This window comes from Neolamprologus multifasciatus, chromosome 9 (genome assembly GCF_963576455.1).
Source record: "Neolamprologus multifasciatus chromosome 9, fNeoMul1.2, whole genome shotgun sequence".
Taxonomy (NCBI): Eukaryota; Metazoa; Chordata; class Actinopteri; order Cichliformes; family Cichlidae; genus Neolamprologus; species Neolamprologus multifasciatus.
The window spans coordinates 19,148,414-19,436,771 of record NC_140447.1 but is presented as its reverse complement, the minus strand read 5'-3'; the positions used below and the strand labels follow the sequence as shown (position 1 = coordinate 19,436,771).

At 40.5% G+C, this 288,358-nt stretch overlaps 11 protein-coding genes and 2 long non-coding RNA genes across 22 annotated transcripts; 8 read left to right on the top strand and 5 right to left on the bottom strand.

The window, feature by feature from the left end:
• Positions 1 to 13,049: 13,049 nt before the first annotated feature.
• zic4 (zic family member 4) lies at positions 13,050 to 22,125 on the bottom strand. Of its 2 annotated transcripts, XM_085172446.1 has the most exons (3): positions 19,265 to 22,125; positions 18,536 to 19,156; positions 13,050 to 16,454 (listed from the first exon to the last, which is right to left on the bottom strand). In XM_085172446.1, exons 1-3 carry the CDS (start codon positions 19,689 to 19,691, stop codon positions 16,015 to 16,017), a joined length of 1,488 nt encoding a protein of 495 aa, XP_085028572.1. In that variant the 5' UTR covers positions 19,692 to 22,125; the 3' UTR covers positions 13,050 to 16,014. The 2 variants fall into 2 exon arrangements, with proteins under 2 accessions (XP_085028572.1, XP_085028571.1); XM_085172445.1 differs by having other exon boundaries at positions 18,536 to 22,123.
• Positions 22,126 to 22,480: 355 nt separating this feature from the next.
• Positions 22,481 to 50,427, top strand: zic1 (zic family member 1 (odd-paired homolog, Drosophila)). Its single transcript, XM_085172447.1, has 4 exons — positions 22,481 to 24,717; positions 25,176 to 25,339; positions 25,835 to 26,022; positions 49,895 to 50,427. Exons 1-4 carry the CDS (start codon positions 23,757 to 23,759, stop codon positions 49,974 to 49,976), a joined length of 1,395 nt encoding a protein of 464 aa, XP_085028573.1. The 5' UTR covers positions 22,481 to 23,756; the 3' UTR covers positions 49,977 to 50,427.
• Positions 50,428 to 128,764: 78,337 nt separating this feature from the next.
• Positions 128,765 to 137,185, top strand: agtr1b (angiotensin II receptor, type 1b). Of its 2 annotated transcripts, none has more exons than XM_085172303.1 (2): positions 128,765 to 130,468; positions 135,118 to 137,185. In XM_085172303.1, the coding sequence occupies exon 2, from the start codon at positions 135,218 to 135,220 to the stop codon at positions 136,307 to 136,309; it is 1,092 nt and encodes a 363-aa protein (XP_085028429.1). In that variant the 5' UTR covers positions 128,765 to 130,468; positions 135,118 to 135,217; the 3' UTR covers positions 136,310 to 137,185. The 2 variants fall into 2 exon arrangements, with proteins under 2 accessions (XP_085028429.1, XP_085028428.1); XM_085172302.1 differs by lacking the exon at positions 128,765 to 130,468 and adding an exon at positions 130,506 to 131,074.
• A 266-nt stretch (positions 137,186 to 137,451) lies between these two features.
• On the top strand, positions 137,452 to 142,091 carry cpb1 (carboxypeptidase B1 (tissue)). Its single transcript, XM_085172297.1, has 11 exons — positions 137,452 to 137,593; positions 138,120 to 138,195; positions 138,274 to 138,398; positions 138,511 to 138,610; positions 138,706 to 138,807; positions 139,456 to 139,560; positions 139,645 to 139,755; positions 139,873 to 139,963; positions 140,296 to 140,498; positions 141,332 to 141,416; positions 141,722 to 142,091. Exons 1-11 carry the CDS (start codon positions 137,529 to 137,531, stop codon positions 141,907 to 141,909), a joined length of 1,251 nt encoding a protein of 416 aa, XP_085028423.1. The 5' UTR covers positions 137,452 to 137,528; the 3' UTR covers positions 141,910 to 142,091.
• A 1,208-nt stretch (positions 142,092 to 143,299) lies between these two features.
• Positions 143,300 to 157,857, top strand: LOC146511460 (glycogenin-1-like). Of its 2 annotated transcripts, XM_085172305.1 has the most exons (8): positions 143,300 to 143,543; positions 145,652 to 145,787; positions 145,907 to 146,081; positions 146,178 to 146,340; positions 154,510 to 154,636; positions 155,719 to 155,935; positions 156,580 to 156,618; positions 156,879 to 157,857. In XM_085172305.1, exons 1-8 carry the CDS (start codon positions 143,537 to 143,539, stop codon positions 157,035 to 157,037), a joined length of 1,023 nt encoding a protein of 340 aa, XP_085028431.1. In that variant the 5' UTR covers positions 143,300 to 143,536; the 3' UTR covers positions 157,038 to 157,857. The 2 variants fall into 2 exon arrangements, with proteins under 2 accessions (XP_085028431.1, XP_085028432.1); XM_085172306.1 differs by lacking the exon at positions 156,580 to 156,618 and having other exon boundaries at positions 143,308 to 143,543.
• A 753-nt stretch (positions 157,858 to 158,610) lies between these two features.
• Positions 158,611 to 164,632, top strand: bdh1 (3-hydroxybutyrate dehydrogenase, type 1). The gene is made up of 5 exons (XM_085172304.1): positions 158,611 to 159,456; positions 159,766 to 159,876; positions 160,884 to 161,025; positions 161,110 to 161,262; positions 161,855 to 164,632. The coding sequence occupies exons 1-5, from the start codon at positions 159,244 to 159,246 to the stop codon at positions 162,319 to 162,321; spliced, it is 1,086 nt and encodes a 361-aa protein (XP_085028430.1). The 5' UTR covers positions 158,611 to 159,243; the 3' UTR covers positions 162,322 to 164,632.
• LOC146511458 (SH2/SH3 adapter protein NCK1-like) lies at positions 162,702 to 191,578 on the bottom strand. 3 transcript variants are annotated; one of them, XM_085172299.1, is made up of 5 exons: positions 189,342 to 191,578; positions 178,285 to 178,335; positions 177,721 to 177,961; positions 167,635 to 168,386; positions 162,702 to 167,542 (listed from the first exon to the last, which is right to left on the bottom strand). In XM_085172299.1, exons 3-5 carry the CDS (start codon positions 177,944 to 177,946, stop codon positions 167,342 to 167,344), a joined length of 1,179 nt encoding a protein of 392 aa, XP_085028425.1. In that variant the 5' UTR covers positions 177,947 to 177,961; positions 178,285 to 178,335; positions 189,342 to 191,578; the 3' UTR covers positions 162,702 to 167,341. The 3 variants fall into 3 exon arrangements, with proteins under 3 accessions (XP_085028425.1, XP_085028426.1, XP_085028427.1); XM_085172300.1 differs by lacking the exon at positions 178,285 to 178,335; XM_085172301.1 differs by lacking the exons at positions 177,721 to 177,961; positions 178,285 to 178,335; positions 189,342 to 191,578 and adding an exon at positions 175,340 to 177,714.
• A 123-nt stretch (positions 191,579 to 191,701) lies between these two features.
• On the bottom strand, positions 191,702 to 194,635 carry slc35g2b (solute carrier family 35 member G2b). Its single transcript, XM_085172298.1, has 2 exons — positions 194,342 to 194,635; positions 191,702 to 193,217 (listed from the first exon to the last, which is right to left on the bottom strand). The coding sequence occupies exon 2, from the start codon at positions 193,189 to 193,191 to the stop codon at positions 191,941 to 191,943; it is 1,251 nt and encodes a 416-aa protein (XP_085028424.1). The 5' UTR covers positions 193,192 to 193,217; positions 194,342 to 194,635; the 3' UTR covers positions 191,702 to 191,940.
• A 215-nt stretch (positions 194,636 to 194,850) lies between these two features.
• On the top strand, positions 194,851 to 196,032 carry LOC146511456 (uncharacterized). The gene is made up of 2 exons (XR_014876014.1): positions 194,851 to 195,769; positions 195,856 to 196,032. It is a non-coding gene; the product is annotated as an uncharacterized LOC146511456 (long non-coding RNA).
• A 23,060-nt stretch (positions 196,033 to 219,092) lies between these two features.
• Positions 219,093 to 223,677, top strand: LOC146511455 (uncharacterized). Its single transcript, XR_014876107.1, has 2 exons — positions 219,093 to 220,081; positions 221,087 to 223,677. It is a non-coding gene; the product is annotated as an uncharacterized LOC146511455 (long non-coding RNA).
• A 4,011-nt stretch (positions 223,678 to 227,688) lies between these two features.
• Positions 227,689 to 235,264, bottom strand: LOC146511454 (Golgi reassembly-stacking protein 1-like). 5 transcript variants are annotated; one of them, XM_085172795.1, is made up of 9 exons: positions 235,013 to 235,264; positions 234,396 to 234,476; positions 233,619 to 233,822; positions 232,795 to 232,881; positions 232,552 to 232,682; positions 232,316 to 232,460; positions 231,834 to 231,945; positions 231,620 to 231,742; positions 227,689 to 228,634 (listed from the first exon to the last, which is right to left on the bottom strand). In XM_085172795.1, exons 1-9 carry the CDS (start codon positions 235,076 to 235,078, stop codon positions 228,402 to 228,404), a joined length of 1,182 nt encoding a protein of 393 aa, XP_085028921.1. In that variant the 5' UTR covers positions 235,079 to 235,264; the 3' UTR covers positions 227,689 to 228,401. The 5 variants fall into 5 exon arrangements, with proteins under 5 accessions (XP_085028921.1, XP_085028918.1, XP_085028919.1 ...); XM_085172792.1 differs by having other exon boundaries at positions 227,689 to 228,670; positions 235,013 to 235,257; XM_085172793.1 differs by having other exon boundaries at positions 227,689 to 228,670; positions 232,322 to 232,460; positions 235,013 to 235,256.
• A 1,494-nt stretch (positions 235,265 to 236,758) lies between these two features.
• LOC146511453 (elastase-1-like) lies at positions 236,759 to 238,558 on the top strand. Its single transcript, XM_085172798.1, has 8 exons — positions 236,759 to 236,878; positions 236,969 to 237,063; positions 237,207 to 237,313; positions 237,459 to 237,587; positions 237,710 to 237,846; positions 237,939 to 238,081; positions 238,241 to 238,390; positions 238,478 to 238,558. Exons 1-8 carry the CDS (start codon positions 236,845 to 236,847, stop codon positions 238,493 to 238,495), a joined length of 813 nt encoding a protein of 270 aa, XP_085028924.1. The 5' UTR covers positions 236,759 to 236,844; the 3' UTR covers positions 238,496 to 238,558.
• Positions 238,559 to 240,408: 1,850 nt separating this feature from the next.
• Positions 240,409 to 252,716, bottom strand: csrnp1b (cysteine-serine-rich nuclear protein 1b). Its single transcript, XM_085172791.1, has 5 exons — positions 252,510 to 252,716; positions 246,213 to 246,411; positions 244,205 to 244,464; positions 243,813 to 244,109; positions 240,409 to 243,708 (listed from the first exon to the last, which is right to left on the bottom strand). Exons 2-5 carry the CDS (start codon positions 246,391 to 246,393, stop codon positions 242,716 to 242,718), a joined length of 1,731 nt encoding a protein of 576 aa, XP_085028917.1. The 5' UTR covers positions 246,394 to 246,411; positions 252,510 to 252,716; the 3' UTR covers positions 240,409 to 242,715.
• Between the last annotated feature and the right edge of the window lie 35,642 nt (positions 252,717 to 288,358).

The window sequence follows — 288,358 nt, the reverse complement described above, 5'->3', positions numbered from 1 at the left end:
ACTCTTTCATGGCATGCATTTTTAAATTATCTTTGCTATTTGGGACCTGATCAATGTAAAAACAAAGAATTTCCAGATTTTTTTTTTTTACCTGATTTTTGTCTCTGAGAAAAATGAGATCCACATAAGAGGACATTAGTTTTAAATTTTGATAGAAAAGCGGCAATATAATGTCCTCGTAGGTGGATATCAGGCCCGTGTAGAGCAAAATTTTGTATTTTGGTCTAGACATCCCAAAATGTGATGTCCACATATGTGAATGCCAGGTCCTAGAAGGTTGAAATGTTTAAAATCCTTCACTGAAAGTAGAAACTGTTTCTAACGTGTGCTGAGAGTGCTGAAAGCAAAAGTATGCTATACATAAAACTCAATCATGTACAAGCAGAATTTTACAGTTTTTCTAAGTGGGCATTTTTCAACAATTTACATGCGAATTAATACTTTGTCTTACATCCCTTTTTTGTGTAGGCATCATTCGAGTTTGTGCAGTAGTTACTGAAGCTGTCGCAGAAATTTAATGGAGCAGAAATTACATTATTCCCACTCAACTCTACTCCTCAAATTACAACACCTTAGTAAATGTTCATAGTCACAATTCAAGCACTGAATTAGTGTATTAGTTAATTTAAGATAAGTTTTATATTAGCATTGCATCAAAAGAAGAAGAAAAAAGTGATAACCACTGTTAATATACTGGACTTTTTGTAATTAAAGTGCTTGGACTTTATTTTATTAAAATATTTTCAAAGTGTGCAGAATGATATTTCTAAGACACCTCATTTAAGGTGGAATGATCCTTTAACTTTACATTTGCACAGCAAAATATGAGCAGACATTAACAGAGATTAAAAACATGATAAGCTGATAAAATATAACGTAAAACAGTAGTGCCGCAAGACTCAGACACAATACATATGTGAAATTATGAAGCTGTAACAGAACTGTATTGCACAGTGTGTTCTTATAGTTTTGGTTTATTGTAAAGTGTTTTGCAACATCTAAAGCGCTTTACCTCCTAACAGAGTATTTGGAAAAAACCTGCATTCCTCCCACCATTGTGTAACCTGTATGATTTTCAGATTCAATCACAGCAGCACCAGGCTACAAACCCGTGTAAATGATGCAAAATGGTGCTCTTTATTCCTATAAAATGCAGTGTGCTTTGCTCTGCCGACTGCTATAATGTATGGCTGTTGTTCTTTAAGTCCAAACTTAAGCGTGATGAGTTATTGGCATCTGCTGGCATCTCAAACACGTACATAGAAACGATGAGATTCATGTTTACTGTGCATTTGTCAGGGATTATATTTTACCCTCTGCCTCTCCCTCTTCTGCAGATAGCGCTGCACCATTCACTGTACATTATAAATAGCTGGCTGTTTTACAAGGCATTAAATATTTGACAGAACAGTAAGCTCATAATTGCACAAGACCATTTCTGCGTATAAATGTCAAACAAAGCAGGCTGATATATAGCCAGCTATGGGGTTTACATGCTTTACATGCTAGTGTCTGAATGACAAGGCTCAGGATGATGTAATTATAACACAAGAGGCTATGTAGAGTTAAAATAGCATGCACTTGAGTCTGAAATAACCTAGTAGCAGAAAACAGAGTCCCCTTTATTTATACAGTGCGCATGAGACCCGCTATATGCAGTTAAAGTGTGCCAACAATGGATCTCAGTTACACTTCAGCTGGAGCACACAGAATAAGCTGAAACATAATCAGGCAGTGATTTCTGAAACAAGTTCCCTTCAGGGATTATTAAAGGTTTTCTGATTCTGATTCACTGGCTGAACTAATCAGAGAGCTGACTGTGCTGATGTCAGTTGTGTCCCTGCTCAGTGGAGCCAGAGGAGCTGGCCTTTTGCTAACTATAGACTGAGAAATCCCGAGTGCGTTTCTTTTGGCCTCAGGGCGGCTGTGCGGCCCACACAAATGTTGATGAGGATGAAACGGCTCGACTGCGTGGTGTCTGCTCCGTGACCTATGGAATGTGCCTTCAAAGAGGATTCTCAGGCTGCGTGGATTTCTCAGATGGTTTTCAGTCCCACGGCACTATGTAAAACCAGCATCTTTTTCATGTGTTTTTACCCAGGAATTTGCGCTGGTCTGCCACGGTTGATCAGTGCTGCTTGAAGTTTGTTTCACATATCTAGTGCCACTGTCTCTTCCCCACTGTCCCCATTGGTGGAACCACAGTCTCCGAACTGACAGTATTTGTTTTGAAAATAGAAACTTTTACACGAACAGGAAGTCAAACATGTCCAACTCGGAGTCTCGTATTGCTCTTCAGGCCAAAAATGTCTGGACACGGTGCGTACACAGTACAGTTGGTGCCATGACACCAACATTAAAACAGTATGAGCCAGAAGCTGTCAAGTGCGGCTGTCAACACCTCTATTTCAGCAGACATGACAGGCCCCTTAAACCTTGATGGGTATAAATCAGGAGGCCATTTTGAAACAACAGGGTCATATTCAATCCTTGTTGAAAGTGTGTGTCCACATAAACCCTGCCAGCATGGGATTTCCCCCGAGGACACACTTGCCTCCCATTCCCTTCCCTGCCAGGCCACACATCCACACATTTTGTCTAATAGTTATAATAATTATATCCAAGAATACCTGATCGGTGACATTTACAAGGCTGCCATTTAGACTACTGGATGTCTTCTCTGAGGAATCTGTTTCTGATTGTACTTATTTACAGAAAAAGTAGTTGTAAGGGAGAAATGGGGAAAGGAGGGGCCTTTTTTATATACTTCCATTATACAAGTGATCCAATGGAAAACTGGCATTTTGATAAAAACACATGATCCGCATAAAATTTGATCCTCTGTATCTGTGCCAGGCTGAACAGGTGACCCAGCTGTTTTCTGCTTATTAAAAAGTGAGTTGACTGACTTTAAGTGGGTTTATCTATCCACTCCATCCCTAGTTAGGAGGGGAAATCAAGCACAACAACATAACTTCCGTTCTTTCTCTAAACCTCCCGACCCTCTTTCAGAAATTTCCAGCCCCTTCATTCCTTTCACTCCAATGGGACTCTACGCAGAGCCTTTGTACTCCGCAAATCAGGCTGTGTCCACTACTCCCACTCTTTTCAATAGAGTGTAAGAGGACTGCTAAGGGCTGGAACGACAGTGTTACCCATGCAAGCAGAACATCCCTCTCTTTTTGTGCAGTGGGATGGTGAGGGGGCAGTGGGAAGGATGCGGTCAGTCTGCTCCGCGATAATAGAGGGCTGGGCAGCTGCCTTTGGTACAACAAAGGGACTAGTCTCCTGTTAGTCCTGTTTATTTTAGTATTTTTTTCGATACCGCCTGCGTGTCAGGCTACCTGAAAGGGCGTATCGATCAAATGTGTGTAGGCCTTACAATTGAGACATTTCAGCCATCAGCTTCCAGGGCCCTGTCGGTTTTTTTATAGGCAGGAAAAAAATACAAGTGTAGGAAGTTTAACATGACTTTATTTGTATTCCAGGTGTGCTGCGGGTGTTTTCGTACCGCGGAGTCTGAGTATATAAAAAGAAAGCAGTATTTTTTCCCCCTCGGATAAAAAGAACTACCAGTGCGTCATTGATGCTTGTCTCGGGTTTCTTTATTTTGTGCTTATGGGGAGCAGAACATTGTGCCTGCTTTGCTTATTTTTCCAAATAGCGAATGAAGAGAAATTAGTATTTTTTTTCGGTTTTAAACCATTAACATTTAAATAAAAATAAAAAATAAAAAATAAATATATTTTTAAAAAAATCGATGAAGATATGTATTTCTATACTATACTGTGATTTAAACGGCTTCTGGTTTTTAAGAGGCAAGCTGCAGAAAAGCGCTAAAAAAAGACAGAGAGAAAATCTAGCACTAAAAAGTCAACATCGTCTCTCTTTTCTTCACGCTAAAAGCCTTCTCAGCCGAGCCTTTGATCCCTTTGATTTCCCCCCCTTTTTACGCCAGATCTGTTATGCGCAAAAATTCTTTGGTTTTCCATAGAAACGCGTCCTTTCCGCGGGGATATTGATGTTTTTTTCCTCGCAGGGGTTATGATATGGTGAATCAGAATTTCAAAGCCGGGGACAATACTTGCATTCATGCTTGTTTTTTTCTTGTGTGCCTTTTGTCGGGTTTTGTCTCCTTGTTCAAATCCTCATTTCTCAAATGAATACAAATATTTATTCTGCGAGTGTCTGAACTCCAGTCACTTCGGATGCTTTTCAACTATTAAAGTCTTTGTTGGAGCAGCAGGTTGTAACGCCGAGACGCTCCAGAGTGGAGACGCAAAGACAGGTCTCTCTCTGAGTCCCTTACATTCACTGGCAGATTTGACTTGTCCCTCCTTTTAGCCCCACTTTTAATACAGTTTAACGCTCATGGCAAAGTTCCTGAATTTATTAGGACGGCTTAGTGAGCCAAAAATCTCCAACAAACGCGCACTAGATTTTGAGGTCTTTTCTTTTTAAGGAATACATTTCAAATACTAATCGGCCCGCTCAACAAAAATAATAAATTCGCCGTCACAATATCATATTTTGATTTATTTCTTTACATAGTGCTATGTTATCGCCATGTTTAGCAATCATCTCCCCTAGATCGGCATCATAGATCCTTGCTAAAGAATACAGAAGAGAAAACGACTTGGCCCAAGCTAAAAGCTTCAAATTCATCCAGTTGGGGTATTAAATAGACACCCAGGCCTTTCTCAGCCTCTCCCCCTTCTCCTTTCTGCGTGCTGACATGTCTGATAGACCACGCTTTCTCTCTGCATTGTCCCCCTGTCATCTCAACAATGTACATCTTCGGGACACCAATTTTGGAGGCCTTTGATCTGCAGACCGAAAGGAACAACGTTATGGAGAGAAGAAGATGATAGAGAGGGGCTTTCCCCCTCCCCCATCTGCACCTTTGAAAAAGCATAAATATATAAAGAATAAATAACGCATTTTCAAAGACTCCTCCCACTGTCATCCCACAACAAGAAGTGTATTTCTTTTTAAAAACACGATGTGTATTCCATGTGCAAAAATTATACCACCACACAACCGTAATAGTTTATGTTTACAGTAAGCTTACTACTGAGTGCAACAACATGACCCCTTTCTTTCCACGTCTTGTTTTTTTAAGGGGTTATGCCACACTAATGCAATCTTGTAGTCATTGTGCAACGTGCGAAAATAGAGTTAGATATTACCGAGAACCTGTGGGACACGTGCAGTAACTCAATTTGCAGGTCTTTCTGCAGACTAAATTGTAAGCATATGAAATTCCACACATTCCCTTTGTGCCCCGAAGGCCGCCGGAGTCTACATTTCAAATCTGCCATAAACATTAATTATGATATTCTGCAAGTCTCGTGAGAGCCTTAACATTTGACACAGTCAAGTGGGTTATCCTTGTTTTCACCTTCTGATCGTCACCTCTGAGCAACACTAAGAAGCCGTAGAAGTGTATGCCGTAAAGGGTGCAAAAGGTGGTACCCAGAAATGTGTTATTGGCTGCTCTTGTAGAGCCGAAGCAATGTATGTATTAGTAACAGTTTACTGGTGCCAAAATATTCGAACTTCACCTTTTGAGGGTTTTGCATTAGTGGCAGAAAGGTAGCACATCAGATAATTTGATACATCCAGTTTCAAAACCCCATCAGCTCATTAGCTAAAAGTTCAAATGTAACTGTACCCTCATTAGACTCCAGGTTGATTACAGTGGGGACGTAGTTGAGCAACAGAGCATACCCAGGAAATAAAAAAAATAGGAGTAAGATGTTCTGCGTTTGCCGTTGGCCAACTGTACATGTTTATTCATTTAAAGTCAGCGACTGTATTTCATTATAACTAAATCTTAGTTTTACATTCAAGAAGAAGACGATATCTAAGCGCGTATTGTTTTTACTTGTCATCCATTGTCTGCTCCATAATTCTAACTAAAACTTGAACCCAATTCATGTGCAGTGTACACCTTCAAATCATAAAGGTGAGAAAAATTACTTGCCCATATACTTAAAATAGATTATTTTTTTATCATATCACAAACCTACGCCCTTTCACTCTCCCCCCAAAAGAGGCAGTATCTCCAGCACAGCAGTGCAATCATCACCCCCGAGTCATTGAATGCAGCTTTATGTAGGTTTATGATAAAGAAGAAAAAAGTAAGGGGGGGGGGGGGGGGGGGGCTGCTGTCTCGGTTGTCCATGTCATCTCACACCCTGCCACTCGTGATAAATGAACACATTCTTGCTCCCCTATAGGCTGAGAGCGACGCATTCATGTCCCCTCTGCCATAAACAGCGGTCGTTTACAGACTCCGTTAGTATTTCTATCACTCCCAAGCAACTGTCCCGCAGTTTACTGAGTGGCGAGAGTAACTGCAACAGAGCTGCACATAGAAATAAAGATACTGTGAAAAGTGACAACTAGAGTGTTACAACGTGTCAAAAGCCCGTTAGAAGGGGGGTCAGAACCACTGTGCTGTTAGTGGGTGGGTGTTGTTGTGGATCTGAAAGCGTCGAAATAATTTCTTTTAGCGATGATATATGTCTGTGAGCCCGTTTTTTCTCTTGTTTTGGGTTTTTTGTTTGTTTGTTTGCTTTTGTCGGAAACACCTTGACCCACATTTGTTTTTGGATCGATCCCGCGATCTCCAAAAGTCCCCCCCCCCTCCCCACAAAACAACCCCTCCAAAAATATTGCTCTAAACATATGCGCGCGTTTGGTGTTGCGTTTGCGGACTAAAGAAAGTTGAAAACAATTCCGTTACATTGTATTGGATTTTTTTTGCATTTCCAAATTATAAAAACTAATCAGCGGTTAAAACTGAATGATGGTAACAATAATAATAATAAAACAGCTCATTTTATACGGATTAAGGAAAATGCAGTTTTTAAATTATATTTCTAACTAGTGCCACTTGTAAATCGTTGCCTGGGCGTAATCGACCCATGTAAAGTTGCATGTAAACCAGTGTTTGTTTACAGCTAAGTCACGGGAAGAGAAATGACAGGGACCTAGAGGAATCCCACCTCTGAGAGCTCCACTGACCCGTATGTCCATCCAGCAGAGATGTAGGTAGACCTATGCGGTGACATGAATGGTAACAAGTTTATCCCTCCTGCAATATGAAGCACGTGCGCGTAGACGCTTCACAGGGGTCCCTAAATGCGTTTTAAACGTGTTTACAGCAGACACGAGCGAGAAATTAATCACCTATGGTCTATTCGTGCATCCTCGGTGCATTGTAACAGTTTTCACCGGTGTCACTTCTTCTTCTTCTTCTTCTTCTTTTTTTGAAGAAACCCAAGATTTTCCTTCCTTTTCCCCCCACCATTTTTTTCCAGTACAAAAAGTTTACAAACACCTACGAGCCACTGAAGTCCTCTCCGCTTTTGTGCGACTGCGAGCACCCATCCGCTCAATAGGACGTGTCACGGCTGCGCATGTCCGCTCACAAAAGACAATTGTGATTTAGACAAACATTGGGGAAAACATAAAGGCAAAGGTCAAGTCCTCTTTCAGTTCAAGTGTGCTCCGATTCACCTACAACACAACGGGGACAAAGAAGTTGCAGCTACCTCCGTTTCTAAAGGGGGGCATGTGATTATCCGCCTTATGGAGGAGGAGGAAGATGCTGATTCTACACCTGATTTAGATGATAATAAGATGAGAAGAGAGGAAACCACAAATCAGAAAGAAATGAGATAGCAAGATAAGATAAATCTATACGATAATAATAATAATAATAATAATAATAATAATAATAATAATAATAATAATAATAATATTGGGCGACATAAAAAACAACTTGGATTTTTGGTCGTGGCTGTTTTTCCTGCAAGTTCAATTATTTCTAGAACAGAGGGATTAGAAGAATAAGTAGTGTTAATTGCGCGGCAGGTATAACGAGCAGGTCTAATCCTTCTTCCCCCCTCTTTGTATTGAGTTTTTGTGGGCTTAATGAGTGGCAGGTAGGGCTGCTTCCTGCTTTCTCACATGCTCAAATAGGCCTCTCACTGCTTGCAGTCCTGGACCCTGGCTGTGTACAGGAAACAATTGATTTTGAGCATAAAGTTAATTATGGCTAGAAATTAGACAGCCTTAACGTCGGGTAAGGACTCAAGGGTTGATTTCCTGACAGCTCTTAACACACTCTTACATATGATTCACGCATGTGCGTTTCTTTACTATAGACGGTGCCAGAACGTGAGGGAAAACGCCACTTACCTCATCTGCTCCTGGCCTGTTTATGCTTACGTAGTCCATTTTTGAAACAACAGGGTCATATTCAAACCTTGTTGAAAGTGTGTGTATATGCAATATATATTGCATATACACACATATATATATATATATATATATATATATATATATATATATATATATATATATATATATATATATATATATATATATATATATATATATATATATATATATATATAAGGATTTTTTTCCGGCCATATATATATATATATATATATATATATATATATATATATATATATATATATATATATATATATATATATATATATATATATATATATATATATATATGTGGCCGGAAAAAATCCTTTTGGGCTTGGTTCTGGTCTGGTCTGCATAGTTTCCTAGGCTACACAAACCAGTATATGGAGATAGCTAAGGCTCGAAGAATGTCGCAGTGGTGGGTTTATTATTGAAACCAAGAAGAAAAAAATCTTATTGAAACTTTTTTTTTCTTTTGATGAATTAACTCACGAACATGGAGGATAAGCCTGACACAGCGTCCTTTGAGCTTAAGTACGAATAATAATATAAGAAAAGAAGTCGTGCTTTGTGTTTCTGCGGGCAGAATCAAGTGCCTTTAAATCACAAGGTTGCACAAAAATAGTTCATGCAAACAAAATTATTATTGTTGTTGTTATTATTATTATTATTAGCATTATTGCTGTCATGGATGACGCAGTAAGTTTCTGCGGATTGATAAAGCTCCGCTGACCTCTGTGAGAAGGACTTTGGTCCGGTTTTACGCGTCAAACTGTCGCTGAAAGTTTTTTTTTTTTTCTTTAATTCTATTACCGGACGTGGGCTCGCTTTGTTTCACTATACTGTCGTATCAAAATGATTGACAAAGTAATAAACGCGTCATGCTGCTGCATCTGATTATGCCGCGGCATTTGCATTGGACATTGAGGGGAATATGACAACCTTGACACGCTGGGGATTTGCTCTGTCAAATAAACACGTCTCCAAGGATCTATATTGTTGTGCTGACAATACCTCCCCATTCAGTGCATTTCAACGTATTTTAAGCTCGTACATCGCGTAGATCAGCGTAGTTTTATCATTTATTTATTTATTTATTACCGTGTGCAAATGGGGGGCGTTAGCAAAGGTTGGGTCATAGGAAAAAAGATGGGGAACAATAATAGTACGAACGAATGAATAAATGAAGGCTTGGCCAGAGCGGAAATGAACTCTACATGGAGCAACACTCTTCCTTAATTAATATCTCCCCCGCCTTTCCACCTCCTCTTTCAGTGTTTCTCTTTCTTCGTTTCACAGGTTCAGTCCTCCAAGTGCCTCTTGACGTCGTAGTGGTCATACAAGCTGCGCACACTGCAAAAAAAACAACCATTTCTTCTTTTTTTTTGTAACAAACCATGCATTGCAAAGCGCATTGATTTCTTAAAGCAAGAAGGAAACAAACACTTGTTATTTCTATTTTTGAAATATTATAAATATAACACTGTTATAGTGTTTTTGTAAATTTTTACGCAATGTGATGCTCGCAGCATTTTTAAACTTTTAGAAAGCAGTTAAAAAAGATCTCTCGTGAATTTAATACTTTTAAACAGCCAACTGGCATTCTAGATGGAGGTCATTTGTATCCCACGGCGTGCCCACCTACAGCAGGTGATCCTGGTGTCGTAACGTGTCAGCGGTGGCCTGACATAAGTATAATAATAGTTAATAGAGCGTGATAGCGAGAATGGTATTAAACGTAACAAAGATGTGTCAAAAGCACAAAAAGTCTATGTCTTCATTAGCTCGATCTCCAAGGACCGTCGAACATTTCATTAGTGTGTAATTTATGAATGTTTGACAAATATTAAAGAGTATGTAAATATGAGAGGCATAATGTCTTTCCTGCGGGAGATGGCGAAATGACCCAAAGTCTTCGATACTGCTAGAGTGATCACATGCATTATGTTTCTTCTCAAACTGTGCATTTGCTTGTCTGTTTGGAACATATTTCCCATCTGACGTGTGAAATAGTGCAGATAAACCAATGATTCATAATACTGGCAGCATTTGCATCTCCTAATACTCTGTGTTATTTTGATATATGATGATATACTATCTTTTTTTATCGAGTGTATAAACGCACTTTTGCCATTATGGCTTTGGCTAAATCAGTAGGAGGGTTTTTTTTTTTGTCCTAAAACGGCCCATTTCCTTGTTTGTGAACCAATTCCAGCGCAGTGGCAGGAAAAAAAATCGTTATTTTATTGTTATTTCTGCAGCACTGGCTATCTTAACTTCTGGAGTTGGGAATCGCTTTTGTTCAGAGCAGGAGCTTCCCAAAAGTTGAGGAATAACCCTTTTTTGTTTATAGCGTTATTTGTTTGTTGGTGTGTGGGGGGAGTGGGTGGGTGTGCGTTTTCATTTTATATTTAATTTACACTAAATCTAACACACTTGTTCGCCATGACACTAATATGTGACAAATAAATAAATAAAATCAAACATTTGGCTCACACACAAAGATCAACAGAGGAAAATGCATTCGAAATATGATAAATTGCCGCATGTATGTCAGGTCGATTTATTCGCCAAAGGGTAAGTCTTCAAATTCCTAATCACTTATGCAGCATGATGCATGGCCCTCTTTTATGACAGTGAAGCTTGCAAATGTGCTGCACAGTTTAGATACGTCACTGTGCAGTTGCTGAACACCTAATATTTACTTACTGGAAAAGAAGTGAAATTACTTCATAACATGATCCGTGTACGCGTGTAATCCTCTTAAAGAGTTGTTTTGTTATGTATTTGAAAAAAAAGAAAAAAGAAAAAAGGAGGAAAAACAAGGTTTCACTTAATTCTCACTATTTTCCCCCCTACCTCTTCCACGCACTCAAAGTAAGTGCGCAAAGTCCTACAATAACGCCATATCTCAAATTGCTGCTCGCGATATAGCAACAAGTTTGCACGCATATATCGAAAGCGCATTAACAATACGAGTCATCATAGCTCTCGCGTGCTAATAGTCTCTGGTTCAGATTGCAAGATCAAATGAGAGAAGATCTCACATCAAAAGAGACCAAACAAGCGGGTCGCTGATTCATTCGTGCAGCTGCATTGAGTCCAAGGCCAACAGGCGTATCATACATTGAATGGGAGCTGCTATTCAGAGTGCAGGTGTGAAGTATGTGGCACATTCTGCCATATAATGTGGAGGTTGTTAGAAATCCGTGTTCGGGCCTATAGGCTACTAGGGGGCTGATTCTCATTGGAGGGAGCCCCACTCATCTAGGGAAGTAAAATAACTTAGTTTCCTGAAATCTGTGGATGACGGTAATCCCAAAACCTGGGGAGAGAGTTGAGATGTGGAGCGGGTGGGGGGAAGAGGAGGGTCTATAAGGTCTTATTGGCACAGATTTTTTTTTCCTTCTTCAGGTTCTTGTGACTTATGTTCAGTTTGCCTGCTATATACAAAAGCTGCCGCAGGGGTGTAGCCTTAAACCTGCCTCGGCTCTGCTTGCTCACCTCTTTATATGCGGAATACAGTTAATTTAGCTTTAAAGGCCGTCATAAATCTTTATGACGGAAGCTCATGGTAGCCTATATATCACGGTCACGTGATCTTGTAAATCCCCTCGGAAAACTAACCTTGGACGGTATCGGAATAAAATATTCAATATTCATGACAGGCTTTATGGTTGTAGTTAACTTGTGGGTGTGCATAGTTTGCCTTTTGACCTCCCTTCTCCACACTTGATCTAAGTCCAAGAAATAAAGTGTAATACTCCTTTGCGAGGAAAAAGCGGTGGAATATTCCTATAATAATATTATAAAACAATAATAAAAGAGTAAAATTTGGCGGGATTTTCTTTCTGTCATTTAAGTTGCCATTTTGACAGCTCAAATATAAATATATTTACTGTAGTAAATAATGAAATCAAAACACCTTTTTTTTTCTTAAATCAGTGTGTCCACACTGGCAGCCTTATTATAACAACTCTGTCCAGCTTTTCCGGTCTGTTTCTGGTCGGTCTATTGCACCTGTCTCTCTGTCTGTCTTTCTTTCTTTCTTTTTTCCATACCAATTTCAGCCTCTTCATTCCTGATAATTATGACCTGGTTGGTGTTGGAGGTGCTGATGGTGGAGCTCAGGCGTGAGGTGGGCGTGGAGGAAAGGGGGAGTGATGAGGGTGGTGTGGATGAGGAGGAGGAGAGGAGGGGGGTTAGTGAGCCTTTTACTCCAAGACTGCTAATCCCCCTATTAAAGGGGCTTTGTTCAATAATGCCGGACAGTTTCCGGAAGTAGGATTACCGCCTCCATTATTTTACAAAGAAATAATATTTCACACTCAAATGAGCCTTAGGATGCAGCCGTGATAGTGAGAGGGACTTGGAAGAAATGAAATAGATTAATTTTCTCTGTTTTTTTGTAGCGATTTGGAAGCTCGACCTCCACTCCCCCCTTCTTTTCTTTTTAATTGTTCCTTCTGCAATCAACGCGAAAATGTATTTCCTGTTGAACTCCAGCGTCGCCAACAGTTTCCTGTTTTGCTTCTTCAGCAGTCGTGTAGTGTTGCTTCTCCCTCCTTCTCTCTCTCTCTCTGTCCCCTTTATACCCCCCTCCCCCAACCTACCCACCCCATCCACGCATGCACACACACACACCTGTTCTCGATTCTTGACCCTAGAGATGGTGTCAGATCAGAGGTTGTCACTCAGCTGAAGGCTGGATGAGTGAGTCCAACGTGATCGGTTGTTAAAGAGCTCTTACTGTATTGACTGCCTCTGGTATCAAGTATCTATAAGCACACCGGGAATTTAACTTTTTAAAAAAAAAAACAATCTATATATAGTAAAAGCAAACAGTCTTCATATTTTATCTCTGCTATGGTAGCTACATACACGCCGGTTAACACTCTTTGGATCCAAGCTGCTTTGCAACCAAACCCCGCACACGCCCGCTCAGTTTCCGACAAAGCACAGGATGTTTCTATTTGGTCAACGTCATAAATTAGTCCGCGTAAAGGTTACCAAAACTGCGGTACTGCAGACCTGCACAGTCCCTCAACACTTGGCCACGGTCTTATTTTTAAATGAAATTAATCCACGTACACCCCCCCCCCCCAACTTTCATCTGTGTCCGCAGTGAAGATCGAAATCAGAAAAGAGAAAAATGGCTTAAAAACGCAAAACTGGCCACATGTAGCCGAGACACGGACCTCGTGTTTATAACCCGCCCTCTCCTTACTTATTTTCTAATCAAACAACTTTAAAAAAAAAAATGTTGCTCGTCGTTCGCTTTCTGCCTTGAATGGAACACGTTTTTTTTTTTACGCGACTCAGCTTCTTGTCCATTTTGATGGCTGGAACTAAAAAGCTTTAGAAGGCCCAATAGAGAGGAGCCCAACAAATCGGTGACAAAAGGCTTTCCGTGTCATCAACGTCGTTCAGACGACCTAAAAAGAATCCCTCTGATATTAACTTCCACTTCAAAGACTCTCTTTTTCAATTGAGATCCAACTATCTTGTTTTTTCTTTTTCTTCCTTCCTTTCACCCCCCTGCACTTATTAGACCTGGTGCTAAAAAACAAAGGCATCATCATCATCTTATTCTATTAGTATTAGTTTTCTTTGCTTTCAGTTGAGCCTCTATCACAGAGCAAACTGTCATGAACTTAACCAAACCCTGGAAACGCTGAGGGAGAGAGAGAGAGAGAGAGAGTAGCTGTGTGCGCTTTCCACCCACTTCTGCCTCAGTGAGGGCCAGAGTAAAAAATTTACTCCTCAGCCTGAAGTTTTCCCACTACAGCAAAGGTCTTCAAGCTTTTAGTTAACTGCAAATTTTCACTTTTTAATTATAACGTTGGAAAAGATTTCTGGCTGGGAAAAAATGGGGCTTTCTGCAAAGTCTGAAATAATTAATTTACTTGTCTACTATTGAAACGGTTATCATTAAAAGAAAGACTCTCTCCTATAGTTTTATGTATTTTGTGTGTAGAGTCTAAAATATGATTATGGTTACATTTTATCCATTGAGCGGTTAGGCCCTAAAGTGCAAGTCTATTATGGTGTGGGACAACTGTTTTTAGCGGCTTCTCCTTTGATTGTCGTAAAGTAGGCCCGGAGCAAAAGAATATATTTCTCTTCTTTATACTGCCCCAGTCTGCAGTATAAAGGACATAGATTACCGTTTCCTACCCCATGGGAAGCAAATATTACATTATTTAGAGCAGGCTTTTGAGTCCACGGACTTGGCCCCATATCATTTGAGTTTGACTTGGCTATTGCTATAGAAATCTTAATTCACCATGAGGATTCACCGTCGTGAAAAAATGGCTCTTTGTGCGAAATGCTCTTTGAAGTCTGGATCCGAATATTGTAGCCTTTCATCAAACTCTGCATCATACCACAGCTCAGCGGAGTAAGTGAGATTTAACACAAGTGTAGCACATTTTAGACCGCCCCTTTCACCGAGGGAAAAAACTTTAAAATTAAAAGAAATTATAAATGCATTTTTTTCCGAGAGGATTTTTCGTTTGATTATTACTTCGGAATTTAAAAGACATTTTGAATACGAACAGCAGGCATGAACGTGGGATATGTTAGCGGAGCTGACCTTCAAGCTATGCAGCAACAGATTGTTGAAGAAAATATATTAATAATATATAATCTCTTTTATAATATAAAGGCGTGTTAAGTGACCAAAAACAAACAAACAAACAAAACAAAAGTGATCTTTATCAAGAGACCTGATAAATTCTATAAACCCGAATAGCTCATGGATTTAACTTTTGTCATACAAGATTTATTCAAAATACTCACAAATTACAAGGCAATTCGGTACGCATTTTGAGTGCCGCTGGATTTCAGATATTCCAAAAAAAAAAAAAAAAAAGACAACAATGATACAAAAAAAAAAAAAATCACAAAATGCCCACTTTGATAAAAACATTTATAATTTCACGGTCGTATATCAAATACTGCAGGCATATGAAACAGCTTAATTACTGACCCTCTGCACAAATGTTTGGGAGGGGACGTAAGATGTAAACATAAAATGTTTTTGTACAAATAGCCGCAGTATCCGGTAAGAAACTGCTCCGAAGACAGATCCTTACAAAACTATCAACATCAACACATCGAAATTTACAAATGTACATTTTTTTTTCCTTTTTGTCTCTGTTGCCGTTGTTGTCCTAATTCAAACATGCACTTTGGTTCGGTAATACAAAATCCTTCAATGTTAGATTGAAAAATAAATAAAAACATATCGAAGTCCAAACTCATTTACAAAAAAAAAATATAATAATAATAATAATTTTACACCAACATGCCTAAGCCTACAATAATGTACCACATTGTCTAACAGATTTACAAGACTCTCTCCGTAAGTGGACCTGTGGGCCGTCAGGGCGTGTAGGCACCGAGCCAAACGCTCTGAACAAGTGATGTTTGAAATCATCACTTGTTCAGATGAAAATATATTCTTTTTATATGCCTGGAAATTAGCACGTCTTCAAGGATAGCACATTTTCCTTCCGATGTGGTTAAAATGCGTCTCTTGATTCTGGATTTCTGTTTTGTGGCTCATCCCCTTCACCCCCACCCCCCCACCCCCCCGCCCACCCACCAAAACAAGGGTACCAGTGGTCATAAACAGGCACATGGGCACCAAAGCCAAACCGCGTATTTAATTGTTGAATTGTGGAAATGTGTTTCTGTCTCTGCTGGTGTGTGTGTGTGTGTGTGTGTGTGTGTGTGTGTGTGTGTGTGTGTGTGTGTGTGTGAGCTTGAGCCGGGTTAAAAAACGTCCCTCGGTTCTGGGTTTCTGTAAGGTGGTTCGTCTGCGGGGTCGGGTGTAGAGTGCCCGCTGGGTGGTGTTTGGGCGCCGCTGGCACCTGAGCTGTGGCAGACGTACCACTCGCTTAAATTCGCGGGCTGGGAGGCTCCCACCGGCTCTGACAACACCGAGGAGCCGCCTGGTTCCCGGCCCAAGTCTGAGGAAGGGGAGACCAGGGAGGGAGTGGACGACTCATAGCCCGAACTAGGCGGAGGGGACTTGCAGTGCACCTTCATGTGTTTCCTCAGGGAGCTGGGGTGTGTGTAGGACTTATCGCAGCCTCTCACTTTGCAGTTGTAGGGCTTATCGCTGGTGTGGACGTGCGAGTGCTTTTTCCGGTCACTGCTGTTGGCGAAGCGTCTGTCGCAGCCGTCAAATTCACATTTGAAGGGTTTCTCACCTGTTTTTGTGAGACAATATAAAACACAAATAAGCGAATGAAAGAGTTCAAATGTGAACACGTGATACTCACCCCGAGGCACTAAGCTGCCTTTTCATTAACATACATTTTTCCCCCTACATGTCTTCACTTTTATATGAAATGCACAAACAACCTGGTTAAGTGTAACATATGAGAGCACGAGCTGAAAATGAACTATAAACTGTATGAATAGAGCCAAAAAGATGTAAAAGTGTGCCAGCTTTTATTATTTCATGTTTATCTTTATAATGCCATTTGATTTTATTTTGGTTCATTTACACCCCCCTCCTCCCACTTGCACTATGAAAACAAAAGTTTGCCTGCCTGGACAGCTCCCAGTCTGGTGTAAACATGAGGGCTGAACCCCTACTGTCCTGGGTCTATACCTGGTGTATGCATCCATCAAGGCATCAGTCAAAACAGACAAGCTACGAGCACAGACGTAGCAGGCCTGTAATACCGGCTCAAAATAATGATGAATCAAAGCACTGCCACCGCCAGGCTTCACCTACTGTGCGATAACGCAGTCTGTGTGTAATTTGAATCCTGCAAACGGTTGTGGACTGGCTGTAATTTTGCGTTTTAATAACAAGTATTTCTACCTGATTATGACAAGGCAAAAAAAAAAAAAAAAAAAAAGACAATCTGAATAAATTACACGGAAATCATCCACTGCTGATTTTTCTCCCCCGATTAAAGCTTTTGAGAATATGTAATTGCCTCTGTCTAATTACACTTGCGGGCTGAATATCAATTTGACCTTCAGCTGTTGGGTTGAGAGAGCCAATCAAGGATATTAGTGTAGTACAAGAAACCGTCGAGGAGCAGACCCCAGGGGCAGCCCCAGTCATAACTACACTTTCGGATAGGTTTTAAACATGATACCAAGGACCAGGCCCCTTGGGAGTCAACACACAGAAATAATTTAGCAGATTTGTACTTAGGTAATGTGAGCAAATTATATGAATAATACATAGGGTGCAGAAATGAAACAGAGGGATATTGCCATGTAGCCACCGATAAAAAAAAAAGAAGGGCAAAAGTAATTGTATTAATTTACAAGTCTGACTCGACATTGTCAGGCCTCTTTTCCCTCCAGTTCCACAGCACGTCACTGGGTGGCAAGCAGCCATGTTGCACCAGTATTTGTTTTTGCAGTTAAATCAGAGATGCTTTAAGCTGCATTGCATGCACACCCATCATTATGCAGGTAGTCAGTCAGCTGTGCAAACCTGCCTGTTAGTAAACTGTTTCAGCCGTCTCCACTTGTAAACTTGTTGCTTGAGCTAAAGGGTACAAAGGCTTAATCGACCAAAAAGCACGTTTTCTGTATGAACCGGTTACTTTCAGATTGATGAAACACACAGCTACACGTAGCTTACATGATTTTGAAATAACAGCGACAAAAAATGAAACACAATAATAATAATAATAATAATATTACTACTAAAAATAATACTAATAACAGATGAAGTGGGTGGCCAAGGCAAAAATAACGACACCATCTCCACATCATCATCACCATCATCATAACCATTATATCAGTTGCTAAAAGTGAAGATGCACCTTTCCAGCTTTGCTGCCAGTCATGTCTGGCAGGACATGCACTGAACTATTTGGACAGGACCTGACGTGGGCCTCAGTCTTTGTGCTGTGGTGTAAACAAGAGGTTGAACCGTCAAACGCCTGAGCGAGCTGTACCATAATCCCCAAACCTAACCTTTGTGAAACTTGCGAGCACTGATGCAACTCATAACAAACAGGTGGCCAGTAGCTGTTGCGTCCTGCTGTATAGGCTATCGAGCAGCAGCGCGGACTGATTAATTGCCACAGGTCATGAAAGTGCATTCTAATGCGTAGAGTTGCGTAAAATAAAATTACAATAAATAAATAAATAAATAATGGAAAATTATCCACAAAAAAATCACTTCACTTGCAAGTAGAAAGCGTGCAAACCCCGCAGCTGAATTTCAAAATGCGACTTGATAGCTCTATTTTACGATTTACAGTGCATTTCCAACAATCACAGCATTTCCTTCTATGAATATTAAGCCACTGACCTGTGTGCGTCCTTTTGTGAATCTTTAGATTTTCGGATCTTGCGAACACTTTCCCACAACCAGGGAACGGACACGGAAACGGTTTCTCCCCGGTGTGCACTCGAATGTGATTTACAAGTTTGTATTTTGCTTTAAACGGTTTGCCTTCCCTGGGACACTCTTCCCAAAAACATATATGGTTCGCTTGCTCTGGTCCTCCAACGTGCTCTACGGTCACATGCGTTACGAGTTCGTGCATGGTGCTGTAAGTTTTGGAGCAAAGTTTCTTCGGCGAGTGCTCCGGCTCCAGCCACTTGCAAATCAGCTCTTGCTTTATCGGCTGCCTCATGTAGCGGAAAAAGGCACCGGCTCCGTGGTGGTGGTGAGCGCTAAGATTCATATTCAGATTCAGACCACCGTAGCCATGCAAAGGCGAGGCAGAGAACGGATCAGCCCTGGAGCCTGCCACTTGACTCAAGTGATCAGACCTAACATACATTTCTCCAGGTAGTCCTAACCTTATTTGTCCATTCAGTGTTTGGCCACCCGGTGATCCGCTAGAAGGCTGCTCGTGGTGGAGTCCGGAGAAGAGGGTATGGTTCCCAGCGTCAGGGTGATGACCATAGTGTCCGGGATAGCTACCTGTTGTTGAGACAAACATTCCGTGGTGAGAGGCTGAACCAGCAGTCTGGTCAGTCAGTACTGGCATGGCTTGAGCTGTCAGATCTCTCCGGATGAGGAAATCCCTACCTGCAGATAAAGCCTGGGCCGTGTGAGACATAGAATAGGGGACCGATGTCGCCTGAACCGGGCCAAAAGCTCCCGTTTGACTGGAGACCACTTCACTGTGGCCTGCCATATGATGATTGTGGTGGTGGTGATGGTGGTGGGGATAATGATGGGCTGGGCTGATTTTGAGGGCCGCGGAGTGCCCCATGTGTTCTGGCCCGAATGGACTCGGCCCCAGGCGGGGTTCCGCAGTAATCTCCCCAGGGTGCGAGTGAGCCATTGAGTGTGGATGGCTGCTGAACCCCGGGAAGCCTGTCACGCTCTGAGGGGTATGGTGGTGATGATGGTGATGGTGGTGAGCCCCTGCCAAGTCAACTAATCTCAGCGCCGTGTTCCGTTTGGAAAACGTAGGGTCCATCACGGGGCTTCCCAAAGCATCCACGCTCATTACTTCCTAATTTTAGAATAACTTGACAGCAGGCAAAATAATAATGATGATGACAAATATATTTTAATCGCAATGAAAAAATAAAGAAAAAAAACTTTATAAAGTTAAGTCTATCTGCAGACTACATGGAATCCCATTCGGTTGAGAGGCAGCAGCAGGACGCTTTGATACTGAATAGAGATTCATGGTAGGCGCTGCAGCCCGTGGAGCTAAACAATCACCCTGCGCTCTAATTGGTCAGAGCTCTGTGATTGACGTCACCAGTGACAGTTTCCAACGTGAAGAAAAATGTCTTAGTGACAGCGAGCAGCTACCGCGCATGCGCAGTGCCTCGGGCAACGCTCAGGAAAAAAAGGAATAGTTGTTATGCAAAGGTTATTGTACAATAAAAGTCCTAAAAAGTTGATCCCGATATACAGTCGCCTCTCTTTTGTTGCGGCTCACAAAGGCTGTGAGGCTATGAAATAGCAATTTCCCCACTTTGATTATGTCCTTACAAAACAGACTGCTCCGCGAAGAGTGTACATATTGTCGCTGTAAAAGTTGCAAGGATCATAAATAATGCAGTGATATCTTTATTTTGCACTGCAGCGTATTAAGGGCAACTTTACGCACAAATTACGCGTAAGTTTACGCACGTAAACGATCGATGTCAGCGGAGAAAAACTTGTGCAAAGGACAACTCCACGTGGTAGTTTTAAATACTCCGGAGTACATACCATTAATATGCGCTTTGATAAATGCACATATTTACATATCCAGCCGTTTGCCCTTCAGCGCATACTACAGAGCTGACTCCGTGCTCTGCCTGGTGGGATCCGTGTGAGTAGGATGTGTGAATAGGGCGAGCTGCGGCCATTGTCCCGAGGAAAAAAATGTAATGGACGGGACCTGTTGTTATGATCCGGGGTAATTTTGCTTTAGACCCAGGACGGCAGCAGATGAGGGTCACAGAAGGTGGTGCCGTCGCAGACTTAAGTTCAAAATAAATCGTTTCTGTAGCCCACTGTAAGTACCGATACAAGCTTATCCTGCAAAGGATAAAACTAACCGTGATTATTTTTCTATCTTTGTTCGAATGCTTAACTGAAAGACAGTAATCGCTACAAATCGTAGCAAAACGCCGTGCGGTTATATAAATTATCCTCCACTAAGATGGGTATTTTTTTCTACACGGACTTTGTCTTTTTTAAACCGTCAGCAGACTAAAAGAAATCAAATGGTTAGTTATTACAATGCTGACTAATTTGTTTATATAGCTTCACACGGACTATAATTTTCAGCATGGTTGACTTTTTCGGTGAAACAATCTTGCATGCCGACACTGCAATAATTGTCTTGCAATATCATAACTGTGGAAGTTGTATTAGTTTTTTTTCTCTTGTGACGCTGTCATTACTTTGACTTTTCCTTATTTGTTTTTTACATTTTGGGAGTATGCGTTATATACACCAATTCGACATGTGCGGCTCATTTTTGAATGAAGTTTTATCATCTCTGTTTGCAGGGAAAAAAAGATGACTGTGACTTTGACCACTACTTTATGGATTTCACAATCTGATGTCAGATACGAGGTGTTTTAATAGGTGCTGTTTGTCTTCTACGTGGTTCGTAATTTGTAGAGTCAAGTCTAAAACCCCAAATTATTTTCAGAGTCGCTCGTCAGCATTTCCGTTAATGAGAAAAACAAGTGCACACAATCTGAACTTGTGTTTAGGGGTGACTGAATTCATCATTCTTAGATGTAGTAATTAAAATAAAGCAATTAACCGAATATTAAGTGACTTTTAATCAGCTACCATTTTTTGATAAGAGAAAATCAGTTGCAAACCTGTATTACTCTAGGTTATTTCTATGGATTGACTTGTCAAAACCTTTGCTGACAGCGTCATATCCAGCACATTAGAAACTGAGTCAATATTTTGAGACGTGACGGATCCAAAAGATGTTTATTAAATGGCCTTTACGCATGTGGCTCATGAGGCTCACAGCTGCAGCCTTCAGAGGCATCACAGCACCAGCGTAATGCAAAACTTTGAAGTGCTATTTCTGGTCCAAGTTGTGCATGCACTCACTCACTCTTGGAGACAAGTAAGCTAGGGAGCTGTATGAGATCCCAAATCAAAAAGCTGAATAATGCAGCGAGGTCTCATAAAACGTCGCATTTGCTCCTTTGGCTTTCACTTTAAACCCTCAAATAGCTTCTGCTAACAATTTCAATTCTGCACATGTAGTATCATAGCCGATTATTGGCCGTTTCATTAGGATAGCCTATAGCTTTTGCGCATTAAAACTAAATATGTTCAATTCATTTTGAGGCACACGGGGAACTTTGAGTGCGTTGCAGTGTCATGTACTACTGCAACAACTCTAATTTATCTTTTCATGTTTCAATTTTGTATACAATACTCTCAGCTTATCAATGATATGTCATTCTTACCGTTTCCCACCTGTTGAAATATCCCTCCAAAATTTTGTATAGCAGAATATGGGGACACCTAAAAGAAAAAAAAAAGTCGGATCAAGTCGTAGTTCTACTTGTTAAGTTGAGAACAACAAACCTTCCTCTCTTTCCTTGGTCTCCTAAGGCTGACTAGGAGAATGGCTTGTAGAAGCCAGTCTAGTAGCCAAGAAGATATTTTAATGGTTTGTATGGCACGTCTGTGCGTGTGGCTTTGAACTCTAGCAGCCGGAGGTTCCTGCAGAGAGCGCCGCAAATCCCACTTGATAACTTCGACAACCCACAACGTTTTACACACAGGTTATGCATTGCTAGTCTGCTAAAAAAAAAAAAAAAAAAAAAAATTAGAGTGAGTCGCGCAAGCTCAGCCAAACCGTGATGGATACATTAGGTATAGTTGTAGATCCAAGTTAAATACTGGCCTATATATTCAAGGTAACCTTTGTGAACGCGAGGTGCTGGTGAGCATGATGTGGAAATCTAAAGCACAGATGTTCCACTGGTGTGCGCTTCAGTGGACGCCGAAAGACAGTGTTGAAGTGAAACAGAGCTACAAAACTCGGAGTGCGCACAAGAGGAAGAAAACAAAACGTTGTATGGACTCCTTTGAAGTGAAACAGATAAAGTGATAATGCCCTGCCTTTCGAGAGAGTGATGACCCCAAATGAACTTCAAATAGCGGTTCCCCTAAGTTTCCCGAATGAAACACATCTAAACCGTGTCTCTCTATACCTGTACCTGGCACACGTGATGACGGGTCCAGGTTAGAACTCTGTCAGGTTTCATGATCTCCTGAATGCTGTCCCACGTGCAATAAATAAGAGAGGTGTCAGATAATAATCATTGAAAGCAGACAAACAGATTGACGCATCTGTCAGCCTGAGCGCTTAACTGTACAAAACGTTACCAATTACACAAACAAAAAAAGGGCGTGCTTGGTAATCTGATGGCCATGGCAACAAAGGCAACGTTTAGTTTGTAACCCTTCTGCACTCTGTGGCTGCAAAACGGGCTTCGACTTACTTTCTACGAGGCCAATTGTTGTCTTGTGTTTCCCAACTTTTGTTTTGCTGTTATTCAGCCCTTTAACCAAATTCACAGTCAGCATTCTCACAATATCTGGGATTGATGATGCAAAGAGGCCAATAGAAGTGAGGGCCCTGCACCGTGGATTGTTATTTGGTGAGTGGATGTTATTGGGGGGAAAGGGGCTCCGCCAATGAACGAGAAGCTCCGGAGCCACGTGACTACCCCCCTCCTCTCCCATTCATCAGGGCTGGACTGTGTTGTCTTTTCAATTCATTTATCTGCAGGAATGATTGCGACTATCAGTCTAGAGCTCACCGCCTGACTGAGGAGGTGAAAGTTGCGCCACAGGAAGATAAACCGCAAAAGACAATATTGCATGTATACACGATTTTGCGTGTGCATCGGATGAGCGGTATAGGGGGATTCCTCGCGTCTTAAAAAGTAAACAGAAATTCGGTGGATTTGAGAGTTTGCTCAGTGTAGAGGTCCAAGAGATACAGAGAGGGGGAGGAAGAATATCTGCGCGTGGTTTTTTGATTTCTGCTCTCAGTCGTCTCAGCGAGTCTAGACTGAAGATGCTCCTGGACGCAGGACCGCAGTATCCCACCATAGGAGTCACTACTTTCGGCTCCTCACGGCATCACTCAACAGGCGAAGTCACAGAGAGAGAAGTAGCGTTGGGGATAAATCCGTTCGCAGATGGGATGGGCGCCTTCAAAATAAACCACAGCTCCCACGATATTGGCTCCGGACAGACGGCGTTTTCTTCCCAGGCGCCCGGCTACGCAGCAGCTGCCTTGGGACACCATCACCACCCGACCCACGTTGGCTCTTACTCCACGGCGGCTTTCAACTCCACCAGGGACTTTCTCTTCAGAAATCGGGGTTTTGGGGATGCCACCGGGGCGCAGCACAGTCTGTTTGCCTCCGGAAGTTTCGCAGGGCCACATGGACACTCAGATGCAGCCGGGCACCTGCTCTTCCCAGGGCTCCACGAGCAAGCAGCAAGCCATGCCTCTTCCAACGTGGTCAACAGCCAGATGCGGCTGGGCTTCTCGGGGGACATGTACGGACGGGCCGACCAGTATGGCCACGTTACGAGCCCCAGGTCTGACCACTATGCGTCAACCCAGCTGCACGGCTATGGCCCCATGAACATGAATATGGCTGCACATCACGGAGCAGGGGCCTTCTTTCGATACATGAGGCAGCCGATCAAACAAGAGCTTATCTGCAAGTGGATCGAACCGGAGCAGCTGACGAATCCCAAAAAGTCGTGCAACAAAACTTTTAGCACGATGCACGAGCTTGTGACCCATCTAACGGTGGAGCATGTGGGAGGACCAGAGCAGACGAACCACATTTGCTTCTGGGAGGACTGCTCCAGAGAAGGAAAACCATTCAAAGCCAAATACAAACTTGTAAATCATATCAGAGTACACACCGGTGAAAAGCCCTTTCCGTGTCCGTTCCCCGGCTGTGGCAAAGTATTTGCTCGATCGGAAAATCTAAAAATACACAAAAGGACTCACACCGGTAAGATCCGCACAGATTGACCGTTTTTTTTTCTTAGTGCCAAAATCAGTGCTGAGAATGCCTCATTCAAAATATGCATGCAATCAGGATTATTATTTATATGGCAGCTGCAGTATCTTCACTGACATTTGACTCAGTGCAGCTGTCGACAGAAAATATTTTATAGGCTTTTCTTTTTGCTTCCCCATTTGCTATTTTATATTACATTTAAAATAATATTTAAATTCAAATTGATATTATTTATGCACATCTAAATAAGCTAATTCAAATGTATTTACAGTGGATAATTATTGCAAGGCAATCCAATCCAAATGACTTAAAAAAATAAAAATCTTTACTCTGGTTACTGTTTTACATTTTCAAATATGCAAAGTCAAAATAAAAAAAAATGTGTAATAATAATGTTAAAGCCCCATCGGTGTCAAACACTATATTGTTATTTTTCTTGCTTCGTTTAGGTGAGAAGCCTTTTAAATGTGAGTTTGAAGGCTGCGACAGGCGGTTTGCAAACAGCAGTGACCGCAAGAAACACATGCACGTCCACACATCGGACAAGCCCTATCTCTGCAAAATGTGCGACAAGTCATACACACATCCCAGCTCCCTCCGAAAACACATGAAGGTAAAACCAGTTTTATTATTATTATTATTGTATTTTTTTTGTATTCCTGCAATGTTTATCTGTGTGCAAGTGCAATTCACAGACTGTTTTTTTTTTTTTTTGCTGCTTTCAATGCGTGACTGGAAACCAGGATACAAAATATTTCTTTATTTGTATGATTTTATTCTAACAGGATGTCCCAGTTTCTCCCCCCCCCCTCCTTTTTTCCCTTCAGTGTAGTAACAGAAACACAAGTTAATTTGTCTTGACACTTTCTTTCTTTAACCGACAAATCAGATTAAGATCTTAATGGGAATAATTATGTTTTGGGTATGCTTTTTTTGTTTCTTTTTTGTGTTTTTTAGAATTCTGCACATGTCCCCCAACAGTCAGATTAGGACTTTTAATTTGTTTTGATGAGGTTCTTATGTTCTGTGTTTGATCAAAAACAAAAACGAAAACAAAAACCCCCACGGTGCACCACGATTCTCAAAACACGTTTCTCATTACTCGCAGGTCCACGAATCCAACAATGCAGGATCGCAGCCATCTCCAGCGGCCAGTTCAGGGTACGAGTCGTCGACACCTCCCACCATAGTATCACCGTCCACAGAGAACCAGAGCAGCAGCTCCATATCACCAGCAGCCTCAGCAGTACACCACACAACCAGCCACAGCACGCTGTCGTCAAATTTCAATGAATGGTACGTGTAAATATTTTTGAAAAAGAAAAAGAAAGCACGGGGAAAAAAAGACTGCAGAAATAAAGAAATAAATAAAACTGCTTGGAATCAAAGACTTTATCAAGTCAGCCAGTGAAACGAGGACTGAAAAAACACACGGGAGGCCCAAACGATCAATAAAAGGCTGCCTTAATGTCAGTGAAAGAGAATGCATGGACATAAAGGAGGCAAGGACAGCCACCTACTTAAACTTTTTCCCCCCTAAATATTTCTTTGAGTCTTTATTTTTACTGAGAGACTGCTCAAAAAAAAAAGGAAGAAGAGAGAGATCTCAAAAAGCATGCTATCTGCAGGTAGAGGCCTGAATTTTTGTACATAAGGATTTCACCAAGTTGAAAAAAAAAATGTAATATTTTATTTTGTAAATAGTTCTATCACAGTTTAAGGGAATTTGTGAAAAATGTGGTCCCTAGATATATGGAAAAATGAGATGGTTTTAAGAATACTGCGATGAATAGACTTCATTGAAAAGAATGTTATAGTTGTGTACCAAATGTGAATTATTCAGTATTACTACAGTCTACACGTCGACTTAACCGACTCTTAGTATTAATGTGCTTTTGTAGCCTATTCAGTGCAACATTTTCGTCCAAGGTCCAGTTTGAGTAGCACAGTATCATTGTTGTTATTTAATGTCATGTCGATAAATCGTGTAGTGAAAGCCTGAAATTCCGTGTCAATCTGTTTATGTAGTGATAATTATAAAATCTCTGTCAATTGCTTTGTCTGAAAGGAAGTATTATGTAAGTAGCTCAATTTTCCATATTTATCCGCATGTAAAGGACCGGTAACATGTTAGAAATGATCGGTATTTATGGAGAAATGCGCTCGTATGTAAAATTTAGTTTACAAAAACAACAAAAAAAAATGTTTGGATACATTTCGTACTATATTAAAGGATTAAAAAAATACAAGAATGCAATGCGTTGGAGGTTATTGGTTTCATTAGTGTTTGAGGTTGATCTCAACATGAGTGCTGTGTTAAACTAATGGGTTCTTTTTATAGGATGCATCACCAAAACAGACCCCCTTTTTTTCCACCACGATAATCCATTTAGTACAGTTCCGATGGAAGAATAATTGCATGGTTAGTTGCACAAATAATTTTAACTCTTTATGTGTGTGCGTATATATATGTGTGTGTGTGTGTGTGGGGGGGGGGTGCTTTTGCAGTAAGAGCGTGTGTGTGCTTGTGTGTGTATATAGATATATATACGTGTGTGAGGCACCAGCTCATTCTGAACGTAAAGGTTTGCCGTGTTTTAAACACGCTGTCACAACTTTTCCTGCCAGTCGATAATAAGTAAATTCACTCCCCAGTCTGCATCTTCTGTTTATCCAAAATTAACATCCAACACTTTGCCCTCCAGTAATGTGCAAATTAAATCGATTAATCACGGCGGTTGTTCCTCGGTGTAAAACCGGATTTTTTCCCCCCTCTTGCCTTACTTAATTGTTCGGGAATCTAATTTTCCAATCTAATTTTTCTTTCCTGCGTTTTGTCGGATTTCATAGATTTAGGGAGAGTTGGTGTATTAGTCTGGCCCCTCATTGTTCCTGGCTGCAGCTTGCTTGACCGCCCCATTAGGCAGAGATCACATCAGCAGCCGCCACTGATCATGGTTAACACTGGCAGTGTGTGCACGGAGCCACGATCTGTCAGTCTGCACCCTCGTAAAGGCTTGTCGCACATGCCCGAAAAGAGCCACACAGCAAATTTAACGTCCCAAAAGAAAATAAATAAATAAATGTACACATAGCAGCAGAGGAAACGCGTGCGTGTGCTCGTGCATGCTCGTCTATAGCGGCAAAAAATAAATAAATAAAACTAAAATAAAAAAAAAACTAAAAACGACTCCCACCATCTTAAATGATTTGTTGAAATGTATTGAAATGTATTCATATTTTCTTTTCACGGACTATTAGATTTGGAGATAAATGAAGGATGGTAATAAAATGACTTTTTCGACTCTATTTAACACTATCTATCTGGTCCCAGTGCAGATGCTGCTCTCGTGCACCGCTATGGGGGTGAAAAAAAAATAAAATAAAGACGCACTCCACGCCCGTGCAGTGAATTCGTTTGCAGCTTTATAGAAAAATGTTCACATGCAACTTGAAATATAAATAGTTTAAAGTGGATGTGTTAAAACTGGCTCCTGTGGTTTTCTGGGCTGGCAGATAGTCCACACGTGCATTTTATTTAAATATAAAGTTGATGCCAAATTGACAAATGTTTGAGATAAAAGCTCAATTCGGCAAAAAAAAAAACAAAACAAAACAAAAAAAAACAGTTTATTTATCATTTGAGGGAAAGTCTTTAAATGTGAAATTATGTTTCGAGTCCAGACTAATAATGATGGAAAATGCTCTTCGTGGAATGGATTTAAACTCAGACTGGATCCATAGTTTTTGCCTCCTAATGGCCACAGACTTGAGTTTATACTTTAGCCACGTTGTTTTTTAATTTCCCTGCAGATGCTTTTAGCAAATAGTGAAACTAAAACCTTTAAGTCTTACAAAAAAAAAAAAAAAAAAAAAGGAAACGAGAAAACAAACGTTAGCTCTTTGCCCTGCCAACACAACTCAATCCAAAAAGCAGGGGACTTTACTACTTAATTCTGACTTCGTGGTTCTGTCGTATTACTTTACACTGAACCTGCACACGGTGTCGAAAATGAGATGCTCGTAAAAGAAGAGTCGACGAGAGGCTGGAGGCGACTTCCATCAGGCTATAGGGCTGATGGTGACTCCAGATCAAATAGGAGCGCGGGGGGAAAAACATCCACTTTAAATGTATCTACGCTCAAGTCTGGAAATGACAAACAGATATCGGGAAAGCGCAGGCGCCAGCATCATGAATATTTATTACCAGCACTTGTGGCCAGTAAACCGAGCCTGACGTTTGTGTTACCAAGGTAGACACGCTGCAGCTTATGTGCGCATCAAAAATCAGACAGATTCAACCTTTCTTACTTTTGTTTTCTGCTTTTTTAAAATGCACGTGCAGTATATGGAAATAGGCTTTCATAAAAAAAAAACCCGAACAAAAAAAAAAAAACACTTTCCCTCCCATTTTGTAAGTTGTGGCTGCTCTTAATGATTTGTTTGGACCTTACTTTTTCCCTTTTTTGTGAGATCCCCCCCCTTTAAAAAAAATAAATAAATCAGACGCTCTGATAAATGCTGCTTATGCAGAAACTTTGCACTGACACGTGGAGTATAGCCCAAGATTAGAAAAAAGCTATAATCCACGCTCCTTGATGGATGAGGTGCCCATGCTTTTGCCAGCCCTCTGATGTGCATGCCCAGCTGCCGTCACTCAATGAGAACTAAATCAATAAGTTAAACATTTGCAGTGGGGTTTAACTATTAGGTGTCCGGCGGAGGCTTACACGTGATATCCCTTTTTAAGTGATAAGGGAGTTGAAAAACTTGGGAGCCTACGCCCCGAGTTTGAAAGTCGTGAAATAACTTGCAAACCCGTTATCCTAGAGTCCTCATCTGGCGGGCTTAAGGGTTCTAATACAAAAAGGTCAAATTCAAGTCAAGGCCACTTTGGTTTATTGGCATGCAGACATTTCAAAACGCCTCCAAGAAACCCTGTCTTATTTGCAGCCATAAAACGACTCCAGTGCCAGAGCCTGGGTAATGGAGCAATCCATCCCACACTGAACATCTAAGTTTGCATAGAAAGACAATCCAGACGCTGATTTACAGAAAAATTACAGCAAGTTATTTTTAATCTTCATGCATATTTAGTGACTGGATGTCATTTATATCGTTTTATTTTCGTGCCCCTTTGAAATTTGACTGTATAATTTATTATTATTTTTTGTTATTGATATTCTCATAGTTATTCCTATTCTTATTCGCTTTAGACACCACTTAACTCTAAGAGAAAGGTGTAAATATTTCATTTCACATAGATTTGTGGCATTATCGTCCCAAAACAAAATTTTAAACGCATTTAAAATTTAAAAAGAAAAAAAAAGTCAACTATCAGAATTTCGCTAAAAGCTGAAATTTGATTGGTTTGGTGGATTTGATTGGGATACTGATTCCCTGTTGGAAACTCTCGCTAAATCCTCGTTTCTTATAAACAGCAGCTCTTACAAGTACTTAAAGTCGAGCTTCCACATGTGTAATCTGCTGGGACCAACGCTGCACTGGAGCAGCTCGCCGTTTTGTCCGTGACAGGCAGAGGAAATCTGTCTTTACAAATGGAATGTCCAGCTGTTGTGAAATAATGCCATTTTCTAGACAAAAAAACCCAAAACAATACAAAAAAAACCCAACACAAATTTGTACCCCCCCCCCCCCCCCCCCCCTTTCCTTTTGTCTAGTTGGTGTTTGTCTGCCTTGTGATAATCCAGACTGTAGCTCGTATAGTTCACAGCTTTTTTATTTAACCACATCGCTGATTGGAACATTAATCTCCGCTTTGCCACCCCGGTCTTCATGCCGGGGTTGGGGAAGGGTTCGTTATAGTGAAACATAGGCTCACCGTGACCCCTATTGCATCAGTTGTGATGTCTGACATGCTATTAAGTTTAGACCATGCAGGAGATTTGTGGAGGCGCTGACACGGTGTTGTCGCGTCCCCTTTGACGTGCTGCTAAATGAGGCCACCCCAATTAGCGCTTTGCGGCAGGGTGAGACTGCAGCACACCTCAGCCTTCAGGAGAAAAAAAAAAACAAATAGTCACCGTCTGATGCCTGTTTTTTCCTATAAAAAGTCAATGCGCTTCATTCGCACATGCGCAGCTCTAACAGTGGGCTGTTTAGTTGGCCATTGTGGATTTTTGGTGGTGCTCAAGGGCACTCTGGTGGTTAGCGGTTAAACAGATCTGCAAATGTACAAACTTCCGGTTCCAAAACGTCTGTTTTTAACCCTTTAACCCCGAGTCCCGGAATCAGTTAAAGGGCAGTTTCACCTTTAATTTGTTCGTCTTATATTTATAGCATCTTTTGCGACTTTTCTCTTAATTCAAAACACAGCCATTTATAAATCCTCTCAAACAAGTTTCCGTTGCTACCATCACTGCATGCTCTTGTTTACATTTGGACCACGTGAGTGCAGCCTATGACATTCATCAACCATAATAAAATAAGCTCGCGTTTTGATTTTATGCGGCTGAAGTCAAACCATGCATATGGTACATCACTGCACTATTCAGTGGAGAGGCATTCTCACTTACAGAGCAGCTTGTCAACATCTGCTTATCTGATGAGTCTGATAATGACTCCTTATTTCACAGTGTGGATTGGCCAGCCAGAGATAATCAGTGACAGGTTTCTCCCGACCCACTGCACATCACAGTGTTTGTGCGAGAATGCATCATAAGCTGGCCTGGAAAGAAAACATGGCTGAAATCATACCACTCCGAGGACTTAATAGTGTCTTGAAACATAAAACTTGATACAAACAGATGTTTGGGTTTCATCCTGCTGCATGCTCTTTTGTATTCCCAAGGCTTTAACAATGAGTCCAAATTAACCTATTAGCTATCATCCCGAGTACATGGCATGTGGTATCCTACTGTTAACTGGTAACAGAATGAATCTCTTTGTTGCCATTTGCACATTTGGAGATTAGGATGGAGTCCCATCGTTTAGGTTCTGAACATAATGTACACAAATTATCTGTCGTATCACAGGTTTGTTGTAGAAATAGGATTTTCTAGCCGTTCAAACAATTTCTTAACATGTTTTTTTTTACCTTTTCCAAAACTCATGTGTGCTTATTGCAAGTGAAAGGTCACAATGTGTGTTTTCAGAGTCTTTACATGGCAAGCAAAGTAACAGAAGCCCGTGCTACAAATGGCAGTCATAATTTATCAAGAACACAAAGATCAAATTCTAAAAATTAAATATCAAGCAGCATTTGTGCTCATTAACACCATCTCGGCGAATCTAGCAATCACCCTACCCTCTGCACAACCACTTAATCTTTGGGTTGCCTGAAATTCATTGTCGTTTTCCTGTTGGGCTTCTGCCTAAACCCTTCAAATATTTTTCAGAGACAAGGGGCAATAAATATAAGTTGTTTTGCTTGCCTGGTGTTTTGAGTGCAGATATTTTAAATAAAAATGGATTTCTTTTTTTTTCCCTCGTGAGTAAATCATTCCAAAGGGGGAAAAAATGTGTGTGCAATGAAACAAACTGGAATCATAATTTCTCTGGTTAGTTGGCTTGTGCATGTAGAAATGCTGGTATTTCCAATGCTATGTTAATATCGACTGTGGGTTTTTTTTCTGCTTCTTCTTCTTCAAACATTTGGTGCTTTGTAATTGTTCTGGCTCACTGTTGTTCAGTTTGATTCTGATAATGGAAGGACATCCATCATTAGAGTCCAGTGCACACTGTGGCTGTATATGTGTTTGCCATGAGAGCGTGTGCATCTGTAGACATTTTGCATTCATTATTATTCAAGCGTTTCTGACATCAAGCCTATTCAGAATGGCATAAAAATGCAGCAGTGTCGTCAAGCCAAAACCCTTATCCCTGCATTAAAATGTTGCCACTCTCAGGAAACGCAGAAAGATAAAAACATATTCTCGCTGACCTTAACAAAGACACGTAAGCCATTCTGGTATTGTCTTGTTGCCACTGTGCAGAAGGTATCAACAGAACAATGCGGTGTAACAGCAGATTAACAGCATCCTGCTGAAAGGTACTGATTGATGCAACACATCAGTCCTATTCCACCCCTCGGCACTGCATTCATTTATAATTATAGTAGCAACACAGAAAGAGAGTGATTAAAAGTAAAATTTGGCAAACAAAAATGTGGTATGTAAGGTATCATCATAACAGTGCGCTTGGCAGGGAATATTTTTCACCAGCTGCCTCAGCAGGACACAGGTGGAAATGAAACTTGACTGGTGATGGGAGCCAAGAAAGACCTGGAAGCTGAATGTGTCTGTCTGTGTGGGAGTGCTTGTATGACTGTGCACACACATACACACACACACACACACACACCAAGTGGTGAACTGAAGAACGCAGGATATTAGCTGTCTAACGCTGTCAGAAGACAGAAAGAGGGCTGCACTGTCTGTGAGAAGGAATCCAGAGAACAGGCAACATGCTACACATTTCTGAGACACATGATCGGACTTGGAAACAAAAAGAGCTCGATTTAATAAAACTATGTGAGCAGTAGCAAGCCTGTTTAAAATTAAATGCAATGTTTTAGTGAAAGAAAAAGATGTTCAGTGAGATGTGCCAAATTCTTTCCCACAATTCTTCCAATAAAGGCCCAAACTGTGTGCAGCATCTGGTGCCCGCAGGTTCTCGCAGTTCAATTTTATGTCTATGACTCTGATGTTCCATCATGTCACAGTTAACCGACTGATGCAACGTGATTTAGGTGTGAATAGTCTAAAATCTGCGATGTACGGTGTCACGCTGCTTGCTGAAGCTGTGGTGACCTCTGCACTATTTTGACAGGGATGTGAAGAAATGGCGAGAATGCACAGTGTTGAATGCATCCAGGGCTTCTGTAATCATTTTAAGTTGGCATGCAGAGCTTAGCATACAAAAAGCCAGCCACTGAAAGGTAATACAATCAACATGTAACTAAAAACACAATGTAATGCGTGAAGAGAAGGTTGACTAAAGGGTTTTTCTGTGAAACATCAAAACAAAGGGCATGAGCTAAAAGCTTGCTTTTATTTTTATGACTCCAGGCATAAAAGGATCCGAAAAACAAACACAGTTCTCTCTTTGTTTGGAGCAGCACAGCTCAGCCACACTTTCCAGCTCGAGTTACGTTATTGTCTTACATAAACATGGTGGCAGGCAAAAAATCCATCTATATCTAATTGAGTGACAGACCGCTTGACAGGTGCAACTGTGATAATTCAATTTATCGGCTAATAATAATTCCTAAATAAAATGTTACACATCATAAGGCACATGTATCCCATTTATTCCAATTCGGTGTTGCTCACTCATGGTTTGATTGATAATGATTGGCCCAAATTTGCGTGGTCCAGGTGTTTGCCGTTTATTATTTTTCCACCCCCTCCAATTAATCACTAATTGGTCTTTCCACCTGCAACGGAAAATATACCACAACTGTGGCCAAAAACCTCACACTGCCACTTTCTGGAGGAAAATGTACTGAAATATTTATTGGTAAACACAAAAGGTTTTAATTTAAGGAGAAAATATAAAAACGGCAATACTTCTCATGACTTTATTTGTGCAGAATTTGCATTTGTTTTTATTTTTGCTCATCATGACATCACGTTTAAAGATTCTGATAATTTGAAAGCAACTAGCGACTGCTTCTGATTTTAATGTTTACAGTGTCAGGATAATTCTGTCTTGGCTGAGGTAAGGTCATTGTGTTACAAATAGAATCATATTTGTATTTTATGTCTGCATATAGAAACTGTTCATTGTCAGAATCGAATTGGTTTTATATATGTTGCATTAATAAAGTTTTCTTTTTTTAAAATCACAAAATGTGTCACAGTGAGAATGCAATGTAGCGTGTTTGCAGTAACCCTGACTTACCTAGATGCTTTCTATCCCACATCAAGGCTACCTGTATTGCTTGAAGACCATGTAGACTTCTGCCTTACACAGGTACGGCAAAAACCACTCCAGCGAAAGGGCAAATAAAATGTTAGCACTCACGAAAGGTCAAGTCCCCTCCGCGAGATCAAGTTCTGAAAAACAGTTAAGCTTTAAACGACTGACAACATCTAAATTTCTACATGAAAGTTCTGGAGCTGAGAGGAAAGCGGCATCACAGCTACATGCAAGCCCACATCAGAGCAAAAATGCTTGTATTGCACAAGTAATGGTGCATTGTGGCTTTGTGGCTTACTGGGAACTTTTCAGCAGTCTTTACAACTCAAAAATGAATGTTCAGCCATTGCATGTACCACAAATGCTCAAGATGGATCCTCCACAGGAATGTGACAGTCCAGATGGCAATATCTTAATGCTTTTTATTACAGCTATTTAATGTTGTATATTGATATAAAAAAGATGGCTTGGGTCCATTGTGAGTGTCTGTTTACTCTCACCAAAGCAAACACCACGGACAGCGTTTACGTGTCATATTCATCACATGACTTGTCTGTAACCACTTCTTCTTCTTCTTTTTTTAATGTATGACAGCCCCCTGCTCTGCATCCACACACAGCTATTAGTTATAAAGCCATGCACAGCAGTGGCTTGTGTCTAATGGAGAAGTGTTGATAAGTCCTTTAAAAAAAGCATCCGGCTGAACTTCTCGCTAAAGGTTGTTTCCAAACTTATGTGATGTAAGTATCCATCTGTCATCACTTCACAGAAAAACTGGAGCCCCGTCATCAAACAGATAAATGGCTGCATGTTGCTACCTAATGGTGAGTGCAGTGATTGTTTGAAAGCAGCCATTTCTGCAAATCATTTTAATATGTATATATATATATATATATATATATATTATTTTAAATCACTCCTTATTTTGTTTGGATCTTCTTCTCTGAAAATAATTGGCTTACACTTAAAACCACAATCTGTAATTGAGTGTCACTGTGGAGACTATTGATGCACCACTGGTGTTGTTTATGTTGTTTTTTAATTTACTTTATTTTTATGTGATTTAACTTTCTTTCAATATAACAAAATTAGGGGCTGGATGAGGTGTTAAGCCGCAGTGAAACTTTCACAATTTTTTGTTGCTACAGGTTTTGTAGCAAGATAAATCATTTGTTGGCTCATGACTAAATATTTAATCCAAACCCTTAAAGATCAGGTTCTATTTCCATGAAAGCATCCAGGTCATAATACCTTGTAATATTGAACTGATTATTAAAAAAAGTATGAAGTACAAGGAGAGTGAATACAAAAAGCACTCAGCCGCCTTCCTTTTTTCCCTCCTCTTTGTGCTTTGCACAGGAAGAGAGATTGAATTGGGATTAGAGTCCATAAAAATACATCTTTAAAATACTGTTAGCTTCAAGTACTGCAAGTTAATTATAACCGAAGAGAATGTGGGGAGGATTAGTGTTTTGATCCCTAGCCCTGTTAAACAAAATGGTGACATACTGTAAGGTTTGAACAGTTTATCCCACTGGGTTACAGGTCGATTCTCTGTGCAAGTACACTGCAGCTTTTGTTCAAGAGCTGAGAACATATCACATATCTGTTTTCTTGAATGGCAAGTGTTAAATTAATATTGCAGAGGATAAAGAAAAAAGGCTAGACTTTTATAATTAAAATTCACCTTTCGTGTAAAACTAAAAGGATGAATTGAGTTTAATGTTTTGACATGCGATAAGTCACACAAAAGGGATATTTAGGATTATTTGCATGTCTGTTTTCCGCGACCTATGACTGATGATCCATCGCTGACTGTAAATAAATTTCAAGTTACATCACTTGGTGGCTTTGCACTGCCTCTGCCACAACCCAACTTAACCATGGCTGCGTGCAGCGTTTGAGTAAATCACTCATTCCTGACACGTTTGCTGATGGTGTTTGACTCTCAAACATCCATTAGAAAACTTTTTTTTTTCTTAAAGCATATGTCTGAGAACATCCAAAATTAAATAATTTGTCGTATTTTCCACTTCTTAAAAGTGTTTTCCCCTTTGTCTGCAATTAAGTTTATTCAAGTTGAGTATTGTTGCATGTGCAGATGGTTTGGGGAAGCATCAATCTCTGTCAGCAGTGTAATAATGCAGACATTCCATACTGGGACACTTCATGAGCAGAGGAGGCTCGTGAGAGGGGGAGTTCCCTAAATCAAATAAAGGCTTGTGTTCTGGCTGAAGTCTGAGAACCAGCACCCCAGTGAGGATGCAGTGGGAATGAAATTATACGCAGCCCCATGGTTACACTTGTCTGCATTTTTATATATTACAGATCTACAAATGTTGTTACGGTTTATCAAATAAATGTGCCTGTAACATGTAATAAAATGTTACTCTGTGAGCCATGAGCAAGTTCTGATCTTGTTTAAGAATCGTAATCATAACGTATATAGATAACAGATGATTTCACTTTTAACACATAGAGCTTGTTGAACTTATACAGACCTCTTATCCTGGTCAAATGTTCCCTGAATATGTCATAAAAATTTTATGCAATACGAACACTGAGGAAAAAAAAGGTGTTTTAAGTTTCACAAATCTTGCAAATCTTAGCCAAGCTGGTCTCACAAGCATTAAGATACATCTCGATTTATTCCATTTAAAGAGCTTTCTGGCATCTATCTCTTACAGCGATCTTTCATCCATCTGAACATCTGAACTCCAAAGCCATAAAATGTTGGCAGCACTTCTGATTTAACTCCCAGTACCTCCCTTGACTTTCTGTCCTGGCTTGATGTTGACATCACATGTAGAAAATTCTTGGGCACACACTGGAATAACACGTGGAAAGTACTGGGGCTGTAGGGATACATGGGATGGAGAATGATAAGACTGGATGCCCTTCATCTTTCTCTCTGAATACAGGGCTAAGTCAATTTTACTCTCAGCGTGAGATTTTCTCCAGCCCAAGTTTTGAGTAAATCCAATCAGCTGTCCACAGGATTGAGATGTAGCATGTCACTGATGACAGAGTTTGCTGTATTGCTAAGATGCAGTCTAGCATTTCCAATAAGACAGTGCCCTATAAGCTCATCCTCAAGTAATAATTATCATTTAATAGGAATTATGCTTTAAGACTTTATGTAAATCAGCTACAGTTTGCTTTCAGTCTACACGGTTTGCTTTCCTAGAATAAAAAACTGGCTCACAGCTGGTTATAAATTTCCATTTTGTATACCATTAATATTCCAGCACAAAAAAATAAATCAAATTATACCAAACCGTTCAGCGAAATATCAGAACACCAGGCCAACAACGCAAACTTAAAGTTGTCTGAGACACATTTAAATTGAATACAGTTACACTTAAAAAAAAAAAAAAAAAGATATTTATGGGTCTTCTTTCATGTTGTGTGGCGACCAGAGAAATAAGCTCCGAGTTCAGCATGGCATTGCTTGAGTGCTTTGGCATAGGAGCATAGCATGAAATCCCTCAGTCTGCCAGGTGCGAGCTCCCAAATTATACTTTCCCCAAATGCGCATCAACAGTTTTGACAGGCGGACTGTACACTGCAATTCTACACTCAACAGTACTACTGTTCCAGGAAGACAGAGCACACATACATCGCATATGCACACAGCCCACCCCACACGCTTTACTCGACTTTATTTTCTTTTTTTTTTGAGCACCTTCCCATCTCCACTCTCCTCTCTCATTTCCTTCTTTTTCTTTCTTTTTTTTTTTGGATTGGCTTGATTCCATGCTCATTAGCATGTCCCATTATCTTTTGGAATATTCAGGGGAATGTTTCCAGTTGCTGCCATTCCAATTATTCTAATATACAACATGGTTCATGACTTTCAAGTTTCTGGAAGTGCTTCAGCTTTTTGTCAAGGTCCTCAGTCACACGTGAGGGCTGTAGATTTTTCAAGGGCATCTGTTCCAAGCTGGCCCAGAAGAGAGACAACACGGCAAAGGGGGAGAGGGGGGGAGACTCGGAGAAAGCTGGAATGATCCACCTAGAATTTGTTGAATCAAATCCTTGCACCTGGATATAATTGTCTTGCTGCTGTGCTGGGAGTTGCTACTGCCACAGTGAGACCAAATTAGTGGCCTGAAAATGGCGACCTGTCAAGGCACGGGGCCTCACCTGGTATCATATTTTACCAAGACAAAACACTTTCCTTGCATTGCTAGTTAATGATTATTTTGTTTATGAGTTTGGATAAACACAACTCTGATTTTTCTTCTTCTTTTTTTTAAGATCCACCCTTAGATGAAGTGCATAAAATCAAGCTGCACAGCATCGAGCAACACAACACAGCGTCACAGCTTCTCAAAGTGCTAAATGAATCATTTACATGTGCACAAAATCAAATGCAAATGGTGCTTTGTAGTATTTAAATCCCCTTTTCTTTGTCTCGATTGAAGTTCTTTTGTTTGTTTTTTTTTTAGGTTTATGTGCCTTTTAGAGAAAAGATATATTGTTCAGCTCAGATTAGCCAACATCTGGTTCGATGGTGAACCAACGCACATGTATCATTTCTCTAGTTCACCATATGGATGCATGATAAACAAAGGATTTACATAAATACGCTATCATTTAAGAAATTAAGATAGTAATAGCATATCAGACTGTTGCAGCCACACTCTAATCACTTCTTGCTCAAGGTCAGGGGATTCATTTCATTTGTATTCGTTCAAATCAATAACTTAGGCACACTATTACATGTGCAAACTCACTTAAGTGCGACTGCCTTGGGTCAGCCTGAAGCCTCGCTGACTGTGTGAAGGGAATAGAATTACATCTTCCTAACTAAATTATGCAGTTTACTGAGATGGCAAGGATAAAGAATTACAACCATGGGGGGTCTGGACAATAACTACTAACACTGATGAATCTCATGGATAACACCAGGCTCAAGCATTCCTCTAAGAATATTAATAGTACATCCTCTATTTATATCCCTGCATAAATTCTAACTGTATATGAAGTTTATGGTATTCATTTTCCACTGTGACAAATTAATATTGTTCGATTACAAAAAAAAGCTTCATGTGCATTTTTTAATTTCATTTTTAATCTTGGCAAGTTTTCGACTAAAGAAAAAAGACATCATTTATTACAGTTTACATTATAATCTGGGGATCTCATCGTTTAAGTCTTGTGCAAATAAAAGATTGCAAAAGGCTTTAAGCTAATTTCGATTCTAGCATACTGTAATTAAAATCAGACTTGAAATTAAAAATGGTTCTGGTATTTAGTTTTATGGATTGGAGCAGAGAAAGCATTTTACATTGTGCTTCTTTGATTCGTCAGTCAAATTGTATTTTGGCTTGGACCTGGCACGGTTTTAAAGCAATGTGGTCGGAGCTTAGTTATGTGCCTAATGGTTGCAGGGTGAAACGATACAAGCAGTGTAGCAGCATCGCGGCTATGCTCTATGAAGGATGTGCTGTTGAGGCTCAAAGACGAACGTTAAAGATAAAAATACAAATCTTAAAATGATGTTTCAACCAGTTTAAAGACATTTTAGTCAGCTCATTGAACTTCAGTGTGTGCCCTCTAGTTAAAAACATTCCCAGAACCATTTACTGTACCATGAAAACAAGACTTTTCTGTAGTGCATGGAAAATACGCATCCAGTTGGCTCATTTACACGCGACAAAAGAGGTTTTTTGAGGAAGTGATTGCTAAATCTGGAGTAATCCATCACAGTTTGTCTGTCCCTGCACCTGCACGGTGAGGCAAATCCTCAGGGCATTGGGGCTATAGACAGTGTGGTTCATAGTCTAATGGTTGGATCAGCTGGCAGGTGTGCCCCAGAAGTTTTTCTGCCACCTGCACGCTGGACAGTCCATAAATGGTATAACTGTTGTATTGCTTAGCTGGACAGAGAGCTGCACCTGAGCCAGAATGGATTAAATACTTAATGGTTTGATGTTCTTCTGCTAGAGAGAGAAAATAGCCTTTCCAAGCCTCACATGGTACTTGATAAAGATGCAATAACATGAGGAAAATAGCTATAGTAAATCAATTTGTCACCCTGCATTTCATTTTTTTTTTTAAGAGTTGACTTCAGTATGGCTGGCAACAAGGAGCTTGATAACATCTGGAACAAATGGATGGCCAAAACAGGAACAGCAGAATGCATAAACGTGTGTTGAGACACAAAGGATTTCACAATAGTCAAAATAGCTTTCAACCAACAGCTTTAAAAAGTAGCATCACTGCTACATCTATAATATTTATATAGCATCGCACACATTAAAATCTTTGTAATAAATGTGTTTGTCACAGAGCAATACAACACGTAAAATGCTGCCATTCTTTCAGATGCTAATTGCATTTACCAATTACTCAAAGATAACTTGAGAAAAGTTAAGGTTAGGAAATGACCCTGATTTCGGTTAAAACAAGACCCTACACAGCTGGTGTATCAAGGCAGTAGTTTGGAGACACCTGTTGTTGTATTTGAACCATTTTTTAAAGAATTACATTTTAAAACAAGTAGTACCCAGAGAGCGCAAACCTCTCCTAAGGCAGTTCACTTTCTTGGCAGACTTTTAAGGAGATAGTTTCCATTATGTATATATTCCCTTAGTTTTGTTACTTTTAAACATACGTTAAGAAGTTTGAGTGCAGTAGAAATAAGTGCAAATTTGGTTATTTCCTCTGTATTTGACATAGTTGTAAAGGAAATTGTTTATTATTTTGTATCCATGTGGATACAATATATGTGTGGAACTCATTTCAATTAATGTAAAGATTCAGTAATAAATATCAAGTGAAAAACACAAGTTAATTTTGTTTTCCAAAAAGAAGAATACATATTCAGAAATATTGTACATGTGTATTTAAACTTTTTTTTAACCTGTTACTGTAATCTACATGATAAAGCCATAACTTGATATTTAGAATCCCCATACATATCCTATATGTCCCTATGTGTTGTCAATAAAAACAAAGCCAGTAAGAAACAGATTTAAGTAGCTCTATGCAACATTACAATCACTTTAACCATCAGATCAATTTATTGACCTTGTAGGAGAGTTCAAAGGTCAAATGTGACCTAATATTTTAAATCCTTATACGATACTTTCTATATGTTAAAAATACACACTATACTCGTAGGAGTTATAGTTTCTAGGTTATAAGACGTTTTTTCTGTTTTCCACCAGTGCATCACTTCGTTGATGTTGAAGACCTTGGTGGATGTATTGGATTGTTAACACCACCCCACTTTACAAACCTAACCTAATTAGTGGAAGTAATTAAGTTACCTGTGTTGGTTATGGGCATAAATAAAATATACACTTGTGCCAACTTTTCATAATAAAATAGAAAGTGAATTTTTGGTTAACAATGTAAAAAGGTCTATTTTTTTTTCTTATGTATTGGTAACCAACCAGGATAAAATTAACTGAGTGAAAAAAGACAAACTTAAAAATGATCCCACACACACTTAAACTCTACTCTCCTGCTTCAAAGTCACTACTAACTCCACATACCTCCAAAGCCAGACACTGACTTACATTTTATTCTGTTCCACACAAAATGTTTAGTATAAACATTGTTTTTTGGTTATTTTTTTATATTGTCCATCACTGAAATTACAGATCATATTCAAACCTTCATTAGAATTAAAGTGGACAGAGTTACTCAAATAACCTTATTGATGCACAATGAATTAATGAAATGAATGCATTACTTCAAAACATAGTTCACTACCGAGCCTCCACACATGTGAATACTAAACATTCAGTATTTACAATAATTACAGTATAATAATTGCAGTAATCACAGTTCATTATAAATGGCATTGTTGTAATTTGTTCTTCATTTTCAACTTAATAGCATCATGGTAAATGTCAGATTCAACAGTCACTGAGGTTTTTATTTTTCTGTATGCAAACATTGTTAATAGTATTAGTCTGATATTAACATGGTTCAGCTCATTAATAAAGGTGGTGTTTCTACACCATCTCACAACTGATTGTTTCTGATGCATATAACTAGAGACCATTCTGGGCCTAGTCTTGTCCCTAAATGATGCATGTGTGCTACTAATTCTGTATGAACTATTTGTCATGTCACAGAAGAGCTGATTTAAGTTAAAAGAGAAACTGGAAAAGACGAAAGACTACCATGTTATTGCCAGCTAGTGTACACAAAAAGATTTGATGTTTATCTCCCTGGCGATATCAGACACAGCTACCCCCAGTTCAGTTTTTTTTTGTAATCTTAAAGACAGTTTTTGCTTTCCACACAGAGCTTCCAAGCCAGCCGAATCTCCCAAGTGTACTCTTTGCGTGGGCCCGTCTGCAGCGGTTTAATTTCTACTTCTTGAGATTTAAACTGTGGCAGCAACACATACTATAACAGCTCCCCGGAGAGAACCAGTGATAGCACTCCAGTGCATGAGGTGATATTATGTTTAATGTGTCGGTTTATCCCTTGAGGGGTTCCCAACATCTGGTGTGCTTTTAATTCCTTGAATGCTCCCACTTCCATGTTTTTCACTTCTCCCGAGTATCACTGGATATAGATATTGCATATCTAAGACTGAATGGGTCAGGTTTTTTTCCATTCATATTTTGTAGTTGTCAGTGTGGCGGTCATTAAAAATTAGTCAGCATCCCTCTCCTGCATCATTTCCCAGTTCCTGCCCTCATATTATTCATTTTCAGCCCATTTCTTTTCTTTTTTGGCAGGTTATTCTTTCTAAGTTTCAGCAGTACCTGAAATTGCAGGTACCTAAAGCAGCTCTCTAAAGACCTCCGCAGCTATCCTTCAGTTAGCCGTCCCATATTAGAGGGCAGCTCTTTGCACTAACAGACCCTGCCGGAAACTGGGTTTGATTTGTTGATGTGAGTGCGCTGAGGGCAGAGTGGGGGCCAAGCATTAATGGGATCGAGACAATAGGCCATCACTAATCAGAGACCTCAAGGTTGCCATGAGGTTAATTGTAATGCAGGTGGCACTAGGGGAGGGGGCGAATAAGAAATGTTGACTCCTTTACTGCCTTGGCGGCCATTGTGTTGTAACATTAAGCCCTGGGGCTAAGATTTGGCTTTCTCCCTCACTCTTTCCCCTGTGCCCTCTTTACCTTTTAATTTCTTATTATCCACTGATTCCCATTCAACCTCCGTGGTTTAAAGAAAACCTTTCGCCACGTGTCAAAGGAAATGTTAATATTGAGTCTGTCCTTGCTGTTGTGATGCGTGGCAAACTATTGTGAGGCTCCACTGGTGATTCAACAGTGCATTTCGCATTCACTGGAAGCACCCCTGTTGCATCATTATTTGTTTAAACTGACAGAAACAGTAGACTTCGCTTGCTTTTGTGTCGGTGAAAGACCATATCAAAACAAGAGCTTAGCCATGAATACACAATGGGAGTAGTATGTGTTTTAGGTTTTGCTGTTTCTTTTGACCATTTCTTCAGAGGATGAACTGAGGAGCTGCATTTACCATGCTCATGTTTTCAGAGTGTTTGAAAGAAATAGCACTGAAACAGCGACTTTATACATTGCTCTCATAACGCTGTATATGTAGGGGAGCGGGGTTTTTTGAATTATGAATTGAGCCATAACAAATTAATCTCACTTTTTTTATAATAAATAAATAAATAATGAGAATATTTCTTAATATGTAAGACAACTCTTTAATATATATAAATATGTGTAAAAGTAATGCTGTTTTAGCAAATGTATGTATTTGCTTCTGGCAAGATGGCAAGTCATATTTGCGCGGAAGGCATCATGTGAGCAGCACATTTGAAGATGCTCTTTTGTTAAGGCACAGATGACCTGTGGAAAGTCACCTGTGGTTTGGAAGTTTTCAGGGTAAAACACACAATTTCCTTCATAAAAAAACACAGGAAATTTAGTTAAAGTATAGAAAGAGAAATTGTATAGATAGTGTAAGACTGAACAAACAAAAAGGGTCCGGAAATCTTCCCTGTTGATGAGAATTATGATGCTACTTTCAAGTATGTCTAGTAAATATGAAGCTAGCACAAATGCTAATGAGCAGAGAAATGCAGCTAGCAAGAACAGATACTTCATATAATCTGTTTCTTAGTAAAAAAAAAAAAAAAAAGAAAGAAAGAAAAAAAAGAAAAGAAAATTGGTGGATTTTGTTACAGTGGACAGATTTAAAGCAGAAACAAGACTTGTTTCCAGTCTCTGTGCTAATAGAAGGTAATCAAGATTTGAGTGTACTAGCTACTTTAAGGCTAGGTAAAGAGTCTTCAGTAAACCTGAGTTATAACACATACCAGCTCACTTAATTATCTTTTAAACAAGAACTTTAACCAAAATGAATTTAATTGCCAAACTAACCACATGGGATTCAGGATGCTAACCTTGAGCTTTGGTGTTATAGGTCCAGTATCTGTAACATCCAGCCTAATCACTTCTATGCATCATTCCTGGGGAACAAAATCATTAAGACTGACCATAATCCAGGCAGCAATTACTGGCTTAAGAAATTATAAGTAAAAGCACATAAAATTCAAAGGATGTGCTGGGGCATCTACGGGAAATTTCTTTTCTTCTTCTTTGAGGATATGATTATGATAAAACACTGAGAATCTTTATTAATATGTAATTGGTTAATTAACTTAAAGATCAATATTTACTCATTTTAATCTGAGACTCAGCGTATAGATCAGATTTGTTTCAGCTTTAATTAATCATACTAATTCATCAGTTTCATCCAAGCTGATTTTCCCCTTTGATATAATGCCCTTTTTCTGTTTCTACATTGGTGATCTCGCAACTTTAAATCTGGCCCTGATAGGTCACACATTATACTTCCTATATACGGCCATTCAGTTGTAGTGATGAGCCGAGAAACAGCGACATGTTGATTTGTGTGGTAATAAGCTCTTGTCGACTCTTCACCTTTGTGTCTGAGAGAGAAGGGGTGAACTGGAATAAAGGGAGGGAGATAGATTGCCCCGAAAGGCAAACATCTCAGTGTCTGCCAACCTGCAAATGGCTCTTGTGTTTATTCAGCTGAGGTTTGGACAGTTGCCAGAGCATCACTGTAAGAGACTCCTTCTTCCACAGTATATTTGAGGGGAATACATTGAAGTGTGCATTTGATACATGACAAATGAGAGTGCATTGAATAGTGGCATAGCGGGATAAGGTACAGCTGCTATGGTGCAGAATAAGCAGAGGGATGTGGGTGTAATGATTCTGCCAAGGTCTCTTTCTTTGTTGTATTTACTGATATTTCACAAGAATGTGCCACAAAAATACAATGCAGGAGACTTGAAAAACTACTATATATTTAATGTATAATATATCAGCCCATAGCTGGAACAACTGAACTTTAACTGTATAACCGTTCAACAGAAATTTGATTGACCAAATGCTAGATCACTACACAGTCAAAAATGCTAATTAGCCTCAAAGCAGCAGCCTCTAGTTTAAAAAGCTTTTACATCTCGCATGCAAAAATATGCATTCCGCATTTCAGCTTTATTTTAATCCAAGAGTTTCAAACTTGCTCCATCCAAATAGCATTAACCTGGTGATTATACAGTACACTGGCTTTAAATATTGCAAATATTTTACACCTTTCATCTTTCACCCACTTCATGTGACCAAGACCTTGGTCTGACAAAAGCAGATAAAGTGGCATTATTTCAACTATGGGCTGATATTTACCACATTCATCCGGATATGTGACATTGAGAGGGACAAGCAGAACCAGCAGGGCGATTAAGGCCCTATTATCACCTGTGCCTCCAAGACATCCGTGACTTCGCCGCATATCCGCATGGGCAGGAAATCTGTCGAGGTGCCGACTAGCAGTGACTTTGAAATCAACCTCTTATGATGAGTTGCAATGTAAAGCACTTTGAAAAGCAAGATGGTGCTTACCTGAGCAGATCATCTGTTGTCACTACACGTCTTTGGGGGTTGGTTGATCACCTCAGTCAAAGTGTTTAGCAAGTGTATGCATCAAGCGGAACATTCTTTCATCTTACTTAAGGAGTGAAGCATTTACACCTCCAGCTAAGCTCTGAACTGACACCTCTGTCCTGATCGGTTGGCCTTAACTAAGACATGATCAGCAGCTCTCACATTCAATCAGACTGGAACCTCATGTCAGTGTCAGAGCAGGTTTTTAATCCAAACCTTTATACCACAACTTCACATCTGATGTTCTTTTCAGACTAGAATCAAGAAACTGGTGAAGGAAATTAATCTGGGTAATGAAACCGTGTGCTGGATTTCTTAATGGCAAGTTACCTTCTAGAAATATATCATTTAAAACAACCATTACTATGTCTGTTTATTTTATCGGGGAATAACTATGTCTTAGTTACACGGAATAAAATTGTAAAAAGAAAAATAAGACATAGCAATCATGAACTTGCTTGTACTACGTTTCAAAAATGTAATGGCTTTTTAGTAATTGTATCTTTGTGTTGTGTTTGATGGAATTTATGGAATTTACAGGGATATGTAAGTAATATCTTCAGGGATCACTTGCAATGTCAGTGGATATGAAGACAGATAAGGTATGTGACTGCCTGATATTTCTATAATTTTTCACTGTCTGGAGAATCTGGTAAGGAAACCCAAATTATTCATAATAATTGTCTATTATAGCCCAGGCATTGGCATTATGGCCCGTGGGCCACATTTGGCCCTTTGGTGGTCCCTGACTGACTTGTGTGAGGTCAGTGGGAAATTAAGATTCAGTAAGTATAGATGATGTACTTTGTCTAATTTCAGCCACCAAACGCTCTCTGATAAGGTCTCCATCAGAGAATCACTTGCTGTTTTTTATAATTTTGTGCAAATCACTGTACAGCTTTGTTGCTTTTATTTAAATGTGACTGCTATTCCTTTTTTAATTTGTGTATTTACATGTGTGCAAATTAATTCAGCTTCACTGTAAAAACATCTTTTGCTAGATGTCAGTTCACATTAGAAAAAAAAGATACAGAATGATGTAGAGTTCGTAAGAAGACAAATTTTCAAGTATTTATTTACTGAAGTCAGAGGTAAAGCTGTGCACTTAGTTTGTGGTTTAAGGATTACAATTTGAATCGCTATTACGAGACTAAATACACCGAAAAATACAAGAACTTGACTCATATTTCTTAGATTTATATTGTACATATTATTTCTTAAGACTAGTTACATGATTTTTTGGCACAGTCTCAGTCTTATTTTCCTTTAACTTCATTTTTTAAAGTTTCTTTATCTTAAATACATTACGTACTAGCTCCCATTATAAGGGCCTCTCTATGATCCTTTGTTACTTTCACTATTAAAAATGTTAATTTTATTGTTGATTATACTATTGTTGATTATCTATCTATCTACGAACCATTGCTAGCTAAGCAGTCAAGACCAGCTTTGTGGACTCTACATGCTAATATGCCCTGAAACCCCCCAAAAGTGTTTGAATGTGCCCGTCTACAGCAGAACCGTAACAAGACGAATCGAGGATGTTGAAATGTGGAGTTTCACTTTTCACTTTTTCTCTTGTGGTGTCCGTGAAACAGCCCAGTTACTCGGTGCTGTACAGGGGATAATGACTTTGAGTTTGGTGGCTCATACGACAGCGAGTGAAGTGTTGTCCCTTTTCTTGAGTGCATGCTTGGATAGGCTGGAGTGAAACAGGACAAAGTGGGAATATTGATTAAATAGTGAGAAATGTTGACGTTTTTACAATGTCCATTTCATTTTCATTGTTACAATTAATATATTACAACAATTACAGTTGTAATAGATGTTACAATTAAAATATTTTCATATTTTAACTCTTCATAAAGAGATCAAATTAATGCTGAGCAGATTTGAGTTGGCTCTCCTCAGCAGTCTCAGTTACTCATGGGGCCCTTGGGAAAATGAATTGCCTGCCCTGATCTCGCCTGTGTAACACCATCATGGTCTTATCTCTCATCTTAGATATGGCACCTGTTGGGAGGTGTGGACTCTCTTAAGTGGGAGTGTGGAATCTTTTACGCTCAGCGATAGAAAATGTGTCTAAATTCCCAGGCTGACGATCAGCTTCTGGCGCCTCTGCTACGCTGGGATTCAGCATCTTTGACTAAACGGGACATTACAGGCTATGAACTGGCTGTCTTGTATCTACTGGAGCATAAGTACAAGGATGCCTCCGTTAGGAGATGCTTCCATTTTAGGTATACAGTCTCACTACAATATGTGATCAACTGTCCCCTAACAGCATTGATTATAGAGTGTTAAATACAAGCAAGGAAATGTAGGTGGATAATTATGTGCTTAGTGGATAAATGAAGTTGTAAAAGCCACCTGGCACGTTTCACATTGAAATTGAGTAACATGGATGTTTTTGCTACTATTTGCCTGAAAATAAGGGAAGTATTTTTCTATTGTTTATACTGAGGCACCAGGGAAAAAACATCCACACACATATATACTGAATGTGTGTGTGTGTGTATTAAGCTTTATTCTTTTTTCATTATATGCACTTACATTGGCCTGAATTAAACTACATAAATGGCACTGTGAGGGGTAGAAAAAACAGAAACTTCACACTCACTGCTCACTCTCCACAACGGACCTACTGGGACGGTTTAATGCCACAACTTGATTTGTATTTTTACATTTGCTTTACATATGATTATGTTGTTACATGTTTTCAGTTCACAATCACAATCAGGCTGCATTACAGGGTTAGATGTAATCCCAAAGTAATACAAATAGAGCTCACGGTTAATGATATTCATGAGGTGCAGCGTGCCCCAGCGCTCTGACTATAGCTTCTACCTATTGTTAAGCCCTCATATCTTCCCTTGAGGTATAGGCTAGTGGCAACATTTAAGGAACTGGAGTAATCTAGACTCATGCGTAGCATGCCAACTCCATCATCCATAAAAGTATTCTAGGTTTTAAGTGTCTAAGGAACAAAATTTAACTCTTTAATTCACGATTATTGGGCATGTTTGACGTTTTTCACACGGCTACAAACTTAGACTTATGAGATGTGAAAAGTGCCCTAGTTTTCTTTTGAAACATCAAAGCATCTTAGGCTGTTGTTATCCTTCGTGTCATTGTAAGGAGCTTTTCCAAAGGACATGAAACCTTGTAGCCTCCACCTATTTCGCCGACTGCCATTTGACATTAGACAATAACCTCCTTAAATACGAGGCTTAGCTCCGACTGCATTATGCAAAAAAGGCTTGTGTAATTAGTCGTGCACTATAAATCAAGTAGTGTGAATTTATTTCGCCATGCCCTAATTGAAAGTGCTCTCTATTTTTTTCTCAGTGCTGTAGTTGGACACAGAGCTCCATCGGATGGTGATAGATGTGGAATCCAGCACAAACAGTTTGAACCAGTCAGACCATGATTGATCAGTACCCTCTGGGATGTCAGGTGGATCTTTCTCCTTCAACCAGAAGATAAAAGCCTTAACGACTCTCTAGTCTTGTTGTACCTCCCAATTGTGTGTTTGTGTGTGTGTCTCCCTGTGTGTCAGTGTTTTATTATTTCGCTGTGTTTGACCTTGAAGGGTCTGTGTGCATTTGGGCTGTGATGTCTCAATGATTTCTCTTTTAAGTCCCAAAATGCGCCTTTTATGCGCTTTTGATGCTGCTATACACACTACATAAATGCCCCATGAAGGAGGCCATTTGTATGAAAATTTAGTTGATTTATGACTGGATTCTATAGCATTTTCTATAATCACCCTGCACATTTTTGCAGGGGCTTAGTAGTGGCCGTAGTGATGCCACAGTACAGTGCTGTAGCCCAACTTCAAAGACCGTTTTGTTCACACGCACCCTCACAAAAACACAGGGTGACTTCACTGGCTTGCAGTGGCAAAGGTGGACCAGCTGGGTTGTTTTGTTCTCCACTTGTGTTTTTTTCCCCCTCCTTCTTTCTGTTTCCCCTCCTCTTCATCTTCCCCAGTTCTTCTCCGATCCTTTTTTTCTCTCAACATTTGCTCCAAAGATTTACACTTGGTGTTGTTGATAGAATTAAAAAAAAGAAGAAGAAGAAGAAGAAGAAAAAGTGCAAGCGGGATAGCGGGCGATGCTGGTAATTCAGGTCTGGTGTGTGGTATTTCAAAGAGTTCGAGGCTGATTGTCCCATCATGGCAATGGATCTGGCTTTTGGGAGCGGAGATGCATCAGAGGGGATCACTCGGCATCTGGCCCAACACTCTTGTGTCACTGTGACCCTCCTGTCGTGGAGGCAGTGAGGGCCGCAGTAGGGGGTCTCACTGAAAAGCAACATAAATTTCAGAGGGTGAATCAATAGACTGTGAGAATTGTAAGAGATGCATTGGTTTGGACTCTCTGACTGTGACCCTGGTACTCTGCTATGTGAAAGTGAGTGAGGACACGCCTACAATCTGCCACAATAACAAGGAAAAATAACACAAAAGACAACAACAACAACAACGTTTATGACTGGCTAAGGCTTCATATATTTTTTATGTGCTTTAATTATCACAGCAACAACCAATTCTGTAGCAAGGGATAGCCTCAGCACAAAAAAGGGAGTCTGTTACGTGGGGGAAACCTATTCTCCCACAAGATGTATAAATAGCCGCAGCCATGGCTGTCTGTGTCAAAGTTAGGACACTCAGTGGGGTGCAGACTTCAAAGCAACCAGGGAATTCTCCAAAACAACTGCTGGCAATTTCAAATCAGCATTCCCCCTGAAAGCAGTGTAACCTTTCACCTGTATTTTGGCATGAGAACAAAATGTCAAATTCAGAATATACAGTGCAGCGTGTGCTACGAAAAAAGAAGAAGAGGGAAATCGTATATTCAAGAGCTTCGATTTAAGGCAGCTTTTTTATGCTATAATTTTAAATAGCTTTGATAATTAGATTTATTATATGTCAGGTATAAAAAGAAGAAACTGGACAGTGAATTTTAGAATTTTTCATCTCGAGAAACCACAAAAGCAGCTGATGAGGCTTCAAAAGACTCCTCATTTGGTACTTGGTGGGAAATGAAAATGACCCGGAAGGGTCAGAGGCCAAAAAACATGTCTAAAATTTCCCCTGAATATTTTTAAAGAGGAAACAGAGCAGCAAATCATGTGTGTGGTGTATTTGTTTTGGTCTTCAAACCAAATATCTGAATTGTACGCATTGTAAGCAAAAAAGAGAGAGAGAGAGGGAGAGAGGTAGCAAGAAAGATACCCTTAAGCCTTTTCAATGAAGACATGGGGAGAACATGGTATTGTGTCTTTGATGGAGTCGGCCTGTGGTGCATTGTGGGTATTGGGGTGCTCTCTGGCCACAGCAGGATACTGACGGCTCTGTCCAGTTTTCAGGTGCTGTCGCTTTCTCCTCAGTCATATTAATTATGGGATAAAAAGCTCTAATCCCCGAGCCTTTGAAGCGCCAGGGCATTTTTCAAGGCTACACTTCGGAGCAGACCTACAGTATCTCTCCTACACACACCAGCACATAGGACACAATGTATACTACTTCAAAATTTAAAAAAGATAGCAAATGCTTCTTTCATTCTGCTTTAGAAGCTCGTAGGGCTATGATTTAGTCATTTTTCCCCCTTCCCTCTTTTTTTGCTGATGACGATCTTCATGTGACATTTTATAGCTGCTAAAACTCCAAGGATTATAGCTCATTCTTTATCAACGTGATTAAACCTATGCACCATCTAATTTTCTGCCGGGATTACTTTGCTTTGCTGTTAGTCATAAAGCATTTGGCTTCTGTAACATTTTCGAGCTACGACAACAGATAATATTCACGTTTAAGTAGGTTTTTTTTAACAGTATCAACTATTTATGCCTCATCTCCCTCATCGCAGGTGGGTGCGTGACACAGTGCAAAACTCACGCTCAAAAAAGCTATGCTATGAACATTTCTCGAAATTTACATTTTTCCACTCATTACCCGTAATCTTCTTCTTACTAATCTTCTCAAAGAATAATCTCTGCATAGCGGAGGAGATATGAGGATATCTTATTCCTTTTTCCTCTTCTATTAATTTGCTAATACTGTTTGTTATTATGTCTGAAAACACATTCATGCAGATGGAAAGTCCTCTCTTCAGAGATCAAAGTGGAGTCCCTGCTGAACGGTTATACAAGATTGTCACCCCTTTTTTCTTGCAGCAGACCGTGGTCCGGCTCTTTCTCTGTAATCAGATCTCAGGCCTGTGCTTTATAGGAGAAAACAGCCATTGGAGATTGGCAGCCTACAACAGGTTTTATGGCTGTTGTTTCAGGTGGGAGGCAAGTTAGTTGGATGGATGACTGTCAGAGAGATTTTACACTGCCCTCTTGTGCTCTGACACATACTGTACTCCCTCTCCCCTGTTCACGCTGACTAATTTTTATTGCTGTATGTCCCCGCTGCTGAGACGGCACAGCAGCAAACAACAAAAGAGGCAATGCTGCAGTTAAATATTATGTAAATATCCTTCAAAAATCCCGAGGGAACATGACTTGTTATGAGTGCCTATTTGTTTTTTTGATGTGTGCAGTCATATGGTTTGTCTTTTTTTTTTTTTTTTTTGGAAGCTGTAGGTTATAAAACATGAGGCATAACCTCTGTGTAAGTGGCATGCATTCCTGGTTTTAATACTCTGCCTGTGTGTGCCGTGAATTCACCTACTTAGCCCTCATACAAAGGGATTAGGGCATATTGCGTTTGCACAACAGTTTTAAAGCTCTGCTTACATTTAACAATGCCGCTTGTGTAAGAAATTGATTTTTTCCCCCTCTGTTGTTATTTGGTCACATGTAAAAAACAAAAAAACAACCCCAAAAGGCTGACCTTTTACTTCAAAAGGTGTGGATAATTACAAAAAAATATGTAAAAAGAAAAATGGGTTTTCATTGTATCCAAAGAAAATAATATTTGGTATAAAACTAGAAGCTAGAGAAAGACACTTCTATTAGAACTGATTAAACATGCTAGATATTCCGAGCTGCACTCTTCCAGCTCTGCCACATGTCAAAAGGATAGAGAAGAGGGTGAGGAGGAATAATTGTTTGATCTGTCCTTTTGCCTGTCGCTGCCCTAATCACTCAAGACTGATTCAGAAAATGCAGGCTTGAATGTCAGAGGGCCTCCTGTGGAGAGGTGGAGCATTTCACTGGCTTTGGACAGCCGTTCCCCAGTAATCACCACTCTCAACCTGGCCGGGCACTCCAGCACTCCCCTGATTGAGCACCTCAATCTAACAAGGTGCTATTGCTGCAGCCAGAGATTCAGCCAGGTTTTGACAAACCAGTGGATTGTCCCCCGATCATCATGGGACATTGCTTTTTCGCAGCTCAGCCGTGCATGCTGCAGGCAGCTTCAGTCAGGCGCACCTGCCTGTGAACAGAACACGAATGCTGCGCAGGAAATTAAAAGGGAGCTTGGAGGTTACTGTGCTTAAAAAAATCTGATAATTCCACACCATTTGAAGGACACATCAGCAGACATCAGCTTGTTTCATGTCATGTTGTGTTCTGGTGTCATTTTGGGGACTATAGCTTACATTTCCCCTGAGATTTGTCACTGCTATCATGCTTCCTTTGACCTTGTTTGAGTCTATGACATTAGGGCTTGCCCTGAGGGAATAAGCATCCCAATCCTAACTAGATAGCAACATGTTTACAATTACCTTTAACCTTTTTTTTTTTTTTTTTTTTTATCTCTAGAGACATAACTGATTAGGGTAACAAGCTGTAGTCCTTTTGTCTGCGACCTGTGATATTTTCCTGATTAAAGCTAACTAATGTTAATTAGTTAATTTTCCATGTTCTTAATCTACTATATGTGAATTTGAGAAATGTCTATATTTTTCATTACAATTAACCAGAGCTGAAGATGATCCTTATATGATATCTTGATGAATTCATTATGTCTGGCCACGAGTCCAAAAGTATTCGCTTATCAAAATGAAAAAGGAGCAGGAGCTTTACTCAGCAAACAGCTGGGAAACGCACTGTCTCCCTTTTTTGTTTAAAGAGAGAGAGTGAGAGAAACTCTCAATTGGATATCAAAATGAATCACAAGGTGATTAATCAGTTACTTGTTTCAGCCCTAATGACAACACCAAGTCTTGGACAGTGTTTTCAGTGAGATACTCCTGCTTCTCTCAAAATGAATGCAAATAATATTCTATAGACCAGAATAACTACGGGCAGAGTGATATAAAAACAAGCCCTGCCATATAGCAACAGCCAGCAGACTGCTACTAAGCACGTATACATAACAAAATGTTCCCTACAAAGTGCAAAAATCAGTCAGTTGCTCTCCACACTGAGTGTGTAGCACACCTCATCACTACAACGTGACTAATATTAGCTTCTTGGTTCATAGTAGAAATGGTAATTCATAAAGAATTCATGTATTTTACTTCCACAGTCTTGGACAGTCCAATGAATATTTATGCAAGTGAGCAACTCTCAAAGCAACATTAGATGTAAAACTTTAAATGACAGGTAACTGATTTCACACTCCCATGACTTTTGAGTTTGAGCAGTCAAATGAGGTTTTGCCGTAAAAGAAAGTTGATCTTCCTGGAAAAAAAATCTGTCTCCTTAAACGTTTATTATAGTCCTGCACATAGTATTTTAATACATCATAACACTTCTGTAAAAAAAAAAAAAAAAGAGTTCATGCTTTTGAACGTTTCAAATGCATTTGGAGTAAGTACTAGCTTTAGGACTTTAGATAGTGCATTCAGAAATTATGATCAATTGTAGTTTTTATAAAGCTGAATTTAAAGTGTCATAAAAGTCCCCATTCACTAGGAAATAATAGCCCTGTACAGCCTTGTGAGAGGTGAAATTCATTGTTGCCTTGCCTCCAGTTCTTTAACCTCTCATCTGTTTTCAGCTTAATATAATATTGTTGATTTATCTGTGATGTATTCGGAGCTGCGGGCATTTTTTCGGCTCCTATTCTGAAACGAATAGATGGTCTTCAAGGATGTGGACGGGTGTTTCATTATTCTGGTTGCACTTGACTGTGAATTGTGGCAAGAACATGACGGTCACTCTATCAACAGGAATTATGTTCAGTTTCTCTCAGAGACATTTGTCATACAGGACAGGCGGCATTACAGCAATGAAAGACTCTTAACTCCTGTTAAATCAGCACCTTGGACTTCTTGCTACAGGAGCCGAGGGAACACAGTCACTTGGTCTCCTGCGTTCCTAGTGGCATTTTCAACACAGATCCTCATAACTTGATGTTGAAAAGTTGATTAATAGTACATTTAGCACAACTTACAGCCTTCTTCTCGGTAATAAATTAGGGTCATTAATCAATAAAGAGCACGGCAATTCTAGGAGACAGGGGACATGCTGCTTTCTAATAGAAAGGGAGAAGAGTGACGCTCAGGCCTTTCCCACCATTGACCACCCTGGCTGAGGTGTTCATTGTGCACCTGCCTAAATCCAATTAAATGACATAATTAATGAACATCTTTTTCCAGCAATAAAGGCCTTGTCACTACAAAAATCAATCGGCTTGCAGACTGCGAAACTCAGCTGGTCACTATCACTTTCTAGATTACATAGATTAAAAGTAAAGTAATATTTTGGATATTTCTCTTCAAGTAGCAGAAGAATTTCTCGCCATAAAAGAATCAGATCTTCCTTATCTTTAGATGTTAAGCTGGAAAGTAAATGTTTTAAAAGGCGTGCTGCTTAGTTGATAGCAGCAGGGATTTGATGGCCGATGCAGATGGTATTGATTAGTAAAGATTGGTCCAACAGTGGACCTGAAAAGAACTTTATTAGAAGACAGGTGAAGTGCTTGAATAGCAGATGAATCGCTCTCAGGTTTGCCTCGCTACCTACCTGCCTTGAGAAAGCACCTTCCCCTTCTAATGCTGTCCAGAGCTGTCACTTTGCCTCGGCTTCATTCAGCTTGATTAATGATAAGCTGTGGGGCACAGCTAGAAGGTCTAGTCTCAATTATGAAAAAGGCAGTAACTAGTCCATTGTGCTGATGTCTTTATTCCACTGACAGTGCTGAAAAATAGCAATATTTCTAATCAGAGTTTAATCATTTATCACTCATTTATTGGCTTTCTTTGATTTCCAGCCTCATCCATCCAAACTTGATCTATCCTTTAAGCCATGGAGCTATGTGATATACGCCCTTCTCATCCTTTATCAGTCACCCCTGTGCAAGAAGCATTTGTGTAAGTGTAAATTTTTGCTCGCTAATAAGAAATAAAATACTAGAGAGATGGTTTTTGCATTTTGGAAGCATTTGCCAGTTACGATTTTGTATTTAAAATATATTTACCAGAAAAGGAAAGAATCAACTTTCCCTATTTTATCATCAAATTCACAATGCCTAGAGTTTATAGGGGAAGATAAGTGAGTTTAATATGCACTGGAGGGTAAAGAAAATATTCTATTACTGCATGTAGCGCTGAAATTACCCCATAAAGAAACTAATATGGCAATTTGGGGAGCAATTTTTAATATGATTTTTATGATGCGCGGTTCTACTTATGGTAATGAAGTTGTCATTGTACTTGTTCACTGCTGCTAATGCAGAGACCATCTTTCAATTTGTACGAATTAGACTAAACTGTTACGAATGAACTTCATTAATGCCGGAATGAGAAAAAACATGTTATTGCATTTCTGGACCAGTGGCTCTGGGATTGTGTGTTTTATATTGTTTTGATCTAATTTTGGAGTTTGAGAGAAAACACTCTCTTAGGTATATAGGACTGCTCTAAAATACAAACAAACAGCAGGGGATCGTTATCCCATTTTCAAATGGATACTAGACCAAAGTCTCATTGAGAAGAGGAATGATGTGGTTTACGATTGCTACAGAACTAACAGTTTATCTGTTCTAATCGTCGTACATTTTGTGTCACAGCGACATCAATATGATATAACAAGGTGTCGTTCTCATTATTTCTTAGAAAACTAATATAATGCGGTAGATTCGTGTCATTTAAAAAAAAAAGAAAAAAGACCAACATCAAACAAATCCACACCCATTCAGGATCAGCATTCACTTTAGTTATCCATGTGTTATTCTTTTATTGACCAAATAATATCTGGTATGCCAAGAAATTGGTCGATCCGTTTTCAGAAATGTAGTCAGTCAATATGAATCTTAAATGTTTCCTATAAAATATTGCTAGCTGCAGGAAGCAACCAGTGCTTTTGAATTGTTCTCCTCAACACATAAAACATGTAGTCGGTTGATGCTTATCGGACCCTGGCTTAAAAGCTTGAACTAAATAACGGCACACGTAAAGTTATTGCAAGTTTACAAAACCACATTACACTTCTTCTACTCAGCTAGTGGTAGTATTTTGTAAGTCACTGCAAACTAAAGTCACTGGAGGTAAAAGCATAAGTAGAATAATTACACCACATTTTGATTAGCATGTCAAAGTCATTATGCAATCACTCTACCCCCCTGTTGCTACCTCTGGACCTGCTGTAGAAATCAAATCCATACATGAAGTAAAAACGCATGACTTTTCAGGAGTCTGTTTTCATATTCATTTTCATTATAAATTATAAAACAGGACTGTCACCTTGTTTTGGACACAGAAATGTTAAACGTTCCCAAACTACAAAACTAAACTAAGTAATTTTACTTTTGTCTGGTGAGTGGAAAAATCAATGTCCAGTGTCAATACCAGGTGGAGTAATTACCTGTTTGTCTTCATTCATTTCAAAGTGAACACTGAGCTTGGCTCAATGAGTACAATCCCTTAATCTTATTCTGTTCGCTGATTGAGAAACCCGGAAACATTCTAATGTGAGTGGACAGATGTTGGGAATCAGGTTTGATTCTTTTAATTACTTTGTTCTTTACAGACACGGTTCTCCGCTGCTTTCATTCACTTTAGCAAATAGATAACAGCAAATATTCTGGCAGACAGCGGTGCAGTTCATTATTTTGTTAGAAAATCAACAATGGATGAAAACTGTTGATGACCAAGCAGTCATATTTAGCTCTCTGAGTGTTCATCTTTTTACATCAGTGTAGTCAGCTGGTAAGTTTTTACAGTTTGGCTACAGAAAAAATGAGTTTTGCTTATACTTTCTTTGCTCAAATGTTCAGTCTTAAAATGGTGTTGTTTTCTAATTCATCTTTGTTTATCTTTGAGCACTCTGTATCTGATTTGGAGGTGTACTAGGCAATGAAAGTGTCCATTTTTGCATTTTTTGTAGTAACACATAGAGTTTTATTGTTGATTTTGTTGTTTTTAAAGTTAAAAAAAAAATACATAATTCAAGTTTTCTTTTTTGTAGGTTTTCTGTTTGGGCATGTGTTTATCGTGTTTGTATTTGGATGTGTTTCTGTGATATCACAGCATCTGCCAGTGCTCTCCAACTAAATCCCTGAGTCTCACAGTTCTACACATCTAAGAGAATGTTCTGGATAGATGAGACAAAAGCCAAGCTTTAAGGAAAAACAGGCTTCCCAAAACCAAAACCTTAAAATGAACCATGGCGGCAGGAGCATCATGGTTTGGGTCTACATTGGTGCCACCGTGCCTCAGGCTGTGTACCTGTGCCATCTGGAAATCAGAATTTTCTTCTTTATCAATGTTGTAGAAATGCTTAAATTGGGACAAATTACAAATAAAAAAAATTTAGAGACAAAGTCAAAAACTAGTGATGCTCACTGTTTGAAGACTGACTACAGCAGTCATTTTATATTGAAAACTGCCCCTTTGTACAGTGTAATTGTTTTTATTTTTTACCAGCTCTTCTAGATAATGTCCAAAGACTAAAAGAAAGATTTTGTTTATGTCATTTTTATTAGGATGGAGAATTTGTTGTGATATTTGGGTACAACAGTCATACAAATAATGTGTTATTAATATAGTAAGGAGCCATAGTAAAGTAAAGTCTAAAATTCCACCAAAATTCTCTATAACAAACTTTAAAAACCCTTCTTGATCTAAATCATATCATTCAAAAATACTGACAAATAAAACTAGACGGGAAGTGATTATCGACATCAACGAACAATGTTGAATGTTAAATATTATGAAACATGTTGGCAGGGTTGCTGTGCAAGTGGTTCCATCTCTGGAAGGCACTGGGTTACAGTCAGTTTTCTTCTTACGCTCTTTCCTGACTTCTCTCAGTCTTTATCTGACACTTGTGAAATAAGGGTATTCCAAATTGTCTGTGAATCCTGTGACATCTGCTATTACACATTTCAGAGGGTTGTCTTCGGCGATTTATTTGCAGGTTTGGAAAATGAATTTAACATCACAGGATTAGAAAGCATAGGATTTATTATATCCATCACCCTAGCAGTGACTGACACTAAGCTGTCTTTCAAGCATCCAAATGATACCCTCAAATTTAATGAAATCTTAAGCCCTGCCAACATATAATTAAAAACGTTGACAGAGAGAAATAAGAATGCAAAGATGTCTCCCAGGACTGTGCAGTGATCTTCAAGCCAATACGCTCACCAAGTACTATTTAACAAACACATAAAATGTTGAATTACAATATGAACATCTTCATTATTTACTGCCACTTCAATATGTTTGGGGAAGTCTTTATTTCTGCTCTGCTATCATGAGTTTATATGCATTTTATCTCTTTTTCCATCCCTGGGCTGTTTTATATATTAATTGACTATCCATGTATGAACTCAGCAACTCAAGTGATTTTTGGTCTTTAGCCTAGATTAGAATGTAGATGATACACATGAACTTTGTGAACCCTTTAAGATAAAGAAAGTTAACACAATGTGCATCTTTTTGTTTAAAATCTCCTTTTCGTGCTTCTGTCAAAAAATCTAAAGCAGTGGCATTTTCCTGAAAGCCTTCTGCTCCCAGCAGGTGAGGGTGATGACAGGGTCTGGTGGCAGGCCAAGGCCTGGCTGGCATGTGTTATGCCTTCACCCAGTCGCTTCCTGCGCCATCACGAGCATATGGGCGGAGACATTGCTTTTCCACTGGCTTTTTACCAACAATCAACCTTTGCCCAAAGACCATACTGGACTGGAAAGTAAATCCATCTTTAAGTGTTGTGGGTTTTTTTTTTTTTTTGTCATTTAGATATAGTTTAGACCTTACAACCCCTCTTGCATAACCAAACTGTCAATATGACTTGTGTGTTTTATATATATATCCATAGTTCATATTTTTTAAAGGTTTCTGCCTTTTTTGGCCCTCACTTACGTTAAGCTGTGTGTTTGTGTTGTTCTGAAACTTCAGCAGGTTGTCCAACTTGTGAAATTGCTTTCAGGAAATGATTAATTAGAGTCCTTGAACTTGGACGATGATCATGCAAACAGATCTTTCCGGTCTCTCAATGCCATGTTTTCTCACTTACACTTGCAGTGAGGAAGCAACGATACACCAAAGTTGGCTTGGAGTCTTTGCATGTGTCGCCCTGGCTATTTGTTAGGGTTCAAACTGCAAAAACAGCATATGGTGTAGGCATTTATACAGTCTTTACCATACAAGGTGAGAGGAATGCTGCTGCAGCTATGGCTTTGCTGCAGCTCTGCTTGTGCAAAGCCTTTCACCTCTGTGCTATAGCTGATTAAACCCAGATAATAATAGAAGCAAGAAGTGGAAAAACCAACCCCCCAACCCAGAAGCCCTTGCTGGACATGCAGTCTCTCTTACACTTTCAGAAGCTGTCGCTTTGAATCGGCAGAAGGCAGCCAGGCTGAAGATTTCCCACTGACTGGAGAGGAGTCGTTGGCCAGGCTTTCCTTGTCACTGGGAGTTAAGGCAGTCACTGATCCTAATGCTTACACTGTTGTTGCAGCATTCCAATTTTTAATCACTGCATGACTTGTCAGACTTAATGAGGGCAGTCGGGTAAGAATGATCAACATACCAATAATGAGAACATCATAGGTTGACAACGATGCCCCCTTTTAAATATATATCCTGGGTGATGAGAAGCCAAAAACAGAAAAGTGAGCTGTAAGCGAAGGTGCAGCACGTTTCCTTCAGGACGATTTGTTGCTAAGGTTACTGCGAACACTGTGGCCATCTTATGCAATCATAGCTCTTTATATCAATGTTGCCAATAAAAACTCTTGGCTCAAATTTTTTCCGCAACTTATACAGACGAGAAGAAGAAAACAGCACTGGCATGTCAAATCGGAGCCAAATTCTGACAAGATTTAAAATCTGAGGGTTTAGAAGAAGTGTAGGTTTTGTCTGTCTTGTGGACATCTGTAGAAGTCTTGATACAAACTTTATATCCTGTGTGTGCGCGTGTTCATACACGTCAGCGCATGTATATGTAAAAAAAAATAAAATAAATCCGTGCTAAGGCTGAGTGTGGCTGGCGTGTGTTCTGTCAGAAGTCTCTCCCCTCTTTAATCCTTTGTGTGCAGGAGGGTCAAGAGGCGAGAAGACTCCTACTGTAGTAGCCGGACGAAACACTGAAGACGAGAGACAGCTCAGCACCTTTATTTGCCTTTAGTCTGTCTTCTCTAACACAGCACTTGGCTTTGAGAAACCTCAAGCTGGCGTTAGAGAGGAAGGTCGAGCTTGGGCGATATTTTAAGGTATCCACGTCAGAGTTAAGGGTACCTTATTAAAGCAGCTATGGACAGTTTGTGAGATAATATGCAAATTTTCTTTGTCGTTTATTTTAATTTGCAGTTGTAATAATCCAACGTGAGTCCAGTTTAGAACCTTTAACTTAATGTTCATCAGATCAAACTTTGTGTGGATATCAAAAATATGTTAGATTTACACTAATAAGAGAAGGAAAAACTGCACTTCTGAAATGATTCATCATTTATGAGAAGAACTGATTTATTTGATATCAATCAAAGTAACTGCAGCATTGTTTTTTTTAAATTAAAGCAGATTACCTACATAGAGTATAATCTGTACAGTATATATATTTATTTACAATGTGTATTTGCTTTTCAAGCATTGGCTGCATGAGGCAAAGGTTAAGCTCTCAGAGAAAGGAATGGCAAACACTAGCAATAACAATAGCAATTTTAGGGGACCCAGTAGGGGTTAAAGGTCAGCCAGGGGCGGCAGTGTGTTGCTGTCTCTTTTATTAATAAACAACATTCATTAAAGCAGGACTGGGGAGCACCCTAACTGAATATTACCACATCTTTCCTTTCCTTTGTGTGATAAGAAGAACCCTGGTGATTCCTCACACAGCTCCAAAGGCTACAGGGGAAATTCTCTCAGAAGCTGCCCCTTCAGCTCGATTCCTCCCCACATTTCCGAAAGCTTTTCATTCGTATCCCCTGGAAACCGCTCCACATTCTTTAAACTCTCCTTCAAGAAAAAAAGAAAAAAAGGAGGAAAAAAATGGGCCCTTACACGTTTTGCTATGCCCTTTGATCACACGTTTATCTTTAAAACAGATGGCTGACCACCGTCCTGTTTATATCAACACACACTCATTTGAAAGAGGGGTCCAGAAATTGGGCTTAGCATCTCTTGAAATCCATGAATCCCAAATTATAGAAATAAAGGCTCATCTATTCTCACCAAAGCTGTTATGCTTTAAAGAAAGCTTAACTAGCTCCCATCCCCCATAATATCCATGTGTGCTGCGAAGGGCTTTACTTGCTATTTCCAAGTCAGTTTTCAGTCCTTACAAAAGCAAATCTACTAATGTGATTGCTTTGCAATTACAGTTTCTATAAATCAGAGAATTATATGTACACACACAGTGGCAGGACTCCTCTACAGTGAACTGCACTAGGTTGCAGTTACTGGAAGGTGCAGAGAGTTTTATTAAGCAGTGAACATAAGATGTGAGATGTAATTGTGTCTTAATAATGCAGCAAAGCAAAGTGAAGTGTGAACGTTTCAGATGAGGACCGTATTTAATCTTTCATTCCATATCTATCTGAAGAGTCAAGAATGCTTTGCTAGGAGGATACTGTACATCAAAAGGCTGTCAGATGTCCTCCAAGGCTTTCAAGTGAACTGACATGCTCTTTTATGTTCTGTGGTCGTTTATGTTTTCAAAATTGCCTTAGCTCTTGTCAGCACTTGTGTAATTTTTAAATGCTGTTAAAGTTCACGAAGGCTTAACCACATTCAATTAGCAATTCAAGTGCGTGTTGTTTTGTTGCATTTTAACAACTTTCTGTTTACTTCCATTTTTAGACATCAGCGTCATCAATTAGAAATCTTTTCATTTGAATAATCACAGGTCACTTTGTGAGCTGTTTTTTTTCTTTTCCCTCTCTTTTAACTCCTGGAGACTGACACTGCAGTCACTAACAACAGGTTAGCAACCCCTCATTAGTCGATGAGCCTGATGCATTTATCAGGTCATTTCTGTGGGACAGGAGGTTATGATGATGAATGGTAGCAAACCTCTGCCTAGACACTCTTTTCCCATGTCGCCGTGTGGTTGCTATGGTGGACGTGAGGGCAATTTAAGCGTCAGCGTATCCACCAGGGGGGCGCCCTCTTGGGTAAGTGGCTTTGCGATAGAAAGCTGACGCCTGCCACTGCCATCAAGGTTGTTGTCACCGGCAGCTCTTTAAGCACCGAGTCGCCATGTTAAGAGATGAACGTTGCCGTGAAAGAGTGACGGCAAGGACAAGAATTACAGGGGGATAGGCGACGGGAAATGAGTTCTCAGAATGTTGCTTACATGAGAACATGTAGGAATATTACCTAATCAGTCAAATCCTCCCAAGCTGACACCTCTTGTGAGACACTCGATGATACCCCACTGAACTCCTGTGCCCCCCACCCGTGGCTCAGCCCTAAGGGAGCCCCCAAGAGAGAATCTGTGGTTTGGAGGTTCGGCTTGACAGACATTTTCAAAATTACTCTAATGGTTTTGCATACAGTGCAGTATCTATCTACCGGGGGCACTTTACCCTCAATTAAAAGTGTACCGATGAAGCTGCATATTTTGCATTTTGTAACAATGTACGTGTTAAACTGAAGGTGATCTTAATAGGATTTTCTGCGGTTGGGAACCAGAGATTAGGAGCTTTATATTGCAGAGCTTGGGTATCTGAACAGGAGAGTGTTTTAATCTGAAATGGATTAAAAACGCCAGACTGAAAAGTTAAAGGACAACACATCAAAAAGAAATGCCCATTACCTCTCCGTTTTTAAAAGGTGTGAGTTAGCACATTACATGTTAATATCTGCTCCAGCTCGCAGTGTACATGTGCTGGATTGGCCACTAAGCTTTTCCTTTTTTTCACCTCATTTCTCTCTACTGAAGCTCGGGATTCAGAACCACAATCACTACTCATTCAGTATTCTTATTTTTTATCATTTTATTGGCGATAGAAGCTCTCCTTGAAAGTTTATCTTGTTATGTTTTAATCATTTTGAACGATTTTCTTACTATTATGATAAAGCAACTTTAACTTTCCCATAGAGATACATGCACACAGCATACATGCTCGGGTTTTGTGCTAACGACTGACCGGAAAACACAATTGGAAGGCGCAGGGATGTGGTCTACCTACAGCTGTTAAATATATAATCCATCTGTAATCAAATTTGACAGTTAATCAAGTGAGGCATTTGTAATGCAGACGTTTGGACAGACATAACTAACTCCATCAGCGTTTGCATAATAAATGTATGATTTTAATGATGTTTCTATTAAGCATCCCCGCTCACTTTACAAATGATTTGAGGTGTCTGCTGTTTATTTGTTTTTCAGGGAGCTATAGATTGTTGCTAGGAGCAATAATTATGATGGGGTGAGAAGTGGAGGGGGTCAGCGGAGAAGGAATTTAAAGGGGGAAAAAAATGTAATTACTTATAGCTTGGATGATTTTATTTCTAATGATATTCACTGGTTTTGCATGACAACTGCCAAAACCCATTGGAGAGTAACGTAGAGCAAAAGAGTCTTTTTTGATAGCAGACAAAGGGGACTATCATTTACAGAAAGAGGGTTTCACCAAACCAAGAGGGGAGAGGGTGCAAGTGACACATCAACAAAACGTAGTGGGCTTCCTGTATGGGGTCCTGACACGAACAAAGCCTGGGACATGTGTTCCATCTCTTCAAGCTGAAAGAGAGAAGATCCAGCCTGTAAAGTGCCAATTGTTCCTCCTACGTCTGCATCTGAGTGTGTATGACTGAAAATAAATTCGGCCCCTGTGTGTGTTTTAATGTGAATATGCATTTTGTGTAAATGTGCACACGCTTATGGGCGAGTGTCTGTTTTTGTGTATATTATACGTATATTACAGCATGTGCAGTTTTTATCCATTTGTCCTTGTATGTGTTTGTAATTGTACTTACATATATTACAAAAGGCTGTCGTGATTATTCAACAAATTTTTATTTACCAACATACAACAACAGAGCGCAATCGCCTAATAAGAAGTTTGGTCAAGACAACTTTGAGGTCACATTAACCTAGTGGGTGTGTACAGCATGTATGTTTACTTTAAGCAAAACTGTGATCTTTTTCTAGGTCTAACCATGTCATGTTGGTGCCTAAACATAATAATGCATCGAGCGCAAACAAAATGAAGTAGAGTGCAATTTGAAACAACAACCAAAAGAAAAACTATAAAAAAACAAAGAAAGAAGAAATTTTTGTCTCTTTTTTGTTCTTTTGTCGTGGCTGGGGTTTCATTGGCAGTGATGCCAAAGGACAACTTGTACATACGTCTAATATATCAGCAGCTTCAACAAAGTAGCAGTAAATCACTGACGTTACAATATTATACAGAGAGACTTATACGCAGAGTAAGAAAAATTATAAATGTTACATAAGAGACAAGATTTCGACGTGATGCCACTTAAATGCACATAACAAATTCTGTAATTTAACATAGTTCTAGGAGGAAAAGCACAAGTTACAGTAATGGAATGGCTATTTGTTACTGAAAGTCACTGCAACATTAAACAAACGCCTCCTTTTACATGTCTATGATGTAGGAGAAGAAGTAGTTAACAAGAGTGTAAGTTTAAGAGAATGACAGTGATTGATATGTTGATCTTGGTAATAAAAAACATTTATTCTCTAAGGGCTTAAAAGACATTAAAAGATACGATAAGTTATCTTTCAAACAGTCCTCGGAAACCATAAACTTTCACATCAAAAAATTATTATTATTATATTTTAACGGGAAACTTCACAGAGTAATAAGACAGAAAGGCAAGCGCACACCTTTTTTTTCCAGTTTAGTCTCTCTACTGTGGCATTCTCAAACGATTAGATTCCAAGTATCTCTCTAGAGTTGACGTTACATCTTCTTGTGTTTATCTAAAGGATTAAATTCTTAGTGTATCTACACAGCCCTTCCAGACATGGATCACAGACTATTACACACTCATTCTTCCAGATGGATGTTCCTGTATGTGCCTGAATAGGAGCAGTGCCACAAAAGGTTGGCCAATTTAATTACGTGTGCGCACAATTGTCCCCTCCTTTCAAGGCCCAACACCTAATCATGATACTGGATGTGCGTCTTCATTTCCACTGTGTCTCCCTTGCTTTCCAGGAGGGTCAAGGGCTTCACCGGTTAACCGCTTTGACGAGGTACCCTATATTGTCTCTTGCCTGGGAGAAAGAACCCTTCGTCTCGTTTCAGTGTCAAACTTTAACCTTTCTCAACTTTAATTACACTAAGTAAGTTTGGAGTGTGCCACGGTGCTGTCTGGCCAACTCAGCTCCATCCCAGCGTTGATGGGAAGCCTGCATGTGTGCCGCGGCCCCCGCTGCCACTGACACACTGATGCTACACAGCACTGACGCTGATGCTGATGCTTGCTTTGGCCTGCTTCCTGACCATGCAAACACAGCCACCCCTGAAAATCTGCTAGTGTCCATCGGAGCTGTGTTCAAATAGCATTTAGTAGATTTTCTCAATGTTTATTTTCAGCTCAACAAAACCGTATAATATGTTTGTCCACATCGTGGGACACCACTTTGTTTAATGTGCGGATGCTTAATATTCATAGATGTATATTTAATGCTAAAGACCTTGCGAAAGCGCTTAGATACAACACAAGTGCTTAATTAAAGTCATACTTTAGCCATTCTGAAATATGGGAAGACTTAATTCCTTCACCTTTTATAATGCGTATCTGCACTGTGCCAAAAACACCATTTGGTATTTCTGTTTGTGTGTGTGTTTGTGTGTGTGTTAGAGGGGGAGAGAAGGGGAGCTGGTGAGATGAAGAGAGGCAGAGCTTGGGCATGTTTGCTCATTACTCATTCCTCTGCAGGGGTGAAATGGCTGTTTTTTTTTCCTGTTATATTGTCAAAACTTCCACTTTGGTAATAAAGAAGATTTTCTCAGGGAAGTTCGATTGCACATTAAGAAAAATACATGTATGTATTTAGCTGTGTTCCTTTTAGTTCGAGTAACATGATCTGCATCTGCGTGTGAAACTGCCCATTCATCACTGGACTACCATTGAGAAACTATTCTAAGCAAGTAATCTATAACCTTATGAAATGACTGAATTGACCCAGAAGAAAGAGCAAGTGTTCAAGAAGCAGTTTAATAAGAAGCTCAGTGAAATACAGGGCAACGTATGAAAAACCCGTATAATCGCCTTGCTTGCACTTTGCCCTTATTTTTAACACACATGTTGAGTGCTTGACTCAGACAGTTTGATCGATTCGCAGGTTGTCGATTGTGCCACTCACATGTGCACCCTTATGATAATAGGCCCTTTTAGAGTCACCTGATTCTGATGATGAATTGGACTTCCATAGTAAGCCAAAAAGGAGTAACTGTGGTAACCGCATGGCTTGTCAATCACTTGCAATCAGCCTTTTCTCTCTGTTCATTGCTTGATGCGTCAAGATTAGGACCTTCTCCGTGGGGGGTTTCAAAACACTCAGAGGAAATGAAGAACCATGTGGAAGTTCCGCAGCTGATGTTTGGAAACTTTTGCACAATGTGACCCTTCGGCTTTGGCTTGCCTGCAGCCGAGAAGAACTGAAAACTTGACTTTGTGGTGACGTGGCAGTACCTTGCGCCAATTAGTACCGCAAGCACAGACAGAGAAATCTTTTTTTCCTTGTAGCTAAAACAAAATCTATTTTCAAAAATACAACTGTGCTCTAATGTTTTGTTTTAAACCTCTACAGTGTGTTCATCAGCCAAAGAGACAGCATGTGTTTCTGACCATGGGCTTATAATGAAATGCCCATCTTAAGAATAGAAGGCCATTTAAATGCTAATGCTTTGCGTGTATAAAGGTGAGGTAAGGGTTTGAAAATGTCCCACTGTAAGCTCGTCTTTGAAGATAATCACACAATATTTAACGCAAACTATTAGAAGCTGTTTTCAATAAGACAAAAACAACACTACGTGTTAGGTACGTTTGTTTTCCTGTCTTGTGGTTTTTCTAGAATAACTGCAGGCTTAAGCAACTGCATGCTTTTTTAATTAGGTAACATTTTACCATAGCACACTGGCAGCAGTTAAACATTTAGGGGAAGTGCAACTAATTCACTGGGCAGGACTATGAACTGTGGCATTACATTGTGGAAGAAAAGGGGAAAAGCCATATAACAGAAGCACAGAGGCTCTAAAGATCTTAATTCCCCATTAGTTCCTTATTCTCTTCAGTGACAAAGACAGGGTCCTTTCAGTCTTGTGTTCCCTTGCATACCAAAGTCATTCAACAGAGGAGACCTTTAGCAAGAGCAATGCTCTATTCAAGCCATGTTAATTACAATTTTAAACCATTATTTGTTTCAACACCTGGTTAACCTATTCAGACCTGTTTAAATCCTCTTTATTATCCCAGGTGTGATGGGAAGGCACTAAGGAGTGAAAGGTTCCTGTGTGTATGAGGAACATAATCAAGCCAGCACTACATAGTCTTGAATAGCTTTTAGGATAAGATCAGATGTTACACACTCCAGTCCTCAAGTAAAATGGTGCTAGGTGGATTATGTCTGAAAAGAGGATTTTGTCAAGCATGTGTCCTCAACTTTTCTTTTTTGGCAGTAAAGCATCATGAATAGCGTACTGCTTCTTCAGCAGCTGTATTAGAGCTAGAAAACTCAATGGAAGGCTTAAAAGCAATTGGCTTTGTTGTACATTTCTGTGCATATATTTGTGTTGCAGTTAGAGGCTTTCGGACTGAGAGGCCATGCTGCGTCATGAGGATGGATGGCGTTTCTATTAGAGGACGTGGTCACAGAAAGGTCTCATCTTCTAAGCTCCTTTTCTTTCTCCAGCTCTCACCTACTTTGAAGTTGTAGTTAGTAGTTACACCATAGTCCTCTGTCCATTATGATGTCATTAACAAGGCTTTACACAGGAACTTGACCCCTGTGGTGTCTTTGTTGCCATGGCCACTCGTGGCTTACCTGTCTTAGGTACTTGTTTGAGCATGATCCTATTTCAATAGGAAATATCAACAGAGTGGCATAATAGGACAACATGATGAAAATGGGTAAAAGGAGAATATTACACCATCATGAGAGCTTTTTATTCTGACTTCACTCAATGCCTTTTTCTAATTTCCTGGTCCACCACCTACATCCACAATGGCTAGAGGCTGTTTGTATACACCACCTACTGTGTGGTTCAAATATAGTGCAGACTTCAATATAGTAAAGGATAGCCACACCAAGTTCTGATTAACGAATTAACACCCTCTAATAACCCTTCACCATCCTCCCTTAAACGGATTAAGTCTCCTCTCTAACACTTTCTTTTGCTCAAAATTTAATTAAGATTTAGATTTGGTTAGAACATGCCAGGACAGATTCACACTGCATTCATGATGTACTTAAATTAAGGAGCAAAGCATCTTAAGCTGCTTCACCAATAATTAGACTATCTCCTTTTGTAAATGGTATCTAATTATGCATTATCCCTTTGTAATTCAATTTCTTTGTAATTTACAGCACGGATACTGAGACCATCTATTTATGTTTTAAAGGTCATCTTCCCTCAGTTTTTTTGGACTCATATTGAGTGCAAACCTTTTAAATGCACACTTTATTTTATAGATCTCTAATAGAGCTGCAGTTCATCTACAGCACAGGTCCAATTAGGTGCCATTTTAACTCTCAGCCATCGTTGAGAAAACACTCTCAGTTAGAAAAGAGTCAACGGCTACTTCAGATCAGATAGAGCAAATAAAGCTTCGTGGCAAGTGTTTACCTACATGACGGGTTACCAAACAGTATATTTCTTTCTTTTATGTCTATGTTGACATTTGGCCTCCTGAGGTTTTTGCCAATGTATTTGTATAGTGATGTAAAACAACAGAATGTCCTGCCCAGTGTTAATTTACTCAAAGCAGGAGGGGATTCTGGCCTGGCCACTGACCATTACACAGTAGGACAGGGGTGTCCAGCTGACTGTCCTTTTAATCGACAACAGCAGGCCTAAGGAATTTAACAGCATGGGATTCTCCTTTTTTTTTTTTCCTCCAGCAAATAACGTTTATGGAAGATTTACGAGTTACCGGAATTGTCTGGGCATTCCTTCCTTTCAGAAGATTCAATTAGCAGCTGTGAACATCTTGCTTAAAGTGGGTGATAAGACAATTGAAACAGTCACCTAATTATTTTATCCCTGTGCAGTGGAAAGCCTCCCCCGTGCTGGAATCCCTGGCCTTGGCTTGATGACATGAAGTAAATGGGTTAAAGCAGCAGGGGTGGCAAAATAGGTGGCTCTCCCGTAGATGTGTTCCCAACATCTAGCACCTTTAAAGTGAATCAAGGATCTGCAGGATTGCCAATCTATTTGATAAGAAAATATAGGGAGCAAGGTGAATCAAATTACCTGCTTTATATGCACATTTATGAGTAGGTTGCACCTTGTAAGGTCAGACACTATACAGGATTTACTTGCGTATTCCCCATAGTAATGGCTGTTGAGAGCAGGCCAAAGGATGCAAGGCTGCGATAAAGAATTGACTGATTCCTATTTCAACTATCAGCCCATATGGAAGTTTCAAAAGCTTTACTTTACCCCAAGCTGGCTAAGAAATACTTGGACTGAGAAGTCATGTGAACAGTGCAGAATAGTAGCAGGAGGCCACAAGCATGAAGTCTGTCCTGCAGCCAGGTTTTCCCCCCTTGTTTGTAAATTAGCTGTGAGTAATGGATTCTGGGAAACTGCCCTGCTGCACGGTTGCTCCCTCACTGCCCGTCCCACCCTTGCTTCCCTGTCGGGATTGCCTTCCCAAATCTGTCCTGATGTTCCTAGTCTGTCAGGAGCCGCCCCAGGGGGCTGTGCGATAGCCCGCATGGCCTACCCCCTTCCCGTCTCTGGGTCCAAGCCAACTGAACCGTGTAAGTCCCTGCCATTGCAAACACGGTGACCCCAAATGGGATTGACATATCGCAGACCGTGGACGCTAGGCCACCAGTCCGGTGACATCAGTTTCTACTGGTGGTAAGAAAACGAGCAGCATGATGTGATCACGTATCCAGTTTGAGGGTGTTTACTTTGATAATTACATAGAGAATGTCACTTCTGCAAGTATACAAGAAAAATCTAGGCTAGGGTCTTTGGATGATGTGTAAACAACAGTTTAGCTAAAAGAAATGCCTTTAAATTCACTGTGAGAAAAATCTGCACTGTATGGAAATCAAAGAACATGCTCAATTTCCTCATTTCCTCTGTACTGCTTTACACTTATCCTTAAAGCCTTGGCTATGACTATCACATGGGTCCCCAAGCGCACATTAGAGAGCCTAGGGGGTCCCTAAGTGTCACCCATGAAATCAGGATGTTAGGGTATGAAAAACAGGGGAGGGACCGCTAGTAATTCTCATTATTGTTAAATGTTCATCGTCCCTGGTGTTGACTTTGCCTTAGTCTGGCTCCACTGCCAAGAAACAACATGAGTACTACACCCGCAGTCTGTTGTAACTGATACAGATATGGGGAAAATCTTCTTAAGTCTAAGTGTGACCCTAAATTAATTACAGCTATATCTGGCAATTAGTTGTGCAAATTTTCCTCACCACATCCTGCTGTAAAATTGTCAAAAAAGAGAGAGAGAAATAAAATCAACTCTTGTGAAAGATTAATAATGTTATGGTGATAAATCCTATGTTTTCTAATTCTAATTCCAAAGGTCAGTATCAACTTGTCAGCAATTAATGTAAAGAAGGAACTGCAGCGCAGCCACATCATTAACACTGTGACCCTGTAAAATCCATTCTGCAGCTTTGATTGGCAGAGAGAAAAGAACTTCTCAATGGCAGATTTTTGACTTCCATAATGGCTTAATGTCTGCGTTTGACAGAGATATTGGGGAAAGAAGAGTGACTCTTTGCGCTTTGGCGTGGCCCAGAGGCTTTTTCTGTCACAGCTGATGACAGTAACTTTCTCCATGCAGATTAAATTGGTGTTTACAGATTTGCCCTGGGTGTACATTTTTCCCCCTGCTGGGCTCCACTGGCTGATGATGAGTCGCAGATGAGACCAACCGTTTTCGACACTGATGCTTATGCTTCCATCACACAGAGCTTGTAGTGGCTTACCAAGCGTACAGCACTGTACTGCCACACAGTGCTTTCCGCTCTGGCACAAATAGTACAGTATTACCAGCTATTTACATTTGCAGAAAATGTGAGTGCTGCTGCTGTTGCGTCTGTCATGCTGTACGTGCTGCATGCCAGAACTGCCTGGCCAAGGAAGATGAAACGCTGCTGAGAAAATTAAACATCATCAGTCATGATGTTGACTGTAGACTCGAACCAAAGGTCCCATAGAGTTACAATAGATATCAGTGACTTCCCAGTGCTGTTTTACTTCTGGAGTTTTCACAGCTGGTCAGTAAGAATGTGCTCAAAGTTTAAAGACACAGTGGGTTGTTTTCACAGATGCCTTCTTGGGACCCCACTTCAAAAAGGAAAGCAACTCGCTTTATGGGGAGTAAAGTTTGGGCTTCATACTCATGGAAAACTAAACAGATATACATACAGATTTCCACTATAATGTTGATTACTGGTGCATGGATGTATACATATGTTGTTTGCAGGAGCAGCGTGAGATGCGTAGAGCAGCATGGCACGTGATCATATGGAATAATAAGTATTTGATTACTGAGGCATATTCAAAAGCATGGAATAAACAGCTGTGTAGTCACATGGCCTTCCACTGTATGAAACACTAAAAGTTATAAGCTATTGTTCCAATAGCGCCATGCAAAATATTAAGTAGTTTGCTACATGCAATTTGCATTGATTAAACTTTAAAGGTACAATTGTGGGGCAGGGTATGGTGATTGCCTCAAGTGTTTGATACAGAGTATTTACTCTGAGGGGCACTTTGTTAGTACTAATTAACTGCAGTAAAGGAAAAAAGAATCAATGAAGAGAATAGTTTTGACTACCCTGGTCATAACAGAAAGGCTTAATCACCATAAAATACCCACTCCTGTTACAAATCGCCATATTTCATTTTATATTTTGGTTGTCATGCGCCACTTGTGTGTTTTCTTTAAAAAACAAAACAAAAGCATATGAGTGACACTGGTGAATATTGGCATTTGTGTGCACATATTAAACCGGTTATTTTTTTATAGATATGATTAACACTTCTTAAAACTTTTAAACCATCGCCATAAAGTGTCAACGGCCGAGAAGAGAATATACAGAGCAGCACCTATGTGTGTATTCATTTCAGGTTGTAAACAGTAGCCTCTGAGCACTGGGTTGTTATCGAGTTGTGGCCCCCGGCGTAGGATTGATCCACTTCAGTCCAGCAGCAGGGGGGCGGGAGCTCTGGAGGGGCTCAGCAGGGCTCCAAATCAATAAGGTTAATAGATGTGGGGGCCACGCAGTCAGAGGTGTGCAGCCTGGCATTTTCGGTGCCAATGAGGAAAATTCCTGATGACGAGGTGTCTCTTTTGGAGCCTGCATTAATGTCAGTCTGATTACCTGGAGCCAGGATGTCAGATACAGTGGAGGCTTGTTCCTCGGCCATTAACCGGAATTAGCTTTACAAGGAGACCCTTCAGATTGGAGACTTTAACTTGCCACCTCTTCATCCGCTGTCCATTGAGAACAAATTGCCAACCCCTCCCTCTTTTCCTGCTGACTCTATTCTTTCACGCTGATTTCTATAATGCCAACAGTTTCATAATCACTTGATGAGTAATTTCCTCTCATTTGGAATTGGGAGAGAGAGAGAGAGGTTTCATTTAGAAGTTTCTTTTTTTCCCCCCTCCCGGTCTCATTTTTACGGTATTTCTCACATCACGTTTTTCTTAAGAGCATAATTGAACAAGAGGAGAGGGTTGAAGGGGGAAGAAGAAAAAAATGATTGCGCAGTGCAGAAATTAAACGTTAAAAAGAGTCACGACAAAAATTGAAGGTGGTTAAAATCTTGTTTAACTGACAAAATGGAAATTAAAGCTTTCTGTTAAAAGATTCACTCTTCCACATTTGCTGCCGGACCTGGCTATCGCTCTCAGAGTCTAAATTGAATTTCCTCATATTATTTATTTTCGGGGACAATAAGCTAACAGTTCACAGTAAGTCTTTTGTACATTTTCCTCACACAGAAAGTTTGTGCTTAGCTTTCCCACACTGTGATATCCACTAGACTATTAAGATTTCTGAATAGGGCCCTTCAGTTTCTCTCAGACTTACAGCAGAGTTTGAATGGCGAAATGCAAATGAAGTACTTGCTGATCCATTCTCTCAGTACCTGGTTGATGTCTATATAGAAAGCCAAGCATCTGAGTGCATGTCTCTCTGTGTGTGGATGAGGATATACAGACAGAGGTGAGGCTGGCCAGCAGCACACCTGCAATTAGCCATGCACCTGCATCATCTGAATTAAAGTGCATGAGCAGAAGTCATGCTGGCTTCACTACCCTCAGCCCCCCTAAACAAAACACTGAAGTCATTTGCAATAAAAGAATCAGTTGTCTCTCTCTCGCCCCCTCCCTCTTTCAAAAGGACCCTTTGCATAGGAAATCAGTTGTCTGTCCCTTCATGGACATCATGCCGTGTGGGCTCCCATGGAAATGAGTTTTGGCATTGTTGTGCCGAGGCACCCCCCCTCTAATAAATTGAGGAGGATTAAGGGAGAAGAATGTAATAAAGGATAGTCATTTCATCGTGACAGCCATTTTTAGAGGGGGTTGGGGCAGGCAGAGATTTAAAGGATAATCAGCCCCGGGTTTATTTCCATAACATGCATTACAATCTGCTTCTTTGAACTTTGCTGCCACTTAGGTTACTAGATTTGTACGAGGAAAAAGAGGAAAAAAAAGCACTATTATCAAATGTTTAGTGTTGGAGGGTTGAGTGACATATTAGAGACATCTGAGTGAGTTATTAAACCGTTATGGCTCTTGGAGATTATTATGCATTAATCTAAGTACTTTGAAGTGTGTGCGTGTGTGTGCGCGTGCTTCAAGAGTGGAATTATAAGCATACATCTCCTAAACTAAGGCTGTAAATGATATTTAAGAGTCTTGCATCTTCTCACTTTCAAATTTATTTCCCCGACTTCTTATTTATATGCAAAGAAATGTCTTGTTCAAATAAAATAAACCTCAAGTGGTTAAAATATTTACTTTAGTCTGATCACACAGCCAAGTTCTACTTCTACACGAGTATTAGTTTTCATTGATCATGAAGTCAGTGTCCACCCAGCCCCTGCTAACTGTTTGTTTAGTCTCTGTATTTGATTGGAAACACTTCAGAAATGGTGACCAGCAGCAGGTGAAGGGTGCCTGAGCTTTGATGTCTGTGCTCCTTATTGATCCCATGCATATTCTAAAAATCAAAGAAGGCATCAAAGGCATAGCTAAACTCTTTAAGACTCTGCACACACCAAAAGGGGCACCAATGACAGCGTGAACAAGCAAAGCAGGTGGTGGCTGCTGGTTGGAGCACTCACACCTCCAACTCCCATCACAGCCCAGACAGACCGCTCAGGGCTTCTATTTTAATGTTGGACAGCAGTGTGGCTCCCACTTTGACTGGCACGTATCTGTCATTAGAGGATAGAGAGGCAGCTTGAATAAATCTAAAGCTCAAAAGAATAACCAAAACCACAGCAGAGGACAAATTACTCGAATATAACATTTTCTGCTATAAGTGAATAGAGATACTTGACAGTTAAGTATTACAAAAACGTAAAACAAATCTGAATTTATAAAATATGGTGTGTTTTTATCAGCAGCAAATTCTCTAGATTTTTCTCTAAACAGTATCAGTGAAACTCTGGAAATCTTAGTAGTCCATCATTCTTAAGAAAAAATGATGCAACATGTGCTGCCAAATTTCATAAATGTAAAAAGGCTAATGGGCTGTAATTACCAGGAATGTCACTAAAACAAGCAATAGCTACGACCGGTAGCGTGTGTACAGTGAAGAAAAAAGATACTTGGATAGTAATTTGTGTTAAAGATTATTATCAGAATAGAGACTCATTTGCAACAGTATTGATGGCAACAGTGCTGTCTTCACCTTATCTAGTTTACCCAAAACTTCCTACAGCCATCCCCTCGATAGCAGCTAAACACATGAACAGCAGCACAACAAACTTGACAAAGCATCTTAAAAAGTTACACTCTGTTCTGTACAAAGATTTTCCTGTATCGCTTCTGTTTCAGCAATATCTAAGTATTAAACAGTTGTCGTAAATATTAAGCTGGCCGGTACACATGTTAACGTTAGCCCCGTGTATCTATTTTGCAATTACCCACATTAGCTGTCTTTTAAGTTATCATTGAGATAGTGGCTAGCAGCTATGGCTAATAAGTAAACAATAACATAAATGTTTGAGCCAGAAAAGATTAGTCTTGCCTGTCAGTAACGTTAATAGATAGTTCTATTTCAACAGGATATCGAAACTGTTTTTGTTGAAAAAGTATTAGGTTCATTATAAAGTGGTAGATTGAAGTCTACCAGCAACTAGACAGCATCAATGGCAACCTTACCAGGACCTTTTAATCAGGAAAGCATCACAGTGCTAAGTCAAGGGGAGGAGCTAATCTGCATGTTTCAGTATTATTGTAATCTTTATTAAGGATTTGTTGCTGTTTTTATGTTTTATACAATGAATTTCTATAAGGAATGCATTGGGGTTGGTATCTTCCTTCTGACTGGAGAATTTGAACCACAAACCTTCTGATAAGCAGAGGACAAAGTAGCTCCAACTTTGTTTCTAACCCCAATTATTTTTTATCTGTCATTAACTTTCCTTAAAAAAGTAACAAAATGATTAAAATAATTTAAGTATTACTTAAATATATAGACCTAATTATAACAACAAAAGAACTTTTTTTAGTACTTTTAGTGTTAGTGATATATATATAAGAAGAGTTGGTCAGATCTAATTTTGTGGCTACCAATCTCTCTGACAGCAGACTATACACAGAGCAATCACCTCAACAGTCAATGGCTCCACTATTGGCAGAATTGATGACAGTAACGCAACAAGGTGGAGGCTGCAATCGGAGCATCTCTGTGACACTCCAAGATAAATCCACACTCCTTCAACCTCCAGCTCCCCCTCTGATGTATGCCTGTCCTCTGCTCTCCTTGGGTGCACATGGGAGTTATTTGAGCCTTTCTGGGACCAGCGGGAAACAACGCTGCCACACCAGCTCACTGTTGGATTACCCTCATTGCGTGAGTCTTTGGCCTCTTTCCTCTTATGACGACACAGGGTCGAGTTTACGAGAGACTGATTTAACTCATTCACCGCAGTCCACTGCCACTAGCCACATGCCTGCCAGCCCAGTGATTCTAGTACAACACTAAGTGGTCCTGAAATGAGGAGACAAAATGCCTCTTTGACTCAGTTCACAAAGATTTTATTTTTTAGGGGTGATGATGGTTTGATTTTATGCCCACCACTCTATGGGGAGTTAATCCTAAAGAAATATAGCTCAGAGCACTATATGTAGCTCCTGTAGTTCCATGTTTTAGAATTTGTGCTAATTTGCTTACCTCCATAGTAGACCTGACTGTGCTCTGGTGCCTCGTGGTGCCTTTTAAAGCTAAATCTCTAGTGACAAATATTAAAGGTCAGAAAATGGGTTAATGGTTATTTTCAAAGCAAACCCCCCCCCCCCCCCCCCCCAAAATATTTCCATGTCTAGCCTTGTTACAGGTAGTGATTTATTTAATGATTTTCTACAATTTATGTGAAATAAAAAATGTTCGTTATACTTGGTCAAATAAGTAAGACATGACCAGTGTTGAACAGCTTTTTTCCCCATTTACATGAGATTACTTATACATGAAACCCAACAGCAGGATCGGTACTGCAATGGGCAAGCAAACAAGCAACAAAGAGCACCTTAAGCACCCCAAGAAAACCACTAAAATATTAGGTTTTTTAATAGTTAAATCAAAAAACAAACATGTTTTCTTTCTCCCACAGCTATCCAAAGGGGGTGTTTTATATCCGTCTCTCAGTTTGGGTTGTTTATTTACTACCCGAGACTTGATGGAGAGCACTCTACATGATTATCAGTTCAAACTTTACTTTGTAAACGTCGTGTAGTGCCACTTTTTTTCCAACTGAGAAAAACATGCAAGTGCATGACACACCATCGACTTTGTCATCCTAATGAATGAATATTAAGGCTGCTTCATTTGACCTTAAGAGTTTCAAGTTTCTACTGGAAGTCAGTCGAGTTAGAAAATATATTCTGATTATAATTTGATTGTCTAGAAATAAGTTCCAAATACAGAAACGTGCATCTGAAAATCATAACACTAAACTTTTTTTAAACAAAACCTCTTCTTGCTGATTGTACATAGGTTGAGATGACTGATCTTTCTCGTTTTACGGGGTGGAAGCTCAAGAAAGAAAAAAAAAGGAAAAAGCTTATCCTGCCTTTTCTCAAGAGACTTAACACTAATACATACAATGAACCTACTGACCCTTGAAAGCCCTCTTTTTAGTCATTGTAAGGATGTCATGTTTTTATTGGCTTTGTTTTTTAAGTGCTGTAAGTAGTCCGTACAGCAAAACGTCTAACAGAGGCATCCCACTGACGTCCCAAGGGACACAACATGAGTAATGCTCTCACATTTACAGGGCAAACAAGGGATACACTTTGCAATGGGGGTTCTAATTGTGCTATTTTCAACAGAAAGTTGCAGACGTCTTCATTCCAATGCTTTTTCTTTCCCTTTTGTCAGTATGAATTTCTGGTGGAGATTTGGTGGAGATTTACAGCAAAAATGATCACTGACTCATTGGGAACAAGTGAACATCATCTGTAGCTGCAGTCGGATGTTTCCTCTGCTTTGGTGTTTCTGATCCGTGTCATGTAATTAAAACCCAAATAATGCCAAGTGAACTCCTTTACAAGGAGGATGAGCATTAACTGGAAGTTTTGGGGCAAAAAACCTATATAAACCATAGAAAAAAACTTTCTAATGAGCTATGAATTGCAATTGTGTTTGACATAAAACGTGCAGTTTTCAACATATTTGTATTTCTTGACATTCTTCCTCCACAGTGTTCCAGCTCAGGGCAATGAGAATGTTTAGAAATGGTGTGAAAAAGTCCGCTGCTTGTGGCCAAAAGAATGAACTATGGCAGACTGGAGATTGTGAATAGCCCTTTTACAGGTCACAGAATCCTTTCAGCCCACTGACATTGTTATTATCTGACCGTCATAGATGGGCCTAATTAATATTCTAATCATATGCCTCCGGAACATTGTAAGCAAAATTATCCGCTGAGTACCATTTGCTTATTCAGTTAGTTGTTGACTCTGTTGGTGAGAAACCACCACTTTGGGAATAGTGAATATTGTGTAAAGGCTGACTTAAACTCAAAATCTATATTATTTCACTGGTGTGTTTATGGAATGACACAAAGTCAATCAAAAGTAAGAATATCTAAATTTAGGAGGAAACTTTGGGCTTGTTAGTTTCGCAAGCATAAAGATTCTTTGAGTCTTGATTTGGGGATCTTGTTAACAACCACTGGCTTTTTATTGGGGCGTCGTGCAGCAGCAATATGTCTTACTTCTTCAAATTTAATTGACAGAAATCCTTCCAACTCTTATTATCATAATTCACTCATGATAACTGTCTTGCAAGTCTTCAAACTCTTGCAAGTACCCAGATAATACAACAGCCCCTTTTGAGCATTTCACCTTTGTATTGATGCCCAATATTGGAACTGTATTTTAATAGTTTCTGAAGTGCCTACAAAGCGCCATGCTGCAAATCTCCATCATTATTGCTCTCCGTCTTCTCTGTGGGGAGTTAGCAGAGTTATGGAGTGTTGTGACGAAAGAGACCTGAAGTCGACAGACATCTTTCCAGGACGCACAGTCTCTCTATGGAGCGCCATCAGATGGGAAAGTGAACAGACTGAAATGCTAATTTCCACACAATGATAAATCTGCAGTATGAAATTGTCGGTACAGAGCTCTCGCCCTGAGGCTGTGCGTTATTGCTTTATTCTATTAGTCAGTTATTACCAGCAATCACAGTCAACCCCCACTGCCCCCACACACAAAGGCCCTTTTACATTACATTTATCAGGCGTTGTACAAACGTTGAAAACATATGACGGCAGCCCTGAGAGCTGTGTTTCCTCTGGGGCTGGGGGCCTCTGTAGAGGGAATGGAGCTCCAGCTGGCCCATAGTGCATCTGTTCACTGGGCTGGCCGGCAGTGACACCATGAGGGCCACTTGCAATCTTCTCCATCAAGCTCTCGCACATCCTCCTAAAAACGGCGCTTGTTAGTTTTTATTTGCGTACATTTAAGGATCTCTTGAAAGCCACGACGTTTAAGGCTCAGAGTCAAGTTTTCAAAGTGAAGTGTGAATGCTTCTGACAAATATAAGTTTCTGCTAATGCATCTGTGACAGCCACCTGACTCTGCACTTCTAATTCTGGTACTTCTTCACCCAGATGTTCAGCCACATGCCCTCTCTTCAAGTCCTCATATGGGAGCAGCAGCCTGAGGCTGTTTGCATCACTATCTGTAGAGTAATTACCATACTGTTTTATATAATGCCAAGGCAATAATAGGGTGATAACATGCAATTAAGTAGTGTTCTCTGATTTGGACATAGACGATCTTTCCTCTCTGCAGCCCTGAAGATAAAGTGCCCATCTCAAAATGTCAGATTGCAGCGGCTTAATCTGATTATTTTCAATTAATATTCATGTCTCTATCCTGGGATTGTTGCCGCTATCGACAGTGATAAATTGAGATAAATTCGAAGCCAAGAAACTCAATTTGGCTGACCGGCTATACTTTTTTGCCACTCACTCCCTTCCTGGTTTTGCTCCATCTGTCATGCAAGATGAAGGAAATATTCCAGGCCTGATTTTTTTTTTTAGCATTAGGAAAGTCTTGAAAGGAGCAAGATATCCATTAAAGAGTGATATGATTGTGTCATGTCATCTCCCCACTTTGCAAATTTCCTCTGAGTTCTGTTGGAAGGCAGCAGGCATCTGTGGATGGCAGCTACCAGGGGGATTGGTGTTTATAGCATTGCCCAGGAGAGTATTGCCTGGGACCTGAGAGATGGTGGCTTACAATTTTAGCCACTATATGCAGATGATTTTGTAAGTGTCACTGAGTAAAACAAATACAACAGCACTGTCAAAAATGTTAGGTTTCTATGTTTTCAGTAAAAATTTACATTTGTTACAAAGACAGCTAATTTTTATAGAAAGGGAGACCTGAGCTGCTGTGGTGAGCAGGCTGCTCAAATGGGCAGGCAGATCCGTCACATTTGAGCAGATTCTTCCATCTAGCCTGAGGGAGCGTGGTGCTCACCGTTTGAAGATTAAAACATCCACTGTCATTTCCTGCTCCAGTGGTTGCTTTACCAAGAAGACTAGAGATATGAATTGTATTTTCCACCCCCTTCAGAGCTGATTATCGAGAGCCAGGCCTTTCAGTGGCCTCCATGTTTCATGGTGGTCTCAGGAACAAGCCACCAAAGAGGCAGAATTGGAGGGGTGCAGATCAGCTGTGTGTTGTATTTGTGTAAGCCATTGTTCCAACCAAATACAAAAAGGTGAAGCATGGCTAAATCCTTTCTACTTACTTGTGCGGTTCTTGTGTGTTTGTGCGCACAGCCGCGTCCATGTGCCTCCCTTCACATGCATATGTCTGTGTCTGTTTTTATGTGTGTTGGTCTATTGGTGAGTCTCTGAATGTGGTTGTTGGTGTGTTTAGACCCTCCATTTAGTCTTCCCCTTAGCCCATCAGTGCGTTGTCAGCAGCACATCCAGTAGAGAGAAAGGCCGGGGATAGGACTAGGTACCATAGTGGGGGGCTCTAATAGAGCCATCAGTCAAGTGCCTGTCCAGCCGACCATACTACAGGGCGTTAGCGTTAATGCTGAGGCGCATGGCGTAAGCGCTGAGGAGCAGGGCTGTTTGTCAAAGGGCATCCAATGTGAAGGAAGTTGTTAGTTAAGTGTGTTTGCCCTGTCACATAGCTGTACGACTATCCCACTGGAACACCTTTCTGTGGCAGCTTTGGTTTGTTGTCAGAAAGGCCAGAGGGTGGAGGGTATGCTAGCTACACTTTAATGTGTACATTTTCTGGTTTATTATTTATTTTTGGCCAGAGTTCACATCTAGCGTGTTTATGGAAGTATGTATGAGTGGATGGATGACTGTTCAACCGTGTATTTGTATCTAACATATGCACACTTCTCTAATGTACATTTTATCCAGACTGTGAGTGCGTTTTAAAAAGTTATTATTGCTGTTTCTGTTTAAAACGAAGTTAATTACTCCCTTACTTAAGTAGCCATTTAACTAATAGGAAGCATTTTAATAATAATAGCTTTTTGTCAAAGAAAAAAAAGATTTGAGGCTGTGTCTTTAGCTCTGTGAACTATGATGGGCTTTTTGAAAATTGTTTTATGGTAATTTATAGACCAACCATTTAATCTTATTCAATAAGGACTGACCAGCAGTAAGTCTGTAAGTTAGCACAATTTCATGCTCTTCCATTTATTTTTTCCAGGTTTTTCAAAGACTCCAAACACTGCAGTCTCATTTATGCTGATGTTTGATACTTTGGGAAAATGTGCATTGAGAATATTAACATTTGAAGGAACTATGAAAACACAAGACTTAATTAATGATCTCAAATGGTCATTACCAGAAGCTCTAATCATAATCAAGGCTGTAGCAGATATTCTTCTGCTGTTGTCTGTCTATAGTAGCATGAGAGCTATTTTAAGGTTGGCTGGAAATGCGTGTGTGTTTTTGTGTACGTGTGCAAGCCACTCCCTGTGTGACCTTCTGGAGTGTGAGAGGAGCCACAGTAAGTCACACCCTGACTCTGCATGGAGCAACAGCCAGCACTGCCCACTCTCCATCACAAGATCAGCATATCGCTCCACTTCTGCTGCATCACAGATCATCTTTCAACACATTTTTTCTTTTTTCTTTTTTTATTCCTGTGTGCCATTTTAACCCTGAACTGTCCTACAAATACTTCTTTTCCTGTTTATATGATTGGCACACAGTCTGGGACTTGTCAAATAAGGTGATGAGAGAACAGAAGTGAGATTGTTTTGGAGCTACTGCTTCTCTGCAATATAGGTTTTCGGTATGTGAAACCATACTGAAGTGTTATGTTTCACATTGAATTGTGTTTAATGTATTTCTATAACACATACATATATGCCAGCTAATTAGCATTATTGCTGAAAAAAACAGTCTCACCTGAGCAAGCCATATGTTTTTTCTGACAGACTTTACAGAAAATACTTGTAAAATATGGTTCATCTTGACGCTTCTTTGAGAGGAGAATGTTGCCTCGGGTCGAGATTGAAATAGCTCAGCTGTTTCCAATACAACAGCTCTGTTTTAGCAAAAACAGAAGTCGAGATTTAAAGATAGCACATGTTGGACCATATAGATCTTATGTTCACATGGGACTTGCTGCTTGTTTAGAGACTCTCTGATCAAAGCCACCCCTCCTGAGAATGGCTTTATTAGATTTCACACCTTCCCCCTAGGAGTCGGGGAAAAACACAAAGCATACTTTTCTACATCAATAAATATTCATTTTCCTCTGAGATTGATCCCTTTTCAAGTTTTTTTCTATTTTTTTTTATTAAATTGCAGCACATTAGGGTTTATCAAGGCAGCGTAATGGCTATTTTGACACAAATAATCAAATCCTGCAATCTTTTCAAGCCTTGTAAAAATCATCCCGCATGTTCTGACCCATCAAAACGAAAAGAAAGAAAAACAAACCGCTACCTTCGTCTTGATGAACTGCATTCTCATCAGCATAATGACAGAGGAGGAAAAGCAATGCCATCTTTTAATTGGCTGGGATTAAGTTTGGATTGAGAAGACTTTTTGGTTGAATGAGATCTGGGCATGCTGCCAAATGAATAGAAAATGGTGTTCTCTTCCTCTCGACTGGTCATGGCACTCCCTCGTCATTAGGAGGAAGTGCATGTGAGCCTTTCCAGATTTGATTTTAATAATGCCAACGTCTTCATTTTGCCTCCCAGCCTCCTTAAATGGTAAGTTTGGGGGTAAATGCAATTCTGGCTCGCCTTTCTCCGTTTAGGATCAGCCATAAAAACACGTCGCGGTTCGTTTGATTGCCTGCTCGAGAAGTATCAAGCATATAGCAGGACTGTTTGAAAGCAATACTCTGAAATTGAGGAATTGTATTGACTTTCGTGAAAGAGTTTAGCTTCACTGAAGGGTGTTAGAATGGGGTGAACCTATTGCTTTTGGGTTTTATGCTTAGTTTTTAACAAGTGATAATGTCCAGATCTGAAAAATTAAGCTCACGCTGAAGTGGCAAAAACTGCAGTTCCTCAATTTGCCACTTGAGGCTTGTTCCAAAACCAAATAAATGCCTGCACACGCCTACTGTATAAAATAGTCATTTTATAGTCATAAATAAAGATGTTTAAAGACTGGTTTGGCTAACTTAATTCTTGTGTAAAAACTGTACTAGTTGGTGACTTTGTTTTAGGTTATCTGTTTAATAAAATTAAAACATTTAAATTGCATTATTAGAGGCATGTTTGCTCTGAGTAAAAAAGCAGCTGCCTGCTTCGTGTCAATGCAGCTAATAAGAGACACAAAACAAGGCCTCCCATTGTGTTTGTGTTGTTGGTGCTGTTTGGAGAATTTTTTTAATGCAATTACCTCACAAAATGACTTAGACTGAATTCACTCGGCCTTTAATGTGTTCATTTCTCAGTCATTTTGAATGTACTAATGTCACACATTGTAGAACTGAATTATGAATCTGCTGCTTTGCGTAGAAAAAAAAAGAGAGAAACTTCTTTAGTGCCACTGCAGGTTTTGGTCAAACAGATCACATCTATTCAGCACGGCTGAAATGAAATCACTTTATGCAAATATCCTGAGAAAGCAACATGGTCTGCTGTGCTTTCCAGCAACACAATAAAAAGTTGATCATTGCTGTGAATAATCAGCTTTTGTATATGAACAGCTACTAACAATTGGCTTGCTTGGCTCATGCTAACTGCTAATCGAAGCTCAACAAACTTACCTCGTAACGATTGGTTACTGTTGCTATAACGATTCCACGAGCAAAAATACTGCTCCAAAAGCCAAGAACAAGTACTTAACCAATACATTCATGTGAATACAAAGCTGCTCATCTAGAATTCTTTGATGAGTTGTTTTAGTGAGTAAAATTCCATTTTATTCTTTTATTAGCACATGTGTTTCTGATGCACATATAAAGTCCCTCCATGAAACTTATTTGGATAGAACCCCAGTCTCATACATGGTTGTGGTACAATATTGATGTCCTTTCCACATAGAATAAAGGTCGTTCAAACAATCTCTCACAAAATGAGAAGTATATCAAATTATTGCAAAGAAGAAAATAAATGCATTTGTCTGCAACTAACATGGTTGGTGCATGATTGTGAACAGACATCGAAACAATGTCTTCTCCGTGTACACCAATTAGTTTAAGAAAAAGAAGATCAACAATTTCAAGCTAATTATAGTTTTTGACATCTACATATGGTTTTATTTGTGGGATGATGCACCTAAATCTTTGGACACTTCAGACTGCAATAATTCCACCTGTCGCGAGATTCATGTCATAAACTGCAGAATACTACAGTGCACAAAGGAAGACGATTACCTCAGTAGGCTATGTGATACTTTCTAAAGGTGTGAGGCTCCGACTTTGAATATTTTGTTTTATTTTAATCTACTGTATAAAGAGATAGTAGAAAACACTCACTGAACACAAACTTTCTCTTGCTAGAAAGTCTGACGAGGACGTCTAATCTGTGTTTCAACCTTGACTAGACATTGGGAAAAGGCCGCCGGCTGATGGTTACTCAATATCTAAACATTCACTTTAGAATGTAAAAAATGTTCAGGGGTCAAAATGTTGAAATCAAGGCTGTTTACATAGTCTACTGTTTACCTGTACATATATTCTGTTACATTACATCAGCTGTAATTATGCAATGGTCCCTGTGGCCAATTAGGCTACAGTATTATATATATCTTATTTATGGCCACATGATTACCAGAGTGTCTGACAGATAGTGCCACTATGTCCCCGTTTCACCATTTCAAGTGCTGGCATTGTCAGCATACAAACAAACAGGCAGAGTGCTGTTTCCTGCTCTTCCCAAATGAACCATCTGGCCTGGGAGCCAGCTAAAGCCAGAGGTTAGAGCTCCATTTCCCTCCCTTCTTGCCACATCACCATGACAACGGATATAGAAATCACACTGTCTCCTGGGAAGAAAGCCTGGGTGACACCACACAGTGGCACTTTTGTGGTACATGAAGAGAGCAGGGTTCATTTAGGTGAGCCGGTCAAGGATGAGTATTCAGTCCTCTGAAGAGGAAAGATCAGGGTGGACAGAGGGGGGGGGGGGGGGGGGGGAGAGGCCTTGGTCAAAAAGCTGTGATGCGGCTCCAACCACTGAATACTCCAGCCAGAAAGAGAAAGGTGACCAATCCATTTATTCTGAAAATAGCCAGCAAGTTTATCAAGAGCCAGGGCCTGTCCGCAGGTCTTTAAAAAACACAAAATCTTGTCTTTTTTCAAAAATATTTAGCGGCAATTTGAAAAGTAACTCACATTAGACCATGCCAAAATATCTATTTGGCTTTTGGTCACAGAATTCTCTAACTTGTATAAAAGGGTTATACAAGACATGAGAGGCCTCTGCTGGCTGCTGAGGTCCTAACATCTGTCGCATTAGTGGGAAACAAACCACATCCTACACAAGGGACTGTGACATAAGAGGCATTTGGAGGAAGCAGCTACTGTAAAATAAGCAGAACAGCAGCATCTGAAATCCGAGCAGCTGTGTATAGTGTGACTTCAGAAGGCTTATTAAAATTCAATGCACACTCCGTTTGATGGATTAAATCTAAGAACTGAAAAGTCTTCTTCCTTTCTGTGTTTAAGAGCATGTGTCTAAATCCGTTCAATAAAACAGTCAAAGGCTTCACATTGTTCGCTGAACAATAAAAATCGATACCATTAAACACTTCTTTAAGAAACCCTTAAGTGTTTCCCGAGAGGCCTTGTCAGTTTCAATGTATCATATCTTTTTACAGTCTTGTCAATAAAACATTTGGAGGATCTTAAATTCTTCATTACATCTCAGAGGCAGAGGTCTCCACACGTCTTTTTTTCCCTCTGTAGTTTTGAAGATTCGGGTAACTGATAGATCAATAGACAATACTCTTAAGAGGAGTGAGCATACCTTTCATGCAGCAGTAACTTGTTTCTTCCTGCGCCCCAGCTGTCTGGGGCATCTGTCCAATCAGAAGATCCCATAAGAAAAGCCCGACGGAATACAAGCCTCATCATTCGCTTCCTGAATGCATTCCAATTCCTTCACAGGCATATAAGCAATTTTTACAGTAGTTAAGCAGAGGTGGAACTGCTTCACATAATCTTGCTTAGACGGTCTCCACTGTCGGCCCAGTGACAAATCATGTTAAATCCCAGGCTGAGCTCAAGCACACAGTGGAATAAGCTTTTCTGTAGCAATAAACACCCGGGTACGGACAGCGCAAACACTTCTGTGATCAGTGTTATCCATCCTCTGAGTACAGCAAAGCATCCTCTACCCTGCAAGTCACAGCTTGTGGTAATGGATGTTTAATTTGTGTCTGTTTTCCATGGGCTCCTTTTTTTTTCTTCCTTTTAATGTGAACAAACTATAATTCAGAGGTAAAACAGCATGCTGTGAGAGATCTGTGTTGACCGTGAATTGGTGACGTATTCGTTTATGATTATCGGGGTCTTGTTTGGTGCCCGAGGGTGTCAAAAAGTCAGTTAACTAGGTCAGTTAACTATTAACCAAGTTGGGTTATTTAACCTTTTTTTCTCCCCCTCTTTCTTTTACCATCTGAACCATTGGTGTCCATGCCTAACTTGACACTAACTTGACTCTATGGAGCAGCTTTAATTGCTTAACCTTAAGCTGACCATGACAAAGTAGCCTTTTCAAAGTAGCCAACAGGCTTACTTCCACTACAAATAGCAATGCTGTGGTGAAAATAGCATTTAAATCCAGAAAACACGCACAAATACGCGAAACACAAAAACAGTATGAGGGTGACCGGACACACAAAAGAGCACATGAATTTTACAACCAATGGAGAGTCAAATTTTTTTAAACTAAATGCCTGACTAGTCATCTTTTTTTAAATTTGCATTGTTTAGCTCTAAGTCATGGCACTTTAAGCTGTATTTAAATGCAGTCCCTTTTTCTTTAAGCAATTGCCCATCTACTGATAAAGAATATCTATAAAATGTCAGGAAACAAAATCTCCAAATTCCAAAGATAATCAATTTATAATGATATAACAAAGTAAAAGGCATGAAATTTTGCCCTTTGAGACACTAGAAGGAGAAAATGAACTTTTTACCCTCACTGTTTGTGGTATTAATGCTGTGTGTACCCACAAACCTGTTTTCCCCCACTTCTGATACTGACTCTTGACTCTCTTGGACTTGAGGCCCTCTGAAGACTGTGGCATGTGGCATGCCTCCCAGCCCCTGCCTCATCACCCTTACTCCTCTCCCACCCGCCCCCTTTACCCCATCCTGTTTTGAGCTTCATCAAAGCAGAAGTAGCTCAAGGATTGCTAATGCTTTAGATGGTAGCACTAGTCCTAACAACCCTGAGGTTGAGGAATTCTTTGCAGCAGACTAAGGTAATTTTTTTTCTCCATTCTCTCCCCCCTTCTCTCCCTCACTTTCTCTATCCATCTAACCCCCTCTCTCCCCCAAAATGCTTTTCTCTATTAATCAGAGCTCACAGCTCAAACTGGTCTTCAACTTCCTCCCCAATCCTTGCTAAGCCTGTCATTTCTGGCTATTATTTACTTTAATGGGCTTTGGCTGATCCCTGGCGAAGCCTTGGATCTGAGAATAATGCGGCTGAGGGTAGCAGACCCAGACGCAAGTGCGGGGCTGCCTGTAGATTAGCTATGGCAGATGGGCTTTACAGGGGCTTCCTGTGAGCAGGAGTGTTGATTGAGAGGGCATAATGAGAGAGGTGGTGTCCTCACAATGGACCCAGCCACCTCGCTGCACCTCTTGGGTCCAAACAACCCCACCACCCACCCCCCATTCTCCAAGCCCCTCAGCACTCTCCCTCTCCTCACCCTCCCATCTCTCTCTCTCTCTCTCTCTCTCTCTCTCTCTCTTCTGTGCGGAAGTCGGAGTGCAGAAACAAGCACAAAAGCAACTGTAAATAACCATGAATGTTAATCCAGCATTAATTGGTTCCCTCTTAAACTGGGTGTGCACTTTCACAGGCTGGGGCTCCTCCGCAGGTCATTAAAGGCATAGACCCCTTCTCATTGTTTACTTAACAAGCTTTTTTTTAATATATTTCAACAGACAGACTAATAAAATTGACCATGGCTACAGTATCAAGATGAACTCACTTGATCGTGTTTTGTCTGAAAGAGAAACAGTAAAATCCAAACTATGAAGCGGGTAAAAATGATCCTGTACCCCTCACACCCACACACAGGCAAACAATTGTCTACTTTTAACACTTTCTCCTCACTCTAAAGTAAATTTCCTTTTTAAAAAAAAAAAAAAACTGCAATGTTGTTACTGTTGTCCCTTACTTGGTCTGTCACATGTTTCTCTACACACTCTGCAGTGTTGACACTGGGCCCTGGGCCACACTAGGGCAAACACTCTGCAAATGAAGTGTGGAAAACCCCACAGTAGTCTCAGGGTCAAGTTTGTGTACAAGAGTTAAAATTTTGTTCCGCGCAACTCTCTCTGTCTACAAGCTCTGGAAGTTTCCACACAAGAGCCACTACACAATCCACAGACTCCAATTATCCCCTTCCTCTGAGCGCTTTAAGCAAGTTTTTCTAAACTCCTTTCACTTTGCTCTTGTCAAGCAATGAAAGAAAAACTAACCACCATGTCAAGAGAACTCAGCTGCTTAGCAACAGGGCCACAGTTTAATTCTGATTTGCTTCAGGTTTTGAGTAATGGGAATTGACAATGTTAAGCCAGTCACAAGTGTTGTTTGTCACCTCTGAAATGCAAACAAAAATGCATTGTTTTTCCAAAGTATTGAGCATGATTGATGTTTAGAGACCACAATGGTATCGTTCATTTCTCCCTTGTGTTTTTGCCAGGATTGATGTCATATCTTTTCATGGCAAGTTAAAGGTTTTGAAGGGCCATGAAAACGCACAGCTTTTCATCTCGCAGCAGACGGCAGCGCGGCGCATGCATTCCTATAACTGGTGAACTTTAATGATTCTATTCAGCCTCTGTTCATCTCACCCAGAAATAATTTAATAAGAAACTTTGGCCTTTAGAAGTCTCTGTGTCCTGTCACAATAGTCAGTGGACAGACAAAAGACAGCCTGAATACAACAAAGAAAAAGTCCTGAATATGAAAGCCTTTGATACTCTTCATCTGTTTGTTCTTTGACTTTTTATGGGTTTTTTAAAAAAAAAAAATTGTTATTATGCTAGACCTTGATACTGAAATATTTTGATGCTTGGCTTTACACTTTTTAGAGATCACTTTTAGACTTCAATGCTGAGCATATGCTAATATAGAAATTCATGAATACAGTAACTAAAATCCACATTCAAGTAAAAAAAAAACTGCCATTTAAATGATAAAATATACTCACCTACTGTACAGCCATTCTAAAGTTTGATTTTTATTGATTTATTTTTATCGGTCAGTTTATAAAAATAAAGGCATTTTAAACTCTGCATTTCTCGTGTAATTTACTCTATTTATGATAATCTTCTTTGTCCTACACACAAGCTTTTTTTTTCCCTCTCTTCAGATCACTGTGCGTGTTTGTATGATTTGGAAGATGGTAATTTCTTCTGCTCCAAGGAGCATTTTTCAAAGGCACAAATGACACAATAAGAAAGCCATCCATCACAAAGGAAAATTAGTGTAGAAATAAATGGCAGCCCTTGCCTCTCCCTCTTCTGTGTCCCGTGTGAAGCTCGGATGAATATTGAGGCAGACAGCAGAGAATAGTCAACAATAACCTCAGTGACATCAAAGGCCCAGACAGTGGTACTGAGGAAGCCCACAGAGGGCCAAAGACAAAATAAACAGTGGCTATGTCAAAGCCCACATTTCTCCAGCTAGAACTCCCCCTTCAGACGCGTTACTGTTGCAGGTCTTCAGAGTGAATCCAGCATCCATGCTGTTGTGTTTATAGTGCCATCTGCAATAGATTCTAAAGCTTTATCTTCGCTGCAAATAAATTTCTCCCACCCAGGGTTAACACTGGCCTCAGTGATAACAACGCATCTTATCCTCACCAGCCAAAAGAGACTTCATTTTCTTAATTGTGGAAAACCCCACTGTTCACTTTGTGTGTCTTGCATTCATTGCCATTTCAAAGCACCATTCAATATATGGAAAGCAATCTCTCACGAGCATTTAGAGTCTCCATTATATGGAGTTTAATTCATATCGTATGAAGTGACAGTGAAATCTATGTCAGCGCAGAAGTCATGCATATGGCGCATGTAATATAAGAAGCCCGCAACATGACTGCTTTTTACATTCCTATTCCTCCTGGCATCATCACGAGGCAAGGTTGCATACTTAACATATAGCTGATTTGATCAACATTTGCAATTTTGTTAAAGATTTTGGAGGGTATAATTTAACAAGGCAATTAAAAATAATCTGTCAAAATGATGAAATATTACAAGTTTTTTATCACTTAAACAAAAAAGGGAATGTATAAGCCAGCGCCAGTCATAACACATGGAGAGGAGTCTCGGGCTCATCTCGTTTTGAAAGTCGCTCATTTATAATCATCAACATGCTGAAATAATCAAGAACTACACCACCACAACAAATAGTGCTTGGTGTGAAAAACATATCTGATGTCTCTCAGGTTCTGACATTGTCTGAAATGTCTTCCTGCATCCATAACGAATGGCTTTTAGCACTCATGCCATCTGTCCTTAATGAGTCCATTTTCTCTCCGAGCCATTTCCATACTGTATTGTGCATTGCCTTACATGCATTTGCATAATTGTTCAAAGATTTTGCGCCAAAATAGATATCCATGCTGGGAGTGAATGTGAGAGGATGAAGCCGGAGAAGAAAAGACGGGGAGAGAAAGAAGGCAGAGTGAAGATGTTTGTGAAATAATGTGCAAGGAAAATCCATTTTTCCTTCTAAGCCCCACAGTAACCTAATCAGGAGTTGCTTTATCTGCTAATCCACATTTAAACTTTAACCTGTAGGGGGGCTCTTTGTGTTAGTTAATGTAAGCATAAAAGCAGAGGCCGGCCTGAATGACTAATCAGATCTATCATACATTGTAAGACTAAATAGCTTTTCCAAAAGGAAATCAGAATTAGCGTGACTTCCATCTAAAGAGAATCAGGGTAAACTTTAAATGAAACAATGGCCATATAACAAAATGGTGGAGTGGAATAAATTACTGTTCAAAAGGCAACTTCTTAATCAGCTCAGCTGTCTAAACCAGACAGAAACGGCAAAGTTGGGTCATTTGGTAAATAAAGGCGTGGAAGGGCAAAACCTCAAGACGCAGATAGGCAGCTACTAATGAAGCCGAAGTTCGAATGGAGTGGAAGGACAGGCATATAAACAGGAACAAATGCTGGCAATTTAATAAAAAGTAATTTGAGGGAAATCTTTAAAGGCCCACAGGACACGCTGCAGCTAAGATGATAAATGACAGTCGTGACAGATGACATATTAGGCTTTTAATATTTCAGTATATAAAGAGAATTAAGAGTTTGAGCTCAAAGCAGGACGCAAATGAGATCATCCAACAACAATGGTTAATTCATTGCAGTATTTTACAAGTATCAGCTGCTGACGTGAACTTGCCATTACTGAGACACGCCAGCTAAGCAGAAGAGGTGTTTTGGTGCTTTAAACACAAATTCTACATAAAATCATTGCTGAAAAAGAAATGAAAGTACATAAAGTTGTTGAAATTCTCCCAATCTACATAAACTATGAATATTGATAAAGGCACTGAAACAATGCATTATTTACCATGACATAAAGATTCCTCACTGGATTCTGAAGTCAATTACCTGTCACAACTGCTACACGTTAAATGGTGCAACTCACATGAGAGATCGAGAGAAATGGTGATATTTTTTTCCCTTCTTTTCACAGCATTAAACATCTGTTGACAGAGTTCATGTTTACTCCTGTGGGACTAGCACTTAAATTTGTTTTCACGCACTCTTACGCTACCCTGTGTCAAGACACCGAATCCATGTATGTGGCATCGCAGTCACATACGGAGTCCCACGAATAATGTGCGTAACATTCAAATGAATATAGTGATGCAGAGTATCTGACTCAGTACAGATTATAAAAGGCTATTTTTCTACTTTATTATTCTTTCAGAACAGGCTGTGCTGTGCTGTTTATATATGTGTAAGAGCCGGACTAGCAATGCTCCCCAATTACAATAATTTTTCTGCTTTTATCGACCATTAACATTAAAATGCTGTTCTTGGACTCAAAGCAGAGAGGGAGGATTGAAAAAAAAAAAAAGCGTGTCATTCCCACTTATCAATGTATCTAACTATATAATTTTCCCTCCATTAGAGACCAGGACGTGCTTCTGTATCAGCATTATCATATCCAACTGTAAAGCAGTTCCTGATGTATTTGAATCCTCTCTTGAAAAAATAAAAAAATCACAGTAATTATGAGCAGTCAGATTCATCTTACAGAAAACCCTTTAAACTTGTGTGGATTTTATTTATTTATTTTATAAATCATAAGCCTTTAAGTCTTGTAGTAAAGAATGAGGTTCTTTTTGAGGGATTTACACATAAAAGCACTGTTTTCGTTTTATAAAGCACATAAGCACAAAATGCTCTTATACAAAGCTTGTTAACATATAGGTGCATGGACAATCCAAACAGTAGCATAGGTAATTAGCTCACTGTATGAGAGACGCTGAAAGCTGGGGGATGCACTCAAGGTGATTATCATTTTCATTTTAATAAAGGTAGCTGCTCCCATGGTAGGTGTGTGTACAGTCTATTTATGAACCCTAAATGCTCCTAGGATACTACATAAGAGCGGGCCACTGGAAGATTGTGCTGTGGTCTCTGTGCAGGAAACTATGCATTTTAGCTTCCAAGGGTCTAAGCACACAGAGGGGCTACGTGTCCTCTTTTCCACTTGTGCCGTTATTGTCTTGTTTCAGCCAACATCCCAAAGCTCTTTTGTAGGATCTAACTCCATCTAGTGGTCCTGTGTGCCATCTTCAGCACATGCACAACTTTAAACCGGATTCAACTCACAGCTACAGCATAGGCACATTACTCCAACTCCTAATTTAGATCCTTAATCAGAAGGAATTTCAAATATATTCATTCGACCTCGGGGGACATTCAGGGACTTTTCCAGTTTCCTGTTCTTAGTATCTTCATTTTGTTTGTGTTATAATACAAACCCAATTCCAAAAAAGTTAGAATACTGTAATAATACTGTTTGATGTGAATATGTTTCAAACCATATATTTAAGTGAAAAAACTTACCAAGGCAAGATATCAACCAAGTGTATGGCTGATTTAAATGTGATGGCAGCAACAAGTTTTAAAATAAAAAGCTCCATGTTTTTCTCTGTCTTGAATCATGTCTTCATTCAACACTTAGGCGACTAATTGTCATACTTTGGAGTAAACCTTTTGTAGCAGGCGCTTTTAAGGCATTGTTATTTCATTATGTACTAAATGATTCCAGTGGGTGACGGGTCTGGTCTGCAGGCAGGCCAGTTTAGTACACCAGCTGTCCTCCTTCAGGAGTATGTTGCTTGGAATACGATTTGGTATCGTGTTAAAATAAGCAAAGCATTCTCTGGAAATAATATTATCTGGTTGCCAGGATGTTGACCTAAAATGCATGTAGATAGTTTAGCATTAATGGTGCCCTCACATTAATGGCGAACTGGTAAAACATACCATGTGCACCATATGATCACAAACGCTGGCTTTTGAACTGTGCACTGATGACAAGGTAGATTGCACTTTCCTGTAGGTGTCTCTAGGCAGGATACCAATATCAAACTTGATTCAAAAGACCACAAAACATCTTTGAACTTTGCCTCAGTTCATCTTGAATAAGCTAGGGCCCCTAAAAACACTGGAGTATTTGAATCTTATTTATGCATGTTTTCTTTCTATGGTAAAGCTTTCATTTGAATTCATATGTGCGTGCACAGACAAACCATGTTTCCTGACCCAGTGCACCGATGTCCAACATTTTGTAGTCTGTTTTTCACATATTATGCCCATTCAGTATTGGTCTTGTCTCCTAAGCACAGAGACTGATAATATCCACATTGGATGATGAATGCTCCAAATTCTTTGCACTTTTGTACTAAAAAAAACATGTTATTCATAAATTGTCTGGCTGTGTGCTGTAGACTTTCAAGCTTTACTTTTGAAGGTCTCAGCTCAACTGAGATGCTCTTTTTGTTCCAAATTACATAACTAATTATATAACCTAATTAGTTGTGTTGTGTCCTCCAGATGTGTTTGTTAGTGTTACATAACTTTTCTAGTGTTTTGATGCCCCTGCTGCAACTTTTGGAAACATGTTGCTTGCGAATTTAAACTATACAGTATAATTATATGTCCTTGTAAAATAAAGAATAAAACGTCTTTGTACTTAAATATGGGGTTTAAATCATTTGTACGTCATCACATTCAATTTTTTTCCCCCTTCTTTTAATTTTGTACAGCATCCAAACTTTTCTTGGAAACCAGGTTGTAAGATGGGGTACTGTGGCAATGTCTTTAAAGGACCGGTCTGCTAGAGGCTGGGGGTAATAAAACACTCAGAGCCTAATAATAAAAGAAGCCATCTCAAGGGACATGTAATCTTTGCACATCCTCTAAAGCTCATTATAACCATAATACCACAATAAAGTTGTCTCTGTCATATTAATGTTACCACTTTTTTTTTTTTTTTTTTAGAATTCTAATGAAGTTGTCCGGTCCATTTTCATTTAGCAGATTACGATATATAAAGAAACAATAAGGGAGGCCGAGGCTTTGCGACTGTAATCACGCAATTTACAACCACTCTCAGGACTTATATGACAGGCCAATTTCCACACTTATTAAGCCTCTGACACACTCGAAATAATCGTATTAGCGTTTTTTTTTTCTGAAATTAGCCCAATTTCTGGCAGACATTCTTGAATTGACGTAATAGACTCTTATACATAACTTGTGATGTCTCTATTGCTGCTCAGCACCAGGCAGGGGGTGGAAAGGATGGTCCTTACTCAGAGCTATCAGTCAAATCCTGCTCTCTGCCTGGCCCTCTATAAACCAAACTTTCGATTCCTTTATAAAAATTTCTAATCAAGGATGTGGGGCTAAATGATTTCATTTGCTTTGCAAAGAAAGATATGGCATGCTTTACCGTCCCTAGCAGTTCCCTGTAGTTAGGGTCAGAAGCGAGTTACGATCTCTACTGCAGCCAACTTCCCCATTTGTTTTTCGCCTACTATGTTTAACATGGCTGACATTTTGCCTCTGTGCCATTGGTAAACACTGCCAAAGTAGCAAGCACGAAACTTGCGGTGTCATAATTCACGACCACAAAATGAGGCCTCTCACCGCGAGTGGTGGAAAGAAGAAACACAAGGCACTGTGCTCATCGCCCCCCTCCAGTGAGGAATGCACACACTGCAAACCAGTTTCTTGTTGGGGTATGCCACATCCTGGTACTTTTATCTTTAACCCCTGACCCACAGCACATCTGGAAACATAGTTGGAGTCGAACATAAGGAAGTTTTCTTTTCTCTTCGCTTGGAGTACTCAGAGCTTTTTTTAAAAAAAGTATTTCTGCAAAACAGTAGACACAGCTTTCTCCGAGCAGAGATGTTTAATGGCTGCACTAGCTATGAACTCTGGGATATTGACTATTTGGGCAGTCAAGTAAGTGAGTATGGGACACTGAAATGGTGGGAAAACACTATTCTTCTTCTTGGCTGGGTGGTTTCAAGACTTGGAAGTAGATAAACATCTCAGCTGGAGGTAGACTGCTTTGATCTTCGAGGATGATGATCTGGACATCGAAGTCGAGCCAATGCAAACATGTTCGTGCAGGATATTTTGAAGTAACACACAGAGGCACATTTTTTTCTCCTTGGATCAACTGTTTCCAATCAGCTCGTTATTGGTTCTTCTAATCCTTTTTAGGCAATATAGGGTGGAGCATTTTCATCTTTATTGCCGAGTGTTTAGTGGTTTGTTGGAGGTGGATTTAGTGCATGTGCACTAAGTCCACCTCCAACAAAAATGAGTAACAGGGATATCGTCAGTCTTGTGATAAATCGTCACATCGTGGTACTGATTGGGCCACTTTTGACAGCATGAGTCAGTCAGAGGGCGTCTCGGCGACACAAGTGACCTTCTTTGAATGAAGATGGCAATCAATGGAAAACAATTAGTCGTGCAAGTGCAGGTATTTAGGTGCTGTTTGTTACCTGAACCGAGAAGTTATGTTAGTCAGTGCAGGGGGGGGGATTATTTGTACATCACTTTCACTATTGAGACCCATCATGAGGTTTTGGATATGAAAATCACAGTGATTTAGTGGTCATTAAAATGTGTTCAGAATTTGCAAACTAATCATGATTCATCTCATAAACAATGGCACACTCCTCTGGAAAACTCTGCTTTTATAAGGTAATAGTATCAATATTGGTTCAGTCGGATCAATACCAAAATTTGCAGTATCACACAGAATTAGTCGTGACCATTTAGTATCGCTGACATTTACTGGAGTACCTCCACCACCTTCCTCTCTTGTTCCAGCTGTTTTTCACCCACAGCTGTTTCATGATTCTTTATAGGGGCAATTTTAGAGATAACACTAGATCTCTCAGTAACACTAGGAAAGAAACTAAGAGTGTTGACCGAAGCAATAAATAGGGATTCTTAGCTAGTCTATGTCTAACTCAGAGGACGTGAACCAAAGCTGAAATCTCAAAAAGACTGACTTTACACTGATCTTTCTTTTGGTCATGGTTAGAGGATTATCTCTGAGGTAAATCTTCATCTTCATCCCTCACAAGCTTAAACAATTATTTCATTTCTTCTCTATTTTTCTACCAGTTAATGTTGCACAACTTTGAATGGCACTGGACTGAAAAAAAGGAAAGAAAGAAAGAAAAAAGAAGAAAAAAACAAGCTTTTGTTGTAAAATAAATAAATGTATTTAATGAGATATGAAATGCTTATAAATGTCTTCTGACTCCACGCTTAATTGCAGCTTGTCACCCTAAAGCACTCACTGATATATTGCGCACGCACACAGAGAGCAAAGCATTTTGTTTTCAGTCTATGACTTTTATATTACATCTGTGTTTTGTGCCAGAGTTTTCAAATGCCACTAAAGCCTTCTCAGTCATTTTAATGTATAATGATGTCTATCACTGGAAGTTTATAGGTAGGCTTACATCACTTAGTGTGACACCAAATCACGCCCAAATCATGCCCAGGGATGTATTTTTGCACAAAAAAGAAAGAAGAAAAAAATCGAGTAAAGCACCAACATAACAGCTTCTCTTCTTTGACAAAAGTTATATGAGCAAGGCAAACGCTGCCAACATGTACATCAAAATTCACCAATAAAGTCAGTGTGCTGTAAAAACAGGCTATATTTTTACATCTGTGGCCCTTGCTGAGCGAGGCTGCACAGGGAAGACCATTTCACACATCTTACTACCCTGTGGTTTTCCTGGCTTACAGTCTCAAGAGTCCATGTTCTCCACATTTTCCTGTATGCTCTGCCTCGTTAACTCTTACTCAGACCTGCTAGTGTGAAAAGACATTTTTGCTCTGTTGTTCTTGATTGTTATCGGCCCAACTTTGTTTCCCAATTTTCTTTTTTCAGAAAGAAAAAAGAAGTTAAAGAAGCCTGCACCATCTTCGTCAGCTTATATACATGAACTTGTATGATTTATGAGAAGGAAGAAAAGACAGTGGTATCTCGGGGTTAAGCTGGAAAGCTTCTGGAAGGCGTTTGAATGCAACACTGCATGTTTTAGCTGTCGAGTATTTCAAATAAATACAAAAAAGGCAGCTGCTGTATTCTGACCTCAATCTTTGTGCAGATAAGACAAAGTGCAAAAAACAAACAGAAGCGAGTAATTGAGAGAAAATGAGATTGAATGTGGCAGAAATAAAACGACGACAGAAGTTCTGACTTCATAGCAACACTTTCTTTCACACTTCTATCAGCGCCAACACATCAGCAGCAATCAGAGGCTGGTTCAGCAGGCCAGACGTGAAATCCAGTAAAGAGTCTGGGAGGCAACAGATTAGAGGAGGTCACATCATGCTAATGAGAGTCATTACTATCACATGATAGCCAAATAAACTAATTGCCAGCTTATTTACGAAAGAGAATGTCCTAAATCAAAAGGTTAATTACATCTGAGACAGAGTCCTTCACTGGAAATTGACCTTTAGATGTTGTTTTTTTGTTTTTTTTACCCTTTTTCCATTCCTATTTTCTCTTTTCTGAGCAAGAGACAAAAGGCCACATCCAGATTGAGTTGCCTGCTTGTTTTTTGATAAGCTTCAGGCACAGACCCTTGCCTGCTACTTTTTGTGTTTTCCCAGGAAGTGCCTGGCTGCATAATTAGCAAACATCATCAGACAAGACGTGGTGCCACCAAGGACTTTATTTTTCCTGAAGTTTCTGCGCCCCGAAGCTTTCCCCCAGCCACCAAAGAATGTTTGTTCTTCTTGAAATTAGATGGGTTTAATTGCTGTGGAACAACAGCAAAAACACCCAGCCCCCTCCAAACACAAAGACACGCGCACACGCACACACTCACACATAAAAAGTCTAAGATCAGGCGGGCTAATTATGCTAATAGCCAATTGTTCAGCCATGGTGATATGTTTACTGAGGGAGTTGATGTGTTTCCTTTTGCTTCGTCATAAGCAGCCTGTCTACGAGTCCTCTGTGAGATCGCTGCACCTGAAGGCAAGAGGACTGTGCCCTCATCCATCCTGCCTAACCCATTACCCTTGGACAGGGAAGAAGATAAATATTGTTGCAGATGCGTAACTTTCTGCAAATGAGATTTTTCAAGCCAGATTTATCAAGCCTTGGCGGGGTGTTTAAGGCTCCAAAACTTGGCCCTCGGCATGATAAAATGGCAGCACATGTTTCTGAATCACCCACCACAGTGTTATTGCCAAAGGGTTATGATGATATAGTCAACTGTTTTTTTTCCCTGTTGTGCATCATAGCCTTTGAGGTTCTCATATTGTGTTTTCTCAAAGCCAAAGACCTTAAAAATTCTGGATGGAGAATATTATTTATCTTTATTTTTTTGCAAAAGTGTTGCTTCTTCCTGCTTTTATGACGCCATATTTCTAGTTTATAGCGTGCAATGACTGAAGGTCTTAACCTACTGAATTTTCTACCTTCTTATCTCCTGTAAGATATTCATTCCTGGTTGATGTTGCATTAAAAAAAAAACATGAGCAGGATTTGAAATTTAATTTAGCTTCTGCAGGTTGTCAAAAGAAAGCATGCTGCTCCTCCATTTTTTAAAGAAAGAAGGGGTACATATTCTTGCATGAGCAGGTATTTTCCTCTGCTCTAAATCATCTCCCATCGTTAACAGATATCCACATTTTAAAAAGGATTCATAGTATGTGGGCTCACATGCATACATACATGCCAAAAAAATACAAAAAAATAAAATAGAAATCATAGATTCTGCAGTAAAAGTTGTGTATCTGAACCTGTTGCTGCTGAGTCTTGTTTTTAACGACCCTCTGCGGAGCATCCCACAGCGAGGTGCCATATTTATGTTGGCAATATAAGCGAAAGAATTAGGAACATAAAACTCAGCGGCCACACAAAAACTCTCAAGGACTGCCGTTTTGTGTGGCTGGCTTTATTTATGCAACTTTTTCTTACGTTCAAAACAATATTTCCTTTCTCGCAACGCTTTGTAGCTGCGACGTCTCAGTGATATTTACGACCTGAAAGTATTTATTTACGATCGCCTTCGCTGAATAATGCTCGCGTTTTGTTTTACCGATTTTTCTTCCGACAGTCTCTCGTTTGTTTTTTCGGTCCACTGGTAGGAACTCAGTCCCACAAACCTACACGGACAGTGTGCTCAACGTGGCATGGCTCCTGCAGGCCAGCATTGCCCAGAAGACACAATAAGTTGAAAAATATACAGTACTTACAGAGTTCTACTATGAGACTCATGCAAGACTCTCTTTTTTATATATTTGAGTAGAAATGAGGGCAGTTTTATTTTTTTAATTTTTATTTTTTTTTATAAAAGGCTTCTTGGTCTGTGTAGAAGTAAAGGTCAACAAGCTACAGACTTACAATGTTATGGGTGAGTGGTTGTTACAGCAGGTGTTGAAACCTCCCAACAAAAACCATATGTCATATTTATTTTTTAATGGGAAGAGGTGCTTGTAAATTCCACCATCCTGCAGCACATGTCTATATTGCCTGTGCAAGAAAGAAGAAACACAATATAAGGAAGGTTAAAATGTATTGAACTTCATAGGTGGGCTCGGTGGGAGGGGGGGGGGGGTCTAAAAGCTTAGCCCAAAATCTAGGAATACTGTAATTCTACACTTTGCCTACCTCATGTCCTCTCCCTCATCTACACCCCCTCCTCCAGGGGGAGCTCTAACCAGCAGCACCAGCAGCAGGAGGTTGCTTGTAAAATAAACACAAGCTGAAACCTCAGACTGAAGACTTTACCTGCCCTTTGAGCCAGGAAACGAAAAACCGACAGTGAGGCTGGTTTTGTCTCTTTTCCCATCTTCACTGTTGGTGGGTCTGGACAAATAACATAAAACATCATCAATATCTGAAATGAAATAACTTTTTTTATGCTTACTGCAGACAGCAAGGACAGATGCTCAATTAAAGGGCGATGCGGTGTCCCCATAAAGGTGACCTTTGACACTGCATTTCCACTCCAAATCAACACTCTCCTCACACATTCCTCTCAAGCCAACAGGGAGCCTGGAGTTTCTGCAAATGAACGATCTGTCAGGAGGCTGTTTATATCCCATCTCCCACTCCTTTATTTAACACTCTCGCATTAAAAGGGAAGAGCTTTTTAATTAGCTATGGACTCTCCTATTTTAATCAACTCACAAGCGGAGTCCAGCTGCGACAGCCTTGACAGGCGAAGACTGGTGACGTTCCAACTGCTGACTGCCCCCCACACCTACACCCACAAAAAAAAAAAAAAGCGAGACAGACGAGACCGGTAAATTTGTAATCTCGAGTGGAAAACTGTTTAGAGAGATAGATGAGTAGTAACAGCCTGTCCCTTCAAGGCTAGATGAGTTACTGCAGTAACTTCTGAGCTTTGTAAAGTATTTGAATATATACATGTTGTCCTTCTGCTGTCTGCATAGGAATGTGAAGGTCACCTGAACTAGAAACAAGGAAAGACTGTGATAACTTCTATGTAATGAATTCAACTCTCGCCTACTCTCAGTCTCGTCACATATTGCACATTACAGTGCATTAAAGCCATTACAAAGATTTGATTATACCGGACTTCGTGCCAGAATGTGCATAATGAAGTGCACTTGGCACATTAATCGTCTTGCTTCATCAACATCATTTGCGTTATCATCCTTCAGTTCAGCCACTGACTTCTACCGAGCTGTCTTTTATCCCTGGAGTGGCTTTAAGCTCTTAACTGAAATCACAACAACACTGAAAGTGTAACTGAGGGTCTTGTTTCCACCATTTGATGTGGCTGCCAGGCAGCCAGTGGGATACTTTGAATTTAATTTCCTCCATTCAAGATGCAGCTTTTATTTACATGACAAGACTGAACAGCTTGCACCGACCTTGGAAGAGATAAATGAAAGAAGGCAAAAATAAATAAATAAATAAATAAAAATTAGAGCTGATATCTGCCAAACAATGTAATGCAATTAAAACGGAGAGAGCTGTTGCGTACATAATGTTAGTCCACTCACTTTAACCATCAGTGACTTTCTGATCTTTTATTACACATAGGAGAGTAGCCCACTGTTAGACTATGATGTGCAATCTGCTCGCCTCTCATATTGTCATGGAAATGCATTAGCTTAGGAGATGGGTCCCTCCGCAGTGCTCTCAGTGGACGGCACTCATTAAACTAATTACACATTGAACCTAAACTGGGTGGAGTGTAATGAGGTATGTGATATTCACAAGGAACTTATGCCACTGGGAACATGCCAATAGAAATTTATGATGCCACCATTCCACACCTGCCTGATACTCACAATCAGTGAAAACATAATAGCTTCTGGAATCTATTGGAGTAATTGGAAATTTGGACTATCTGGAGTGCTAGAGGGGAGAATGGACTGAGTCATTTAGAATCCATAAGCTTATAGATTCTCTCTGTAAAAGCTGCAAACACAATGAGGATCATACTTTCAAAATATTATAACCAGCTGCCTAATTTTGTGCATGTTCCCCTGGTGCTGCACAAACAGCTCTAATCTATCAAAGTGCACAAAGTGCATGAACATAGGACCTCAAGGGGTGTTCTGTGATGTCTGGATGTTGGTAGTGGATACTTTGGATCCTGTAGGTTGCTAGGTGGGACTTCTGTTTCTGCATGTTTGGTTGCACTGTGCTGTTGATCAGATTGTGATCTGGGGAGGTTGGAGGGCAGTTCAGTGGGTTCCCTATGTGTGGGGAAACTTTTTTACACTGTCCAAAAAGTCGTTGTCAAATTCATGTCACATTTGTGTCCACCTGCCAATATTTGTATGTTAGTGAATCAGATTCATTCCAAATCCACGGCTTGTGTTTGCTGCCTACATATCATCTGCCATGTATTATCGTCCAGCATCACTAACATGTGAATTATACTTCTGCATCAGATCTGTCTTTGAATTTACGCCATAACCATAACCCCAATTTAACCCCACGCTGCAAGCTTCTACTTAACCTGACGTGCACCTCCCAATAAATGTAACTACACTACCACAACAACTTTAATGGTGTGCAAGGTTGTGGTGTAAGGATAAAAGGAGTGTCTATGTAAGTTAAGACAGAGATTTCCCACAGAGGTTTAAATCGAGTTTTAGACAAAAAAGCAGGAGAAAGTTTGACAGAAGAAAATTTATCAATAATGTCTAAATACGAAGTCATTTCACTTATGGTGTTTGAGAAAACTGTAAATAATTATAAAAAGGCAATAACATAATAATATATATCATTATTAGTAGTAGTATTAGTAGTACCAGCGGTATTAGAAGTATTAGTAGTAATTACAGTACAGCATGTATTCTAACACAGCCAGACATTCATAATTCGCTCGTACGAATGGTCTGACGCCCGTCTAAGTTTGTTCTGAAAGAATGAAATACAAAAATATTGGTGAAACAATCATTCGTTTCTGAAACATTTGTACGCATGGTTTATGTGCTGATTTGTAGATATGTGTTGTTTTTAAACAAATCCAATGGCTTGGCCTTGTTGTTGGCTTCTTCACATCATTGCTGAGCTCTGATCAGAGACTATGCTGATGACGTGTGCTTGGTGTGTAACATTGTTTGGATGGGTGGTACATGTCAAAGTAATGTACACATGGCAGATGTAATGCTAGGGCCTAGATTTTCCAGAAGAACTTTGCATTGTAAGCAGATAAATGTTCTTCACCTCAACAGTCAGTATATGAATATTGTCATATGACACTATTTGTATTGCAAGTTTTTACACTTAACTACGATTTTTAATTAACAGACCAGAGCATTGATTAGTTGTGTTCAACAGAACAAACCGTACCATCTACACCCAAATATCGTTAGTAACCTAATCAGAAGTCAAATGAAAACATCAGTAGGATATAAAATTTGACCCTACTTTCTATCATGTGGATGTTTTTTCTTTACACTTAAGAGAAATGTATTTCCTTCAGTGGGACGTGATGCTTCAAAAGGATTTCAAACTGTTCTGCAGCAGTACAACTTATATGTATTCTCTTTGGTTGATCTGAACTAAAAACACTGGGCCTGGAAACTAACCGCCCGCACATTTCCCTGTAGGATGTTAGTATAAAGTCATTTCCCTGATGTTCTCACAGAGACTAAGGGCAGGAGCTCCTTGTTTCTGGTATCCAACAGAGTATTAAGGTTATGTATAAATTGTGCAGTAGCTTCTATCACTATGCCAGTATCAAGTTACTTCAAAAACTATTAAATGTATGTATTATATTATGTATTATATAACCCTTGTAACCATTAAACATTATCATCACTGCTCTAGGCATTTTTCCATGAGTTGGACTTGCACATGTGTTTCCCACACTCACCGAAATGGCAGCTAAGCTTCCTTTATAATCTTATGACCCCTCAACCCCTCCTATGAGCTCTATTTTAATCTCACTTTGTTTAATATCAGTTAGCTCAAAGTAAATAAATTCTAACTTGTTTATTTTTTCACACCGTAAGGCCACAGCTGGGATTTAAACCAGCTAAATGCAGTCAAATTGATTGGGCGGCGATTCATAACACAGATGCACAATGGCCAAGTCAGTCACCTGATATTAACCCAATTGAGCATGCATTTCACTTGACTAAACTTCGGACAGAAAGGCCCACAAAGAAACAGCAATTTTCAGTTTTTAAATCTGTCCAATTACTTTTGAGGACGTGAGATGAAGGGATCGTGTTAAAAATGCTCTCGTTTCTCACATTTCTATACAATTTTTATGTTCAACCCACTGAATTAATGCTGAAAGTCTGCACTTTAACTACTTTTGAGACGTTTCATTTAAAACTCATTGTGGTAATGTACACAACCAAAATTAGAAAAAAAGTTGTCTCCTTCCAAATATTTATGGACCTAACTGTAAATCTTTAAACTAATGCCATGTAATACTCTGTCATGTAATACTTTGTCCTGTCAACAAAATATAAAGTTAACATTATAAATAAAATATATGTCAGTGATATGACATTTTATAAGATTGTATAAGATAGTTTAAGTAAATGGGATAATCATTTTATTTTTATTTTTTACAGCGGTCTCAAATTGGGCATTAAGAATAATGTAATTTTACCATTAGTGGAACTGACTACTACATTTCCAGTACCATAGCATCCCTATTATCTGTCAACTCACAAAGTGAACGACTACTCTGTTATGTAGTTGGACACACTGATGCCAAAAGACCAAATTGTCCAGCTGCACTAAATTCTTTATCCAAGGACCACAGTGTGGTGTCTCAATGTCTTTCGTGGCTCAGTAAATTTAAACCTTCATGAAAGGTTTAAAAACTAAACATTATTCTCTTTGCTAGAGTCTTTACCATTCCTCTCTGTGTGTTAGTTCACGTGTGTGAGCATGGCTGAAAAACTGAGGAAAGCATTTAATTCTCTGCTCACTCCATGCAACCTTCTAAGAAGCACAAAGAATTAATTCATTGATACGTTTATACGCTGCTAATATATCTGCACTGTTATTTTTATTACATCTCACACTGAGGAAACGGTATCGCATTTCGTTTGGCAGGACTGTTTGTTAAAATGTTTTATTTCATTACAAACTATCTAATTCTCTGGCTTAAGTTCTAAGCCACCCCGCTTGCTTTTGTTCCTCTTATTTTCCCCCCCTCCTTTTCTTTCCTCCTCACTTCACTAAACGTACCCAGACTGGCTGTGATGGTGTGTGCTGGAAGTTTTCCATGCATCATAATTGTTTCGCTAATTTGCTATGCTAATTGAGTAATTAATTCAGGAACAGGAGATTAGAAGGGGGCAAAAATACAGAAAATAAATAAACAAGTAAAGCGTTGAGTGTTACCGCCGGGGCTACCGTTTTGTTCTGACATTAGGGATGCAAACTGACTCAAATACTCCAGCATGTTTGCTTCCTTTGCCCAAGGCTAGCTGGTTGATGCGCTTGGTGTGCAGGCACAGAGTTAGCATCTCTAACTTCTCACCATGGAACTCACACATATTCATCCGCTAACTGCATGCTTCGACACGTCAATTGAACTCCAATGGTGTGGTCAAACTTAATAGTCGTCATTGTGTACACATCTAAGATTTAATTGCCGTTTCATTGCTGACACCTTAAACTGAACACATAAATGAGGTCATTTGAGTGTCACAGTAATTTCAAGATTTCGCATTTGCGGAGAAATTTCATGAAGCAGAAAGATGGAAGGTAGCTTACTGGGTGTGACGAACAGACGGGAGGAAACTCTTTTTCTCATTCTGTGGGAAAAAAAACACGCAGACCCTGCATGCTGGTATCTAACAACAGTGGAAGAGAGATAGGGCTAAAAACAACAACAGCAATAAAGTCAAAGAGTGTTAAAATATCAGTGAGAAGAGTCTCTTTGCGGCTTATCTCTTGTGGAAACACGTGAAGGTGTCCTTGGTTCAGATAAGCAGCATACCTGATACTCTAGGTAAACATTCTGGCCCACAGGCTCTTGTGTGTTCTGTCTTTGCTAATTTATTGTACTACCGATCCAATAAGAAAAAAAAGTTAATATTATTTAAGGTAAATTGCAAAATAAACTGCATCTGGAACCCTTTTAAACCAGCACAAAGGCTCAAAAATATCTTTAATGTTGAATTCTGGCTCTCCATCAATAAAATGACCTTTCACTTCAAGGTTTTTGTGCAATTGAGACAGCAAACCACAAGATGGCACCCATACAGTTCACAATTTAACCCATCGGGCTCATACTGAATAAAATATTTGTGATTTCCACACTTTGGATAAAGGTTATCATTCCCTCCAAAGCATAAAATGCCCCTTACCTTTCATTTTATGCTTTCAGAGTAGTAAATAAAAATTGTAAAAAGATTTACTTGAGTTAAATGTTTATGTATCTACGTTTCTTTCGCTAAATTTAAATATTCTTTAATAACCATAATACACAGCCATACTGTAGTGAGTAAAAATGACTGCTTGGTTATACTGAAGTAACCCCAGAAAACCTGTTTCTAGACAGGAGACATAATTACAGTATATTAATGAGAAGGAGGAAAGAAAAAACATCTCAGACCAGTATAGGCATTAAACTAAGAAGCTTTCATTCAGCAGTTCATTTATGTCTCCACTATGTGGCAGAGTGGAGACGTGAAAAAGACTTTTACATGGTAAATAAATAAAAAGGCATAGAAGTGCTTCATTTCCCGTTCATCAAATCCAAAAGGGCTGAGCAATTAAAATCAAAGATGTCCAGACAGAAATCACACAAGTTATATTTCTGTTACAGTAGCAAAAATGCTATAAGATTGTGGAAAATTACAAAACCTATCAGTGGAAAAGAGTACAACAAAGTGCCAGATGTGCCTGGAAGTGATCTGGTGCCCTACTAACCACACGTCAAACAGTAGAGCTGCTCGTACTATTTGCGTCGGTCTGCTGCTCTGTGCGGTCATCGTGCCTTGGTTACAGACAGCCTGCTTGGTGATGGCTCTGTCTGTTGTCTTAATGGATGCACAGCTTCAGAGGCAGAGTATTGTATGTGCCTGATTTTGAAAGCCTTCAGATGACGTTAGCAAAGTTTTATTCATTACTGAGTCAGAACAGCTGGCTTCCCTGGTGCTATATTTATGGTACAGAAGTCATTGCAAACATGCTGAACTGCAAAAGTGCCTGATAGGGTGTTTTTTTGTTTCATTAAATTTACCAGACATATGATAAAATAACTGCGAAAATAGCTGAATGATGTAAGCTGAGAGATTAACTCTCATTGATTTAGTCAGCATATTTAAACAGAACTTATTCACTAGATAGGACGGCCTTGTGGAAAACATCTGTTTTTTAAAAAAAGAGGTTTGTGAACCGAGTCATGGCGTTGCAGAGGAATCCACGAAATTTAAATTCCTTCCATTCCAATACCTTATTTCTTCAGTTTCACTCTCCCTCGCTTCCTTCTTGTTTGACCTCTTTATTGTTTTTGGACTCACTGCTTCAGTGTCTTATTTGTTTTATTCTCTCCTTCCTATAGGCTCAATTTCTTAATCCCTTCCTTCCTCAATTCCTATCTTAAGCCCTGAATTCCTTTTTTCATGAAAACTTTTATTGTTAACTTCCTTTATCCCTCAATCCTTAATTTTCCAAGAGTTCGTTTAAGTCTGGAACATATGAAACTCTACCCTGTCTATATAAAGGCCTCATGATCATTTCATTAATCTTACTAATAGACTTTTTTAAATTACAGAGTCAGATTCTTGTTATTTAACTCCTGTTTGCCATTATCGTGACTGGTCCAAGGCACACTACAAGATAATGTGTGTGGCTGTCTGTGGTGACTCTCATTTTTTCACAGGCCAGTGGCTGTGATCCCTAAAATTAATCGCTAACATGTCTGGCGTATTAGTGTTTCTATTTTGTAATATCTTTTATCTTTAGGCAATTATGGGAAAATGTTTTCACAAGATTATTGTGTGTGACTCAAAAGATATGGATAAAAATAATGAATTCAGCTGTAGCTTAATACTAAAAAAAAATGATAACAACAACTCTAAAACAGCGCCATTAAAAACAGAACTTACAAAATGCTTTGACAGATAAACTGGTACTTGCTGTTGACAGGACTCAGAAAACAAATAACACACAAAATTTAAACAACTAGTAGAGTAGATGGAAAAATGGTAAATGCAAAATCCATCCATTTCCTTGCGGGTCAGGGTGGTGTTGGCCTGGGGGCTATCCTAGCCATCATAAGTTGTGAAGCTGGTGCATTCTGGACAAGTCGCCAGTCTATCGCAGTGCTAATACCAAGAAAAACAATTATTGAGACTCACATTCATACCTACAGCCAATTACAGTCATCAGTTTATTTAATGTGAATGCCTTTGAGGGGAGGGAGGAAGCCCACATACAAAGAGAGAATTCATGCAGACACAGGCAACAGTGCTAACAGTGGTTAACATTGTTACCTTACAGCAAGAAGGTCCTGAGTTCTGCGCCACCATCTGGTTGCAGCATTTCTGTGTGGTGTTCACTTGTGTTTACGTGGGTTCTCTTTGGGTACTTCGGCTCCTCAACAGTCCAAAGACATGCGGTTATTTATGTTAGGTTAACTGGTGTCTGTCTATTTTTTGCTAGCCCTGTGTCAGATTGGTTACCTGTCCAGAGTGTGCCCGGTCTCTCACCCTGTGATAACTTTGATAGGCACCAGTAGCCCCGCAATCATGATAAGGGTAAGCGGAAGACGATAGATGGATGGATAAAAGAAAATACACCATAACAAAATGTCTATAAAGTGTGAAATAGCAGGAAGGGTCATCTGATGGTCGGTTCGCGTGGAGTCAACAATACTGCTATGTAGCATGGACAAAGAGCTCTAACTGATCAGTAAAATACAAAAATGATACGATTTTGCTATTAAAACCAGTACGATGCTAAACTGCAGCTTCTGAACTAGCCAGAGGTGAGAACGTGACCTAAAGTTAAAATAGTAAATCCAAGAGAAAGTGAGCGTGTGACTGACTTTTTGCAGGTCAGAGTTTAAGAGCTGGTTGAATTCTGGACATTTCCTTTGTTTGAGCTGTATTGCACAATCACCATGAGAAACAAGCCTGGGAAACTTCTTCCAACAAAGCCGCCAACTTTACCATAGGGGAAACGGTTCCTCCTGAATGGATAACATATGTTCCTTACTTAATGCAGACATCATTACAAGAAAATGTATATATATGATGGTTGTTAGCAGGAATATGTGAAGATGTCCCTCAAAAGTCACTTGAACCGAGTGAGCGTTTCCTCAAAGTAAATTGCCCTAGGGAGCGTAGCTGGTGCTATATGCAACATGAAACAGACACACACTAAAGGAAATGACAAATTAGAAGAAGAGTAACACGTTATTTTAAGTGTTTACATCTGGAGATTGTTTTTCCTGCTCTGGATGAATACGGTCATAAGGGCCGATACAATCCTGTTTGCAAATCCTTTGCACCCAAATTGACTTGACGACCCATGTTTCAATCCAACAGATATCCTCACAGCAAAAACAGGTCATAAATAAAAACTTGGCATTAAACGGGTGTGACACGTAAAAATAACAGAGGGATGAATCATTTCAACAAAACACGACTCCTTGTGTGAACATGTTGCTCTAAATCCATCCCTCTGAGAAATGAAAAATTAAGAAATCACAATGCATGTCAAACAAAAAAGAAAATGGCTTTCTACCATAAGGAAACCACCTGCATGAGTGAATCATCTCACAGTTTATTTAAATTCTGTTCCAGGCTTGTCACACACGTACAATAAGTAGAATCAGTCAGTGGTTAATTCACATACCTAATTCGGTCACACTCCAGACAGAAAACAATGCCAGAAAAAAAAAATCATTTACAGAGTAATCACCAGCCTTACTTTCCATGTTCTGCCTTGTTATGGCTTTAAACGGGTCTGAATCATTGCAAGCAATCATGGTTTGCACTGTTGTCCTTTTTCTAATGTAATTAAACGGGCGATAAGACAAAAGGCTAATGAGCAGCGGCTGTTGTGAGGGAGGTCAGCTGCAAATTAAACCCTGATATTTGGAAAAAGTTCTCTTTTTTTTAAAGTATGCATGTCTGAAAGAGAGATGTAGGGTAGAGGTGTGTGCATGATCTGAGCAGCAGGGCAGACACACTTAGGATTGATGTACCAGGGTGTCTCATGTTCATGTCTATATGGCCCTTTTAATCTAATGAAAAATGAGAAGTGTGCTGTAACTTTGTTAAGAAGTGGGTAACACAGCCAGGGGAAATGGAAATAGGGCCAGGTTTACAGGCCTCCTGCACATTCAGTGTAAGAGCTAACCTGATTTGCAGTGACGTTGCTCAGAGACCAATATCTGCCTGTATCAACCAAAGCCCATCAGGAGGGATTGAATAAACATGATGGACAGTTTTCTGAGGACCTATTAACTGTCCTGTCTGTTTAACGTGGCTTATATATGCACGTCCATCCTATTGACTTTTCCATCAAATTTAGGGATTCAGTCTCCAAAGGTGTGACCCTCAATCACTCCTTTCCACTTATCCTTACGATATGAAATAGATGCTGTTCAATTTAATACAGAAAATATTAGGAAGATGGGAAGTTTGAAAATGAGATGAATGTTTTCCTCCACATGTGACAAAGATCCACATGATATCCATCTGTGGTTGGGCCCAAACCAAGTAAAAGGCAAGAGGCTCGTGTGGAAACTCAACTTTAATCAATCAGTATTACTGCCATTGGTAAGTAATGCTTTTCAAATAACCAGCATGACTGAAGGAGTTTAGCCTCTGGAATAAAGACAGATTCAACTGTTTTCTCAGCATGAGTGGTACATTTCACCTGTCAGTGAAGGATTAGATGTGCGAGGGTGTATATTTATTTGCTGTGCAGAAGATGAGTCCAAGTATATATCCTGAGCAAACTCAGCACATCGTTTCAAAAAAATGAGTGCAATAATTAATCTTTTTTTGCAGAAAAAAAATGAATTGAAGTACTGCATTTCACTTCCAATACTTCAGTCCTGCCATATCCCCTTATTAATCTTTATTAAAGAAAACAGACTGTCTTAAAACACAGAGTACGGTTTCCTGTGTGTGATGCAGTTAAATGCTGAATGACTGAGAAAGGAAATGTTTACATTAAACATTATTATGCATACAATTAAATCATCGGATTGCATGTGAAACAAACCAGGTTTACCGTAAGCCTTCACACACCATGAAAGAAGCTCATATATATGGTAATAATTCCACTTAAGGATCAGGACTGCAGAAGTCTGGTAGCAGATATTGACATTCCAGGTATTAAATTCATTAACTAAACTGAAAACAATTGAACCATCTATTTTAATATATCAAAATCCACTTATGCAACTAAGATAGCTGATATATATGTGTGGGCATCTGTGTTAATATTAATGACTTTCCCAGACATTTATAGACATTTAACACGTGTTGCTGAGATCATAAAGTTTAGTATCTTAAACCCAACAGGGTCTATCCTCAGCCCAAGTAATACACAGGTGTAAAAGGAGTACATTTAAGATCAAGCGATATTGTCTTTATGTGTTTGCAATAAATCCTCTGAAAATATCATATATAAACTGATCCACACATTATGTTCAGTTTTTTCCTGATGCTCTGAAAAATCATTGAGTTACAACTGAAAAATATTTTCTCTAATCCAGTAATTTACCAGTTATTGATTAATAATCATCAACAACTGCATGAAATTATGGGAAAGGGTTGTTGAAGCTAGGTTCAACAAAAGAGTTGATGATCAGTGAGCAGCAGGGTGACTTCTTGTCGAGAAAGAGCACTGATGTTTACTTTGAGAGTATAGAGAAGGTCAGGAGGAATATTGCACTGTGGCTTTCTCAATGTAGAGAAAGCATGTGATAGGGTGCCAAGAGAGAAACTGGAGTACTGAATGGAAAAATCAAGAGTGGCAGAGAAGTATGTGAGGATGGTGCAGGGAATGAATGAGGACAGCGAAACAGTGGTGAGGTGTGCAGTACGAATACTTCTTGTTTGCAATTCCAACTGACAGGCAGCAGTCTCCATGGACTGTGATACTTTCAGACAACACTGTGATCAGTTGTGAGAGTAGGAAACAGGTGGAGAACCTGGAGATGGAGGTATGCTGTGGAGAGAGGAGGAATGAAAGTCAGTAGAAACAAGACAGAGAGGTAAAATTTCAGGGGTTAAACATCCAAAGAGATGACGGTGCATAAGAGAGATGGTTGACTGTTTCGAAGGCAAAGTCAGAGGGTGAAATGGTTGGAAAAAGGAAAACCACAAGGAAAATTCATGAGTCTAGTGAAGGAAGACGTGCAGAGGGTTGGTGTGACTAAAGAGGCTGAGACAGGGTAAGATGGAGGAAGATGGTCCATTGTTGACTCATAAAAAAAACCTAATCGAGGATTTAAATACTCACTTGTCTCACCAACAGATCAAAACGCTGCAATTTACTGCGAGCTGATACGGAGAAAAATGTCAAATCCTTGCTTCTAAGTATCTTAACTAATTTCATATGAGTCTATTTTCACTTGCCTGTGCACATTCGCTCACATGTGTATCTGAGGAGAGGACAGGATAGGCTGCATACATGGTGTTGATGTGGACAGCTTCCAACAACAGCCGTGTGTCCACTTATCCAATTCCTCCCATCCACTCCTCAGTGATTAATTAGGAAAGTGAGGGGAATTAGTCTATCAGCAGGCTGAGGGAGAGGATGAAAATATTTACAGAGCTCCCAGGAAGGGGATTTCATTAGGACGTGCCTTGTGGTGAGTCGCCTCCTCTCTGTTCATGCCGACACAGAGAGGGAGTACATTGAAACTTGACCCTGTGTGTCCAAGTGCTCGTTAACTGTGTTAAACGCCACAATGACAAATACAATTACTCAGTTACTTACAAGTTTATGTCGACAGACATAACAATATCAAACAGAGTGCACACAGTAAAAATGCTAACTGAACTCCTTCAGAACATAAATGACTAAACCACTGTACAAAAAGCTTAAAATATTAAAAACACTAAAGCATGAAACCACTGAGACAGAACGACTAAAGCTTCAGGAGGCACATTAACCAGTCCCTCCTCTCAAGGGAAAAAAAAACCATCCACCCACACAGTCTGGGGAAATTGGTAAGCCTCATCCATTGATGTTTCTTACTTTACTGTATGTTGATTGGAGTCAGATATCCCACTGATGTCTTATTTCCTCAAGCTCTTCTGCTTATATCCACTCCACTGACCTCAGAAACACACAGTACAATCACCACTGTGGCAGCTAAATGCCTCCGATTGTCAGGGAGGAGGAAAAAGTGCATTTAGAAGTCTTAGACTTTGGTCCAAGAAAACAATGGCCTAAAATGCTACTGCAAATATATTTTTTAAAATGCATTAGCATCTATGGTTATTAGTTACCCTTGGTTTAAAATATTTATTTAGATAACATTCTAGTTTGATTGTCTGGTATTCAATAACGCCAGTCAGTGAGGCATTGGGGCTTAATGAGATATTCAATGTGAAACACTAAAACTGCAGGAAAGTTACAATGTATCTATTAAACACTTGCACTGTACCGTAAAATAAAAAGTTATTACAACAGTTGTCTTCATTTTCCTGCATTTATATTCGTTTGGTAAAGTCGGTTGCCTTGAATTACTTCTTATTTTGGGTGGGGTGCTTTTTGCCTATTATTAAAAAATAATAATAATAAAATAAAATAAATAAAATACTGGATCATTTTTGGCTCCAGTTGGGGAATTCCCTGGCTTAACCCTTTAAGACCTACCATAGAACTAAGTCCGCCAGAGCTTATATTATATTTTTACCTGCTGTGGAGCCATTTTTGGGAGCATTTCAAGTTGATATACATCAATACAACCATTATAGCCCAAATTTTAATAATATCTCCAGCTCCCCCAGGGCTCATGCATGAATTGTGCAGGTAAGTCACAAGCAAGTGAATGGGCATGGCGTGGTCTGCCTCAGCACGCTCCACAAAGGGAGCGACTCCCACAACTAAACCAAACAGAATAATTCCAGTGCGACATGTGAGAAAAATGCAACTTCAGAAAACATCCTTGTCTCACTAGTAAGTAATCTGGAACAGTGTTTGGGGGTGTGACATATAAAAACACAGCAAGATTGTTATCTGGCATGCCACTAGATTAATTTTTCAATAGCAATTAGAAAATGCCTCTTTTTTCATGAAGATATTACATTAAACACTAAACAAATGTTTATGCAGTTAAGTGTTGCATAGAAAATGCTTCTAATCAATGTATATCTTGTGGATTGCAGTAGCAATTTGTTTTGTTAGTCATGCATCATAGTAGAGTTTTTGTTGGCCAAAAAGTAGAGCTGTCAACAGAAATGCCAAAAATATGATGGAGGTCACTTAGAAACAGAGTCTCCAGGGAATAGTGCATGCACACAAAGAGAGCAAGCACTCACAAGTTTATGTCGGGCACAAATGTTGATCACATTTAATTAACCAAATGTTAGAATTGCTCTTTAGAAAATAGCTGTGCACCATCATCAGCTTTATAAAGCATTAGCAACACTGGCCTTTAAAAACTTGTGTCCTCTGTGTCCAACTTCTGGTAAACTCAACATAATTCTCCAGGACATTATACTCACATTCCACGTTCTTCTATACTAGGAAATGAGTCACAATATGGCAGCTAACAATGTTCCCATTTCCAGATATTTATGTCTCTACATCCCAACGCCATAGAATCAACAGGAAAGAAGACTAAATTAAAAAACCTGTATGAGCTCCTCCTTTCCTTGGACTATGTGTTGATTGCAAGACCTCAGTGCCATCAGATGACTGGCACTCCTTTAAAACACAGTCAAGACAAACTCCCTAAGTGATTCCACCTCAGCAGAAAAAAGCAGCCAGACAAGCCGTTTAAAACTTGAAAAACAAAAAGGTCAGCAGACACACCAGGGACTAGCTAGACTTTAGGCATTTTCTCACAAAATATATATACATGATATTTTCTAGTGTGCCTGTTATCTGCGCACTGGAGGGATGGAGAGATGAATGGAACAAAGTTCTTGACCTGTTGTTTACTTTAGGTCAAATGAACCCAGCGTCCCAGAGTACGCAGCAGACTTGCAGGAATAGGATGACGAACAGAGATGACGAAAAATGCGAGTGAAGGCTGTTTAGAGTCGGGTTTTCAGATTTTAAGCTGTTGTCGGTATAAAGTGTTAATGGTACAGCTGAGCTAAGAGCAATATTACAGCTAAACAGTATGTTCTCATAAAAAGGTTATTGCTTCCATTAACTGAGTCATGGCTCTTATGGCGCACGAGGGATAACGATGTGAGGAGAAAATATACCAGTAACAATTGTATAGAGTTTGTCAAAGTACGAAAAGCAAAGAATAAAGTGGGCTCGTAATGTCATGTTATTGCTTTCTGGATGTACGTTTGTGATTTTTTAATACTTCCTATCTCCTCTTTTCCCACCTTCTAGCTACTGTTTGCCCAAAGGACAGTCCATCATTGGATGATCTTAACAGATTTCCACGCTCATGAGCACTTTATCTAGAACACCATATGGATACTGGGGAGACTGTTGCCTTGATTTCAAAACAACTTTAGACCTCAGCATCGACTCACACAATGCTGGAAACCTTCTCTTTATTTCTGACATGTTTGCATCTTGTTTGTCGACTGTACATTCATGCCACAAATTCATTGTACCCAAAGGTCTTTTAATGAATTCAGATCTTCTGGTTTACTTGTGGTTCACACAGGCGTCATTCAAACCATGAGACCCAAAGCATGTCAAGACAATATTACGCAAACCCTAGTACCTTGGACTGGTGGTCCTTCATCTCATGCTATGAATGCCAAATTCTGACCCTACTTCTGATACTTCAGCCCAAACTGAGATTCAGACCATGATTTTCCAGTTTTCAACTGTCCAACTCTGATTGGCCTGTGCACCCTCAGGTTTTCGTTCTTGGCTGACCTCGAGAGGAATACAGTCAATTTAATTAAATCAACATTTAGACCTTATCTCATAGCAATATGTTTGTTTGTTTGTTTTTAAGTGATTGAGCAGCTGAGGTTTGTGCAATCTCCTTAGTAATCTTGTCATCATATAGTCCTGCAGTGGCATCAACAATAATAGATATCAGCACTGCTAGGTTGACGAATGGCGTTAACATCTACTCCATAAAATAGGGATTTTCGCCCTTTGTAATGCATACTGTGTTGCTCAAACACACACAAAGAAAAAAAAGAAAAAAATATATATTATATATGTAAAGATTATGTGATGACTCCGTATTTCATGTTTGTAAATCCAGCAATCACAACCACCTAAATGATTTCAGACTGGTTGCCTGTGTTGAAACTGCTTGAAAACTGGTGAAGTCAGAAATGTTTAGAAAAACCAAGCATGGTTTCGACCTCCTGCAGTTTACTAACAGGCCACATAGGAGCAGAAAATGCCAAAGAAACCTTGTTTAACCTAATTGTTAAACAGTTGGAAGGAAAAGGTTCTTATGCTTGATTCCTGTATTCCAGCACTTACACAATGCTGGAATTCAACACCATTCAGCCTCGTATTTTTGTCAGCAGATGTTTAGAACAATTGGACCTGAATACAAATCTTGTGCCCTGGATTGTTAATTGTAAGAGGACTCAAAGATTCGAGATAAACGGAGTTCTGTCGGCTTAAGTCGCTTATCAACTGGCTCCCCCACAAGGATGTATGCTCTCGCCCTTGTTATTTATCCTGTACACCAATACATGTCAGAGCATGTATGGAAACAGAGCCATTTTAAAGTAAGCAGATGACTCTATTTGTCACGATCCTGGGTCTTATGACCCAACGTTTTGAGTTTTAGTTCATTTTGATGTTTTTAGTTTAGGTTTAAGCTCATTAGATTTCTATGTTCATTTACTTATTATATTCCCCTTGTGTTTTCAACCCTTGTGTTAAGTCTCCTTTATTCTTCATGTGTTTCATGTCTGTTTCTTATGTTGTCAAGTTTATGTAGTCATGTCAGTGTTTCATTGTTTCCTATTTTATTTTGAAAGAGGTCCTGTGCTTTGGTGGTCTGTTTTGCTCTTTCCCTGTGGGCGTCATTATGTTCATGTTGTGTCTACTTTGCCTTTCTGTCCCATGTTTCAGCTCCCTATGTTCTGTCTCAGTTGCTGTTAAGTTTACATGTTTTGAGTTCAGTCAGTGTGTTTCCTGTTTTACTTTGAAGGTCCACGTCTCATGTGAGTGTTTCTAGTTTTGCTTCCCTTGTCTCGTCCAGCCTGATTACTCCCAGCTGTGTTCTCCTTCTGTGTCTCATTCCCTCGTTATCCCTCTGTGTATTTAAGCCCTGTGTTTCTCTTTGTCAGTGTCGTAGTCTCCCTCATGGCTGTGTTTCCTTGCGTTTTAGTTTACCCATGTCCCAGTTTAGTTTTCCATGCCATCCTGTAATAAAGCAGTTTTTTGAGTTTAATTCCGGTGTGGTGAGTTTTGCGTTTGGGTCCTTTTCCTGCCTGGACACAGCCGAAACATGACACTATTATTGTTATTTGGCTTCAGGACAATGAGACCATCCACACACTGTGAAGCTGTGTGGCATTAAAGGGCACCAGCATCATTCATGCTAGAGGAAACCTTCTGAGTTCATTGATTTTTTTATTTTAATCACACTTTAATGAAGTCCCTTTTTTCACTGTTTTCACTTTCGTTTATGTCATTACTTGGTTATGGTTTGGTCACCAACTCACATCTACCTACAGGTGCACATAAAGCAACCTGAACCTGAACCACAATGAGTTACCGCTTATGGTCACTCACTCACTAGAAATACTGGTTTCTTGCTGTGCAATGATGGAACGAACATACACACAAACACACACACCTGTGTCACAAATGTCAGTTATATGCAGAAATAATGACATTAAACGGGAGAAACTGCATTTAGTAGTCAATTAAATTTACAGCAAAAATCATAGGAATTATATAAATTTCAATTATAATATGCATTTGTTGTGTTAATGGGAAAAAAGATGAAAATCACTTTGACATGCAAGCTTTTGCTAATAATTTTGACTATTGTTTGAGATCATCATTAATCAGCACAAACACAACTGAGAAATGTTATGTTTGTTTTTGACACTTTGACTTCCAAACTAGTGCCTTTCAGTCCTAAGTGTCACATTTGCACTGTCCTACTGATGGGGTTTTTTTATACCACGTGGTAAGCATTGTGAAAGCGTAAATGTTTTACCCAAACCATTTTATTTTCATAAACATGTCCAAGTAGTTTTAATGCACAACTCTGACAGTGAGTGAAAATGAAACTGAAGTTTACAAAATAAAATATAAAACAATTAGGGGTGCAACGATACTCGTATCGATATGAACCGTTCGATACAGTGCTTTCGGTTCGGTACGCATATGTATCGAACAATACAACATTTTTAATTTATTTTATCAACTTTCCTTCTGACGGTGCTGTCTGTGTTGAGCGCTCAGTGGATCTGCGCTCGACAGTGCAGCCTGGGCGGAGTAGTCGAACGCAGATTCACTGAGCGCAGGGCAAGCTAGCGAGACAGAAGTTAAGCTCTCCTTGCAACATGGCAAATTGAACCTCCCCCACCCTCATTCAGATCTGGCGTTTGGAACTATTTTGGTTTTCATGTGACGTATGACCCTGAAGGTAAGCGTGTCATGGACTAAAGTAAAACAGTATGTTGAATGTGCCAGCAATGCTCAATTACATGGGTGGGAACTAGTGTGTTAGTGCAGTTAGCTCGTTAACGTGTTGGCCGTCCAGCCCCACGCACGGGGCGATCCGCGGAAGCTCGTTAACGGAGATTTGCCGTGTTGTGGCGTTAACCTCATTTCAGATTAACGCTGACAGCACTAGTGGGAACACAACAAATATGACTGCACATTTACGCTGACATCATCCTAGTGCAAAGACAAGTGGAAGCAGACAAAAACAACAAGCACGCATGCTACAAACTTTACCCGAGTCATTTAGACAGCCGTTAGCACATGATTCTCCTTATGGGGACCTGATATGTTTAATATGCTGCTGAGAATATAGCCCAGAAGAAGCGTATAGTATAGCTTTTATTTTGGAAAGAGCCATTTCATTGTAATAAACTCTCTTTTCCAAAGATGAATGATTCCTCAATCAGATACAGGGCTCGCAAAATCGCTAGCCCGACATCCCGGGGCTAGCGATTTTTCCAGTCGGGCTACCAAAATCTCTCTGCCCTGCCCTTCGGCCTATCGTAGGAAGGAAAAATATATGTCAATGCTTTTGCATTCTTTCGGAAATGTAGCTGGGTAATTATGTCATTGGCATCGGTGAGCCACTGTCAATATGTGACATATTGAAATCGCGTTTGAATTTGCGCTTGTTTTTTGCGCTTGTTTTTTGCTTTCACTTTGCAATCACGCGAACTGTGTATAGAGAGCGACAGCACTGATTGGTGAGTGATGATAATTTGCGCACCAATTTCTCTGACATCATCTTATCAATCGTTAGCTTACTATGCAAACATGACAAGTGAAATCTCCTGCAGCAAGCTTAAACATGTGAGAGGTTGATCGCGCAGAGAATCTGAGCGTTATGTGAGTGCCTGTGTAAAAGCAGCAGGATATATATTTTAGTTCTGCTGAGCCAAATAAGACAGGTCAGGGTGAAGAAGTGACAGCCAAAGAAAAGCTTAACACAAAACGGAAAAGTTATGACAAATCAGACTATAAGGCAAAAAGAAAGTGCAGCTTTATGGTTTCATGGACAAAAAAATTTAAGTGGCTGCAACATGACGAGCTAAATAACCAGGGCTGCACATAAGTGGTCCGCAGGTGCGCATTCACTGTCAAAATAAAAAACGTGCACAAGATAAGAAGTTGCAACGCGTGTTTGCATACATAAGATTTTCTGGAGGAGGACAAACATTTGTTTAGAACTCTTAAAGATGTCGAAGAAGCTCCTTTAAGCAATTACTTTGGTGTTCCTCCACCTCCAAAGAAATGTCAGGAGTCCGAACCACAAAAGAAGTGCGTATTCTCGGAAAAGTGGTTGCAGGAGGTGAGCTGGCTTCAAACAAATGATGAACGCACAGAGATGTGGTGCAGAATGTGCCGTGAAAATTTAATAAATGACAAATGAAAAAGGCATAAACATTTTTTTTTGTATCGAAAAAATATCAAACTGTGACACCAAACTATCGAACCGAACCGAACCGTGAATTTTGTGTATCGTTGCACCCCTAAAAACAATCTAAAATATGGTTCCACGTAGAAATCAAACATCAGTCTCACGATTGGGTGCATTTCTGTTTGTTTGTTTTTTCCTTTTTTTGTTGTTGTTGTTAGTGGTCACTTGACATTTCAAAGCAGTAGCGTCTCGAACGTATTTAATAAATTACCAATGGGGGGGAAAAAAGCAGCTCTCAGCAGCAGGAGACTCTTTAGCCTCGCAACTGAGGACTCTTGCAAGTGTGACACGGTGATTGCAACACAAAATACTTTGTTTGAAATATAACCGTTTGGAAGGAGAATATTCAAATGTCATTATATAATCGAATACTTTAGAAAATTGGATGTTTGATTATGGAAAAACAGAATCAGCACTATCAGCGGGTGCTTGTCTCCCATGTGGTTGGGAATGGAAAGCTGAGCTCCACCAGAACAGTTGTTTGACAGCACCGCTGGGGAGATATAAGAGTATCCACCTAAAATCCCACACTGTGTTTTGAAAACTAAGAACAGCTGTCTGGCGTAGCGCTCTGTTGCAGTTTGAACTCCTTCATATTTCAGATACACTTTACAGAATCTGCTTTATGTGCATGTGTAGTTTGTTCCCTTGCCGTGTGATGTTTGGGTCGACTCATCCACAAAAATCCAAAATTCACAGGTCTTTGCTTTTAAATACCTTAAACACTGCTCAAAATGTCTGCTCACATATTTATTTGACGCAGTCGTTGAAGCCTGAGCTCTTTCGTCAAAACTTCACATACGAGTCTGTTTGTTACTACAGCGATGAGGACTTGACAAAAACATTACATGCATGGTTTGAGTCACCCTCTTCCTGGAGGACGGGGGTGTTTATACGGTCGGAAGAGCCCCAAGGCTGTTGACTCAGTTGAGCCCAAAACTCCCAACAGCTACAGAGAGTACAGTATGGCCCAGCGGGGGGGGGTCAGGGGAAGAGTGGACACAAGATAAGATACTTCACCTTCCTATTCACACACGATGGGCTCTTACAAAAGCTGGATGACTAATATATATATATTTTAATTATCATATATTTATACATATTCTGTTTTTATATTATTATATTCTTTTGCATGTAATTTGGGTTTTTAATGACTCTTTTACAAGAATGGGTGAGAAAGACAATTCAAAGCTGTTAACATGCTGTTTACATAAGGAAAGCCTGCTAGGGATAAGAACAGGTTCCAGACCCCTAGTGCGCCAATGCGCTTGTGAAACTTCTCTGACCTGTGCGCACACAATCACATGCATAAACACAAAAGACGCACAAAAAACCCTATGTTTTCAACACACACACACACACGCTCAATGAACTTAACACGAGCAGCCTAAAAGTAAGTAACATAGCCTCAGAGGGACACACGCCGCAGAACTGTATTCAGTTTAGATTTAGGTGACATAAGAATACCCAAAGTGAGCTTATGCACAGACACACTGACAGCACACGCAGCAAGTAAAAAGCACAAAGGAACATGGAGACAAATGTATTTGTTTACGCTCTTACAATTTGTGTCTGAGATGTCTAAATGGAATGAAAAATCACTTTAATAAACACAAACAAACCTTTAGAGCAAGATACTCACTTCCTCACTCAAAGGCAACGGTGCATCATCCTCGATTGGGCTATAAGGCTCCTTTGGCTGAACAGATACTACTTTAAGAAAGTAGAACATGTCTGCATTACAGCTCACTGTTTTATTAAATTCAAATGTCATTCAACTGATAAATCTCAACAGACCAGAGGGAAGTATTAATGCATTTTAACCTCCATAGATCTAATAAAAGCCCAAAATATTCATGGGAGAGGTTACACTCAAGGAGTACCAGCAAGCCTCCCTCGGTGCGCACCCCTTCAGTATTTTCCCATCCCTCCCTGCATAGATGCAAAACGGCAACCTTGGGGAGACCAGACCTAAACAATGAGACTCTCAGAGGCCTTTTTAAAAGCCTTCCCACTACTTTCCCTCCAATCTCTCAGATGCTTCCTGTTTGTGTAAAAGATTTGTTGCCTTTTACATATCTGTTCTTTTGCTCCAATTTAGAGGAGTGTGCTGGACGCACAATTTTACAGATCCAAGGTCAACCACTGGGTCACCGATTTCCATGATGTTTTAAAGGAATTAAAACTTAGGAGTAGTGGTAAACCGTGGCAGATACAGGTTGTATATGTATTCCTGACTCTTCATACCACCTTAAAAGTATATTGTAATGTGACAAAACACACTTTGTACACTGTTACTTGTAATCCCTGTACACGCCCCTCCCTTCATCCTCCTACACAGCTAAGTCAGACTCATGCGGGCAACAGCACTAACAAGGCAGGTCCATCGAGTGTGAGAGATGCAGTAAATATTTTCTGAGCCTTGACTGCCCCAGAGGGATGGTGCTGGCGCTGTCCTTGACACTTACACAGCACACTGACAAAATAAAAAGCTTGTTAAAGTCACACTGGACAGGCCCCTCTTGGCCCATCACGGGGTGATGTATGTAGTGCTGGATGTTTAAGACTGTCAGGAGCTCAGACGTTAGTTATGAACAGATGGATGTTTCTTATATCTATACAAAGCATAAGAGTGCCAAGCCTCCATTAGATAAAATATATGCCATGCATGTGTTTTGATGGAGTCCAACACCATTCCTGTGATATCGTACTAGCTAGCTAGTACGATATCACAGCTAAGCTCACTAAGCTCCCACACATGAACATTATTCTTTTTAATACTATAACCAAGGCAATATTCTAAATGTAACCACCTACATTAACTAGATGCATAACTAAACTGCCCTCTATATCTTCTTTAATCAATACCACCAAAAGTTAAATGGAAAGGTACTCCAAAAAAATATTGCTGTCCAAGAATGTATCCACTCAGAGAGATAAATATCCCAACGATTACATAATGTTCTGCATACCACAGTTTGGGGACATTAAGATGGTACAAGTGGGAGGGTTCTGTAGCCAAGTGATACAAAAGAGATTTATGATGTGAATTCAGAGTTCATATTTGGCATCTAAGCTTTGACCTCGGCTCTGCCAGCGTCCACCAAGTTCAGCAAAACATGGATCGGAAAGAACAAAAAATAAACTTTCTTCACCTCTGAAGGGAAAATTGGTCTGCATGTTAATGAGAGTGTGGGGAGTGAGTTGGAGGGTGGGGTGGGTTGGGGTGGCCTGCTTTTAACCATGTAAAGCACTTTGTGCTACATTTCTGTATGAAGTGCTTTATAAATAAAGATTGATTGATTGATTACTTTTTACTTGAACAGTAAAAGCAGTTTAAAAGTAGATTTTGCAAAGTAAAAGCAGCACACAACCATCAGAGCAGACAGTACATAGATACAAGATGAAGTCAGCGGCTGAATAATAAAACCAGAAATTAATGCAGAAATCCTGACCGCAGTGTAGCTGAAATGTGTGTAACTGGTGGGCTTGTTTTGTGGCCAACTCATCCAACCAAACATTAGACTTTTAACTGTTCAGTGCACACTTACTTAGGCTTACAGACAAGCATGCACTGCTGCATGAAATCATCCAAGAATAACATAAAAAAAAAGGAAAATATGGTGCAATACCACTTCAGCCGCACTCACATTCCAATATAAGCATCCACAATGCAACATGTATCCTCATGCCAAACAATAATAACCAGGCAAAAAAGAAGAATTGAAGCCAAGGACACTTGATATATAGTGAATGAAAGACAGCAGTAACAAAAGCCAAGATATAAGCCACAAGCATACCTGTTAAAGACCAACTCAACACCAAGCAGATGTCAAGCAGCAAGGTCTTACTTTGACAGAGAAGCATGGATCTTAGCGGGCTTTTTGAAGAGTCACAGCAGCTTCCACGCCAAGATTTGAAGATCATGTGGAATATGGCTTAGCTTAGAAATGCCTTAATAGCTAAAAAGAAAAGTAGCAGCATGCATTTTGGTGGATTTGGGGGCAGAATGAGCATCACTGCTTGACACTATTGGTGGTTGAATTATTATTTGAAGACAATGCTTTCAGTGTAAGTCATAGAAGTGGTTTTAAGTGCAGCGGTTCTCTACATTATTTTGTAACCTGATATCAACTTATTGCCTAGCTAGAATTTGTTGCTGTTTTACATTGTCTTTACAATGGCTGTTTTTCTAACATGATAATCATAATTCCCAGTGGATAAACCAAAGTTGCCTTAAAAAGTAAAGTACAACTTCTCACGTGTCAGAGGGGTGTCTAACATTATTTGCTGCTTAGCATTGAAGCGTTTGCTGGGGGGGGGGCTGCCATTAGTGTTATTAGTTCCACCTGTGATTCTCATACTGTGAGTGGTCTAAATGTTCAGGGAAACGCTGAGAAACATGTCTCTGGGCATTTTTTGATTACGGGTCTTAAGGGAATGGTGGGGAAGTGAGTTTCACAACAATATCTAAAGCAATGGTACAGTATGGAACTATTTAAAACAAAGGGGAAAAATGTGGTCGGGCTTATTAAGACAACATGTCCATCAAATCCCAAACATAAAGAGAACAGCTTCACTCTGCACATATTGTTTTAATAGAGAATATTTTTTTATGTGTTATTTAAAAAAAAAACATATTTTGGGGTAAAGTTTGGATACAAACTTATGAGGAACATGTGTGAAAAGAAACATGTAGTTCTTGTTCTGCGTATATTTCTTTTGATCACATTCATCTGGCTCCGTGTCGGTAGTTAAACATGCAATACTTTCTCTCAGAGATTGGCTTTGATGGAAACATGCAGCACGAACCTGTCAAAAGCTGATACAGCACACTTTGTTTTGGAAATTTTAAATATTTATACACATCTAGAAGCTACAAATAGGTGACAAAGGAAATCTTGAACTCTTGACTCAGGTTATAGCGGTGGTGGTTTAGTTCCATTAGTGAGGGACCAGTGCAAATTAATCCAAACTTAAGATGCTTCCTGGACTTCCATAATGGCAACCCATCTACACTACAAGCCTTTGGAATTGACCACATTCATATTTTAACACAAACAGGTGACAGAGGAACCTTTTACAAAGGAAAGTTTTCTGGATAATCTACAGGCCACTAAATACTCTGTCCTAACTGGCAACTTTTCTTTTTTATAGACCTTCATGTTGTCTGTAGTTGATGCTGCTGTGTGTGTCTTGCCTGATTTGGACTAAATTTGGTGAATTCTTTTGGGCTTGGTGTTTATATCCTTTTTTTTTAGGTTTTATTGGTGGAATATTCGAACCCTCACCCTTTGTCAGAACTTTGTTCTGAGTAATAATTTTTATCCTGTGCTCACACATTTTCTATCCTTGTGGGAGAAGCCTTTTCCAGATTCCCCGGAGTAACTTGGAATTACTGGATGGTTTGGTTTGTTGAGTCTGAACATGATATTAATCATGTGGCTTTCAGGTTTTCAGCCCATGTTAACACTTACTTGGCCCAATGTGTTGGACGTGGATCTCCATTAACATCTTTAAAACACCAAATGAGGGAACAGATTTTAAAATAATGTTTTTCCATCCCTCCAGTACATTTCCAGAGAACATTTAGAATCAATCCCAAGATGCATTTAAGCTGTTCTGCCGGTATGTGGTGGTTCATTTTCTTGCTAAGACACTTTATGCTGTTAATTTTTTTTCTCTCCAGTTTGTCACCCGTGTTCGTTTTACAGCTCGAGCTCAACTTCAGAACTCACACAGTATTGTCTTTCTTCAGCAGGTGGCTGTGTGCTGGTTTGGCATTTTACCGCCTGTGTTGCTGTGGTGTAAAAAGTCTCTTTCCCCGCAGTGGTCTGCTACCAGTAATTACCTCAGACATCAATTTATTCTACTACAGCTTAAGTGCTAACACGGCTAATCTTGTTAGAGTGATGTGATTAGCAGGAACATTGCCCAAGATCACACCTCCAGGGTATGAGCAGTTGAGATGAAGCCTTGTCCTCTTTCTGGCCTCATCCAGCCACAACTGATGAATTATTCTGTAAAAAAAAAAGAAAAAAGAAAAAAGAAAAGACTGGATTTACTTGGATTTTATGATAGTTGCATGGGTTCATAAAAGTTGCACAACTATAACTTGGATTAAACATTGATGCATTTATTGAGTGCATTTAAGAAGACACTGTCAGAATATGTAATTTTACCTTTTTAATGCACCAACTTCAATTAAATAAACTCTATTCTTTCTATAAAAAAGAAAAAAGCTTTAGGGACATTAACTATGTCATTTCCCTTCTAATCTTTTGCATATCTCTGTTTTAAGATCACCAACATCTGGTTCTGCTTGTACCCAAGGAGTGTAAATCATTGTTGTAGTACGGGGTGTTGCAACAACATCCTGTCCCCACTGAGAATTATTTGCTTTGTGGAAAATACATGTAGTGATTCTGCACTCTCTGCTCACTTCCTGAGAGGTCTCAAGGGTCAGATATAGACAAGATAATTCTTGTGGCAGTGAGGACCGTAAGGATGAAGAGATACCATACAGATGCTCAGTGCTGTGACAGGATACGCAATAAGATAACATTCGCCTAATGGATGATTCTTATCATTTGCAGTAATTGAAGACATAATGGAGCTTGATCATAATCCCCTGGAGGTGTAAATGGCTCTGTTGCTGAGCAAAGTGAGTTACTCTCCTCCACAACCTGCCCTTCCTGAAAAATGACAGGTATAAAAAGCGAAGAGCTATTTGCTGCACGTCACGTATTTTCAAAACGTTTTCCAGACCTTTGTACCTGCTGCCTTTTGACCCCCGGTGACCTTTGAAGAACCGCCTGCCATAAAAACCTCAGCAAATGTGATAATTCTCAAATGACCAGGTCACACCTGAGTGAGCAAAAGTCACCAAACAGGACCTCCACTTAGCCCAAAGTGTTTGTTTTTCCTTTTTTTCCTTGTTTGTCTTTAGCCCAGGCGATGGCTTTCTTCAACAGCCACCACTGAAACGGAGGGGATTTGCAGGATGGCTGCCACGCCGCCTCATCCATCAATTATCCATGTCAGCGACATTTGCAATAGGTTGCAGCAGAGAGGCGAGGATGTGACCTGCTTCTCAACACCTGTCAGACCTTGAGAAAGAATAGGGGGAGACAAATAACTTTAACACCAAGCTGTGTCTGATGGTTCTGTGCAATCCCTAAAAATAGAAATTCCTTCTTAATGCAGCTGGATTACACAAGCGCGCAGACGAGTTCTTTCCTTTTCGTGCCTGAGTTGGGAGAAGTTTTCCTTCTTTTCTTTTTGATCACACATGAACTGTTTTAGTGGTTTAATAAGTCACTTTCATCAAACTTACAGCTTCAATAGAGACAGTTTGGCCAAGGGGGAGTTGTAAGATCTGAGGTATGCATGCACATAGATTTGCACAATGCCGAGAAAAGGTCCATATGTTTTTTTAAAAAAGCGTGGCAAATTAGTGACAGATGAATCGCATACTGAAATGCAGGAAACGCTTTGAGGAACCCCAGCAAGAAGTGGGGAAAAAATAGCAGTGTCCCAACTACCAGGCTCCACCCAACTAATCTCCCCGACATACACACTTTTTTGAGCCCGTGTTGCATAGTGATTCAAGGGGAATCTTGTGGCAGCTATTAATAAAGTGTGTTGACAGGCTCAGTCATAATCAGACCCTGACCGTTCCTTTCATGCTGTGCAGAGGACGAGGGACGGAGGGACTGTCGTTGGATGAGAGCTGACATAAGTGGAAGGAGAGAGGTGGCCAAAATATTGAAGTAAGACTTGAACAAAGTGCTGTCTGTGATTATGAGCATGATTTTGCATAGGCAATTAAAATGCAGAGCCAAATTGAACACCCTTAAAGGATTATGCAACAGGGCTAGATTTGGAACGTTAATCATCTCTAGCTGTCAGAAGTAGTCAATTTCATAAGACAGAAAAAAGTTGATGATTAAAAGCAGACGTTAAGGGAGAGGAGGGGAGATAGTGCTTGAGGTGCAAGGGGGAAAGTAGAGAGGAGGAGGAGAGAGAGAAGGAGAGGAGAGGTGTTATTGTGTAAGAGCTCATGTGTGGTTGTTTGTGTATCTGCAGAGTCTGTTGGCCAGAGTGAAAGATGGGTCAGGACAATATGTAGCTGACTGGCTCCAGTGTAACTCATTCATCACTGTAGAGTGTGTGTGTTTGTGTGTGTGTCAGAGAGAGAGAGAGAGAGAGTAGTGGTGGGGCGAGGAGGGGGTTGTGTGTCAGACGGTGTTCCTGCTCGTCCTGCTCCAGCGGTTAAGTTAAATCAGAGGCAGTCAGTGACACGCTGCGGTGGTCTCTCTATCTCTCAGCCCGTCCTGCTTTGAAAGCATCAACAGCCTCCTGGTTCAGCTCCACAGGTAAGCACTGACATTGCCTCGCTTTCAGGAAGGATTCTCACCAACTTTCATCTTTCCTTAATTAATGAACGTTAGCATTTTAGGGATAAGTTAGAGAAACTGTTTTCTGCTGATTCTTGGTGCAGTTCAAAAAACTTTTTTTCATTTACTAAAATGACTAATATTACTTTCAGAACCTGCAAATGAATACAAAACAACACAACAACATACTGGCTTTATTCATGAAGTAAATCAGCGCAGTTTTATTCCTTCTGTTTGTTTACTTTGTCTATGAAATTCTTCTGTGTTTAAAACCCTTAAACCAACTACAGTAAATCTGCGGTAGGAATGAGAAGAATTCAGAACCTAGTCATGCCATCTATACAAACCCAGGTCTTATATCTCCATAGAAAATTGGATCCACTTCCCGATAAACAGTATCTCCATGCTCTTTGAAAATCCTCGCTTATGAAAAAACACGTGAAAAGGTGAAGGAAAATCAAATCAGGGGTAAAAAGAACTGATGGAATTGAATTTATAGTTGTGTGAGTGAAGGCGACAAAAAATCATACTATTGAAGTAATAATGAGGAATGAAGAAGTTAAGGGACAAAATAAAGTGCCGCAGACTTCTCAGAGTAAAAGTTGCTGTCAAAGTTTTTAGGAGTTTCGTTCCCCCCTCTCGTGTTTCCATATTCAAGACACTTGTTGTTCTCAGGTTATACGATGTTTTCTTTTTTTGACAGAATTACCAAAACAATTGGAAATAAATAAAAGATAGCAGGATTTATAGTCTCCTAGGTTATTGTAATTCAAAGTCGTAGTACAAGAAATGACTGGAAGCCTCTCAGGCACAGGTTTGTGTTGTTTGATTGTGTACATCACATGAAAGCGCAGTTCTATAAACAGAAAAATACAGACATAACTTCTGGAGCCAATATTTCCATTAGCTGCCCAGCTGCAAGCCAAAGTCAAGTCTTTAATTAGTTCATGGACACTGTCACAATGTCATACACACATGTATTATTAATTTAAACCCTTTGATGTTTTTCTATTTCTGGGTTCATGTTAAAATGAGAGCTTTACTGTATCACTTTTTTAATGCAGTGGCAGATTCTTCAGCAGTTTAGGGAGATTGCCTCACTTCAAGAAGCTCATGATTTAAAGCAACACCCTGCAAGCTGAGACGGAAGAGGAAGTGAGTTGTAGGAGGCTACGGCTGAGATGCACTATGCAATTAGACACCATTGTTGTTCACCTTCAGGGAAAGGAGGAAATTTAAGGTTCAGGTCTTGTTGTTGGTTAATTAACTCATGCTGAATTTGTATTTCTTTAACACCTTTAGAGATGCAGGATGCACAAAAGTCAGAGGCACCCATTGTTGCAGAGCATCCTGTTGACCAAACAAGGCTGAAACAGGAAGGCGGGGTGGGGTGGCCTGTTTCCAGTAAGATGAACCTCACTTTGTAATGGGCTGATATAAATCATTAACTCCATCAGCCACTGATTTTAGTAGTTTTCTCTTTGAACAGCCAGATGGTGGTGCTCATGTCCGAGCAGCTGGGTTCTCAAGCTAAGGGTAGCCTCAGATAGCTCAGTTGATGGGAACTTTCTCGCTGTCCCAACTTAGACAATCCTATTATTTTAAACTAAAAGTGATTTAATTTGTCCTGTTTTTAGTTTTTGTAAATAAATCCCATGTTCCCAGAACGATTCCACTTTTAAATGCCCCAAAATAGGACTCAAATGTTGCTACTATAATGTCACTCAGGATTCAGCCACAGAGATCTGGGGGGCAGAAATGTCCCCAAACTTCCTCCTAACCCTGATTTTATCATTCAGTGTAAGCAGCTTTGTTTGCAAACAACTCTGGGCCTTTGCAGCCTTTTTGTCTTGTCTCAGAGGATGCAGCTTGCGCACGGACTTTGTGAAGGGGCTGTTTTCCTTCCTGTCTGTGGTCACCCAGGGTTTATAGCTGCCATTCTGTAATGTGCCATCTCACTCAAGCTATAGCTCACCGGACAAAGCCATCCTAAATAGCCTTCTTCTGAGTCACCTTCTTTCTGTGCCACCTTATCTTTATTATAGATATTCAGCACATCGAGCCTTGTTTGTATTAACTCAGCACACGTTCCCTTACTATCTTCATCTCCCTCATGGAAAAACACTGGCGTTAACACTGCACTAATAATAGTAAAAGAGTGTCCATTTTCTCTCCTATTTCCATTTCTGGCAATCAAAAATCTTCTGAGCATCAAGAGATTTCCTTTAATCGTTTGAAAATCCCCAAACTCTGAAACCGATATTCATTTTAATGCTCTCGTTCGCATGGTTTGATATTACAGTCACCCACCGTTATAAACATTAAGAAGCAAAACACCCGCACTTTGAATCCGAGCTTCGACATCTGTGTCGGTGCTTTATCCTACCTGTTACACTGGGGCCTGTGCAGGAAACTCGCAGAGATATTCCATTATTCTGCTGCCCTTGGCATCCACACATCTTCCACACTCGATAAGTCCCACATCTGCAGCAGATAGGGTCGTTGCGTTAGTGCACGCAGGGTTTTTTTTTTCTTATTTAGTTTTTTTCAAAGAATTCACCTACTGAAATCTGCTGAAAAATTAGGATCTTTTTATTATTCTAAGATAAAACAGTTGTGCTGCTGGAGCTCAGACTCTGAGCTCAGCAGATGTGGAGGTAAAGTGTCTTCAATAGGTTGATTCGAGTAGCTTAAACTCCAATGAGATTGTGACAGGAGCACATGGCTACTTTTTAAAAACAAAAATCTAAATGTATAGAAACACCCTGGCTGAAATGATCAGTAGCGTTTCTGTCAAAATGCGCTGTGTCCCTGCTGAGTCAGCAGTGAGACGTAAAGAGTAAAATCCTAATGCTAGCATGCCATCTTGTGGCAAAATCCTGCTCCGTTTACTCAGACTGGTAATCCAGGGAATTCCATTTCTGTCGTGACAGCTGTATAATAATAAAGGGTTAACTTCTCATTCCCAAAATAAATCATAAATCAGTTAAACAGTTGTTCATTATCTTCAAATTGTATTTGCCTACTTATGAGCTCTAAAGGCAGAGTTATGTTTTCTTTGGCATCAGATTGGATTCACTGTAACCACAAATATTTCTTGTTTTTTGTGCAAGTTTGGGTAATCTCTTCAGCTATATTGTCATATAAATGAGGCTTATGCTAATATTATTACATCAGCTCCACTAATGACACCCACAAAGCTATTCTATTAAACATAAAGATGCTCAGCAAAGGAGAGAATTTGTTTTTTATATTCCCATTTCACTCTAAGCTTGTGCAAATCAAGCATAAAAAAAGAGAGAAAAAGAAAAAGGGAAAAGAAAAAAAATAGCCCCGAGGCCAATTTTCCGCAGCACGCAGGTTTGATTTTCTCACAGAGCAAAGTTTCCACAGAGCTGAATCCCTGCTGTCCTGTTTGTTTAGGTGTGTGCTGATTAGAAGTTCTCATGCTGTGTACAATGTATCTCGGCGCGCCAAGGGTTTAAAACGTGACATGTCTTTTACGGTGACTGGAGCCTCGAACCTCTCCTCTCCTGCTCCCTCAGTGCTTTAGTGTTTAATGGCGTTGTTATCCAAGCTCGCGCTTTGCCATGCGGCCTTCATTAACTCAGGTCATAACACGAGGCATAAATGTTCTCCTTCCGGGTGCTGACAGTCCAACCCAGATGGACCGAGCATTTGATAAACACTGTACAGTTTTACTGTTGCCCTTCATTAGCCGAGGGACGATTATAAGGAGAAGGCAGAATACAGGCTGTCTGAATAATGACGTTTTTAAAGGGCATTTTTGGAATATTGAATAACATGCAACATCTGTTTTTCATGGCTTCTTACTTTACAGAAATAACATAAAGCGTCAGGATGGCTTTAATGTGCAGGTCTTTAATGAGCTGGTGTAGAGTGAGCATTTTCATGGGTGCTCGTGTGGATTAGCGTTTATGGGCCGTGCCGGTAGTAATGATGGCTCCTCTCCTGGGCTGCCTGTGACATTTTCTTTTTTTGTGTGTGTGTTTCTTTTATAGGACTCGCTGAGGCCCTCTCCCAAGGCCTGTATCAGTCACCACAGACCAACCCTGCCTACAGGGACCCTCCATATAAAAGTCCTGGGATTTGGTGCTCAAAATGCAAAATCTAACGACAGAAACAACAGACGGTTTAGAACTGGCATGTGGTATGTCTGGAAACCATGAAATAATTTTCACCCTGGTACCCATCGTCTATGGCTGTATTTTTGTCATCGGCATTGTCGGAAACAGCATGGTGGTGGCTGTCATCTACTGCTATATGAAGCTTAAGACGGTGGCCAACATTTTCGTCCTGAATCTTGCCGTGTCTGACCTCACGTTTCTCATCACTCTACCAATGTGGGCTACCTACACCGCCACAAAATATAGTTGGCCCTTTGGAGGATTCCTGTGCAAGGCCAGTGCAGGGCTGGTGATTTTTAACATCTACACCAGCATCTTCTTCCTCACAGCGCTCAGCCTAGACCGTTACTTGGCTATTGTGCATCCAATGCGATCGAGGCGCTTCCGCACCGTGGTGTATGCGCGTCTCACCTGTGTGGTGATCTGGCTTTTTGCCTTCGTGCTCAGTGTGCCCACAGCGGTGATCAGGGATCTCCACGACATCTCGCACTCTAACACTACAGTGTGCGGCATTCTGCACCCGACTGAAGAAAATGAAATGTGGTTGAAAGAGCTCCGCCTCGCCATCAGCCTCATGAAGATCCTGCTGGGCTTCCTGGTGCCCTTTGTCATCATCCTCACTTGTTATTGCCTTATTGGGCAGGCGCTGCTGGGGGCCACGCACATACAGAAGAGCTCTCGTTCGCGGGACGACGAGGTACTGCGCATGCTCGCAGCGGCTGTCTTGGCCTTTTTCTTGTGCTGGGCGCCACACCAGGTATTCCACTTCATGGAGGTGCTCACCCAACTGAAACTTGTGAACAAATGCTCCATCGTGGAACTCATTGACACCGCCATACCCTTCACCATATGCATTGCCTACTTCAATAGCTGCGTGAACCCTATCGTGTACAGCTTCGTGGGGCACAACTTTCGCAAAAACTTACTCCATCTGCTGCGTTGCTCCCCAGGTGCAGTTCCCGGGCCTCACCCGAGCATTAGCTCCAAGATGAGTGCGCTCTCTTTTCGCGCCTCAGAGGCACTGAGCCTTACAGTCAAAAGAAATGCCTCCTCTGACGTGAAGTAAAGGGGGAAAAAAGGGAGAGAGAGAGAGAAACAGGGTACAATTGACCTCTCCTCGCTCATTCAGTTTGAGGTCAAAGACCTGGGGATGGAGACATTCCATGCTTTTTTTTTCTCCATGCCCAACCGTATTACCCAGCACTGAAACATCCACAATGATTGTAATGTTGTGCACATGTTCCTCTGTAGTTGCAGAATATTTATTCATATACAATTCCATGTCACATAGCATGCTGGCAAATTTTCCCATCTAACCCTGTGAAATGAATGAGAGTGTCACAAAAAAAGCCATATTAATATAGTATGGCTCTGCAAGAAAATATTATACAGAATTACTGAACACTTATCCCATTATTTATAAAAAGATATGCATGTTCTGCAAAATTATGTCAGCATTGTGCCTCGATGATACAGTGCAGTACTATAGTGTCTAGTGATAACTATCCTTTGCTCTCAGCAGGTCGTTCACTAGTTGGAACAATGCTAAAAAAAAAGTGCTAAGCCACTCATGAATGCTCTACCAGTGGCAACATACATGAAATAATTGGAAATGTATTGCAAAATGTCATGTAAATGTATATTTGCAGCATATCTGACTTCAGTAACTATTTTCTGTATGTTATATAGTATCGTCAGATTATGTCCTCTTTGTGAAAATGTATATTTGTTTGCATATCAACACTGAAATGCTACCAAGTCTGGGAGTGACATGCTATCAAAAATGGAGTGCCATGTAAATAATCCAGGCTGGGAGATCATTGTCAGTATCTTTGGTGGTTGTCTTTGTGGTATTTAAACTTGACAGGTGTGTGTTTTTTTTATACTGTGTAGGTGTACATTTTGTGAATACGAAAATATAATTAAAAAGAAATAAAATACAGTCCAAGGTGGATCTTATTTTTTAATAGCTGAGTGTAAAAAGAGACAAATCATCCTGATTAGTCATGAAAGCAAGTTACACATTACAAAAAACACTTCTGATAACTGTGACTTATCCAAATCAAATGACCTTGGTTTAAAAATGCCTCAAATACGCCCTGAATCAATTAATCATTGACAGTACATCACGTAGGCTCTCGTTTCAACACGTAACACCTAAAAAAAACAGCGACACAGCAAAGGACATATGACACATCTTTGCATAAAAGACTCAGATTGGTGGATGTACAGCAAGCTGCGAGGTATAAGTGTCGTACACAAGGAAAGCCAGCTTCATTGCCAACATGAAGGTCCTCCTGTTTTTTGGATTGGTGGCGTTTGCCCTCGCTGACGTCACTCGCTTTGAGAGGTAAATTTACACTTTTGTTTTAAAAAAGGACTGCATTCCTGTAAACTACAGCATGTGATGACACTAAAATTTCAGTGACGCAGTTCTAATAATCGAAGTACTATATAAGCCTGCGTTCTAGTTTAGGTTGATGTAATCAAATGGATTTATGTCAATTTAAGTCATTTACTGCAATTAATAAACCATTTATTAAAGCTACTGAAATCTGTGTTTATAAATATTTGCACTCTGGCAAAGGGATATTGAACTATTAATATGATATAATGATATAATATTTATAACCCTGCGGTATATAATAAAACCACAGGGTAGGGCAGCAAATGTGTCCTGAAACGTCATTTAACACAGACACACATCTATAGAGGCTAAAAATTGTACTGTTTGCATGTTCCCTAAGTTTGTGGCTTATGCAAAGGGTATTATTGTGTTCCAAAGAAACTACTGAGGAGTGAAGGCAAAGTGTTTGTGTATTTTATAATGTTGATTTCTCTCACCCCCCCCCCCCCCCTTTTTTTTTTTTAAACAGTGATAAAGTTCTGCGTCTGAAGCCTGTCCTTAATGAACATGTGAAAGTCATTAGGGAACTGGCTAACAGTGTTCAGGTACCCATCTGCTTTCACACACACAGGCACACACATATGTTTCATTGCTCAAGTGTTTGACTTTGCTGCCATCTGCAGCTCGACTTCTGGGCCCCAGAAAGTGCTGAGCAGGTGACTGTGGGCATGAGCGTGGACATCCGTGTGCCTGCCCAGTACCTTGACATGGTGTTCACCGTCCTGCAGCAGAGCGGCATGCAGCTAGAGTAGGTCGCTAGACAAACAATTAAACTAAAGGATATTTATCTGGATATTTTGTGCCCCAGATTTACATTCTTCACGCAGTGCTGTGGCACTTTTTAATTAAACCCTTTTCAGGGTCTTTATTGATGACGTTCAGGAGGCTGTTGATCGCCAGATTGAAAACAAGGGTTCTCCCAGAGCCCACAGCTACACCAAGTACAACACCTGGAGCGATGTAAGAGTCGAAACCCTTAAGAGCACCGATCTCAATTCTGATTTTCTTTTCTGGTTTTCAGTAATTTCTTACCATATTTGTCCTGTTTATTTTAGATTGAGTCATGGATGAACTCAATGGCTACTTCCAGTTCTGATATGATCAGCAAGGAGGTGATTGGAAACACCTATGAGGGGCGTCCCATGGTAGTTCTCAAGGTAGGCTTACCCAAATAAATATTAAAGAATTTAGTCTAAGGAGCTTGGAAAGAAAAGCGTCTGGACTTCTTTAAGTTGCTTGAAGACGTTTCACCTCTCATCCGAGAAGCTTCTTCAGTTCTAAGGGTCAAATGGTGGAGAGTCCCAGATTTAAACCCAGTGGGAGTTTCCCCCCAAAGAGGGACATAGGATCCCCTGATGATCCTCTACCTAATCGCATGAGCCAAGGTGTGAAAACAGGTGTGGGTCACAATCAGCCAGGGTTTCGGGTGAGCTCATTGTGAAACCTGGACCCATCCTATCATGTGATTTCCTGAGGTCAGATGGCCCAGGGTGTGAGTGGGCGTTAAGGCGTCTGGGAAGGGATCTCAAAACTGGATTAGAGATGGCAGACAGTTGGTGTCGTAAACCACCGCCTCTGTTCAAAGATGGTCACTCACAGTGGACGTAAATGGCTTCTTTCACTCCTCTTTCAAACCATCTGTCCTCTCTGTCCAAAATGTGAACACTGGCATCCTCTTTCCAAGCTCCTTAGACTATGATGACCTGGATGACTGAGAACCTTCACAGACATTAAAGAATTTATTTTTTCATTTATATTATAACTACATGCAACAATTGTTTTGTGATTACATTTAACAACCACAGATTGGTAAGAAGTCTGGTTCAACCAAGCCTGCCATCTTCATGGACTGTGGATTCCACGCCAGAGAGTGGATCTCTCATGCTTTCTGTCAGTGGTTTGTCAATGAGGTAAGGAAGATGCCAGGATGGCCGAGGCAAGCACCTACAAATAAGGAATATAACTGATTACAGCACAAATGTTTTCTTCCTCAGGCTGTGACCACCTATGGTAGTGATTCTCAGATGACTAGCCTGCTCGACCAGATGGATGTCTTTGTTCTGCCCGTCTTCAACATTGATGGTTACGTGTTCACCCACACAAACGTACGTTACAATCCATTCAAACTTAAGTTGTTTGCCTTAGTTAAAAGAAGAGATGCCTTGCGCTATATCTTGAAGAATGCATTGATTGCACATCTGTATGCATTTTGTGAACTTTAGAACAGGATGTGGAGAAAAACTCGCTCCAGGAACGCTGGATCCAGCTGCCTTGGAACTGATCCAAACAGAAACTTTAATGCTGGCTGGTGCAGTAAGTATGACATATGCACAGTTAAATCTTAGACTGATAAAAATAATTTGCAATTGCATTGGTTATTTTTAAATGTCAGTTAATAGGCATTCCATAAAAAGCTAAATTTATTTACAAAAATACAAAAAACTTCAGCAAAAATATCAGGTCATAGAACTGTATTTTTTTTAATAGATTTTCCATGTATTTTAATCTGGCAAGTCAATAATATGTTTAGTTACAGTTTGGCTGCTTGGTAACATTTTTAGTTTGTAATTTATTATTTCATTTTATTTTACAATTTTAAAAAGAAAAAAAATAACTTTTATACATGGTTTTCTATGTGACTGCAGCCACTGGAGCTTCCACCAACCCCTGCAGCGAAACTTACTGTGGCACCGCTCCTGAATCTGAAATAGAATCCAAGAATCTTGCTGACTTCATCCGCAAAAATAAATCCATTATCAAAGCCTACATCACTATCCACTCCTATTCTCAGCTGCTGCTCTTCCCCTACTCCTACACCTATGAGTTAGCTGCAGACCATGACGAGCTGGTAAGTCACTGTTATCTGCCTTAGCATTGCAGTGAGTGTACAAAACCTACCTCTGAGTCAGGCTATGTATAATTATGAATTTGGTTCATTCAAATAATGATCTGTATGTGTGATATACATGAATATGAGCAAATAAAAAGTTTTACAATAGATCACATAATATAAACATATATAACTCTACCCACCCCATTACTGTGTTACTCTTATCTAAGGGCCACACTTAGCTGCAGCAAATCATTTACTCCCTGCTTACATGGCTCATTCTCATGGCTCTTTTACCTCTCACTGGGGTGTCCGTGGTGCTGCACAGTTAACACTCACACCCCTGCTCCAGCTCTCACACTAACTGAGGCAGATCACACATCTCTGCCTCTCTATTACTCACTTGTAATTTAGACTGTCTTCTGACACTTTACAGAACAAAAGAACTCCAGGGATCTGTCATAACTCATCAGTCTGGCCAGAAATATCATTTCCTGCTTGTGCGTTTCTCTGGGGGTTTCATTTCCTCTTGCAACTCGCTGATGCTTTTACTGCTTTCTATAATATCACTAAAAATGTTACTGGAAACCCGCAGGGTGAAAAGCATGTATTTATAACGTGTAACAGCTGTATTTTAAAGGTGGTGTCGTTTGTGTGCGTGCTTTGTTTGGTTTAAAGTGACAAATTTTAAATTAAAAAGTCCTCCAAATTCAAGCATTTCCAGACAATGACCTTTGCTCAGTCTGATATACTCAGATACCATGTTGATATATATACATGTATATAGTTTAAACCTTATAATTAATTCACTCTATAACACATTTGACTTTTGTTTGTATTTTGTATTGTAGATGGCAGTTGCTAAGGGAGCTTCTTCAGCTCTGCGTAGCCTGTATGGCACAGTCTACACCAGTGGCCCTGGTGCTCCAACTATCTGTAAGTACAGCAAATAGTCACACTTTATTGTGGGAAGATTGCATATTCAGTGATAGCTTGATAACCTATTTCCACCTCTGTCATTATGCATTATGGTGTGTTCTCAGCGCACCCATTTCCATTGAGAAATGTGGCCTCTTGAAACCACAAAAGGCAATCATGAGCCACAGCTATTTCAAGCAAGGGATTATTTTTTTTTGCCCCCCTGAAGTAAAATGTGTATGAAAACACATGTAGACTGTCCCAGGTTGTCAGAATGTCACCATCTCATTGATTTCCCTCACTCTCTCCTCATCTGCCCTTAGACCCCGCTGCTGGAGGCTCTGATGACTGGGCCTACGACCTGGGAGTGAAATATTCCTACACCTTTGAGTTGCGTGACGAGGGTCAATATGGCTTCCTGCTGCCCGAGTCTCAGATCAAGCCCACATGCGAGGAGACCATGCTGGCCGTCAAGTACATTGCGGCCCACGTGCAGAAGAACCTCTATTAAAATGCGGAACTGCCAGGACCCCTGCCAACTCGGCTCCTCTGTACCAGCCCCCAGCCCCTCCAACCTCTCAGCCATCTCCTGCCCGTATCCATGGATACAGGGCACCACCCGCCATGTTTCCTCACTGTGCTTGACAGAATGTCAAGATGAGTGCAAACAATAAAATCAATGATCCATCCCCACACGCTGAATCAATTTTTTTATGTGTATACGATAATATTGTGTCTGGTACACAGAGGCTTTACTGCGTACGAACAACAGCAATAATAACACTTTCACTTTAGGGCTCATCATCTGCTGCAATGAATGCAAATTAAGAGGGAAACATTTTAGAAACGTATACCACAACCTTTAAGAAAACATATTGTGTAATGTAACCATAATGAAACCATAATGTAACTGTGCCAAACACCAAATGTTCTTATAGTTTCTATAAAGTGTCTATAAAGGAGACATTACTTTAAGAAAACAAAGGAAAGAGCCACAAATTTATTGCACGCCTTTGGATCACAGTGATCCCTCTTGTTCAGATGGCACTGCTCCAGTAGCAGCGCTTAGGTGGGCGTGGGTATCTGTTGTTAGGGATTTTCAAAACAAGGGCACAGTATGTGACAAGCAAAGAGCACTTCTTGGCAGCATCTCCATTCTGCCAAGCATCTGCCTCGGTGGAGAAAATAAGGGAGCCAAAGACCAGCGGGAAATTTTAATTCACATTCACAGTAAATTTCACTGACTGGTTTTCACGCATCACAATGCAGGGGAAAAAAATATGACTAGTTTTATATTCAAATAAAAGCAGTGTATTGACCCTCATCCCACTGATATATATAATATAGTATGTACTATATTTTTTTCAATGTTCCAATTTTTTATGACTTTGTCAGTCAGCTTGTTCGTAATATTGTCATTTCAGTGATTTCTATTTCTACTTTGATTAGTGCTTTTTAAAAATGCAAATGCCCATGCAGTTTGGTATGGGCCTAAATTAAAGAGGCACTCTTTCAGTGATTTAAAAGAAGAAATTTCAACATCGTATGAAGGCTCTAGGCCAGACCCAGGACACACTGGGGAGATTATGTCTCTGATAACTGCCTTGCTATACGGTCTTCAATCCACAAGGTGGTGACAACGTGCCAAATGTTTACTACAGGACATCTTGTTCCTGGACGCATTACATCTTCGCCGTCTTTCATTTGTCACTATAACTAAAGATGACAGGACTCAGGGGGAGATATCCGGCAGCTGTTTGAAAGGTCAGAGCTGTAGAATTATTATTACAACGTTATCTCTGACTCGAATAATTTTTCCTCCTTTACTTTTTCAGAGTTGTGAATTTTCCGTAACGTTAGGAGGAGGAAGTAACGCATAATACTTTCAATAATTGTAAATTTTTTTGTAGGCGGTTTACCTGTAAACCTGTTCAAAGCGGTGTTGCTTGAGGTGCTGCTGTGTAGCGGTGGAGCATGTCGATAGCAGGTGGGTGTGTTGGGGGCTGTCACGTGACGCCGGGTCTGGCTGCTGTCGTCTTGGTATTTAAACCACCTCTGTATATTTAGTCGGTCCTTTTCGCCACGCAAGGCTTCTGCAAAGTCCAGGCTACAGAGTAGCTGCGACTTATTCGTCAGTCATGGCTGGTAGGTAACATTTTAACACTCTCAGCGTCGATAGTAAAAAATTCTTGTTAATTTTTTTTTTTTTTCTCAAAAGTTTTAAAAGTAGCAAATGGCGCGAACTTTGGTGACATTAAATTACATTATGTAGCTAATATAGTCTTTTGTCACTGTTCTCTTTGTTTTTGGGTAGTTGTGTTCCCTTGTTGAATAAGAAGTTTAGTATTCTTAAAGTGGTTACAGTCTTACTTTACATAATTAACTTGTATTTGTCACAGTGACCAGCTACCGGTGTGACATAATTACCATGTTACTACTTTTTATAACTGTTCCATTTTGTCATGTATATATTAGGAAACTGCCAAAAGTAGGTGCAGTGGACACAGTGCGTTAAAATCATTTCACAGGGTACCTTTTTAGACTACTTTACTATCATTGGACCTTAGTTTGAGACCTACTACACTACTCTGTGTCCTAAGTCGCCATAATTAACTTTTAATTTGTGGTATAAGCTTACTGGGAACCGTCCCCCTGACTCAAAATGAAAGGACCCTGCTGCCTGGACAGTGACTTCACTGTAACTTGGGTTGTTGCAGAGCTAATTCCCATTTTTTATGTGTTTTGTTAGTGTTACATTCATATTGCAGAAGGGTTTCTACCAATTGAAAAGGGGGCGTAAGAGAAAGGAGGTGTGGCACTGTGAAAAGGCAGTGAGACAGAACAAATTTTCCTGGCAAGCTGTGGTATTTGGAACCATTGTTCTCCAACTGGCCCAAACTTATAGAAACTCTGGGCTGCTAGCATGTGAGACATACTCTATCTATTGTGCTCTCCTTGCCCATTATTGGTATCTTACTGCCAGAGGGTTAGCGCATAGGCCAAATGGGATTGGTGTTGGCCTAACTGCTAGTCACACAACTATCCCAGCTGCCATGCTGATTTCGTCATCTCAGTTTATATGTCCTCTCACAGGCAAGCCGTTGTTCCCAAGACTTGACTTGGCAGATTTTCCTCCCAGCAGCCTGAGGTGGTGGTACAGAGTAGATGCCACACTGCAAATAAAAATCACCTTAATGAGACATTTAAACCTTTATGGGGTACTTTGCAAGAAAACTTTTAGTGAGGTTAGATTGTGTTGCTCATTCAAAAACACTTGAAATAATCAAGATATTAATTATTTGGATCATTCATGCTTTAGAGAATCCACATAGAAACGCATCACCTAAAAGGCAAGAGGCTACAACTGCAGTGTAATGTTTTTGGTGTGTGTTTCATATTCCTGCAGTAAACTTTAAAAATACATGCAATGCAGTTACACTGGAGGAAAATATCTACCTATCCATCTTTCCACTTCTTCAATTCAGAGTCACAGGAAGCTGGAGCCCATCCCACCTGTCTTAGGTGGCGAGGTCACCAATCTGTCGAAGGGCTTGGGGGGAAAATAGACTAGCATCTTTCCATCATTTGGTCATTCACAGAACAGTTATGGAAATTCTTTAAATGGGATGAATTCATTGACTAACACATCCATCCATCCATTTTCTTCCCTTATCTTTGGAGGATGTCCAAGCAGAGAAGCCCAGACCTCCCTCTACCTATCGAAGGGAACACCACGGTGTTCCCATGACACACCCCGGTCTCTTGGGCGTGTCATGGGTCTACCTCCTAGTAGGACATTCCTGGAACACCTTACCCAGGAGGCATCCTTGTCAAATGTGCGAATTACCTCAGCTGGCACCTTTGGATGTGCAGGAGTAGTGGCTCTACTCTGAGCCGCTCACAAATTAGTGCACTCTTCAGCGTGTGGACTGTGTGGGGCAGGCCCACACTGCGAAAACGGAGGCTTTTGAAAAATATGACACATTTAAGTCATATGATGCAGTTATGTGACCAATTCAACTAAGACAACTAACCAGTTCAACCACTTCATAACATTTAGAACAGAATCTGACTAACACAAGTTTGAGAGCATTCTTAAATTGTATGTACTACATTAAGAAGCAACTTTAAGTTAAGCAACTCAGGGTGCGCCCAATCTCTTCTCATCTTGGAAGCGAAGCAGGGTTGGGCGTGGTTAGTACTTGGGTGGGAGCAACCTTTAACCAATTTAATTCAGTTGTCTTTCTTTACAGATCAGGCATTTGTGACATTGGCTACCAATGACAGCTATGCTCGGGGAGCAATGGTTTTGGGTAAATCCCTCCGTAAGCACAATACAGCCAAGAAGCTGGTGGCACTCATTGGTCCACAAGTATCAGAGCCTAGCCAGTAAGAAACTTTACCTACATTCACTTTTTCTCACTTATACACATTACCGTTCCTGTGAACTCTTGTTTTCCACATGGGTGGTTGACAGTGATTCATTTCATAGTATTGTAAATCATTAGGTCTGTGCTGAAGAGGATCTACGATGAGGTGAGGGTGGTGGATGTGCTAGACAGTGGCGACACTGCACACCTGGCCATGATGAAGAGACCCGATCTGGGCGTCACCTTCACCAAACTCCACTGCTGGACCCTCACACATTACTCCAAATGTGTTTTCATGGATGCAGACACTATGGTGAGGCTAACAGGTCATTTTGCTTCAGCACAAAGAAAATGAAGATGCTGCACATTACTGGTGTGTATAAACATGTGCTTTGTTTGTGCATCTCAGGTTCTTTCAAATATAGATGAGTTGTTTGATAGAGAGGAACTGTCAGCTGCTCCTGACCCTGGCTGGCCCGATTGCTTCAACTCTGGCGTTTTTGTTTTTCGTCCTTCTGTGGAGACTCATGGCAAACTGCTTCAGTATTGTACAGAACACGGCAGCTTTGACGGTAAGCTGCCGTAAAAAATGCCGGGATGCATTTTATAAAATGTCTATTAAAGGGCTATTATAACATTTTCAGGAATGCACTTGGTTCTATGCAATGACTAATGACATGTAACATGTTTATTATTGAGATTCAGGGTTGCAGTTAGCGAAAATCTATGTTTACATCTACTTTTCATGTTATTGGCAATGATATAGTAAGGGAGGAACTTCTGCCCCTTTAAATTCCTTTTTTTTTGAGTCAAACATGGTTTTGGAAACGCTCTTGGTAACATGATGTTTAACTGGGCTTGTTTATCTTTTGCTCTAAGTAAGGTCTTTATCAAGCTCGGTGCCTGGAAACAAGGCTCGCCTGTAAGAGACTTTCGAGCTCTGCTGAGTTATTCTCAGGGGCTCACCGGGGTGGGGTGAAGGTTAAATTTGAGAGGCCCTGTTTTGCACAGAGCACCAGTTGACATTAAGCAACACATTTCCATGGAGCGTACTGTTGCTGAATTGTAGTCAAAGCTATGCCGGCTATATCAGGTTCAGTGAAGGGCTAGAATCATCATCGATCCGTAGTTTCATGGTGCTCCTCAAGAATTTTTTTTTAATATTACATAATCTAAATGGGAAAAAATGAACACTTGCATTTTAGAAAGTAGCTGAGTAACTGAGTCTGACATATTGTAGCTATCCAAAGAGAGTCTGGTGGACATCAGACCAAGTTGCCTATTTGCTTTTGAATTTATTTTTAATTAAATTTGTGCCATGTAACTTAAAAATAATTTCAAGTTGTTGTCCACTTATTAGATTTTCTTCCAGGAGACCACATGTGATAGTCTAAAGTGGCAAAAAGAGTTTCTCAGTTCATCTAAGACCATGCAGCTAAGGTGACAGCTACGTCACATGACCAAAATAATGTCATGTGCATGCTGGGAACCCATCGTATATTTCTGATTGCCAAGTCTCTGTTTTGGGGAGACCAGTGTAGCTCATGGAAATCTAGGCCAAGACTTTCTTATCTGTGGCGTTTACATTGTTCAAAAATAACACTGGATTTTTAAAAGCAAATAAATAACTCAATCATCGTCAGATGACGGGAGATACTTTTGAGTTGTACAGGAAATTTAATCCTTCCTTTCCTCTTCACTGGGGCTGTTTACCTAAATGTAGCCAAAGCCTGCCAACTGGGCAGTACTGGTTAGACCAGGGGTGTCAAACATAAGACCGAGCAAAGACTCCAATCCGGCCCACTGCATGTCTTTGGAAAATGTGAAAGTGGGCATAAACTTCAGATTTTAACTATATTGTCTCAAGTTTTATAGCTTTCCTTATCTTCATACTATATTATAAAAAAAATGAAATTGCAAAAATGTTTCTATTTTTTTCACGATCTACCTTATTATCTGTTTTATTTAAGTAAGAATGAGTTAACAAAAACCTTTTTGTTTAATAATTACAACAGAGTCCAGGCAATGATCTACCAGAACTTGTATTTATTTCTCATAATTTAAACCCAAAGTGTTGTGCTGTTCTTTAATGTCTTTATTATGTAGAAAAACTGACATGTATCGTTAAAATTGCACTTCTTTTTCTTATGTTAAGATATTTCAGGGATTAAATATGAAGTTACACTTCTTTACACTGACAGAGAGAGACGTTTCACTGGTCATGCATTGAGGTGATAGTTGTTGTGATTTGGCACTTTATAGATAAAATTGAATGTAACTGAATTGGTTTGGCCAATTCAATTAATGAGATCAAAGTGGGTCACAATTTAAAATGAGTGTGAACTCCCTGGTTTGGACTATAAATATCTTCTGACACCAAAAAATCTAATGTATTTTGATGAAATCTCAATTAAATGCTTAAGTGAAGAACAGTATTTATTATGTATCTGATATGCCGAGAAAAAGCTTTTGATTTCATTCAGCTGTCAGTCCTGCTGATAGAAGGGCTGGACTCTAGACAAAATCATAGTTTACTCGGGCTGCTCTGACCTCAAAAATTCCAACAAACAAAGAAAACAGTCGTGGAGTAAACAAAAGACGAAAGGGGTTTATAGTTAGGCTCGGAAGTGCCAAAGCATGTACTTGTTAGTGTCACTGAATCTGTTTCCCTTGTGATGCTGTGAGACAGATTCCATCAGGGATGGGGGGTGCCACTGGAAAAACCAATTAGTTTGCTTAATATGGGCCACTGCTTTCAAGTGCCGACTCATTCTGCCACAACAATTTTTCACATCATGATTTCAACCACATACAAAAGATATTTTCTTATTTCTTTATGAGAAAGAGTCCCTTTGGAAGCTGAAACTCATTTATCCCTTAGTGTCTTTTTGTGGATAATTTTAAAGTCCCTGTTTCAATGTGTTGCCACTATCTAAATGCTTGATGGTATGCTAATAAGTAAAGCTGTCTTATTTATAGACATGGATGGTCTTTTCGTGTGCACTGGGGCATGAGGTGAAGCCGCTTTGACCTTCAGCGTTTCAGTTCTGCTGTCCTGCATGGAATGCATGATATACACGTGTACCCCTCTCTACCCCGCAGAACATGAAAGATGTATTGGAAAAGAAAAATTGCAGAGGAGGAAAGAAAATAAGTGACTGAACCCAGAGGCTCTATCTCTGCATCTGTGGCTCCAGTGTTATCTGCTGCCAAAACAAACTGGCACCGGTTAGATGCACATTCTTCCTGTGTTCTGCTCATCCCCTCAAAATGAAGATAGCTCCATATTAAGTTTTGAAGTCTCCAGTGGAGGCTGTGGGTTCAGACAAACGCCAGCTATGTGTGTTATTTTAAACCGAAGCCACAGACTTTACAGTCCTATGCTTTTTTAGGAGAGACATGTGAAAGTTTTCTTAACAGCCAACATCTCGTCCTGTGTCAGTGTCATTTCAGTGACTCATTCACAGATTCACTGAACTTTTATCACATTTTGGGGGGGGGCTGTCATTTATTTAAGGCTCAGGTCTGGTCTAGTTGTCTACCTGTCACCCACCTCACATAACATCAAATAGATCCCTGCCTCCCAAACTTTTATAAGTTGTGTATTTATGTAAGTTGCTGCTGTGAGAAGGGGCTGCCCCAGTTCTAAAGCAGCCAAACTTGAGGGAGGGCAAATGGCTGTAACAGCCCTCTAATTGAACTCCAGGACCTGAGGCAACTCAGACGCAAACTTGCAGTCCATTTACTTAAAACCCAGAGGCCAGTGTTAATTCACGTACCAGCACAGTGAGAGACAAAAGTCTTTAAACGCCTTTGTCTGTTTGTATTATTTAAAGTTGGCTGGTCATGAATGGAGTAGGGTAAAGTTTGGAAATATTCAATATAATTGCAGAGGCAGCACCTCAATTTTTTCTACTGACACCAACATTATCCTTTGATTAGGATTTTTTTTGTTTTTGCCTTTTAATCTGAAAAATAAAATAAAAAAAGGATTATTTACAAATAAAATGTTTTATGCAATAAAAAGAAACCTAATGACAATAATATCCCTCCCCCTCATGCCACAAAAAAAGAAAAGAAAAAAGAGCTTTGACCCGTCTGGGAATGAACATGAGAGTTCAGGGGGGTGTCCTGTGGTATCTGGCACCGAACTTTGGCAGCAGATCCTTTGGGTCCTGTGGATTTCAGGGTGTAGCTTCCCAAGCCCAGCTTGAATGGGCTTGTTCAGGCGCATCCCGTAGATGGTGATTGGATTGGGATCTGCAAAGTTTGGAGACCCGGTTAATGCTGTGGGCTCTTTGTTTTTTTAACTGTTTCCCGAAGTATTTTTGCAATGTCGTGCCTCTAATGAGACAATCAACACTGTTCACATTAACTTCGGTGGGTTTAATGTCGTGGCTGCTAAAACACATGCCCCAACCTGTGTGCACCCACTGAGGTAAAGCACTACCTGCAGTTTCTAGAAAATCAGATCTACTTTTTTCAGGTAGCAGTGGGAACATGAGATCCAATTGTGTGTCTTAAACATGTGAGAACATTTCTTTAAATGCTTGTCTGGGCTTATATCTCAGCAGATGAGCTGAGCTGAGAACTAATGTGGTTTGTCACAGGTGTGCCTTTCATTTGTCTCACTCTTTCAGTGAAGACATTCAGCCAACAAACAAAACCTGACCAGAAGCATTTTTAAAGCCAAGTTTGCTGTTATGTGACAATATCAGAGATTTTCACAGCATGCGAATGCCACCAAGGCAAATTACTTCAAGACACACATTTTTACAAGAAATTACAAAACTGTTAATGAATTTTAAAACCTGGGGCTTGTTTTGTTTTCATGACTGATGTTATTAAAAAGTCAGCGCTGGAAAAGACACTGTACAGACACTGTACACTATTTGCAAATCCACTTTGATGTCTTGAAAAGATGTTACAATGTTTGAACTACACAGCAGCTGGTCCTCAGAGCCTAATTAAATCAGATTCAGTTATTTTTAATATATTATTTCTAACAAGTAATTCATGTTTTTCATTGATTAAATATGTTTTTCTGTTTTTTCATTATTGTAATTTTGTTATTCTAGCAAATTGTTAATCACTGAAAAATATGCTTAAACTTTTATTTATGTGACTATTAGTTTTATCTATACAAGACACATCTCCTGGATGCACTGGTACGCATCTTCAGTGATGTATCCTGGTGTCATCAGGTGTTTCTGGTCTCACAACATCATACACCCTCGCCCAGGCGACCCAGCCGGGGGTGATCAGGGCCCGACTTGCGTACCAGTAGCTACCCACGAATCAGCCCTCTTAATCCACAGCCACCTTGTGGCTTTCTCTGCCGCTTTGGTCACAGCCTGGGTGGCCGTCTTCTTGGCTGTCCCAGCCACACCCAGCTGGCCTAGGACTTCGCAGAGTCCTGCAAAGCCTCTAGAGCCCACTTCTATGGGCTCATAGAAAGTCTTCTAGTCCCTTCCCCTGCACTCCTGCACTAGTTCCTGGTACTTTGCACGTTTCCTTTCATTGGCATCCGCTCTTCCCAGGGCACTGTGAGTTCCAGCATGATCAGCTGTTTTGAGACCTCAGAAATAATGATCATGTCTGGCCGGAGGGATGTTTTTGCAATGTGCTGTGGGAACTTTAGCTGTTTACCCAGGTCCCAGCTCCTCATTTGCCTTCTGAATGGCAGCAGAGTATTTCAGGCTGGAGTCAAAGAGTTTCCCCAAGCTGGTTGTTCCGTTATGGATGAAATAATGGTCCCTGAGATTGAGAACCGGAACTTGTCCGTCACCTTCCCCTTCTTCAGTACCATAGATCTTGACTTGGAAGGTTTAAAACTCATCCTTGCCCATGAGATGAGTCTCTCAAGTCCTTGCAAGATCCACCTACACCCTGGAACTGATGATGTTGTGATGGTGAGGTCATCCATATAGGCTCTAATAGGGGGCTGACGAACACCTGACCTTGTTAGTGGCTCTCTGCACTCCACCTCAGCAGCCTTTACCACCATGTTCATTGCAAGGGCAAAGAGCGTAACTGAGATGGTATAACCTGTTATTATACCTTTCCTGAGAAAGTGCCAGCCTGGAGTAACTGACCCAGAAGTGACCCTAAGCCTGAAGTTGGCGTATGGTCCAGGATCAGGTCCTTAATCTTGCTGGGGACATGGTAGAGGTGCAAAGCATGCTCAACCATTTTGTGTGGGATAGACCCATAGGCATTAGTCAGGTCCAGCCACAATACGGCTAGGTCACCTCTGTTCTCGTGGGCTTGTCTTACAAGGTGCGTAACTACGCCAGTGTGCTCTAGGCAACCAGGAACTCCTGGGATCCCCCCATTCGGAACTGATGGATCAATGTAATTGTTTCTAAGGAGAAACTCGGTCAATCTCCGGGAGACAATGCTAAAAAACACCTTCCCCTCCATGCTCAATAGTGAGATACTCCGAAACTGGTTTATGTTTTTAGAGTCCTCCTCTTTGGGAATCCAGACTCCCTCTGCGCACCTCCACTAATCAGCAACTCTCCCTCTCCACCATATCACCTTTAAGATCTTCCACGGGTGACGAAGCAGCTCTGGGCAGCGCTTATAGACAAGGTAGGGTACGCCACTGGGACCTGGAGAGGATGCTGAGCGGGCTGCTTTGATGACCTCACACACCTCCTTCAAACTTGGCTCCATCAACTTAAACTCTACTGATGGTGGGGCAGGGTTGATGAGAGCTTCGTTGGTCCCAAGTCTTGTTCCCTCAGTGGGTCACTCATGGTCTCATGAAGGACGTTATTCACCTCCTCTGCTGAGCACTCCAACCGGCCGCTTCGCTTAACCTCAAGCAATTGTTTTGAAAAGCGAAAGGGATCAGCAATAAAAGCTGCAAGTTTCCTGGCTCTCTCTCTTCCCCGCCTCCTGTGCCATTCTGCTCTACGGAGGGTAATCAGCTTCTCCGCAAGATTCAATTCAATTCAATTAAATTTTATTTATATAGCGCCAAATCACAACAAAAGTCACCTCAAGGCGCTTCATAGATACAGAGAAAAACCCAACAATCATATGACCCCCTATGAGCAAGCACTTTGGCGACAGTGGGAAGGAAAAACTCCCTTTTAACAGGAAGAAACCTCCGGCAGAATCAGGCTCAGGGAGGGGCGGCCATCTGCTGCGACCGGTTGGGGTGAGAGAAGGAAAACAGGATAAAAGACATGCTGTGGAAGAGAAACAGAGGTTAATAACAGATATGATTCAACACAGAGAGGTCTGTTAATACATAGTGAGCGAGAAAGGTGACTGGAAAGGAAAAACTCAATGCATCATGGGAATCCCCCGGCAGCCTACATCTATTGCAGCATAACTAAGGGAGGATTCAGGGTCACCTGGTCCAGCCCTAACTATATGCTTTAGCAAAAAGGAAAGTTTTAAGCCTAATCTTAAAAGTAGAGATTGTGTCTGTCTCCCGAATCCAAACTGGAAGCTGGTTCCACAGAAGAGGGGCCTGAAAACTGAAGGCTCTGCCTCCCATTCTACTTTTATATACTCTAGGAACAACAAGTAGGCCTGCAGAGCGGGAGCGAAGTGCTCTAATAGGGTGATATGGTACTACAAGGTCATTAAGATAAGATGGGGCCTGATTATTTAAGACCTTGTATGTGAGGAGCAGGATTTTGAATTCAATTCTGGATTTAACAGGAAGCCAATGAAGGGAAGCCAAAACAGGAGAAATATGCTCTCTCCTTCTAGTCCCTGTCAGTACTCTTGCTGCAGCATTTTGGATTAGCTGAAGGCTTTTCAGTGAGTTTTTTGGACATCCTGATAATAATGAATTGCAGTAGTCCAGCCTGGAAGTAATAAATGCATGAACTAGTTTTTCAGCGTCACTCTGAGACAGGATATTTCTAATTTTAGAGATGTTGCGCAAATGGAAGAACGCAGTCTTACATATTTGTTTAATATGTGCGTTGAAGGACATATCCTGGTCAAAAATGACTCCAAGGTTCCTCACAGTGTTACTGGAGGCCAAGGTAATGCCATCCAGAGTAAGAATCTGCTAAAGATGTTTTGCAGTTCCTCTAAAGCTTGCTTACCCTCCGCATCGGCGTTCTTGAACTGCTTCTTAAGGCTCCTAAGCTCCTGGCGCAGTCGATGAATCTTCATGGCCCTGCGGTTCATGGTATAAGGGGTCTTGTTACACTTCTCGGTCAGGCCGAACCTTTCTGAGGCATAGCTGACTATGATGGTGGTCATTGTTTTAAGCCTGCTGTCAGCATCTCTTTTGGCTAAAGCTTGTATGATGTTGGAGAGATCCTCATCAAACCTCTGCCACTTGCTCCGATTGCTGGCTGGGGGCCACTTAATCCGCTGTTGTGGAACTACATTGCTTGGATTGGAAGACTCCAGTGCGTGGAGGGACTGGGCTCTGTGGGGTGCCTCCTGGCCGGGCTCCTCCTGCGTCTCACCAGGTTCAGGACCTGTGCGTTGCACCTCACTTTACCGCTCCAAACATTACATTCTGGCTTGATGGACCTTTAGGCCACGTTGGTTCCTACACACCTTGCCGCAGACGGATGTCTTACTCGTAGTCCTTTCCTGGGGGTATCTCTCTTTAGGGCTTTATATGTATGTTTCTAGAGATTTGCCTTGTTATTCTACCTCATTTGGAAAGCATCAACTGCTGTTGTTTTTAAATGTGCCATATAAAGCGACTCGACTTATCATACTGTCACACTTACCTTCGTATTTCTCTGTTGCAGGAGGAGACCAAGGGATTTTGAATGGCTTCTTTAGCAACTGGGCAACAGCTGACATATCAAAACATCTCCCTTTCATTTACAATCTCAGCAGCATAGCCATCTACACTTACCTCCCAGCATTTAAACAGTAAGTGTCTGCTAAGCACACTTAAACTCGTGGATTAATTATGAAATGCTTAAAGTCACAGGTGCGGTTTAAAAAATTTTATTTGACCAAACTCTATAAGATACTATATTTACCTGCTACCCTGGGAAATTCATATTACGCAACAGCAGTCTGTCGATGTGACTAAAATCTTGTGTCTTGGATAGAAAGCCAAGATGTAAGTAGATACCTGGTCACATGAACGCGTATTCACATCGTGACATGACATCAGGTTACGGGTGAGATGAGCAGCGAGATTCCAGCAGCACAGTTAGAGTGTCACCCCAGCAGGCCCTCAGCTCTGGGTTGGATGCCCACTCTGAGCTCAGAGCAGCTGATACACACTCCTGAAATAGAGCACTTTATTTAAAGACCTTTTAATGTTTGCCTCCAGGACTGGTCATTGTGTGCTGTGTCTAAAGCTACCCTCTCATCCTCATTCTCTGTGTCTTCACCTCTGGTCTCATCAGCAGGCTTTTTTTGGTTTGGCATTTCCTGGCATCCATCAGGATGACAGGGAAGATAAACATGTCTTTAGTTGTTTGTAGTTGTCAGCAATAACGCTTAGAGGTCTGACAAACACAGCAAAACAAACCCGACACTGTCGGGTTCAGGTTTATTTGTGTACTTGAGCAGATTGCCAGTGCTACAAAGACATCTAAGCTTGACAGAACTGGGGTGGATCAATATATTTCTCATTCTTACTTCTCCAAAAGGATTTTGTTTCATTCATGCTAACACAGCTTTTAAACATAGACACCCAAAAATGTTTCCTGGAGCATTAAAATTTATATTAGTGTCCAGTCCATTATTATGACCAATTAAAAACACAACAATTTAATAATATGTTTTTTGACACTAACATACAGGGTTTCTCCTAAAACATTTCTAAAACTTTTTTTTATTTAAGAATATTCTATACTATTTATGTCTATGAATACAAATGTCTTTATTGCTACAATTTGATATTAAAAACTATTCAGAAAAGCTTCATTTAGTAAATTGAACCATAACCACACTGCATCTACAGTACATCCTCTCATTTACTGTAATACTGGTTTCAGATATGGTGGAAATGCCAAGGTGGTCCATTTCCTGGGGAAGACCAAACCATGGGGTTACACATTTGATCCCAAAACCAAACAGATTTCAGGGAGTGAGCAGGATGCTGCCACACACCCTACTTTCCTTCTCAACTGGTGGACCCTGTACTCGGGTGATGTGGTCCCCATGCTGCATGAGGAGTATGGAGAACAGCCCTTCCACTCAGGATGTGTGGAGGTAAGTCGACATTTTAATTGAACCTGCACTATTTGCGACTTCTCATCAGATATTATCTTTAAAACAGAGCTGTTTCCTTATTTTCTGTATAGTTACAAAGGCGGATAGTTCATAAGAAAAAGACATACTTTTGTTGCTATATAAAGCAGTCACCATAGATTTTACACCACATAGTCTTCCCTGACAACCATTTGATGAACCCCTGAGGTTGGGTGTGTATGTCCTCCCAGTCTTGAACCTAAAATCGTTTGCAACGAATGCACAAAACTACAACCATGGAGCCACTGGATAATTCATAACAAATGGCTAAAATAGCAAGGTCAGCGTATGTGTAAGTGATCCCTGAGAGCCAAAAGTTGAGGCTTCAGACTGCTCGAAATGCTCTTAGATGTCAGCGAGAGGATCTATCCCTAATATAGTCATCTCAGACATACAGTCCCTCCCACCTGCTGATCTTTTTCAGATCTTTTGCCTGCATGGGGAAGCCAATCTCAACAGATTTAACTTAAGTTAGCTAAAATATCCTCTTTCAGACAGTGGATGAGCTGAAACGCTCCAGTATAAATTTATAGCCGTTATTTTGAACTTTGAATGATGCAAAGCTATTTAAACCTCTTTTCTGTCTTCTTATTCATCTCACAAAGTTCCAGCACAGTGAAACTGTCACTTTTGAGAGTGAACAGGTATGGAGACAAAGATTTGTTTTGTTTTTTATAGCTCAGCAGTGATTAAGCATCCGTTGGCGCCTGGTTTATTGCTGTTGCTGCCCTTCCTCTAAAATCAGAGCTTTCGCGTGTTTGCCTGCAGCCATTAATTTGGAAAGGCTAAGTATGGCGGTTCGTTGCTTCCAAAAAGCAAAAAAAGGAAAAACAGCATGTTGTGTGCAGTCTGCGTGTCTTGTCATTTATTCATTTCCCTGCTGTTATGTTCCATATTCCTTCAGGGCGAGAGCAGGTCTTCGCACGCGCACGCACAGGCATCCCAATCCCAGCAGATGTCCTCAGAAGAACGGAAGCAGAAATGGGAGCAAGGTCAGGCAGACTACTTGGGAATGGACTCATTTGACAATATCCAGAGAAAGCTTGATACTTTTCTCAAATAAAGAGGGATTGGCACGTGATATTTTTAAAAGAGCACTTGCGTTCTACTTGTTGCCAAGAAAATACTGCTGAAAAAAATCAGATTGCAGTTTTTCTTCCTACCTTTATTTCAACTATAAATGAGCCAAGTCCCTCTTTCCACCAGCACTACCAACTCCATACTCCAAAGACAGCCCAATTTAAGTGGGGGGAAGTAATGTGAAATTTTATGAGCGGTTTTAATTCTCGCTGCAAGATTATTATCATTCAGTTTACCCTGACACTCATATTTGTTCTGCTACAGTGTGATAAAAGGTTTATAACCGAAGTGTGCTTGTTTAAAGGTGATTATTAAAATCTTTTTTTTTCTCATGTTTATGCTTCTTTTGTAAAAAAAACAAACAAAAAAAAGGAGATGGCAACAAGAGATCAACTGGGCCATTTGTATCGGTGTGGTTAAGATGTGTAGTCACTGACATTGTCATTTTTCAGTTTATTCTTTCCTTTTTTACTCTGCAGTAACCTGACAGTCTTCTTAATATTTTCTTTTCTCAAAAGAATTAATTCTATTGTTTTTGAATTAGAAGTCTCTGTTTTACACGGATATGAAGATATGTTTACAGCACTTCTCAAGGCCGTAGTATGGTCAGTGAGCCATGCACACTAGATCTTTAGTGCTTTAATGCCTTGCTCTCCCTACTGCTGTCATCCTATGTTATCTCACTCTTGACCAGCTGCTTTTTTAGTAGATGAAACAGGTTTGTAATTTTACCACATTATACTTGACCTGGATGTTGGCTGGAAATCTTTTATCTGGAAACAATAAAACATCCTTACAAGCTGTGGAGTTGCTCAGGTGCTTTTTTTTTTCTTGCTGGAATTTATATTATCTTTATATTATCCTAGGAAATGGGAGCTATTTATTAAAATGTGCAAACGTAAATGCAGATACAGTAATTTTTTTCTTCTTCTTCTGTTATCCTCCACCAGTTTCCCCATATTTTTTTAAGGACACACTGCACAGCATGCTCAGATTTGCCTTGTTTGCCAAAGGCTACTTGGGAATGATCTTGTTTATGCAAAAAATACTATTTCATATCTGTCAAACTCTTATCTTTGACATTCTTCATAGATCCAACTACAGAAATGTGAATAAAGGATTTGTTTTTATGGGGTGGCTGTAGCGCAGGTCACCTACTAATCTGAAGGTTGGTGGTTTAATCTCCGTCTGCTCCAGGCTGCATGCTAAATATCCTTGGGCAAAATACTAACCCCAAGTTGCTGAAAGTGTGTGGATGAGAGATAAAAAGCACTTAAACAGAAACAGCTTAGAAAAAAGTGCTTGTGCGACTGGGTGAATGGGGCGAGTTGTGTAAAGTGCTTTGAGTACTTATACATGCATACTTCTATGATAAATTGTCTCTTAGTTGTAGACATCACTGGCTCATCCTTTGAGTTAGGTGCCGTTTCCATTCTTGAATGAAAAACATTCCCCCGAAAATAGTCCAGTACAAGGCTGACCCCCCCCCCCCCTTTTTTTTTTTTTTGTGCATATTAATAAACAAAATAACCCAACAACTACTTTAGCTCTTGCTTTCGAGAAGTCCAATATCAACGATTTGGTAAGCGAGGCCATGCTAAATGAGATATACCCAGGCTTCAAAGTGTGCTTGCTCACTAATGTGTAATGATAAACGAGTCTTTTTATATACCTTTATTAAGCAAGGGAGAAATCTCTTCAAAGCAAATATGTTTTATGTCAAGAAACTTCCCTCCGTGTTACTTCCGGTTCCGTCTCAATCCCGATGATGGCCAAATAAGTGTCCTGTTTTTAGAAACGGAGCATTGACATGTAAAATATTAACGTAAAGCATAAAAACACACCTCATGGTGACTTTGCAGTGAGAGCTTACTCCTGATACATAATGGCTGGACAGTGCTTAAGTCGGGGGCTTGTTCGTGGATCTCGGCCCGAAGTTGGTTCGAGCGACACTTAACAGCTCGCCACACGACACCACACGATATAATGGTTACTTGGCGACGTCGGTTAGCCGAAAACACCTGCAACCGGATGCTTTGCGGCTACTTTTGCGGTTACACATTACAACAGGGGACTTCCCTATCCCCTTCTCTATCGCTGCAGTGATACAGGGGGCGTGCCGCCTGCCCGTGGTGACGGCTGTAAAGCGGACCGCTAAGCCAGGAAAGCAAACACACCATTCCGTCAAGATGGCCTCGCTGCCCGCGCTCCGAGCGGTACTCCTGGTGGCTCTTTCGGTTTTCCTCACGGTGGTTCTGGGTTTTGGACTCCCTGCTCTGCTCAACGCGTTCATGAGGATGCTGGGGTTGCCAGAGACGAGCGTGACCGAGTGCATAGTTGCACTGTACGCAGTTTTTGTGCTGTACGTGGCGACGCCTCGAATTCCAAGAGGACTGGTGGAGGTAATGTCACAACAAACACGGGGATTAATCGCTGGTTTGCATTTTATCATGCAAAACATTGAAATGGAACACAGATGTCAGTGAAACATTGTAAAATGCAAAATTAAGCCTTGTAACTCGCAGAAAATCCTTTACAAGATACGCTACAGTAATGTGGGGTGGGCAATATAAGTTTTTGTTTATACTGTAACAAACTGTAGTTTGCATTCACTTCGAAATATGCGTGTTTTTGTAAGCATTTTTTCTCTAATTTGCATATAATGTTAATTGTGTGTTTTGGGGGAAACTGTACTGTACCCATCTCTGTAGGTGAAAGGGAAAGCCGTGCTTATTACAGGCTGTGACACTGGATTTGGTTACGCTCTTGCCAAACATCTGCACAAACTTGGCTTTACAGTCTTTGCCGGATGTCTTCTCAAGGTAAGGATGTTGCTCATCGAGTCTGCATTTTTCCCTGATTTGCAAACAGGAAGTGAGCAAAACGTTTTCCAGAAAATCTCCCATTCCAAGGAAGATGTGGTATCGATTGCACAGCTTAGCTGGGAATCAAGAACAACATGGCCACAAATCCCACCCACATGAAAATCAGAATGATCATTCCCTACCTATGTCCTTCGGGAGACCTGTTTTCACACTGTAAATACCCCTTTTTCAGCCCGACCTCCACTCTGCTTCCTGAGTTTAAAAAAAACTGATTGAAACGTGCTTTTAAGATAAGATATCCTAAACTTATCTCAAAACCGATGTCGGCAAATTCAGCCTTTGAAAAAATGGGCGCTTCTTTAGTTGTGACCTCTGAACTTTTGTGGGATGAGTAAAATAATAATAATAAACTTCATCCACAGAGCATTGTTTTACATGTGTGGCACAAAGTGATTTACTTAAGGAACAAACGAGCCGATGATAACATCAAGCACAAGAATGATAAGCATAACAGTACAGTGTAAAATGGCATGTCAGCAACAGCATGTTAGTGTTCTAGTAGAAAATTAAAAACCAAAATGGATCATTAATGGGCTCTTCAATAAATGTCTGAACAGGGGATTTAAGACTCTGCTGACCTTTATTTTATTTTTTTGCTTATTTCATACCTTCAGGGCTCTTTGCCACGTTTATTTTTCACTTGTGCATAACAAACAGATAATAATTCTTTGAGCTGACAGTAACCCAGATATTCACTTGTCACAACCAAGGTATGCAGAGGAGCATCTCTGCTTGTACAGTTTGTCATACCTTGAAACAGATGGGCTACAGCAGCAGAAAGCCAAACCAGGTACCACTCCTGTCCGCCAAGAACTGGAAAAAACGTTTATACTGAAGGCACAAAAAGGTTTTGATGCTCTTGTTCTTGTTAAAAGCACTGAAGCTGATTGAACTGAGACCTCTTATGCTGAGGCCGTGAGTTTAACTAATGTCCCCGCTTACAGGATAAAGGTGGAGACGGTGCAAAGGAGCTTGAGGAACTTCATTCGGATCGAATGAAGGTTGTGCAGCTGGACGTGTGCAATGAAGAGCAGGTGAACAAGGCAGTGGACCACATCAAAGAGATCCTGGGTGAATCTGAAGCGGGTAGGTCGCTCGGTAATCAAATAGATCCCACATCAAGTCGACTTTACTCATACATTTCACTCTCTCTGACTTTCTGCTGCCCAGTTCTCTGGGCTGTAGTGAATAATGCTGGTGTGTCAACGTTTGGAGAGGTCGAATTTACCTCCATGGACACCTACAAGCACGTGTCAGAGGTCAACTTGTGGGGCACCATCAGGGTTACTAAAGCTGTTTTGCCATTAATCCGCAGGGCGAAGGGTAAGCTGCATTTTTTTTTTCCTCCACTCTGTGACATATAAACAGGAATCAGTTACAGTGTCCAAAATAACGGTGCCAAAGTGCAAAAATCTGAAAGATACATCCGCCTTTGAGTGAGCTGTGAATTCAAACAAGGCTGGAAGTGAAAGAACATATTAACACATTATATAACCTTTGTTATATAAATCCTTCAATGCTGATAAGCATATTTGCACTGAACATTCCTGAAAGTGGTTTCAAGTATTAAGAACCACAATTATAAATGAATAAATATATAGAAACATTACTATAAAATAGGAATAAATTGTGTTTCGATTTAGCTGTGCTGAAGAAAAAAGAAAACTTCGCAGACGCTAACAGAACAGCAGCTCTGTTAACAAGTGTGTTATGAGTGACTGTTCAAGAAACAGTAAGGGGCCGTTATTTGCTGAGCTAAGCAAATAGCCAAGAAATGTTCCTAAACACATCTGAACTCTGGACCTGCAAGCTTAGCAGCTTTAAAAGTGCACTAAAGGCTCTTAATTCACTTTTAAATTATGATGCATTTATTTGGAGAATCTAAAATCTGTCCCCTTGTATCTCTTGACCACAGGCCGTGTCGTGAACGTGGCCAGCATGTATGGAAGGATGGGCAACATCATGAGGTCACCGTACTGCATTTCCAAATACGGCGTGGAAGCCTTTTCTGACTGCCTCCGCTACGAGATGAAAGCGTGGGGCGTAAAAGTGTCCGTAATCGAACCGGGCAACTTTATTGTGGCCACTGGCATCTTGACCCGCGACATCGTGGCTACCACGGCCAATAAGCTGTGGAGCAAGGCGCCCTCGGAGGTGAAGGAGGATTATGGGAAGACCCACTTCGAGCAGAACATGGCTCTGATGCGCTCTTATTGCAGCAGCGGGCAGAAGGATACGGTCTCCGTGCTGGATGACATCACCGACGCCATCATGTCCAAGCGTCCTCACACGCGCTACAACCCCATGGAGCCGCACTGGTGGATCAGAATGCAGGTGATGACCCACCTGCCGGGTGCCATATCTGACCTCCTTTACTTCTAGAAGAGAAGCCGTTCCTGTGTTTAGCTCACCCTGAGAATCAGATAGTGTGATATTCTTCAGCTAGGTAGCAGTTACACAGATCTACAGACTTAGTGGGGTTCCTGCCATTTGGCCCTCAGCACTTAAAATCATCTAATGATCAATCAAGCCTTAACAATATATACATATATATATATATTTAAAAAAAAAAAGGTTTTGTAAATTGTAAGTAAATTATTGCACTTTGCTTTTCATGTGTCTGGCAAGAAGCATAACTTTATCTATACAGATATTCTCTGTTGAGTAGTAACTACTTTGTGTTTGGTATCAGCAGAGCCAAAATCTACTCATAGCTATAAGCGCTGCATCCTTATCCCGTGCTGTGGTAAAAAATCTTTAAAAAAAAAAAAGTTTCTCCTTCTAGCTCTAAATATTTTTTCCCAAAAACTTGTAACGTTTTGCCTTATGGGAATCTTGTGGGGCCACCCCATTGGCACGAGGACCAATGCTGGCTCAGGAGAAAGCTCCTGCTGCTCTTCTATAGCAGACAGTGGAAAAAACCAGGGTCAGCTACTGTAGGACCATGGTGAGATTTTGGCCTGGCTCGGTCCGACGTTGCGTAACAACAGCACAATCACACTTTGTCTCTCGTGCTCCAAACCATCCTGCATGAAGGGGTTTTGGAGCACGTCAGCACCGAGGTCTTTTGATGTGATAAATGGGTACGCTGGACTGAAAAAGCCCCCCCCCCCTCCCCCCTCCCCCTTGTAACCTCCCCTCGCCTCTCTGATGACAAAGTATTTTGTATATGGAATGATCCAAATTAAAAGAGTATTATATTTTAAAATATTACAAGCATGGTGTCCTTTTTTTCCCACCCCCACCAAAATAAGTACGAAAGACTTTCTTTTAATATTGGTTTGGGTTGTTAGGACTAAATGTAATGTTACTATAGACCACCAGGTGGCAGGAATGAATCATTTAAAAATCCCACAGCTTTCCTCATGCAATAGTGTACTGCCGTTTAAGCTGTAACCACACTGCGCTGGGTCATACAGTTTGTGGCTTCATACATCACCTGTTTTGTCCCAGACTGAGCAAACGACAAGATTAAAAACAGACGGGATCATTTTTATGCTGTTTATTACGTCTTTTGAACACTCTAATAGACTCTTCTAAATTATTACACCTGAAGACAATCTCCCCTCCATAAAAACAGTATTAAGAGCATGACATTAAATTTTCACAGCACTGCCTTTATCATCCGTTTTCTTCACTCTCGTACAGGGAGGGGGAGGGAAAGAAAAAGAGGGGAAAAAAAAAAAAAAGCATTGTGAGTTAAAGACCACCATAGAAATGTAAGCAGCACAAAGCACCAAAGATTTAACACCAGAGCCACTTGTTCTGAATATTATCAAGAAATCCATGAAAATAATAATAATAATAAAAAAAAATGATCTCAGGCTAGTTGAGCAGTCAGGAAGAAGCTTCTGCTGCGCTGTAGTTTTCCATCTTTAATAGTTTGATAGACAATCTCTTGATAATATCAGTCACAACTGACTTCAGCGTTTCTTTTTCTGCAGATTTCAAACCATTTTCTGTACAGCTCCGAGGCTCTGCTCATGCGGCCTCCATTCTTGTAAAGTGAGAAAGATCCCATTAACGATATCTAAGCATGGAGATACTGTAGTTCTGCGTTGGAATATCAAGTAAAACATTTAGGTACTCAGGATTTTTTTGCTTTTTTTTTCCATATTTAAGTGGCTAAACTGGAAAAGTGGATGTCTTAACACTAGTTTTACATACAGACATTTAAAAAAAACAAACTATATCCTTAGAAACCGTGACAGTTTCTCACAACCAACAATAATGTGATACCGTTACTTGAGGTGCTCATACATGGAGATTCAGGTCATGATTATATCACACCTGGTGTTACGTTTCTGAATGAACATCAGCACATAGTTTCATACTGTACAATGTAGGCATTCACTTATGTTATACTTGATTAAAATCAGCTACGGTAAGGTCACTTGAAACTACACACAATATCAACTAATGGGCATTTTATGCAGGAGATTTAAAAAGAAAAAAAAAAGTCAGACAATGACATTTTCAGCCTGCGTCACCAGAAAATGCTCTTCCCTATAAGGAAGGACATCCCAAAACATCGCTCACTAATCACTTAACTGACGCGCATGCAAAGCTTTAACCAAATACGTTGCAGTGGAGAAGTAGAAAGCACAGGATAAAGACATAAGAATAAAAGAAGGTTTGGGGGGAGCAGTTACTAAACCTTTGGTAGACCAAAAAAATAAAAAATAAATAAAAATTTGTGAAGGCACATTTTTAAATCCCTTCCTCAATTCTTCAAACTGGGGCACGTTGCGTTGGCGTTGCGTAATATTGCAGGATGCTTACAGAACTGAACGTTAGGGAGGGCATTTTTGCCAGGACTGATTCAAAGTGTAGGGAAATGCTGTTTCACGTAGAGCAAAACGGCAGCTGTACAACAAACAGCCACTGATCTGGGTGTAATAAAGGAAATGTGACAGAATTTATATGACCCACATACTGATCTAGTGACTGAAAATGAAGCACAAACAGGCACTAATTGTCCCTTTAACATCGTGACATAAAAATAGTTTGGGACCCAAAAAACCAAAATCGCTCAAGCCATGCTGACACTTTAAACCACACATTCAGAAATCCCTCCAGAAGCCGTGCACTCCTGGAATGTTTTTTTTCTTTTCCCGCCTTAAACGTTTAAATAAGACATAATCCGACTTCAATTCAGATTTCAAGTGGTGCAGTGCAGGTTTAAAATTGGCGCTTGCACTTTTCACCCATCATAAACCAAACTGAAAGCCGATTGTTTCACTGTTTATAATTCATCTTATACAAGTCCAGGACAGAGGAAAGTCTGCTCACAGCTCTCTGTGTGAATAGCTCAGTCAATCACCTGGGGAATGGAGGGAGGGAAAAAAAGGTTCACACCCATGTTTTGTGTTCTTTGTGGCATGACTGAATTTTCTTTTTTCATGCTTGGATTAACTAGACCTCCAGAACCCTCCCATCTCAACTCCTTTAGTCTCTGCTATGATATAGCAACAATTTCCCTGCCTGGGTGTGCGATTCCAGATACTCTTATCCAATGGAAAAAAGTCTCAGTCTCCTCCTTTGCTCCTGATTCACCTCTTTTTCTTTTAAATGTCCGTTTTCCCCCTTTCCTCCTCCTTCCTCTCTCTCCCTGTACTCTGGTCCAACTGGCCACAGCTGGAGAACTCATCATCGCAGGCATCGTGATCATCATCATCGTGATCGGCGTCTCCCGGAGCACACTGCTGAAGCGGCTCCCCGCCAACACTGCTGCAGCTTTGATTGCAGGCAGCACGCAGCGGCACTAGCTGCCGCACAACATTCAACTACTTGGTCCACTTTCACTCAAAAACAGCCATTCACTAGAAGTCCTTCACTGTAAATATAAACCATGTGTGCTGCTGAAAGCATTCAGACATACGGACATTGAACATACATTTGGTAAAACCAGCTTAATGTCCCAAAGTTTGACTGCATGTACATTTAAAGCAGCTCTTAGGATACATTAATCAAAAGAAAACAAGCACTTTCTTAATCATTTCTCCAGCATAAGGAATTGTTCTCCGACAACCCCAGTGCTGGCTTAAGCTCGACGTGTACGCTTTGCAACCACACAAACGCGACCCCTGGGTAACCCTCAACTCCTCCATTCCCTCCAGTGATCACCAATTCAGGGAGCAGTGACATCATCCCTCCCAGCCCTCCATTTCTCCTCAGAGCTCCGGCAAACCAGCACTGTATATATTTTTGGAAGCCGCGCAGCTCACCCTGGCTCACCTCACTGCCGTCCATCTCCATCCCCTTTGGCAACACCGAAGACACATCTGCTGTCACCCACACACTGGGCCGGGGGTGGAGGAGAGACCCAGGAGGGAAAAATACTTTGAGTCTTCACATGACCTTTATATGCAAAGATAAACTCCCCGTCACCCCTGTGGACTGTCTCTCCCTCTCCTGTCGGAGCTAGGCGGAAGGTGTTAGGACACTATTCGGTTTGTGCGCGTCCATGCAAAGTTAGAGGATTTAAAATCCCTATCTACGCTGCCTCGGTTTTGTAACATTCACGTGATACAGATACAGCAATATGTGAGACAAGCAATACTGTTGTACAAAGGAAGACCACTATATAGAGAGTTTGACCTTTTACAATAAGAGAAAACCTTGAAATCCTTAAGAAAAAAAGAAAAAAAAAGAAAATGCACAGTGTGATATTCCAATCTCTACAACATTGATCATTACAGAATTGTATCAATAAATATATTTTGGTCACTTCATTTTTATTCGGGATTAGCAGAAGTTGTGTATTAGTTTGTCCACAGCCACAAACAGCGCCTTAAGACAGACAAAAAGAAATAAGCTGAAATGTAGATCTATAGGCTCGGCTCGGCTCTCAAGTTCGCTAACATCTGAAAGAAAATGCCTCAGTCAGGTGTTGGTTGTATAATGTGTAAAGTTAAAAAAAAAAAAAAAAAAAAAAAAAAAAAAAAAAAAAAAATCACATTTTTAAAAGAAACCGTTAAAAAGATTATATATTATCAACAACATCAACAACAAAAAAGGAAAAGAAAACTAAATGCAATAGATATCAAGGTGGAAATAACCATAGCATTGCCTATGACCTAACACATCTGGATAATTTAAAATAGGCAACCAAGAGGTCTGTAGTTACTCTCAGGAGTCCACCTTCTTGCCATCTCCCTCCTCAATGTCTCTCCCATGCTTTTTTCCCCCACACCTCCTCTTGGAATGCTCACAAATCTGTGACAAATCACATATCATTTAAGTCCTGATGATGTGTTAAGTCTTCAGGCTTGGAGCTGAAATGTTAGTGTGTGTTCTTGTGTAAGTATCTGTATTATATGTTGATGAAAATAATGTGTAGAGGTGTGTGTGTGTGTGTGTGTGTGTGTGTGTGCGTGCATCACTGTGTGAGACAGATGGATCAGGAAGCAGCCAGGGCTTTAATCAGGTACAGTTTGTCTCCCTGCTCACTGGTGAAGATGGGGGCCTTTTTGTAGTGTTCAACAAGCTCTTCCATAGAGTTGAACTTGCGCTGTCCGATGCAGTAAAGGTTTTCCTTCAGCTGCACTTTGAAATGCTTGTTCTTGCTCTGCGCCTTCAGGGAGATGGAAAAGTCGTTTGGCTAAAAATGAAAAGAGAACCGGGGTTACTAACAGTGTTTCAAAGCACTGACACATAACAAGATAAACCAAGGAGAAGGTGGAGGCTACTGACCGATGACTCGCTGTCTCGGATGAGGAAGTCTCCCTCTGTGCCTCTTTGATTGAGCGCCACCTCTGCCTGGTGGCGCGTCACCTTTCCGTAGTACCACTCCTTCCCCGCAAAACGCCCGCTGCCTGATGGCAAGATGTAGTCGCACTCGGGTGTGGGCGGCCCAGCGAGCCCCGCTTGCGGATTATGGGAGGTGGAGTCCAGCACAGTGACGTAGTTCTTGGGCACCAAGCCCAGCTGTCCATCCGCTTTGCGGCACTTCCACCACTCCGGGTCGTTCTCAGGCTTCTCCACCACCTCCATTACCTCGCCCTTCTCAAAGTTCAGTTCCTCGTCGTTGCCTGAGCTGAACGGGTAGAGCGCCTGAACTGTGTGCAGCACTCTGTTTCCGTTCGCTGTGATGTTCACCACCGCAGCCAGTTTCTCTGTCAGCGATCCGGCAGGGTCGAGTCCGCCCATACCCCCTCCCCCCGCCGTCCCATCCACGTCCTCCGTCACATAGTTGGACGGAAACCAGCCTGACCGTCCGTTGTAGCTACCGCGCCACCAGCCGTCGCTGCACTTCTCCATCACCACCACACGTGTTCCCTTCACCAGAGACAGCTCATCCTCACGCTCTGCTGTGTAGCTGAACTTGACCAGGGCGGGAAGGTTGAGGTCATACAGCCTCTCTCCGTTATCTGCATTCATATCTGGGTCAGCATTAGGGGCTGGATCTCTCATACCCCCCTTTCTGCTCTTCACTTTCCCAATTCCTAAAAAAAAAAATATGACGAATATAGTAAAGATGTTGGCGTTTGCAGGGGAATCATTATCGTCATTCATATTAAAATTGAACCCAGTGAATTCGATCAGAATCTGAAAAGCAGCCGAGACATGCTTATTTGTCTACATTCAAATTTAAAAGTCATCATTTCAATTAAAACAAAAAAGGCCAGTTCTTTGGAATTTTATTTTCCCCGTAATGGTGAGGAACAAGTCTGGAATTAAAAAACAAACAAACACAAAAAACCAAAACTGCACACACTTCCCATTATAAACATGAAAATTTAAGGCAGGAAGAAAAAATCCCAGACAAATACCAGGGAGCAATAATAAGCATTATGGGCTGGGTGGGTGAGCGGGTGGGTAAGCAGGGCTAAACATCATTCCTTTTCAACATTACATTCCCCTAACCCCCCGCTCCACAGTCCAAATCCAAATACATTCTTGGGGATTAGGCCTAGGTGCTGAGGAAACAAGGAAAAAAAATGCAATGCTGGTGTGCTGGGGGGAAAAAAGTGAGTGGGATGAAAACTTGTTTTGGCATGGACCTATAAACTCTGTGGAAACTAGAAAGAAAGTAAACTGCTGCTATCCAACAGTGGTTAAAAAAAAAAAAAAAAAAAACAACAACTAATACTATTTCATTGCTGCTAATCACATTGAACTAATCACCTGCAGCTTGATACAAAAAACAAAAAAAACTCAGCAGGAGCATTAGAAATATGACGCACAGGGCAGGTAACAATTCTGCAAACTGTGAGCACTGCAAAGAATTCATGAGGAAGGTAAAAATAAAAAAAAAATCAATGCAATGCTGTATGTCATGTGAGGACAGATAAACAATAGAACAGAAAGTTAAAGATCTTTCTACACTGCAACTGCACTGGATCCACTTTGAATACATTTGCACTAAAAACATGTTAGAAATTGTACTTATTTTTCCAAAGAAATCTCTGTAGGCCACTTCTGATCTTGTGTAACTGAAAGTCATCGTCTTCAGAATGTACTGGTACTTATTTACATGTATATAAAAGCAACATGTCATATATATTTTAATGGGTCATTTTGCAATGTATATTACTAGTCTGTCCCAGCTGAGATTAAACTGGGCTATATTTTACCTATACAATCAAAGGCTTTTGACTTCCTTGTTCTAGAGTGCTCTTCCCAGTCTCTACCCAGCACCATCACTCTCCAAACACCCCCTCAACCTGACCGGTGTGAGATGATAAGGAGCATATTCATCAACGTGTTATCAACTGTGGGCTATCAGCAAACTAGCTATTCCTTTCTGTATTTGATGCCAACCTAGCCCACACACATTTCCAAAGGTAACCACTGGCAAAAGGGCAACTTTTATCAAACATCCAGTCAATCTTTCTCCTCGTCTCAAGACCTACATCACTGATAAACGCCCAGAGGCTAACGGTAGAACAGTCACCATGCCCGTGAACCTTTTTCCCAGCTTGTGAATTCCTAAGGCAATTGTTTCAATCAGCAAGAATTTCCACCCGGCAGCCATTTTGCTACTTAAACAAACCCCACGTGACGTTACTGTAATCATGACACATCTATGCTCTAACCGATGATGTGACAGTAAACCAGACTGAAGCTAAAACTAACCAGACACTGATATCAGATAGAGCAAGCAGACGAGAGACCCTATTCCTGATTACGTCTGCAAAGCTATTGCTTGCACAATCAAAAGACAGCTGGGTGAAATTATATACTAAGGCAGGGTGTAGTCTCCAGGACGGAGTGGGGAACGTGACTAATGTGTCACAACGCCATACTGAATATCCTTTACCACACATAAATTGCTACTGAAAGGTGTCTCTGACTCAAGGAGAGCAGACAAATTTCACGGTAGTGCTCAGAGTCCAACGTCAAATTGCTTCCAGGTAGACCCTGTTATTAGTCACACCACTGTACATAACTACAGACTCCAGACAGGGTGTTAAGAGCTGATGTCTGTAGGTGGAGGTTAAGTGCTGCGCAGATGCTAGTTATGCATCTGTGCAGTCTTTAGGACTTGAAGGCAAAATGTCAAACAACAACAACAACAACAAAAAAATGTTTTTTCTTACAAAAAACAAATGTTTCCACAGCATAAATCCACTAGTAAAAGTTTTTAAATATGCATAAATATCACAGACCAAAATCTAGATTTCCAACAGCCAAAGCATCTGCAATTCTTGGAAACAAACAAACAAACAAACAAACAAACAAAGAGTGATTATGCAGGTGCAGGCTCCGGGGTGTGCCTTTGCACAGTTGGAAATGGCCTAGTTAGCTCCATACAAGGGTTAAAGGTGAACTCTGTATAAATAATGCGTCTTTTACCTCCGACTGACACCGGAGACAACTTATTTTTGAGAGTTTTTATCGCTTTGGCCAGCCAACAGTCCTTATCAGTGTCCCTGTCACAGTTTTTATTTGGCACTTCCTGCTCCGCTCACTTGAACACTTTGCATTAAAAAAACATGGAGCCACTAAATTTGATTAGATGCTCAATCTGTAGTAGTAGGAAGTTCAGATTTGCCTGTATGGCTACAGGCAGACAATACCAGAAGACAAAAGGCTGTTATTGAGGGCACCTGCTTCTCTAAGGGCCCATCTGTAATGCTGCTGTAGGTCGATTACAAAAATGTATGTGGCTATGTAGAATAGGGCTCTGAGCACAATCTCTGGACCATTTATTATGTTGAATTCAAGGTATGTGCAGAGTAGTAAAGGCACAGTAACAAGCACGTACACGTGGTAACAGCAAACAAACAACAAACAAAGTGTGTAGAGGCATTTTCAAACCTGTAGAAATTCCAGATTATCATGGCACAGATAAGAGGTAGCTGGGTTTAGTGTCTTTTTTATGAAGTAATGGTAACACATTACATAATGTACGTACGTACGTTAGGGCAGTAAGAGGACAGTCTGAGGTTAAGCACTGCTGGATTATATGAGGGCTGAAGCTGGAAATCTTTCATCTGACCAACAGCCCACTGCAACAACTAGTAATGAAAACTTTGCCACAAAATGACCCACATGACGAGAAGCAGAATCCTTCAACTGCAGACATGAGACAGAGTAAAGCAGCGATGAATCTTAAAACCCCAAAACAAGTCAGTGCTTTCACCTCTGGTTCCCTGTGAAAAATCAATGACTGCTGAAATACAGCTCGTGTTTACCGCAAGCTTCAGACAAACTGTTTTACTATAGGAAATATTTTAGAACTCACGAGTCGCTAATTGAGGTTACAGAAAGTCTCAAAGCCATTTAACACAATCACTTCGAACACAAGACCTCACCGATTGTGCCGTCATTCAGCTGCAGTGGAGTTTATGACCTCAAATTTGGATTTTCTTTTTGGCAACAGCATTTACACAAATGCCATTTGCCAAAGAAAAATTCTCCATATTTTATGCAATAATCCAAAAGCCTATTGAAACACCTATTGGTTTTATTTCTCGTGGGACAACGTCCCAGCTGGCCTACAAAAAGAAAACGGTGTTTTTGACTACAGATAAATGTACACTGAAAAAAGCAGATTTAAATGTAGAAAGCTAAAAATAAACACCATCTCACCACCTACAGAGCAGTTTCCGCTCATTGCTGACACCTGAACTTAACCCAAAATTCTGCCCTCACGGTGCACATGTACATGCAGTGTGGGATTTTCAGCTTCCCCAGAAACCCACAAACCCCACCGTTACTCTATTGCTACCAGAAAAAGGATAACAAGAGAAATGAAAAAGAACTTTGCTTTGGAAATTTTTCTCTCATTTGACGTCACATGCTTTTTCCTGTGCATTTCCTTAGAGGAGGACACAGAGGAAGGAACTCATATTGCAACAGATGGCAGTAAATAACAATGATTAAGACCATGACATCAGTTGGTAACCACCTCTGAAACAGTTGCTTTTTTGGGGGTTTATAGATGAGGTACACTCAGCAGGAGGAGAAGAAAGTGCTGGGGAGTTTGCTCAGCTACCAGTGGTAGACAGGAACTAGTTTTGTTTTTCAACTGTGGCCTCCCTACACTGGCTGGCTGTCCCATTGTCTGCTAGGACCCTTTCGACCTCCTGGCTTCCCTCCATTTCACGACTCTTCCTCTGCGGACGACAACACCCCGCGTCAGGCTGTCTGACAGTGCCTGAACACACTCCTGCTTTGGCATTTTGAGTCCTCCTGCTCTAATCACAGTCATATTCTCAACTGCACTTCTGCTCATGTTCCCTAAATTATCACGCAAACTACACTTATGTCATGTGGTGACAACACAGAGCCTCAGAAAGTGCTCCATACATTCACAGCAATGCAAACTCAGACAATATATGTACCGCAAAACAGCCACGCACAGTCGTATGGTTTGTGTGCCAAATATAATGACAGCCATGTGTAGTTCAAAAATCAAACAAGCTAAAGGAAAGACACACAAGAGTGAGTTGGCTGTTCTTCAGTGGAGACGACCGGGGCTACCTTTTAAGACTACAGCTTCAATAAAGCTGCCAACATGGTTGAAACGCAGGAAACGTGCAAACTTCTTTCAACTTCAGCTGTTCGAGACATCAAAAGCAAGCAGGCAGCCATCGAAATCTGTGACGGAGCAGCGCTCAGAGAGAAATACTCCTGTGTTCTTTATGCATCTGGACAGCACACCGCTACAGTCAGGCGCTACAGGAAAATTATTTGGTTAACATATGTAATCACAAAAACCCCCAAAACAAAACAGAAAACTGCACAGTAACTTTAAAACTTGTTTTCACTTTCTCTTCACCTTTATTCAGGTGACCTAAATTTAAATTGCATTTTGCTGATGCTGTAAATCATAAGTGCTCCCCCCCCCCCCCCCCCCCAATACAAACACATCAGTTCAATTAAAAAGAAAATAAAAAGATTTCCATAACCACTTTCTTTTACATGATTGCTATTTGGACATGCCAATAAAGCGACGAGTGTCATGATACTGGCATGCTGCACAAACAAACAATAGATATCAAATTGTGGGCAGCAAGCAGGGGGGCAAAGAGACGCTCTACTGAGAGCTAATATTTATATTCCTTCAGCCACCAGTTTGTCAAAATGATGCTGAGTAACAGCAAAGTCTAAAACAAAACTTTTTCTATGTGCCAACCCCCCCTGCATTTTAACTAAACCAAATAAGTAACTCACAATACATATACAGTCAGGTTTACTTGTTCCTTTTGGATTTCTGAGTTTTGGATTATCATAAACAAACACTTTAAGTGACCATGAAGGTCCAGGATCTTTTGACTGTACTCTACAGACCAAATTGTGGTTATTCACTGGGAAAATAATCAGTATATTATTCTATAATAAAAGCAATCATCTGTAGTAGACAATATAATTCAATTGACAAGGCGGGGGAGGGCGTTGTTAATGTCAGCAATGGTTCAACAGGTCCAGACCCTCGCTCACTTCCTCTTAAGCAATTCTTAATGGAAGAATATACAGGAAAACAAAGACGAGTAAATGTCTTTTCACAGGAGAACAACATCAGAAGGCCTGAGTAAACTTGACAACTCCCCTGCCAAACTTCTAATTACGATTACGTCTTTTGCCTTTTTGGTCAGGGAAGAGCGATCAGTGGTTTTGGAGAAAAGCCGGACTTTGAAATGAGGGAGCGTGGGACAGAGACTGCCAGAAAGTGCGATAGATAGATCCCCCCCCATATGATTCAACTTCCTTCTAACTTCTTGCTTCCTCTCTGGCTTCACTTCTCCAAATGCTCAGAGAGAAATGTGGCTCAAATTAGAGTTTCCGCTCGCTGGGGAGGCTGAGAAACAGGAAAACAGAGGGAGGGGAGAGAGACAGAGAGAGAGACTAACAGCTCTCAGTTTACACAAGTAAAACATTTGTTAGCTCATCTCTGTGTTGTTTTCATCCCCATACTCTGGATCCTTCAGACAGCAAGCAGACTAGTCAGTGGACACACACACACATACACACAGAAAGATAGACAGAGACAGGCGATATCACTCAGCAGTTACAAGGTGAGATTACAGCGAGCGTGTGTGCCGAAGCCTTTTGAAAACGAGTGTCAGTGTGGCTGTAAAATATCCTCATCCCACAGAGCTGTCCATGTAGCGACATTCCTCTGATAACCGAGTGAGGTGCGGGAGATGGGAACCCGGGTCCCATCAATCAGCAAAGACCCCTTCCTCCTCTTGACTACAATGACTACAGTGTTCTACATAAGCACCCTGCGTCCCTTCAACTGTAGCCCATGACAGGAGGTGGGGTGGACGGTGGGGGAAGAGACCCTCCTAGAATGAGTGGGAGCACCCTTAGGTTAGCATAAGAGAAAATACACACTGGCTATATATTAAGATATTCCTAAACAGGGTAGGGGTCCTCAAGCATGATAAAGTAATACACCTAGCTCACTGGGACGAATAGTAGAAAGAACTGGAGTGGGATTACTGTGTGTATGCATGTGTGTTCAACAGAAAGAGGCAGAGAACGATTGCTGAGGCAATTACAGGCTTCGGCTCAGCAGAAGGCTTTTCAAAAGCATATCCACCCAGTCTTTGCAGCTGCTCACACACACACACACACACACACACACACACACACACACACAAAAGCTGTTAAGACACCCTTTCACCCTCTCTTTACCAGCACAACATGTTAGCACAGAAATCAGTTTCCGCCAGCTCCAATTATGACACATTTACTTGGTTAACTTGAAGATAAAACTAACCAGTGTGAGAAATCACAAAGGGAAGATGAAAAAGAAAGAAGATTTGACAATTGCCGCTGCACACCCAGAGAGAGAAAGAGAGCGCGAGAGTGAAAGAAGGAGAGGAAAAAAAAAAGCCACTCAAACTTCAGACAAAACATTTCCGGACAACTTGTAAAACAACAAATGAGTCATACTTGCTTTAAAAGCAGCTTAAGAAGACTAGAAATGTAGAAAACTCACGAAAGAAATGTTTGAATAGGTTAGCCATGTCCATTTTGGGCTTGCCGTCTCTCCCTCTCTCTGTCTCCTTCCCGGCCCCTGCTCTCTTCCCACTGCAGCTGTAGAGTTATTCCATGTGAACACCCAGAGAGCTGGGAGGATTTCAGAGCAGGGCAGCCCACTTGTGACCATGTGGTCAGGCTTAGCCAATGAGAGTGTGGGATATAGAGGCCTTCAGTCCAGCTATGGAAGGCAGAGCACAGAGGCCTCATGGAGAGGGGAAGAAGAAGGGGGGGTTGACACTTATACGCGCAGAGAAAGAAAAGGGAAAGACAAGGAATAAAGAGAGTGAAGGAGTAATTTCCTCAACATATAGAAGCAGGAGGGTAGTGTCCTTAAAAAAAATTATATAAGGATCTATGAGGACATGGCAGCAGCTGAGTGAGTCAGTGAACACTCAGTGTCACATGACTGCAGTTGTTGGGAGAAACACTCATAACTTTACAACAAACACAGGAAACATGAGTACTAAAACACACACACACACGGATCATACCATCACACATTCTTTCGAACGATGACACTGCTCCACACCCAGCAACGGACCTGGCTAAGAAAAGAAGAAGGGAAAAAAAAGAAAAAGAAAAAAAAAGGTTTTCCCTCCCACATATTATTGAAGAGTCAGCCATAAAATTCACAGCTAAAATGCTTTAAATCTACTTAAATCATTAAAAACAAGAAAAAGTGAAAGTTATACATTTACAACCTTTCTATTGCTATATTTGTGTTTCATAAAGTTTGGTTTATGGTTCGACCACATTTGCTCATGTTTCACTGAGTTGTATGTGTAAGTGAGAAATAGCTGGAGTTGCCATTGCTGCAGCTGTTCATGTGAACCATTTGATCAACGGATGTACCGACAGGTGGGATGTTACGGGGAAGCTCGTAGCTGTGGTGCATGACAACCACACACACACACACACACACACACACACACACACACACACACACACACACACAGGCAAATAAACCTATAAAAGCCTAGGACATGAAGACTAAGGAGACCTAAACTGCAGCAGTAAAAATAAATAAATAAAATAAAAATTTACATGCCATACACAGAAAAAAAAAAAAAGAGGAGGAAAAAGGGAAATCCTTGCTTATTTAAGTGAGCAAAAACAGAAAAGAAATGAGCCGCACATTAAAAACTAGAGAGGCTGCTTCCTGCCCTTACATGATTTTTCATTACGAGAGCATTTGAGCTGACAGGCTCATCTAACCACAGCACTCACGCACACACTAACAGGAAGACACATTTCACGTGTCCAACAGATAAGGGTTTTGCAAACGTTTGTAATGTATACACTTATGACACACTTCTGGTTAGAAGGACGGAGAATAGCCCCATTTGTTTCTTAACTTTTGGGAGGAAAAACACCTTTCGGACAAAGGGTTTCCTCGCAGAGATCCTCCTACTCAACAGCACGCTGACACTTCCACGTCACCAATAAACAAAACTGCTTAAAAAGTACCCTTTTTTCCCCTGCAATTTGATGTTATGCAGATAAATAGCAGACGATGACTAGTGTACACCTAATGGGTTAGCGTAAACTGACAACAGCAATGCCATTACGCTTTAATTAGGATAATGATGGCGTGTGGTTCAAACAGTTTGGAGTTCAATGTTTAAAAAAAGCTTCTGACACTAAAGACAAGGCATAAAAAACTAGGTAATTTATGAAAAGAGAAATCACAAACAAACTGTGTTACTATGGTGCAGATAGAGGAGAAAACACCTGTGTTGTATCAATTCAAGACAAGATAAAAGGATTAGGTGCTGCTCATACAGAAACAGAAACTTGAAATTGTCCTATTTACCTCCACCTAACACACATCAACAGGAGAAAACATCAATTGTATTGGCATTTAAAAATAGAGATCACTGCCTTACCAGAGTAAATGCTTCAAAATACACAATCGTGCATCAGACAACACTCCAAGAAACTAAAGTTTCAAACTAAAGTGCACAGTGAGATGAAACCGGTCTCTGCATTTCAACCAATTACATATCAACCTGCGACCGTCCTCCTGTGGTGACTTTCACAAGATTCATCACACGCCACAACAATGTGGTCAGAGACGTATTGTAGCTGCCCTAGATAAACGTGCTCTGTAATGCCACTCTTCTTTTTCTTTTTTAAAGCATGCAAAACACAAAACACATCAACCAACAGTCAAAGATGCTGCAAGGCATCAAACATGCGCAAATATTTCATAAAACATCATCAAAGCTTTACCGGGAAATGGGGAGATCCTCCATAACACTAAACAAATTTGTGGAGAAGAGTGTTAACTTTAATACAGCTTCAAGTCAAAGTCAGGAAATTATAACTACTTTTTACCTAGTGTGTCTTTGAGATTCTTGACTATAGATGCTTTCCTGGCACTGTTTTTCCTTTCCACATAGTTGGACGGCACAAAGCCTGTTTTGTTGGTGGCATTTCGAACCCTCCACCAGGACTTTGAGTCATCGAGAAGCCAGAGACGCTCGTTTTTCTTGATGTCCAGCTCCTGGTCCTGCTGGGCCATGTAGTCAAATTTGGCGATGACAATCACCTCTTCCGTCATCTTGCACTAGGAACACTAAGAGAGAGCAAGGAGAGACATGAGTGACCAAAGCGTATATTCTACCTCACAAACTCTTTGAATCCTTTTAAACATTAAAACATTTTCAAAATAGTGTCATCGAGACTACTGTTATCTCATGAGCAGCAGTAGCAGTTACTTATTTACACTTATACCGAGCCTTCATATCTTGCCCAAGTATGGATTATGAGCATCTGTTTCCTGTGTCTGCTAACACTTGAGACGCATGTCCAGAATGTGGTATTTGCTCATGTAGAATGATTATTTAGAAGACACAGCAGACGTAAATTTAGAAGCCGTTTAGAAACAGGCAGCCGTACCTGTACTGCATCAAAGCTGAGAACTTCAAGGGCTCTGACAATTCTGCTGACCTAGAAAAAGAACAAGAACGATGCGAGATAATTACTACTTGCTTCTTCTTAAAACTCTTCTCTGCAGATTTGTCGATATTACCTTAAACTTCCTCTTTTATACAGTGTTGGCTCTTGATTTTTAAATAAAATGAACCCAGTGTGTTTACAACATTGTCTTTGTAGTGCACCAATGCCAAGAAACAGATGATGTTATTAAACTATATTAGCAGAAGGCCAGCCAACATTTCCACAGTTTAGTCTCTTCAGATATAATTTCCCTCCACTAATTGTATTCTTTTAATAACAGTCATAACTGACTATTCACAATGTGTACAAACGAAGCCTTCATACATTTACACAGGCGGTTAGGAGCAATGCTAAACTACCAAACTCTCTTTTCTTTTAGGCATCAAATGTGAAGCGAGAAATCAGAACGATGGTAAAGATTACTGCAACAGGGAAGCAAAAAAAGCGAGAGGCACTGTGCGTCAGAAATGTGGGTACGTCAGTGAGCGAGGCTCTCAGCGAGCACCAGTGATGAAGGATATTATTTTAAATTTAGCACTGGCCTATAAATATTCAAAACTGTGCGCAGCACCAATGCAAATGTTCTGCTTATATGAACAGCGATGTTTGCGATCATTCATAGGTTCCCTGAGCTATCTAAAATTATGATTTCGGAATACTGTGATCCACTGTGAAGACTTCATGTTCAACAATGAGCACAGTCACAACAGCTGGTCTCATGACCCCTGCAGCCATCGGCACAATCAGAATATGCTAGATTAATACAGCAGATACTTGGGTCAACAGTGAGGGAGTGGGGCACCACTGAAGCATCTGCTTAGCTGCTCTGATGTCACGAGAGTGGATGGAGTTTCACCTTCACCCCCCCCCCCCCCGCCCCAAAAACTCCCGACTGACTCCAGGGACCAGACACCGACCTCGTTGATAGAGAGCTCTTGGTTTTTATTTGAAGCAGCAGCAGTGTCTAAGTTTCCTTCTGCAGCTGGCCTTGAGATACGCCTAAACCTGATCTTAGGCAAACACAAGCAGAAGCTGCAGAGCTAAGCTTCAGCATGGTTAAGCAAGAGGAGGCGGGAAAAAAACAAAACAAAACACAAAAAGAACAAATAAAAAAAATAAAAATAAAAAAAGAGGTCTGGGGAGATCTTAGCAGACTAAAAAAAAAAAGAAAAAAAAAAAGAACAGAAGACAGTTAAAGCAACATGAGATGATGCTGCCACATTAAGACTACAACAAATTTAGAGTCAGAAACTAAGAGGTGTGATTAAAATAATTATTTGTGTAACATAGTTTCCATAAAATGCTGGGTGGGAGGGGGGCACCTGTGGTTTGAGCTTTCCACATATGGGGTGTTGTCTTAATTTGCAAAAAAACCCTAATAAATAAATGAAAAAAAATCATTTGGTTGTATAATGTGGTTTTATCTCATGGCTTGTTATTGCATGCTCCTTTTCCATCCTTAATTAAATTAATGAACACTGCGAGACATGTTAGGGAGTGGCACAAAAAAAACAAAGAGCTGATTTACTCTTCTCGAGAGCCTCCTTCACCCAAGACAAAAGCAACAATCTCTCCACTCCCTGGGCTGGGCTGGATAACTGTCTGCCAAAACAGGAATACAAGTGTGTATATGCGCTCCTCCTCCATTTACAACATCCCACCCTTACTATAGTTTTTCCATTTTACACTCTCCCTAGTATTTCATGACCAAATCGCAAGTGCACAGCTATTCCTCCCATTTTCAGAAAACATGCTGCAACCCATCACCCCCCACATCTAAGATGGCTAAGCACTAAGTGCACATTAACACCACAGTGACTTGCGATGCGAATGTGAGGGAGGATCAAAAAGTTAAGCGACAGATGCCCTGAGCTAATCATGCAGCTGCATACTGAGCCGAGACCAGTCGCCTTGCCCCAAAGCGCTACGCGAGAGGTCAGACAGGTCAAACTGCTCAAACGGTGTCACATTAACATCAACTGTGGATCTCCACTTACCCTGCTGCCAGGCAGAATTAACAGGTAAGCCCAATCCGCCAGCAGCACATAACACGCATCGATCTTATTGACTTTGTGACTAAATGTTTTCACATTTATCTTTCTAACTCACAACTTTAAAAACGAAACAACAAAAAAGGACTCCTCTTAAATAATAAAATACAGTAGAATAGCCCTTTATTGTCATTGTACATGTACAACAAAATTGTAGTTCGGGAGCACTGTGCTGCTGCATACGTTCATATTCGCCGCCATCTTGCATTTGTGAGACAAAAATTAGGTTAACAAACCAAAAACGTGAAAAAACTGTCTTTCCATTTAGAGTTGAGATGAATTAACATATGCAGAATCCCCTGTAGTTGGAGGATTTTACAAGACAAGTAAAAATAAAAAACAAAACAAAAAAACATATTCACTGATGATTCGCAGTGATGTGGAGGAGAAAAGAGGCCAACCAATAACAACAGCAACAACAAAAAACCACTACGAGGGCAAGGGCTGCTGATGTGGAAATGTTCAGTGGACAAGATTATCAAATGCGATGATGTCATGACTCAATGCTCCCAGACAAATAGCCTGTGACCTTTATAATGAGTAAGTAGTAGTAGTATGGATGTTTTGAAGAAACCAAGCACTGGGAAAAATAACGTGGGTGCCAAATATAAGGCAAAGACACGATCTTTACGGGCAAGCTTTGTGGTCATCAATGAGGGCACTGAGACTGCATGAAATGGTTGGAGAAGTAGCCAGATCTGGTGGCCTGTGGTAAGTGCAGGGTTTTCCCTGCTCGTGGCAGCTCTACTATTCCTCCCTCGTAACATTCAAAACCAGTCTGCTGTCAATAAAACAAAAAAACAAAAAAAAAAAATCATCTTTAATATTCTGCCTTGAAACAGAATAAAAACCTGTGTTCTAGTAGCTTCTTTACTGAGAACTTTTCCAAAATGTTATTATTATCAGTATCATCTGCTTAAAAGGCTGAATTATAATTTAGATTAATCAAGTAATATCTGACAAAGTATCAGAAAATATTAGAAACATACCGGGGCAGTTTTTACACAAAACAACCAGCTGAGTGTATGCTGAAAAGATGTCACTTCACAGCTAACAGCTCAAGATTGAACTCAGTGTGGGGGTATTACCACAAGTGGAATGTGTGTTTATAAAGAAAGTGGGCCTATTTGTGTCATGCTAATGTGCAGAATTATAAACCAAGCGGTTAGTCTGGCTCAACGTTATCTAATGTCACACCAGGCTAGTGACAGCTCAAGCAGTGTTAATACAAGTCAACCACTCATGTTCTCAAGAGTACCAACTCTAGTCACAACTGTTTCCCATCAGCAATGTAAAACTAACCCAAATGGCATGACTGGGGTATTGAACACAGGTCAGCGATCCTTTATTTAGAGTCATCAGAAAATACCTTTCTGTTACACAAAATTTGACGAGGCTCCAGTGACGGCGTAAACCACAAACCGCAATAACTGCAAATTAGCAGTGTAATGAAGATGCACAGTGCAACTTTGTCAGTTCTTGTATTACAATAAAACAACACTGACATGAATTCACCACATCCTGCAATCTACAGCTACTGCCATAACCTCTCGAGTCTTTGCATGAAAAAAAGGGGGAGAAAAAAAGCACACAAGTGAAGAGCCAGTCAAAGAGCACCCCTAGTGGACTCGTAGTGGAATGCATTTTATAGAGATGCTGTCCTGGAGACAAGCATGAGTAGAAAATAGCCAGAGCTGCACTGACGTCAATTTTTGTCCTTTTACAAGTCATATGAGAAGTTATTTGTTAAACAAAATGAACAAACAAACAAGAAAACCTCACAACAGTTGGATATTGTATCAGCTAAACAAGCCAAAAAGAACAACTATGGTTCCTTGTCTATCGTCACTGTGTGGGCATACAGTGTATCACTGCTCGGCAAGACTGCTGAGGCACTGAGACAGCAGCAGCATGAGCTCACAGAGGCAGACAGAGTAACCTAATCCCTGTGACAGCCTGCTAAAATCACAGGGCTCTGCTGCCTTCTGGAATGTGCTCTTTCTGCTCGCTGCTCACTCAGCCCCTCTGGCACTGCTACACTTCCTCCTTCCACCAAAATGTGCATTTTAGATACAGGGATGGTCTGATTCACAAACTGACAGCACAGGATGGCGATGGGCCGATTAAGACATGTTTGCGCTTCTCTTCACACTGAACCACAGCAGCTGAAATCCCATGAGACTGCAGCTCATCCCAGATGTCCCAGTTTCTCTCTAAACAAAACAGAAGCACAGCAGCAAAGGGTCATGGGAGACTTGGCAGGCCAGCTGTGAGACAGGAAGTGTGGACACAAGGGTGACCAGATGATGGGAAAGTGATGCAAGCTGACAGAGAGCAGGCTTGACCCTCTTCGAGTTTAGATGAGTTCAGATAACTTATCTTTGCACTGATGCTTGTAATGTACCTTGTTAAAGAGATCAAAGATGAACTGCTGGACTAGTTTAAACTTTAGCACCAAGACAGATCACGTGATTTCCCACTTTAGAAAACTGTATTGTTCCAGCATCACATTAAAATTTAATTAGGGGGCCTTTAGTGTTTTGGGTTAAGCATATAGGCTAAGCTACATTCATGACTGTGTGAAAGCAGTTGGTTATCCACCCCTCGGGATCACCCTCAGCAGTTGGGAATGGCCTAAAATAGACCGTGGCTCATGTCCTTTGAGAACTGTCAAGAGATTTACTCTCATAGCAACGACCAACAGCAAAAGTTTCAAGCTTTCTTTTAGACTAACTTCACATCAAAAGCCCCACTCTACACTCTAAACAAATATGTGAAAGGCCCACATAAACGCCACTGTTTGAAATATGTTGCTTAGCAATTTAGCCTGAAAATCCCATGCAAAAAAAAAAGGAGTAGTGCCATTTTCATAAAAGGCAGTATTTATGTAATTTTGGCAAACTTAATGTCTCAAACACCACAATAAAGAAATTAAATCATAGCCCATGACATTTTCAATTCTATAGCAGACAAACAAACAAACATATTCTCATATACGCATCCATCCATATTAGAGGATATCCATTGTTGTGTCTGAGAAGAGTATCTGTTCATAAAATTCAAATTAACAAACATTACTCTAAAAATGTTTTCACTTCCTTATTTCACTTCACAATTTATTCTTACAACTGCATATTCACCCTCAGTCTGGTTGTGAACTGTCTAGCCCACAGAAAGACGGTACTGGTGAAGTGACTCCTTTTCTGTGGCTGGAAGAGGGGGACGAGATGTTAAACAGAATGCCAATGTCTGTGTCTAAGCTGCACAGAGATTCACCTGTAATAAAGTCAGTTTTGATTGCTGAATTTTGATTTTTCACAAAGTCTAAATCACTGCCCCAGAAGAGAGAAATCTACCAAGCATTGCTTCAGAGGCTCACACTAACGCTGCTAAAATGAAAAGAGAAGACAAGAAATGTGAAACCAAGACGGTTTTCATGGGTCCTTACAAGTAGGTGTTTGCTAATAAAAGTTAAGAAAAAAAAATGCTGAAACCGAGATTGTCAAAATGAAATAAGTTGTTGATCTGTATCAGTCCTGAAAACCTGATCAAAGCTTCCTTATCAGAAATCACAGCAAGTTACATAACCAAAGTGTTTGTAGAAAGCCTATGATGTTGCAAAAAAGGCAAAACATAGAAAGAATTTTACTGCAAAGCCACTTGCAAGACTGCACACAAGTCATGCTTTATCTAATTATAATTAATTATTTATAGTGAATGTACACTCTGCAGCTGGCAGCACGAGGTGATTCACCAGAAGCATGCTTTTATTCCATCCGTAAGCAGATATCTGTCAGAGCTTAATACCTCTGTGGAAGAAAGGATCCATTTCCTTAGACTCAACCTAATTTAGCAGCCTACACCTCTTCATGTACACCCTGAAATTGGCAGCTCTTGTTCTAGCTGGCCTACCCACCAGGTAAAATGATGGCCACATCCAAGAAATCTTGGGTTTAAAACAACAGTGCAACACACTTTCAGATTACCTCACAGATTCTGAGAGCTCCAGGGGATTTCCCAATGACTAATCTAAGTTCACAAAGCAGAAGGAACTCCAACACACAGCAGTGCAGTTTAATAAAGCTGCTCTTGGTTTGGTTTTGTGTACTGTCATGGTTCCTAAACCTGCTAGGAGTCAGTATGAACAAAATCTAAATATGGGGAAGTACTGCCATGAAGCAGAAGACCTTGTTATTGTTTCAGTAAAAACCGCTGATTATTTGTAAACTGGACAGTAGTAGATATAAAATAGATACTGGCTTCATTTCAACTCTTCCTACATCCTCAAAAATGCCATCACAATAGAACTAAACAAGCTACTTGTGGCAGAGGTTTGAGAAGGACACAAGTTGGAAAAATCGAAAATCTAGGACCTGCAAAAATTCCCATCCTTACATTCTCTGATAGGAGAGAGGGGGGAAAAGAACATTTTCCACAGAAACGCTCATCTCTATACTTCCCAAATCAGTCAGCCTACACACATTTCAGTTCATTTTATTTCTTTAGGGTATTATCTGAGAGTAAAATCAATGTTCTCATGCATTTTTAATGAAAGCTGGAGATTGTTTGGCAACTTTTCCATACCCAGGGAAATGGTGTGAAACAGCACTTGTTATATATGTTGCTAACTAGGGCTGCCACAAGCGATTAGTTTGACAGTCGACTAGTCACCGATTATTTCTGCGATTAGTCGACTAATCAGATCATGCATCCATTGGACGTAAAACATACAGCTTATTGCACCAGCATGCATCTGCTCTTATATAACTATCATTAGCTTACAGCTTGAAGTGTTTAAGGTATGCGCTAACTAAAAATAAAGACAAGATGATAGTTTATTAAATTTTAATGACATCTGCAGATTGTTTCGGTGGAGTTTAATAAACTCAGCCGTCTGCTCCTTGCTATCTAAAATATAACAGGACACCGGAGTATACTCTCGAGCATCTCACACTTCTCATAATCAGTTGTCTGCTTGATGTTTATTCAGCTGTGTAAAAACTATAACTTTATTTCTCTGCCAAACCGATTTACTCAGGAACAAATAAAATACTAAAAAAAAAAGCCAAACAATAACATTTTTAAGTTATCTAAGTGACTTATATTGAATGTTTATCCTGAGTAGGGAAAGATTGCGATGGGTTTGAAAACGAGGAGTTTTCAAACCCATCGCAATTGCCGGGAGTCCGGTGTTCTCACAGGCTCGAGTGAGCCTTGCCTCCGGCTAGCTATCGAGCTAGTGGGTAACAGACATCTCAGAAAACGTCAGAGCGCTTTTGAAAATATGTTGTGTCTTGATAAACTGAGCAGATATTTGAGGTTTACACAGCTACACTCTCGCCTGAAAATATGTTAAACTTTATTTTGTGACTCAAAAAGAATAATAAGAGTAATATTAAAACTAACTAGCTGCCGCCATTGTTGACAAATGCGCTGGGCCGTGCTATGAATTCTGGGACACAGCTTCTTCTTCTTCGGGGTTTAACGGCAGCTGGCATCCTTGTACATGCAGTGCTGCCATCCTCTGTTTCAGTCCGTTATTACACTCTTAAATACTACTACTTATTCCTGCGTCTTTTGGGATCTTACAAAGCTTCAAACGACGCGTCGACTATTAAATTAGTCGTCGACGATTTTAATATTCGACATAATCGTGACTAGTCGACTAATCGTGGCAGCCCTATTGCTAACCCCTTCAAAAGATCCAGCACATTCATTTCAGAGGCAACAACAGATTTTTATAGGGATGGTCAGCTTTTTTTCTACACACAAAAACTAAAGAAATCAAAATAATCTGATTAAGATGCTTAAGTCTGCAACAAAGCCAATATCTCAGCAGTTGCTTGAAGGTCAGTTTCAAGGCGATCAGAAACACAACAAGAAAAACAAAATGATTCTCAAATGACTGATGAGATTTCTAGGTTGCCGGACTGTTTAATTATTTCATTCTTGCTGTTTGATTTCCTGTGTGATTGCATTCAAGATCTAGCTTGCTTTAATACAAATATTTTCCATGTTGTCGTTACGGCCAAGAGCACTATGCCATAAAATTGAACTTTGCTCCTAGGTTTAGGTGTTATAAAATAGTCACAGGAAAGTTTCCATCTAATCACTGATCTCTATTTGCTACCAGTGGACCACAGACAACACTGAGAGGTGAGATTATAGAAATTATAGAAAAAAAAATCTAGTACACAAGAGGTTTTAATTAGAACACTCCCATATACTGGAGCTATATGAAGGTCTAACTATTTTTTTGCATAACATGTTCATAAAGAACATGACAAGAAAAACGGGTGGTGTGGAAGCCACCCACGAACCATCATTTTCTTGCTCCTACTGAAAGTACTGTAGCAGACTGAGGAAGGTCTGTGGACAGGACTTACTATTGGTTTAACAAATTCACAGAAATTACCAAAGCTTGTGCCTAAAAAGCCTGCTTTCATCATTAAAGACACGCACAGTTCTTTCATTATGACAGTATTGGTTTTTTTGTAATTCAGTGCTACACAACTGCCGTCACAACAATGAGAGTCGTAGTTGCATGAGTACGCACATCCTCATTATCACTTTGCCAAACCCACTGAAAGAAAACCCCGAACCATAATGGACTAAGAGAAAAAACACTGAAACTGCACACTTCTCCTACTCAACACGAGGAAGTCAAATCACGTACTCCAAAAGAAAACAAAAAGATGGCAAATACAGCCGGGACAGTACACTTTTACAAAAGTTGGAAAACTTAGTCCAAACAAGAAACAATAACTGCGCACTTCCTTACAACTTTGCTTTAGTAGTTAAGCTGAAATTTATCTTTTTCTCCCCTTTTTTGGTTTCAGTGTTTTGCTCATTAGTCGCCTTTTTGCCCTTTGCCAGGGCACAGCAAGCAGGAGCTGTTGCTCCGTCATATTCTGTCACAGTTAATGTATGCAGAGAATGTCTGTTATTTACTCTTCAGACATCTACATGCATGAGCAGTCGGGCACAAAAAAGAAAAAAATGAAAGAGGAAATGGAAGAGAATGTATGCAATAACAGAGATTAAGGTGATAATATGCAAAGAGACAATTGCGGAAAAAAGAAGAAAAAAAATCCCCATTTCTCAACTTCATAAAAAGTAAAAAAAAAAAGAAAGAAAGAAAGAAAAGTGACTTTATGAACTAGCTTCTGAGCCCTGACGAGGGAAATTTTAGCCATCGTTTTGACTATCAAGAAAAGCGAAGTTGGTATTTTACCCTGGGCTGCGAGGACAGATTTGGCTGCTGGAAGCCACTGGTAGCCAGACACTCGGATAAGAGGAAAGGGCACAGCCAAACAAAAAAAATATAACGCCTTCATACGCATACGATTATTCTGTCATAAAATCCAAACAAGAGCACCATTATAGTGTGGGATGTATGACTATTACAAGAGTACACAAGGAGTATATCTGAGTGAAGGAACAGTCCTCACTTCTGCACAGAAGCTCATGACATGGCAGCTGACAGGTGCAAATTTAAAATAAGTTGCCTAACTGCAGCTTCCATGCATACATTTGAAAATCAAATGTAAGCCTTCGAGTACGAAATGCTGATAAGAATGGCATCACCATTTCCTCCTGCAAGCTGTGGATACCCTCTCTGTGACTCCAACTGAGAAGAGAGCAACAGCAGAGCAAATGCCTCTCTCTTCCTCCTCCTCCTCCTCTCACCTCCTTGAAAACTAACTTGTGACAATAATTACAGAGTAATTCTTAACCAGTCGCTAGTATTTGGTTGCAGAGATGTGCAGGCTACTCCCATAAATTGCTCTGATATAATTAACCACAAATCATCAAATAAATACCTGCAATATAAAAACCTCAAGCTGGAATAATCTGTTGAGTGTTGCACCAAATTTTGTAAAAGGCCACACAAACAAAAACCGCAAGGGCTCGCCAGGAGTTATACAGACGAACTGTCCCATTGTGCTTCTAAGAATGACATTTAGTCTGGCTTGGGTTGTGTAAGGTAGAAACAATGTTACGAGATAAACAAAGTGTGCAATTACCCAAAATCTTGCCCAAAACAAGATCTAAGTGATCCAACTAGGAATATGTAGGCTCAAATGCATTTTGCACGTAGTATACAGGTAGATATTTATCCACAAATTGAGTTTAGATTAAAAAAAAAAAAAAAAAACAATTTAACAAACAAAAAAAACAATTCATTGTTGTATGTTCTCTAAGGTGAAGATTTCTCCTGCATTTGAAATCTCTGGGACAGAATACCTTTAGGTTGAGAACTACTGGTCCAAATAAACAGATACCAAGCCAACTGGGTATCACTGGGTGAAGATAGAGGTGATGGACCAGCTACGACTAATTATGGCTACTTGAGGCAAACCCCAATATCAGTGATGCACATCGTGACCATGACCAAGCGAGTTCAACTCAGTACGCAATTAAAAAACGTAATCCTGAGATATAATAAGAAAAAAATAAAGCTGAATTTAAGTATAAACTGTAAATTGGATCAAACGGTTTAACATCACTGTGGCTTCATTTAATTGTCAGTCTTACAAATTGAAGTGTTTACGTGGTGCCCGCTTGAACGAAAAGAAGAATAAAGATGATAAAGATGTGTAGCAGTTTTGGTGGAGTTTTTACCTTATAACCTGAGCTTGACAGCGTGTCACGCTAAAACGGCTAACATTAACCTGGCTAAGAAAATTTACCCCATATGCTTTTAGTGGTTACAGCCAGACTAACCGTCTGCCAGCTGGATAACAGTATGCTGGCCATGCTGGCATGGGCATTAGGTGTTTTTCTCTCTCTCTCCTTTTCTTTTTCAGTCTAGGTTAACGTTTAGCTGTTAGCTTGCGTGAGCTTTAACGCTGGAGAACCGTTAGTGCTGCAGTCTGTATCACAGAGCTTCACCATCAGCGGCAGCTCAGATTCATACCCTGCTCTAGTCATACCAGGTCTTACCTGATTCCTGACGGCCACCTCTTCTTATGTCCTTTTGGAAATATGTTAAAGGGTTACACACAGCAGCCGAAGATGCACAGAAACTGCATCCAGAATCCTAGCTAAGCAGCCAGGTTTTTTTTTTTCTTTTTTTCCCCCACTCCAAGACGCTAGCCTAGCTGACGAGACGCCGTGCCCCGTTGGAATAGCATTTCTGCATCAATGCATGTCATCGCCCAGCAGCACGGCTAAGCTAACTAGCAGCTACACAAGCAGTTCAGACGCTCTCTGGGTCCCGCCTGCTGCCACACGATTGGCTGAGAGAGAATTGGGACTTTGTGATTGGACAAAGACACTGTCCGTTAATCCCACTGCAGCTGCTGGTGCTTTGCTTTCCCCTAAGCATTCGTCATGTTTTCGTCTCTGTGAGGGTAAATAATCGATCAAATCTCTACCATTGATAGACGTGTGTATGAAAAGAGAGATGAAAAGTGAGTCTGGTTATCGCATCACGTACTGTTTAATGTTTTGGTATCTAAAAGAAAGATACGCAGTGAGTGGGATTTTAGCACAAGACCCAAACTATAATTTAGGCTAGTAAGAAATTGATGTTCTGTACTGTACTTGCTCAAATAAAATACATGAAAAGTGCAAGCCTGCCCTTCAGCAAGCATTGCGTTAAATGCTGCCTACGTGTTTTTAGTATATGACAACGGTAGTTTTCTCAGCATTAATAAGCATTTCAAAGAAGTGCCCAGTCATCACCAACCGTGCGATACACAAAACGAATCTACATAAAATAACTCGTCATCCAATCCCATTCGGGCTCCACATGTGAAATGATGATACATCTATTAAACGTGTCTGTGGTGAAGAGACTTGCAGAGTAATTTGGAAGGCTGTGCAACTCGCTGCAGGATGCAATCTGTTTCCTGCTCAAACAGATGGGCCTGCCCTACATGTATTCTGTGATCTGCACCCAAAACTAGACTATAATACTGCATGTATAGTGGATTATAAACTCCACCTAATACTTCTATTCACTTTTTAATATAAATTGGACTGTTTAAAATAAATTATGGCATGCTGGAATGTGTTTTGAGTCACTTTCTTATTAGCTTGAGAAAGATTTTGTCCACATTTTCTCTGCAAATGGATCTAGCTTGTTGTTTTAGTCATTTTGTATTATTCAATAGTAGTAGACTGTCATTACACAGGCGGATTTGATTTACTGCCTATATTGTTGCTGTAATAAGGGTATATTACTGGTCCCATGACATTTATTACCTATTTGTGTGCAAATAAGGTTATTATTCAATAGATTGTCATCAGCTGTGTACAGTCTCAGATCAATTTTCTCCATCAATATGCTTCCATTTCTACTGCATACACAAAACATTCGCTTCCTGGCTTTCTGAAGTAAAATAATTTCCTAGCTCTAGCAGTCTAAATGAAGTGGATCCTGAATGCCACCTGCTGGGCTATCAGTGAATCATGCGTTTGTGTCAGCTGTGAGCAAGCATCATCCCCTCTTTTCATCCACTCTGCATCCTCATTTTGTTCTTATTTCATTCCATTGCTGTTGCTTTGCCTTGGGGAAACGTAGAGCTCAAGTGGGCTTGGTTTTTCTCAACAGAGAAAAGGAGACGTCACTGGTGATACACTGAATCACCCACTACAGAAAAAGCAAATGGTCTCACACTGTCAAAAGGCAACTCTAATTCAATACAGTGCACCTGCCTCTGGGCATTAGTTTGATATGCATCTGACAGTAAACAGAAGCAGAATCCAGGGTTATAATTGCCAGTGTTAAATATCAACTAGGCGCCGGGGCCAGAGCATACGTGATTGGGAGCAGCAACAACAAAACAACAGTTTGTGCACAAAATATAAGGAATTATAGACAAGACCTTATAATTTTCAAAGTCACATTTGACTTCCAGTAAATTTGGAGTCTGTTTGTGATGTTCAATTTAGATTTAATAAGAACAATCTCACATAATGCCACAGCCTGCAGCCTATCAGATAAAGGACATTATATTCTACTTTGTAGCTTCGCTAGCTCATCTGTAATTGTTTCTTTGAAGAAATTATACTGTCTTGGAAAGCAACAGCTTAAGAGCCACACAAATAAATACCAGTTGATTTTTTGTTTTTGTTTTGTTTTTTTATAAAAGGTTGGGCTGTTTTTAAAGTTCTTATTTTATTCCTTTTATGTAGCGTGACCCATCTCTGGGCTGACATTTACAGAGATACATCTTTGCTGATTTTACATTCACATTCACAAGACCAGATCCCACGTGGTCAATTTGATTTCAAATCTTGGAGCGTGGTAAAGCACACAAACCAAACAGATCATTTTCATGCCCAACATTTTGGCCAGTCACACAACTGATTAGACATTAAAGCAATAGTACTGGGGCAAAGTCGTCACCATGTTATATCTGCCTTTTTATTATTATTATTTCCCACACAAATATTAAGACACCATTTTTTTATTAGTTACACAACTGGCACTCATTTGACAACACAACAATACAAAATCATCAGATGACGACCCAGACATTCTTTGAATTGTACAACCAAGCAACATCGTAAACAATTAGACTGACATCTAAATTCATTTGATGGGTGAGTCCAGGATCTCTTGGTAATCCTGCCGAATGGCTCTGCTCACCCTATACAGCTTGACTCCAGTCAGAGTAAACACACTAATCATGATGACTAGGCCCCCGATGACGTCATAGACAGAGGGGATCATCCTCAGAACGATGAGCTGGAGAAACATGGCAACCACAATCTCCAGGTGCTGCACGGTGCTCACTAAGGCTGGATGAAACTTATTTAGAGCATAGTAGACTCCGAGAAATGCCACAGTGGAGCAGATACAAATCCCAATTAAATAGCCCCAGGTCTCCGCATCCAGAGGAATGATGGGCTCCTGCATGATAAACATGGTGGAGGCGCCCCAAACTGTGCCCGTCCAGCCAAAGGTAAAGAGTGCGGTCCACATGCTGACCCGCTCCTTAATGGCCCTGTAGACGATCATGGAGAGGGCAGCAGTCATGCCGGCCATCACTGTCATTGTGTAGCCAAAGGCCTCCTTCCAAAACCCCAGCCTGGACTTCTCTTCATCTGCTACATTTGGCACCATAACCAGGCACAAGCCAAACACGCTTCCTACTACTGTGACTACATCAGTATAGCCCAGCCTCTCATCCAGCAACAGGAAGGCTAGAACTGCACTGAAGACTGTGGTGGAGGCACGCCACATGATAGTGCCATTGCTAGGTGGTACTATGGCAAACGATGTGTAAGCGCAGGTGATTGAGATTACGTTGCAGACACCGTAAAAGAAGAGACGCAGTCGATAGCCCTTGGGGCCAAAGGGGGCTTCGTGGTAGTAGAAGACCACCAGGATGGACAGCACTTGGATGACCGAGCGGATGAATAGTAGCTCAAGAGAAGGAACTTTGGAACGGTCAGCTGCTAAACGAGTAATCAATGCCACACAGCCATGAGCAACTGCTGCCCCAAACAAGGCCATCCAGGTCACCCTGGAGGCCAACACATTCGCCTCGCCAAAGCTGGCCAGCTGCCCCTCAACGCCCTTGTCTCTTTGCACACTTGGCTGCTTAGGTTGGGTTTCCATGGTTCCAAAGAAAGTCCTGCCACCTTTGCTATCTGACACCAGTCTCTTCCCCACATTGGCTTCAGCAAAGGAGCCAAAGTCCTCAAAAGAGGGTGCATCGTCATAGCCCTCATCTCCAGGCTGAGGGAAGTGAGTGGCATATTTCACCGTCACTGTGTTGGGGTGAATCTTGACCCGCTTTTTTGATCCGTACTGAAGCGAAGATGAAGATATATCCATGTTGTATGGGCGTCAAATGGGGAAATCTGAAAAATGAAGTGAAATCCATTACAGTGTAACAGCAACCAAAGTGCCGTCAAATATTTGGACTTAGTTTAGAGGTTTGCATAATTTATCTCTCAGTATCCAAACCGCCACACTCACATGTATCCAAAATACACATGTGCTGACACACAACAAAAATCTCTCACGTTACCTCGTCGCTGTTACCTTTTACCCTTCCTAGATTTACACTTGTGTTACATTGCCTCTGTGTATGTAGGCTGTGTATATCCTGTGTGAGCTCATATAAGCCAAGCAGCAAACATTGTGAGGCTGATGCAGTCTGATGGGGATGAAATTACATAACAGGGATCCACCAGGGGATGATATATGAATGTGGGCCACTTATGAGCTGAATGGAACTGCACACCATAAATAAGCAAATCCTGTAGCTATGTTGGTGTGTGTGAAAGGGTTAAATGGAGGGGAAGAGTTTGAACCTTTTCTACTTTGTTTTATACAGCACAAGGATTTAGCTTCAATAGCCTTGCTGATTATTAATATTCATTATAAAATATAATTTTCAAAGTGTAAAGCCTAAATATATTTATATATACTGTGAGTATACAGTAGTGCCTCTGATGTTTGTTTTTTTTCTTAACTCTAAAATTTATTGCTACTGCAGCTTTCATTTGGGCAATACACAGCACATCAAAACCACAAGGGGGCAGATAGGTACTCTTATTTGCCGTCTCTCCTCCTCTTGCTCCTCCTTTTTGAAATATAGATGAATATAACTTCATTACTGATAATTAACACAATTCACACGTATATAAGGTATTAAAAAACCTAAAGCCTAAAACAATGCTTTCTAACACCTACAGGACATTCATTACTTAACATCGTATTTTAGCCGGCCAAACCAATTAAAGCGATTTATTTTCCACCGATGTACGAAAAAAAATGGATAAGAACGTGTTTTCAAACCGATAATTATTTAAGATAGTAGACTATCTTAAATACCACATTTTTTTCATGTCATTCAATCTCGTTGAAATCTGGTTAAATGTATATTTAGATACCTGTATTTTGACAAGCTCCTATGTGAGCCATTATAGCGCCAACTTAGCGTTGAGAGAGGAAAACATGTTATCGCTGAACGTCTTACCTTTTTGTTCCTTAAATAGTTCCTACTGTTGCACGGATCCGGGTTTTTGTCATAAAAGAAGATTTTGTCGAATTTCTTGGTCCTTACATTCGCTCATCTGCAACTGCCATTTCTCCATCTTCCGTCTCAAGTGGAGCACCTTTTCTTTTTTTTTTCTTTTTTTAAATAAAGATGCGTGCTGCTTGGGTTTTTCGTTCTCCACTCTCTCGACGGACACTCCTTCTGCCTCTGATGAAGCTGAAGCTGCTGTTGCCGAGGCGGGTGATGATGATGCTGGTGCTGATGATGAAGTTGAAGGAGGGGATGGAGGAGAAGAGCAACTGTCACTGTCACAGCCAGCGGTTACTCTTCCTCATTCTCCTCCTCGAGAGTCCTTCCCACCTAGGCTCGCTCATGATCCCTCAGGGAAAAGAGAAGCGCGTCTGTCATTCATCATCAGCATTTTCATTATATTAAAACCCCCATCCACTTTAAGAGCAACATTTGAATTTCCTATGCGACTTAGTTATGGAGAGATGCAAGAAATATTAAAGTGCAACCAGGTTATTCTTATTCTCTTCTTTACAGACATTTTGAACATGTATCACTTTTACTGCACAATATATGAAGCAATTTATGTAATTACGGTATATTTCACACACTGTGCTTTATCTCTTTATCTCTTTATCTCTTTTCAGCTCCTGGTATATTCTAAATTGCCCACAGGTGTGAATGTGAGTGCAAATGGTTGTCTGTCTCTCTGTGTTAGCACTGCCACAGAATGACAACCTGTCCAGGGTGTACCCCACCTCTGGCCCTATGGTAGGTGAGATAGGCCCAGCCCCCTAGCAACCCTGACAAAGGATAAGGAGAAGAGGATGGATGGATGGATGGATATTTTGCTAGACAGAGACCTCCGATGTTGTGCTAGGAATCTGCTGGAATCACTCAATTTTTATTGGAGTCCTATTGGACTTCACATCTCTCAGCTCCTAGTACTTGCCTATTTTCTCATGCTGTTTTTTCCTGATGTTGCTGTCCTCTGTGATTGCCACCTCTATCAAAACGTTGGTCTTTTACTCTTCATCAACCATCAGTGTCACGGACCCGGCTCTGGTGAACTCGGGGGTCCGTGAGCAGGATGGACCATTATTGGTATTATTAGTATTGTTGTTATTGTTGTTGTTATTTAGGGATGTGTGTCGTTCTGCACTGTGCTGTGTTCTGTGTTCCACTCACTATATGTAGAGGCAGGGTGTGGGTGTGTACATGTGTGGCTGGAGGATGGAGAACAGCCACATGCGGGCCTAATGGGTGTGGCCCGGCAGAAGGACTGGCCACACCTGAAGTTCCTGCCACACACCTGTTGGCGATCAGGGCTCGTCGGGGGAGCTACTTAGGAGAGTGTTGGAGCTCCCACCGGCGCGGGTTCATTGAGTATCCTACCAAGTTAGTGTGTCTCAGCATATGTCAGTGCTGTTCGTGTATGCCCGCCAGAGTTAGTGTTGACGGCTGCTTCTATGGTTTTTCTGCAGGAGGAAGAGTGGTCCAGAAAGGCAGCACGCACGGGGTGCGCGGAAACACAACAGCGGGGAGCACAAGCACGAGCACAGACGTCGGAGGGAAGCACACACACGGGGTTCAAGGGAACAACGGGGAGTTATTGTGTTTACAGCTTTTCACTGTAAATAAAGAGCACTGTTTGCATCGCAGAGTCTGCGTTTTGGGTCCTCATTCCCCATATCCCCACGGTCTGCCTGCCAGACCGTGACAATCAGTATGTGTCCCTGTCGTCCAGCAGGTGGTTGCCTGTCTTGAAGAAGACCCTAGCCCTATTGTTCTCGCCCACCTTTGGTGGTGTCTCCAATCAGGACTTGGCAACCTCTAGTCCATGCATCACAGATATTTCTAAACATAGTCCCAGCCACTTGGTTGTACCTCTCAATCTACATGCTCCTCTTACAAACTGCTACTATGCAGCATATACATTATAAACGGACTTGAGATTCCCTAATCCCATATCCACGGGATACCATAATAAAATTTGATAATCCCATGTGGGGAAACAAACCAAAGCCCCCAAAAACATGCCATATAAAAAGGTAAAACATCCTGAAAGGACAATTAAGGCATGACATATGGTGGCTGGAACTTAATGCTAAGTAAGAGTAAATTTGTAGTTTATAGTCACCTCAAGATGAAGGAAGTTGAAAGCTGTTAAATTAGACTGTCGACTTTACTCCCACAGGCAATGCTACAGGAGCCTCAGCTGGTAATATAGATCATAATGCCATTAGCTGCTACTGCCTGTGTAACATGTCGGATTTTAATTGGTACCGTGCACAGAGGAAGGTGATTTGTGAAGCTGTGGCAATTAACTTTGTGTCAACATTTACATTAAGCTATTTACAGTCACCGTAAATCAGACAGCAGGGAACTGTCATTTTAGGGGTTATAACTCACCTATTAAGGGAGCCAATAAAGGTCGCTATATAGAAGCAGCAATTATTATGAATGAACAGGTCAACTAATAGTGCTCATATGTTTGTCCATCATATGAATAAAAGGTCAAATTGCTGCATAGGTACATAAACACTAATGTCACAAAGTTTGTTTCTTGATGAGGTAGAACTAGTCCAAATTTGTTGCACTGATAAATAATTTAATATATAAAGAGTACACATTATAGCCTACCTACCACCTCATATGGTTAAACATTCATCTTCAGGAAGGGCTGTAACTGCAAACTCATTATCTCGCAAAGGCAACTTATTTTCTCCCAGATTACGTGTCATGTGATGTATCAAAAATTCTTTGCTAATCAACATATCTTTTCTTTGCTTTTCCATTATTGCTCCTTATCAGGCAACCAGTCCTGTATTAAATAGGGTTGGATTCCTCACCGTGGTAACCCAGAAAATGGAAGAGAACCTTCTAATGTGGCAGCTGCTGTAAAGGGTCCCAAATCGTTATCTTTTTCTAAGCTTAACTAAGATGGCTGTCTGCCTAAAGCTAAACCAAATCTTAAACAGTCACGAAAATAGTAACAAACTAAGTAAAAACACGCAGTGCCACTCAGGAGATTATTCATTACTGCATAATGTTTACTGGAAGCAAAATATGTTTACTTTAAAATCTTTTTTAAGGCAATTTTTAGGCATAAAACAAGGGGACACAGGTGTGTTTCTACCCCTTTAAAAGGGCTAATTATATGTTTGCACCCAGCCAATTTTGCCACGTCCTCTCATTTTATTATTAGCGATGCATTATTTTATAACAAAAACATGGATGAGATGGAACATTCGGACTACTGGGAGGCGTTGAAAGAAGTGAAATCCTGGAGGATTTTTTATTGTCTCATTTAACCGGTGAATGGCTTTGTTCTATCAAATATCTCCAGGGAGATAGCAACATGTTAAGCTCCACTAATCCTGACTGCACCAATTTTATGTCTGGCATTTTGAAGAGGCAGCCCACAAGCAGAGGTATCTTTAAAATAAAAGCCTATTGATTGCATTATACCACCTACAGAAAGCAGCGGCCCTCTGTAAGGTCTTTTCATGTAATTCCTATTCCTCTGAAGCCCTGAGCGGAGAACATTCTGTAAATGAATCAGACTCTTAGGCAACAATGGGCACGTAATGACAAGACCTCGGTGGCGATAGCAAATCATGTTTGTTATGATTTGCTGTGAAGCAGCAGTTTTCAGTCCAATGTCTTTGCATGCACACAAACATTTCAAGACAATATAAAAATGTATATATTCGGCCTGCACTACATGCAGTTAATCAATGCAAAAATCTCAAGAGATACACATAAGAAGTTGTTTACATTTTTTAAAGTTAATTTTAAGCAGTTGTTTAACTAGATTTGCTTTGTGCTTGCGTTGGTCCATAGAAACCCAGCCAGGTACGAGATATGCAAATGAGCAGTGACTGGAAGTCTTACAGACATTGCAACAATTGTGTTTTACTGAAATGTAGCATGATTTGCTAAAAAAAAATATCAAAAATGATTTCACATATAGTATTTCAGTGCTGGCAACAGTTGCACAAGCTGTTATATGTTACCTGACTCCACAGCTGTCACCTCATATCCATCTTTCTTTTATTTCTTTCAGGGAAGTGTTCTCTACTGAAAATTGAGCCTTGTATTACCCCTGCTTACTTGTTGTTGAACATAGTGGAGAAAAAATGAGAGCCTCGAGGTGTTTTTGTGTTGATCACCAATTGGACCCCCCTCCCTCCACCTTCCTCGTTTGGTATTTCACAAAAAATCACAAAGGACGTGTTTCTCATTCATCTTCTATTTTGGGCTTAAGCAATTTCTTATTGATTAAGCAATTATATCTCTGTTTCCCGAGACCAGGAGAAGATGGTGACAAGCAATCTCTTTAGTTGCTAAGGGGAATGTAACAGCTGGCCTGTCACTGACATCCAATGAAATAAGCTGAAGTTGGTGTATGTGTAGTCCTTTTAGGATCTTTTAGGATTGTGCAAACCAAGCAGTAAAGACTATGTGCTCGGCCCAAACATTTAGCATTAACTGGCCAGACTAATGCTAATTATCTACATGCATAATGATGCACTAATTTATGAACACATTAACATCAATTTTAGTTCATCCATTTGTTGCTAGAAACACATTTTGAATGTTGCAAATTGTGGTTCGGTGTTGTTTGCTCCTAATTCACTTTGACTGTGAGAACGCACTGGTAATGTGTAGCCAGCTGTCAAGGACCAAGTCCAACTGTTTCCAGCATAATCATACCTGCAGACATTGCTCGGAGAATAGCTCAGCCAGATTCCTGCAGGTTTTGTTTTCTGTCTATGTACTGAACCCAAAATCAAATAGTGCCCCATACTTTCATGAATCACAAATAGGGCAACTCAGCAGTTTGTTCTAAATCAAGCCTTTTAAATTATGCATGAGCAGGAGAGGTTTCCCTTCGTGAAACGAAAGAAAACAAGAGAGAAATTATGATTTTTTTTTCTGTGTCAAATGATGTAATAATTATCTAATCACACACCTCAACTATGAATGAGTTATCCCTGATCTGATATGTATTAAAATAATATCTTTATTCATGAACATTCATATATGCTTTTAGAAGAAAAGATTGCCATACGCTCATCCAAAGGCCATCAGCTCCTGTAACAAAATGGGATGGAAAGCTTATTCATCTCAGAAAGGTATCACCTGGGAGCCAAACATACACCGGGGGAAGACGGCGCATGGAGGAGTTAACTTCATTCATTTGAATCTGTCACCACAATGAGCTCATACTGTACCTTTGAAGATTATTCTTTTCATATCTGCCAGAGATCAGATACAATGATGCACTACTTAATCAGCTGCACTCATTACTGCAGATATTCCAGCAATTATTCATGTGATAATAGCCTGCGATATTATTCAAACCATCAGCTTTATAATGGACTTTTTTGGACTTTTTCCACATGTCTTCTACACTTCTTGTATGTACTGTAGCAGATGATGAGACTTAACACATTTAATTTATTTATTTTTGGATGCTCTGTTATTATCAGATCCTCAGAGCAGTTGAGGCTGAGAATAATTGGGTCCAGCAGCTGTTTTCTTTTAAGCTCATTTGCTGTTAAGAGTTCATCCCTCTGTGCGAGTACCTACTAAGTACAGTGGGGCAAAAAAGTATTTAGTCAGCCACCGATTGTGCAAGTTCCCCCACTTAAAATGATGACAGAGGTCAGTAATTTGCACCAGAGGTACACTTCAACTGTGAGAGACAGAATGTGAAAAAAAAATCTGTAAAGAATTTATTCGTAAATCAGGGTGGAAAATAAGTATTTGGTCAATAACAAAAATACAACTCAATACTTTGTAACATAACCTTTGTTGGCAATAACAGAGGTCAAACGTTTACTATAGGTCTTTACCAGGTTTGCACACACAGTAGCTGGTATTTTGGCCCATTCCTCCATGCAGATCTTCTCAAGAGCAGTGATGTTTTGGGGCTGTCGCCGAGCAACACGGACTTTCAACTCCCGCCACAGATTTTCTATGGGGTTGAGGTCTGGAGACTGGCTAGGCCACTCCAGGACTTTCAAATGCTTCTTACGGAGCCACTCCTTTGTTGCCCGGGCGGTGTGTTTTGGATCATTGTCATGTTGGAAGACCCAGCCTCGTTTCATCTTCAAAGTTCTCACTGATGGAAGGAGGTTTTGGCTCAAAATCTCACGATACTTGGCCCCATTCATTCTGTCCTTAACACGGATCAGTCGTCCTGTCCCCTTGGCAGAAAAACAGCCCCATAGCATGATGTTTCCACCCCCATGCTTCACAGTAGGTATGGTGTTCTTGCGATGCAACTCAGTATTCTTCTTCCTCCAAACACGACGAGTTGAGTTTATACCAAAAAGTTCTACTTTGGTTTCATCTGACCACATGACATTCTCCCAATCCTCTGCTGTATCATCCATGTGCTCTCTGGCAAACTTCAGACGGGCCTGGACATGCACTGGCTTCAGCAGCGGAACACGTCTGGCACTGCAGGATTTGATTCCCTGCCGTTGTAGTGTGTTACTGATGGTGACCTTTGTTACTTTGGTCCCAGCTCTCTGCAGGTCATTCACCAGGTCCCCCCGTGTGGTTCTGGGATCTTTGCTCACCGTTCTCATGATCATTTTGACCCCACGGGATGAGATCTTGCGTGGAGCCCCAGATCGAGGGAGATTATCAGTGGTCTTGTATGTCTTCCATTTTCTGATGATTGCTCCCACAGTTGATTTTTTCACACCAAGCTGCTTGCCTATTGTAGATTCACTCTTCTCAGTCTGGTGCAGGTCTTCAATTGTTTTCCTGGTGTCCTTCGAAAGCTCTTTGGTCTTGGCCATGGCGGAGTTTGGAGTCTGACTGGTTGAGGCTGTGGACAGGTGTCTTTTATACAGATGATGAGGTCAAACAGGTGGCATTCATACAGGTAACGAGTGGGGGACAGAAAAGCTTCTTACAGAAGACGTTACAGGTCTGTGAGAGCCAGGGATTTTCCTTGTTTGAGGTGACCAAATACTTATTTTCCACCCTGATTTACGAATAAATTCTTTACAAATCCTACCATGTGAATTCATGGATTTTTTTTTCACATTCTGTCTCTCACAGTTGAAGTGTACCTCTGGTGCAAATTACTGACCTCTGTCATCATTTTAAGTGGGGGAACTTGCACAATCGGTGGCTGACTAAATACTTTTTTGCCCCACTGTAAATAGCCAGTAAAGAAAGCTGTGATGACTTTCTTTTGGGAATTTTTAATCTCTGCATAATTTGGGTGGAGGATGCTGTGGCCTGTCGTTACCTTCAGATGTTTTGCAGCCAGCTTACGGCACATCTAGTACACTGTGTGGCTGTAGGTTGAGACTTTGATTAGAGTTGATGTGTGTGAGACGCAGATGGGTAAGTTTAAAGTTCACAAGTTTATTTTCTGTGAGTATTTGTCATGTGGAAAGCTGCGTCAAACACATTTATCAGGTACAGCTGTTCATCTGCATGTAAACCAAATTATCTAATTAGACAGTCGCATGAGAGCAACTCAGTGTATTTAGGCATGTAGAAATAGTAAAGACAAATTGAGTATTAGAAAGGAGAATAACGTTGATTTAAGTAACTTTGAACATGACACAGTTGCTGGTGTCAGGTTGAGAGAAAGTATGTGAGAAACTGCTTTTCTACTGGCATCAGCAGTTTCTGAAATACTTTTCTCTGTAAAACATCCAGTGAGCATCAGGGTGAAAATAACGGAGCATGGGCAGACTGTTTCTAGCTGATAAGAAGGCAACAGTAACTCACATAACCACTTTTAAGATGAGTTAGAGCAGCAGGACACTAAACTATGACAGCATGGATCCATCTTGTATCACCAGTTCAGGCTGCCAGTGGTGGTGTAATGATGTGGGGGAGATTTTCTTGGCACACTTTAGGCCTCTTATTACCAACTGAGCATCGTTTAAACACCAGAGCCTAAAACTAGCTTTTAGAACATGATAATTCATTGTACTCAAATGGCCTCCACAGTCACTAGAGCTCAATCCAACAGAGAACTTTGTAATCAGGTGGAACTCATGGATATCCAACAAATCTGCAGCAAATGTGTGATTCTATCATGTCAGTATGGACCAAGATCTCTAAGGATCTCTAAGGTTTGCAGCAACTTGTTGAATCAATGTCATGACAAATGAAAGGAGCTCAGAAGGCAAAAACAGGATCCAAACCTAGAACTAGCAACATGTACCTAATAAATTGGCAAGTGAATATCTTCACATTTTTAATTCTCAGAGTAGAACTCCTCATGCAAACAATGATGGATCAGAATCTTCAAGTTCATGTACACTTTATGTTTATTATTATTTTTATTATTATTATCATTTGTTTTCATGCTTTTCTCTGCTGAGTGCATATTATAAGTGCCTCGTGTATTCTTGTGTGTGTTTCATGTACTCCTGATATGCCCCGACATCCAGCACTGGTTAAGCTGACCAATGTTTTTCTGACTAAAATGTGGTGCTAATACAGGCTGTGCCAAGAATATTATATGATATTACCTCTTTCTAAACCCAAGTGAACTTGAGCTTTAACAAATCGTTCTTTTATACATTTAATAAACAGTATTTTCTATGCAGGCAGCCTAATCCAAACAAGTCAAGGATTATTTAGCTTCTATTAATCTTTTGTCCAACAGTGGCTGTTGTGAACTTAATTTACAACTGGTATAAATAAAAAATAGCCATTTCAAAACTTTGAGACCATAAACTCTGGATGCAACCAAATGGTGTTGGGACATTGTTTCCATCAAAGTTAGACTACTATACAAACCTTTTGGGAGACATTTTGCTGTTTTTCCACCATTACTCTTGTTCAGAGAAATTTCCTTTCCAGTTCCCAACACATGCATTACATATTTGAATGGTTCCCTGCTATGCATGTCTGCTATAATAATAAATTCATAAGTCAACAAGTTTTTTTTATTCCCATAGTACACGAGACAAAAAAAAAATGAACACATCTTTCAACTTTACTACACAGTTTTCATTTTTTTCATTTGCAGGCATGAGAGGAAATTGGTTTCCAAGCTGTAAATGGCTTCAAGTTATACAGTTTCTAAGTTGGAATTTATGAGATAATGTTTCTGCAAGGGAAACATAAAAGTTCAAAGGCAATACAGAAAACTTTCTCATTCAGAAACCAAATATGCAACACACTGATCAACTGGCTAAAATGAAGCAATCCCTCGAGCACCTGTCATCTTGGATTCAAGCTGAAAGGAATCTTATGAGAGGTGCTTAGTGAGATTTTTTAAGGTGAGACAGAGTGTCCAGCGGTGGCGGACCTGACTCTACACACGAAGAAGCATCATTTTGCACTATCTTGGTGCATGAGACATCTTCAGTTTTCATCACGGACAGAAATAGTTAAGTCAAGTCAAGCATATGAATGACTAAGCATGCGGCCTCTGTGCTCGTGCAGCGCAGTGAATATTTATGCCTGGCTGCACAGAAGACCCTTATTTAGGATCAACAGAATCAAATCAGTTTAATCATAAAATAAAATAAAGCATCACAGAAGAACAACCACATCCGAAAGGAAAAGTTCATTGAAAAAAAATATAATTGGAAAGCCTGACTAGAACAGAAACATTATTTTATTTTATTTTTTAACCCCAGATGGCTCGACCTTACGTCAGAGTATGTGATTAAGACATGGTCATTTCTGGTTTTGATTAGCCTGTGCCTCAAACCCCCTGGATTGCTGCCACACACTGTCCCACAAGGCCTGATGCAGCAGCCTTTGTGTGTGCCAGTGTGTGTGTGCACTGATCCATAATGCATGCGGTGATTTTTGCTAGACATCCCCCTCCCTGGAGAAAGCCCTTTTCTTTGCATCTGTCTGCCCAATAGAAAGCTACATCTCCTCTGATCCCATATCAAAAGCGAATGCTCAACTAAATTTATTAGATTAACAATTATGAAAATGTGTAAATGGATTGCACTGCCAGAGATGCTGTTTTATTTAAAACTGTTTCCCAGCGTATTTCAAAGCAAACGAGAGAGAGAGAGTAACACAATAGATGATTACAGGATGCTGCTTTGTGTTTACTTTCATAGTCGTGCAGGAACTACAGCAACTTTCAGAGTGCATCCACTGAGTTATGGTGAACACAAAGGATGCTTCAGTCAAATTATGAAGTGCAAAATGAAGCAAACTGTGACAGCACAAATCACACACGCTGTGTGAGAGAGCACTACAGGCGGTAGAACAATAACACCACTGATTAACGTGTTTTGCAACAGTGGTGCTGCTCTAGTGTGATGCTGTAAATTAGCAAGTTGCACCTTAAGTTCAAACGAGATTAAACTAAATCAACAGTGGTATTGCTTACGAGGCTAAAAGACAGTATTTATATCCAAAACATAAATCTGATGCCAAGAGGAACTCGTGAAGCTCCGTAGATCAAGTACCACTTAGAGAGCTTAATATCTTTGGATCTGGGGCTCATTTCCAGACACAAAAACAAACCATGTCTAGGGGCATTTTCATTGCTCTAAGATATCTTTATATCTTAAGTCATTTTCACGCATGAACTCCATGCAGTGCTGGGATTCTCGGGTTGGGACACTGTCCATTTCAATCATACAGCACACAGCAGGAGATATTCTGTGTCAGACACATTGTCACTGCTGGAAATACTCTGTTCGGTTTAGATGAGTGAGCTTTCTGCGTAGAGCGTGCAGAAGGCAGGACACATAGTGAGACTTGGTCATTGTGAATTTCTAGATAATTACCTTCAGTATTCTCAATGAACATCAGATGGACTTTGTACTAAGGAGCTGCCAGGATAAAGACCATTTAGTGTCTGATCCAACTTCATCTCTCATGAGTTAGTGCATGTGTGACAATAGCTGTAGACTGTATGTAAAGGATGGACACACCTTTGGGTTGGAAAGGTAATGCCAATGCAGACGTATGTAAACTAGCATCCATTTTCATTTCCACTAAGGGATGCCTCCTCCACTTGCAAAAAAAGATGACAAACTGTATAGACATCTGTGAGAAAACAATCTTGCTCACGTGATATATGACCTTGGGAAACACTTTCCTATTAATTGTATTTTCTTTATTACTACAATCAAGTCCTATTTAAGTCTCTATACCCCAACGGAATTCTGCGAAGTCTTCTAGAAAGAAATGGGAACTCTGATGAACTTGCTAAAAACCTAAATTTAGTTTAACCCTTTAAAGCCGGTCGGAGCGGGAACGCTCCGTGTTGCATAACTATTTTTAAATCCCTGTAGAACTGCAACCACGTAACCACGTTTTTTTGCATATGAAACCGGAGGAGTTGTACTTACATCTTATGCCATCAGCTTGTCCTAGGTCACGGTTTCCTTCCACATATAGCTTTGCAAAAATTGCATATAAAGCACTTGCAGCAACAAAAACACAATATTTCAGAAACACGCCTTGCCGATCCGATCAGCTGTCCGTAACACTTCCTACGTTGGAATAGACATCAGCGCGAACTATCGCATGCCCGCAATTACCTGCCCAAAACTGGAAGTGACGTCATTTTTGCGGAAACTTTATGACGTTCTGTATCGTTTCTGGGATGCTTAGAACTCAAATTGCACTGCTGGAAATAGTTCATTTTGATGCATATGCTGTTTTTTTTTTTTGCAGATATGCATTATAATATTTATTTTCGTTTCTCCTGCAGTATATAAAAATTGGTGTATTTTCAAAAACAAAACTATGAAGACACTCAAAATTTCCTGTGGTGTCTCTTAAATTTCTCTAACAATAAATATATGTTAAAAGACAAAAATGATTTTCAATTTTTTCGTTGTTTATTGCATATTTTTGCAATTTATGTAATTACTATGCACTTGATGCATACATATTATTAAAATCTGGGCTATAATGGTTGTATTGATAGCAACCTGAAATGCTCCCAAAAATGGCACTACAACATGTAAAAATATAATATAAGCTCTGGCGGACTTAGTTCTATGGTAGGTCTTAAAGGGTAAAAAAAACTGTTGAAAGGTGTCAATTATGAGTTAATTGAAAGATCACAAATGGCCATAACATATGTAGCCAATTAATATTTGTACATTATATTTTCATCATTGCTTTCTCCTGCTTATCTTTATCTTCATCTTCCAGCACTTCCCTTTCCACCCTTGTCTCCAACTCATCATCTTCCTCCTCACCAGACAGGAGATGAGGTGGCTGCATAAACATGCATAAACATGTATAAACATGCTTATGTGTTCCCGAGATTGTTGCAGCGGTCAGCCGATTATACACCCAGACAAAGGGAAAACTACGACATCACAAGCTAGTTATAACCAAAGTTGGGTTCAACCCCCCACCACCCAGAACCCCCCACCCACCCACTGATAAGCAGGCTGATAGGATTCTCACATTAGTAAAAATGTAATTAATCCATAACATTAATATTTTACCCTTACGACATTTGAATTCAAAACATTCCTCTGTTAGAAAGCTTCACTCACTTTCATTTTGGGTTTCTTGACTTGGAAAGAAACTGTGAAATTGACATGAGTGGTATGCTAATGCCTTTGGCAAGAACACTTCACACACCAGACAGCACCCAGTTCCTTAGTCAGAGACATCAAGATCTCTGGTTTTATCTGAAACACTTCTGCCTTACTGCTTTATGTAAAGGTGAGAACACCAAAGACTGTGAACATTTTCCTTTTGAATCTCGTTAACAGGTCCAACAGTTTTCACCTGAGCCTGACATCAAGGGCATCAGTGGAAAATATACCTATTATAAAACATTTAGTTTCAATGTTATGGGCAAAAGCCTGAGAGATTTCTACTGTTGTTACAATTCCCTACAATGAGGGATAAAATTCAGCACATTAATAGCTGCAGACTGACACTGGATGAATCTTTTTGGGTTGAAGAGGTGGATTTAAAAAGTGAAAAGGCTGCCACTTGGGAGACCAGCAGTCAGAGTCAGATTCGCATAAATTGCTTATAATCTACTGGTGCTATGTGGTATCAAGCAGTATCACTATTCTAAAAAGGAACTCAATCAATAGGATATTTTGTTTTACACCTCAGTGGTTTCACAGAAAAGTCCACTGAGGCGTACAACACCACTGCCAAGGGCCTGCGTAAAATCGATGTCAAACAACAGCAAATGGAAATTAGATTGACTGCAGCACCTGAGAACAAATGTTTCCCTCAAAGTCCTTTGTGAAGCCAAGTCTCACAGATTACATTTAACAAGTTCAATATCTGCTGTGCTCACTTTTTCGGCAGACAGAACAGCAATGAAAGAAAGATGATTTACATGATAGCTCCCTTCATATAACTGCTGTGACAGTGCCGAGAGACACAATAGCAATTATGGCTTAATCTGGAGGCAAATATCACAGAACCACACTCCGTTATTTGATAAGGAATTAATCTTCTGCATCACAGCAGTGTTGTTTAGAAAACAAGGTGGCTGGTAAGGAGAAGTGTGATACCCAAGGCCAGAGCCAAACAGTGGAACAGACACAAAAATCCTCCCATTCGTCAGTGCATGCTCGCTCACTGATATTGCCACTCTATAAATAGAGAATATACAATATGTTCACAATAGCTCAAAATGGGAAAGCCAAACTTGGATTGGCAGTGAAGCCTGCTTTCAGAAAGTGGTTTAGATTCCTGGTAACCAGTTTATTTTAAGATCAGCTCTTCTGCTATGTTTCTTAATGAAAAGGCCAAAATAAAACCATAATTAGTCCTTTTAAAAAGCACTGCCTGAATAGCCAGGGGCTCTGAAAGAGTAATATGGATTTTTCATTCAAATGCTGATATCAATATGTTACCAACCCTCACAGGAAGTAGACCAAAAGATTGACATCTTAATTTAGGAGGCTACTATGCAAATAGTTGACATGTAAAACTATAAGAATATATATGTATGTATAGCCAGTCGTACTGATGCAGTGCCTGCTGTGATGTTGATGAAGAGATTGCTGTCTATCTGTGGTCCCACTCTCATCTATGGCCTCGAGTTGTGAGCAGTGATTGAAAGAATTGGGATACAAGTGGAAGAACTTCTTCTAAAGTGCGTACTTAGAGATAAAGTGAAGAGCTTGGATAAATCCAGAGGGGTTCAGAGTAAAGCTGCTGCTGCTCATTGAAAGGAACCTCCTGGGCACCTCCTAGGTGAGGTGTTCTGGGCATGTATAACTTGGAGGAGGCCCTAGGGTAGACCCCCCCAAAAAATGGTGAGCTCTTGGATGGCTTGGGAATGCAGAGCACCCTTGGATAGCTCTCCACCGGTAGAGCTGAAGGAGGTAGCTGTGAAGAAGGTTGGATGGATGGATGATGACATGAAATAAATGATAAACCACTTTTGTAGAAACTGGTTTTGACCTGATGATGACACAACATGGCCACCTAAATTATTGCTATTTAATCTAAAAGGGACTGACATCACTCAAAACTACAAATGTGAATCTCACGAGGAGATTAAAAATGTCACTAAGCATCTTTTTCCGAGGAACATAAATGTCACGAAGATCAATTTTCAGTCTGAAAACTGCACTGTGTTGCCATACACAGAGCAATACCACCTCACAGTAATACACAAATGAGCCGTAGGCTTGAAAGGAGTAACACTTTTCTTTATTACTATGGATACTGCCATCGATGCTGCAGTTTATATTCTGCCTTAAGGTTTAGTTTAAAACAAAGATTGTCCTCTGGCGCTGACCTTTAAAAAATAACTATTTGTATTGTTTGTCTTTTGTGGCTGGTTTTGAAGGTGAAGCAGTGAATGAGGATTTGGGCTGAGATGGTCAGAGATGGGTTCGGGAGTCACAAAATACAGAGAAACAGACAAAAAGAGTGCAGCTTTTTTTGTTTTTCACGAGATTTAAAGACAGCACAAAATAGCTCGACACTTAGTAATTAAATGTGTAACAGAAGAACCCAATTATCTGCCATTTCACAGGCTGTTTGGTTTTCAAGAAAAATAAAGATAAAGTTGTAATATGGGCTTTTCATCATTACCCCTGACCACACTCATTTTGAATCAAGCTCTTAAATTGAGCAAAACTCCTTGTCCTTGGACCGCCTGCTTGAAACACCCATGAAGATGTTCTCTCTGTGTATTAGACCTTGGCCAGGGGCACTCTATTTTGATTTTGGTGAATATTGATCTAAGCAGCTCAACCCATTACATTTATCTCTGCAAACACAGTTGCCATGGCGTAAAAGCCACTGCAGAACTAATTTTTGTATCTGCGCTAAAAGGGTTGACAAGAATCAGATAACGATGTGAAATAACCCAACCAGCATAAAACTTTGATATTTTAGTCAGGCGTGGTAAGAATATGTAGCATCTGTTGTTTGCTTCTGGCATAATATATGGGAATAAAATACTGCCAAAATATGCTATGAGTATGTCAAACTGAAATGGATCACAATAGCTTTGTGCACCGATGCATTTTAATCAGTGAATAATGGCATGGGGCAAGGATATAAATCATACTGAGTAAATGTTAGTGCTTTATAATAGCAGGGTTTCCATGCATACGCCACAAGATAATAGACTGGAAAAAAATGTGAAATACACTCTGAGGTAATCTGCCAGTATGAGACTGTTTCTATGTTTTAATGAGACTAAAAATAGGTGTTATTAAAGAGCCTCAGAAGCACTTTTCACATGCCTAATTCATTCCTTCTTAGCTTTGTTGGGAATTTGTCAAGTCAATTTCGACACCGAAATAAAGATATCACCCAAGATTTTTTTCAATAGTATCTGTACATTATGTGAGTCTGAATAAACTGCCACTTATGCCCTCCAGCAATTCATTTTTCTGCAGTTTTGCCATCAATCACTTGAGAGCCACCCCACTAACTAAATATGTGTCGCTGCTCATGCGCCAACTTTCCAAGCGAGAGAAAGAAATAGCCAAAAACCTTCATCGACCCATAGAACGAGCTACAAGCCCTATTGACTGGCTACCTTTCTTGCTGGCCAATAGCTTCACTGCATGGTTACCAGATGGAGAAAGAAAATAAAAGAAAGAAAAACATAGACTGCCTCGGTGTGAACAGATGGGTGGCATCACATGCTGCAAGCATGCACAAATTACAGAGGGAGGCTTGTCGACTGTAACTAGGCAGCACAATGAGAAAAGGAGAGAATAGATGTGCTGCAATCGCCTGTTCAAATGAGGACTGATAGGATAAGGCTACATGCTGGGAAGGTGGAATTTGGTGCAGTCATTTGTATTCTCCAGGAGGACCTGAACTGGCCGACCTTTCACCACAGTTTATATATTTCCAATACAATTATCCAATATATCCAATGACACTCTTATCAGTTTCTGCTCAGTGTTGAGCATTAATTACATAAACTTTATATAAAAGATGTGCAGAGCCTACCAGTCTGAAAAGTGAAGCCAGTAAAGCAAAACTGCGCTAAGACTATTAATTATTAAAACAATGTAATTATTACCCATCAAGGAATCAACTCCACTAGGTCCCTGAAGGTGCTATCTGGCAACAAGATGTTAGCAACAGGTCCTTTAATTCCTGGAAGTTGCAAGATGAGGCATCCATTGATTGGACTTTTTGTGCAGCACATCCCACAGATGCTTGATTGGTTTGAAATATGAGGAATGTGGTGGCCAAATCAACACCTCAAACTCATTTTTGTGCTCGCCAAACCATTCCTGAACCGTTTTTGCGGTGTGGTAGGGCACATTATCCTGCTGAAAGAGGCCATAGACATCAGGAAATACCATTTTTCCATGAAATGTGTACGTGGCTTGCAACAATGTTTAGGTGGGTGGTACACATTAAAGTAACATTCACATGGATGGCCGGACCCAAGGTTTCCCAGCAGAACATTGTCCAAAGCATCACAGTGCCTTGTCTTTTTCTGAAGCATTCCTGGTGCCAGATGTTCCCCATGTAAACACGCCCGGCCATCCACGTGAGGTAAAAGATAGCATAGCTATTTAGACCACCTTCTTACAATGCTCTGTGATCTAGTTCTGATGCTCATGTCCATTCTTGGCACTTTCTGCAGTGGACAGGGGTCAGCATGCACACCCTGATTAGTCTGCAGCCATCCAGCCCCACATGCAACAAACTGCAATGCACTTTGCATTGCACCAGCATGAACTCCTTCTGAAATTTTAACTACAGTAGTGCATCTATTGGATTGGATCACACAGGCCAGCCTTCATTCCACGTGAGTATCAGTGATGTTTAGACACCTATGACCCTGGAACTGGTTCACCACAGTTCTTTCCTTGGACCACTTTTGATAGACACTGACCACTGCACCTCACAAGATCTGCAGTTTTGGAGATGCTCTGACTCTTGTTCTGTCAGATTCTTATCCCTGACCATTTTTCGTGCTTCTAAAATCAACTTTGAGTACAAAATGTTCACTTGCTCGCCAGTATAGTCCACCTACTGATATGTGCCATGATGAAGAGATAATCAGTATTATTCACTTCAGTGAATAATTAATGGTCATCTGTTATACCTGATCAGTATATATATATATATATATATATATATATATGCACGTGAAATAACCATACTTATCACCTGATTTAGGACCTTTGTGAAATCCTCCTCTAATGTGTTTAGATTTAATGCAGTATAATGTGATGAGCTGATGCTAGCTCACAGTGTAACTGTGCCTATAATTGCCTTTACCAGGATGCTGTTATGACTGTAGATTTTAGCTTTTTTTTAAAAAAAAAAAAGTCAGTAACTACTGCTAGGAGCTTTAGGTTTCCACTTATGAGAAGATCTTGTACTGCTGTAACAAAACATATTTACGGAATAAATATCTATTTGCTTCTATTCCTATTAGTATCTTTCTGCTGCTTTTTTCATCTTCTGGTTTTTAAGAAGTCTTGTTCACAGGCTTGAGTCTACTCACCAAAGGTCTGTAGGTCTCAGTGTCTGTGTAATGGATTAGCTCCTTCCCACTCATTCACATAAAACCTGTCACTAATTGAAAATGTTAGTCACAGAAAACCATGTCTGGACTCCTGCCTGGTGCTGTTATCGCTGGAAAAAATACTTTAGAATATGCTCAAAAAAGAAGAAATTTAGGATATTTCACAATGACATATTACAAAAGACACACTGTTGCTGAAATTCCTGTTGGAGCCAACATAACAGTATTTGCTGGTTGTGAAGGGATTTTGATTCATCTGCTACTTTATCCCAAGATAGCTTCATTAGAGAGGATAGATCTTTGGCAGAGACATTTCTCCTGATACAGACTCAAACACAGAGAGGTGTTGTGCTCTATTAAAAAATGTTTTTGAAGTACTGCCTGCTGTCATTTCCAGCTCGTGTCCTCTTTGCATCATGAAGTGACCCGAGTGCATGTGAAAATAAGACAGATGTGTACCCAACCAAAAGTGACCATCCTCTTTCTCTGTCTGTTATTCGCTTGCTCTTGTGTGGGTCTGGCTTGAATGATCCTATTTATGCGACCAGGCAGCTGTCAACAGGACAGCCTGGCAGACTGCAAGCCACCCTGAAATGTAAAAAAGCTATTTCTAGGACTCTACAGAATAAAAAATTGAAGCTCAGGAGGGAATAAATCATGCCACTGTACTGAACAGCATATGCTCAGTGGATGTGTAATCAGGTCATGCTGCTTTATTGTGTTTTCACTAATAAGGCAACAACCCACCCTCTAAAAATGTCATCAAATATTATTATAGTCTCATTTCAGTGCAACTATTTTTCTCAAATTCACAGTTAGACCTTATCAAAGACATATAATGAAAAACAAAGGTCGTGTCAACACGTGCAGCATTATGCCAGAAAATAATGTGTTTGTGAGGCATGGGGACTGAGTGAGGAGAGGAGGGGAGGAAGAGAGCAATGAAGAGGAGGGGGTTGAAGGAGGCAGAATAGTCACACAAAATGAGACATGAGTCATGGTGACGGTGACGCAGATGGACGGGTCAGGTAAGAGCACCCATGCCATGTAAACACGAAGCCACAGGCAGCAGGCAGAAAGGAAATTTGTCACATTATCTGAACAATAAGGTGAAGCAAGACTCTCCAATCAGTGAGTGCTGTAACTCTCCCCCTTTTGTTGCATTATGGTATATTTGCTGCTGTTTGATGTGGCATTATCCCCAATCAGAAATTATTTGAAGTCTATAAATTCATGTTAGACCTACTTGGAGTGTAGTACAGTATTAAGATAGAAACACACTGTAACTTGAAAATGTTTCGTGTGTTTAAAACAGCTTCAATTAGTAGCAACAGTGAATCAAATGACTGATGTACTGTGAAAAAGCAGCTTATGTTGATCCATAGAGAATTATCTCTAACACTGCAGCTGCCTTCAGTTTTATGGAGTGTTTTGCATCTTTTATGTTACTGTTTTATTGTCTCAAAGCTCTTGTCAGCCATCTCAGCTGTGATTTATAACAAAAATAAAATAAAGTAAAAATCCTTCCTGAATCCATTGTGGACTACTTGCTTAGCACCAAAAGATAGAGCAATGGAATTAATGACTACTTAATAAATGTAGCTTTTAGTGCCTCCAAAGACATTTAAGTGATTAATGTCAGGAGCAAAAATTGAGCTAAAAATAAATAAATCCTTTACTAGGTTTGAATTCCCAATCTCAAATTTATGGAAAACAAATTGTAATGGTGCAGGTGTCAGCTGGAAGTGTAAACAGCCATTTGTCCAAAAATGTTTACCAGATCGACTTTATAAGGTGACAGTGTACACTGTCTGGACACTTCATTAGGTACACCTTGTTAGTGCTGGGTTGGATCCTGCCTTGATTCTTTATGACCCATATTCAGGAAGGTGCTGGAAACATTGCTCAGAAGATTGAGTTGATACTGACATGATTGCATTGCACAGGTACTGCACATCCATGATGAGAATCTCCTGCACTGCCACATCGAAAAGGGACTGTACTGGATTGAGATCTGGGGACTGTGGAGGTCATTTGAGTGCAACGAACTCATTGTCTCTTTCTGACATGGTGTGTTATCCTGCTCGAAGCAGCCTTCAGAAGATGGGTACAGTGTAGTCATAATGACTCAAGAACAACACACAGGTAGAGTTCGGTGCTTACTTGATGATCAATTAGTATTAATAGGCCCAAAGTGTGCCAAGAAACTAGACCCTGCACCATTACACAACTATGTTTCCACCTTGCTGTAACTCAAACTAGAAGAACACCTATGAGGACCCCTGTTTAATTAAAGCAAAAGTAAAGGCAAAGAAGCCTAGAACATTATTAAAATTGTTTTTTGTTTGTCTTTTTTTAGTAAAAGAAATGCTTACAACAGAGTATAGCCTCCACTCACTTTCAATTATCCTTGCCTGATCTTCAGGGATTAAGGAAACAAAAAGTGAATGTGTGAAAATGGGAAAAGAATTTAGGTTTTAAATGGAGCTGACAAACGCACTGAATCTAATGTACTGAATCAGAGGAAAAGAAGAGCTTAATTATATGTTCTTCTGCAGCGGTGTTATGATAGCTTTTTAATTCTTGGCACAGGAATTCTCACGCAGAGCAAAGCATCATGGCAGATGGAGTCTATAAATTCATGTATACTTCCTCTGTTATTTCTATTTGTTTGGGTGTTTCTGTCTTGACTGTGAGTCAGATATTGATATCTGAATTGGAAGAGGCATTATTGTACAGTGTTACCCATAATGCTACACTGCTACATGCTCATTTAAAAAATAATATCAATTTTAAATAAATTCTGCATTTGACAAAGACATAAAACTGACTATGAGGACTGGAAAAAATGGGAAAACATGGCTTGAGGGATGTCATTGGACACTAGATGTACATCTGCTGAGAGTTAAAATGCCAAGCTCTGCAGAAAAATATTCAGCTATCCCAGCATTTTTAAAGGAAGAGTGTGTTCAGATTGTTTGTCTTTTGCTGCTTCATAGTAAGACCATATCTTTGGCTTCTTGTCCCAAACAATACTTACAATACAATACACTATTCACGTTTGAGCCAAAGATATGGATGAACTTTTCCATGTCAGTGTTCTCATGTGTGTGGTGATGAGTAGACATTACAGTCATGTTATTATTAAATCAGCAGGGAAGATAAAAGGATCCTTTAGCCCACACTGAATTGCAGATAGATAAAAGCTCCTGGCAGCAGTCTGAAAGCAACATTATCAAAGAAGACAAATCCAATCATAGGGGCAAATAAGCAGGGGGTAAATAACCCATATTTTTTTCATAGAGCATAACTTCCATATATGAATTTAATTAGTTTCGTTTTTTTTGGTTTAATTAGTTTGGTTGCTATGAGTATAACGATGAAATGTCAAAAACATCTTACATGTTTTAGACACATTACAACAAATTCCCAAGGTAAATAAACAACATCATAATTTGCATAATTAACTACATGAAAGCCAGCTGAGGTCTTTTTGCATCATAAAAGGAAACTGACTCTTTGCTTTGTTTTGTTTTGTTTTTTTACTGGAATGCAACTTTGAAAGCATCTGTTTTGAACCTCTTTCTACACCTGGATCTATTTCTGCCTGAGTTTGCAAACCTCTTATTAATGCTTAATTACTTCTCATATACCTACACATGACAGAACTGAAGTTAATGGCTTGTCATTTAATGTATGAGCACAAGTGACTTGATCTATTTATCTGCATGAAGAAACAGTTTATTGAATTGGATGATGGAGGTGAAAAAACATCAGAGAGTTTGTAATGCCTTTAATTGTGTTTTCCTGCTGTGCCGGTGGCATTCTTTTAGGGCAAGCAAGGCAGGCAGTGCTTGCCCAGTGAAATATAAAAATAAACATCAGTACAAAACTACTAAAGTGAACACAATCTCTCTCCACACATGCCAGAAAAAGCTCTGTTATGAAACGTATTGCCTGTTTGTATCCATCCTTTAAATGACTGCCATCTCATGGCTGTTGTTGGCTATCATCTCTGGGCTTTCTCTGTTTTTGTCTGTTTGACAAGCCACTGAAGATGTATAGCATTTGCTGTTTTCATGGGTGTGCCCATGCTTCTGTAAAAAAGGCTGTAGCTGTGCAAGCTGACAGGTGCCTTACTTTTCTGTAAAAGTCACCCAGAGCAAGCCAAGCTGGTCAACTGCTAGCTATATATGAGACACTGCTAGCTGTGTAACAGAGTTGTTTTTATCTTATGGTCTAACACACAGGTGTCGAGGGCCGGTGTCCTGCAGGTTTTAGATGTGTCCTCGATCCATCACAACTGATTTAAATGGCTAAATGACCTCCTCAACATGTTTTGAAGTTGTCCAGAGGCCTGGTAATGAACGAATCATTTGATTCAGGTGTGTTGACCCAGGGTGTTATTTAAAACCTACAGGACACCGGCCCTCAAGGTCTGAAGTTCGACACCCCTGGTCTAACACTATGATTCATAATAAAAATGTTCCCAAAATGTTGATTAATTTATTTTAAAGCACATGAATTACACAAGACACTTTGATACCAGGAACTATTTTTGATGAATGTGCTAAATTAAACTAACTAGCTGGTCTTTAGTCTATATGTTGGATTTTACTGTATTGATAGTAATATTTTCATTCATCTGATTCTTGTAAAGGAAACCAAATGTGAAATGTGTGGCAGATATATGGCATTTACATTTGTATTATAAAATATAGAGAATCTTTAGCACCTCATTTAAGAAGCTTCGAACCCTCTGATTTCTCATCCAGCTCATTATGCTCCATCTTTAGCCACATGATTGTTCACTTGTCTTGTCCAAAAGCCTCTCACCACTGTAGAGCATGCAGTAAGTAAGACCACTTCAATCTGCCAAAGGCCATTACTTGAATGCAAATGGATCCTACTTATCCTTTTCATTCAATTGATTGTTTCAGACAAGAACAGCCTTCAGAGGTTACCAGTGGGTCAAGAGAGGAAGGGAGTTGGATGCAACCAGAGTGCAATGGGAAATGTGGTCAAGGATGGAATTAGAAATGTAATGCTGAATATAATTAATTTTTAATAAAGTAGCAGTTTATGTTGTGTATATTGTATACTTTTCTATTGTTTCAGATTTTCAATGCTTAAGTCTGGAAAATGCGGCATTTTGGAGCTGTTAATGCCTTAACATCAATTTATGACACACAAGACAAAAAGCAAAATTGTTAATTTTTCAGATATTGGGAAGACAAGGTCTTCAATTATTCTGTCAGCTTTTGTGGACAGAAGAATGCTACTTTGTGAGGCTTTCTCTTGTGTAAGTGCTCTACCCTCACTTTATGAATTTAAATGTATCATCAGACATCATTATACTGTAAGTGCTGGTAAAGACTGCATACATGAGTATGAGTTTGGTTTCACATATCATACTGGAATTGTATGCTGCTTGGAATGTCAGGGTGGGAATCTAGGGCAGCAATTTAGCAGTGGAAAGGAAGAGAAAAATCAGCAGCTGCCAGCTGGCTAACTTCAGGGCAAAGTGCTGTAGTTACGTCTACCAAATGAGCTATTATGGTTGGAAAGAAAAAACCTTGCTACACCCCATCAACACCTATATCTCCATCTTTTTCTTCTTCTTTCAGGAGGTTGTGTACTTTGCTGATATAGCGCAGTACAGGTCAAACCTTAAAAACAAAGCAACTGCTCAATCAGTGTAACTGGATATAACAGGGGACGGTTAAAAAAAAAGTAGCAGTTCCATAGATTTCAAGATATCTTGCAGAACCCTATGATTATGTCCTTCTGGTAATTTCTAGTTGCCATGGGGACAGGGACAAGGTAATCAATTAAAGCACGCATTTTGGTCTGCTGGAAGCAAAAGAATAAAGACAGAACACAGTATTGCTATGCTATAGAGAGGGCTTGTTACAGTGTTTTTTGCACTGGGAAGCTCCACTTAATTCAAAATATTGAACTTATGCATGGACCATGCATTCTTTCTTTTATAAATTTTAAATAATTAAATCAGCTTGTCTGAGTTTCCTGGCTTTTACAGACAGAAAGACTAATTAAGATGACAAAGAGTGATTAAGGTAATGCTAAGGTATTAATTAACCTTTTCACTATATATGATGGAGTCCTGTCTACTAAAGTGCACGCAGAGAACACAATGTACTAAGGAGATATTCACCTCTAAATCAATGTAACACTCCTCCCAGAGCTTTGTGTCTTCATCGTCATTTTTGTGAGACACATGCATCTCCAGGCAGGGCGAAAACACTAAAAAGACCACAGTCACATTATCAAAGGACACTAGATAACCATTGTGCTAACTTGCCATCAGCACTTTCGAAACATCCCACCCACACATGTGTGCACACGAGCAAACGCAGATTCATGCGCATCCAGAAGCCACAAACATAAATGCAATGTTCCTTCCAGCTGATGGACTGGTGTTGACAGCCTGGGCTCCTGATGACTCACAACCAGATAAGTGATTGTCCAGCCGTTTTTGAGTCACCTGAGTGCACTGATCTCTATCTTCCACAGTAATTGCAGTCACAGGTGGAGGCAGCAACCTGAACCCACTGCCATTTCTGTTTGCATTTCACTGGGTAAATATAGACTTTAGTGTATATGGGCCTCTTCCTGTCCCCCATGGACTCTGGAAAGCTGAATAATGCTATCTGCCAATGCAAAACCTACCCATTCATAAAGTCACTATTATTATGACAGATGGTTAATGTTATCAACTGATAGCTCTTCTAACAGCAGCTTAATGAGATACATAACAAATGAAATTCATGGTTACATTAGTAACCCGAACAAACGTTTAATGGAAAAGCTCTTGAGAGAAGTCGGACCATTTAAACGCAGGAGGAAGATGGACGTAAAGCTTTCAGAGAGCGGGAGAAAAGCACACGCAGCATCGCCCTGCTCTGCAAAGTGATTACAAAAAAGGGAATCTCAAGGGGGTGCCGAGTATTTGTGCAGCTCAGCTGCTATTGGGGAATGTGGCTCTGGCCTAACCTGATAAGAGCCCATTTTCACTTTAGTACACAGGCACACACACACACTCCCTCAAACGATTTTCCACTTTTTGCCATTGTTTTCAAATGCTCCTCTGCACATCCCCTGTCAATTCTCACCCCCTCCCCGCTCTGTATGAATGTTATTACACCCTCTGTATCTGTGGGCTCAGGTTTTGTGAAAATAATGTGGCACACAGAACCACAGCAAGCAAAGCCCAGCATTACTGAACAACAGTTACTCCAAAAATAATCATGAAAGGATTTCTCAGATATTCTGCTGTTTGATCCTGTGCTACTGAACAAGCCAAGAGATCAGAGAACTCAAGACAGGTTTTTGTTTTTTTGTTTTTTTATGTGTATTTATGGCACATTCAACATAATGCATGTCTACCAGATTCAGAGCAATGTTCTTTTTTACCAGAATAAATGCGCTGAATGTTTCATATTTTATGTGCAAAGTGAATTATTTAAATTGGTTTATTTTCCAACATGAAAGATTTAGAATTGAAGAGGCAGATAGGCAGTTCTTCGCTTGCCCTCACTCAGCGTCACACCTCTGACAGAGCTACAGAATCATTTTTCCACATTTTTTAATCTGTATGCGTCGCCATTCCCTCTAATCCCTCCACTCCCTGGTGTAGTAAGATGGTGCTTCTATTTTGCTCCAAAAAGCTGACACACTTCATTCTTCTCTATCGTACTGCCAGCTCTTCCCTGCAGGAACATACTTATTTTTCCCATACCCCATTTTATCAGGTAGATTGATGCTTTTATGGTTTTTCACAAATGCTGCTGCTGTCTTACTCAGGCTGTGGTGTTTTTACATGTGTGCTGAGCAGGGCCAAAGCTGATATTTGTGTTAGAGGGTGATAAATCATGCTATTGAAGGTGTTATGTTTTACATAAATAGGAGATTTTAATATGTCTGTAGCTCTGCAGGCCACTTAGATAAAGGCTGTGTTGTGCCGTTGTGTCACAGCCTTACCTAACAATACTATGATGATATATTCTATTTTCTGAACGATAAAAACATTGTTCTATGTTTCTGACATTCCGGTTAATTCTCGGAAAATAGCTTTTCAGGCTACGCATGTATTTGTGAATGGTATGTTATACTGTGTGCATGTCCACGTTTATATACTGTGTCTGAGGAGGGCCAAAACTCTGCATGCATTACCCTGTGGGGTCATAGTTAGCTAGTAAATGAGCGTAACACTAAGAGACATCTCCCCATCGGGTCAAAACTAAGCCTGGGTGGTGGTGGGGATGTCACAGCAAATATGTCACAGGCACAGGAAAGCAGCAGGGAACGCGCTAAGGCGTGTTTCTTCATCTGATCATATTCAGAGTGAGAGGCTGAGCTAAACCTTTATCCCTCTGCCTCATCTGCTGCTCACCAGAACAAATGGGCTTCCTGATCAGACAGACAAGAAAGGGAGAAAACCGGGAGCAAGAAAAACTGCAGACTCTGAAATCTCTATTTTTATAAATATAAATGTTCTGGCATGATGAAAACAGATGCAGTAATTTTAAAGATGTGCCCCCAGGACGTTATGTCATTACGACGTAATGAAAAATCAAAATTTGCATTTAAAAAAGAAATGGAACGAGCATCCGCTAGAGAATGACTTATGGCTTAACATCAAATTAGCTGGACTTTCAGTACGTTGAAGAACTAATTAATGCACCTGAGGGAGACATTTGGTAGTGATTTAAAAAGTCAAGCACTGAAAAATTGTCTTGTCTTTGATATTTACACAGGACTAACAAAAACGGTGGCATCTCCTCTTCAGGTTCAGAGACGAGCACACTAGCAGATGGGACTAGGCCTGGTATCAGCGGGGTCATTCTGGCGGAAGAACAACATGTGCTGTCTTGTGTGGCCAGCTCCTCACCCCTGCTGAGTGGCAATTAGAATGGAAATAAAGCAGGGCATCCTCACTTATCTTCCTAATGGCTGTGGTATCCTTTTCGCCTTATCTCTAGTTCTGCTGTCATCAGGAAACCATTGGAAATTGTACAAGATTAAATATCTGTTTACTCCCAAAAGGACTGCTGCAGAATTTTATGGTGTCCAGAAGGTTTTTGATAAACACTCAGAAGGCCCCCAACTTTTCACTGGACATCACTATGGAGTGGTATGATTGCATGTCATTTTATCATTACCTCTCTAACCGAGAAGATTTTTTTTAGTAGTGTTTTGCTTGTTGAAAAAGTTTATTAAAAGAGGAGGTATAGCTGGTCATTACAAATCGGAGAAGATCGGTTCGATCCCTGACTGCTCCCAGCTCCATGCCAGTATTTTGCCCAAATATCCTTGGACCTAACTAAGGATATTTGGGCAAGATGCTGAACACCAAGTTGCATTCATCATCATCACTGTGCATATTAGATGATAAAAAAAAGGAAAGCAGTGCTTCAAGTGGAAAAGTCCTACATAGAAATAATCCATATAAGGCATGAAGGGAATGATATATGGAGATGTTAAGTATCCTGTTACTTTAGACTTTGATAAAAAAAAAAAAAAATCTTTAAAAGTATGCTTAAAAATCTACAATAGGAAATAAGAACTTTAGACATATCTGCACATCATTAACAGACACGGCGATTACATTCCTGCACTCTATGATACTGGCTCATATTGAAAATTGTATTACAAGTTGGTCCTATAAGAGCTTTGCTGCTATTGGGCCAATCGAGGTATGCTACAAAAGAGCATTGAAAATATTACATAAGAAACCTTTTTCATATCACCATTGTCAAATTTTAGATAAATACAAGTTTCTAAATGTTACTAATTTCAAATTATTGAAATCTGCCTGTCTAATATACAAAGTTATACATGGTCTGGCGCCTCCACCAATGAGTGATTTTGTTAAACAAAAGTCTAGCAGTGTTGCCGGGTCTCGACTGACTCGAGCCACTGTTAGAGGTGATTGTGAATTGGCATTTAGACGGACCAGCTTTTCACAGAATGCTCTGTCATATCAGGGAGTGAGCTTCTGGAATAGTCTTCCACTGTCAGTGAGGGAAAGTACAAGTATCCCCATCTTTAAGAGTCACTTAAAAGGGAGGCTGAGGGACACACAAACATGTGATCATATTTAATAATCATGCTTTATATTGAAGGTGAAAAAGAGTTAGTGGATTAAAAAAAGGGAAACAACTATTAGTATAATGGGTCAGTGCAATATCAGGACAGTCAGGGCATGTGCAATACTGGGGTTTGTGCAACATAATTGATGTGTTTCCGTTATTGTCATCTATATTGTCCTTTGTTGTCCACTCTTCTTGTCATTGTTTGTTCTAGTATAATGTGATCACTGTTTTTGTCCTTGTCACATGACCTGTAAATAGTGTCTCTGTATGTTTTTACTAACTTGTGTTTAACACCAACCTGCCAGAGGGTCTGCAGATGGAAATTAGCCCAAGGCTATAATCTGGCATATTTACATTTGTTAAAATGTTCATTAGTATGTATTGCCCCACTTTCTAAATAAAATGAATAAATAAACATGCTATGAATAAAATATGATTGTATTCATAGTTTGTATCCAAATCAGGACAGATGTGACCTGATCTCACTTTTAGTTTTCACATGTCACATTTCAATGTGTCATGAAAAGCTGCCTAGTTAGTTAAAAATATACTGTGGTATAACATCATTCTGTAAAAAGCTTATTGTTATTCACAAATAAATGCCTATTATCCATTACCTGCTACCTACCTAATCAAAGTAAATATCTGTCATGCTACCCTTATCTGATTTGCTTAGTTGATATCATAATTAGACATAACAAGTAATTAAAGACTCTCATGTGTTTGGGCAGCAACCCAACCAGTATGAAGCTACTGTCAACAGCTGGCATAGTCTGTCACATATTAGTGTTTAAGGCACTCAAGTGTTAATTTTATCATAACTTTGTGGTGTGAATTACGGTAACAGGTTATAACATGTATGTTTCTGAATACGTTTTTTTGGGGGGGGGAAACAAAACAAACTTTTTCAAAAAGTTTTTTTTTTTTAAATTAAGCATTTAAATGAACAGTACTAAACAATGAAAAGAATGCTACACACGTAGCATATCCATGTGTATAAATAATAATAATTATGTCGAGCATGTTAAAAACTGGTTTCAACAGGGAAAATTACACAAACCTACATTTTTGCTTGTTTTTACTGCACTATCACCACCTCCAACTTCTAAAAACTACGTGTTACAATAACAAAGAGAAAAATGAATGGAAAATGAACATATACAGAGTTTTACAGTGAACTGTCTTGGAGGAGGTTTGTGCTCTCGTAGTGCTTCTTGGCTATAATATGATAATAATTTCTAAGCTCTTTTTTTTTTTTTTTAATTTGCTTTAATTTTGCAGGAATGGTTAGCACTCTAATGCACTGAATGAAGATGGTGACCGTACTATTACACCTGCACTTTTGTTTTGAGCTTCGTGTAGCCGCACAGAGCTGTGAGCATGTCTGTGGAATTCAGCAGAAAAACAGTGAAACTGACAATTCTTTAAACTGCTATTTTATTTTTTTCTGACTAACAACCTGCTGTGTTCATGTGACTAATAACTGTCATTTCTCAGAAACAAGGTAGAAGTACGGGTCTGGTGGTAAAATTCCACAAAAGTTCTTAAAACCAAAAACATAGGGGATGTTATGACTCATAACATCCCCTATGTTATGAGTCATACATAAGGGATGTTAGGGTTTCTTACTGATATGATTTTTCTCTCTAACACTCACTGTTTTCATTTTCACTAGCATTATATGCTGTAATATGCAACAACAAGCCAGTTGCTTTTGTCCTACTTTCCTTTGCTTGTGTTTCAGAGCAGCAAAGACTGAGCTAAATCTAGTGCACATAAACTGGGAAAATATCACAAGTGAAATATTTTGACTTTTGGTGCAACATGGCAGCTTTTTTTTAAATTTGCACATCTCTTTGTAATCACCCTGGTCTCATTCAAAAGGTGTGAAATGCTGCCGATTGTCAAAACCACCAGTGTCTCAAAATTATTCCACGCGTGGTTTCCTGTGGCAATGGTGTTAGGACGAGTTCTCACAGGTTTCTCACTCCCAGCTAAACCCCCCTCACATTTAAACCCACTGGGTTAAAAAAACAAAAATAATCATCATCATTAAAAATAAATAAATCAATAAAATAAATAATAAAAATAAAACTGTAAAAAGTTATATATAATAAAAAAAACATTTTAAAAAGTATTTACAAAAATTGATATAAATAATTTTTAAAAACTGGGTAAATGTTATTTTTCTATAGGACAGATAATATTGTGTTCCTAAACCAATCTTGTAGTTTTCAGTGCCCAGGTTTATCTAAATAGTGCCTACATCTAATTAGCGAGTGAAAGTGGAATACAAGAGAAAACAAACAGGGCACAAATCACTGGTACCTGACCGAAAATCTGTGACTTTCTCCAACAACCACCAACAAACAGTCTTTCTCCCTTTCCAATAAGAACGAGGGCTCCTCTACATCACCTCATATGTATCTCCAAGATACCAGTGGCAGCAGATGATGCCTTAGGATTCAGTTAAGTTCAATTCCCTTTTGTTTATACAGAGCCAAATCATAGCAACAGTCACCTGAAGTCATCCTACAATAACAGAGAGAAAAAGGATGGGAACATATCGTGGGACGATCAGCAGTTTTAAAGGGAAGAATTCAAGCTCACATGCAGTTTAGTGTATATGGACGTCTTGTTTCCTTGAAGAGCCACTGTGAATCAGTTTGAAGTTGTTATAATTGATCATGTTTATCCAGTGATGAAACATTTCTGTCCTGAGGGGAGTGGTCTCTTCAATGGGTTGACTGAATGGTTCGATCAGAATGCAAATGGTGCAGCTAATATGGTACGGCTTTTGTAGCCCCGCAGTTAAACACCTTTAAGAGAGTTTGGATCGATGTGATAGACGGCATTTTCCATCACCAGCATATAATGAGGGATTTATTGTGTAGAAGAAGGGTGTTCAACCCTTCTAGTAAAATTCCAGGGATTTGAAAAATCAATTCCAAAGTGCATTAAAGGAGATTTGGTGTGACATGACTCCTAACTGGGGCAGTATACTGGATTTTTCTTCTGCATGTAGTTATTGTACCTTGATTTAACCAAACTACTTTCTACTTCTCCCCAAAAAGTATTGCCTCTTAGTCAGTTTACTACAGTACACATCAAAGACAGGTATATACACAGTGCAGGCTAAAGTTGAAATATAACCCACTTGTTTATAGAAGATTGTTTTCCGTCCAAAGGGCTAAAGTATGTGTGGAACAACAATTTACAAGCAAATCTATGGTAATGTTTACTGGAAGCAATTCTAATCTCCTGCTCAATTAGAAGCATAAAGCCAGTCGATAATGACGGCAAGAGGTGGAAACAACTTCCTAATGAATTCAGACCCCTCAGAGTGACAGTCCTCTTGCATGAATGAATGTAATTACAGCCTGTACATTGGTGGTCTGACACACAGGCACCTTCCAGGATTATTCCCAGGCTCTGAGAGAACAAACTGTGAAGAACACCGCGTGATGCATGTATGCAAATACACCTCGCAGCACTTCCAAATATAGTCTCCATCCCGACAAAATATTTGTGATTAGGGTGGGAAGGTGCTGAAAGCAGAAAATAGAAGTTGACGAGCGTGTTCGTGGTGTGGATTTGTGACCACACGTGAACAGAAAAGCAGACGTTTTTAGTATTTAATCTTTATTTTTTACATTAAGAAGTCACTATATTGCTACACTTTATTTTATATCCCTTGAAGATCCACACATCCAAATCTGACCTACTTCATGTGACAGCGCCGCACATTAACCGAGCCACAGGAACAGCATTATGTGGAGACGTGTGACTAACGTGCGCGCACCAATTGTATGTTCACTCTCTTCACCCTTGTATTTATACCTTTTCCATCCTTCCCTGTAGTTATTCTGTTTCACAATTTGTCATGCTGCAACGATAGGCTGAGGCAACGGGCACTATGCTGGTGCCTGTGAGCCGAGCCTCTTAGGGGTTGAGATAAAGTTAATCTGACGTGTGGGTTCAGCTGCGTCACAGCATCCTTTGAAACAGTCTCAGGGAGAAAAAAAAAAAAGGAAGCAAGGCATGTTCCTCCAGAGGTGGCACCTCCTTACACTCCTCCTGGCATGCAGCTGCTGGCTTTTGCCTTTGGCTGCTTCATCTAACCTCACATAGAAGAGAAGAAATAGCATATCTCCCCCTCCTGACTTACAATGGACACCCGCAAACACCATCCAACCCTGGACTTAAAACGTGCTGATTTGACAAGCCTGACATTTCTGAGAGATGTCCACATTGCTGCTATTAAATCTCCAACAGCAGCTGGATCCAAAGCCACCAAGTTAATTCCTATTTATATAAGAAATACAACAGATTCACAGGTGTGCCAGAGGAAAGCTTCCTTAGGAACGCCATTCCAGCTCTCATTCTGGGGAGAAAAAAAAAAAAGACAAACCCATCTCCTTCTCGTCTTTCTTTCCCCCACGCACAGTCTTTTCTTTCCCTTCATGCCCATCCCCCTCTTCAGCCAAGGATTGGAGTGCCCTGGTAAATAATTGAGGCATATTCCCTGTCTGCTACTGTAGCTTCCCCCTAATGCTTATTTATTTACATTTTTTCTTTTGGCATACTTCCAAAGAATATTTGGTTGTCCTGATCTAGCAATAAAAAGTGATGAAAATAAATCGTGCTTTGTTTTCTGATCAATAGCTTCTGGAGCCCACGTATGATCACACACGCTTGCTGGATATAGGATCGGTTTAAAAAAAATGGAAATAATGGACTACATAACCAAGTTCACATCAGTAAATTTCTATTGTTTAATATCTGAAACCTCAAACTATTTCTTTTCCAGCTAAATAGGTTCCTGAAACTGACCAGGTATTTGTTCATGGCAAGACTGGATTATCCAAATTCAATAGGAAGAGGAAAGCAGCCGGATCAAACAACAAATATAAATAATTCCTGCATAATTCTAAGAATGAGATATGATTTATTAAAATAAAAGTTCAGAAACAGCTTATGACTCATTGAATATATGAAAATGTGCAATCTGATTGGACAGAATTTTAGGAGCTGCAAGGGGAGATAAACTGGCGCTAGCTCAGTGGAGATGTATCGTGAGGTGTTTGCTGACATCTGCTGCCTCAAAATATGAACTCCGCTGGGTGGACATGGCTCATATTAGACACAGGAAATATCAGTAATATGTGTGAGCTGGCAATATAATGACATTTTGATTTAACAACAGCATGGACCTCCCCGCCCCAAAAAAAGAAAGAACAGAAACCAAAACAGACTCATGGAGGTTCATCTTGAACATATATTTATAAATATCTGTATATTTTCAATTCTTCCATACAAATCAGAGACATGATCTAACTAAAATCGATTAAAAGAGAAGAAACAGAAAACAATCAGAGAACTGCGTCACACACGGCCCACTCATTCACATTAGACAGAAGATTTTGACCAAGATTAAAGGCAAAAAGGCTTAAATAGGAAACGCCTGAGATTAAATCCTTCTGTATGAGTACCCACGAGAAAGTAAAAACAAACTTTAATTAAAACCTCTTTTTTTTAAAATGGAAAAAAAGTCCAGGTGTGACACTTAAGTCAAACATCATTAATCTACAGTGTTTGTACTGCGTTACAGTGGTTATTGTAAGAGCAACAAGGTAAGGCTAATTATTATTTTTTACCTTGGGCTTTTAATGTGCACACCAGGATTGTTTTAAGCAGCATGACAGCTTAACTAAGGCTTCATCTTGTTTGATGTTGAAACATACAGTACGCCTAAACTACAGAATACATTCATGTTGGATTAACTGTATGCATTCCTAGAATTTCAAGTCAACATAAATGTGCAATTTAGCATGCAGCAGTGGCACTGGTATGCAAACGCAATTCTTTTACAAAAACAAAAAAAAAAAAAAACAGCCCCAGTGATAACAGCTTACAATCATTAACGGTAGCTTGTCTGTAACATGGTGTGCTCTTGAATATTCTTTATGAAAGTCAGCTAACTGCCTGGTCCAGCAGGCTCAAACATCTCTTCGCTCACAACCTCAACTGAGCTTAAAGGCTCAGAGTTAGCATCTGGTACCTTGGGGATTGTTGTGATACTCGGGTTTTCGGTGGTAATTTTGAGGCCAGCCATGTCTTCAGCAGTCTCTCTGATAGGAGAAGTGCTGGTAGTCAGGTCTATACCGGGCTTCTGCTCAGGTTCCTGGATGTCTGGTTCTCCTTGCTTCTCTGGAAATGAAGGTCTTTGGTCAAAAGATGAATAATCTAATAAAAAAAAAAGAATAATACAATATTGTTAAGGTTATGGATGGTGAAACCATGGGAAATTGCTCAACTTCCTTGGTCTGTAAGGAGATATTTAACAATAATTAAGATAAAATCTCCTGAGCATCCTTTTATGACTTTTGTACTTTAATAGATTACATAACCAAAGCTCAGACTGCTGCATTTCAGACCGTGACCACTGATGGAAAGGACTGACCTGCACCTACTGTTTAAAATGCTAACTGAGTTCTTGATAACTGATATCACATGGCACATGGAAATCAGTGCATTTAGACCCATAGACATGGTCAATATGCTCAAGTTCAAGCTCTGCATCAGAATGAAGAAGAAAGGTGATTTAAATGACTCTCTGTAAAAGGGAAAATACCCAGTGAGCACCACTTCTCTGGCTGAAAATGCCTTGTTGATGCCAGATGAGAATATTTAAAGTGCTTCAAGGTGACAGGAAGGCAACAGCAACTCAAATAACAACTTGTTACAACCATCGTATGCAGAAGAGCATCTGTGAATGTACAACGTGTCAAACTTCGAAGCAGCTGAAGGCCACTCTTGTCAGCTAAGAATGGGAAACTGAACCTACAATTCACACAGGCTCATCAAAACTGTACAATAGAGGTTTTGAAAAATATTGTCTGGTCTGATGAGTTTCCACTTCTGCTGTGACATTCGGCTGGTAGGGTCAGAATCTGTAGCAAACAACATGAAAGCTTGGATCCATTTTGCCTTGTATCAATGGTTCATGCTGCTGGTGGTGGTGGTGTTGTGACGGTGGGGGAAATTTCTTGTCACGCTTTGGGCTCGTTAGTATCAGTACAGTACCCCCGCCTTCTGATGGCTGCTTCTGAGATAATAACGTGCATTTTTCAGTCATCTTAAACTCCCTTCTTGAACATGACAATAAGTTTATTTTACTGAAATGGCCTTCCCAGTCACCAGATCTTAGTCGAATGGACTTCACAATTCTGCAACAACTGTGTGACGCTGTCATGTCAATATAAACCAAAACCTCCTTGTTGAATCTCTGCCATGAAGAATTAAAAATGTTCTCAAGGTAAAATGGGGTCCAATCCATTACCTAATGAAGTGCTCAGTATAGACCACTTTACCTGCTGTAAAACGTATACAGTGGGGCAAAAAAGTATTTAGTCAGCCACCGATTGTGCAAGTTCCCCCACTTAAAATGATGACAGAGGTCAGTAATTTGCACCAAAGGTACACTTCAACTGTGAGAGACAGAATGTGAAAAAAAAATCCATGAATTCACATGGTAGGATTTGTAAAGAATTTATTCGTAAATCAGGGTGGAAAATAAGTATTTGGTCACCTCAAACAAGGAAAATCCCTGGCTCTCACAGACCTGTAACGTCTTCTGTAAGAAGCTTTTCTGTCCCCCACTCGTTACCTGTATGAATGGCACCTGTTTGACCTCATCATCTGTATAAAAGACACCTGTCCACAGCCTCAACCAGTCAGACTCCAAACTCCGCCATGGCCAAGACCAAAGAGCTTTCGAAGGACACCAGGAAAAGAATTGTAGACCTGCACCAGACTGGGAAGAGTGAATCTACAATAGGCAAGCAACTTGGTGTGAAAAAATCAACTGTGGGAGCAATCATCAGAAAATGGAAGACATACAAGATCACTGATAATCTCCCTCGATCTGGGGCTCCACGCAAGATCTCATCCCGTGGGGTCAAAATGATCATGAGAACGGTGAGCAAAGATCCCAGAACCACACGGGGGGACCTGGTGAATGACCTGCAGAGAGCTGGGACCAAAGTAACAAAGGTCACCATCAGTAACACACTACAACGGCAGGGAATCAAATCCCGCAGTGCCAGACGTGTTCCGCTGCTGAAGCCAGTGCATGTCCAGGCCCGTCTGAAGTTTGCCAGAGAGCACATGGATGATACAGCAGAGGATTGGGAGAATGTCATGTGGTCAGATGAAACCAAAGTAGAACTTTTTGGTATAAACTCAACTCGTCGTGTTTGGAGGAAGAAGAATACTGAGTTGCATCCCAAGAACACCATACCTACTGTGAAGCATGGGGGTGGAAACATCATGCTATGGGGCTGTTTTTCTGCCAAGGGGACAGGACGACTGATCCGTGTTAAGGACAGAATGAATGGGGCCAAGTATCGTGAGATTTTGAGCCAAATCCTTCCATCAGTGAGAACTTTGAAGATGAAACGAGGCTGGGTCTTCCAACATGACAATGATCCAAAACACACCGCCCGGGCAACAAAGGAGTGGCTCCGTAAGAAGCATTTGAAAGTCCTGGAGTGGCCTAGCCAGTCTCCAGACCTCAACCCCATAGAAAATCTGTGGCGGGAGTTGAAAGTCCGTGTTGCTCAGCGACAGCCCCAAAACATCACTGCTCTTGAGAAGATCTGCATGGAGGAATGGGCCAAAATACCAGCTACTGTGTGTGCAAACCTGGTAAAGACCTATAGTAAACGTTTGACCTCTGTTATTGCCAACAAAGGTTATGTTACAAAGTATTGAGTTGTATTTTTGTTATTGACCAAATACTTATTTTCTACCCTGATTTACGAATAAATTCTTTACAAATCCTACCATGTGAATTCATGGATTTTTTTTTTTTTTCACATTCTGTCTCTCACAGTTGAAGTGTACCTCTGGTGCAAATTACTGACCTCTGTCATCATTTTAAGTGGGGGAACTTGCACAATCGGTGGCTGACTAAATACTTTTTTGCCTCACTGTATCTGTGAAAAAAACAGTTTTATTCTGCAGTAAAAGAGACTAATGCAAAACCACTGCATTAAATGTCTCCTTAACTGAGAGGCGTGTCAACAATAGCTGGTTTTAATCGTGCTTATTTTTCTTCTCAATTGGGATGCCATCATAAACACGTAATTGCTCTATTTAGCCACACAATTTAATCACGTATGAAGTACTTACCCAAGCTACCCTGATCACCTGAGTCATCTCCATAATTAGCAAACATGGAGCTGCTGCCTTCCTCATTAGTGGAAACAGTGGCTGATAAATCTGAAGTTGTTGCATCGAGTATGGTGAAAGCATCTGAAATAAGTACAAAGCAAATGCCCATTATTCCGTGTGAAAATGCATAATGTGGCAAATGGATGAAAATGTCCTGAAGTGATCCTGTTACCTCGGTCTGGTGGCTGCTGAGTGGCTGAGATTAAAGACTGATCTTGCATGCTTTTCTCACTTTGATTCAGTGCTTCTTCGGTAGATGGGCTACATTCATCGGTAGAAGGCACCTAAGGAGAGAAAACTGGAGTTCACAAATACCTCTAGCGAGTTACAGTTAAAGGAGCAGTTTGTGGGATACAGTGGCATCTAGTGGTGAGGTTGCAGATTGCAACAAAGTCAATACACCTTGCCTCACCTTCCGCTTCTAAAAATGTACGGTAAGTGAATACTAGGTCGTCACCCCCGACTGGGAAAAAAAAACAAAAAACTGAGCTAGTGTAGAAGGTGGATCCCTCCTGTAGTAGATATGTAGGGCTCATTTTAAGCCATAATTAAAAGATTATTCTTTTTGTACTTCTCAACATGATCCCTTGCTACCAATAGATGCCATTACATCCTGCACAGCTTAATAAATAAGCAAGAATAAGATACAACAACCTTCACCTCAGTGTGCTCAGTTGCAACTACCTCTTCACTGCTGCCAGTGAGCACTGGTTGAAGAACATTTTTATTCTGGGCGTTAGGCTGAACTGGACGAGTTGGAATTCTGTGCAAGTATCCATAACCAATCCCACAGCCTAAACTAAAAAATAGGGAAAAAATGACAATGACATGACAATATTTAGCTACATGCTTTGATTTAAATAAAGATTTTAAAAAAAATCAATGCCAACCTTCCCTCGCCTCCCCACGCTCCGTTAGGAGTCACCACTACCTCTCGGCACTGATCCGTCTTAGTGTTGTACACCAAAAGCTTCAAAGGTTTCCCCTCGTTGGCTTCAATCAAAGAAAAGAAATCCTCGGACTGCAGACGTTTCACACAAAAATAAGGTTTTTGTTATTTCTTTCAATAGTGTCTGCTAGTTAAAACAATTATTTCTTATTTGGAATAAAAGGCAAAAGACAAGAAATCTTACATCTTGTAACACTTGGTCAGCTCCAACGATGAAGTCATTGTATGCATTCAGGCCTGCGAGAGCGGCGGGAGAATTTGGTTCCACTTCCTAAAAATATTTTTAAAAATTCTAATATCTACCAAAATTATTAACATTTGCAATTTTAAGGCCTTTGAACACAGAATGCAATGATTTTTCAGACTCACTTATTCTTAAGGCAACTGTTCAATTCAAATTTGCAGGATTTATTTTTTTTATAGTTCGGATCAAGCTCGATTTTTCATATTTTTCACATAGGAATAAACAGATCTGACCAATCAGACCACTGCATTTGGCAACAAGTGTGCTCATTGCTCAACGTATGCACCAGTACTGAATATGCAATGATATGGAAATAGTAAAAATAATACTATTTTACCTCAGACAGACAGCCAGACACTGCTCCGGCTAAATCAGCTCTCTAAAATTATTTCTGTACGTCCTCAGATGTGGTTGCAATTTTGCCAAAAAGAGAAAGCAGTCGAGATACAGCTTCAACTCCTGGATCAAACCAAGAAATTTTCCCTGCTGTTGTCCTCGCCTGAGAATTGGATGAACCCAGATTCTCACTTTCTTCTTTTTCTTGTTTAGAAACATCAGAATCAGTTCATCATTTCTTTCTTTCAACTTCATTTTTTCACACAAAGCAAAACTTTGTTGTGTTTATGTGTTATACGGCAGGTTTGGATCCAAAAAAAATCTGAATTTTAGCCATTTTTCTGCATACATTCGGTGTGCAAAGGCCTTTAACCTACAGTAACCAGCAATGGGTGAAACCTGAGCGAAGACAGGTAGATTTAACTTACCAAGACATGCCACACATTCTCATTGGCTCCTTCAAAGCTGCAGAAGCGGACACTAGCCCCCAGCAAACCCTGACCGCCCCACATGTTACTGGGTGTCACCTCCAGCTCCCTCACACGCTGGGTTTTGGAGTTATACACTTCAAGTTTGACTGCTTTTTCGACATTTGCCTTCAGAAGATCCTTCAGCAGGTCGTTTTCCTTATTCTGGAGAAACAAAAGGAAAAAGGGCTACTCCAGCTGCAACTGTGCAGATGCGTTTTCTTTCATGAAAAAGAACATGAAATGTAATTACTGCCACTCTTCCAAATGAGGTTATTAATAAAGCACTGAAAAACACAGAGCTCTGGATTATCTCATAAAGGCAGTACCTCAAAATTATGGAAATCGGTGTTTGCCTGCTGTGTCCTACCTGCCGAGTACTTTGCTTTGTATACAGAAAAATGGGTCTTGAAGATGGTTTCAAAACAGACTACAACTTGCGTTTGTCCTATGCAGTTGATTGAGATCTATAAATATGTTATTCAGCTTCATAACGCCTTTTAAAATAAGTTTAGAATTTAAAAAGGTTTTAGTTTTCAGCATACTTTCAAATACAATTGAATATATGCCACATTCACAGCTACGTTGCAGGGCTTTTTTGACATTTTCATTTTGTCCTCAACTCATCATTTTCAATTACAATTCATACCTGAAATGTCATAAAGATAGAAGAAGTCAATATTTGACACCTAGTTACTCATTTTAACCAGGAGTGTAGTGACACAGGAGTCTACTCACAAGTCGGGCGTTTCCTATAGAGAGAATGAAGTCAAAGAAAGGCTCCAGACCAGCCTTCAGAGCAGGAGAGTCCTCTTGAACCTGAGAATGAAAATTACTTAAATAATAAAAATATTAATAATAATTTAAAACACAGAACAGAAAACTTGACATTTGGTTTGACTGACAAACAGCACAGTGATATTATCGCCCCCCGTGTGTCAACCTACGATATTGCAGTGTCCAAAATTTGGGACTTCTCATTGAAACGAGGTACCCGCTTTCTCGCGCGGTTAATATGTTATATGCAACTTTGAAACGTACCATAACTAAAGAAAGTTTCTATAGTGACTGTTACACTATTCCATTTACCAACAACGGCACGCGGGTTGGAAGTGTGCCAAATGCCACCTCATCGTCAACATCATCATGGGCGGACACCATTCAAGCTGAGCTCACGAGTAACTACAGTTACAAGATAACCTGTCAATTACAGTCAGGCTCTGCGTAGATAGATAAAGCAGCAATTATGGTTCAAAGCACAGTTAACAAGTCACTAAGCAAAAAATGTATGAAAAGTGAGCTATAGGTACTAACAAACCGCGTGACGTGTAACCTTGCACTACTTTCTAACGTACCCCGTGGACATGATATCCACAATTAGCTCCTCCGTCCGACAGTAACGAGCTCTGCGGTAGCCCCATTGCCTTCAGCAGTTACGTTTTACTAGTTCTGACTAAATGTCACTAAAGCAGACTTATTTCAGGAGTCATTACTGGTACATACACTCCGCATACAAGCTAGCTAGCCAGCAGCTGAGATAGGTTGACAGCAGGCGCTGGAGAGCCAGACAAAGCTTATAAATAATGATGACAGAAAAATCGAGTTTCTCCTTCCCGAGTTTCATATCCGCAGCAAGCAAGCTGAGTTCGATTAGCCGTCCTTTACAGGGTGTTCTACGCGGTTGCTTAGCAAAACATAACGCCATGCTCATTCATAAAAAAATGCCACTTTCTGTTAAGTACTTAGATATTTTAGGCAATAAAAAAACAAAACAATAAATTACCGAATATATAAATAAATAAATATTACATAGATTTGACAGTTTGTTGCCTTACGGCGCATGTCTGTGGGAAAAGTAATTACAATCAGATGTTCATACTTGTTCTTATTTAGATCTACCGTTGAATTTTAGTTAATTACTAAATTATTATTCATTAATTAATAATTAGGTTTCAAATGGAAAGCTTTTTTCGGTTTACAGAAATATCTTTCAAGATGACAACATTTATGAAAACGAAATACTGTTCTTATTCATATTCCTCTCGCCCCTGCGGGCGGTCTGTCCTTCAAGTTCGGGTCCTGGGAGCTCGAGGGTCCTGTGTGCTTCAATATATATATATATATATAGAGAGAGAGAGAGAGAGAGAGAGAGAGAGAGGGGGGGGGGGGGGGGGGGGAGAGAGAGAGAGAGAGAGTATATTTTATTTAAGTCTAAAACAAAGAAAAAACATTTTTACAGTGAACCTCATGAACGATGCAATTAACTTTGTATGACATCTTTCCTTTGAAGATGGAGAAGCCATTTATATATTTATTCTATCTTTAAATAAAAACGGCAACATCGTGATGGTCAACATTGTTATCTCACAGCAAGAAGGCCATGTGAGGTTGCATGCTTGTGGGCACTCTGGCTTCATAGTCCAAATACATGTATTGAGTTAGATCCATAGATGTGAATGTGACTGTTAATGGACGTCTGTATCTCTGTGATAGACTGATCCATTTAGGGTGTACTTTGCCTTTTGCTCCATAACAAGTGGGATAGGCTCTAATTCCCCTATGACCCAGAATTAGATAAGCAGAAGAGAAAGAACTCATGTATACACTTTTGTATACGGTAGTTATACTGTACATTTTTTATTATAATGAATACACGTGTGTATTTTTATTGAATTATGATTAAACTTTTCATTGAATATTCTGCTTTTGTCTGTTTTTGTGTTGAGTGTACAGTGTACAGACAGAAGTCAGCGGAACATTTTCTTCTTTGCCTTGGCTGTCGATCATTTCAGACTTTTATCTGTTGTAATATTTGTCTTGAATGCACACCTTTCACAGATGGTTTGGTCGACTCTGCCATCACTAGACAGCACCTGTTCTTTTCCCACCATGATAAAATAAATAAATTAATTAATTAATTAATAAAGTTCTGTTGTTCTTAAAGTTTTCTGAGTTGAATGAAATGCAAATGTACATAAGTCTGGATTTGTAAGAGTTTCACACAGTGGTTGGTGGATTGCCACACAAAGTCTCACACTTCTCAAACTTTCAGCTTTTCATAGCAGTACATTTAATGTGAATTGATCCACATGGACTATTGATACTGGCTGGTAACTTAACATCTGCCCGGTTTCCCAATCTCAAATGGGTATGAAAGCAAACTGCAGCTTGTCATCAGTGCTCCAACATGATGTGGCTTGTGCTTCTTCTGTCCTGTATTGGTAAGCCCACCTGACTTAAATAATTTTCTGTGCCTATATTTTCTGAACGTTAAAACTATATTACCACATCTGTCCATGTGTGTGCTGAAGGGCTGATTTGTGCCAAAGAACCTCTCAACTACAAAGTTGACAATGAGAGGGTGATAGGCGGCAGTAATGCTCAACCAAACACATGGAAATGGCAGGTAAATCCTCTGAACACTAATTATCTTTTTATTTTTCTATCTTTTGATGCAAATAGGTTTTGTACTGTAGTTTTAAAATACTAGATTTTGGAAAAAAAAACTCCATCGCCACCATATTTTCATATTTCTTTAATATTTCACAGGTTTCTGTGCAGTATGATCAATTCTATGATGGCTCATTCTACCACATGTGTGGAGGATCTGTTGTTGATAGCTTCCACATCATGACTGCAGCTCACTGCATCCTCAGGTTTGGGCTCTGACCATGATTATTCTTAATGACACCATTTCTTTTGTGCATTTTGTAATATTTTAAAGTCTATCTTGGTGTTTCCTGGGCTGAACAAAAGAGTGTAAGTAAGCACTGTACTTATTTTTTTCCATGTCCTTCTCAGCCCAGATGCTAGTCAGTACCGTGTAGTGGTGGGTGAGTATGACCTGTATAAGTTAGAAGGCAGTGAGCAGTTCATCCATGTGGAAAAAATTACAGTCCATCCTAGCTGGAATGGTGATCTTCGTTATGGGTAAGTGGCAGCATGTCAGATCACCTCTCTTAATTAAGCCTCATTTAAATATGAAATGTTAATCTCAGCAAACAAGCAGCTATTAAAATTATACAACTCTATCTTTGGTTATTTTTTCTTAGAAATGACATTGCTCTCTTGAGACTCGCTGGTCCCATCTATGACAGTGGTTACGTGGCTATAGCTAATCTCCCCTACCCGGACCAGACACTGCCTCATGGCTTCACCTGTTACATCACCGGCTGGGGATTAGTAGACTGTGAGTACACCTGGGTGCTAAATGTACACAAATACACACACTATATGTGGATGTAATAAAAAGGTTCCTGCATTCTTTCTCCACTGAATCAGATGGAGGTAGCCCTGCCATCCTACAGGTGGCTCCCATCAATGTGGTGGAGCACTCGGTCTGCTCCCAGCCAGAGTGGTGGGGCAGCATTGCTCTGGAAACTATGGTGTGTGCCGGAGGGGATGGGATCATAGCAGGCTGCCAGGTAGAGGAGGTTTCGCCTAATGCTGCAACTATTTTTTTTCTAAAACAAGAGTAAAGACTGAGCTAATTTTAATATTACTATCATATTGTTAACAACAATACTGTGTTAACACGTTCTCACAGTCATTGCACGCTATGTTCTTATTGTTTTCTGTCCCAGGGCGACTCTGGAGGTCCTCTGAACTGCTTTACTGATGGAGCCTGGAGAGTTCACGGTGTTGTCAGTTACGGCCCATCTGGTATGTGCAACCAAGTGTTCAAACCCACTGTCTTCACCAGAGTCTCTTCCTTTGAAGACTGGATGTTTTCAGTAAGTCTCTTGATGCCTCTGTGCTTTTGTTTGGCGACTATAATCTTATAAAGCGTGACTCATTATTTTATCTATTTATTTTTTCAGGTTATGGGTCTTGCTTAAATGGCACCGCATTCCTTACAATTCTCAAATGCAACCTGCAAAATAAAATTGATGTGCATCTCATTCATGTTCTGCGCTGCAGATATTCGCCTGTAGTTCTTGAATTTGCCAAAGGGTGGCAAAACCACCTCATGTTCTGACCAAACAACGTCCTGCTTTTCTCTCAGAATCAGATCCTTTTTATGGCATTCCGGTACTTTCCCACAATTTCAGAAACACATTTTCTACTGAATGCATTTGGTGTTGGTGTACTCCTTTTGCGACCAGTCCATACATGTGCCACAGTTTTTGTTTGAATACCAACACAGCGGCTATACGGTCGTGACCTCCTGACCTCCCTTTGATGGAAAATTTCTAAGGATGTTTCAAACTGAGAACCTCTTTTTAAAAAACAGGCTTAAGTAGCAGTGAATTACAAGGACAACTGGAATATTCTTGCATGGTATACCTGAACACCCTGTCTCAACAAGCAGAAAACCTTTTTTTTCTCTCTTTTTAATTGTGGCCAAATGCTATATGTAGTCATAGGCTCAACATTTCCTTCTTGTCTGGAATTTCTGGCCATATGTTTGTGGTAGCAGTCAGGAGACTTTTGCATGACATCATATAAAGTGTTTTTCTCCACACCATGGAGACCAAAAACCACAGATACATTCCAGTGGTTTACATTAGAACCTAAGAGGAATGTTGTTTCAATACATTTAAGGAGAAATGTCAATTTTCTTTAATATAGTAGAAGAAAATGGTCTTAATGGTTTGCCAAATAGAAGCTAAACTAATAAAAAAAAAAGTTTAATAAGCAATTAGATCCATCTGAATTTTTCATTCAGTTCAAGTTTATTCATTTGGCAACATAACAAGGCCTCAAGGTTCTTTTTACTCTAACGTAAAGACCCGAAAACCCCAACAGTCATATGATTCTCTATGAACAAGCACTACATGATGCCAGGAAGGAAAAACTCTCTTTTAAGAGGACAAAAATCTCCAGCACAACCAGGCTCAGGGAGGAGCAGCTGTATTGGGAAAGAGGAAGACAGGAAAAAACACAAACTATGGGAGAGAGATGACACAATGTAAAGGCATGCAGCCGTGGCATATAAGCACCTGTGGGAAGTCCCCCTGCAGTTTGAGCTTGCTTCAGCATAACCAAGGGATACTTCAGGATCCCAGTCCTTTCAGATTTAGCTTTAAGTCTAATCTTAAAAGTAAAGATGGTGTCTGTCCCCTGAACTTTCGCGCAGAAGCATTTTACTAAACGTTACAGTCGTCCCAGGGTTTACACATTTGTGTAAAACACTAAATACGTCCTTTTTGACAGATCTAGTAACAAATTGCCAATTGTAATGTAATCGTTGTTCTTTTCTAATGAACAACTAGATTGACTTGGATCCTGTGTTTTTATTGTAATGAGTGGTAAAAACTGGAGTACGGAGAGCATAATTAGTTTTTTTCCTCTGCTAGAGGTTTCACCACCACTGGTGTAAAGTAGCAGTGTACTCACCTGAGCTACACATAATTTGAAAGTACATTAGTGTGCTTATTTTACTTTTGCTACTTTTAGCTTCACATGTTTAATGCAAACCCTGACCCCAGGAAGGGTTCGTGTCTCTGGTTGGAATTGAACCAAAAACCCTTTGCTTGGCAAACAGATGTGCAAACCGCTACACTTCTTGCAATTATTTGCTGGTCTAGAAAGGGTTAAACCAATTATAACACATATTTTTGGCTTATTAGCTAAAATATATTATTATTATTATTATTATTATTATATCAAGTCAATCAAGTATACCCCCCCCCCCTCCCACCAAAGAAAGCTAGAAATAATACCCCTAGGAGTTTTTCCATGCTTTTTCCCCCCACAATGCAAAAAGTTTACTTTTCAGCATTTTACAAAGACAAAAAACAGTCAAAGATTTAGAAAACATTTTTTTTATTATTATTATTTGGAGGGACAGGCTGTCAAAATGGCGTAGATGAAAGACACTGTTTCTGAACAGCAGGTTAATGTGTGAGTATGTAAAAAAAAAATGAAAGCAGCTTTGTTTGCTCTGCAGGACCATTCAAGCAGAAATATGTACAACACAAAAGGCAAAAAAAAAGTAAGACAATTTCTTTGAAAACAATATAAATTGTACTGTAATACATTACATTGAACACTCACTGTTGCCATTTCTTCATGAGATTTGATGTTTTATACAAGAGAATCTAATGCCTGCTTGCAAAAAAAAAAAAATGAGTGCCCTCTTCATGGCATAAGAACATATATTGGATGGACTTCAAAGTAATCAAAAAAGGCAAAAAAGCGAATAATACAGTTCCAAAATGTGCACTCGGCACTTTTTCAAAGTATACAATTAATCAGAACAAGTTTTAACAAACAGGACCTGCATGCATAATTTCTAAAGGGTCCAGAAAGGCTGTTGAAACAGCTGTAGAAAGGGTGAGATATGTACATCGACTCTCTAGTGTCCCTCGGCTCTTCACACAGGTGACAGCACAATCACCTTTGAAAGGTCTCGTTCAATAATTAATGAGGCAACTCTTCAATTTTCAGGGTTTGCGCGTGCGATAAAAATTGTATAATATATGCAGTTTTTATGCACAAAAACCCTTTACATGTGTAAGTCATAACATATCGTAAGCCAAGTCACAGACTTCCAAAGAAATTCAGAGTACAATCAAATTGATCTTCGCAATTTACTTAGTTTTAGTGGCATGTCTCTAAGATATCGAACCATAAGGCTGCCTATGAAAAATACTTCAGAATGCTGGAGAGCAATAACCTTCATAAGTATACATTTCTCTATAATTCATATATTACAAAGGTCGACCCAGATTGAAAATTACTCGTTTTTGCTTAATAAAATATTCAATTTGTCAGTGATTAGAATTCTTTTGTCATTCTACATAAATTAGTTAGAAAATATTAGTGTAATTTTCTATGTTTACATTATAGGCAGCAATACAACAGAACCATAATTTAGTTTCAGTGATTAGGGAGATTCCACAGTTTTCAGTCCCAAAGCTTAAATGGAAGCGCTGTGCACACTATTAGCATGCATGGCTCCCCCCGATAAGCAGGCACATCCAGTAAACTTTACAACACCCCATTTTATTGCCAGGCGTCTTAAATTAAATAACTAGTGAAATAATGACATAATAAGTTATCCAAAAAAAAAAAAGTTAAACTGTAAAAGAGAATAGATATTAAATACTTGCTGATGGACTTGTGATCCCATTTCCCATAACAATGCCTAAATGTGATATGGACAAGGAAAAAAAAAAAACCAGGAAGGAAGATTGCACTTTCAGGTGAAATATCAAACCACAGTGCTGCTTGAGTGAAAGTAGGCTTCATCAGAAATAAATAAAAGGAATTCATAAAAGGAAATAATTTAAAACAAAAGTAAAAAGACAATACAGCTACAGCTTTTAAATGGCATGAGCATTATATCTAGTTACCCTGCTCATAAATATGAAACTCCGTCACGTTAGCGTTTAACTGTTGAATCGATCCCGTTCGACCAAAACAATGCCTATTCATACATAACTATTTTTTTTCCACAGATAAAGTGCTGATCAAGGAGATTTTAGAGGGATTTTATTTGTACCATAAAAGACCCTTGGGAGAGATCTTGAGTAAAAAGAGTCCACTAGCTTTAGGATTTAACACGAGGAGGACCCCTTCTACTCAAGTCGTCTGGGTGTTAGCCCAAAATCTAGGGCGCTAACAGGTTAACATTTGACTCTGGTTTTCATATGAAGGCCATCACAGCAAAGGTACATTGCCTCCAAAAGCTAGAAAAAAATCCCTGAGGTGCACATTCAGCTGTGTTGAGATTCCCAACCTGGCCCCAGAGGGTTCATTCCCATTTAGCGTATGGTTGGTGATCTTGGTTTGGTTAAACAAGCTTTCTTAGGAATTGAGAGCCACCACATCTTTTTTTATTATTATTATTTTTAATATGCCTGATCAAATTGATATACGTTTAGTATCTTTTTCAACACTAGCTGCCGTCTCACACAGCAATCATTCCAAACTGCTTTGTTGACCATTTTGAAGGCAAGTCTGGAATTTTGAATGTTTATTATTAGGCGAGAGGGAAAAAATAAAAAAAATCAAACGCAATCACAGCTTCCTCCAACACTTTGACATCTTATGTGCATTTTCAAACCTGCGTTTTTCTTGCACTGTCCACAAATTTTTCACTTTGCGTGGGTCAAACTTTCACAGACTCCATCACAGACAATTTCATGGCTTCCTCCAACAGCTGATTGTCTGTAAAAGTGGCGGGGGGTTCTGGGACGGACTCTGAAAGGCCAATCAGCGATTCCAGGAGGCAGGTCCCTGGGTCACTGGCTGCAGGGAAGCTGGGATAACTAGGCAACTGAAACTGAAAAAAGTTGTCCATGTGCTCGTACTCCTTGAGGGAGTTGTAGAGGGAGGTGGGCCCCAAACAGGGGAAGCCATCAAAAAACTCCAGGTCTGACTCAGACGAAAGGCTCAGCTCCATGTCGTAGCTAGCTGAGCGATCGACTGTGGGAGAGGGCGTGTGTGGAACACTACTGCTATGGAAGAGGGCATTTCCCTGGTTGGCATTCTCATCCAAAAGTTCTGAAATGGCTGTTGCTCGATTGTCTGTTTGATCGTCCGAAGAGTCCAACAGTGCAGCGTCTATATTGTCATTCTCATCTGCAAAGTCCACCATACTAAAGCTACTAAACGCCTCCGTAGATGGCTGCTGTTGCTCTTGCTGCTGCTCTGGGCAACAAGTGTCTTTGCCGCTCTTATCGCCGCTGTCCTTGCTACTTCTCGAACAGTTTTCTGTGTCGCTGAAACACAGTATGCGGCTCAGGCCTTTCTCATCAACATCCAGCTGGGCGCTGGGCTCACACGGACCTTCGCCTGCCTCCGAGTCCTCACTCTGAGAGTCCGACAAGTCTGTCATATCGCTGCTGCAGCTGTTCTCCCCAGCTGCTGTCATCTCTGAGCTGAAGGGGAAGGAGGGCACTGCTGGTAAGGGGGTGGCACCGGTTGTGTTCTCCTCATCCTCTTCTGTGCTGGACTGCTCCTCCAGCCTCTTCTCCAGCTCCAGCTTCATTATAGTGTGGATGTAATGCGTCTGTACCCTGGTGGAGTTGAACTCAATGCGGCCCTCCGTGTTTCCGCATCCATCCTTGGTACATCCGCATGGAAAAGAGGAGTGGTCCATCTGCAAGAAGTAAAGAAAAGTTCTTAAATCATGAAACAGAAACTCCCAAGTTGCTGTGTCTTGCCCGGGTGCTCTTGCTAGCATGAAATTGTCGGGGCTCTTACCTGACATTTGATGCCAGCCAGGCTGCAGCTGCAAGTCTCAGGTTCGCAGAACCCCTGACAGTCGCAACCACAGTTCTCCCTGGAGAGCCTCAGCTCGTGCAGCTGCCTCTTTTCCTCCTTGTCGATCTTCTTCACACCAGCCGCTTTGAGCAGCGCATAGCGGCGCTTGGACGTGTAAGGCTGGAGAAAAGAGCCCTCGTCGAGGTTGGCTCCACTGATGTCAATATCCTGCTCTGGGATGTCATCCACTGTAAGTTTTTCAGCCTCCTCGCTCTCCTGGGTTCCATTTTTTGTCAGCTGAACACAACAAAAGGAACAAAGTTTATTTGTCATGTTGAACAGGCACAGTTTCATAGATCCCTTAACCACTGCATTTCTTTTATGGTGCACACCTTCAGTTTGAGAGCTTCCAGTTTCTCTTCCCTGAGTCTGTTGAGGAGTTTTTCCCGACGCAGGAGCCGCTGCTCCACAGCAAACTCTGCGAGCGAATATGTGCGGAGTGCACTGTGGCGTTGCATCATGCCCAGAGTGCATCCTCCTCGGCTGGGAACGCTGGTGAAGCCCTGGCATCGAGGGAAGAAGAACACCGTCACCTGGTCAAACGTCACATTTCCCCGCCGCGCTCGTTTGGATTTCTTAAGGATGGACGTTGCTATGGATGGAAAAAAAAAAAAAAAGAGGCAGGATTAGAATACATAATGCACCAGTAAGAGAGGAGACTCTAAAGAGGGGGGATTCTTACTTCCGTGCCACTAGATGGCATAATTCCCCAGCACTTGTACTTGAGAGGTGTATAAACGCTGCTGAACAGACTGTAAAAGGACACCCCTCTGATTCATTGCTCCCGCCTTATCATGTACCCAATTAAAAGACACTGCTAACAGGACTCTAACACGCTTACATCCTGTAAAGTGAAACCTACACTAACCCAAGAATCCATTTAGCTTTGTAACTTGCCCTACTGTGCGACAAAAAAAACAAACAAAAAAAAACAAAACACCCAACCCAGGAATTTCCCTTTGTTGGCCAGGAAAGTGGAGGAAACAGAGCCGCCAGGATCACAAAAGTGGTGAGTAAATGCTTGAGGGTTCCAGATGGGGGTGAAGGGTGGAAGTGTAGCCCTAAGGGCAAGAATAAAACCTGCCCACCCGGGTCTCGCTGCTAGCTGGCAATCCCCACAAATGGCCCACTAACTGAAACGGGTCAAAGGTTCTCTCGCTGTTAAAAAGTGCTCACGATCTTTCTATACCCAGACAAATACAATAAAACCATATGGGAGCCAAAGTAGAACCATATGTGGGAAAAAAGCCCAATTATTCAAGTTTTATTATATATTCCACTTCCTCCACCCAGGAATATTCAACAAAACTTTTGAGACTCTTTTAGAGACAAGCAATTTTTTCCCTCTGCCTGAGTCACCAGAACTTTTCGAATCTACAAACCACATGTGTCGGACATTACAATTATTATTTGGTGGGGAAATCCTTGTTGACTTCTAGTTCACCCTGAACTGGCCTTAAAAGACACAGAAAGCTGGTGTGATACCTGAAGCTTGGAAAAGTAACCTTTTACCTTAATAGAGGTAAGCGGCACACAATAGTTCTACTATGTGGTCTGATCTGCTGCTTGGGGTAATACACATAAAAATAAACTACCAGGGTACAGCTTCACATCCATCATCTTCTCTGCTGTGTCTAGCAGTCACTTCACAATTTCTGTGTAAACACTGGATTATAATGATCCAGCCAATCTGCTCCTTCAGATGTGTCTGCACGCCTTTTTTTCTTGATTGTCCCCCCTCTTTTTTTTTTTTTGTATCCCTTCACCCACTCACTTTCAGCACCTGTGCTGGGTGCACGCCCGGGCTTCAGACAAGGCTCTGTGTGTTCCCAGCCTTGGCAACCTGCCCTGCTTCTCTTCCTGGCTGCCTGCCCCACCATCCTGGAAACCTCACAACTGTTTGCCCTTCTCCCGTACACCGCAATCCCTTTCCAAGCCGGTCGGTCCCCTAAAGCTCAGCAGACGCACCCAGGTCGAGACACAAAACGGCCCAAGGCCACGCGACCCACATCATGCAAGAAAAGGTGAGGCTGTGCCTGCATGCGGGGCTTTGAGAAGAAGGTGGCGACACAGCCAAGGTGAGCAGCCAGTGCATAATGTGATTAGCCATTTTGCAGCTTTAGGGCATGAAATCAAAAGAGGTATTCATTGCAGAAGTCTGAAATCATTTCTGTGAAGTGTTTCATGGCCTGCCAGCTGCCTAAATTCCTTAACCTCTCCCCCTTTTTTCTAAGTTTGTTATCAGAGCCTCAGCGGATGTTAAAGGCAAGAGAATGCATTATAAAAACATGTGCCATCAGCTCTTTCTGCGATTTATTATCGCTGGAGAGAGATACTCACTGTTGAAATTTGTTGCCGGGGAGCTGGGGTTGCTGGGGGTGGAATCCAGGGTGTCTGAGAAGCAGCTCTCCGCCTCCGAGTCCCAGCCTGAGCAGGCAGAGGAAAGGGAAGAGGGCGACGGTGAGGAGTAGCATGGGTCCTCATCCACCTCCTCAAACTTCCTCTTGAGAAGCCCACTCATGGCGTTAGCGCAAAAGATCTGCAGCAAGGAGGAGAGAGGGAGACGAATTAGTAAATTACTAACAGTTATTTTAACAAATTATCACCAGATCTTTATTTTATTAACCCAATAAATTATCAACTGTACATTGTCAGGCTTTTATTTAAACCAAATCAATGGTACAAGTGAGTCATGTATGCATACCAGTCTCATGCTACTCTCAGCTGAGAACAATGGCACAGGAAGCAATCAATCAGTTCTATTTGCCTAAGTCAACAATTAGCGAACCCTTCACCCTCTTCTAAATCTCATCTGCTCAGCAAACGCATAAATTAAGAGAGACGACCAAACAGAGGTGACCTGACATTTTATTTTCTAATCAGTCACTTTAAGCAGCCCTTGCAATCAAATATGCAGTCCAAAGGAAAGCAAGGGCAATTTGCCACTGGTCATAAGTAACGTGTCCACATAGAAGTCATTCAATACATGCGCAGCTACGCATAGGCAGAATGTTTTGTTGTCCACATATCCAGAGCTGAGTAAAAGAGAGAAAAGTAAAAAAAAAAATGCTTTCAGTGGGAGGGAGTGCTGTCCGCCCTCTAATCTTAAAAAATATTGCCTAATATCACCTTTCCAAGTATAAGATTTGTCGATGTGTTTAATGTTTATTTTTGTCAGGCAGCAACACTTTCAAAGCTCGACTAAATCCCCGTCTTTTTCCAGGCAAAATTTCAAAAAGAGCAACCGCTGACATGACAAATGAGCAGATTTGATGAAAATCAAGGTTACTGCTTTTGTGTTTTATGGTTAAGGGATACAAATGTGTCTCGTGGCCTTAACAAACACCAAACAATCTAATCTTCCCAACTTTTGAGAAGTGCCGGGCGATGCTTGCTGCTAGACGGCGCAGTTCATCATCAGTGCGAGGACGAGCCCCTGCTATCTTAACCAGGGAGGGAGGGAGAGGGTGGAGGGAGGGAGGAAGGAAGTGAAGGGAGAGGTACGACACAACTGGGCCATGCTCCAGCACAGACACTCCCTCAGATGATGATGTGGAATAGGAAAAGGCTTTACCTTGATTCACCGTCAAACTGCTTACAAATCTTTCAACATTGAAGCTGAATCACTTTGATTTTTGTTATTTTTTAAGCCTTTTTTAAAATATACTCTTACTAAACACAGTACTGCACACACGCAAAACACCAAACCATCTTTCCAACAGCTTAAAATGTGACCATTGCTCTTTAGCACACAGCCAATTTGTCAGAAATGCTCCATTGACTTTATAGGAACTTTGAATCCATGTGCGATCTGCATGTCTTGCTTGTCTCATCAGGATGTCATTACTCAAAGAACAGAAGAAAAAGAAGATCGGGAAGCTGGTGTACAAGGAAAAGAGCCATTTTCTGCATGCAACAGAGAACAGTTATGAAAAAAAAAATCCTTATGACAAGGACAAAGGAAAAATCAAGGGCAAGAGGCTGACACCTTCGTATAGGCAGTGGGTGCATCTTTGCAGATGTACATGGAGGGGGTTACTGTTATTGCTGCGGTCAGATATTGTTGTCCCCAGTGCACGCATGATGAATGAATCACCTTGCAATAGGTCAAGCCAACTCACACTGTCGCTGCAACAAACAAAAAAGCTCCCTTCCACACTGTAGCCTTCACATTACACAGACAATAAGAGTGGAGGAAAAAAAGGGGAGGGGCACTGAATCCCCCCCATCCTATCCTTCAGCTTACTCGTGCAAAAAAATAATCTCAAAATGCCTTGTACACGTATAACTAATATTATGACATGATGATGGGATTTGTCTTGAAACCATTTAGAAACACCTGGGTGCCGCATCTGTTGCTTTGTGTGTTCACTTATCAGACAACATGTGTGTTCTGAAAAACACCACAACCCTCACGTCTCTGTGCACGCAGAGCACGCGAGGGTTCACCTTACAGTTCTGCCACCATTCCCAGCTCCAGTTCCCAGAAAAAAAAACCCCACAAAAAAAACAAAGCTGTGAAGCATCCTCCAGGGAGTGCATAGCGCCAGCTAAGCAAAGTCTTTTTAATTAAAAGCTGCAGTGAGGCAGAAGGGGGGGGGGGGGGGGTGAAGGAGAGGGCGAGAGAGAGAGAAAGAGAGAGAGGTGGTGGTGGGGGGGCAGCGGTGTCAGAACTGGGTCATTGTCTCTTGACTGCAGTCTACCTGACACATTGATTTGTTAATCCTGTTCAACGGGCAGAAACAATGGCGAGAGGTTAATCCTGGCAAGGGGACGGCTTGTAGTCAATCTGGAGCTTCTCAGCCGCTGCACCCACTGAACAAGGCCAAGAGAGCACAGACAGCGGATGGAACAAGGGACCCGGGGTGAAAAAAAAAAAAAAGAAGAAAGAAAAAAAGAAAAGACATTGCGTAGTGACTCATTTGCAAAAGGGTGGGACAAAGATAAAAAGAGAGGAATTCGGCGCTGGCTCGTCAAGAAAGCGGTGCCTGTGGATGTCTGCTCTAAATGGAGAATGGATGTGATCGGACAGCCGAGCCAGAGAGGGAGCGCAGCATGTTTTCAGCGTGCGCTAAATTATGCATCACTGTCATTCCATCAACCGCACACAGGCAGGCAGATAAAGGACGCATCCACCGAGGTGCTCCCCAGCCAGTTGTCACAGACTTGGAAAGATAAATCTCTGGCGAGGAGATTTGTCACCAGAAGCACTACACAGCTCAAGTCAGATGCATAACTATGTCAGTTGAATAAGATTATCTTGATACATCCAGCTACGGGGCTGTTTGTACGACTTTAGAATTTCAATTCATTTTTATTTTAAATCTGCAGACAGCCCCTCAAACCCTTTTATAAAAGAGTATTAAATTATTTGAGAAGGATGTAAAAGAGTTTGAATTACTTTTAAAAGGCAAAATGCCACGGTGAATCTTATCATCCTAACTTATCAGAAAGCTTTAGTTTAATCAGAATCACAAAAAAGAACCAAATCATAAAAGCTTTCTTATACACATCTTTGGTTTTGCACAGACATCAACTTTCACCCTGTTTGAACTGCTGCCGTCTGCCCCTCATCCATCAGGACAAGTCACAGTTGACTTTGCCCCCTCGCACCGCCTGTCCAGCCCTTTTGCAGCTGATAACCATGTGGGTGGGAGCGACAAGTTGCACTAATCTTAGCCAGCCGGGAGCATTTACATGGCACACTGAGAGCCTTGTGCAGTGTCTGACTGACTGACTGAGTGCTCATAAAATGTGATAATGATAAGCTTGGGAGCCTTCCCGTGTGTGTGGAAACGTGGCTGGGCAGGACAGCCCCTGCAGGCTTTCAAGGTACTGCACCTCTCACTTCCACTTCTGACACCAAGAGGACGGGAGATAATTGATCAAAGCCGTCAAGGTGATGATGGGCTGGATTCCAGCTCCTGCACAGCTGGGGGAAACACTGGCTCATTTCTTATGAAGTCAGCTGTTAGTCAGAAGCGCTCCACCTGCTGGAACAATGCAGGGAGCGCTCCCGCTTTCTCCTCTATAAGCCTGTTGTTCTCACCGAAGCCGCAAAGCTTGCTGTGACTGTGCCACAGAAACATTCTGTTCCTCTGCCTTGACCCGTGCACAGCGCGATTCCAAAAAGGAGAGGTAGTGGGAAGAAGGAGGGAGGACTGTACAAAACAAATAAATAATGTCATGTCTCCAAGCCACAGGAATTCCATTCTGGCAGCACTGCTCCCGCAGTAATAGTGGAAGAAGAACACAGGCTCTATCTAACCCAGATGCGTTTTCTACTGCTAACCACTGGAAAGTCCTACTCCCACTAGACAGTTGAGCCAGCCACCTTTCCTAGCCACACCTGACAGGGTATTAGCTTGCACGTGGACTTCACACGCCCCAGGCTGCCATTAATCTGTTATGCAGAGCAAACCTGAATGTCCAGGTGATGCCTGCAGAGGACTATTTACCCACTGTTTTGGGTTGCTTTACTCCTGCTTTAAAGGGAAGGCTAAAACTGTTTTTTCCACTCTTTACCTCGAATGGCATTCACTGTGCAGACAAAATGACATGCAGCTTTGATTTTTCTGTAACACGCTTGCAAATAACAGAAACTGTGCCAAGTGCACAGCAGCAAACTTTGAGAAAACCTCTTTAGCAGTCCACAAGCAGAAAACACACAGCTTTTGGGTGTGTGTTTGGGTGGAGGGAGGGGGAGTGGCTTCAGGTTCAGGGGTCATGCTCCAGTCTGGGACACTTGCTGTATGGAATGCTGAGAGAGGACAAAGCAGATGGGAGCTCTCGGCTGCTGTGTTGGAGGCTGTCAGCAGGCTCCGTGTTACCCCCTCTACACACACACACACACACACACACCCACCCCCACTCCACCCTCGTCTCCAGGCACAAAAGTGTGGGGCCATCCTGCGTGACCAAAATGAAGCAGGCACAGAGAACCTTGTCTGAACCCAGCATGCGGCTGCTGCCTCTCCCAGCTGGGGAGACAGATACTAAAAGTGTGCATGAGCTTCCTGAGGTTGTGAAACATGCACTGCAGTGCACAGGAAGTGGCCATCCAGATTATCTGTGCTGTGTCTGACAGCTGCAGGCACCACAAGGCAAACTGAATGCAGGATCACACGATGGAGATGAGGCAGTTAGGAGGTGGGGATGTTATTTGCTGTGCTGCGAATTCCTTCAAATCATTTGAGAGGATTTGGGAGTGCATTGGCAGTTTTAATAAGAAGGCAGCAAACAGGTCAATTGTTATTTTAAAGAGGGACGTAGGTGCAAAATGTGTGCTATAAATGGAAAATGATGTTAAATAAGCAGAGACAATGACTTATTTAACACATCTAAAGCCTCCTTGGACATTAAATGCACAGCACCAAGTGCTGTATTCCTTCTCAGTAAACAAAGGATCATTCAGCTCTCTGTAGCCTAATTCCAAAAAACATGATTCCAAAAATGATCCGGGTGAGGTCGCGCTAGAGACGATTAAATCGACTCAGTCGCTTTATCGAAAACAGACACTGTCCAGAGATTAAATAAATAAATAAGAGCCCCACAGGGCAGTGTTATACCTGGAAAAAAAATAACATTAATAAATCAAGACCTTTGGATGAGAATAACAATAAAAACAAACCACATTGACATTATTTTCTCTTTATAGTACTTAAATTAATTAGAAACTTCAGTCATTTACGCATTTAAAAAGAAAAAAGGAAAAAAGAGAAAGATCCACATGCCGTGATGGAAAACTGATCAAACAATGAAGGAGCTCCGCATTCCTTGTCCACACCTGGCTCAAAGCCTGAACTGTTACCTGCATGTGGCAAATCGCTAAAATCCCCCCCAAAAAATTAAAAACCTATAATTATATCGGGTCAAATAGGCACGTCGAACGAGTCCAGCCGGCTCTCTCTCCCAGCTGACCCGATCATGCCCCATGATTAATGCTAATTCTAATGACAGCAGCCCTGTCAGCTGTGTGCTCAGATGTAGTGCCTTCAGGAGTCGCTCTAGTTACAAGAGGCGCACCAGCACCGCCGAGGTGAACAAGAACAACTCCGCACGGGCTGAATACACAAAGCCGACCTCATCAACAGTTCAGATCACCTAAATGAATCCGCAGCCGAAACCCACAGCGGTGGTAAGCACGGCTTTCCCGGCGTGAGCCGTGAAGTTTGCAAAACGCTGATTAATCAGCGATCGATCTAAAAACAAATCAATCAATCACCAAGTGAATGAAGCGGGTCGTGGAATCTCGCGTTTAAAAAGAAAATCAGTTAAATGACTTTAATTCTTTCCAGTTACCGTGAGTGCCAGCACCCGTGTGCTGCCACCAGAAAACAATTCATTAAAACTCAACTTTAACTAGCGGGGGCCACCACAGCCGCGTCCATTTCCAATAAAGCGTCAGGCAAAGTGTTCAAAAAGAAATCAAGCGAATAAAACCCCACCAGAGATGACACGCATAGACAGACGCACAGAGAACACAAACCGCACAGGGCATTTAAACGACTCCTGACACACGAGAATAAACAGTCAAACTATCTGGCTTCCCCCCTGCTTCCCTCCGCTGAGGTTGAACGCGTAAATTACGGTGTTCAATAACCCAGCAGCGAAACTCCCGATTCTGTTTGTACTCACCACCAGTTCAAGTATCCGATCACCATCAGTCACCGAATAGTCACGCTGGGTAAAACAGCCGACGGGTGTTAACGGTGGAAGTAATCCAAATGGCACGAATAAACGTAGCGCTTATCCCCCGCGTACACACAGCCTTTTTTTTTAAATTCTCTCCTATTGTCTGTGCCTCTCTGCCGCACGGGGTCCGTACCAGCTGAAGCGCTTCCCTTGTCTGTAGCAGACTGCCGAGAAGCGCAGGCTTTTTCGTCAGTGGAAAACTCCCTCCTGGCGTCTAGTCTGACGCAGGCGGTGACACAAGGAGGCTGCCCACGCCGCTTCCTGCCCGTCCTTCTGTGTTTGGTTTGAGCCCTTACTACCTGCGTGAGAAAACTCAATTGGTCAATAATAATAATAATAATAATAATAATAATAATAATAATAATAATAATAATAATAATAATAATAATAATAATAATAGCCTGGGAGTAGTAGTCATAGTAATAGTAATAGATTGATGAAATAAACACAATAAAATACGTTTTTCTTCTTCTTTTTATCACCCTTTTTTAAATACATACTATTATATACTCTAAAGGCAGTTATAGGAATCCCCAGGTTCCTCTCTATATTAGCAGCTGATGAGCAGTCACAACCTGTGTGATCACCAGGCAGATAAAAGTCCTGTTATTGTAACGTGGGTGGTGCCTAAATGTTGTATACGCTGTGGCTTATTTCCAGTTAAAGGAAAACACTGAGTAAGCTGCATGAAATTCTGACTCAGTTTCTTTTTACATGGAACGCAAAAGTGAAGTAGGCTTTAGAGGAAACGCCACCTCTTATCATAACCAAGCAATCACAACTACTGTCCTGGAATGATTTCTCTTCTTTCTTTTCTTTTCTTTTTTGAATTACATGGTGAAAACAGTTTAGTTAACTAAGTTGGTTAACAAAGTAACTTGAGTAGCTTGATGTTTATTTAGGGCAATGAGATGAGTTTGAAAGCCCCAGAAACTGCATGCTCATCCTGTGTAATGGTTTCGTGGCTTTCTTTGAGGGAGGCTGAGCTCACGTTTTCTGTTTTTCTGTTTTTTGTTAACCTCTTGGAGGTAAACGCTGACAACCTGTGTTGTACTTAAACACAATGACCTTATGTGGATGTGTTATTTTAAAAGTTGGGTTAAATAAGGAGGATGAAACCACTTAAGATCTGTCAGCAAACCACATGGGTACATGTATCAGTTAGTTTAGCACAAACCTTATCATTATTAAGCCTTAAAAACAACTATGTTATTGTATGTTAGTGTATGTGGGATTATTGTCTGGACAATTCAAGTTCTCAGAATTACTTCTCCAAAATTATGAACTGAAAAACAAAAAACAACAATAATTGTTTTTGGCACTTGTACACTAGTAGTATATATGCTTTTATTTTGAAAATAATTAGGTGTTTTTATGATTACATTTTCATGGCTGTAGTTTCCTCATAATTTCCATATTGTTTTCCTTTCTTCTTCCCTCGAGTCTTTTTCAGTGCAATAGTTTCCTCTAAACTTCATTTGTACTTTCCTTCCTTCTTTCATTTGTTTATTTTTGGGGTGTTAGTTTCCTCTTAATTTCATCTTACTTTCCTTCCTTCTTTCATTTGTTTACTTTTTAGGACCATAGTTTTCTCTGAATTTTGTTTTCTTTCTCTCAGTTAACTCTATAACAGCAGAATGGCCCCACTTAAATACATTTAACTTCATTTGCTGACCTTGTCTTTTGTCCCCAGGGATCAAGACTGTATCATCAACTTTTTTACGTCATCTGTTTTAGTTGTTGGATTACAACACAACTCTATGTGTCGTAATCACTGATGGGATTCATTTGCAACCCTTTTCTCATGAAGTAGCAGCGTCACGCACCCTCCCCACCCCAGCTGATAAAGTCCTCTCAGGTATTTGCGAGTCTAGCTGCCCACAGCGAGCGCGCTGAGGTGGTTTGCTTTCATTCTCAGCTGGACCTGAATCCTGAGACAAAGTGTTCTGCCAATGTCAATACAGGTGCTCGACTCAGATATTTGGGGAGAGGTCTCCGAAAGCTGTGTACATAGACCTATGCAAATTGTGTCCTCCTTAAAGAAGACCCCTTTCTCACTAGCTACTGTGCCCAAGGGCCTCCCTTAGAGCCCCACCCTGAAAGCCAAAAACAGGCACTTAAAGCCGAATGGCAGCAGAAACAGTCCCTCCGCAGCTCTCGCTGAAAACACAGAGTTTCTCTATTCAAATTACAGTAAGTGGTACTAAAATAACACCCAACAAATGCAAACACGTAGATTTACTTGACGTCGTTTGCTTTGGAGACAGCAGTTTCACCGGATCCGTAAATTAGCGCTGGAACAGGACTGAATGAGTTTGTGATAATAAACATGGTAAAAACCACGGATAACTGCTCATCACGAAGCTTGTTTGTAAAAACAAAAAAAAAAAAGGCATGCGCAGTTACAATAAAAGTGAATAAATATCAGAAAAAATATTAACTTATCTTTCTAAAGCACAAGGTAACTGAGGATGTAAATAAACATTTAATAGTGCCATCTGTGCAGAGAGTCTCTGTTGTTATCGCTGATTGGATTGCATGCTTTATAGTAATGATTGTTTTTGTTTTCACACGTCAAAGGTGTATAATCGAGTAAGGTGAGTGTGTCTGTGTGCGTGTGTGGCACAGCGACGCTCCAGTAGAGAGCCTGGGAGTCAGTATGTCCAGACATGCTCCACCCAATTAGTTTCCCTGTCGCCCTGCAGCTCTTTAAGACACAACAATGAACTGTCCACAGACCAGAGGGAGAAACTGATAGTCACATGAGCAGAGGCAGCAGTCACCATTACCGAGGAATTCTGCTTTCTTTCTTTATAAAATACCTAATAATTACCAATATTCACAATTAGCCCTCTGTTTGACAAGGCCCGGAGAGCTTGGAGACACGCTTGCTCAGCCACTTGTATGGTTTGGTTTAGCCTAATTATAGTAGCAGTTCTGGCAAACTTCAGATAACTGACACAGGTTCAACAATGTTGTTCCGGCAGACAAGCATTATGCAACAGGCAAATCTGGGTCACATAAAAAGTTTTAGTGTGCAACTGTTGGGTCCTTCTGCTCTTTGATCAAGTGTCCTTCACAAAGTTCTCCTGAGGTAAACTGAATTTTTTAATGTCCCCCTTTGAAGTCCCCTGTCAGGCTCATCAATTCCCTTTTCGATAAACAAGAAAAAGTTCCAAGGAACAGTGCGACTCACACATGTTTACTCTCTCTTTTAAGAAAACGAGTTGTGTGTGTGTGTGTGTGTGTGTAGGCTGGGGGGATGGTAGCGGTAGTGCCAAAGCCACTGTGAATCAGGCCTGAATACATTAAGGCCACTCTCTTTAAAAGTGTGCCAAAGAGTTCATGGTGGAAGACGCCCCTCCAAGAACACAATAATGGGCTTCAATGCTTTCCATCTGCAGAGGGAGAAAGGACTGTGACTGCACGTGCTGTGTGGAGTGGGCTCAACAATGTATCAATTTATGACCATCAGAGGCATCATAAAACTAGCTGTTATATGAAGGGCAAGTTCATGGGAGCCAAATGCCAAACTCATCAATGAGTACTCAAACCAAAAATCAACACCAGAGACAGTGAGAGATTTGCACAGCTTGTCCTGAAAGCCTGGAAACAAGCATGAATTCGCAACTACGTGGAAGTTGAGACGCGCTCCCCGGAGGAGCGAAAGAGCAGATGAGATGAGTCTGACGGTGCTGCTGTGGTGGTCAGACCGGGCAGACGGGCACAATGGGGCTCGGGGAGGGTGGGGTTGGAGGGGGTGAGCTGATTGATGGCTCCAGCTGTCCCAGAGGAGAGGAATACAAGCAGACAGCTGGTCACCTGTAGCCCCAGACATGAGTGTGATAGAGGCACATGGCATTGTGTTTCACTGCAGAGGGCAACCAGTGCAAGAGTTCAGGGCGCCGTTCATCACAGCTATGAAAACAAGCGGCAGGGCTACAGGGGATGAGACCTAAGTAGTGAAAGGAACTCTCGAGGAAGCAGACTTTGCCAACAAAAGCCTGCAAGAGGCAAACTTATTGGATTTCAAGCAGAAGGCGCAATTTGCCACCTAAGTGTTTAGTTAATAAGATTACTTTAAAAACCTGAGCAGAAAGCACACCTCATCATCTTCTAGGGACAATACAGCCCTCTAAATCATCCAGTTTTGTACACTTGGACATGACTGCATTAAGAATAATTGTTGAGGTTACATGAGAGACAGCAAAACGAAGTGGAGAGATGAGCTCACTCTGGCAAAGGGATTAATCCAGAAGCAAGACGGGAAGAAGAAGAAGGGGAAGAAAACCACCCTCCCCCTCTCAAAGCCAGTCAGCCAATCAGCACGTAGAAGAGCTGGTTTACTTGGAGACCAAAGAATCTGTGTAGTGATATGACATCATCAGCTGCCCATTAAAGGAGTGGTCACTATTTCTTTTTTCCTTTTCCCTCCACCTTTAATGACGATGAGTGTGGAGATGCAATAAAGACAACTCCAAGTGTGTGTTGGCTTTTTTTGCTTCTTTTTTTTTTTAACCCACTGATGTTAATTGTTTACATAAAAGGAGTTTGCGTAGTATTATATTTCTTTTATACCTTGCAGGGCCATGTGAACTGAATAGTAACGCAATATTCATGAGATTCAGTTGTTCAGCTCTGAGACAGACACAATTCATTAATTCAGCAACTTGCCTCTCCCGTCTTCCTTTGTCACCACTGCACTGTGACAAGAAATGTTCGCCGTTCAATGCCTCCATTCATTCCCCAACAAACAAGCACTATGTTTGGAATTCCCTCAGTGCATACAGTATACGCGTGTGCTCTTATGCTGTTTGTGTACTATGTGTCTTTAGCTTTAGGGCAAGAAACAAAAACCTGCCAGTTTGTGTTTTGTTTACTTGGCAACGTCACAGCGCTGTCTGACTAATGCACCCTGGATTGTCTCTCCCTGATGTTCGGTCTATGTTTTATTCATCTGTGTGATGTGCTATAGACTCCCTCCTGACATAATAATATTGATTGCCTAATAGGCTATCAGAAGAATGGCTGCACTGAGCTGATTAAATCAGCCACTTCAAGAGTCGAGAGTGCCTTTATTATTTGTAGATACCTGATTAGGAAAAACAACAGGGAAGCACCAAATGGTGATTATCCTTAGCTGTTATTCTGTGGCTTAATTTTCTTAATCATTTGACTAATTGTTTAGGCTTCGCATCCATCCATCTATCCATCCATCCGTTTTCTGCTATGGGGAAACTAAATTTAGGTTAGTGTGTTTTGAAACTGTCCTGTTGTTTAAAAAGAATGCCCTGAATGTTTGAGCTCTAGTAATGAATATTTACGCACAACACAGATAAACTTTACGTAGCAAGAAGAGCCGCAGCAGAGGCAGTAATCATGCAGGTGTAAACAGTTTTTTAAATTGACGAAGCAAAAATTAAAACAGGTCCACGTTTTTTTAAAAATGGATTTCAAGTACGTGCATTCATGTTTGCAGCTTTCCAGTATGATAAGCTTAAACATGCTGTTGTGATTAGTTGTGTGAATGGCTGTGGGATTTTTTAAAGTAATTCGTTTTGGTTGGAGAAAGTGTTAATACACAAAAAGAAAATCGGGAAAATGAGGTGCTGAAAGAGTTAAGAATGACTGACATTGGTAGAAATGAAGGGTCTCCTGCTTTGAACCGGAGTCCATTTAAATCACATCACTCAGCAGTAGTCAGAGGTCAACATTCACACACCTGTGCTGAACCACACTTCCACACGGGGCTCCCTCAATTGGACACTTCATCACAAAGACGTCGTGATCATTGCAGACCTCTGAGCTGCCGTCGCGCTCCCCTCAATTGCTGTGAAAACTACTCAGACAGCGGTGTTGTCGGGACACATGTCTCCCAGAATTTACAGCTCTGGATGATTCTCCTCCTCCTCTGCTTCACCCAGAAATCAATACATGGCAACTTGTGCTATATGGCTTACACGCAACAGCTCCAGAAGATGTAGTGTGGGAGTGCACGCACAGATATTAGCTCAACTGAGTGCCCAGACAACAAAACCGAAACCCCTCATCAGCTTATTTTCCTTTGACTGTAGTACTTCCTCATTGAAATGTTTACATGCAGCACACGTGCTTTCAAAGAAAAGACAGAGGCTTCTAAAGCACAGGAAGCGCTCGGCTGCCAGTGACTCGTCTGATACTGATGCAGAGCTGATAGCAATTGTTAGAATTTGCCGTGTGGTTTCCGAGATTAACCTAAAATCATTTTAAAATTCCACTCTTTGGAATTTTTTAATTTATTATTATAATTGTTCTCACACTCTACTTCTGCTATTTTACAGCAGTTGGATGCTTTATAGAAACCGTTTGGCTTTGAATGAGTTAAAAATTTGCTGTTTCTCAATAACAGAAGGTTACACACGGGCAGAACGCAATGGAAGTCCCTCGTCACGTCAAACTCTCGCTGATACAAGGAAATCACACTCTGCTGTGTTTCCCATCACAAACGGAACACTTCCTCTATTTTTTTTCAGTTCTCATTGTCTGCGTAGCAATTTCAGAGTGCACTGTTTTTTATGAAGTCATCAGTGCCAGGAAGTTAAAAAAAACGAGCGAGCCCAGTGAAAAAAACACAAAAAAAAGCTGAGTGTGTTGTGTGTGTGTCTTGAGCAGTGCAGCTCGCTTGCTTTCGTTGTGAGAGTTACTTAACTAAATCGCATCCTTGGTTGTCGTCAAACAAAATCACCACACAACTCCTAACGAGTGGCAGTTTGTTCACTCGAGGCGACGGAGCACAATGTGGTGCTGGTAATGGGGGAACGGCAGGGGAGGAGCAGGTGGGGGGGTTACTCGGGGTGGGGGGTATGTGCAAGTCGCTGAAGCTTGGAGAATCAGCATCACAGCGCGTTGTTGTTACCAGGGCTACAGTGACATGCAGGCCAACTGCAGGTGCCAGGCCGACAACAGTGAGGCCCAATTAGAGACTCTGGGAGAGGGGAGATAATGAAATCCAGCCGCACACTGACGTGGGTTAACTAAATAAGTCCAGAGTCATTTAGTGTTAACAAAAAGATGACTAGGTGGATCTTGGGGCAGGAAAATTGGTTACAGACCCCTTGATGGTCATTCAGATTTATTGACTGCCAAATTAAGGAGCCTGCTGGACTTGGTGGAGTCTTGTATATGAATTTTAGATTAAATTTAGGACTTGTATGTGATTAATTTTACACACACACACACATACACATAAACAAACAAGTAAAGCTTCTTGCCAATCTGTGAATTTCTGCTTTCCCCTTTCCCACTCTGACACTTACACACAGACACACACAACCTCCGGGCTAGCCGGCACTGAATGGTTTCAGAATGTGAGAAAGGGACAAGTAGCAGTGTTTACCAAGCACTACTGTCCACACATCCGCTCCCACAATGGCCCCATTGAGGGTGGGCCCAGGTTAAAGCCTATTTAAAAGACTTGTTTAACACTGAGAAGAGGGGCCACATACCCAAAACCACAGGGAAGGGGAGGTTGGATAGAGGGAGAGGGATTCACAGCAGGCTCCTCACCCTCCACCTCAGCGTCGTCTTCAAAAGCCAGTGTTTCACTTTATCTCTTTCTCTCTCCCCCTCACTGCCCCCCCTCCCCCCTTTTAAAAATGTTTGTCTTTTAAAAATGTTTTCCACATCATGCGTATATGCACGTGTGAGAACTCATGTGAACGTGCACACAGGGTGAGCTAAACCCAGGACGGGGTCCAGCGGAAAGGAGGAAGAGGTAGGAAAGGCGGGAGTGGGTGGTTAAAGTGGTTAGTTTTAGGGAGGGGGGGGGGGGGAAGGAGGATGGATGGGCAGAAGGAAGGAAAGAGAGAGTAAAGGACAACGAGGGAAAAAATTTTTCCCTCCACCCTCCCTCCTTCCCGCCTTTCTCTCTCTCATGTGAAGGACAAGCCTGGCGGGGCTGCGGTCTGGCCTAGCGATTGTGTACGGCGCCTTGCGGTGCCTCACACAGGAACCCCATTAATCACTGGAGCAGGTCTCTCACTCCTGGACACAAAGACCCCACACGCCGACTCCACTGCATACACTTGCACATGAAAACATGCAAACACAATGAATGCTTGCATATCTGTCGTGTGCATGTGAGGAAAAAGAAAGAGAGAAAGCCAAAAGGAAGGAGGGAGAGAGAGAGAAAGCAAATCCTAGGAGTATTCACAGAAGTACATGTAATTATTTCTAAAATGTTTGGCAGAGCTCAGCAGAGAAAACTGAGAAAGGAATGCCAAATAGTTTGGAGTCACACCAAGAGAGCAGTCTTGAATTGGTTTAGCATTTAGTCATGGAGTGAATTTGTTCCTACAACGCTGCACAGTCCTGATATTTAAGACATTAAAGCTCCCCTGATCTTGTGATGCCGACAATTCTTATTTCATATTATTCCTTAAAAAACAACACGATCAGATTTAATTAAGCAAGAAATCTTGCAAAGATGACTCCAGAGATATTAAGAGCCCATCGCAAAGACGTAAAGGAAGTACGTATATTTTATTTCCCCGCAAGTCAAACAGGCTTTTCCAGGTCATTTGGTGGAGAAATCCCTGCAGCAATTCTATTTCCATCAGCTGCCTTGAGCTTGAGTCCATGTGTGTACAGTCGGTCTATAGTAGGAACTGAGAAGAGGACACTGCTGAGGTCATCCCCTATATTAACACCACAGGCTCCTCTTACCACAAACATGCACTGCAGAGGCAAATATAAATATAGCCACAATAACAAGTTGCTTATCTTCACATGCAGCTTTAAAAAAAAGAGTCAACTATGATATTTGTTGAGGTAGTTGCACTTGTTTCAGAAATGTGCATGTGAAAAAAGTTACATTTTCCCTTAAGAAAAGCAAAAAACAAATTCCCACATACTTGCAGAATCTTTTTTAGCAATACATTACCTTCTTTTCAATTTTAACAAACCGTAGTCTCTTCAAAGTACACACACAGCTTGATTCTCCACCACGTTTATTATCTGAGCAGATGCACAAAACAAAAGTCTTTTTTTCGCCACTAAAAAGTGTTGCATGTTTACTCCAAAGTGTGCATCTGCAAACATAAAAGTAAAAACAGGAAACTGGAATGATTGATAGCACAATCTGCAGGTGGCAGGGGGGGAGGAGCAGTAAAAAAAATGTGGAGTTGTCTGGCATACGAAAAGACAATCATCTGTGTGTGGATATGTGTGTGCTCCTTTTCCACCTTGCCTCGCAGACAGCCCCCCTCTTGTACTTAATCCCAGCCCAGCCTCTGTAATTTACTGCTCCATTGGTAACTAGCCATCGACAGTGAGGAGATGAGGAAGAGAGAAGGAAAGGCAGGAGCCAGAGGCAGGCTGAGGGTCAATGGCTATATCGAGCACATAAACCTCCGTGTAATGAGCAATATTTGTGTACCAGGAGGAAGGTCGTCAGGGTGAAATGGAGAGGGAGTTGCACATCACATGCAGACGCAGGACTCCATTTATCAAGAGCTACCGAGCTCCTGTGTAATGTGTTTTTGTTTGCGCGAGCGACCACACGAAAACTGTAATTTTTATTGTTGCTGTTGTTGTTTTAGTATGTATTGGTTACTGTTTTCTTGCGTGGGAAAAGCTTCAGTCAATCTAAGATCTCGATGAGACTAATCAAGATAAGGCGAGATGAAACGGAAAACAAAACGGCCATTTTTTGCCCTCTAAGCGCAGGCGTCAATGGTCAACGGTGGCAGAGTAAATCATCATCCCAATTATGTCGTTACATAATCAATGGCCATGTAGTCATGAAGTGGATTAATCTTAATCTGAAGCCCTGCGTGTGCTGAGGTTTATAATGCAAATCAAGGTCGGCACGTTGGACCTAACTGCCCATCGATTTTGTAAACACCCGTGTCTCTAGCTCTAGATTGAAAAACACACAACAAAGTGAATCCAATCAGCAGCGAACAGCTGACCTCAGCTTGTGTAAACACATTTTATTTTTTTTATTTATTTATTTTTTTGTAGAAGGAGCCCGGGGTCTTTGTTGATGGAGGATTAAGGCACTAGATCTCATGATGTGTTTGAGATTCAATGTTTATTGCGGCTACTTTAATCATTTCAGCCCCAACATGACATCACACACTACCAGCGTTCTCTGCATACGTATCGCCTTCGGGCCCCCCACTTAAGCCCCTCTCCAACTAACAGGAGCACAGGGAGGGGAGGGGGAGTGACAGCGTGTGTTTCGTGATGATTAAAGACTGAGCGAAGATCCCACCAGTGACTGGGCATCCTACCCCAGGTACTGTTAATCATCTAAACAATATGATCCTCCCACCTCTCACACAATGGATCCATAAGCACAGGCAATCAGCCATGAATGCATCAGCCCTGGTATCAGCAGTGCGGGGCCCATTTATGGTAACAATTGTGATACTGCTGATGAAAAGTGTTTGCTCGGTGAGAATAGGTGTAATGATAGGCACACTGACAACCAGCTGATCAACATCGCTGTGCTAATGGTAACCCTCTTGGGTCATTTCAGTCAGAGGGAAAAAAAAACAATCATTAGATACATTTATTAATATGTCTGTAACTGATTTGGATAGGGAGTTGCTTCAATTAAACCAAGGGGAGGAGGGCTTACCACTTACAGGTGTGATTAGAGAGCGCCATGTATTTTGATCACCTCTGCGCTGTTAAACTTTCACAAGCAAATACGTGTCAGATCAGCGCACAGGGTCTGCTGCTGACAGGATGGCAGAGGCAGTGAATTTAATAAGACTCCTTTAAGATGGAGCGAGCTTTAAAATCTTTTATAATCTAATAACAAAGCTGTTTGGAAATCCTTTGCAAATCATTTATAAATCTATAAATGTATGTACATATAGTTTTAAATCAAAGTGCTGTTATAAATGCAATCAGCTTGTGTAAACTGCGCTGGGAAAGTGTGAAATGTTGTTGTTGCTGTTGTTCTGGAATAAAGAAGCGCGTGACCCTTATCCATGCCGCAAAATTCAACAACAGTGGCTTCAGATAAGAGGAGGCATTACAGAATAACATGTTTCCTTTCTGTCTGATTAATGCATCAGCGGCAGATGCTGAGGGGATTACGTCTAGATTAGTATCCTTTCCACCAACTCTGTTTCCCTCTATTTGCCACACTGCCTTTCCAACGGTCATTTTTAAGAAACAAACAGGATCAGCTTCCCCTGTTTTGTTTTGTTTTTATTTATACTCATACATTATTGTGTTTTTTTCTGCTGTTGTTTTTCTGTCAAATACACCTTCTCAACTAGATTACGCTTCAGTTCCACTTTCACAAATTGACTTCTGGACCTCGCCTGTGTGCTGTTGAATGCGAAACAGCCCAGTCAGCTGCTGTCAACGAAAAAGAAAATGAAATAAATAAACTTTTCCCGCATAGCGTTTTACTTCACTGCTCCAGATTCTTGTTTTCAAGCATGACTAATCATTTCACCTTTCCACAAACCTGACTCATCAGTTTTGCCCACCATATCGCGGCAGGATACAGGAAGTAATATTTTTTTCTGCTGAGGCTGGCAGTGAGACAGGCAGGTTCTGGCGTCTGTTTTGCCACTCGGAGATAAAACTATCAACGACTGGGGCCGTTCTCCATTGTTGAGAAGAACAGCCAAACCCAATGAAGTGCATATTAGTGGTATAAAGAGACCAGGGTGTGTCTCTTCCCCTCCAACCTAAGTAACACCAGTTTTCTCAGTGTTCCTTTAAAATGCATTCACAAGCAGATGTCTGCTGGCAGGGCCTGCCAGATAATGACAAAGGATTAAATCGCCTGATTCCCACACCGCCAGCCCACTGTGTTTGTCTACCCTCTTTAGCCACAATTTATGGGCTCTGCAGAGCTGAGATAGATTGACTATTGGAGTATAAGCCTCAGAGGAATAAAGAGGGGAGCTAATCCGCGAGGAATAATTCCAATTCAAGGCAGCGATTAGGGATTAATAAAATTGCAAATTTTACTCAGATGTGATGGAATGATTTCTCTGTTGATGATCTATCGATCTTGTGACAAAGATATGTCCCGTTCGGCGGTACAGCCCCTGCCGTTTCGTCAATCACCGCCACATTACTTGTTTAATAAGAGCAAAACACAGAAAAACATGACACCTTTTTCATGTAGGATAGAACTTTAAAAATGGCAGACGCCTCATTAGCTTAGCTTGGTCTAAAGCAACCCGGTGTCACAGCAGTTCATTCTGAAATATGAGGAAAAAGCTGGCCCAACCTGTTTTCATTCCTAAGCTGTCAATTACTCCTATTATGTCAAAGCCACAGTCATCCGGGGACACGCACAAAGTGTTGTTTGCCATGCTGTGACATGGTGGCTTCATGACACTCCCTGCTTTTCAAATGTGGAAGCTTGCTCAGGAGACCCTTGGCATTACATTTAATTCTGTGTTCTGTTTGAAATGGGAAGTCAGAAATCCTGTTTTTTCACCCATTTCCGCCCCTGCCCAAAGTCAGAGTTGCCACTTGAAAAGTCAGAGAAGCTACACCAACTCCGATTTTGCTATCCAAGATGGCAGCGGGGACTGAAAACAGTTGTAGGAACTTGTGGTTCCCATATAAGGCACACACAGAAAACTAACCGACCTTCAGTCGTAAATGCCGTGCAGTGGTGTTTTTACGATGCGTTCCTTTTACCTTGGAATTGGTTGTCAGAGATGAAAGTGACGTTGTTCCTGAGCTGACTGCATTCCAGGAGTGTTTATCGGAAATGCATGGAAAAAAAGACTTTGCATTGCTCCCAAGCTGATGTAGCCATTCATCCCCTCTTAGCAATACAACGCGATGTCTGTACCTTGAAAGTGTCACTGCAACACATTCATGGATAGAACCTGGTCAGCGCCTTGTGTGCGGCTAATTTAAAGGGTCATGAGAATCCATTGGCTAACTTTGGTTTTCCCCAGAGTTGCTGAATGGAAGATTCGTGTCATCTCCATTCACTCCAATGGACCATTGGTTTACAGTAATGACAGATCACAGAGCCTCGCTATAGTTCCAGAAGTTAGCAACATATGCTAGCCACCCCATAGTGATATAATGGCACAGAAGATTAAGCTGTTATTTTTTAAGGCAAGATGTTTAAAAATTAAACTATCTGCTTTCAGTACACACAGATAAAATTAACTTTTGATAATAACTATAATAAAAATTGTTACAGAAGTTTTAGCTGTGTTTTTGCAGTGCAGCTGAAGTTAACATTGGATAAATACATTGACTTCAATACATTCCATTCAACAGCTGCGGGTAACAGTAACTGTTCAGGTAAATCCATTCATACTTTACAGCTAATAAGCATATAGACTGATGTAACAACATACACAATTGTATATGGTATGCAAATATTGTAAATTAATTACAATATTTAAGCACTGCTAGAACAATTTGAAGTCTCACCTTTTATCATGTGACAACCCGAATTCTGAACCCCTGCTGCACACTGACTTAGTCAAGGGCGCTCGATTAGCCTTAATGCTCCATAAGAACAATGGATCTAAAAGCTGACATTTCTTGATAATGAAGTAAAACCCAATTCTGTGTTAATTGTATTTTTTTAATGTGTCTTCTGTCTGACATGAAAATATTTGACCTAAATACATTTCTTTAAAAAAAAAAAACAGTTAAAATGTTTCAAAGCAGAAACACGAAACTAGTCGTTTGCGTGACTTATGCCAATTTCTTCCAGGTGAAAGGGGTTCAGAACTGTGCAAGCTTTCGCTGATGACGCAGAAGCAACTGGATATTTTGGTTGTCATGTTTGTCAGTCAAATGAGGAAGGGACTTCCCCTTCTCCCATTGTAATTTCCATTCTCCTAAACGAGTAGAACCTACTGTCATATAAAAACAAAGTGACCGCTCTCCCAGGCAACGTTTTTTTCAGCTGAAAACGATGCGTTTTGGATGCTTTTTTTTTTTTGCTCCACCTGATCGTATTAGAGAGCAAAGCTTTCTGCAAACAAAACTTCACAAACATTTGATCGGAGAGGATCAGAGTGATGCTCACGACTGCTCCGGTTAAAAATAAAGGAGCTTGATTTTTTTTTTCTCAAAAACAAACACAGAAGGGACTAAAATAAACAGAGCGAAACCCTATCACACATGATAGCCTACAATTTAGAATCAAAGCATAGTTTTTTTCAGTTGTATTTGTAAAATGAAGGCACTTTTGTCTCAACACAAGGATACTTTGGATGCACACTGCTTATTTCTACTGGATGATTTGTGTACCAAACCTGGCAGACTATCATTTGTCTGTGTTTTACTGGAGAGTCCTACTGACTCCTGCAGTTTTGCGGATTGCCCGAAATAACACTGTGTGTTTGTCATTTAGGGATAATGTAGCTGGCTGGCAAAGGCGAGCAGAGCAGCAAAGCAATAATTAGAGAACTGTTCTCTCCGGCTTGTGGACAGGAGGTCACTGTTTTCATTTGGTCAGGTTAGCTTGGCCGCAGTGTAATAATCGACTGGCAGTTACAGTGTCTTACTGTAAAAGAACACTCACCAAAGAGTTGAAATTAGGACTCATATTTATGTACATGTTATCCATTTAAAACCTTGATGTAAAGCTGGAAAATGTAGTCCAGGTGCTTAGAGTCCTGAATTTGCTGATTTACGTTTCTATTTATAGCATCAATAACATTACACACGCACAGAGAAGAGGCAACAATTTCCACCACAGCGTATAGGTGATGCGGAAGATATCCTGACAATCCCTTTCTTTGTTTTCGGTAATCTACAGCGCTCACCTGTGACTGTGGCGCAATTGGCTGCTATCCAGATGTGTGCGCGAGCGTCTGTGCGTGTGTGACTAAGTGTACAAAAGACACAGAGAGTGGGCCAGCCAGGCGCCTGTGCGTTGGTTTGCCTGTTTCCACACAGTCTGGGCCCCAGAGGAGGATTTGCAGGCCAGATAGGATTAGGCTCCCTCTCTTTACACAACAGTGATGGGGATAAGGAGTCTGCGGAGCTCAGGAGCACTCCAAAGCCCCATTAATACACACCAGCAGAAACCGCACAGATGAGTACCTTAAACAGCTGAGCTTACTCTCTTCATGTTTGATTGTCAATGCCTGTGTGCCACTGGTCAATAATGCTCAGAACCAGGAATGCCCTATGGAAAATACACCAAACGCCCCAGTTATCAAGGAGGGATTTAATGGCACAGATAAGTGGCAACTGAGCTCATTTGTGAGATAAAATCCTTTTGTAAATCATCTACTTTGCTACTTTAGGCTGTTATATTTAATAGCAAAATCATGAAGGCATCATTGTTGAGCTCTTAATAAAAGTGGGACCATTAATATTTGAGTCAATTGGTTTGCGTGTGGCAATCTTCACCACCCACACTATCACCTGAGGAAGGGAGGAAGGTTACACAAGTGTGTGTGTGTGTGGGGGGGGGGTGGTCTTGCAAGGGTTCAAAGAGCTCTAATCACATTAAGACAAGCCACTTACTGCTGAGTTCAATGTAACGACAAACTGAGCTTAGATCAGGCCATTCAGTGAAGGCAGCTGCAGCACTCCTTCATCAGATAGTCTTTTTGCTTCACTTTGATCCACTGGTATCACTTCTAGCACATCCTTATGGTAGCAGTCATACAACACATCGCTCACATTAGCTCTGCACACACTGATTCAGAAGCGGTCTGTCATCAAGTCATCCACTCAGCTGAAATTTCTTCCCATTTCCTATTATCCCAGTCTTCCGAGGCTTTAACCTCATCCGTCCCATCTTATCCTAAAGTGTTTTTTTGCTTATCTCCTTCATTTGCTACCTCCCACAGAGCGCCTAGATCACCCGCAATCTGCCAGCTACATCTGAGCCAGCATCTGCTAGGCATACTGTACAGGACTGAAGGATCACTGAGGACAAATATTGTTGCTCTGGATTGAACAAACCCACATATATGTATTTTTTTGACTGTGCAGTCACCAAACAGTAGTGGTAGATAGTAAAACACAGGTTGGGTAGTAAGGTCAACAGCCACTACTATCACTTCATAATCTGGGCTGAACATGCGCCGTACCTCTAGATAAGATATCGCAAAACCTGGGATTAATTTTAGATGACTGCATGTGATATTAAAGAGATCATTCATATTAACACACACAGCATTAACTCAGTGGCCCCCCTCTCTGCTCTGCATGTCGTTTTAGTATATTTCAGCTCTTTGTTTAGGTTTTATGCCCTGCATTTTAATTATTTTGGTTGAGTCTGACTGCACACATCAGCATAATTTCCAGGCACAGCAGGCAGTTGTTTTCAGGGAAAAGGCTCTAAATTGTCACTGTATGCTACCTGCCCACCACTAAACGGTATACAAACACATGGGGTTTTTCCAAGCCATAGAAAGGCGTAGTTTTTTTGAGGAGCACATTAAGCTGAATGAATTTAAAAAGGCCATTCAGGCCACATAACAGCATAAATGTAAAACCCGCAGTGAGCTAGCAACAAGATTAATCTGCCAATCAACAATCAGTTAAATGTTTGTGACTGGTCTATAACTGACTCTCAAATTCTGTAGGATGCCAGTTTCAACAAGCCAAACAGCCTTTACTGTACAAACGTACACGAACCTGCCGCCTTCTCCTGGAGATTTTATTACTGGTACTGAAACGCTTTTATCGCTGAATAAAACCTCTGTCCACATCACAGCGGCTACAGTAGAAGCACAGTCATTTCCTTTAAACAGTAAAGCCACATTGGCCTACATTACACACAGGTTAACCCAAAGACCACCTACCTAAAAGAAAAGGCTCGAACAGTGACTCAGAACGTACCTAGAAATTAAAATTATCCCCTTGACTCAAAAAAAGACAAACACCAGAAACAAAGATGCTAACAAGGGTTCATTATACAAAAAACAAAAACAAAAGGCTGTTATGTTCTTGATCTCAGATTTTTGAGCATATTTTAAACATAAAGGATAAATACCCACTAACAAAGACACTGAACAATAAAAGTATCCGAATATGCTTATTCATAGAAAAAAGAGCTTATATGAATGTGCTTGTGAATGGTTAAATGAGGCTTGTAGTACAAGTTTTTTTTTCCGTTATTTTCTCTGAAGGTTTAGTTAGGAAAGTAAAATTTCGAGCTAATAACCAGCAAATTTGGATATCTTTTTTGTTCCTTTTTTTCCAGCATCCAAAACAAGCTTCCATACCTTTGTCCTCAACGCATAGTTTGAAGCCAACTTTCTGAAAACCTGTTTGTATGCATTCATCTAGTGATCACACTTGTTGATGTTAATGCTAATGTTGCTCATTATCTGCTGGGCGTGTGAATGAGAAACTGTTAGCCACTCACTAACAACTTGTTAGATTAGCCTGGGGGAAGGGGGAGACTTGTAATTTCGGAACTGGTTCGCTGTGTAGGCGCTTACTCCACAAACAAGATAGGCGAAGACATCGGGGTAGGACAGTGGCGGTAGGTCGTCTGGGTCTTTACTCCACTGCCGTATTTCGTACGGGTCCAGATTTGCGATGCACTCTATTTTTTTCAAGTAACGCTGCTTCGCCTCTGGACGCAATCGGTCTCTATACCGTCCGTTTTCTTTTGAGCTGCTTTTAAGCATGATTCTTGTCGTCGTCGTTCCAGCAAAGTGAATAGGGCTTTGGATTCGTAGACCCCGAAAATGGCACTGCGCTCCCATAATGCATTGCGGCGTGACGTCAACTCCAAAGCCCTATTGACTTTCCCAGGGGGCCATCTTTAGGGCATAACTGTAACATTTACCCTTACCAGGAGCAGTTTACAGAGAAATAAAAATAATATTGAGCAGAACTGAGCTTATTGGTGTGGCCCTCCACAACAGTTCCAGTTTCTCCTGTGGCTCTGTGGGAAAATGAATTGCCCACTCCAGCCTAGAGGGTGATACTCAGTGTTTTATTATGTTTTTAGCAGTCAAAAACCTTTCTTAAGATCTGATTTAAAATCAGAAGAGGTTATTGTTATGGTTTAAACTGGAGTTAAACTGGATTTAGTGCCCTACATGAAATTTACACACCCTTTCTTTCCACCACTTTGATGGTCATACTTCTTCCTGAGGCAGTAAAAATTGCTGTTAAAGGTAAATCATCCAAAAGGGATATAAATCATAGGGATACCTCTGGGATTAAATTAAACAATTTACGGTGTAGGTTTGGTGTAAATGCCGTGAATGCTCCATAATTATTGCTAACAGGTCCCTCGACTGCCTGAAATCTCACAGAAAAAAGTTTCATTTGTCTGACACTAAATCCAGAATGTCATGCCTCTAAATTACTTTCTGGCTGCAGAGTGCTGATGCACAGTATTCCCTTTTATTCACCCAGAGCTGAAGAGATTGACATGCAGCTAACTAGACAGCACTCTGCTGAGATAACAGCTACTCTTCCAGTCTGTTCGGGTGCTGAAGATTAAAAAAATGTTCTAGTGTGGACAGAGACAACATTATTAACCAAGGTGTTGGTACAGAGATGTACTTAGGGCTTCATTTTTGCAGCGCCTATGTCTTTAGCAGTATGTTAAAAGCTGATTAGCAGGCCCTGCACAGAATCCAAAAAGGCAAAGAAAGGGTGTAACTCTAATGCAAACCATGAAAAAAAGAGGAAGGTCGTAAAGAATCCTGTTTCCGAAACCATAGACCCTGTCTGCCTTTTTACAGGGTCTCTGGCACAAAGGGTCAGAGGGTCTAGCGGAGCTGTGTCTGTGTGATTACCAAGTGGGGTCAGATCACGGTCATGTGCGTTAACACGCAGAAATACATCATCTCAAAAACAATGAGGTGCAAGAAATCCTAAAACTGAGAGCTCATTACAAGCTACAGCTGTTGGGTAGATGGGGGATGGCAAATTAGCAGGATGGGCGAATGGGAGGCTACTTTCACTGCGTGTTCTCTGTGTGTGCAGACCTGTAGATCGGAGGGGATGGGTGGGGTGGGGGGTGGCTGTATTTAGCAGGAGAAGCTTCCTGTGCGTGGGCCTCATGGCGCCGTGCGGGGGAAGGGATCCACAATCCAACTTGCTGTCTCCACAAAACACCCTTTGCTACAAAACACACACACCCCCTGGCACCGATTCTGCTCTCAATTTCCTGCTTGTAATTCTGGCTGCTGGTCAGAGAAAAGCGACTTCCTAACAGTGGAAGAGCCCAGACAATGTTTCACTGCTGAGATCACGTGTAAATAATCATGCATAATGGTTCAAGAGAGATGTTATGTAAGCGCACAGGAAGGGGGTGAGAGGGAAATCTGATTAGAACAGTTAGTGACATTGGGGAAAGGTGAACGAAAGAGTTCTCTCAAATTTTAGAAAAGTGCAGTTAAAGAAACGTTCAAAGGGACATATCACACACAAAAAGATTTTAAACATGCCATTTTTTAAAATGACAAATAAGTGACTTTTGTTTTTACAAGTCCACAGATCACAATCAGTTTTTTTATTTTATTGTAGAAAGGTGAGGGGTTTCAGTTTTACTGTTAAATCTTTTGTTACAGAGAGTCAGAAAGTGCTGAGCTCTGTTATAGTTTCTTCTTCTTTCAGCTCCTCTCTTCAGGGGTCACCACAGCGGATCATCTACCTCCGTCTCACCCCATCACCAGCATCTGTATGTCCTCCTTCACTACATCCACGAATCCTCTCTATGGTCTTCTTTTTTTCCTCCTACCTGGCAGCTTTATCTTTAACACCCTTTGTCCAGTCTATCCACTTTCCCTCCTCTGCACATGTCCAACCAATCTCAGGCTTGCTTCTCAGAGAACTCAATTACAGTTGTCAGAAAAGAAAAGGTAGTAAAAGTCTGTTTACCAAAGCTGAAAATATCCCTCCATCTTCACCCGTTTCTTCACTTCAGGGTCGTAGGGGAGGCTGGAGCCTCTCCCAGTTGTCGTTAGCCAAGAGACGGGGTACACCCTGACAGCTCGTCAGTCTATTGTCAGAAAGAAAAAAAGCCGTTCAGACTCACGTTCACACCTACAGCCAGTTTAGAACAGTGTTGGGACTAACGCGTTATTAAGTAACGCGTTACAGTAACTACGTTATTATTGTGGTAACGAGCACGGTAACTAGTTATTATGCCAAAATCAGGAACGCGTTAGTCGTTACTGGGATTTAGATAGGGTCGTTACTCGTTACTTCGTGTGGTGGCTATCGCGGAGCTTCCACAGATTCTGTAACATTAGCAAGTGGTGGAGGCAGCAGGTGGAAGAGAAGGAAAAGAGACCCGAGGCGGCCGCCGGTCCAAGTGTGAACTGAACTTCAGGTAAGAAGTTGTGACCTGCAGTCTATCTTGGTCAGATATAAACCAAGTTTAGGTGGAGTTTATTTTCGTTATTCTGACTTTTTCCGTACTGCGTACTAGCTAGCATGGCGGAGTTTCTATACAGCTGGGTGGGTGCTATGAAGTTAATGATGTTGAACTTTATTTTGTCCATAAGTTATTTGAGTTGCCAACCGTCCCGTCTGGTATTCAGAGAAAATATTACGCGTTTCTTATTGAGGTGAAAAGGAACAGTTGGTCCCGTAATTCGGCTACATTGAAAAAGGCACAAAGCTGGAGTTATTCTGTGTCTTTGCTGCACAGCTGCCTCTTCGTCTCTCATTCTCCCCCCTCCCTCTCCCGTTTCTACTTCAATCATGAAAACTGATCAATGATCAGCTGATCGGCTTTTCTCTCTTGTTTGTTTATCGCCCACTTTGCGCCAGAAAGAGGAAACCAGCCGATGTCGCGTTAAACAACAGCAGCACGTTTAAGCTTGATCAGCTGTTGTTAGAATTTATTTAATATTAATTCCTAGTATCAGCTGATGTTTGCTGGAGCCACAGCTGTAAAGCTGCTGGTCATGATGTCGGTTTGTTTATCTGGTGAGAGGGAAACATGAAACCAGGAGATGTCCTTACTGAACCATCAGAGCTGAACAGGTGATGGAGAAACAGGTTTACCTTTTAGGTGACATAAATGAGTTGAAGGGAAGTTATGAACTGTTTCTGAGAGACAGATAACCCCAGGATCCTTTTTAGGTAGCTGACAGCTGGTAACTGTGCAGGAGCGGATCTAGCAAAGTTTTGCCAGGGGGGCCAGGTAGGGCATTAACAGGGAGAGGTGGGCACAAAGAAATACTTTTCTTTCTTATTCTCATTTAAAATGTCTAGCTTTTAAAAAATAATTATCTGAATCTTACAAAAAACGATTGATGCATATATACCATCAAAACAGTGAACATCACTGTCACAACAGCGTTTGTTTTCATTCAAAGGCTTTATGATTTTTCCTATAATGATGGGCCGGTCTCTAGTCAAAACGCCCGGGCCGATTTTTTGTCCCCGTCCAGCCCTGTATGCAGCTCATCTGCAGTCTGGTGTTACCTACATCTTCCTATTCAGAAGGCAGAATTTCCGAGTTCTGAGTACAATCAAAGCAGCACGACTGCAGTTTTTTGTGTTGGATGTAAAAGGCGCACATGATGCTGTGATGTAGGCTAGAATCATGGCAGCAGTCAATGACGGTCCAGGCGTGGGATTTCTCTCGTGGAAATATGTATTATCTTTTCCTTTCTATTGGTAGGTGGCACAGTGCACTTGTGGCAAGTAAGCAAGCTAGAAGACTGCCAAAGTTATGGAAGCAACACATTAACAAGAGAATTCTGAGTAAAACCAAAGTTACTTTCCCTAGTAACTAGTTACTTTGAAAGTAACGAGTAACTTGAAGTAACTGAGTTACTTTTGATAGAAGTAACTAGTAATGTAACTAAGTTACTATTTTAAAGTAACTTACCCAACACTGGTTTAGAATAACCAGTTAACCTAACATGCATGTCTTTGGACGGGGGGGGGGGGGGGGGGGGGGGGAACCAGAGTGCCCAGAGGGAGTCTAGGCAGACCCGGGAGGAGTATGCAAGCACAGAAAGGCCTCAGTCAGCAAATGTATTCAAACCCAGGACCTCCCTGCTGTGAGGCAATAGTGCTAACCACTACTGCCACCCATCAGAAATATAATTTTCATTTCGACTTCACAGTGTTTTTCTCTTTAAATACAGTTAGCGTTTGTTGAAATGTTTCTGTTTTGAACTAGCATAACGGTCGTAATCTCTCTATTAGCTCATTAGTTTGACACCACCCCAACACCACCGGCCTGCTCCCCAATAGTCTCACTCCACTGGCACCCCCGTGTTTAACATGTATTCCATCTCAGTTTATCACCTTACCCTGCTCACGCTTGCTAATTAGCGCTAAACCTTGAGCACAGGTGAGGCTGATGGGGAATAGCACTTTGCAGTAATTTTGCTTACAAATCAAAACCCAAAATTCAGACGTGATGATAACACGGCAGGAAAAGTCAAAGGATTAAGTTGTTCCAGCTGTTCTTGACAACTCTGATTGCAGTCCTTCAAATAACATTTTATTCACAACTATAAAAGCTAACTTCACTGAGGAACTGGATCGGGTTCATTGTCCTATTTGGATAGTTGCTTTTTTATTGCTTCATTAAAAGAGTTGCTAAGTGACACTTTAATACAGACTGAGTAAAACAACAGCGCTTCTGACGTTTCTATTTATTTACTTTTTCTAACAGCTAGCATTCATTCAAGACAGGCTCAAGGTGTCAAACTTCTATTTAGTCTCAACCTTAGATCTTCCAGATAATAAATGCTTTTGAAAACAGCCTTGTAATTTAAAATCCGCACAGAACAAAGGTTTATTTATACATTTCTACAGTGTCTCCAACCTCATGTGCCACTGCTGACCATCTCCTCAAAGAACAATTCCTAATTCATGGACATTACAGGACCCGGAGGATGTTCCTAATTACAGGGCGCGTGCAAACCAAACCAAGCTGGAGGGCTAAGAACACAGAAAAATCAGGCTGGAGCCGATTTTACTGCTGTTGCCAAGGCAGAGAAGAGCATGGAGGAAGTCTTAAATCAATCCCACTCAGTGAGGGCTCACAGTAGGAAGGAGGCTGTCATCATCAGGAGGTGGATCTGTCACGATCAATTACAAAGCCACAGGGAATACCCCTAATGAATTCAGATTCAAGCCTTTGTCTTTCTGTTTTAATTTTAGACCTTTTCTGCACTGATGAATTCCTAACAGTTAGATTATACATTTAAAGCCTCATAAATCCTTTTTTCCCCCACAAAATCTAAGATTTTGTGATTATGTCATCAAAAGTCTTTTGCTTGTCTGAATATCGAGATGTACAACGCTACATTTATGTAAATCCCTTTACCCAAACAGATTAGACACCTCATTACTATGTAAATGTGTTAATAAAATTTATTTTACTTATGTAATTGAACTCTTTTTTTGTACAGATGAATAAAGTGTACAGTGCAAAAGTTCAGCAGCCATTTAAAGACTGAATTGCGATCTAAATAAATAATAAAAAGCATTAAACATTTGCAGTATGAATGCAGAACGGCTATATTTGCCACTCTGTTCCTTTTGTCTGTGATCAGTGCTGTTTGCAGACACCATCTCTGAGGATCACAGAGGGTTTAAGCCGAAACAAAGTTAGGGACAAAAACTGACCACATGAAAATGAGTGAAACACTTGGGGGAAAAGATTCCTTTCAAAGCATAAACACGGCAAAAAGAAAACTCAAGGCTTCAATCAAATCGAATGAATAGCAGCTGATACAGCCACACAAAGAGGACAAAAGGGAAAGTCTCTGTTAACCCAAACAAATCTTAAAATCAAAATTATTTCTTTATTTTTTTAAAACAATAAAAGCTGTATGAGAAAAAGAAGAAAAACACTTCCTGTTTTTTTCAGCTGGCCAACAGGTTGGCAACAAACACCATGTGGTCACAGCAACACAGTAAATTAATCAAAGTTATTAGCCTCACACAAAAATAACAACAACAAAATGAATTGCATTCAGACAGACAATCCCGCTGTGCAGTGCAAGGACATTGGGGTGTATCGATTCCTGCAAAGCTTTACCAATGTTCTCCTCGAATGTAGGTCAATAAGGCTGCAGACTCATTCAAGTGCAGCTTCAGTCAGATATTTAGGTCACACCCCAATTACAGCACGGCAGAGAGATGAGCTTTGCAGAAGAAATATCTTTACAGAATACAGGCATTTCTTTGAATATTATTTTGTAGTTATTTTGAGACCCAGCCATGACAGGGGCTCACAGCAACAAGCGGCAGTAGCTGATAGATGACAGCTCGGGTGACTGGGTTTGAAAGTGGACCTGTCTAGCCTCTATGCTAATGCTCTGGCTCCTAGACGGTCTTCTGCTGGCAATACTCTCTGTCAAGCACTGAGCCCTTTCTTGTAGATGACAACGGCATTAATAGAGGCAGGTTGACATCACTGGGAGAGTATGCAACATCAAAGCGGAGTTGTCAATGTAGACCTCAGGCTGGGTTTGTTTGTACTTTTGTTGTAGGCAATTTCCCCCCCCCATCACATTTGCACCGCCAAAACCAAAATTCGCATCCCAAAACATATCCACGCATCCATCCTGCATGCCGAAACTCACTGTGAGGTTTTGGAAGGGGCAAAATAACGCTGCAGACCCTATTTTACCTCTCCAAGGGAAGTCCTGGGAGAGTAAGCAGAGTGAATGAGAAGTCAATGCCGTCATGCACAAGCTCTGCGTGTGGTCTGCATCAGACCAGCCCTGGGAGCGACTCTCAGCAAGAGATTGGATGGATGGAAGGACTCATTGAAATCCTTGGAATACACAAAAGAATTGAAGCAGATATGCTGAAGTCTGTAGTGAAAACAACAAATATACTGAGGCAGGTGCTGGGAATAAAACAGACTTTTCTTCTTTTTATTTCAAAAAAGAGATCAAATGATACAGACAGACAGTTGTCAGGCAGCAAAAGAGGCAGGCGAACAAGCGTGCCTAATTTACAAGATTGTGATTAGCGTGACAGATTTAGTTCACGGTGACAAGAGGGCCTTGAACTCTAATTGGGGGTTTTCAGCTCTGTATGTTATTTTAAACTAGCTTATGGTGATTATGGCAAAGTGACACTGACTCAACTCCCACATACCCTGCTGGCAGGATTCTGGTGGATGAAGAAATAGTTACTCTTGGTTCAATACAAAACTTAACTTACATCATATGTTCTGAAAAACAAAAAGCAATTTCATGCATCCTTGTTTTTGGGGTGAAATGTATCTTCAAAATAGTGTCATCCACCCACCAAAAAAGCCAAAAAAGAGTAAGAACAGATACCGTATTAAAAGAAAATCTAGCGTTTTTCAATGAGCACAAGGCAGATGTGCTGACAACGGCTCATAAAGAACTTCTTATTCTTGTGGGAATGAGCGTTTGTGGGTTTATTGTGGGTTTTCCAGTTGCTTCATTGCCACCTGGCAGTCAGCATCGCATAAACTGGGCCCAGCTGCAGGGTCAGGCCCTTTACCAGAAATCCCCTGTGTGGGGATGTGCAGAAGTAAATAAAAAAAAATGATAACAACCTATAACAATGAGACACTTCAATGGGATGACTCTATTTCCATAAGCTAAAGAGAAGAAACATAAAAATTTTGATGGGAAGCTCAAACATCATTTACTGGTTTCAAAAACAAGACTGAGGAAAGTCCCTGGGTTTTAATAACATTACAAAGCTTCCTCTCAGCTGGCTCTGTGGTCAGTTTGGTTTAAAAAAAAAAAAAAAAAAAAAAAAAATCTGTCAATGATAGTGTATCAGTGTCATTATTTACTATTAGTATTAGTGGTATTCACACAATATTACAGTGTGGACTTGTTCATAGAAAAAGTGGTGTATTGGTGGGTTACCTTTGGTCCAGACTGGACTGTTGTCCTGACTGCTGATTGTCAAGACATTTGTGCACATTCAAGACCTCCTTTGAGCATGAAATAAAAGGTCTGATCACAAAGTTACAATATGTTTCTAAAAATTAAAAAGAAAAAACAACCTAATATAAATTTTGACTAACAAATAGAAGCCCCACTGTAAGCACCGCAGAGCTGTCCACGGAGACGACCTCCAAGGGGTGTTCAGCCAAATTTAAGTCGTGTATGGTGTTTGATTGTTTTATGGGTGTGTTGCAGAACTTTATGAGCTCTTTTCTTCCCATTATCTCAGCATCTCTTAGAAAGACATCTTGTAAGTAAAGTGCAAAGACTAACTGTTACACAAGTTACACTACAAATTACTGCACATTACCACTTCACTTGTGTAAAGTAATCTCAAGGCCAGTGAGATTCTTTCACTGTGATCATGTCTGAATAAGGCACAGACAGTAGAGTGCTGCTAATTGCTCACTCTAGAGCAAAACTATGATAGCAGCCTCTTTGCGACTAGGATAAATTGGTGGTTGCCTGGTGAATTGGTACATTGGTACTTGTTATTAATCTCTGGCTCTCTTCCACAGCATGTCTTTTGTCCTGTCTTCATCCACTCAACCCCAAACGGTCAAGGCAGATTGCCACTGAGGTTCCTCAGATCTGTCTGAGGTTTCTTCCTGTTAAAAGGGAGTTTTTCCTTCCCACTGTTGCCAAAGTGCTTGCTCATATGAGGTCATATAATTGTTGGGTTTTTCTCTGTATGCATTATTGTAGGGTCTACCTAACAATATAAAGCGCCTTGAGGCGACTGTTGTTGTGATTTGGCGCTGTATAAATAAAATTGAATTTAATTGAATTTAATGCAAACTTTTTGCAAGCTCGACCTCTGGGCGACCACTTTTGATTACAAGGTGATTAAACAAGTTGTCTGGTGGGAGGCAACCTGTCTCCATCCAGTTGCGGTCTGACTCGGACTGACTGCAATTGCTCTCAGTTAGGTTGGTGAATGTTTGCAAATAACTGCAGACTAATTGCAGGGTGCACCGATAACTGCACCTCATCTCCGGCTTGTCTCTTTGCATTAGATAACAACTCAGCTGATTGCCAACTGGTTATGTTCTTATATAAAAGCAAGGTTGATAGGTGCCTATATCACTTTGTAATTAAGCACAATGTCATTACTATTTGTCACCACTATTCGTGGTCCCCAACTTCAAAGCAACCATTTTCAAAAGCAACAAGTGAGTCCACAACATACAAGTGGAGTATGGAGTAGGAAGTCTATACAAAGCATGATTTAGTTTTATCGTCTGATTTAAGAACAAAAAACATTTTAAAAGGGAGACATTTTCAATTGTGCAAAAATAAAAAATACAAACTTAAGTTTTAATTTTAAGAAAAAACATATTTCAATCTGGAAAGGTTACAGTATGCTTTTTTTTTAATTTTTTGTCACCAGACATAATGAAGATTTTGACTTTTTTCCCACAGAATATTTCTTGCAACCAGTAGAGTGAGCAGAAAGAGAAAATATTTCTTCCTTAATCTTAAGCCTGTTATTCCAAGACTCCTTCCCTTTGGCAAAGAAGACACACTAGATGTCTTTCCCAATGTTATCCTCTCAATCTTCCCCCAGTTATTACTGGCATTAGTCTGGCTATTTCAGCTGCAATATCAAAGTCACTCAACAGACTCATCAGAACACAATGTCCAATGGAAATGCATGAAGGAAAAACACCAAATCTGTTACAGATTCAGCACAGGCGGGCCGGCAAAGCGCTTTAAAAAGCTCAATTACATCATGTTGATCTAACAACTGATGAGTCCTGGCTTTCTAACAACCCAGACCTGAGACTCCTTCTTGACAAAGTGTGTGTCACTGGCACATAATTGCAAGGTTTACATCACCCACACACATGCACAAGCAAGAACGACTGCTTCAGGAGGTGATTCTTACAAATGGAATGCACAACGTCAGTGTGTAAACTGAGGGTAAAAGCCATAGACAGGAAAATACGAGACCAAGCCCTTAAAATTAGCGAGAAGTTAACGTGACAAGGAGGGCGGTGTTTTCCAGCGCACACTCCCACGGTAATGTTTTTTTAAACAATCTTGCTGATGCCGGGGAATTTTCAAAGAAGTCAGAAACCGAGGAGAGGGAAAAGGGATCTGTTTTGTTTTTCCCACTGCCTGCTACCTGGTAACTTGGAGGACATCCAGGGAAAGGAAGCCAGCAATGCGGGAGGCAACACCTCGTCAACAACCACTGACGTCCTGATCTATATCGTCTGACATCAGCAGCAAGGCTGTAGGCAATCAGGATTATAGATCAAATGTCTAAGCAGTGAAACCATACAAACAGCATCAATTATGTGTCTGTGTATGGTGAACACTGTTTGTGCTCACTGCTCCTCACTTCAAATTCCAAAATATGTCAGAATCAGTGAAAAGATTTAGTAACGTTTTATTAAAACAAAAGCTCAGTATCCTCAATCCTTTTGTGATCCTGGAGGACCACAAAATTGTTATTTATCAAGTAAATCACAAGCAAAATGTGATTTCATCACTTTTCTTTTGTTCGTTTACACACAAGAAAATGACACTTTATTAAAATGTAAATGAACTATCTACCTTTGCCATCTTAAATCCACGTGTGACAACATGATAGGAATTTCATCTTGGCAAGTTTCTAAAAAATACAAGTGCACACATGAAAAACACAGTCATTTGGTGTACAGTTGTGGTAGAAAGTTTACATAGACTCACTGTGGTCATGAATGCATTGGTAAATGATTTCTTTCTTTACAGCACACATCTTTAATGACTTAAAAAAAAATTGGGTGCACAACCTAGAAAACATTTAGGATTTTCTTTAGTCAATGCAGGATTACACAGAGACTCAAAAGTGTACATACTGGGTCAAAGGTATACCTATACCCCGCAAATTCTGGGATAAATACCTTAAAAAGTTGCACCTTGATCAGACACTTTTGGTAGCCATCAACAAGCTTTGGGCATAATTCTGGATGGATATTTGACCAGTTTTCATAGCAATGAAAAGACAATTGGTAGAGCTCATGAAAATTAGTTATTTTCCTCACAAAGAACCAGCTTTTAAGCATAATCCACAAACATTTTCTTTATATAGTTTAGGGAACCCTTTTTAAACAACTGCAGATTCCAGGATTCTACATAAATTCAGGTTATTCTGAGGTGTCACGGCTTTGCTGACTGTCACACTCAGATGATGTTCAGGAACAACCCAGGAACCAACAAGACTCAAGCCTGCCATAAACTGGAAACGAATAGAACACCAGCATCACTGTCCATGGTGAAGCAATGTTGACACTTTCAAGGTTCACTGGAATTTGCAGCTGCCCACATGGACAAGCCAAGTGCCTTTCAGAGACAAAATTTGAGCTATTTTGACCACAATGACAAGAGGTTTGATTGGAGGAGTAAAGGTGAGGCTTTTAAACAAGTATTAACGGGGTGTATGTATATATTTTAGCCTGTATGAATGCTTTTGAAAATTCAAATTCATTTCAAACTTGTGCACCCAATTCTTGTCTTTTAAAGTCATTCTAGATGTATGATGTACAGCATTCAAAGAAATCACATCACACATACTGTGAGGCTTGATATATATATATATATATATATATATATATATATATATATATATATATATATATATATATATATAAAATATGATACCAGTTTTTAATTTGGTATTTGTCCTGCAAAACATTTTTGTAAAAATATCATTATTTCTATAAGAAATTTAAAGAACGTGTCCACACTTCACATTATCCTTATTTTCCGACACATAGCACAAAGTCAGTAGCTTTTTCGTGAGCAACCCCCTTTGTAAAAGCAGCGACTATTCTCTCCACCCAATGAGCAGTAAGCTGCAGTTTTCATATTCTAAGAACAGGATTAATTGTTTACATTGCAAAGAAAAGCAAAGCTGGGAGTGAGTAGTGCTGCGGGAAAAAAAAAATCCCTGTATCTATAAATCATAGTAGCCAATTTTGCTCCTGCGCTCCCCACATTTACTCGTGTGATATAACATCCAGCACGCTCTACTGTAAATGCCCTCAAATGAGGTTTTGTGTAGGTCTTCAAGTGCCTTAACAGCGAGGGAAGATGACACGACCTGCCATTTTATATGTAAATACGACATTGGAAGCACTCTCAATTGCAAATGGGAATGTCTTGGCTCGCTCGCAGCCACATTGTGCAATGAAAACAGACAGCCTTGCTCCATTATATCCTTTGCCAACACCCTGACAGTGTGGCAATAACATAGTGTGACATTTAAGAAAAGTCGTAGGGACTACCTTTATGATAGCAGCCAGTGATTATTGAAGTGTTAGTGCGGCAATTTATGCAGAGGGCACATCCATCAATCTGCAGAACTACTACGTGTTAAACAATTTCCTTGTGATGAGATTTCTCCCCAGTCATTATGCACACCGACACAGTGCACCCTGTTTCCTTTGATGCCTCTCTATTCACACAGATCAAAGTGAGAAGGGCCCTGAACATTCATGCATTACAGGGGGCAAACAAGCTTATCTACAGACTAAATGAATGCATCGCCAGGTTATTTATTTTAATGAACTCTTCAGTACCATTACCTTTCACCTGCTTTCAATATCGCACTCGATCAAAAGAGGTTATGATCTACTGAGCTGCCGCACTCACGATTCACCCTTTCAAGTCAACTGGCTTGAAAATTCTGAGGTTTTGGCTGAAACGCGACACAAAGCCAACAAAAGAAGCAGAGCAAAGCACGGCGACGTGTTAATCTTTTCTGTGTCAGGGTCTTATCTCTCTGCCAGTCATGACAGCTGATTGCACCTGCAGAGGAAAAGCAGTCTGTTAAAGACCACAGGAAAGACGTGCCTCAAACGGTGAGTCGGCAGCTTGCAGGCAGGTGCTCTGGGAGTCCAAAGGACACAGGCAGCCAAAGGTCACTGAACCACACAGCTTAAATTACATAATCAAAGTTGGTTTAATACTGCTAGCAGTGACGTTTTTGCACTAGGGTTACACAGATTCACTCACAATCCCAAGTTACACCTGTGTTTAAGCAGACGTAAGCACAGCCACGTTCCTTCACACAGCTGCACTTCTGACCTCTCACTTGGCATTGCAGTGGCAGGGCTGGTAATTTTGGGTGTTCCCGTTTTCCCTTCCATGTCTCCATATAGTGTCTCACACTTGTGCGACATTCCTCGCTGAGGTTACGTCCTTTCTCAGTGCTGTTTGGGACATTTTGAGAATTTTTATTATTCTGCTTTTTCGACAGCAGGGAGTCATAAAAAGCAATGCATGAATCATTAAAGGGTCGATTCACAGAAACGAAAAGAGCACATATTTTTCTTCTGATCCATAAAAAAAACAAGTTGCATCTTACCAGGTAATGTTGGCTCGACATGCTGAAGTTTAAAGAGCACTCAATGACATTCACATGGTGCAAAATATTTCAGACTTACTGTTACCTCCTCAGTGTTGCTTCTTTGCAAAGAAGGTCAACCTAAAGATGGGAAATTTTAACTTGAGATCAAGTTTCATTTAGAGTGTTCAATACATGTAGAAGTCTTAATGTCTGTGATAATGCGAGTTACTCAAAAGGCAGTTTCAAAATTAAGAAACTTCTTCCACTCTTAAACAGAAATAAGATGTCAAGCCCCGGCTCAACTTCAGCTTTTTCAAAAAGGGGCCTCAAAAGGCAGGAACTTCTGCGTACAATAAATGTCTACTGTTGTTAATACACACTTCCGGACTTTCTTAGTCTTTTATAGTTTTCACATTCTTAGCAGAGCAGATGTGGTCGTTTGTCTGTTTGGCAAAGACGTGTTTGTTCAGCTTCTCATCTGATGCCAGTGGCTGCAAGCCCCTCGAGGAGAGTAAAAAAACACATTTTGAAAAAAATGTATATAGCGGGGCCTGAAATTCCTAACACCCTTCATGCTTTTCATATCTCAAAGGGACAATTTTTCATTGTTTAAAAGAGTCTTTACACTCATTGGCACTCCTGACCATCCTCCCTTTGTCTTTCTGGCTCTGCAGGCTTTTGGCGCCAAGCGCACAGTGCGAGGGCAAGAGGAGCCCCACTTGGCACACGGGAAGGACGATTCCCTAGCAGCCTGTCGACTTCACTCCCTAATGCTTTTCCGCCTGCCCCACTGACTGAGTTTTTAATAAATGATGAGATGTGGTATAAATAAACCACAAGGCAGTGCAACTGCCAAAAGGCAAAGAGAGATACCAAGGTAACACACAAGAGGTGATAAATAAGTCAACAAAGACTCATTTGCATTACTTGGTTTCTATCACTGTAATTGCAGTAATACATAAAATGATATGTGAAAGGTAGCAAGCACCGTATGTCGCTGCCTATGCATAATTCCTTTTGGAACAAAAGCAACCAAGTTGTGCATCACTTTTATAGGATCGCTAAATATAACTCTAATGGGAACAGCTTTAGCTTCTTGATATTTATATGGTTTCACAGAATTCTGCTGAATAGCAATTTCAGCTACTCTCAGTGGCTTTATTATTTTTTTCCCCCTTTATTCCATTTTAATGAGATTTCATCACCATAATACAAAGCTTGAGTACTGTATTATTTCAAGGTAAGAGAAAAACCTGATAAAAAAATGACTGAAAATAATGTATTAACGATTAAAAGTTTAATAGGATATGAATAAATAGGAGACTTTGGACTCTGTTTGGTAACAAAGTGAATGAAACAACAACCATATAACAAACCATGTCTACCGACTAGTCACAACATTTAAACCACTGAAAGGTGAGGTGAATAACACCGATCGTCTTGTTGGGAAGCGGAGTTCTGGGAAAGTCTTGAGTCATGAAATTCACGTGGATTTTACTTTGACACACACCTCTCTCACCAAAAACAAACAAACAAAAAAAACCCAAAAAAACTGCTGATCAAAAATCTCCAGAACACAATCACATCTTGCATCTGTGGGATGTATCAAAACAAGATAGATCCATAACCCACCAGACCCAGAGGATCCCCTGCTGACAACACAGTGGGAGAATCATCACAATAAATAACCTAAATAAGCTCCTATTTTCCCTTCTTTAACATTTACTATGGTGTAAAATATAGACACACAAACCATGCCATGATGACAAAATGGTTAATTTAAAAAAAAGAAGCGACTCACAAGAGACTTTTTTCAGATGTTCATTCAAATTATTCATGCATATAAAAGAACAACAATGCTCTTTATAGTTAACCACCATCAGCTTTAGTCAAAATGATTGCCTTACCTAACAGCTGAAAAGTATATTTTTCAACTGGCAGATGCGGAGAAATTGTAACAACAGTGTTGAACTCTGAGAAAACAGCAGTATTTTGCAACAGAACAGCCAATATTCCAACTCTGTCACTGCCACTTTTGCTCCACTTCTGCTCTGCAGATAAAGACAAACCTTGTCCTAGATTCTGCAAGAGCTCAAGCTGGTACAGAGTGGACTTTAAAAGTAGGTGAATTTATTCTTGACTGTCACTTTTTCACAGTGAACTGGACAGAAGTTAATACTACAAACCCGAGGCTGCCATTATGTGATCCAGTTTGCACAATTTGCATGAGACTCAAACGCCACCAATTTATCAAGCAAAACAAATCTCTTCTTTCATTTCCAGCAGCCACATTTCTGTGGATTTCAAGGGTGTTTTTTCAGGGGGTAAACAAATTAAAATCTACTTTTCGTGAATTCCCGAGTATTGCATGTAACAAAATTCCAGGAAAAAACAATATGCATAGATTTTGAAAAGGCAGACAAAGCCAAAGACAGAGATGAGTCGAGATGGAGTTAGGAATGGCTGTAAGGTTGTAAATTACATAGCATATCATGATCCAGCATTAGTCAATGGAGCTGGTATGATGAAAAGAATGATGAAAGGCAGGGGTGAAAAGCTGAAATGTGGTGGTGGTGGTGGTGGTGGTGGGGGGGGGGGGGGGGGGGGGTTCTGTTCAAAATGTCCTCCATTTCATCAAAGTGATTATTGGGGGTACTTAGCAGCTTTCATATTAAAATGATTAAAGTCTCTTTGAAAAACTAAGAGCTGGTGTGGCTGTAGTCGGTGGGAGGCCTGGAATAAAAGGCTCTTGTGGCAAGAGAAGAATGAGGCTTAAATACCTTACAGGGAGCGGGCAACGTGGCGGGTCTTAGTCTCCCGGTGCTGCTTCTGCTCTCTTTCAGGTAGCTAGTGTTTCTGTAATGACGATAACGAAACATCACGCAAAAGGCATACTCGAGCGTGCCGTTATTTGCTTCAAATTGATGTTTGCCTGAGGCTCAGACACACGCTTTAGCAGTGTGCGATGTACAGAAAGCAAACAGGTGATGGTTGTTTGTTCTGGCCCGTGTGCAGGAGCACGTGCAGCTCACTTTATCTCTGACTGGAAACAGTTCTTCACCTTACATGGCTGAACCTTTACAAGCCCACGAAATAAATGAGCCATCACTACTTTCTGCATCAGTGTCAGACATTTGAGGACAAACTGCCTATATTTTTTTTTAAAAAAGAAAAAAAAAGTAGTTGGCTACATTATAAATTGTTAGACTCGCTATGCAGTAATTCCAACAGGGGTGCAAATATTGATCAATTGATTAGCGTTTGAATGTGACTTTGCTCGGTTGAATGATAATTGTTGAATAGATGCCGAGAGAGGCACTGGCACAAAAATGAAAGGAAAAAAAAATGTTTTGTCTGGATTAAAGACCTGTGCAAATTCATTGATTGAAGTGGACAGGAAAGCGGTCGTGTCCTCTACAGGGGACAGCCTAGTTTGCACTTAAAACTGAGGCTGGACAAGAGAGAAAAAAAAAGGTCAGACTCTTTCCCAGTACAGCTGTTAAAAGATCATGCTGCCTTAAAGATCAAACCAAGTGCTGAGCTCACTCCAGAAAACATGACAGAATATTCTTTGCTAACAAGAGAAAGATTAGAGGGACAACTACAAACAGGCAGAATTAGTTCATTTTAAGATAAGGTTTGGAGTTTTACGTGGGTGTAATTTAAACACCTAAAGCCAACTCCCAGCTCGTGCTGGTGGGCAGCCAAAAATCTTCAACTTTACTGTTTAATATCAGTTTGATCCATTCATTCATATATTAAATATGAATTAAATGATGTGATATTTTTTCTCCTGTTGAAATAGCTTCATATGACTCCTGTTTATTATGTGCTACTATTTTTAACCCTGTTTATAAGTTCCTTATTACATCCCCAATGCCTAAATCACCTTTAATGCAGCATTTCAAATTGCCACGTGCAAAACACAAATGTCATCGAGCGTTCACATCTCAGGTGCGCTGTGGCTATCCACTGAAGGTGGAAAATCTTTAAAAATAACTTGCTCAATTTGTGTAGTTGTTTCATAATCTAAGTTGTGACAGGAAAAAGACATTATCTGTGCTTCCATACTTTAGAGTTTGCAGTGGTTATGCCATGATTGTCCAGGGCTGGGTTAGAAAAGGTCACTGGCAGGAAAGAAATAAAAACCTGTCACCACTGGTTAAAGCTCACCAACGTTTGTGAGGATGAATCATCCCATCCCAGCCCTGACATCGATACTGTCTCATGCAGCAATTCTGCAACTTCACTAACAATTTCCAAAGTGATAGCTTAGTTACCAGACCCTATTGTCAAAGGGTAGATTATACATTTTCCACCCAGCTGACAGATCGCTGGAAGCGGGGCTGTGGCTGCCCTAACATGAGGAGCAGTACGCAGCATGTTATATAGCCCTGGGAACCAGAGGGCTGTGCCTCATCCTCACTTCATACAGACACTCACATACACCCTCCCAAGGGAGAAACAGACAGTCAATCACTGATAGCAACTAGGGCATCTTATCCCCAGCTCACCCTTGCTGCTTGGACGTTGGCTCATCTGGCTTTGGATCACAGGACTGGAAACAGGGGAGGGGTCCTGTCCCCAAATCACACTGA

What these genes read in the sequence shown, in the direction of transcription:
- zic4 (XM_085172445.1), bottom strand. Translation starts at nt 19,691, where the DNA reads ATGAGCGTGGATGCTTTGGGAAGCCCCGTGATGGACCCTACGTTTTCC. An exon ending in TCACAAAAGGACGCACACAG is followed by an intron (nt 16,455 to 18,535) that starts GTCAGTGGCTTA and finishes TCACAAAAACAG; the next exon opens with GTGAGAAACCCTTCAAATGT.
- zic1 (XM_085172447.1), top strand. Translation starts at nt 23,757, where the DNA reads ATGCTCCTGGACGCAGGACCGCAGTATCCCACCATAGGAGTCACTACT. An exon ending in ACACAAAAGGACTCACACCG is followed by an intron (nt 24,718 to 25,175) that starts GTAAGATCCGCA and finishes TGCTTCGTTTAG; the next exon opens with GTGAGAAGCCTTTTAAATGT. An exon ending in TCGTCAAATTTCAATGAATG is followed by an intron (nt 26,023 to 49,894) that starts GTACGTGTAAAT and finishes TTTTTTTCTCAG; the next exon opens with TGCTGTAGTTGGACACAGAG.
- agtr1b (XM_085172303.1), top strand. Translation starts at nt 135,218, where the DNA reads ATGCAAAATCTAACGACAGAAACAACAGACGGTTTAGAACTGGCATGT.
- cpb1 (XM_085172297.1), top strand. Translation starts at nt 137,529, where the DNA reads ATGAAGGTCCTCCTGTTTTTTGGATTGGTGGCGTTTGCCCTCGCTGAC. An exon ending in CTTTAATGCTGGCTGGTGCA is followed by an intron (nt 139,964 to 140,295) that starts GTAAGTATGACA and finishes ATGTGACTGCAG; the next exon opens with CCACTGGAGCTTCCACCAAC. An exon ending in CCCTGGTGCTCCAACTATCT is followed by an intron (nt 141,417 to 141,721) that starts GTAAGTACAGCA and finishes ATCTGCCCTTAG; the next exon opens with ACCCCGCTGCTGGAGGCTCT.
- LOC146511460 (XM_085172305.1), top strand. An exon ending in TCATGGATGCAGACACTATG is followed by an intron (nt 146,082 to 146,177) that starts GTGAGGCTAACA and finishes TGTGCATCTCAG; the next exon opens with GTTCTTTCAAATATAGATGA. An exon ending in TCACTTTTGAGAGTGAACAG is followed by an intron (nt 156,619 to 156,878) that starts GTATGGAGACAA and finishes ATATTCCTTCAG; the next exon opens with GGCGAGAGCAGGTCTTCGCA.
- bdh1 (XM_085172304.1), top strand. Translation starts at nt 159,244, where the DNA reads ATGGCCTCGCTGCCCGCGCTCCGAGCGGTACTCCTGGTGGCTCTTTCG. An exon ending in TTGCCGGATGTCTTCTCAAG is followed by an intron (nt 159,877 to 160,883) that starts GTAAGGATGTTG and finishes CCCCGCTTACAG; the next exon opens with GATAAAGGTGGAGACGGTGC. An exon ending in ATTAATCCGCAGGGCGAAGG is followed by an intron (nt 161,263 to 161,854) that starts GTAAGCTGCATT and finishes TCTTGACCACAG; the next exon opens with GCCGTGTCGTGAACGTGGCC.
- LOC146511458 (XM_085172299.1), bottom strand. Translation starts at nt 177,946, where the DNA reads ATGACGGAAGAGGTGATTGTCATCGCCAAATTTGACTACATGGCCCAG. An exon ending in GAATCTCAAAGACACACTAG is followed by an intron (nt 168,387 to 177,720) that starts GTAAAAAGTAGT and finishes TTTTTTTTTTAG; the next exon opens with GAATTGGGAAAGTGAAGAGC. An exon ending in TCCGAGACAGCGAGTCATCG is followed by an intron (nt 167,543 to 167,634) that starts GTCAGTAGCCTC and finishes TTTCATTTTTAG; the next exon opens with CCAAACGACTTTTCCATCTC.
- slc35g2b (XM_085172298.1), bottom strand. Translation starts at nt 193,191, where the DNA reads ATGGATATATCTTCATCTTCGCTTCAGTACGGATCAAAAAAGCGGGTC.
- LOC146511454 (XM_085172792.1), bottom strand. Translation starts at nt 235,078, where the DNA reads ATGGGGCTACCGCAGAGCTCGTTACTGTCGGACGGAGGAGCTAATTGT. An exon ending in GTGGATATCATGTCCACGGG is followed by an intron (nt 234,477 to 235,012) that starts GTACGTTAGAAA and finishes TTTCATTCTCAG; the next exon opens with GTTCAAGAGGACTCTCCTGC. An exon ending in TCAGCAGCCACCAGACCGAG is followed by an intron (nt 231,743 to 231,833) that starts GTAACAGGATCA and finishes TACTTATTTCAG; the next exon opens with ATGCTTTCACCATACTCGAT.
- LOC146511453 (XM_085172798.1), top strand. Translation starts at nt 236,845, where the DNA reads ATGATGTGGCTTGTGCTTCTTCTGTCCTGTATTG. An exon ending in GCTTCTTCTGTCCTGTATTG is followed by an intron (nt 236,879 to 236,968) that starts GTAAGCCCACCT and finishes TGTGTGCTGAAG; the next exon opens with GGCTGATTTGTGCCAAAGAA. An exon ending in GGATCATAGCAGGCTGCCAG is followed by an intron (nt 238,082 to 238,240) that starts GTAGAGGAGGTT and finishes TTTCTGTCCCAG; the next exon opens with GGCGACTCTGGAGGTCCTCT.
- csrnp1b (XM_085172791.1), bottom strand. Translation starts at nt 246,393, where the DNA reads ATGAGTGGGCTTCTCAAGAGGAAGTTTGAGGAGGTGGATGAGGACCCA. An exon ending in CCCGGCAACAAATTTCAACA is followed by an intron (nt 244,465 to 246,212) that starts GTGAGTATCTCT and finishes TTCCATCCATAG; the next exon opens with CAACGTCCATCCTTAAGAAA. An exon ending in TGGCTGGCATCAAATGTCAG is followed by an intron (nt 243,709 to 243,812) that starts GTAAGAGCCCCG and finishes TACTTCTTGCAG; the next exon opens with ATGGACCACTCCTCTTTTCC.